This window comes from Pristis pectinata, chromosome 2, assembly GCF_009764475.1.
Source record: "Pristis pectinata isolate sPriPec2 chromosome 2, sPriPec2.1.pri, whole genome shotgun sequence".
Classification (NCBI taxonomy): Eukaryota; Metazoa; Chordata; class Chondrichthyes; order Rhinopristiformes; family Pristidae; genus Pristis; species Pristis pectinata.
Genome location: NC_067406.1, coordinates 53,300,255 through 53,555,675, shown reverse-complemented (window position 1 = coordinate 53,555,675; position 255,421 = coordinate 53,300,255). Strand labels below are relative to the sequence as shown.

Below are 255,421 nucleotides of genomic sequence, written 5' to 3'. Positions count from 1 at the left end.
ACTATGCCTTTTATTATTTTATATACCTCTATATATTCGCTCACCCTTCAGCCTCTCACTTGAGGAAAAACAAGCCCAGCCTATCCAATCTCTCCCCATAACTGAAGTCCTCCAAATCCAGGCAACATCCTGGTGAATGTGCACTGTCCTTAATTCTTTGTATTATACACAATATACATAATATGCATACATAATATGTGATGACCAGAAGTGCACACAACACTCCAAGTTCTGCCTAATCAGTGTTGCAACACAACATCCCAACCTTTATATTCTATGCCCTGACCAATGAAGGCAAGCATACGTCTTCTTCACTATCCTATCTACCTGGGTTGCCACTTTCAGAGAAGTATGGACTTGAACCCCAAGGTCTCTCTGTTCATCAACATTTCTTAGTTCCCTGCCATTTACTATACATGTCCTACCCCTATTTGTCTTCCCAAAATGCACCACCACACTTACCAGGATTAAATTCCATCTGCCAAAGCTCTGCCCAACTTTCCATCTAATCTATATTCTGTTGTAGCCTTGGACAACCTTCCTTGCTATTCACAACACCACAAATTTTCATGTCATCCGCAAACTTACTCATCATACCTCCTACATTCAAATCCAGGTGGTTAAAATACATAACAAGCAACCAGGGTCCCAGCACCAATCCCTGGTCACAGACTTGCAATTGAAAAAACATTCTTCCTTCACAATTCTCTGCCTCCTATCACCAAATCTGGATGCAATTAGCCGGCTTGTCTTTGATCCCATGTGGCTTAACCTTCTGGAGCAACCTACCATGCAGGACTTTGTCAAATGCCTTGCTAAGGTTCATATGGACAATATCTACCACTCTGTCTTCCTCAATCTTCTTAGTTACCTCCTCAAAAAACTCAGTCAAATTATTGAGGCAGGATTTCCCTCATTCAAAGCCTTTTGCTTATCCTTGATCAGCCCCTGCCTCTCCAAATGTACATAAATCCTATACCTTAGAATTTTCAACCATAATTTTCCTACCACTGATGTAAGGCTCACCAGCCTATGGTTACTTAACAGAGTCATAGAACAATACAGCACAGATACAGGCCCTTTGGCCCAACGAGTCCTTGCCAATCATGGTGCCCACCCAGCTAGTCCCAATTTCCTGCGTTCAGCCCATATCCCTCTAAGCCTCACCCCTCCATGTACCTATCCAAGTGCTTCTTAAATGATACTATTGTACTTGCCTCAACCGCTTCCTCTGGCAGCTCGTTCCATATACTTACCACACTGTGTGAAAAAAGTTGCCCCTCAGGTCCCTTTTAAATCTTTTCCCTCTCACCCTAAATCTATGCCCCCAAGCTTTGGACTGCACTACCCTGGGCAAAAGACTGTTACTGTCCACCTTATCTATGCCTCTCATAATTTTAAACTTTTCTATAAGGTTGTTCCTCATTCTCCTACATTCCAAGGAATAAAGACATAGCCCGGCCAACCTCTCCCTATAACTCAGGCCCTCTAGTCCTGGAAACATCCTTGTAAATCTTTTCTGAACTCTTTCTGGTTTAACCACATCTTTCCTATAACAGGATGACCAAAACTGTACACAGTACTCCAAGCGTAACCTCACCAATGACTTATACAACTGCAACATTATGTCCCAACTCCTATACTCAATGCCCCGACTGATGAAGGCCAGTGTGCTAAATGCCTTTTTCACCACCCTGTCTACCTGTGACGCCACTTTCAATGAACTGTGCACTTATACTTCTACATCACTGTTCCATTACACTTACAGTGCCCTACCATTCATAGTACAAGTCCTACTCTGGTTTGACTTTCCAAAATGCATAATCTCACACTTATCTGTATTGAAATCCAAATCCCACTTCCCTTACTGATCAAGATCCCCCTGTAACTCATGATAACCTTCTTCACTATCAACAACAACACCTAATTTCATGTCATCTGCAAACTTGCTCATCAAGCCTTGTCCATTCATATCCAAATGATTTAGATAAATAACAAATTACAAGTGTTCCAACACCGAGCCTTGTGGGACACCACTAGTCACCGGCCTCCATTCAGAGAAACAACCTTTAACCACCACCCTCTGCTTCCTACCTCTGAGCCAATTTTGAATCTACCTAACTAGCTCTTCCTGGATTCCTTGGGACCGAACCTTCCAGACCAGCCTACCATGCATGACCTTGTCAATGGCCTTGCTAAAGTCCAAATAGACAACATCCACTGCCCTACTCTCATCTACCTTTTTGGTTACCTCTTCAAAAAAACTCTAAAAGGTTCGTCAAGCATGACTTCCCATGCACAAAACCATGCTGACTCCTCCTAATCAGACTCTGTCTATCCAAATGCTGGTAGATTCTGTCCCTCAGAATTCCCTCTAGTAACGTCCCCACTACTGATCTCAGGCTGACCAGCCTGTAGTTCCCTGGCTTGTCCTTGCTACAACAGAACATGAGCCACCTTCCAGTCTTCGGGAACTTCACCAGTAACTAACGATGAAGAAAATATCTCCGCAGGGGCCTCTGCAATTTTTCCTCTAGCTTCCCATAAAGTTTGAGGATGCACTTGGTTAGGCCCTGGGGATTTATCCACCTTAATGTGCTGTAAGGCTGCAAATACCTCCTCGCTGGTAATACGAATGTCATCCAAAATATCTCCACTAGTTTCCCTTATCTCTTGAGTAATCATGATTTTCTCCTTCGTAAGCACCTAGGAGAAATATTTGTTAAAAATCCCACCCATCTCCTATGGCTCGAGACATAGATGGCCCTGCTGATCTCTAAGGGGACCTACTCTCTCCCTAGGCACCATTTTATTCTTATATTAGAACCTCTTGGGATTTTCCTTAACCTTACCTGCCAGATCCATCTTATACCCTCTCTTTGCCCTCCTGATTTCTCTTTTAAGAGTATTCTTAATCTTTTTAAAGAGCATTCTTAATCCCTCATCAAGGGATTCACTCATCCCCGACCTCCTAAGCCCAATGTATGCTTCCTTCTTTTTCTTGACCAGAGCCTCAATATCCCTCCTCAGCCAAGGTTCTCTAAACTTGCCAGGTTTACCCTTCACCCTAACAGCAACATGCTGACCCTGGACTCTTGATATCACACTCTTAACAGTCGCTCCACTTGCTATTTGTTCCTTTCCTTTCAAACTGGCTCACCCAATCGACCTCTACGAGATCCTGCCTAATTCTGCCAAAATCAACACTGCTCCAGTTTAGGACCCTAATCTGTGGGCCTGTCCTATCCTTTTCTATCACTATCTTAAAGCTAATAGAATTATGGTTACTAAAGCCAAAGTGCTCCCTGACTGCTACATCAGTTACTTGCCCTGCCTCATTCCCCAAGAGGAGGTCCAGTGATGCATCCTTCCAAGTAGGGTACACACACACACTTTCCCTGACATTTCACAAATTCCACCCTGTCCAGGCCCTTAACACTCTGGGTAGTCCAGTCACTACCAGAGAAATTAAAATCTCCCACTAATACAACACTTTTATTCTTATAACAATGAGCAATTTCTCTACACACCTGCTGAAGTTCTTGCTGACTATTGGAGGGGGGGGGGTCTATAATACAGCCCCACAAGAGTGACCCTCCCCTTCTTGTTTCTAACTTCCACCCATATGGCCTCACTGGACGATCCCCCAAGAATGTCATCTCTAAGCACGGTTGCTACGTCCTCCCTTATCAAAAAGGCATCACCCCCTCCTTGCATACCTGTACCTCTATCACATCTGAAGCATCTGTATCCTGCAATATTGAGCTCCCAGACCTTCCCTTCTCTCAGCCATGTCTCTGTTATGGCTATAACATCCCAGTCCTCAGAGCCAATCCACGGTCTGCATTGTCTGTCTTACCTGTTAAACCTTGTGCATTGCTCCAGATTCCAGCATCTGCAGAAATTTTATTTTGAGAGTCTGCATTGAAATAAATGCAGTTTAACTGAGTATCCCTTTCCCTGCCTTTACTGTGCCCCTGGCTATCCTGATTACTAAACGCACTTGCTGGCTACTGCTTTATCCCATGACTTGCTCCTGTTCAGAGTCTCAGCCCCCTGTTGATCTAGTTTAAACTCTCTTGTGTAGCATTAGCAAATTTCCCTGCAAGGATATTGGTTCCTCTCTGGTTCAAGTGCAACCCATCACTTATCCCTGCTATCCTTTTTAAATAATGGAACAATATTAGCTATCCTCAGCGATTCTGGCACCTTGCTTGTGGCTAATGAAGATGCAAAAAGCCCCATCAGGGGCCTAGTTATCTTTTCCTTTTCTTTCCATAATATCTGGGATAGATTTCATCTTGCCGTGGGGATTTATCCACCCTCGTGCATTCCATAATTTCTAACAACCCCCTTCTTAATACTGACGTGATCCAGTCTATCAACGTACTCCTCCCTGAACTCACTATCTTCCACGTCCTTCTCCTTGGTGAATACAGATGAGAAGTATTCATTTAGGACTTCGCCACATCCCCTGGCACCAAACATAGATTACCCCTTTGGTTATCCTCTTGCTCATGATATACTTACAGAATATATATATAATTAAACACAAAATTCTTGATTATGTGTGGTTGGAACTACTGAGTTTCTAGACAATGGTGACAAAAAGAACATTGATGGTGGCACTGGTAAAATCATTGAGTACGAAGGGTAGGTGTTTAGACTCTCTTGTTACAAATGACCATTGCCTGTTACTTGTGTTATGAATGTTGGTCTTCCTGCATGCAGGCATTGGCTGTTTCATTTGCTGAGAAGTTGTGAATGGAAAAGCATATTGATGGACAGAACATTATTGATGAAGCAGCCAAAGATGGTTGGACTTAGGACAATGCCCTGATGAATTCCTCGAGTGGGGCTGGGATGGTTGACCTTCTACAACCACAATCCTCTTCCTTCGTGTGTAGTATGACTCCAGACATTGGAGTGTTTTCCTTGATGCCCATTGACTTCACTTTTCCCCGAGTTCCTGAAGCCGCACTCAGTCAGATGTTGCCTTAATATTGAGGGCAGACATTCTCACCTCACCTCTGGAATTCAGCTCTTTGGTCAATGTTTGAATCAAGGTTGCGATGAGATCTGGAGCCAAGTGGTCCTGACATAATCCAAACTGGGCATTAGTGATTTGATTATTGGGTAGTAAATGCCTTTTAATAGCACGGTCAATGACAGCTTCCATCACTTTGTGATGATTCAGAGTAACTGCGTGGCCAGATTCTGCTAACTCCATCTACAAGTTTGCAGATGGTACCACTGTAGTAGGCCGTATCTCAAATAATGATGAGTCGGAGTACAGGAAGGAGATAGAGAGCTTAGTGACATGGTGTTATGACAAAAACCTTTCCCTCAATGTCAACAAAACAGAAGAGCCTGTCATTGACTTCAGGAAAGGTGGTGGTGTACATGCACCTGTCTACATCAATGGTGCTGAGGCCGAGAGGGTTGAGAGCTTCAAGTTCCTAGGAGTCAACATCACCAATAGCCTGTCCTGGTCCAACCACGTAGAGGCCACAGCCAAGAAAGCTCACCAGCGCCTCTACTTCCTCAGGAGGCTAAAGAAATTTGCAATGTCCTCTTTGACACCAACTTTTATTGATGCACCATAGGAAGTATCCTACCTGGATGCATCATGGCTTGGTATAGCAACTGCTATGCCTGGGACCACAAGAAACTGCAGAGAGTTGTGGACACAGTCCAGCACATCACAGAAACCGGCACCCCCTCCATGGACTATGTCTATACCTCTCGCTGCCTTGGTGAAGCAGCCAGCATAATCAAAGACCCCACCCACCTGGGTCATTCTCTCTTCTCTCCTATCAGGCAGGAGATACAGGAACCTGAGGGCACATACCATCAGGGTCAAGGACAGCTTCTATCCCACTGTGATAAGACTATTGAACAGTTCCCTTATACAATGAAATGGACTCTTGACCTCACAATCTACCTTGTTATGAGCTTGCACCTTATTGTCTACCTGAAATGCACTTCCCTGTAGCTGTGACACTTTACTCTGTATTATTGTTTTTATCCTGTACTACCTCAATGCACTGTGTAATGAATTGATCTGTATGAACGGTATGCAAGACAAGTTTTTCACTGTACCTCGGTACAAGAGACAATAATAAACGAATACCGGTACTAATTTCGCAACAATCACTGGTTTAGATTTATCCTGTTTTCTATGTACTGAATTGTAACTGTACTATAACTGTTTGTGGCAGATGTGCAGCGAGTTCTGCAGTGCAGGTTTTCAATACTACAGCTGGGTGGTTGTCAGGTCCTAAAGTCTTTGATGTACCTGATGTTTTCAGTTGTTTCTTGACATCACATGGAGTGAATTGAATTAGCTGAAGACTGGTTTCTGTGATGGTGTGCATCTCAGGAGGAAATCAAGGTGGATCATTCTCTCCATACTTCTGGCTGAATACAGCTGGACTCTGCTACTCTTGAGAATGGGGATGTTCCTGGAGCCTCTTCTTCCTATTAGCTGTGGAATTGTCCACCACCAAGATGTGATAGGGTTTGAGTTTCACTCTGATCTGTTGGCTGTGAAATCACTTAGCTCTGTCAATTGCTTACTATTTTTGCTGCTGAGCACACATGTAGTCCTGTATGGTAGCTTCACTAGGTGTGCCTGGGGTTACTCCCAGAATGCCCTTCTGCAGTCCCTGTTGAACTAGGGTTGATTTGCAGGCTGGTTGAGAGAGGGATAGGATGGACTACGAGGTTACAGACTGTGGAGCTGTATATTAATGCTGCTGTTAATGGTCCACAATTCCTCATTGATGCCCAGTGTAGAATGTCAAAAGTATTCTGTGCCTTCCATGTAGCGCCACACTGCATAACAGAGGGTGTCCTTATTGTGAATGCAAGATGTCTCCACAAAGACTGTATGCTGATCATTGACAGATGCATTTGCCTCAGTTAAATTGGCAAGCTTGAGGTTAAATAGGTTTATCCCTACTGTTGGTTCACTCACTGACTGCCACAGACCTAGTTTGGCAGCTATGTCCTGCAAGACTTGGCCATTAGTGGTGATAGGCATTCTGTGCCCTTGCCACTTTCAAATGCTATTCAACATGAAAGAAGCACAAGTTCTTCCAACATTTTCTGCTTTTGTTCTAGATTGAGCATCCATTGAATTTTGCTTTTACATCAGTGATTAACAACCAATGTTTCATAGAATCGAAACAAAGCCCACAAAAAAGATCCAAGGACAGTAGGTGATATCAGGAGTTTCCTTATCCATGTTTGAGACAATGTCAGGAGACTTCATGGAGTCTGGAGGCACTGAGGACTCTCAGGGCTATTCCTGTATACCACTGCAGTGGGTCTGTCCTTCCAAATGGAACAAGATGTACCCAAAGGTTGTGAACCTTACCTTATGTGTATTGTCTATAAGGTATAGCTCTGAGTACAACAATGTCAGATTTCATTTTCTGAAAGACATTTATGAACCAACTGTTTTGTTCTGGACAGTCCAGTTGTTTTGTGGTCTTTATTACTAATGACTATTTATTTTGTTTTTTTTTAAATTTCAAACTGTTGACTGCTCTGCAGCCATGGTGGGATTTGAGCTCAGGTCTCTGTTATTAATCCAGGAATTTAACCACTGAGCCAACACTCTGAAGGCATTTTAATAAATCAAGTCAAATCAAGTCAAATCAAGTTGGCTAATTAGAGCCAGTTCCTCAAAGCACCAAAATTTTGGCCACTCTTATACCCACATTCACATATAATGTATTCACCCTTCTGGATTAAAATTTACCCCCACATTTAATTCACTGGGATAATTTTATCAATTCTTCTTGTAACCTTAAGGCTCCAATTAAATGTTTTGTTTTGGCCAAAGATTTATTGACCATGCTTAGAATGCTTTAGACCAGTAATGGAAAATATGTGATGCAGAAAGATTGTCAGCATTATTGGGAGAATTAACAGTCAGAAATGTGGCTGTTATGCAATAGAATATTTCCCCATTTAAAAAGGTGACAGCCCTTCACCTCATTGCTGTTTATTGGGCTTTGAGCTACAGAAACTCAATTGTATTTGCAATTTCCAATAGTGATCACAGTTCAAAAATTAGTTCAGTGCTCTGGGGTCACCTTGATGATGCAAAGCATTTGAAATTAATCCTAGTTTGTTTGTTCACGCTTGCATTGTTCTTCCATGCTTTGTTTTTATTCTATGATTCTTACCTTAGTCATTAATCATTGATATAAAAGTGAAGTACGATGGATGCTGGAAACCCAAATTAAAAACAAAGTATTTGAAAAAAAAACAGCAGCAAATGTGGAGGGAAAACAGAGTTAATGTTTCAGGTCAATGAACTTTCATCAGAACAGGAGAAGGTTAGAGATAACTATTTATTACTGAACTTTTCTCTCCATGTCACTAATTTCTGCATGTAACCCCATCCAGTCAATAAAACGCTCAAAATTGCTCAGCCATTGTGGCTGACTCCCTTCATATATCTGGCAATGACTGGCAGAATATCACAGGCTTTGCTGGCACTTCCTGAAATAAAGCTACGCTTTAAATTGCTGCATTGAGCAGTTTTTCCTTTTAGCTTGATATGATTTGTCAGAATGTTTGTAGAAATATTTTCTATGCAGATGTTCTAAATTTTCTAAAAGGAACAATTTTGAAACTCAGAACAGTACAATGCAGGATCAGGCCCTTCTGTTATAAGGTTTTGTTTTATAAAAACATTAAAAAAAAGAACCTTATAAGTTCTCATCAGGAGTAGTGGGGGCAGGACTGTGCAGGTGCATGACGTCAGCAGGTAAAGCACAGGCAGTTTAAAAAGCAAACTGCCATATCCAGCAGGCAGTGGAGTGAGAGGGAGCAGAGTGATTAGGCTTTGGCTCAAGGGGCTTCGGCTTAAAGGGGTGAGGCAGGTGAGTAGCTGGTAAGTAAAGGTAAGGTTTACCTATTATCTGTTAGAAATATTTAAATAGGAAAAAACTAGGTAGGGGGAAAATAATAATTAGTTCTGATGGAGGACATGGTGGTGTGCTGCAGCTGCTTGATGTGGGAGCTCATGGACCTTGCTGTGGTCCATGATGGCCACATCGGCAGTAAGTGCTTGAGGCTGGAGGAGCTTCGGTTCAAAATTGATGAGCTGGAGTTGCAGCTTCAAACACTGTGGAGCATCAGGGAGGGAGAGAGTTATGTAGATGCTGTACATCAGGAAACAGTCACACCCCCCCCCCCCCCCCCCCCTTAGAGCAGGTACTTCTGGAGTCCAGGAAGTAGATAGAATGGTGACTGTCAGGGGAGAGAAAAGGAAAAAAGAAAACAAACAGGCAGATAGTACAGAGGACCCCAGAGGCTGTTCCCCTCAGTAACAGGTTTTCCGCTTTGGAAGCTGTTGAGGGGGATGACCTGCAGGGGCCTAGCAGCAGTAGCCAAGTCTCTGGCACTGGGACCAGTCCTGCTGCTCAGAAGGGAAGGGAGAAGAGGAAGGCAGTAGTGATAGGGGACTCGATAGTCAGGGAAACAGATAGGAGGTTGTGTGGCAGTGAGCATGAATCCCAGATGGTATGTTGCCTCCCAGGTGCCAGGGTCCGGGATGTTTCTGATCAGGTCCACAGGCTTCTTGAGTGGGAGGGAGAACAGCCAGAAGTCATTGTTCATGTTGGTACCAATGACATAGGTAGGAAGAGGGATGAGGTCCTGAAAAGTGAGTTTAGGGAGCTAGGCAGAAGGCTGAAGAACAGGACCTCAAGGGTAGCAATCTCAGGGTTGCTGCCAGTGCCATGAGATAGTGAAGGTAGGAATAGGAGGAGATGGCAAATAGATACGTGGCTGAGAAGTTGGTGTAGGAGGGAAGGTTTTAGATTTTTGGATCATTGGGATCTCTTCAGGGGAAGGTCGGACCTGTACAGAGAGGATGGGTTACACCCAAACCTGAGGGGGGCCAATATCCTTGCAGCCAGGTTTGCTAGAGTGGTTCAGGAGGGTTTAAACTAGTTTGTGAGGGGGATGGGAACCAGAGGAGTAGGTCAGAGGAAGAAGGGGATGGGGAAAAGTCAGATCTAACAGGTAGAGAGGCTTTGAGGAAGGAGAAGCAGAGTACAGGGTATAAAAGTAGAAAGGTGGATGGGCTAAGTGCATTTACTTAAATGCAAGCAGCATCAGGAATAAGGGAGATGAACTGAGATCTTGGGTAAGTACATGGGACTACGATATTGTGGCTATCACAGAGACATGGCTGACATCAGGGCAGGAATGGATATTGAATATTCCTGGTTTTCAGTGTTTTGATAGGGAGGGGAGAGAAGAGGAGGAGGGGTGGTGATACTGGTCAGGGACACTATTACAGCTGCAGAAAGGGTGAATAATGTAGAAGGATCCTCTAGAGTCAATATGGGTGGAAGTTAGGAACAAGAAAGGAGCAGTTACTCACTGGGAGTATTCTATAGGCCCCTCCAGTAGCAACAGGGATACTGAGGAGCAGATTGGGATGCAGATTTGGGAAAGATGCAAAAATAACAGGGTTATTGTAGTGGGAGACTTCAACTTCCCAAATACTGATTGGCACCTTAGTGCCAAAGGTTTAGACGGGGCGGAGTTTGTTAAGTGTGTCCAGGACAGATTCCTGTCACAGTATGTTGACAGGCCAACTAGAGGAAATGTCATATTAGATCTAGTTTTAGGTAATGAACTGGTTCAGGTGACAGATCTACTGGTGGGTGAGCATTTGTGGGACAGCATCCACTGCTCCATAACCTTTAGAATTGTCATGGACAGGGATAGGAGCAAAGAGGACGGGAAGATATTTAATTGGGGAAAGGCAAATTATGAGGCTATAAGGCGAGAGTGTAACTGGAGAGTGTAAATTGGGATGACATTTTTGAAGGGAAATATACTATGGAGATGTAGTCAATGTTCAGGGATCTCTTGCAGGATGTTAGGGATAAATTTGTCCCGGTGAGGCAGAGAAGGAATGGCAGGGTGAAGGAACCATTGGTGACAAGAGGTGGAGAAACTAGTTCGGGAAAAGGCGGCAGCATACATAAGGTGTAAGCAGCAAGGATCAGACAGGGCTCGAGAGGAATATAGAGTAGCAAGGAAGGAACTTAAGAAGGAGCTGAGGAGAGCGAGAAGGGGACATGAAAAGGCTTTGGCGAGTAGGGTAAGGAGAATCCCAAGGCTTTTTTCTTGTACGTGAAGAGCAGAAGGATGGCTAGAGTAAAGGTAGGTCCGATTAAAGACAAAGGTGGGAGGATGTGCCTGGAAGCTGTGGAAGTGGGTGAGGTTCTCAATGTATACTTCTCTTCAGTATTCACCAAGGAGAGGGGTCTTGATGACGCTGGGGACAGTGTTGGGTAATGTTCTAGAGTATGTAGATATCAAGAGAGAGGATGTGTTGGAGCTGTTAGAAAATATTAGGACAGATAAGTCCCCAGGGCCTGACAGAATATTCCCCAGGCTGCTTCGTGAGGCAAGGGAGGAGATTGCTGAACCATTGGCTTGGATCTGAGTCCTCGTTGTCCTTGGGGATGGTACCAGAGGATTGGAGGGTGGCAAATGTTGTCCCCTTATTCAAAAAAGGTAGTAGGGATAGTCCAGGGAATTATAGACCAGTGAGCCTTACATCTGTGGTGGGTAAGCTGCTAGAAGGGATTCTAAGAGATAGGATCTATGATCATTTAGAGAATCACAACTACAGATTGATAAATATGACATTGTGGCAATCACCGAGTCATGGCTTTATGACGGATGTGATTGGGAACTAAATGTCCAGGGGTACACAGTGTATAGGAAGGATAGGCAGGTAGGCAGAGGGGGAGGTGTGGCCCTGATGGTTAGTAATGATATAAAATCAATAGAAAGGAAGGACATTGGGTTAGAAGAAGTGGAATCCTTATGGGTGGAGCTAAGAAATAGCAAGGGTAAAAGGACAATAATAGCAGTTATATATAGGCCCCTTAATAGCAGTCAGGATTTGGACTATAAGTTGCAGTTAGAAATAGAAAAAGTGTGTCAGAGTGACAACATTAAGATAATTATGGGGGATTTTAACATGAAGGTGGATTGGGAAATCCAGCAAGGCGGTAGATCTCAGGAGAGAGATTTTGTGGAATGTCTACAGGACAGCTTTTTGGAGCAACTTGTTGATGAGCCCACCGGGGGATCAGCTGTTTTAGATTGGGTGCTGTGTAATGAACCAGAAGTGATTAGAGAACTAAAAGTAAAGGAACTGTTAGGAACTAGTGATCACAATATGATTGAGTTCAGTTTCAAATTTGAGAAGAAGCTGATAACTGGTGTATCGATATTTCAGTGGAACAAAGGAAATTACAGCGGCATGAGAGAGGAGCTGGCCCAAATTGATTGGAAGAGTAAGCTAGCTGGAGGGATAGCAGAGCAGAAATGGATGGAGTTTCTACAAGAAATAAGGAAAATGCAGGATAGATATATTCCAAGAAAAAAGGTTTTGAATGGAAAAAAGGCACAAATGTGGATAACGAGAGGTTAAGGCTAAAATAAGAGCAAAACAGAGGGCATACAAGGAAGCAAGAATTAGTGGGAAAACAGATGACTGGGAAACTTAAAAACCAGCAGAAAGAAATTAAGAAGGTCATTAGGAAAGAAAAGATGAATTATGCAAGGGAGTTGGCAGATAACATTCGAAAGGATACTGAGTTTTTTTTAAATATAAGAGAAAAAGAGAGACACTGGTTGATATAGGACCAATCAATAACAGTGCGGGAGAGATTACAATGGATGATAAAGAGATGGCAGAGGAACTAAATGAGTATTTTGCATCAGTCTTCACTGTGGAGGACATCAGCAATATACTGGATAGTCAGGGATCTCAAGGAATGGAACTGAGTTCAGTTAAGATTACTAGAGAGAACATGCTAGAAAAGCTAAATGGACTAAAGACAGATAAGTCTCCTGGACTGGATGAGGTGCATCCTCCAGTTCTGAAGGAGGTGGCTTTAGAGATTGAGGAAGCACTGGTGATAATTTTCCAGGAATCAATAGACTCCGGCATGGTTCCGGAGGACTGGAGGGTCGCAAATGTAGTTCCACTGTATAAGAAAGGTGGGAGGCAGCATAAAGGAAATTACAGACCTATTAGTTTGACATCAGTGGTGGGAAAGTTATTAGAATCGATCCTCAAGGATTAGGTTATGGAAATACCTAGAGATGCAAGGCAAGCTAGGTCCAAGCCAGCATAGTTTCATGAAGGGAAGATCCTGCCTGACCAACCTATTGGAATTTTTTTGAGGAAATCTCAGGTAGGGTGGATAAGGGAGAAGCTATGGATGTCGTGTATTTAGACTTCCAAAAGGCCTTCAACAAGGTGCCGCACAAGAGGCTGATTAATAAGACGGGAGGTCATGGAATTACAGGTAGGATAATAGAATTGGTGGAGCATTGGCTGGTAGGCAGAAAGCAAAGGGTGGAAATAAAAGGATCCTGTTCTGGTTGGCTACCGGTTACTAGTGGTGTTCCGCAAGGGTCGGTGTTGGGGCTGCTTCTTTTTACTTTGTACATTAATGATTTGGATGATGGAGTAAATGGTTTTGTGGCTAATTTTGCAGACAACACCAAGATAGGTGGAGGAGTAGGGAGTATTGAGGAGACAGGAAGGTTGCAGAGAGACTTAGATAGTTTAGGAGAATGGGCAAGGAAATGGCAGATGAGATTCAATGTTGAGAAATATGCCATTGTACACTTTGGAAACAAATAAACAGGCAGATTATTATCTAGAAAGAGAGAAAATTCAAAGTACAGAAGTAAAAAGGGACTTGGGGGTACTCGTACAGGATACCCTAAAGGTTAACCACCAGGTCAGATCAGCAGTAAGGAGAGCGAATGCCATGTTGGCATTCGAGAACTATAGTGTATAAAAGTAGGGAGGTGTTGATGAAGCTCTATGGGGCACTAGTGAGACCTCATTTGGAATACTGTGCGGTTTTGGGCCCCATATCTTAGGAAGGATGTGCTGATGTTGGAGAGGGTTCAGAGGAGATTTACGAGGATGATTCCCAGAATGAAAGGCCTTACATATGATGAGCATTTGTTGGCTCTTGGACTGTACTCACTGGAGTACAGAAGAATGAGAGGAGACCTCAAACATTTAGAATGTTTAAAGGACTGGACAGAGTAGATGTGGCCAAGCTGTTTCCCTTGGTGGGTGAGTCCAGGACCAGAGAGCACAATCTTAGAATTAGAGGGTTCAGGTTTAAAACAGATGAGGAGAAATTTCTTTAGCCAGAGTGTAGTGAATTTATGGAATTCTTTGCCACATACAGCAGTGGAGGCCCAATCATTGGAGGCATTTGAGGAGATAGATAGTTATCTAATTAGTCAATGTATCAAGGGATATGGGGATAAGGCCAGAAATTGGGGCTAGAAAGGAATAGTATTTTTTTTCCTTTAGCTCATGGAGCAGACATTTCGCCCCCCCCCCCCATTTCTCATTTCTTTCTCCCTTTCTTTTCCTTGGAGCAGACTTGAAGGGTCAAATGGCCTACTTCTGCTCACTTGTCTTGTGATGTTGTGATCATGGACTGATTAGGGACAGCCAGCATGGATTTGTGAAGGGAAGATCTTGCCTCACTAGCCTGATAGGGTTCTTTGAGGTGGTGACCAGGAAGATTGATGAGGGTAGTGTAGTAGATGTGGTCTACATGGATTTTAGTAAGGCGTTTGACAAGGTTCCACATGGTAGGCTTCTTCAGAAGGTCAGAGGCCAAGGGATCCAGGGAGGCTTGGCCGTGTGGATTCAGAATTGGCTTGCCTGTAGAAAGCAGAGGGTTGTGGTAGAGGGAGTGCATTCAGATTGGAGGGCTGTGGTGTCCCACAAGGATCAGTTCTGGGACCTCTACTTTTTGTAATATTTATTAATGACTTAGACGAGGGGGTGGAAGGGTGGGTTAGCAAGTTTGCAGATGACAAAGATCGGTGGTGCTGTGGATAGTGTGGAGGGCTGTCGAAGCTTACAGAGGGATATTGATAGGATGCAGAGCTGGGCTGAGAAGTGGCAGATGGAGTTCAATCCAGAGAAGTGTGAGATGTTACACTTTAGAAGGACAAACTCCAAGGCAGAATACAAGGTTAATGGCAGGATTCTGGGCAGTGTAGAGGAGCAGAGGGATATGGGGGTTCATAGCCACAGATCACTGAAAGTTGCCACACAGGTGGATAGGGTAGTTAAGAAAGCTTATGGGATGTTAGCTTTCATAAGTCGGGGGATTGATTTTAAGAGCTGCAAAGTAATGATGCAGCTTTACAAAACTCTGGTTACACCACACTTAGTACTGTGTCCAGTTCTGATCACCTCATTATAGGAAGGATGTGGAGGTGTTTGAAAGGGTGCAGAGAAGATTTACCAGGATGCTGCCTGGATTAGAGAGTATGAATAACGAGGAGAGACTAAGGGAGCTAGGGCTTTACTCATTGGAGAGAAGGAGGATGAGGGGAGACATGATAGAGGTATACAAAATATTAGAGGAGTAGATAGAGTGGACAGCCAGCACCTCTTTCCCAGGGCACCAATGCTCAATACAAGAGGGCATGGCTTTAAGCCAATGGGGGTGGGAGGGGGGGGTGCGGGTTTCAAGGGAGATGTCAGTTTTTCACCCAGAGAGTGCTTGGGGCATGGAATGCACTGCCTGGGGTGGTGGTGGAGGCTGATACATTGGTCAAGTTCAAGATATTGTTAGACAAGCATATGGAGGAATTTAAGATAGAGGGATATGTGGGAGGAAGGGGGGTTAGATAGTCTTAGGAGTTGTTTGAAGGTTGGCACAACATGGCGGGCCAAAGGGCCTTATTGTGCTGTATTGTTCTCTGGTAACTTGTATTCTCTTTAATTTCTGTTTTCAGTGGTCAATATTTATATCTTTAAACCATTTCTATCAACTGTTTAGAAAATCAAAATTGTTGAAGCTGATAATGATTTGAGACAGTAAGTTGAAACATGAAGTAATGATTATCAAACACATGGGAATAATTAAAATTACAGCAAGTATATTTTACTAAGATGCTCCTTTAAAACAAAGTTGTACTTTCTGCTTATGTCTTCCTCTTATAAATATTTTATAATATATAAGTATATATGTATGATAGAAACAAAAGATATCTGGGTAGGGAGGTTTACATGGCAGATGTAGGGAAGACACTTAAATACTCATGGATATATTGTGGCATTGCTTATGGAGTGTTGCATGATACAAGGTCTTAACTATAATGCAGAATATTATTTTGTAATATGGCTGATCTTCTGCGCCTTTTAAGGAGGTGTTTATATGCAACACAAATATAGCTCACAGATTGTACATTTGGTTGCTACATTTACTTACCCACAATGGTGACTGCACTTCAGAAGTAATTAATTGGCTGTGAAATACTTTGGGACATCTTGAAAAATGGAAGGTACTGCAGAAATGCTTGTTCTCTTCTTTTCTGCAAGGTCTGCAGAAGGCATTAGTTTAATGCTTCAAATGATCTTTAATCATTCAATATTTTTTTTAAAATATTTTTATTCCTTGCTTTGAAGGTTAGGGGTTCACTGTAGTTTGGAAATAAGTATCATTTATAGAAAAGGTTACTGAGTTGGTTTCAGGCAGAATTTTCACCAAGAATAAAGCATCTTTGAATTTGTTTAACATTTATAGGTTACAGCTCTAAAGAAAGCATGAAGAATGTTTCAGGTAGAGCATTCAACTAGGAAAAGATGTATTTGCTGTGGAGGGAGTGCACCAAAGGTTCCTGAGACTTGTTCCAGGGATGGAGGGTTTGCTGTATGAAGAGGTTGAGTAGGCTAGGATGGTATTCTTCAGAGTTTAGAAGAATGAGAGGATATCTGGTTGAACCTTAAATTTTTTTTTAAAAAAAAGGTCTTTACAAGTTGGATGCAGTGGGGTGGGAAAGCAGTTTCCTCTGACTGAAGAATCTATAATCAGGTGTTCCCAGTCTCAGAATAAGGGGTATGCCATCTACAACTGAGAGGAGATATTTCATCACTCAGGATGATGAACCTTCAGAATTCTTTACCCTGTATGTCTGTGGAACTCTGTTGCATTCATTCAAATGAAAGATCAAAAGATTTCTGTGCATTAAGGGAATCAAGGGATGTAGGGATAGTGTGGGGAAAATGATGCTGAGGTAGAAGGTCAGCCATGGACTTAATGGTGGAGCAGGCAAAAGGGCCAAGTAGCTTTATTCCTGCTCCTATTTATTATGTTGTTATATTAAGGGAATGAAAAAGTGCCAGTGCGTCACTCCTTGCCTTATTTAATCCGAGCTGGAGACACCTTTTGATTTAGTTCTCCTATTTATGCCCAATAAACCATATAGGAATGTAGGAAAGGTGAAATGAAAATATTGCAATAATGTTCAGTTAAAAAATACTTTGAGAAACATGGTTACATTTTTCATTCCTTCCATTTCAGAAACTTAGTTTAAAATAAATTAATACTCAAATAGAAATACATAACATAAGAAATAGGAGCAGGAGGAGGCCATCTTGCCCATCAAGCCTGCTCCATCATTCAATAAGATAATGGCTGATCTGGCTGTGGACTCAGCTCCACCTACCTGCCTTTCCCCCATAATCCTTAATCCCCCTACTATGCAAAAATCTAACTGTCTTAAATATATTTAGTGAGGTAGTCTCTACTGCTTCCCTGGGCAGAGAATTCCAGATTCACTACTCTAGGAAAAGCAGTTTCTCCCCATCTGTCCTAAATCTATTCATCCCCCCCTCCCCCAAATCTTGAGGCCACATCCCCTAGTTCTAGTAACCTACCAGTAGAAACAACTCTTCCTGCCTCTATCTTTACTATCCCTTTCATAATTTTATGTTTCTAAGATCCCCTCATTCTTCTGAATTCCAGCAAGTATCATCCCAGGTGACTCACTCTCCTCATAGGCTAACCCCCTCATCTCCAGAATCAACCTGGTGAACCTCCTTTGCACTGCCTCCAAAGGCAATAGATCTTTTCTCAAGGAGACCAGAACTGCATGCAGTACTCCAGGTGCAGCCTCACCAGTACCCTGCACAGTTGCAACATAACCTCCCTGCTTTTAACTTCAATCCCTCTGGCAATGAAGGCCAACATTCCATTTGCCTTCTTGATAACCTGTTGCACCTGCAAATCAGCCTTTTGCAATTCATGCACAAGCACTCCCAAGTCCTTCTGCACAACAGCATGCTGTAATCTTTCACCATTTAAATAATCTGATCTTCTATTTTTCCCTTCCAAAGTGGATGACCTCATATTTACCAACATAGTACTCCATCTGCCAGACCCTTGCCCACTCACTTAACCTATCTATATCTCTCTGCAGACTCTCTGCAATTTGCTTTTCCACTCAATTTAGTGTCATCAGCAAACTTAGATACATTAAACTCAGTCCCCTCTTCCAAATTGGAAGTGTATATTGTGACTAGTTGCAGGCCTAGCACTGACCCCTGCAGCACCCTGCTCACCACAGAACAGCCATTTATCCCAACTCCGCCTTCTATTGGTTGACCAATCCTCTATCCATGCTAGTACATTACCCCCAACCTCATGCATCCTTATCTTATGGATAAATCTTTCACGTGGCACCTTACCAAACACCTTCTGGAAATCCAAGTATACAACATCTACCTGTCCTCTCTACTCACTGCATTCATTATATTCTCAAAGAGCTCCAGTAAGTTTGTCCAACAGGACCTGCCCTTCCTGAATCCATGTTGTGTCTGCCCAATGGAACCACTTCTATCCAGATGCCTCACTATTTCTTCTTTAATGATAGCTTCAAGCTTTCTCCCCCCCAACTACAGACATTAAGCTAACTGGCATATAGTTACCTGCCTTTTGCCTACACCTTTTTAAACAGTAGTGTGACATTTGTCCAATCTGCTAGGACCTGCCCAGAGTCCAGAGAATTTTGGTAAATTATCATAAACACCTCTACTATAACTTCCACCATTTCTTTCAGTACCCTGGGATGTATCCCATCAGGACCAGGGGACTTGTCCAACTCTAGGCCCACTAGATTGCTCATTACTACCTTTTTTGTTAAGGTGACAGCAATTGTATCGAGGTCCTCACCTCCCATTGTATCCATAACATCTCTCAAGAGATGTTAGACATGTCCTCCACCATGAAGACTGACAAAATAGTCATTCAAAGTCTCAGCCATTTCCACATTACCCAATATTAATTCCCCCTTCATCTTCCAAGGGACCTACATTCACTTTAGCCACCCTTTTCTGCTTTTATAATAATTTTTACTATCAGTTTTTATATTTTGTACTAGTTTACTTTCATAATCTATCTTCCCTTATTGCTTGCTTAGTGGTTCTTTGCTTTCTAAAGTTTTCCCAACCTTCCAGTTTCTCACTACTCTTGGCAACTTTGTCTGCATGAGCTTTTAGCTTGATGCCTTCTTTTATTTCCTCAGTTATCCATGGCTGGCTCTCCCCACCCTTACTGTCCTTGCTATTAATTGGAATATACTTTTGTTAAGCACCATGAAAAATTTCTTTGCAAGTCTTCCACTGTTCCTCAACTGTCCCACCATATAGCCTGTGTTTCCAGTCTACACAAGCCAACTCCTCCCTCATCCCATTGTAGTCTACCTTGTTTAGGCATAATACACTGGTTTTAGATCAAACTATTGCACCCTCCATTTGTCTGAGAAATTCAATCATACTATGATCACTTTCCAGGAGGATACCCAACTACAAGATTTTACCTGTCTCATTGCACAGGACCAGATCTAAGATCACATTTTCCCTTGTAGGTTCACTAACATGCTGTTCAAGAGAGCTATCAGGGATGCATTCTATGAAGTCTTGCTCAAGACTGCCACGACCAACTTGATTTGCCCAATCTATGTTGAAGTTAAATTCCCCAATGACAACTGCCGTTCCATTCTTACATGCAAATATTTCTTGGTTTTTGCCTGTGCCACTGCAATGTTATTATTCAGTGGCCTATAGACAACTGCCACCAGTTATTTTTTTCCCTTTACTTTTCCTAATCTCCGGCTAAATGGACTCAACATTCTGCTCCATGGATCTTATATCATCTCTTATTATCACCCTGATCTTATTCTTACTTAGCCCCCCTCCCTTACCTTCCTGCCTATCCTTCCATGTTACCCAATACCCTTATATTTAATTCCCAATCGTCTCCACCCTACAATCAAATTTCTGTAATGGCCACTAAATCATACCCCTTTGCACTGACTTGTGCCACAAGTTAACCAACCTTGTTTCAAATACTACAGGCATTCACATAAAAGTGCCCTTACACTCATTGTCCTTTCAGATTCTAACCTGTGTCCTTTGTGTTTGACTTTTCTGTACTCCAGTCTTACTTTTCTCTTTTCTAACTTTAGTTCTGGTCTCTGCTTTGCTTCCCTCTGTCTTTCTGCATGGATTCCCATCCCACTGCCATTAGTTTAAACCCACCCCAACAGCACTAGCAAGCAATTCCCCTGGGACATTGATCCCAGTCCTGCCCAGTTGTAGACTGTCCAGTTTGTACTGGTTCCACCTCTCCCCAGAACGGTTCCAGTGCCCCAGGAATTTGAAATCCTCTCTCCTGCACCACTGCTCAAGCCACATTCATCCTAACTGTGCTGCTATTCCTACCCTGACTAGCACATGACACAGGTAGTAATCCTGAGATTATCATCTTTGAGGCCCTACATTTTATCTCCTAGCTCCCTAAAGTCAGCTTGCAGGACCTCATCCCACTTTTTTCCTATATCATTGGTACCTACATGCACCACGACAACTGGCTGTTCACACTCTCCTTCCAGGATGCCCTGCAGCTGCTCCAAGACATCCCTGACCCTTGCACCTGGGAGGCAACACACCAACTGGGAGTCCCATTTGCAGCCAGAAGTTCCTGTCTATTCCCCTCACCATGGAATCCCCTGCCACTCTTTCCTGCGCAGCAGAGCCACTCACAATACCATGATCCTGGCTACTGCTGCCTTCCCCTGATGAGCCACCTCCCCCAACAGTATCCAAAGCAGTATATCTGTTTTGAAGGGAGATGACCACAGGGGATTCCTGCACTACCTTTCTGCTACTGCTCCATCTGTTGGAGACCCATTCCCTATCTTTCCTTAGGCCTTTAAACTGCAGTGTTACTAACTCACTCAGGCTTCCTTACTAACAGACTACTGCGTGTATTAAGCTTTGAGAGAGACTGCATCATGTTCTTTTGTTATGGTGATCTTCTGACTTATCCTGGATGTTATGGATGTGCTATCCATAACATTCTCATCATGGCAGATACTCCAATGTGATCCACGTTCAGCTCCAGTGCCATCATGCAGTCTGTCAAGAGCTGCAGCTGGACATATTTCCTGCACACCCAGTCATCAGGGACACTGGCAGCCTCCCTGCATTCCCATATTGCACAGGAGGACCATGACACAAAGTCTGAGCTCACCTATCATAACTAAACAGTTCTGAGGGAAAATAAGAAACAGAAAAAAAGAACCTACCCACACCTTAATGTTGCTCACCCTCCTCCCTGAAGCCCACACTTAGACAACCAGTAGCCCCTCTCAAAATGGCTGCTCCAAGATAGCCACTCTGCTTGACCCTAACTTCTTTTTATTAGCTGCTGATAATCAGCCAATCAGCTAATTAGCCAATCACCTATTAACTAACAATCAGCTGCCTTACCTCTTAAATTCCTGCAAGTGAAACTCACAAACAAGCAAGGAGAGTCACTTCTTTTCAATTCTCCCACTCTCGCTCCTAGTCACGAACTCCTTAGCCTCTGCCCCTTTACGCTGAAGCCTCTTGAGCCGAAGCCTCAGCTCTCCACTCTAACACCAGCACACTCACACAATGGCTGCTCCGCTTGACCCTTACTTCTTTTAATTGGCTGCTATTAACTAGCCAGTGTACCAATCAACTATTAACAACTTGCAAAAGTGCCTTTTTTAGACTCCTCCAAGGTGAAACTCACAAGCACAGAGACTCACCTCTTTTCAAGTCTCCCACTCCAAATCTCGCTCCAAGTCCCAACTCCTGCAAGGTGAAACTACATGATGGGAAATTAAGATATCTTTATTAGTCATATGTACATTGAAACACACAGTGAAATGCATCTTTTGCATAGATTGTTCTGGGGGCAGCCCGCAAGTGCTGCCACGCTTCCGGCGCCAACATAGCACGCCCACAACTTCCTAACCTGTACGTCTTTGGAATGTGGGAGAAAACCGGAGCACCCGGAGGAAATCCACGCAGACACGGAGAGAATGTACGAACTCCTTACAGACAGCGGCCGGAATTAAACCCGGGTCACTGGCACTGTAATAGCGTTACGCTAACCACTACACTACCCTTTTTAATACGTACATCACAACATGTATGATGAAATGTCATAAGCTGGCAGTTATGGCTGAAACTGATGGCATTACCAGTGTTTTATGTCAGAAGGTTAGTGTCTCAGTGGAGGCATTGCGATTTTCTTGGATGTTGGTGCTGTTGGTTCCTTGCTGTGATGCCAAGATTCCCATAGAATTCATTGTCCCAATGGAATTGCCCTGCACTGCTGCTGGTGATCCAGGATTAGTCAGAAGATCACCATAATAAAAGAACATGACGCAGTCTCTTACAAAGCTTAATACACGCAGTAGTCTGTTAGCAAGGAAGCCTGATTGAAGAACTCAGTCTTGGATAGGACAGCTTTCCCTCAGGATCATTCCTCTTCCCTTGGTCCCAAAATTGTTAATTTATTCATGATCCTAACAACATTTAAGAGAGTCTTAGATAGACACATGAACGATAGAAAAGTAGGAGAGAATGGTTAGATAGATCTTAGAGCAGGATAAAATGTCGGCACAACATTGTGGGCCAAAGGGCCTGTACTGTGCTGTAATGTTCTATGTTCTAATTAGCTATTCTATAGAACCTGAAATAAAAAGATGAAATGTTGGAAACACTCAGCAGATCAGACAACATCTGTGGAAGCGGAAACAAGGTTAACGTTTCAGGTTGAAGACCTGTCATCAGAATTGGGAAAGAGAGAAAACATTTTTGTTATAAGTTATAGAGAGGTTTAGGGAGAGATGGGAAATATAACAGGAATATCTCTGACAAGGTGAGATAGTTAATAGAATATTGAGGGAAATTAGAGAGAGAGAGAGAAAAACAAACAAAGGGTTGTAAAAACTGTGAAATGCAGATCAGGGGTGTAGGAAATGTCCAGAAGATCAGGCAGTGTCAAATGAGGGAAAAATGAGTTCGTATTACAGATCGATAACCAAAAGCAGAACTGGCCAGTTCTGACAGAAACAGAAAAAGCACATAAACTGAATTTTTTTGAATTTGATGTCAAGTCCAGAAGGTTGCAAAGTTCCAAAATAAAAGCTGAGATTCTATTCTTATGTTTACTCTGCAGGAAGTCACACACTGAAGGGTCAGTGTGGGAGTATAATTGAGAGTTAAAGTGACAGATAACTGGAAGCTCAGAGTCCCCCCATGGACTGAAAGCAGTGCTCCACAAGGTTATCATTGCAATCTTTGTTTGATTTCATCATTGCAGAAGAGGCCACATTGTGAGCACTGATTGCAGTGCACTAGATTGCAAAAAGTACATGCGAACTCTTGCTTCACCTAGAAGGACTACTTGGATCCCTAGATGGTGGGAAGGGAAGAGGTTAAAATAATCTGCACTGTTAGCTGTTCCCCTGAGAGGATTCTTAACTCTGCTCTCTATTTTCTGACAAAATTTAATCCAAATTTACTACTTCTCCCACTTTTTCAATCTACTTAACTTCTCCAATTGTTAAGCATACGGTGCCAGCTTTTAGATTTTCTGAGAGTCTACACATAGCACATCCATTACCTCCTTCACTTCCAAGAACTCATTCAGGTTTTTCAAGCAATCATCTTATCTAATATGTGGCTGCTTCCATTCATTTTACTTTCTCTAGACATTTAGCGATTTTGTTTTTAATTAAACCTTCCAAAATGTTCCCTCCCACAGATGTTAAATGAACTGTTAATTACCATGTTAGCTCTGTCCCACTTTTTGAGTATGGCCTGCTTTATGGGTTCAAACGCACATCCAATTGAATGATAAAACGTAATTGTATTCACAACTTCTGCTACAATTGTTGGATGTATCCTGTATGGTCTTGATATATTTTTTCTTCTGCTTTTCTAATCTCCTTACTAATTGTTTAGTATAATACTTTGCATCTTACTTTTATTATCCAATTAATCTACCCAGTATTATCTATTTGTTTTAAGTCAAGATAAATTAAAATATAAGATCAGATTTTTTTTAAATTTATAGAAAACAAGAGGCAAATGAGCCCTCAAAGGTCTGGAAGCTTCATTTTCCTGTGGCATTGAATGTTGAAACAATTTCAGTTAGAAGTCTATCATACCTGTATTTGTATAACATTGGAAATTAATAAGAAATCACATATGCAATTCCTGATTTTGCTAAATTTGAAAATAGTATACCTGGCATAGTATTATACTTTCATGTTATTGCTAAAAATGTATTTTGAACACATTGTGCTTATATGTTGTCAGTTACAGTTTCTAATAAACATTGGCAAAACAACCCTTTTGATGTGAAAATTTTTAATCTTTATCTTAAAATCCTACAAAAAATCATGAGCTGATACCGAAAGGGTTAACCGAAATTGGAGTTCATTGGAATCACTTAATTTGTTCTAATTTCTATGGCTAGTGCAGTGGGTTATCAGTAGAACTGATTATAATACATGAGGGTATCCTCCAGGGTCCTTCTGATATTCATTCCTATTCTACACTTCACAGCACCCATTCATCAATTACTGGTCAGTGGCACTGGAGCTTAGCACACTCATATTATTTTCTCAATAAAAAAAATGGAATACTGTTTCCTGAATATTCAACATAATGCAACAAGAGGTGACAGAATTACACAGAATAAAGATTTCTATGTGTTTATATCCACATGTTTAACAAATGTCTGTAGAATTGGGGAAATGTCTCAGAAAGCTGCCAGTTTGACGAACTGCACCATAAGACTCAGTCAGAATCACTTCTCAATATGCAGCATAAGTGAAATGCTGCATAATGTAAAATGATGGCACTATTAATCCAATAGCAATGGTGCTATCCAACCCCCCTCCACTAAAGCCATGTCTCTGGCTTTAAACTTCATCAATATGCAGAGTGAGTGTCAGTATGATAGGTGGTGGCTTGGTTGGATGCACTTTCTACATTTCTAGCAAATGAGTATAATTATTTTCAGAGCTGCAGGCAACTCATGCATGTTTTATCTTCCATCTGGACCTGCATCATATACAACAGTGATAAAAACTAAATTCCCCAACCCCCCGTCAGATGCTTTTAGAGACCCTAAAAGAATTCTGGTAATGTTTACTCATTCTATACATTCCAGCACAAGAGAATACAAAATTAAAGTCACTGATGATAGCACGAAGAAAATACATTTATTATTTTTATTTATCTTGGTGGCCTTGTTGCAATACTCATTCCATCTATGATTTGATAAATTGTCTCGAAGGAACCCTAAAGCCTTATTGTGAGACTTATGTAGCTGCACCTGATTTCCTGCTCCTGTTTCACTAACGATCCTATGAGACTTGGAATGTTTCTCCATTGAAACCCATTTTGGCACAATATATAATAAACAAACCCTCAGTATTTTATAGCTCACTCTGTGCTTTGGATCCCTCAGGATTATCTCCACAAAAGATATCAGTTTCTGGAGAATTTTTTCCAATAGTTCATTGCGTATGATGTTTAGTCAGGGCAGACCACACAAGCTTCAATGTAGTGAATTGGTTGTTGACAGAAAGAGGGGAAAAGAGAGAGAGATGAAGAAAGAGTGACAAAAAGAAAGACAGTCAGGCAGAAGCTTAGGAGAAAAGAAATAGAGTTAGGTAGCTTGGATAGATAGATTGATAGAGATAGAGTGAGAGACAGAGAGAGAGAGAGGGAGAGAAAAAGAGAAAAGAATAGACAGAAATGGAGAAAGAGTGATACAAAGACATAGATGCAAGCCATAAAGCAGAGAGGACAGGAGCATAGTGAGAGATAGATATAGAGAGAGAAAGTGACAGAGAGACAGTGGGGGGGAGGCGTGGGGGACAGTGGTTTAAATGGGGGGAAGTGCAGGATATGTAGAGAGAGAGGGAGAGAGAAAGAAAGCAGGAGAGAGACAGACAGAAGGGGAAACTGTTTAGATATTCACAGTGCTCACGACATTCCATCACAACATTCCAAGCTGCTGACCCACACATGCACACCAGCGCTGTGTGCTGTTGCTGCAGTGTGTGGGGGCAGGGGCTACTCTAGCAGACATCGCACATCTTATCAGTAGTTGTGCTAAGGTGTCCATGGAAACTGTATAATAGATTTGCCCTAATTCAGTCCCAGAGGCTGCAATGATGCACAGTGCAAAATTTGTTGGAACTTGGATTCTTTTTAAGTCATTGCTCACATGTCAACGTGCAGACAGCAGTAAACATGCATATGGATGGAACCTGTACTGGGTCACCTTTCTTTATAGCTCTGCACTAAAAGTGATGTATCTTAGCTCAAATGCTTCTGAATCTGGTATCAGCTTATATTTTTTCTGGAATTAATAAGGCACTCTTCTTTATGGTGACAGCAAGCAATATATAAAGAAGGTGGGGGTTGGAGGGAGGAGTGGGAAAGGTTTGGATGTGAATGAATTTCCATCAAAATTGAATATCAGCACATACAAAGCCACGAGTTACATTTGATTTTTCAATTCTACAAATATATGTGTTACGGTATTCATTAAAGATACAATAGATGGAATTCAGAATATCCTGCATTCAGTAGCTTTGAAATGGTAAGACTTGATTTCTGGAGTAATCAGTGGGGTATCATTTATTTGTAACCAATGTATTGTTTTGGAATCCTAAAAGGAGCAGGGCATCGATTTCCCAATTTTAGCACCTTTGCCTAGATAATGCAATCACCAGCACTGAATCTTGGCCCTTCATTTCAGGTGCAATGTAGCAGCAGTTATTTTGCATACATGATGTCAAATATAAAATAAACATGAGACAAGAGCTGACACTGAGAAATTCATCACTAATACCAGACCAACTAAATTGTACAACTATAAGTGTTCAGCTCTTAGTATTTCAACTTAATTTGAGTGAGGAATATTTTTTGGTGTTTATTTATTTTAGCCTTCTTGTCAAATCAAACACAATTTTTATGCCTAGCCTGATTTAACTGTTCGTTGAATTCAATTTCCTGACAGCCAGGATGAATTAAATTTACTGTCTTTACTTCTGATTATGTATAACGAAGATGGCTGTTAATTGTGCATTCATTTTTTGGCATAATCAAAGACAATTATTCAGACTTTAAAAAAAATTCTTAATATTTTATTAATACATATTACCAGCAAGAGTAGCTTGGTTTTTGAAATAAGTTAATAAGTAGGTGAATAATTTAGATTCTTCCTCTTGCTCCCCGTGGCTTTAGACAAAGGTAGAAAATATTCAACAGACTAATCAACCTCCTTGCTCCTTACCTCAGAGAGATGGGTGATTTTTGTACAGATTGCTAATTATGTGAATAATGATAATTGTTTCTTAGATCTAGAGAAAGGTGCTTATTGCAAAATATGTTAATATCAGATGGAATATATTTAGATTGCACAGAGTCTTTTAGGGTTATAGTTAGATTTTTGGGCCTAACTCAGAAATATATGATTATAATTTTGCACTAACCAGTAATGTCAAGTATGTTAGTCACTAGCCACATGGGGCTAATTGAGAGTCCAGATGTAGCTGGTTGCACTTCTGGTTGGTAAATATAACATGAGTAATAGACATCATCAATGCACTTTGATTTAAATCCTCTTATTTGTACTAGGTACAGAAATATACAAGCATACAAAAATAGGAGAGTAGTCGGCCATTTGGCCCTTCAAGCCTGCTCCACAATTCAATGTGGTCACCACCAACCCATCTCAATATAATACTTTGCTTTCTCCCCAAATCCTTTGATGCCTTTTGTGTCTAGCAATTTATCTACCTTCTTAAATAGAAGCCTCTGCAGTCTTCTGCAGTAGAGAATTTCACAGGTTCACTACCCTCTGAGTGAAGAAACTTCTCCTCCTTGACCTAAACATCTTACCCCCTATCTGGTATCTGGTACAGATGTGTACTTTAAACAATATTGGAATTGGTATTGATTTATTATTGTCACTTGTACCGAGGTACAGTGAAAAACTTGTCTTGCATACCATTCATACAGATCAATTCATTACACTGTGCACTGAGGTAGCACGAGGTAAAACAATACAGAATGCAGAGCAAAGTGTCACAGCTACAGAGAATGTGTAGTGCAGGTTGACTTCGACCAACAGACCGCAATCATTAAGGATAGGCAGCAACACCCCCGCCATGATTATTCTCAACACTGGTGCCCCACAAGGCTGCGTCCTCAGCCCCCTACTCTACTCCTTATACATTCATGACTGCGTGGCCAGATTCTGCTCTAACTCCAACTACAAGTTTTCAGATGATACCACCGTAGTGAGCCATACCTCAGATAATGATGAGTCGGAGTACGGAAAGGAGATAGAGAGCTTCATCACATGGTGTCATGACAACAACCTTTCTCTCAATGTCAGCAAAACAAAAGAGCTGGTCATTGTCTTCAGGAAGGGGGGGTGGTGCATATGCTCCTGTCTACATCAACGGTGCCGAGGTTGAGAGGGTTAAGAGCTTTAGGTTCCTGGGAGTGAACATCACCAATAGCCTGTCCTGGTCCAACCATGTAGGCACCACAGCCAAGAAAGCTCACCAGCGCCTCTACTTCCTCAGGAGGCTAAAGGAACATGGTCAGGCCTCGCATCGGGCCTCAATATGTAGGTTTGTTGGATACATTATTTCCTTGGTAACTGAAGCAGGTGTTTTTTATGCCTTTATGTCTTTGCACTGTAGTGCTGCCACAAACAACAAATTTCACTTCATATAAGACAGTGATAAGAAACCTGATTCTGATTCAGTAGTAAATATCCATGTGCATAGTCTAAGCATGTGTATGACACTTGTGTTCTAAAGCTGGTGAAAACTACAACATTGCCACAGCTCACAGAATAGGAATCTTCCTGGACCTGGCCTGTTCCCTGGAGCTGTGGCCTACCTGCCCGTACCCACCCGAGCCAGATGAGGAAGTCTGACATCGTGTTCAATTTTGGTCACCCTCCTATAGGAAAGATGCCATTAAGATGGAAAGGGAGCAGAGGGATCTTACGAGGATGTTGCCAGGACTTGGGAGACTGAGTTATGGGGAGAGGTTGAGCAGGCTGGAACTTAATTCACTGGAGTGTCGGAGAATAAGGGGTGATCTCATAGGGGTGTATAAAATTATGAGGGGCATAGATAGGCTGAAAGCACACAGTCTTTTTCCCAAGACTGGGGAATCAAGAACTAGAGGGCATACATTTAGGGTGAGAGGGGAGAGATTTAAAAAGAACCTGAGGGACAACTTTTTCACCCAGAGGGTGGTCAGTATACGGAATGAGCTGCCAGAGGAAGTGGTTGAGGCAGGTACATTAGCAACATTTAAAAGACACTTGGACAGGTACATGGATAGGAAAGGGCCAAACACAGGCAAATGGGATTAGTTTAGATGGGAATCTTAGTCGGCATGGACCACTTGGGCCAAAGGGCCTGTTTCCGTGCTGTTAGACTCTATGATCCCGCAGACCCTCCAAACCTTGGAGCTAGTGGTGAGGTCTAGTGCTGCTTGGACCTCAGGCAGTGTGCTGCTGAGGTCCTGCCTCTGGCTTTGAATGCAATTCTGGGGATGGAGTATGGCTTTTGTCAAAGTCTGTCAATGTCTCTGACATTTAGAGCCATTAGGAACTACTAAAATTGATGCGAGTAATTTTTTTCAAATTGTAAAAAAAAGAACAAAGGTAATTAAAAACACTTAAAAATAATAAAATAATATTTCCTTACTCTTCATTTCCTAATTAGGTCAAGAATCCCCATTGAAATGAATGGAGTTTTCAATCCTCAGCCAGGTCTGACCTGGCTCAGGATCAGAGATGCCTTTCTCCGGCTGGCTCTGGTGGTGGACTCCACGTGGAGTTCAGAGATTTGCACCATCTGTCACTCAGCAAATTTTGAATACTGGCTGCTCTGAGGTCAGGAAGATTCACCCTACAGAAATTTACATCACAGAAGGGGATCATCCAGTCCATTGTGTTCTTGCTTGCTAAAAATGGGATTATGTAGGTTGCTCCTGTTTCCCAGCCCTTGGCCCATAGGTTATGACTCTTCATGTACTCATCCAAGTACCGATTACATATGATGAGCATGTCAGCTTTCTTCAGGCAAAGAGTTCCAGACCTCCACTACACTCAATTAAAAAGATTTTTGTGCAAATTACTAATTGCAGGTTGTGATCCCCTGTAATTTTTTCTTACCAATCATTTTAAATCTATGTCCCTAAGATATTGACCTCTTTGTGGAGGGAAATAGACTCCGCTTGTTCACTCTGTCCAGCATACACCTCAATTAAATATCTCCTCAGTATCCTTTGATCCAAAGAAAACAACTCTCCTCATAACTATAATTTTCTGGACCTGGCAACATCCTCAGATCTCCTCTGTACCATTACTAATCACTCATATACTCACTGTAATGTAGTGATAAAAATGGTCACAGCACTTGAGCTATGGCTTAACTCATGTTTTATACAGCACTAGCAGGACCTCTCTTCTCTTAGTCTCTGTGTACTCTCTACCCTTCGTCTGTTTAGGGAAATATCCTGTCTGCATTCTCAAACACTCAACCTGCCACCTTCAAGGATCTGTACGTACTTCCTTGGTTTCTTGCTGGGGATGTAGCACTTGGTTATGCATACGATATCAGCAGTGGAAGATTAATATGAAAGAGATGGACTTCCAAAAGCTAAATTAAAATTAATTAAAACTCAAAATGTAATTGAACACCTGCCTAAGCATCATGTCTGAATACAAGCTTAATCCCTTAAAGGTTTATTAGGTTAAGTGGAGAGGAAGATGGGGGCATTGGCTAGTACATCTTCTTTGCCAGATTCAGTCCAGATGAGCGGTCTCGACCCGAAATGTCGACTGTCCGTGTCCCTCCACAGATGCTGCCTGACCCGAGGAGCTCCTCCAGCATCTTGCCTGTTGCTCCATCTTCTGTTACACAAAGTCAAGTGATCTCTGCTTTTCAGTGAAAGGAGGGTTTCTAAAGATGAATCACATCAGTTTTAAATGTTTTCTGTTTCTTTGCTAAAAAGCCATCAACATTAATAATCCTCTGCCACCTGCCTTTCTCTTTTTCAACTGTCACAAGAACAGATTAATCGAGTAAATCTTATTATCACAACTGCACAACATGAGTAATTCAAAAAGTTCAGTTGAAATTAAATATATTGTAGACTCTCTCATTAGACTACCTTCCTAAGCTATATACTGCTGGAACACACCGACTCAGAATACTCAGAATCCCAGTATTCAGCATAAATATAGAATCAATTTGTAGAATTACTCTTCACTCCTGGCCTCAAATCTGGTATCTTTCTGAAATATACAGTATAAAAAGTTACTTCTACAACTCCTCTCAATGTTCTTGAATGGCAAATGGAGTTTCTTAGCTTGACATTTTGAGCAGAATCTCAGCCTTGCATCATCTGAAATCAGAATAACAGTCTTGGAGATTTAACTTCCATCACCCCATTTCACTTGAAGCTTTGCTTTAGTTCATTACCTAAGTTAGGTGGGTGGGAGTGGAGAGGATGAGCTGTTGAAATGGAGTGGGATAACTTCTTCTCCCACCCTCACCTTTCCTAGAGTCTAACTGCTGACTTTGGGTCAGGCACAAATACTTCAGAGGGTCAATGTTATAGAGTCATTGAGTCATACAGCATGGAAACAGGCCCTTTGGCCCAACTCGTCCATGCCGACTGTGTTGCCCAGCAAGCTAGTCCCATCTGCCTGCGTTTGGCCCAAAGCCCTCTAAACCTCTCCTATCCATGTACTTAACTAGGTGGCTTTTAAACATTGCTAATGTGCCCACCTCAACCATTATTCTTGGCGGCTCATTCCAAGTATGCACCACCCTTTGTGTGAAGAAGCTGCCCCTGATGTCCCTTTTAAATCTCTTGCCTCTGAACTTAAACCTATGACCTCTTGTTTTTAGCACCTCCTCCCTGGAAAAAAGACTATGTGCTTTCACCCAGTCTATGCTCCTCATGATCTAATACCTCTATCAGTTCACCCCTCAATCTCCTATGTGATATTTCAACTGGGACAGTGTTACGGACTCAGTGAAAGTCCCTTTAAGATAGAGAGTGTGTGTGTATGTGTGTGTGGGGCGTGCTTACGTCAATAGAAGATAAAGGATGTAATGACGTTGTTGAAGAAGTCAGAAGAAGAAGGAGAGAGAGAGAGAAGGGAGAGAGACACCAGCCTGCTTGTTTTCTCTATCGATGGATGAGAAACAATAACTGTGTTTGCCACTGAAATCCATGTATGGAAGTTGGAAGTAATCCGGTGGAGTTCACTTTGTTGCTGACCTGTAGAAGGAAACAGGTATTTGTATGTGGACGACCACGGTTCGGATGCTTTTCGGGGTGAGGAAGTCACTACCGAGTAAACACTGAAGTGTCGTTTGGGTTCCATCGTGGAACATTTGGATTTCGTATGTACTCTCTCTCTATGTTTTTCTACATCTACATCTTATCTTCAGACAACGGTGGTTGTTGAAGAAGCCCTTGCTCATGTTTCACCTTATGGCTTGCGGAACTGAACTTTAAGAACCATTCAGGAACTGGGAGTTTTGGACTTTGTCACACACACACACGACGAGTTTAGTTTTGGGGTTAACGTTCGAGGTTTAACATTCTTGAATTCTGACATACTAACATTTTTACTTTTATTGTACGTATTATCATAAGTAGTGATTAATAAAATAGTTTTTAACACTAAATCATGCTCAGTGTGTTTCTTTTGTTGCTGGTTCGTGACAAAATTGGGAGATTCGTCCGGGATTGTTCCCAAGGTTAACGAGTGTCGTCTGGGATTGTTCCCCAGATTGCCGAGATTTGTTCGGGATTCAATCCAAAGATTTTTGAGGAAGGTCTGATAAATTCTTTTTAATTGGCTTGTGTGTGTGGAAACCAGCAGCAATGGATATTAAGGCATTTTTGGAGTCACCAACCCAAAAGGGATTGGAGGTGGCGAAAAAGGATGATTTGATAAAGATTGCTACAAGGCTAAACCTTACAGAAGTAAAGCAGTCTATGAGAAAGGCAGATATTCAGAGACTGATAGCTGGCCATTATGTGGAAAAGAAGGTGTTTGAGAAGGAAGTGTTAAAACAGTTTCCTGGCAGTGAAATAGCAATTTCTGAGGCACAGGTGCAGCTGGCAAAGATTAGAGGCTGAACGAGAGCAAACTCAGTTAAAGATAGAGGCTGAACGAGAACAGACCCAGTTAAAGATAGAGGCCGAACAAAAGCTAACTCAGATGAAGATAGAGGCTGATCTAGCAATGAAGCAGATGGAATTGAGGAGGATGGAGCTGGATAACGAGGAGAAAAAGAGGCAGCATGAGTTACAAATGAAGCGTAGGAGTTCGGAATCTGATTCTGATGATGGTTTTTTTCAGCCAGCAGGGAGGTTCGATTAGTCCCTCCGTTTGAAGAAGATCAGGTTGATCAGTATTTCCAACATTTTGAAAAGGTTGCTGTGAGTTCAAACTGGCCAAGGAAAGGATGGGCTCTTATGGTACAGAGTGTGATTAAAGGTAAAGCTCAAAAAGCTTATTCTGCTTGTCTGCTGAGGATGCAGCTGATTATACCAAGGTAAAACAAGCTATTTTGAAGGCCTATGAATTGGTCCCTGAGGCTTATAGACAAAAATTCAGAGACTTGAGGAAATCTGCAGATCAGACTTATATGGAATTTGCCAATGGAAAGAGAATATGTTTTGAACGATGGTGCCTGGCTAAAAATGTAGATGGGGATTATGATAAATTGACAGAATTGATACTAGTGGAAGACTTTAAAAGATGTGTTCCAGCTGAATTAACAACATATTTAAATGAAAAGGCAGTGGAAACTTTACAAGAAACTGCTAGGTTGGCAGATGATTATGCTTTAACCCATAAATCCAAATGGGGACAACCTAAAACCTTTCAAAAGAGTTACAAAGACAATCCAGGTAAACCAGAGATTAAATTGGGAGGTAATCAAAAAGGAAAGGATGAAAAGAAGCCAGGGCTGGAGAAACCTGTTGAGCGTACTTGTTATTACTGTAGGAAACCTGGCCACGTGATATCTAATTGTGCCCTTTTGAAGAAAAAGAAGGAAGCTGGGCCCAATGCTTGCTTTCAGGCAATTAAAAATCAAAAAGGTTTAGGGACGCTGTTAAAGATCAGTCCTTGCAAGAGGGAAAAGCGGAAAAGTTGGAGGAGGTGAGAAAAGAATTCCGTTCTTATGTATCAGAGGGTTTTGTTTCACTGAATGATGAGTCACCCCAGGTGCCAGTGAAAATTCTTAGAGATACTGGGGCTAGTCAATCTCTCTTGCTGGACAGTGTTTTAAATTTTGGTGAAGAAAGTGACACTGGTGAGGTAAATCTAATACGAGGCGTTACAGGTGAGACCATGTCTGTCCCTTTTCACAGGGTGATTTTAAAGTCAAAGTTCGTAGAAGGACCAGTCGAGATAGGGATAAGACCTAGTTTGCCAGTGGAAGGAGTTTCTTTGTTATTGGGAAATGACCTTGCAAATGGAGAAAGTGATCCTGTGGTACGGTTAACAACCAAACCAAGGATTGATGAGTCTGAGAATGATCCAGATGTTTACCCATCATGTGCGGTGACTCGAGCTAGAGCTAGAGAATTAGCCAAGACAGACAGTCCGGTGCAGTCTGATGTAGTTCCTTGTGACAGTCCTAAACAGGAAGAAAATTATGATGCCTTATCTGAGACTTTTCTGTCTTCACTGGAGGATCAACATCCTTATAGTGAGCCTGAATTTAAAGATTTGTCTTTGTCGAGGACGGATTTTATGGTGGAACAGACAAAGGACCCTGAGTTGACAGAATTGAAAGAAAAAGCTCTCTCATGTGAGGAGATTGAAAAAGTGCCAACTGGATACTATGTCAAAAATGGAGTGTTAATGAGGAAATGGAGACCTCCTCATGTTCCTGTTACTGAGGAATGGGAAGTTATTCATCAGGTTGTTGTTCCAAAAATTTATAGGGATGAGATTTTAAACCTGGCCCACAGTATGCCTTTGGGTGGTCATTTTGGGGTGAATAAAACTGTAGGGAAGATCTTGAAACAATTCTATTGGCCTGGTTTGAGAAAAGATGTGGTGATGTTTTGTCAAACCTGCCACACATGTCAGATGGTAGGTAAACCAAATCAAAAACCCCCTGTGGCTCCTTTGAAGCCAATTCCTGCTTTTGGGGAGCCCTTTTTCGAAGGTGATTGTGGACTGTGTTGGCCCCTTACCAAAGTCTAAGACTGGAAATCAGTATTTGTTAACCATCATGTGTGCCACTTCTAGATTTCCAGAGGCAATACCCCTTAGAAATATTAAGGCCAAGACGGTGTCAAAGGCTCTTGTAAAATTTTTTACCTTGTTTGGTTTGCCAAAAGAAATCCAATCTGATCAAGGTAGTAATTTTATGTCAAAATTTTTCAACAAATAGTCTATGAGCTGGGAGCAAAGCAGATTGTATCATCTGCATATCACCCAGAATCTCAAGGAGCTCTGGAGAGATTTCATTCTACTCTCAAAAATATGCTGAAGACTTATTGCTTTGAAAACACCAAGGATTGGGACGAAGGTATCCATTTACTTTTGTTTGCCGTTAGAGAATCGATCCAGGAGTCAATAGGATTTAGTCCGTTTGAGCTTGTGTTTGGACATCAGGGTGAGAGGACCTTTGGAGTTGTTAAGAGAGCAATGGGTTAATGAGGAAGTGCACTTGAGTCTGTTGGACTATGTCCAAAAATTTAAAACTCGGTTGGAGAGAGTCTGCCAGCTAGCGAGAGAGAATCTGAAAACAAGCCAGATAAGAATGAAGACATATTTTGATAGACGTGCTCGGCCTAGGACATTCGCAGTGGGGCAAAAGGTGTTGGTATTTTTCCCTAGCCAAAGTAATCCCTTGCAATCTCGTTTTTCTGGACCCTATGTTATTGAATCTCGAGTGACTGATCTAACATATATAATCAAAACACCAGATAGACGCAAGAAAACACAACTCTGTCATGTAAACATGCTAAAACCTTATTATGAGAGGGATTCAGTTGTGGCCTTGGTGGATGGTGTAAAGGTTGTTTCTAGAATGCCTGATGTTGATGTTGAGGAAGGCCAATTTAGACCAAATATTGTTCCATCGAAACTAAAAAACCAAAATATCCTGGAGAACCTTGAAACGAAGTTGGACCATTTACAAGTTTCACAAAAACAACAGATGAGAGAATTAATTTTAAAATTTAAAAATCTGTTCCCAGATGTTCCAAACAGAACATCGATAATTACCCATGACGTTGATGTTGGGGATGCAAAACCAATCAGACAACACCCATATCGAATGAATGTAGAAAAAAGTAAACTTGTTGATCAGGAAATAAAGTACATGTTGGAAAATGATATTATTAGACATTCAACTTCAAATTGGAGTTCGCCCTGTGTTATTGTACCTAAACCTGATGGAACTGTTAGATTTTGCACAGATTACAGGAAAGTAAATGCTGTAACAAAGTCAGATGCTTACCGTATTCCTAGGGTGGATGATTGCATAGATAGAGTGGGAAAGGCAAAATTTCTTACAAAGATTGACCTATTAAAAGGGTACTGGTGTGTTCCATTAACAGATAGAGGAAGGGAGATTTCAGCCTTCGTAACCCCTTCTGGATTGTATGAATACAATGTTTTGCCATTTGGAATGAAAAATGCTCCGGCAACATTTCAAAGAATGATTAATTCAGTGATTCATGGGTTAAAACATACAGATGCCTACATTGACGACTTATTGACTGGGAATGATACTTGGGAAGATCACATCTCTGCATTAGAAAGGTTGTTTGAAAGACTTTCCAAGGCTAACCTTACAGTTAACTTGGCTAAAAGTGAATTTGGCCATGCCACTGTGACGTATCTTGGTTATGTTGTAGGTCAAGGCAAGCAAGCTCCTGTTCAGGCAAAAGTTCAAGCAATATCTGAGTTCCCTATTCCCACAGGTACGAGGACTGTTAAAAGATTTTTGGGAATGGTTGGATATTATCGAAAATTTTGTAAAAATTTTGCTGATATTGCTCTTCCCCTAATTAATCTTCTGAAGAAGGGAGTAAAGTTTGTTTGGACAGATTCTTTGTCAAGAAGCATTTGAGAAGCTGAAAGCCATTCTATGCTACCAACCTGTGCTCAAAACACCTGACTTTGAAAAGCCATTTTCATTAGCAGTAGATGCCAGTGATGAAGCTGCAGGAGCTGTGTTGTTGCAGAAGGGTGACCTTGATGATATTGACCATCCTGTAGCTTACTTTTCAAAGAAATTTAATGAGCATCAAAAGAATTATTCCACCATAGAGAAAGAATTACTGTCGCTTGTTTTAGCCTTGCAACATTTCAGTGTATATGTTTGCACCGCTCAGAAACCATTGACTGTGTATACAGATCATAACCCATTGGTGTTTCTGAGCCGAGTCAAAAACAAGAACAGAAGGCTGTAAACTGGAGTTTAATTTTGCAAGAGTTTGATCTCATGATAACTCACATTAAAGGCAAAGATAATGTGATTGATGATTGTCTTTCCCGATGTTAAATGGGAAACATGTATCTGTACTAATCTGATAGTCTGTAGTTGTGTAGCATGATAATTATTAACATTACTAACTGTATGCGCGGTTAAAATTTTCTTGGGAAATTTTTTTTTAGGTGGGAGGTGTTACAGGACTCAGTGAAAGTCCCTTAAGATAGAGAGTGTGTGTGTATGTGTGTTGTGGGGCGTGCTTACATCAATAGAAGATAAAGGACGTAATGACGTTGTTGAAGAAGTCAGAAGAAGAAGGAGAGAGAGAGAGAGAAGGAGAGAGAGACACCAGCCTGCTTGTTTTCTCTATCGATGGATGAGAAACAATAACTGTGTTTGCCACTGAAATCCATGTATGGAAGTTGGAAGTAATCCGGTGGAGTTCACTTTGTTGCTGACCTATAGAAGGAAACAGGTATTTGTATGTGGACTGACCACGGTTCGGATGCATTTTCGGGGTGAGGAAGTCACTACCGAGTAAACACTGAAGTGTCGTTTGGGTTCCATCGTGGAACATTTGGATTTTGTATGTACTCTCTCTCTATGTTTTTCTACATCTACATCTTATCTTCAGACAACGGTGGTTGTTGAAGAAGCCCTTGCTCATGTTTCACCTTATGGCTTGCGGAACTGAACTTAAGAACCATTCAGGAACCTGGGAGTTTTGGACTTGTCACACACACACACACGAAGAGTTTAGTTTTGGGGTTAACAGTTCGAGGTTTAACATTCTTGAATTCTAACCTACTAACATTTTTACTTTTATTTTACGTATTATCATAAGTAGTGATTAATAAAATAGTTTTAACACTAATCATGCTCAGTGTGTTTCTTTTGTTGCTGGTTCGTGACAAGAGGCATGAGGAAGATAGTTTTCCCACCAGGCTAAAATGATCAGCCAGCTGGTGGGATGGACAGAGATCACTCTACACCATGTGTGACATCTTCCTTTGTGGCACTCATGGGAAAGCCACAACCTTCTCTGTTTTGGGCTCCCTTCTTTCTCTTGTAAACTACCACCTCTTACGCAAACCCACCGACCGCCAGAAGCTGGTATTTTGGCCTGACTGGCAGCTGCTCTGTGGTCTCCTCCTGCCCAAGCTGGACACCTGACATTGAAAGTCAGGGTGAGGTTCACAACAGCCTCTTGTTAAAACCCACTCTGAGTTAAAATCAAGTCCTTCTTCTCCTGACACTGCCTTCAAAGCTATCTTTATTATCTCCCTTTTGATCGGGATAGATAAAGTAGATTGTGGTTTATCGCCACCTGAACATGAAGCATAGCCAGAACTGAGAAAGGAAGCTTTGGTGTTAAGTGGAACTCCATGCTTGGAATGGTGGTTATGAAGGAAGGCAGCAACTCAGGAACAAGCTCTGGAATCATTCTCTAATTTTGCTGCATATTCCACTGCCTGTTCTTATCTCTGTGCAGATTGGTGCTTTCAACATACATTTTGAGAAGTATCTACAAAACATAGTGCACATACCATTAAAGCTAATTAAATTAATACAGTTAAATACTGTGAGAGCTAGCTGTAATGCAAAAAGGAAATAAGCCCCTGTCCTGGTCTAAATAAAAATTTATGTAGAGTCTTGTTTAAATCTTGTATGAACACGGTTGTGAACAAATGGTCACATTCAGGAGTGCAATACATCATGCAGGGCACACGCACACCTGTGGTAATTTGTTAATTCAGTGGCAATTAAACCAGACTAAGAGCCTGCTCTAAGACAGTCAGGGGACACAGGGTGAGGAATGATGTTCTGCAGCTTGTGTTGTCATAATAGGATTCCTGTGAATTAGACAGCAGAGTTCTATTGTTTCATTTTAGCTCAGCTCATTGAGACTTATAAACCTCCGCATGCACAATTTCATCTACTTCTGTCATTCTTTAAACTGATTTAATTTCAATGTAAGCATATTTTTACGTGTGGTTTAATCTGCTTTATATTTTTAAAAGTCCGAATTTCACTTCATTCATGACAACACCAGGTGGTTAATACACGACTGTGCTTTAGGCACTGTGCTCAGCTATGCTGCGCCCACATCAACTCATGTTATAGCGCAAGCTCAGCCTCATTAGAATACATATTTGCCATACGGTACTTGATGGGCTTGTAACATCATTGGACCTGGAGGGGGATTAGCTCGGGCTAGCAACTTTTAACGGGCTGATGATTTTCCATCAAGCTGAGTGACAATGCAAGAGTGGAGAGAAGGGTGAAAGTGAGGGTGAGCTGCTCAGTGATTTGGAGATCCACAATGTCATGCAGTGCTCCCTTCTGAAGGTGAGAATCTCTGTCCAGTGAAGATGAAGAATGGAAGTGATGGACTACATGAATGCTTCTTGACCTGTGGCACAGAACTGGCAGAAGATGATGAGGAAATTTGTTCAGCTGTACACAAATAAGTGTATCAGGAGCAGAAGGTAGACAGGAAAAAGTGAGTCCTCTTATGGACCAAAAAAGGTAATCTATGTGTGGGGCCAGTGCAATAAGGGCGAGGTCCTAAATGAATACTTCATCTGTATTCAGCAAGGAGAAGGACATGGAAAATAGTGAATTCAGGGAAGTGTATGTGGATAATCTAGTCCAAAGTCAGAATTAAGGAAGCAGTGTTAGATGTGATGGATACGGGATGCATAAGAGTTGATAAATCTCCAGGGCCTGATGAGATCTATCCCAGGATGCTATGGGAAGCAAGAGAGGAGATAGCTGGGGCCCTGATGGAGGTTTTTTTGCATCTTAGTCAGAGGTTACGTACCAGAAGACTGGAGGATGGCTAACGTGGTTCCTTCATTTAAGAAGGGCAGCAGGGATAACTACAGGTCAATGAGCCTTATATCAGTGGTAGGGAAATTATTGGAGACTATCCTAATTATGTACATTTGGAAAGATGGGCTGATCAGGGATTATCAACGTGTCTTTGTACGAGGGAAACCCTGCCATACTGGTTGAGTTTTTTGAGGAGGTAACCAAGAAAATTGATGAAGGCAGGGCTAGAGAGGAGATTCACCAGGATCTTTCCTGGATTGGAGGATTTTAGCCATGGGGAGGAAATTGGATAGGCTGAGTTTGTTTTCCCTGGAGCGCAGAGGCAGAGGGGTGAGGTATATAAAGTTATATAGTGCATAGATAGTCAGAATCTTTTCCACATGGTACGGGTATCAAAAGCAAGAGGGCTTAGTCAAAAGTTGAGAGGAAGGAGTTTAAAAGGGGATTGAAGGGAATCTTCTTACACAGAGAGTGGTGATATCTGGAACTCACTGCCAGGGAGGGTGTGGACTCAGATACAAACACAGCATTTGAGAGACATTTAGACAGGCACTAAAGAGAAGGAAATGGTCCTAATGTGGGCAAATGAGATTTGTATAGTTGGGTAGAGAGGTCAACATGGATGTGGTGGGCCTAAGAGCCTGTTTGTCTGCTGTACAACTCTTATGACTCAATGACAACTTCACATCTCTGGATTGCCAGCAACATAACTATTATGCTGCCGTTCCTGAAAAGATTCCTTTGGGTTGAAACCGTTAAAACCCATGACATTCTGAAAGAGATTAACTGCACCTATTGTAATAACAGAGAAATTGGCTGTTGAACAGTTGTTGCAGGTGTATCATTTTTGTTTGAGTGACAAATAACCACATGGCTGCCAGGAGGAACAAAAGACAAATTCAGGAAATGTCAGCATTTATAACTGACAAAAGCAAGACTGCTTTTTATCTGCAGATTGATAAAAATGACAGTCTTTACTATTGACATATTAAATTCTGGAAACTTTTAACAGGTCTGTAGTCATCTGTATGGAGAAAAAGGTTAACACTTTGTATCTTACTGAAGGGTCTATATCCATAACATTAAACTATGTTTGCCTAGATGATGGATTAGATCTAGATAAACCGTGGCTGCTTTTATATTAATGCCTATTTGGTCTCTGTGCAAATAATCTTACAAAATTAGCCAATGTCCAGTTTGTAGTGACTTTTGGATTTGTTATTCTCAGAAACAAGCACCAAAATAGATTATTAAATGCCTATTTGGTCTCTGTGCAAATAATCTTACAAAATAGCCAATGTCCAGTTTGTAATGACTTTTGGATTTGTTTATTCCCAGAAACAAGCACCAAAATAGGATCAGCCCAACTACCAATTTCATGCATCTTCCGACTTCTTATTTGTGATATATATAAATGATATGGACAAAAATGTAGGTGGGCTGCTTAGCAAGTTTTCAGATGACACAAAACCAGTGGAGTTGTGGATGGTGAAGAAGGTTACCAAAGGATTCAGCAGGGTACAGTTTAGACCAATTGGAAATGTGGGAAGGGAAATGGCAGATGGAGTTTAATCCAGGTAAATGTGAGGTGTTGGGAGGTCAGATGTAAGAGAAAAGTATACAGTAAATGGCAGGACCCTTAGAAGCACTGATGTACAGAGGGATCTCGAGGTGCAAGTCCATAGCTCCCTGAAAATGGCAACACAAGTAGATAGGGTGGTAAAGGCGGTATACAACATGCTTTGCCTTCATTGGTCAGGGCATTGAGTTTAGAAGTTCACAGGTCAAGCTGCAGTTTTATAAAACTTTGGTTAGGTTTTCATTTGGGGTATTGTGTGCAGTCCAGGTCACCACACTATAGAAGGGTGTGGAGGCCTTTGGAGGAGGTGCAGAAGAGGTTCACCAGTGTGTTGCCTGGATTGGAGTATATTTGCTACAAGGAGAAGTTGGACTAACTTGCATTGTTTTCTCTGGAGTGTCGGAGGCTGAGGGGTGACACGATAGAAGTACATAATATGAGAGGCATGGACAGATTAGATAAAGTCCTTTTTCCCAGGGTGGAAATGTCAAATACTAGTGGGCATATCTTTAAGATGAGGGGGGGAAAGTTTAAAGGAGATTCACAAAGGCAAGTTTTTTACACAGAGGGTGCCTGAGAAGGCACTGCCATGGGAAGTGGTGGAGGCAGATATGATAACAATGTTTAAGAGGGATTTGGACAGGCACATAAACAGGCAGGAATTGGAGGGATAGAGACCATGTGGAGGCAGATGGGATTAGTTTGGACCGGTATTGTGGGCTGAAGGGCTTTTTCCTGTGCTGTACTGTTCTATGTTTTATGTTCTTCAAAGACTCCTACTTCCTTAGAAGTTTGAGGAGATTTGGTATGTCACCAAAGACTCTTGCAAATTTCTATAGATGTACAGTGGAGAGCATTCTGACTGGTTGCACCACCACCTGGTATGGAGGCTCGGATGCGCAGGATTGAAAGAGGCTGCAGAGGGTTGTAGACTCAGCCAGCTCCATCATGGGCACAGCCCTCCCCACCACCGAGGACATCTTCAAGAGGTGGTGCCTCAAGAAGGCCGCATCCATCACTAAGGACCCTCACCATCCAGGATATACCCTTTTTTCGTTACTATCATCGGGGAGGAGGTACAGGAGCCTGAAGATCCACACTCAATGACTTAGGAACAGCTTCTTCCCCTCTGCCATCAGATTTCTAAATGATCCATGAACCCATCAACACTACCTCATTATTCCCTTTTTTGCACTATTTACTTATTTTGTCATTTATAGTAATTTTTATGTTTTGCACTGTACTGCTGCCACAAAACAACAAATTTCACGACATGATAATAAACCTGATTCTGATTCTGAAGTCAAAGGTGACTGATTACCATTGCAGTTCTGAGGGTTCTGAGACGGCTGGTGTAATCAGTGTGGGCTTCAAGACTTTCAGAAACAGGGTGGGGTGATGGTGGGGGACTGGAAGTGCTTGAATTAGCAGACGGGGTGAGTGGTCTGGGAGGGGGTGCACTCCTTCCACCATTTACACTGAGTGCTCCATTGAAGGGACTGGAGGGTCTCAATGCTATCCTGAATGGTTCTTCCCTACTTTGAATAGTCATGAGCTAGGGATTCCCACAAGTTGGTGGAGATGTTAAACTTTGACAAGGAGGCTTTGAGAAAATCCTCAAAGTATTTCTCCTGTCCACCTGGTAATCTCTTTCAAAGATAGAAACCATAATTGAGTGTCAGGTCTACCTGTATTGACTTATCACATGAGTGAATAAATTCCTGCTGCAATTACTTAAATAGCTTGTACAACATCTGATGACTGGCACCTTTAAATCTCTGCTTAAAATACATTTTCTGTGAGGATTTCCACTCTGCAGGAGTGAATGTTGATGTGTATGGTTGACTTACCTCGTGAGGTGTTGAAGTTCCAGTATTCCTCCATTATGTGGGGATTCTCACTCCTACAGATACCTTCTACCAAGATCATCTTATGGTGGGCTGGCAGGTCACCTGGCCAATCTCCTCCTCCCACCACCCAACCCCAATGCTCAGCAGCTTCTTCCTCATATGTATCTTGTTGACCAGGGCTTATGTATCAACTTGTGCAAGTGGGAGTTATTTCCCTTGCTTCTGCAGCAGCTATTTTGTCCATGACAGCTGCAGTGCATGCTGTGGCTGTGTGAGGAATGTGCCTTTAAGGTTTGGTGCCATTTTGTGAAGGCCATACATCGAAGTTCGGAGAGTTGCCATCGCCTCCGCTGAACCACCACAGTGCCTGGCCATCTGAGAAAAGGGGTAACTGAAGACTTCAAACCCAGCACAAAGCTCATGGTCCACCAGGCAGCAACAATGTCTGCCCTCCTGCATGCTTCTGAGATGTGGCAACGATGTTGACTCCGCAAAATCCTCCGGATCCAAGCAGGATAAATGGACCAGTCAGAGTCTTCTCCCAGGTCAACATCCTGGCACTGAGGCCCTAATTGCACCTGTGCAACTTTGATGGGCAAGCACTGTCATTTACATACTCCACACCAGAATCCCACAGTAGGAAAAGAGGGGATTTTATTCATCATCTAGGATCTCCCAGCTGATCATTTGACTATTGTATTGGGTGCCAAGGAATGCAGTGTGGAGAGCATTACTTAATTTTGCATTGAGGAATTTTACTCTGCAGGCTTTGAATGAAAATCGTTGCCTTACCTGGGAATCCCTTCTATCCCAAGCAGCCTAGATCTCCTCTGTTCAGCTGGGAGATGAGCCTGTGGATGAAGAGCAGTGCCCTCCCCCCAGAAGCCTTCCTCTTCCTCCTGCTTCTCTTGCTCCTGCCCCTCTCCAGGCTCTGCCTCACGGCCTTTGGGCTCTCGGTCTTCCAACTCCTCTTCTTCCATCACTTCAACAGGTTGTGCAGCATCAGCTGAATAAAATGAAGACCCCACACCTGTCTGGTGCTGTAAGGTGCAAACAGACCAATGCAGGCAACAGAATCCCATCTTGAGGAGACCATTGGTGTTTTTCTCCACTACCCTGGTCTCAATGTACATGTTCTTCGTTGCTCTAGATGGAGAGCACACTATCGTGAGGAGTTATGAGACAGATTGTGTCAAAGGACATAAGAAATAGGTGCAGCATTAGGACATTCAACCCTTTGAGCCTGCCCCGCCATTCATTAAGATCATGGTGATCTTCTACCTCAGTGGCATTTTCCTGCAATGTCCCCATACCCCCTAATGCCAATCTATCAATCTGTGTCGTGAATGAACACAATGACTGAGCCTCCACAGCCCTCCGGGTTAGAGAATTCCAAAGGTGCATCACCTTCCAAGTGAAGAAATTTCTCCTCATCTCAGTCCTAAAAGACCTACCCCTTATCCCGAAACTGTGCCCCTTGTGCCTTGCCTGGGGAAACAACCTCCCTGCATCCAGTTTGATGGGCTCTTTAAGAATTTTGTAAATTTCAATGAAATCTGCTCTCATTCTTCTAACCTTTAGAAAATACAGTCTCACTCAGTCTCTCCTCATATGACCAATCTGCCATTCCTGGAATCAACCTAATGGATCTTTTCTGCTATCCTGAATGAAAAATCCGTCGCAGGTAAGGAGGCTAAAACTGTAGACAATACTCCAAGTGGTCTCTATACAACTGCAATAATACTTCCTTACTTCTACCACCAAACCCCCTTGTAATAAAGGCTAACATACCATTTGCCCTCCAAACAGCTTGCAGCACCGATAAGTTGGCTTTCAGCAACTTGTTCTCAAGCTCACTTGGGTTACTCTCAATATCTCTCATCATTTAATAAATACTCTGCTTTTATATTATGTACGTGCACCAAAGTTGGTAACTTCACATTGTTCTGCATTGTATTCCATCTTCCAAGTACTCGCTCACTCACTCAGCTTGCCCATATCCTCTTGATGCCTCTGTACATCCTCCTCGGTACTCACAATCCCACCTAGCTTAATATCATCAACAAACTTTGAAAGTTTGGTCCCCTTATTGGTATAGGTTGTACAAAGCTGAGGCCCAGGCACTGATCCCTCCAGTACTCTTGTAGTCACAGCCTGCTAACCTGAGAATGATCATTTATTCCTATGTTTTTTCTCAGATAACCACTTCTCAAGTCATATCAATCTATTACCTTCAATTCTCTAATTGTTACCTTCAGTTCTCTTATCCAATGCCTTCTGAAAATCCAAATACACCACTTGCTCCCCCTTTTCTATTCTACTAGTCATATCTTCAAAGAACTCCAGCAGAATAATCAAACATGATTTTACTTTCATAAAAGGATTGGCTCTGCTCAATCCTTTCTAAGATTTTTTGTTATTACATCCTTCAATATAGATTCCAGCATTTTCCTGACCATTGAGTTGAGTCTGATGGGTCAGTAGTTCCCTGTTTTCTCTCCCTTTCCTTTCTTCAATAGTGAGGTCATATTTGTTAACCTCTAATTCACATGACCAATGCCAGAGTCTAAAGAGCTTTGGAAGATGATAACCATTTAAGCAATACAGCCCTCCTGGCTATAAAAGAAATGAAGGCCAATATGTGTAAGTCGGAAGTCTCCAAAATTATATCTTATTTTCCAACAATCCCGAATAATACAGTTAAAGGATTTGGCTTAAAATTTATTTTAAGAAGTATGGAAAAGGTTTGAAATACCTCTATCCAGAAGGAAACTACTCCCCCCACTCATGCTCAATGGTTACGGGATGTTATGTCATATTTAAATTTAGAGGAGATCTGTTGTTCTATTTCTGGATCTATACTGAACTTTCAAATATTATGGGGACCTTTTTTGAACCACTTGAACCTACTTTCAAAACCACTGATTTGGTGCTTATAGTACAGATATTGGCCAATACTACTATGTCTTTAGGATGTTACTAAACAGCTTAGGTTTTGGTAGTGGGGTTAGATTTTTATTGATAAGAAAATTATTCCAACTTAACAATACTAATTAGTTATCATTTTTGTTTATTAATATGAAGCATTGTGATTTCTAGTGTGATTAAATACAATTTATTTTGTAACATTTTGTTTTTTTCCTTTGTTTCATACACTTTGTACTTTTTATTTGGAATTAATAAAAATATTGAAAAAGAAAGAAGATGATAACCAGAGTATCCACTATCTCTAAAGCTACCTCCTTCTGGGATGCAAATCATCGGGTCCCTGGGATTTATTAATGTTAAAGCTCACCAACTTCTCTAGTAATATCTTTTGGCCAATACTTAGTTCCTTCAGCTCCTTGTTCTCACTAGACCCTTTATTTTCTAATTTACCTAGCAGGTTTTGTGTTCCTTAACGTTATAGAGTTGAACAGCACAGAAACAGGCCCTTCCACCCACCACATCCATGCCGAACTTTTTGCCCATCTGCACTAATCCCATTTGCCCACATTACCTCTGTATCCTTCTATGCTTTGCCTATTAAGTGCCTTCCATGAAGACAGATGGAAAGTAATTGTTTAATTCCTCTGGCATTTCCTTAATCCTTATAATAGATTCTCTTGCTCCACACTTGTCTTTATTAGTCTTTTTACTTACACGTAAAAGCTCTTCCAGTTCTTTTTTGTGCTTCTCAACAGTTTACTCCCATATTCTATCTTGACTTTATTTTAGCAATTTCTTGGTCCTCCTTTGCTGAGTTTCAAATTGCTCCCAATCTTCAGGCATACTGCTACTTCTGGCCACTTTACAAGTCTCTTCCTTGGATTTAACAGTATCTTTAATTCCTTTAATCAGTCTCAGATGAATCACTTTTCCTGTTATTTACTTTTTGCCAAAAAGGAATCCTTTTAAAAACTCAAAGTTGAAGTGAAAGTCGAAATCAAAGTCGAGTTTATTGTCAAATGCACAAGTACATGTATGCACAGGTGCAACATAAAACTTACTTGAGGCAGCATCACAGGTACATAGCATTAAAGACACAACATTCACTTTTGCATTATTTCCATAAGACATACAAGCAGAATTAGGCCATTTGGCCTATCTAGTCTGCTCCGCCATTCTATCTTGGCTGATTTATTATTCCCTCTTAATCCTATTCGCCTGCCTTCTCCCCGTATCCTTTGACACCCTTACTAATCAAGAACCTATCAACCTCTGCTTTAAATACACCCAATGACTTGGCCTCTACAGCCATCTGTGCCAATGAATTCCACAGAGTCACCACTCTCTGGCTGCAGAAATTCCTCCTCATTTCTGTTCTAAAGAGACGTCCTTCTATTCTGAGGCTGTGCCCTCTGGTCCTGGACTCTCCCCCTGCTGGAAACATCCTCTCCACATCCACTCTATCCAGGTCTTTCAATATTCGGTAGGTTTCAATGAAATCCCTCGTCATCCTTCTAAACTCCAGTGAGTACAGGCCCAGAGCCATCAAATGCTCCTCATATGTTAACCCTTTCATCCCCGGGATCATTCTCGTAAACCTCCTCTGGACTCTTTCCAATGCCAGCACATCCTTCCTTAGATATGGGGCCAAAAATACTCTAAATGTGGTCTGACCAATGCTTTATAAAGTCTCACCATTACATCCTTGCTTTTATATTCTGGTCCTCAATATGATAATATTGCATTTGTCCTCCTTGCCACCGACTCATCCTACAAGTTAACATTTAGAGAATCCTGCACTAGGCCTCCCAAGACCCTTTGCACCCCCTATGTCTGAATTCATTCCCCATTTAGAAAATAGTCTACGCTTTTATTCCTTCTACCAAAGTGCATGACTGTACTCTTCCCTACACTGTATTCCATCTGCCACTTCTTTGCCCATTCTCCCAATCTATCCAAATCCTTCTGCAGATTCCCTGCTTCCTCAACACTACCTGCCCCTCCACCAATCTTTGTGTCATCCGCAAACTTGGCCACAAGGCCATCAATTCTGTAATCCAGATCATTGACATATAATGTGAAAAGTAGCAGATCCAACAGTGACCCCTGGGGAACACCACTAGTCACTGGCAGCCAACCAGAAAAGGACCCCCTTTATTCCCAATCTTTGCCTTCTGCCAGTCAGCCAATCTTCTATCCATGCTCGTTTAGCAGCCTCATGTGCGGCACCTTATCAAAGGCCTTCTGAAAATCCAAGTAACCAACATCCACTGACTCTCCTTTGTCTATCCTGCTTGTTATTTCCTCATAGAATTCCAATAGATTTGTCAGGCAAGATCACCCCTTAAGGAAACCATGCTGATTTTGGCCTATTTTATCATGTGCTTCCAAGTACCCCGAAACTTCATCCTTAATAATGGACTCTAAAACCTTACCAACCACTGAAGTCAGGCTAACCAGACTATAATTTCCTGTCTTTTGCTTCCATCCCTTCTTAAAGACTGGAGTGGAGAGATTTTCCAGTCCTCTGGAACTATTCCTGACTCTAGTGTTGTAGTTGTGGACTCACCAGCCTCAAGAAGACAGCATCCATTATTAGAGGACCCTCACCACCTGGGACATGCCCTCTTCTCGTTAGTACCTACACCGGGGAGGAGGTACAGGAGCCTGAAGACCCACAACTCAACATTTTAAGAACAGCTTCTTCCCCTTTGCCATCAGATCTCTGAAGAGTCCATGAACCCATGAACACTACCTCGTTATTCTTCTTTAGCATTACTTATTTATTTTGTAACATATGGTAGTTTTTATGCCTTGCACTGTACTGCTGACGCAAAACAACATATTCCAGCTCATACATCAGTGATAATAAACCTGATTCTGATTCTGATTCTTGAAAGATAACTACTAATGCCTCCACAATCTCTTCAGCTACCCCTTTCAGAACCCAGGGGTGTATTCCATCCAGTACAGGTGACTTATCCACCATTTCAGCTTCCCAAGCACCTTCTCCTTAGTAATAGCGACTACACTCACTTCTGACCCCTGACTCTCTTGAATTTCTGGCATGTTCCTGGTGTCTTCCACAGTGAAGACTGACACAAAATATTTATACAGTTCGTCCACCATTTCTTTGTTCCCAATTACTACTTCTCCAGCGTCATTTTCCAGTGGTCCAATGTCCACTCTTGCCTCTTTATTACTCTTTATATATTTGAAAAAAACTTTTCGTATCTTTTATATTATTAGCTAACTTACCTTCATATTTAATCTTTTCTCCCGTTATTGCTTTTTTAGTTGCCTTCTGCTGGTTTTTAAAAGCTTCCCAATCCTCTAGCTTCCAGCTAGTTTTTGCAATATTGTATGCCCTCTCTTTTGCTTTTATGCTGCCTTTGACTTCCCTTGTCAGCCACAGTTGCCTCATCCTCCTTTTTGAATACTTCTTCTACTTTGGGATGAAATGATCCTGCATTTTCCGAATTACTCCCAGAAACTCCTGCTATTGCTGCTCTACCGTCATCCCTGCTACGGTCACCTTCCAATCAACTTTGGCCAGCTCCTCTCTCATGCCTCTGTAGTTACCTTTACTCAACTGTAATACCGATACATCCGATTTTATCTTCTCCCTCTCAAACTGCAGGGTTCCTTTAGCTTAAGCTCCCTAATCAAATCTGGTTCATTGCACAACACTAAATCCAGAATTGCCTTTTCCTTAGTGGGCTCAACCACAAGCTGCTCTAAAAAGCCATCTCATAGGCATTCTACAAATTCCTTCTCTCAGGATCCAGTACCAACCTGGTTTTCCCAGTCTTCCTGCATATTGAAGTCCCCCATGACCACCGTAACATTGACTTTTTAACATGCCTTTTCTATCTCCTGTTATAATTTGTATCCCACATCCTGGCCACTTTTCAGAGGCCTGTATATAACTCCCAACAGTCTTTTAACCCTTGCAGTTCCTTAACTCTACCCACAAGGATTCTACATCTTCTGATCCTATCACTTCTTGCTAAGTATTTGATTTCATTTTTTATGAACAGAGCCAACCCACCCCCTCTGCCCACCTGTCTGTCTTTTTGATAGGATGTGTATCCTTGGATGTTTAGCTCCCAGCTGTGATTTTCTTTCAGCCACGACTCTGTGATGCCCACAACATCGTACCTGCCAATTTCTATCTGTGCTATAAGCTCATCTACCTTGTTTCATATACTGTGTGCATTCAAATATAACACCTTCAGTCCTGTATTCACCACCCCTCTTCTCAAATTTGTCTCCATGTTGCCTGAAGTTAAATCCTTATCCCTTTCTAAACTTTGTCTTACTTTTTGTTCTGGAGAATTCAGTAACCTCTCCTGTGCTCTCCTCCCCTTCTACTTTATCCATACTTTTCCAATCTGTTGAACCCACCCCTCTACTATTTAGTTTAACAGCCCTAGTTATGTGATTCACCAGGACCCTGGTCCCAGAATGGTTCAGGTGGAGCCCATCCCATTGGAACAGCTCCCTCTTTCCCCAATACTGATGCCAATATCCCACGGATTCAAACCCACTTCTCCTACACCAATCTTTGAGCCACGCATTTACCTCTCTAATCTTATTGACCCTGTGCTAATTTGCACATGGCTCAGGTAACAATCCAGAGATTATTACCATTTTGGTTGTTATTTTAATTTAGTCCCTGGCTGCTCATATTCCCTCAGCAGAACCTCTTTCCTTGTTCTACCTACATCACTGGTATCTACATGGACCACAACTGGATCTTTCCCCTCCCACTCCAAATTCCTCTGCAGGTCAGATGAGATGTCCCAAACCCAGGCACAAGGCAGGCATTCATTGCTATCATTCCTTCAAATGCTAGTCATTGCTTCATTCAATCAAATACTAATCATTGCTTGTCCACTGTCATATCTTTCAAGACATTCTCCAAATAGCCAATTCTCCTTCCATGCCTTCATAGTTTCCTTTGTTTAGATTTAAGACCTTAGTTTTACATTGAACTACGTTACTTTCAAGCTCAATGTCCTCTAGGAACTGTTCCGCCGAGCAGTGCTAGCCTCTAAGTGTTCAGCAGTGCAGACTCTGTCAGAACAAAGGAGTCATGTGTGCTTTCTCTAAACACGGAGATCACTGTGAGAAAATTCTTCCCATGATGTACAATAAGCTGTTGTTGTGTGAAAAGGTTCTTTGAGGTCTGAAAGGTAGAGGACTCTGGACCAGTCTTTGGCTTTTAAAAAAAGGAATTTATTTACGAAGACAAACACGGGAACAGAATGAACGGGAACAGATGCACACTCAAGCACACGCTCTCGGGTGATCGTAAAACGTGAGTCGCAATGGGGGTGAAGTGTGCGCGTGCACGCAAGCGCGCGCACACACACACACACACACACACACACACACACAGTGAACTAGTTACAAACAACCAGGGAAAATGCAATACGGTGCCTGAACCCCCTGACTCTGGACAAGCATTGGCTCTACGCTACCAGGAATCTACTTAGGACGCTCCTAAACTCCTGTGGAAGCGCACACTCTTACCAGTGGGTCCCTCGGCGTGGTTTCGACTCCAGCAGCAATCAAAAAGAGAAAGAGCTACACACATGTGGCATTCTTTATAGTGCTGGAGAGCTGGGTGGAGCTAGCTCAGGTAATTCAACAGGTCCGATAGGTCATGGCCAGGCACAAGAGGTGTGCATGGGAACCAATGGTCAAGAGTGTGTGCTAATGAGTGGGTGGAGCCAGACCTTGATTGACAGTGGTGTCGATTTCGACCAGTACTCAATGGTGTCACATGACAGCCATGACCTTTCACACTACATTCCATCCCTCGAAAGTTACCCCACTTGCCAATCATGGGAATAGCTATAACTAAGCTAACAAATATGCGTCAGTATGCGGTACTAATGGAAGGCAGAAGTGGTTCTAATAATCTGACAAGCACAGCATAAAATACAGATAGCTATTACAACTAAAACGAGGGCGGTGCATGGAGAAAATGGAAATCTTTCCTGTTCTGAAGAGGGGTCTCAGACCTAAAACGGTAACTCTCTTCCTCTTTGCACAGATGCTGCCTGGCCTGCTGAGTGTACCCAGCATTTTCTGTTTTTACTTCAGATTTCTAGCATCTGCAGTATTTTTGATGCTCATTTGGTGCCTGTGATTACAGTATCTCCACATTCAAATCAAAGTAGATGAAATCATTTCTTTGCCAATACAGTGACCTCACTGATGCTGCAGTGAGTAGAAAATTAGGAGACATGGAGGAGATCTGCTGCAGTTTCTTGGAAAGATCCAGTGGTGAGGAAGTTGAGAGTCAACATGGCCTTAACTGCTGTGCAGTAGGTAGTTCAGGGACAAGAATGTGGCAAAGGACTTCCTGCAGAATGTCACATCTGACCATGACAACAACCTTGGAGACCCTGAGCAATCGGATGCATTGTTCATTGGAGAAGTCCAGGTAGGATGTGGCTTCTCTGAAGACTCTCTGGGAGAAGGCTCTTTGGGAGAAAGCTCTTCTGATTGGGTATGTCTGTGCCTCTTGGACTGAGGATCCCTAACCCACCTTGCATGGCTTATCATGTCATTATAATACTTACAGCATCTGGGTCATGCTAGTGGTGTCACTACTGAGGCACCCATTTCAATGATCATCTCGGCAGCAATGTGCTGAGAAAGCAGTTCATTTTAGTATCAGCCTGACTGCAGGCTCTGGGAGGTGCTTGACCAGTCTACAGTCACTTCTGATGGTGCCCAATCAGGTTTCCTGGCCACAGTTAACCAACAGTAGAAGCAAGGAACTAGCACAAGGTGCTCCTGGCTCTACTGAGGTGGATCCAGTTACGCTGGTATGAGCTAATGCTTGTGTTACATGAATAGTGACATCATTTGGAGCACACCTGAAGCAGAAAAAAAGTGAGGTGCACTGGTGTGAATAGCACACAGAAGTACCTGGTGCCATTTCACACCTGACACAATTTCACTGGAAATAACTTCAAGTACAACCTACTCGGGCAGAGTTGAAATTGGATCACATTGTGCCTAGAAGTATTCTGCATGTTTCAATGTATAGGCTTTTGGATGTTTCTATTTCAGTTTTTTCTGGCAGCTATATGTCTAACATTAATACCAAACAAAAGAGACATTATTGTTTAAAATCATGATTATTCAGTTAAAGTTCAGGCACTGGATTTCAGTGCAGGTGATAGTTTCTTCCAGCTGATGTACATAGGGCAGAGGGACTTCTGAAGGATCATTTTCCATGGGTGAACAGAACATCCCATTCCAGGAAAAATACAAGCTGGCTCTTGAAAGAATTCCATGGTCACAAATAACATTTGAGACCTTTTATTTACATTTGTGACTTGGTCTTTTTGAAATTTCATTGATTGGAATGTCCCCCATTTTTCAATGTTTCCTGACAGGGTAACTAATCATTTTTAAGGTTCTTTTAACTGCAGTGCCTTCAAGCAATGAGCAGTATACAGTTTAAAATATCCCAGCCCGGATCATTGGCCTGACTTTTCCCTGTGTGCTTCTGAGGAAGTAGCTCTGTACTTGGTGCCTCCTTCCTATTGCTCCATGGTGAAGATCTGGAATCTGCTGTATCACAAGTCTATACAAGTCTATATTGTGATTTTGTAGCCAGGTGACATATATATACACACACCATATATTAATTAATTATACATATATATATGTGTGTGTGTGTGTGTGTGTGTGTGTGTGTCTATATATATAAAATCAGTCATGTATTTGTGGATTTTTGCCAAATCTGGAGTTAACAGGTTGTGGATGAGAGTTTCAGTCATTGATGATCAGTAGCAGCACACAAGAGCAATGAACACAAAATGCTGGAGGAACTCAGCAGGCCAGACAACATCTAGGGAGGGAAATGAACAGTCAACGTTTCAGGCTGAGATCTGATGAAGCATTTGCAGTCTCTCTTGTGTCTCCAGTAGCAGACAAGAGTCAGGAGATTGGAATTGGAATTGGAATTGGAATTGGAATTGGTTTATCATTGTCACAAGTACTGAGATACAGTGAAAAACTTTGTTTTGCATGCCATCCAAACAGATCATTTCAAAACATAAATACATCAAGGTAGTACAAAGGGAAGAGCAATAACAAAATGCAGAATATAGTGTTACAGTTAGAGTTACAGAGAAAGTGCAGTGCAGGTAGATAATAAGGAGCAAGGGCCATGACAAGGTAAATTCTGAGGTCAGGATTTCACCTTTACTGTACAATAGGTCCATTCAAGAGTGCTAGAACAGTGGAATAGAAGCTGTCCTTGAACTGGTGGTGTGTGCTTTCAAGCTTTTGTATTTTCTGCCTGATGGAAGGGGGTGGGGTGGGGGGGGGGGGAAGAAGACAGAATCTGTGAGGTGGGTGGGGTCTTTGATTACGCTGGCTGCTTTCTCAAGGCAGAGTGTAGACAGAGTCCATGGAGCAGAGGCTGGTTTTCGTGATGGACTGAGCTGTGTCCACAATCCTCTGCAATTTCTTGCAGGCTTGGGCAGAGCATTTGCCATGCCAAGATGTGATGGAAGCTTGTATTCTCCCACTTTAAGTAATCCCCACCCCCTTCCCCACAACTGCCCCCAAACCCCCCCCCACAACACCCCCCTACCATGCTTCTTCTCTTCTTCCCTTTCCTAGCCTCTTTTTTTCTACCTTTTTTCTCCTTTCTCTCCTTCCCTTTGACCCATCCCCCAGTGGATCTGCTCTCCCCTCCTCCCCACACCTGCCTATCACTATCCCTTACCTGCGTCTACCTAACACCACCGCGTGCCCACCCAACCTCCCCTTTTTTGTCCACCTATCACCACTCTGCTTTTCCCTCCTCTATATTGGGCTTCCCCTTTTCCTATCTTCAGTCCTGAAGAAGTGTCCTGACCGGAAACGTTGATCACCTGCTTTTCTCCATGGATGTTGCCTGGCCTGCTGAGTTCCTCCAGCATCATTGTGTTTTTCACCTAGATTTCAGCATTTGCAGTCCTTTGTTTCTCGCATACAAGTTCATCTATTTCCTCAGACCAGCACCAAATGACTTTCTGTACTGGATCATCACGTTTCAGTTTCTGTTTGTAAGCAGGGAGAAGGAGCACAGCCTGGTGGTCTGATTTTCCAAGGTGCTGTCAGGGATGGGTCGGTACGCGTCTCTAAAGGTTATGTAATATAACAAAGCTGTACGTGCTGATGGCAAGAATATATGACTGAATCTGATCCCAGTTTTTATAAAGGGCCTTTGATCTGAAGAGTTTACTCTGTTTCTTTCTCCACAGATGTTGCCTAACCTGCTTAGCATTTTCTGTCCTTATTTACCAACAGTTTTATTGTGTTTCAAATGGGGGAGGGGTGGGGGGGTGAATCAGTGGCGTGGTATTACTGCATGGTTGGAGGTCCCTTCTTTCAGATGGGACATTAAACCAAAGACTCATCTGCCCGAACAGATAATTTTAATAGATCCCACTGTGTCATTTCAAAAAGACCAGAGGAGTTCTTGTGTCTTGACTAACATTTACACTTCAAATGGTAACATTAAATTTATTTCATCGGAGTTTGAGGATCATGTACAAATTATCTACTTTCAAAAGTAATTTAATGCCTGATAATGTGAAAATCGCTACCTAGATGCCAGCACTTACTTTCTTCTTCTTTATCCAAGAAGAAAAGGAAAGAAATGACTGCCAGGAATGTGTCTATTATCTCAGGGTAACATGTCAAGCTGCACTCTGATAAACTGGCATCAAGGAACAACAAGCAATCTATTATCAGCAAAACTAGCCTTGTGTGTTTCCCTGTTACCAAGCACAGATGTAACTAGTCATGCAGTCATCCATATGTTGGAATGTTTCACCCAGGTCACTAGTGCTTTATTCACGGGGTCAGACATGCCACATTGGCAAAATTGTCAATTAGAGGATGTTTGACCTCTTCACATTTACACAGCATACTTCGTGATTTGGCATTCCCAGCAGGGAGCAGAGTTGCATTGTGGGAAAATATGGGCATACCCTCTCCACACCACCCCCAAAAAAAAAATTCCCAGTGGTTCTTCATTCCTTAATTTTAATTGATGGGAAATTGTGGAGTAAACACTCTTTCTCACAAAGCATCCCCATGAACTTGACTTCTCATTGGGAATAAAGGATTAGCCCTAACACCTTCCTTCAGTTTTATAACTTTCACAATATTATTGATGTTTGTAAGCTGAGGTTCCACACTTTTCATACAGTCAGTCCCCGGTTGTTATAATTCCAAATGCTGCGCTAATTTCAACCTTTGAAAGAGCATTGCCTCATGCTCAAATTAGATATTTTTCCCATTCCTTCTGTATCCTTTATGAGCAAAACTACTGATAAACTATTATCAAAATGTTATAATATTTAAGCAGCTGTGTCTACGAAGCAGTGAGTTCAGATTCTGCAAAAACAGGGTTGATATACACATAAATATATTCTGTAAATAAAAGAGTGGATTCTCCCCTTTCAGCTTTTATTAACATGATTATTCTATTCTTACAGAAGTATTCTCAGTCACAGAATGCTCAATAGACATTCTACTAAGACTTGCTTAAAATAAAATGACTCTAATAAAATTCCTCATCAGCAAGAACAATCTTTTATTCCCTACTTTAATAGAAAACTAGGAATTTGTGGTCCTCCAATGCAAGCTGCTGTGCCATTATCAGGGTGAATTCCAAGCTTTATTTGCACTATCCTTCTCACTTTGTGCCACACAACATTATTTCTTCATCATAATACATCAACAAAACAACAAAATGAAGAATATTATTGACTAATTAATAACGTCTGACCAGCTTTCTTTCTATTCTCCATGCAAACCAATACATTCTGGTCTTTTCTACATTTTATGACAATGTCATTATTGGCAGCAACATTCAAAGTGTGTGGTGTGAAGAACTGCTTATCTATATCAAAGTACAATTCACTTGCAGCAGTTTTTTTTCACCATGTACCATTACAGAGAGAGACATTATAACATCAAGCGTTTCCTGTGTACTGGAGACAACTAATGCATTTATAATCTCTCTAGAAGTAACCATTTTAAATAATATGGCCCAGAGAAAGATCCATGGCTGCAGATGTACTGTTGTGACATTAAAACATATACCATTTCTGGGTTAATGTATCAGAGGTGAGAAAAGGAAACTATAATTAGTCAAACTATAATGATGTCATTTGGAACTGCTTTTGAATTAGAAACTAAGGGATAATGTGGTGGCATTTGTCGCTTCAAGTTGACAGCCTTTCCTATTGTTAATTCCTTCCTAACCACATCTGTAAGCACATATTCTCTGGGGTTAACAAATCACAGACTATTTGCAAAAAAGGACTGGTGGATATTAGGAGGTAAAGGCAGGCTCCTGGACTGGTCCTTATGTCATGTTCTGATAAATATCCTCATTGGTGCCAAATCATTTGCTCTTTTGCAGCTTGGAGCACCAGAAGCAATGCAGTAGGTATCTGCTCAGCAACCACAACATCTGGACCACTCCAGTCCTTTATCTCCAGAGAAGGATGTAAGACAATCCTTGACACAACATTCCGTGGGGCCTGTTGACCTCTGCACCCAAACTCCTCACCAGCAATGCAAATTTATAAACTTCATCATTACTATCACAGTGTGAACTCATAAAGTTAGCCTAACATTTTTTCATTACTTCCAACAGGTAAATCCATGAAATTCCCAGGGCTCTGCAGCAGCACATGAGCTCCATTCTGCCCTGATCCTAAGCCAAACTCAGACCTTAATTAGGCCTTGCATTTCAATAATATTAATCAGGATTACTTTGCTGACAAGGTTAATTGTGGAAGGAAGTTTTGATGTGGCATTGGGGAAAAGGTGCTTTAGTATTTGCTGGTAGGGTGGTTCTGACTGAGATAAAATGGAGTTGGGAGACCTCTTCCAACTTACTGATGGAACTTACTGTTTGGAGGTGTCCTGCTCCAGGGCAAGACATGAAATTTCACTCAGGACACCTAAAACCAGTGGCAAGCACCTTCACCTACATTGTCAACAAGCAACTTAAGCAGCCATCAAACAAAATGGTTCTGCTTAAAGCAAGTTGGATTTCTTTCAGGAAATAGTAGGACCTGAACTTGATCCTTGTGCATATTTATGAGTATAATCAAGATGCAGTTTGTACACATCATGCCGCAAACCAGCAATCAAAAGGGTTCATCCAGCGTCAAAGAGGGCAATTGTAGTTGCCATTAACAGAGCCACACTTACCTAGCATAGATCTGGATAGCATAGCCAAGCATTTGATTAACTAGCTGAATCATTAGTAAGAGTGGGGATGTGGGTTTTTGTAGGAGGTGTGGAATCTAGTTGTCAATTCGGCTGACACAGCAGGTTACTGCTTCCTCACAGCTCCAAGTTCAATCCTGACCGGTGCTCTGTAGGTGGAGATTGCACGTTCTCCCTGTGACTGTATCAGTTTGCCCAGGTGCTCCGGTTTCTTCTCACATTCCAAAGGTTTGCTAGTAGGTAGGTAGGTTAGGTGGCTGCTGTAAATTATCCCTAATGTAAAAAGCAAGCTGCTGGAAGAACTCAGCGGTCAGGCAGCATCTGTGGAGGCAAAGGGACAGTTGACATTTCGGGTCAAGACCCAGCATCAGGACTGAGGGTGTAAAGGGGAAATAGCCAGGATATAGAGGAGGGGTGAGTCACTACCACACGCCCCCCCCCCCCCCCCCACCGACTCTACCTCACCTCTTTATACTGCAGTAGCCGCAGTAACATTGGAAGGCTCATGAAATACCTGATTTTGGAGTTCAGGCCAGATTTACATTTTGAGCAGTGATTCCCCCTGAAGCTCACCACTGAAGAGATTTTCAGTTCTGTCCCGCTGTGTCAATGCCAATGTTCTTGGTGGGTTCTGTGGCGAGCAATTGGTGGTGCTGGGTGATTGGGTAGTGAGTTGCCAGACAGCTGATTGGGCACTGGCAAGAGCTCAATATTCGTTATTATTTTTGCCTTTTGTTTTAAAGCATAGCTGATTTGGAGATCCAATTTATGCCATTGGGATTTCTTGCTGGTTCTAACAACTACTAGCCTCTCACCTTGTTAGGACATGCACTGGGACAAAAACTTGAAAATGAGGACACTGATATTAGTGAAACAAATGTTTTTAAGGACAATCTGAGTGGAAAGAGGGGATGAATAGGAAATGAGTCATTCCTGTTACCAAAGAAATGTTTGACTTACCTTACATTGGCAAGTGTTGGAGCTACCATAGAATAGTCCTCTCTTCACAAACCAACTTCTTTGCAAATTAGCACAAAGAGTTACTTGGCTGGTATACATTCTGTCCCTTATTATATCTGAAGAAAATGCACAATGCAATCCAATTTCCACCCTTATGTCTTCTGTTGCGCAGTAGTTATTTCTCTTGATCTAGTTGTCCAAATTTCAGATTTGCTATGGGCATTGCCTGTGGTACCAGCTGGAATTGTTTACCAGCTTCAAATATTACTTGGCTGCTGGATTCCATTTTATCTGCTCTCCTCTAGCCTCCAGTTATTGTCATAGTCTCTTCGAAGGTTTAGCAGGGTGACTGATAGTATCCAACATGCCTGCATTTGGTTCCTGTATCACAATAACTAGCCTAAAGTCAGCTGCACCCTAATGGGAAAAAGGTCAAAACCAAGACAAAATTCTAACTGTTTTCCACTGTTTTTCAGACACCAGCCAACAGCTGTGAGATTCAGTGTGTGGATCTCTTGTGTTACTGCTCCTAAGGATATTGCCCCTAAAACAGTAGTTTGACTGGTTTTTGACCCTTCTATTTCTTCCATGCACAAAAGCCTAATTCACACTGCAGAGCCCTGCTGAAACTCACTATTGATAGGTGTTTATTTAGGATAACACAGGGAGCCCTATTCAGTGTTCTTCATGCTTAGCATTGGTAAACTGAACTGTATGCCAGTAACTGCTACAAATAAACTCTTTAGCATTGGTAAAATATTTATAATGCTAAACTGTATTTTTCACCTATGCTGACGTCCTGTGTAGCTCTGCATATTTTGAAAACGTCAAAAAAGAAAAACTTCAAGTCGGCGCAGAGCAGTGCGAATGGAAACAAAAACAAAATGGTGAAAAACCTTTGTGTTCAGGAATGTGCGGGATCCAAAAAGACCATTGTGAGCTAATCACAGTGTTTAGTAAGTATGTTGTCCTTAATATCTATCATATTCTGTACTGACAAATTTTCCGTGACTTATTCAATTTGGTCCTGTATTTTCTAATCTGCACAACTCTTATTGACTTCATTGCATTTCATAGTCCATACATTCATCAAAAATAATTCATTTTAAATTATATTCCACCTCTCTTCTTGTGGAATTTGTAATTATGTTAAATATATATCTTTATATTGACAATTGCTTCTGGGATCTTAAAACCTTTTTCTATGATTATCTTCATTGTAAATATTCCCAGCTTCTGCAGCCACACCTCCACTCAGTCGCCTGATGCCACCTATCAATTTAGTTTCCTCTCACTGATTTGATGGCTGTTCCTTAACATGATGACCAGAGCCATACGTAATGTTCTGGTGCTCTTCTCCTAAGTTTACAAGGCCCAGAATTATATTTGCTCCCTTTACTGCAGTTAAGGCGCTGCACTGATATCTGACAATACTCTCAAATTTCTGTCCCATGTTGCATAATATTTTAGAATAATATCCAGCTTGTATTCCCACTCCCTCTTTCCCAATGTTGTGACTCTTCATTTGTTCACATGAAAAGACAGCTGCCATTTGACAGCCTACTTCCTTAATCTAAACAGTTGCTTTGCATTTGATCAGAACCATTCCTGGTTGATTGCAGTTCCATTTGGCATCGTCTATAAACTCCAGAACTAGGCCGTGATTAAAAACAATTGCATTCATATAGCATCTTAATATAGCACAGGGTTCCAAGGCACATCCCCAAACTGCTGAACTAGAGAACAATATATGAGCAATGATCAAGATCTTGGTCAAATTAGGGATCTTTAGTCTCAAAAGAGTGAGTTTGGGGTAGGATTAGAAAGGGAATTCAAAAACGTGGAGCGTACGTGACTGAAGGCACAACTACAATTGTGTTGGCAAGTGGAGGGACGTGCAATCCTAACTTCCAGTTTTTTTAAGAATGAATCTGAATACTCCTTGCCTCGAATGTTTTAGGATGTTGCCTACTTGCTCCTGAGAACTGAATGCTCATTTTGTTATTTGTTGGTCCCAGACATCAGGCCAACGTGGAGGCAGCAGTGACAATGTGGGTTTGCATTCTGGAGCATCAGGCATTTGCCTCACTAGGACAAGGAAGCCTGTTACTTTCACTGCTGACCACTGAAAGCAGTAATTTGGTGCTGTGGCTGGCCATAAAAAAAATCTCAAACTCTACGACTTAAAGGGTGGATGAGATTTCCAGCTAAGGAAGTAACCTACAATCATTCCTAATAGTGATAAATTTCAAAAAGGGATGGGTGGGTCTCTACACTGTATCAGTTATGACAATCCAGACCCAACCATTGCTAATGAAATCTGAAGACCCTTATTCATTGCACAAAATCATCACTTAGACGACCATGTCAGTGATCAGGATAGTTACTAAATGTTATGATGTTATAAAATTAGATGCTGAAAAATATGCTTGGGTGGAGGTGTAATACTGACCAGTTGTTGATTACACTGCAGAGCAGTAGTACTTTTTCCCCTGTGGAAAACAATATTTGTCAATGTCAAAAATTCTTAAAAACCCTGTAACTGTCTTTAACAAAGAATGGTTACAGACTCAGCATCTAGAACATTAATTTAAGGTACTGCTGTTTAGACTAGCAGGAATGCTAGCAACGGATTTTCTGTTTAATCTATAGGAACTACCTTCTCTCAAGAATTGCTGTAACTTGTAGGTACGTATCAGTGAGGCTAACATCCCTATTGCAAAGCCTCACGAATGTTGAAGCGTTGCTCCCTGGAATCAGGATTTCAGGCCATCAAAAAAGTTAAAAAAAAGTCAAAAGTCAAGTTTATTGTCACATGCACAAGTACATGTATGCACAGGTGCAACGAGAAACTTACCTGCAGCAGCATTGCAGGCACATAGCATCATCGAAGCAGCATTCACAAGGAAACCATAAATTAAACTTAAACTATGCACAATTTTTAGAAGAAAGAACACAATTTGAATTTCAAAAAACACAAAGTCCATTTTAGTGGCAAGGTGATCAAGTATGCCTGATATCGCGGGAAATGATGGAAAGGATCCTCTCACTGAGTGCACCGGCGTAGGTTTCCTTCAGAAGCCCAGATGAGTTTGTAATCAAGAGAGAATTCAACTAGAAGTAAAGGAAATCAAGTGGAGGATTAAATCCCACAGAAACAACTAAAATTTCTTTCCAATCTTCATTCTTCATCTTCTTTTAAATGATCAACATTCCTTGCATTAGCAATCAAGAAATGCAAAGATTAAATTCGTAAAATTCATATGTCACTGTGTAGTTAGCTTCTTTCTTCCCAAAGTATCTCTTAACTTTAAATAACTGCCTCCCCCTTAACTGCAAGATAATGATAGTTTGGAATCTTTGCGATCCTCATCAATATTATTTGACATCTGGTGTATGTCCTCTGGAATAATCAGTTTTGGGATGGGGTTGGTAAAAGCTACATGTCACTTATAGCCCCACACAGCATATTGTCTGTGGTGTATGCCAGCTGGAAGCCTGACTGATAAATGGAAACTTATCGACTAGAGTTAGGCAGGTTAAGACAGTGCAGGAACGTGACCTGTTAACCTATACACTCAAATGCCTGAGGCAAAATCCATTCATTCTAACCAACTTTCCTCCCTGCTCCCCATCCCCCCCCACACATTGCCCTCTTGACAGCAACTCAAAGCACAGCATGTATAAGTGGTGAAGAAAATGCTACAAAAAAAAAGGATTCAGATGTTGGAAATCTGAAACAGAAGCAGAAAGTGCTAGAAGCACTCAGCAACTCAACCAAAATATTTGTGGAAGGAAATACCATATTGGAGCAGGTGCATTACATCAAGTATTCCTCTTATGGTACAAACCTCGGCAAAACAAAACAAATATTCAACTGACTGTTCTTTGATAGATTTGTAAGTTTTTTTCCCATCATGCGTGGGATGTAGTGCCAATAGCAAGGCCAGCGATTATTGCCCATTCCTAAACACATTTGAGAAGGTATCAGTGAGTCATAATAGTCTTCGCAGTGAAGGTATCAGTGAAGATAAGGAAGGAGAGGTAGGTAATGCATTACTGACTCAGGATGTCCTGTGATTTGAAAGGGATTTACAAATGGTAATATATCAATGCATCTGCCACCTTAGTTGGCAGAGATTGTGGGTTTTGGAGGGACCTTGGTGTAAAAAGTCCAAGGATTCCTGAAGCACAGATAGATAAGGTTAAGAAGAAGGCATAGGGATACTTGCCTTCATTAGCTGAGGCACAGAATATAAGAGCAGGAAGGTTGTGGTTCAACTTTATTAAACATTAGGTGGGTCAAAGCTGGAGTACTGTGTATAGTTCAGGTCACCACTCTACAGGAAGAACATGATTGCACTGGAAAACATGCAGAAGAATTTCACTAGGATATTGCCTGAGATGGAGTGTTTCAATTATGAGGAGACTGAATGGGCTGTTTTTTTCCACCCAGATGGTGGTTGGAATCTGGAACACCCTGTCTGAATAGGCGATGGAGGCAGGTAATCTCATAATATGTAAAAAGTATCTAAAAGAACACTTGAAATGTCAAGACATAGGAAGGCTGTGGACCAAATGTTGGTAAATGGTATTAGTACAGAAGAAAATAGGAACAGGAGTAGGCAACTTGACCTCTCAAGCCTGCCCCAGCATTCAACATGATCATGGCTGATCTGTCCCAGGCCCCATCTCCCCTTCTGTGCCAGGTCTCCAAAGCCTTCAATTAGTTACATCCTCCTTACATACCACCGGTGATCCACCTCCACAATCTTCCAGAGTAGACAATTCCAGAGATTCAACATCCAACTCTGAGAAGACATTCCTATGCACTTTTAAATAACCATATTAACTATAATCCCCTTGTTTGAGATTCCCCCACCAGTGGAAACACTCTAACCTGCTGTGGCACTCAGCCTGAAAAAGCCTATGTATCCATGGGTACAGATGGGCAACTTGATGGTCAGCATGTACACAGTGGGCCGAAAAGCCTTTTCTGTGCTTTATGATTCTATTATGATTCTAATATTCAAGGAACTCAAAATCATCCAGGACATAGCGGCCCACTTGTTTGGCACCCTGTCTACCAGTCTAAACATTCATTCCATCCATCACCAGTGCAAACTGACAGTGGTGTGTACCCTATACAAGATATGCTCATTTGCTTCTTGGCCTACTCTGATGGTACATCCCAATCACATGACTGCTCCCACCAAGAACTGCAAGGGCTTAAGATGCCTGGAAACACCACCTCTTGCATGCGCCCCTCCAAGCCACACACCATCTTGACTGGGAAATAGATCACCATTCCTCTTCGTCATTGGGCTTAATCCCGGAAAGCTGCAGGAGTTCAAGAAAGCAGCTCACTACCATCTTCTCAAGGACAATAAGTGATTTGAGTGAGCTGGGTTACCAATAGTAGTAATTTAAGAAATGGCAGAAACAGAACTGGCAGAGTGAGCTGTGCTCCATGATGTATCACAAAATTCTGATATAACAGAATTCTTTGTTTATGACTCCTATTGCTGCAAATCTGCATTTCAGCACCCTTTCTTAAAATAGTACTGATTTCTCAAACATAAACCCAAGGATTCAGAAATAAAGCAAGCTCTGAAACATTTTTAGTGACACCATAATACCAATTTGTTTAATGATGCTTTTTTGTGGAATTTAAAAATAGTATGATTTGCTATTTTGTAAAAGAAAGCCTTCCATTTATATAGTGACAGCCTCAGGGTGATTCAGAATATTTTACATCCAATGAAGTAAATTGGGGAAATTGGTTGATTATTGTCACGTGTACTGAGGTACAGTGAAAAACTTTGTTTGCATGCATACAGATCTTTTAATCACATCAGTATATTGAATTAGTAAAGGGAAAAAGCAATAACGGAATGCAGAATAAAATGTTAGTAACAAAGAAAGTGCAGTGGCAGACAATAAGGTGCAAGACCATGATGAGGTAGATTGTGAGGTCAAGAGTCCATCTGATCGTACTAGGAGACCGTTCAATAGTCTTATAACAGCGGGATAGAAGCTGTCCTTAAGCCTGGTGTACATGCTTTCTGCCTGATGGAAGGGAGAGAAGAGAGAATGTCCGAGATGGGTGATGTCCTTGATTGGGGATAATTGTGGTGGAGGTGTTGCTGCCTATACTTTCTGATTGTGGTCTGTTGGTCAGGAAGTCAAGAATCCAGTTGTAAAGAGGACGTGTTGAGTCCAAGTCTAGGAGTTTGGAGGTGGTTCTGCCTGGAATTATAGTATTGAAAAGTGGAGCTGTAGTCAATAAATAGTGGTCTGATGTAAATGTCTTTACTATCCAGATGCTCCAGAGATGACTGTAGGGCCAGGGAGATGGTGTTTGCCGTGGACCTGTTTCGGCGGTAGGTGAATTGCAGTGGTCGAGGCTGCTGGGAGGCCGGAGTTTGATATGTGCACTTTATGATGGTGGATGTCAGAGCCACTGGGTGGTAGTCATTAAGGCATGTTACCTTGTTTTTCTTTGATACTGGGATGACAGTGATCTTTTTAAAGCAGGTGGGAACCTCAGATTGAAGTAGGGAGAGGTTAAAAATGTCTGCAAATACACCCGCCAACTGATCTCACAGGATCTAAGGACACATAAGGGGACTCCATTGGTCAGATGCTTTCCGCAGGTTCACTCTGTGGAAGGTTGATCTGAAGTCTGCAATGGTGACTGTTGGTACAAGTGTATTGGATGCTGTTGGGGCGGGTGGATCACTACAGAAGTGTGGGTACTGCTGTATAGGTCGGACCAGGTCACCTGAGATCGGTGGAGTATGTTACTGTCCTTCAAAATAATTTTTATGGCGAGCAGATAATCTAACATCTCACATCCAATGGAACTCAGTACAACATGAGTGGGGTACCTACATCACAGAAACCAGCCTCCACGGACTCTGTCTATACTTCTCGCTGCCTCGGTAAAGCAACCAGCATAATCAAAGACCCCACCCACCCCAGACATTCTCTCTGCTCCCCGCTCCCATCACGCAGAAGATTCAAAAGCCTGAAAGCATGTACCTCCAGGCTCAAGGACAGCTTCTACCCTGCTGTTATAAGACTATTGAACGGTTCCCTAGTACGATAAGCTGGACTCTTGACCTCACAATCTACCTCATTATGACCTTGCACCTTACTGCTCTACCTGCACTGCACTTTCTCTGTAGCTGTTAGACTTTATTCTGCATTCTGTGTTTACCTTGTACTATCTCATGCACTGTGTAATGTAGTGTAGCGGTTAGCGTAACGCTGTTACAGCACCAGCGATCCGTGTTCAATTCCGGCCACTGTCTGTAACGAGTTTGTATGTTCTCTCTGTTTCTGTGTGGGTTTCCTCCAGGTGCTCTGGTTTCCTCCCACATTCCAAAGGTGTACGGGTTAGGAAGTTGTGGGCATGCTATGTTGGCGCCGGAAGTGTGGCAACACTTGTGGCTGCCCCCAGAACACTCTATGCAAAAAATGCATTTCACTGGGTGTTTCTATGTACATGAGACTAATAAAGACATCTTATCTTATCTTAATGAATTGATCTGTATGAATGGTATGCAAGACAAGTTTTTTCACTGTACCTCAGTAATTTTACAATAATAAACCAATTCCAATTCCAACTCCAAATTTTTGTGCTCGATTTTTGGAGTGGAAGCCACAACTTTCTGAACCACAAAAGCCATGGAGCCACAGGTGACATTGATTGATAAAATGTAGAGTAAATGGCACAGTAGGGTTCAAATAAAATGAACAGCTCATTCCCTTGCATGGATTCCCCAATTTACTTTCAATTGGTCGTTGCTAAAACTTAGCTGCCATACAGCAAAAACATGAAAGACCTGTGGGTCACTAACAAAAGACAAATAGTTTTTAGCACTGGCACAATTATTTTGTCTCCCACTTTGCTGTGCTTTGATTTTGACAGCAATGATTTAAATTTTTCTCGTATCTTGCTGCTGTTAATAAAACCATTCTGAGCAGATATTTGACAGGTGAGCAGCTGATGCAGTTATCTTCAACAGCAAGTTAAAAATTAAAAACTTATATTAATGTAGTTTAATTAATGGCAATTATTTTGCAAATTTAACTTTTTATTTAATCTAATAGATTAAAATAAACGTCATTTAATTAAGAAAAAAAGTACGCCATTAAAACAGCAATGGGATAACTAGAAATGGAACATGATACATTGTTTATGCAATTTAAACAGCACAAAATTTATAAAGTATCATAACAAACAAAGATGTTGAAAGTCGGTAATTGGGATCCCCTGATGGACTGATGGTTAAGACAGAGCAGCTGAGCCCAGGGAAGATATTAGGATTTCCATCTGTTCTTTGCTGAGTTGCTGTCCTCATCCTGAGTGACTGTGAAGATAGGATAAATTATGATACGGCAGTTGGTTTAAAATGTAAATGTATCACTAGAGATGAAGTGGGAGGCTAGGAGAAATGTCTTTCCACTGAGCGTTGTTGGAGCTAAAACAAAATAAACAGAAAATGCTGAAAATACTCAGCGGGTCAGGCATCATCCATGGAGTGAGAAACAATGTTAACAGTTCAGTCAATGTCCCTTCACCAGAGCAATTCTATGAAAGGTCAGCAACCTGAAACTTTAACTCTGTTTCTCTCTCCGCAGATGCTGCTTGACCTCTTGAGTGCTGACATATTCTTCCCCTAGTGTGAGGAACAGAACTGTCCACAGCATTCTGACTATTGTCCATTCAGAGCAGCAATCTGCTGATAAATGGAATCCTGATGCTCAATGAGGGAGTCTAATGAGTGGCATCTCTTAGTCAATGAGAACATCAGTCTGCTTCCTGGTAATTTTTTTATAGATTCACATTGTCCCCATGTGGCAGAGACCAGACCTTTGCCAGAACATGGTGAGACTGTGTTGAAGCAACAAGATGTCTTATGGCTTCGGTCTGTGCCCCCCATAATGGTTGTAACCTGAACTAGCGAACTTTGCATAATGGGATTGTCACCAATCTTCTGCAAGGAACTGTGCATAACCTCCAGAGGTTAAATTTTGGTTTGCTGGCTTCATGGACTCTTCAATGCTTTTTATTATCTCCAGCATCCTGACAGCTCTCCCATCCCACCATTTCACTGTGCATCCACATCAGCCAATCATGGCAGCATTGCAATCATGCTCTCATTTGTAGTAAGTGCAGTTTGACCAGACTGACCCTCTAGTGAGTCTCAGGCCAGTTTGCAGCCTGGTAGTGCCTGGTCCGTCTCTTGCAACCTAATCTGCTGATCCCTTGAGGTACCAGTCTCCTCAGTGGTTCTATGAGCTGGCAAGTACAATGATGCACTGTAGCTGTCTTCATTGTTGCCCGTCTCATCCTCTTCCTATTCCTTGAGTAGCTCCGCCCACTTCAGCTCTACCTACTCTGTTTAGAACATAGAACAGTACAGCACAGGAACAGGCCCTTCGGCCTACTAAGCCTCCCCAGACCACGATGCCAATCTAACTAATGCCATCTGACTGCACATTTCTTTCTATTCCCTGCCTGCTCATCGTGTCTATCTGAATGCCTCTCAAACGCCTCTATCATATCTGCTTCCACCACCTCCCTGGCAGAGCTTTCCAGGCACCTACCACTCTCTGTGTAAAAAAACTTGCCTTGCACATCTCCTTTAAACTTTCCCCTCTTACTTTAACCCTTTGCCCTCTACTATTGTGACATTTCCACCCAGGAAAAAAAGGTTTTGACCATCTATCCTATCTATGCCTCTCATAATTTTATAAACTTCAGTCAGGTCTTCCCTTAGCCTGTGATGCTCCACAGAAAAACAATCCATGTTTGTCCAACTTCTTGTAGCAAACACACTCCAATCCAGGCAACGTGCTGGTAAACCTCGTCTGCACCCTCTTCAAAGCCTCCACATCCTGCTTATAGTGTGGTGACCAGAACTGCACACAATACTCCATACGTGACCTAACCAAAGTTTTATACATGACTTGTTCTCAGTGCCCTGACCGATGAAGGCAAGCATGCTGGACACCTTTTATACACTTATATCCACTTTGTTGCCACCTTCATGGAGCTATGGACTTGGCCCCATGTGGACTTGCACTCTTCTTGGGAGGAGGAAACAGGGGGCCTCTTCTGATAACCTGCAAAGGCAAAACAGAAAATAGTTGTAAGCTGCAGTCGAGATATCTTTATGGTGACGCAGCAACACAGAGGTGATGAGGGTGTCTACTGTTGGTGAGACTACAGGGGATTTAAACATAGTGAAAGATTGTTAGTGAGTTTGCTGGCAGATTGCAGTGGAGGTTCTTTGGGACAGCAATGCTGCCGTGACGCTGAATGATCTGGTCACTATGGGTCAGTGGCTGCTTACTCCAATGGTACCCCTCTTGCGCAGAGGGCATCCTTCCTACTCTGCAGTTCTGGCCAAAGTGGAGGGGATGAAGGGCATTAAATAAACTCTTCATTATCATTCCTTTGGAGGCAAAGCTCTTGTGGAGGGGACATAGGGAGAATGTAACTGATGGAGTGTGGGTAGAGAATTGGTGTAGAAGAGGCTAGAGTGTGTGGATGGAGCCACAACTGGTGTGTATATGTATGGCTGTATGTAGATATATATATATTGTGTGTGTGTGTGTGTGTGTGTGAATGTGTGAATATGTGTGTGTGCACATGTGAATGTTTGTGTGTGGGAATGTGTGAATATGTGTGTGTGTGTGCATCTGTGAATGTGCGTGTATGAATGTGGGAGGAAACTGGAGCACCTGGAGGAAACCCATGCAGTCGCGGGGAGAACGTACAATCTCCTTACAGACAGTGGCGGGAATTGACCCGGGTCGCTGGCCCATAACAGCGTTACACTAACTGCTACACTACCATGCCTGCCCGCGTACAATGTGAATATGTGTGTGTGCGTGTGTGAACGTGCACGTGTGAATGTGCATGTGTGAATGTGTGGAGTGAATGCATGTGTGTGTGTGTGTGTGTGCGCGCGCGCGTGCATGTGCAAGTATCAGAGTAAAAGTATAGCTTTGTCTGTTGGTCTGAACTTCCAAGTCATATCTTGTGAGATCATGAAATTTCTTCTGGCATTGCCCCCTGGTGCAGGAAGACTGATGTTGCCAACTCCTGCAACACTCTTCAAATGTAGTCCTCTTTGGTCTCTTGGCTCCTTGGCTCACCGTCTGCCCTCTGACCTTTTATCTCATTACAGATGCAACCCACTCTCACAATGTTTCCAATATATTCTTGGCCAGTTTCACTCTTTTATGCAGGGGATCTGATTGGGTATTAGCATGCTGCAGATGTTTAGTGTATCAATTTCTCGGTATAACTTCCTCACATTCCATGAAGTAGCACGTCTTATCACATCATGGATTCATGTGAAACAGTTAGTTGATAAAAAATAATGCAGAGGAAGCTTTTAAATGCAATTACAGGCTCTCAGCAACTTTTGTTCTTTGTACAAGTCCAGTAATGAACATCCCAGCAAGTTTACGCTCCCTAAGGTAAGCTTCAGCTATTTAAAGTACTCACTTGTATTGCGTCAGCCCCCTAACCAGCATTGCACAAACTGAAGTATTTATTACTGTAGTCACTTGGTAGGACACATTAGATATAAATCGAAAGTTCCAGCTCAGCACTATCTTCTGTGCACTTCAACTATGATGTCTCAGTTAACTGAATTTTTCATATATATTTCCAGCAATGACACTGATCCATCAGATCAAATGCTAGATCTGACTTCAAAGACACTCACGTAACATATTAAGTCTCATAAAGCTGTAGAAATTGCCATGCATTTAAATATATATATAATTTTCCCTATTAATGAACATGTACTGGGAAGTAAACTTCTACTCAAGAATATTTTGCTATTCAAAAAGAGAGTTGCAGAATATAATAAATATGCTCATTGATTCAAGCAAAATTGTGTTTGGTTTTATTGGTAAGATACTATTTAGTTTGCAATCACTGAAGTTGAGGTGATATTAATATGTCCATTTTTCACCTTTGGCAGAACTCCCACCTCTCTCACTTTTTGTTATGATTTCAACTAAATATAAAATGTGAGGTTATGCACTTTGGTGGCAGAAACAGGAAGGCAGACAATCATCTGAATGGTGACGGATTAGGAAAGGATGAGGAGGAATGAGACTTCCACACCAGTCAATGAAAGGAAACACACAGTGCAGCATAGCTTAAGAAGGCAAATGGTATATTGGCTTTTATAGAGGAGAACCTTCTTTAAGCAAGCTCATTGGATTTATTGTCTTTGCACCGGGCTCAGTAAATGGCACCTGGGGCTGTGCAAACTGATAATATTCATACAAATGATATTAGGTGTATTAATGTCTGATTTTGACTGGTATTTTGTGAAGCTAATGAGATGAGTATTCGGTTGTGGTTTGTAATGTTGACAACATTTCTTTATAAAATTTTAACATTTCAGTATTAAATTGCTGAAATTATATTTTAATTGGATTTGGCATAATATCTCAGATCTTGTTGGCTAGATTAATATGCATAGTGTATAGATCAGTGAAAAAGTTATGAAAAGTTACTGAAATCTCTTGTGGGGATAATTCAAGACTGCATTTAGGCCAAATTTCTTCAGGTCCTAATAGGTTAATACAAACCTAAAGAGACATTATGCTGAAAATCAAATTATGATCAGTTAGCCTTGGCTTTGTTAACAAAGACTTTCTAATTTTATATTTCCGGGGGAATCATTTTACATGGAAACATAGAACTATAGACAATAGGAGCAGGAGTTAGGCCATTTGGTCCTTCAAGCCTGTTCCACCATCAACGCAATAATGGCTGATTGTATTGGTATTGGTTTTAATTATTGGTCACTTGTACCGAGGTACAGTGAAAAACTTGTCTTGCATACCAATCGTACAGGTCAATTCATTACACAGTGCAGTTACATTGAGTTAGTACAGAGTCCACTGATGTTGGTACCCTGTTCCTGCATTCTCCCCATATCCCTTGATCTTATTAGCCATAAGACCTTTAGCTAACTCCTTCTTGAACATATATTTAATGACTTGGTCTCAAGTGTCATAGAGGATTCCAAAGGTTTACCACTCGCTTGGTCAAGAAATTTCCCATCATTTCTGTCCTAAATGACAGCAGACACAGGCATGGACAAGGTGGGCTGAGAAAGCCCATTTCTGTGCTGGACTATTGTATGATTCTATGCTGCCTTACAATCTTCAAGGACCCAGGTTCGACTCTGCCCTCTAATGTTCTCTGTGTGGGGTTTGCACATTCTCTTTGTGACCACAATTTTTGTAGGTTAATGGCAAAAAAAGGAATCAAACAGGGCAGCTCATGTACATGTGAGAGGGAACAATTGATAGAGTACAGGGAAATAAGAAAGGAAGGAATGAGACAAATGGATTGATCCTCTGGGAGCCAGCAGTTCCAATAGACTGAATGGCCTTCTTGTTGTTATAACTCTAAGTTTATACAACAAGGAAAGAAAGCATCTCATATACACTCAAGCAGATGAACTTTGATAAGTATATCTTTTGTAAACAAGAGACAATTACAACATGATATCACTTAATAGAAGTGACACAATTTGCTCAATCGCTGAGTTTGTTCAGGACAAGCAGAGAAGTAGGTCCTCAGCCTTGTTGCCTGATTCACATCACGAATAATGTACTGAGAAGTACATTGAAGACCGCAACAGGGCTACTGGCAAATAACATGAGGACATTTAGCACAGAAATACATCAAAAGAGATCGACAGAAATCTAATCAAATAAAAATGGTGGCTGAGCAACAAATGTAGAAAATATTGTGAGCAAAGTGTGGGGCATTGGGGGTGAGGGACAGCTGACAATTTGTGCAGAGGGGTTAAGGTTTAAACAGGGCCTTACAGAAGGGAAACTGATTTGGAGATATTTAGAGTTTAGGACCTCTATACCTTTCTGTATTTCTCTCACAACATAGTCGGAGGTCAGTCAGCTCACCAAGTCAATGCCAGCTCTCAGAGCATTCCCATCTGTCTCATTCCTCTGCTTATTTCCCTGCAATATAATCTATCTCACATACCTATTAACCGTGCCCCCCCCCCCCCCACTGTGTCTCCTGCCACCTCATACACCAGGGACAATGTACAGTAGCCATTTAACCTACCAGCACATCTTTGGAATGTGGGAGTGAAATGGAGCTCCCCCTGGGAGAGACCCAGAACTTCACAGGGAGAACATGCACTCAGACCCACCCGAGGTTTGGAATTGAACCTGGGACACGGGAGTGGTACATCTGCTGGCACCACCTTGCTCTCCAGGTTGCTTGAAGATTGCTACCAATGGTTTAATGAAGAGAGGGGAAGAAGCCACATGGAAAAAAAAAATGTAGGTTCTGGGAGGGTTGCATGATTGAAGATTACAGAGATGAAGAGATTTAAAACCATGAAGGTAATTAAACAAGAGGATGAGAATGTAAGGGCAGCTCTAGAACAGTGATGTGATGAATGCATGGATGAGGATTTTGATGAAAGTTGTGCTAAGGGGAGGAGAAGGGCAACACTGCAGATCATAACCTTTATCCCTTTGAACACCAGCACCTCTAGATATAAAGTCCAGCCTTTTTGATTAGTTTTTGTGCCTGATCCACATACATGCCACAACATCCTTCTTCGGATTCAAAATGCATTTTCTTCTTTCTCAATCCAAAGTGGATGACCTCACATGTTTATTTATATATTTATTCAAATCTGGGCATCACTGACAACCTTGGCAGACTCGCACTCTTAGAGTTTCCTCCTCCCTTGAGCTGTTTCAGTATCCATCACCAATCACGACTAGATATGGTAGAACTGCAGAGCTTTGATCTGATCTATTGGTTGTGAAATAGGTTAGCCAACTCTATTGCATGCTGTATTTATTATGTAGTCCTATATGGCAGCTTTATTCAGTTAGCACCTTATCATTTTTAGGAATGCCTGGGGCTGCTCCTAGCATGCCCATCTGCACTCCTCATTGAACCCTGGCTTGATAGTAATGGAGAGTGAGGGATATGTTGAACCATGTGTTACAGATTGTTGTGGTATAAATTGTGGTGGTGAAGTTGCACAGCATGCCATGAATGCCTAGTTTTCAGCTGTCAACTGAATTTATTCCATTCGGCATGGCTGCAGTAGCATCCAACATGATGGTGACAAGATGGAACTGTATCCACAAGGACTGTGCAGTGGTCACTTCTTCCTGTGCTTTCATGGACAGAGGCATCTGACAGGTAGGTTAGTGAGGATGGGGTCCCTTCTCTTGGTTTCATTCACTGCCTGCCACAAACCGGGTCTGGCAAGCTACATCTTTCAGGACTCACCTGCTATCAGCGCTTCTTCCAGCTGTTGTTCGGCAATGGAAGAGTCCTGATTCATCAGCTGCATGGGGGGTGTTGGGACATAATCAGGAGAAGATTTCCTTATTCATGTTTGACTGAAGCTGTGAGACTTCATGGGACCTGGAGTCAATGTTCAGGACGGTGATGGAGGAGTCAAGCAAGTTATGCGTCTGAGAGGATGACTGTCGCACAGCTAGTCTACAGGACAGTTCTCCCAAGTTAAACACCAGTCCGCAGATGTTCATTTACTTTGAAATCCATTTGCCATAGTTTTCCCCATTTGCTTAATCTGTAAATCTCAATTTGCAATTTAAATCTTCCTTCTATATTGGTTGCTATGACAACTAACCCTTGTGTCATGGAAAATCTTCCATATGTAGTTTATATTCCATCATCCTATTTGTTTATAGATGCAGTGAATATTTGATGACCCTCTCAGGGCTCTACTGATCACATTCTGCCAATTTGATAACCTGCCTATTTTCCTGTTTCCTTTCTCCTGCCAGTCAGGCAGTTTCCTGACTAGATCAATGATTTGCTTTCAAATCTATGAGCTTTCTACTTTAACTAATAATCTCTAACGACAGACTTTATCACATATCTTCTGGAAGTGACATCAAAAAGTATTCCCATTCTCATTGATATTCTCATCTCTTTCAAACAATTCTATCAGTTTTGTTGAGCATGACCTCTCCTTTACAAATCCACGCAGCTTCTCTGGTTAGCTGGATAGTGCACAATGTTCAGTCACTAAATTTTAATGAAAGTAATTTCCCAAAAACAAACGTTAGGCTAACCAACTTGATAATTTCTTGATTATCCTCTCTTATCTTTATTAAATAGGGAGCCCTGTGCAAATATTCAGTCCAAAGGAAAGGCCCCAAATCAGGAGAATCTTGAATTTTGTGTGTTTATAATGATCTCACCTACTTCTTATAACTTCTGGATGGGGATTGGTCACTCATTGACACTTTTATTTTCTTCATCAGTGATGGACAAATCAAGCACTTTGCACCCATTAATTTTGGAGAGTCACCATCCCTGTTACAATATTAGTTTCCTTGGTTCATCCACTCCTTGACTGTAAATACTGCAGTAAGTGCCTGTTACGAGCTTACTTTTATTTCATACACCAGTTAGCAGTTTCCAAAGTGCTCACATTAGTTGTTAATATCCATTACTTTTCATAAAATAATTGTAAACAAAATGTGTGTTGATTTTGTTATCCTTATTAGTTTCATTTTATACTTCCATTTTTGTTTTGCCCTTACGATCCGTTTTATCACCTTATTTTGTACAAAGTGATTAATCAACTGGAATGGTAATCCAGAAGCCTGGACTAATAACCAAATCATTAAATTCAGTAAATTAAATAATGTGGATTCATAGAAGTTTCTAGTAGTAATACATATGATTCACTGATGTGTTTGATGTTTAACTAAAAACTACTACTTTATAACACGATGAAAATGAAACCAAATTGACAAGATAGCACATGACTTGAACAGGGCAAAGGCATTCACAGAAGTGTAACTTTCCAAAGCACCTCTTTATGAAAATCTGAAGACCTGGGTCTTGTTGGGAGAACTGTCCCTACAGATTTGTCAAGCAACAGCCTCAGGAAATCTATACCATTTTTTTAAAATCCAAAACATTTGCCCCCCTCCATTGACACAGCACGACTGCAGCTGCACCATCTACAAAATCGGTTCTGGCAAACTTACCAAGGCTCCTTTGAAAATTGCCCTCACCTAAAGAGCAAGGGCAGGAAATGCACAGGAATGCAACCAACTCCTGCTCCCTTCCAATGTGCACAGTATCCTGATTCAGAATGACATTGCTGGATCTAAATCCTGAAATTCCAAACCCAACAGTAATGTGTGCTTCGCACATTAGGCAGAAGAAGAAAAGTTCAAAGCAGCTCACCACCACTTTCCTAAAGACAATTACGGATAGGAAATACTGGCCAAACCACACCACCCATATTTGTAAACAAATAAAAAAACTCTACACTCTTTACTTTCACTCTTTTCAGATTATTATTTATTCTATAATTCAACAATTGAGTCTTCTCTACTATTTATTGGTTTAAAGTCCTTTAAGGACAGCATCTGAGCAATGTCTGGAATTAATGCTTGTTGTAAGGTGAACTGATGACTTTGATCTGAACAGTGTCTAACTGGATAAAACTTTACCCGATGGTAGCCTCAATGTCACAGAAGCAACAGAGGCAGGGTATCATTGAAAGAGGTGATGGAGGGAGAGAGCTGGGTAACATCAAGGGTGTAGATTTCATAAAATACATTCAAGAGAGCCATTTCATTAGTACATAGAAAGCTGGAAAAAGGAATGACACTGCACTTAGGGAATGAATGTGGGCAAATGAAAATGTTAGTAGTGGGAGAGCAACCCAGAGACAGTGAGAAGAGGATATTTCCCTCGGTTAAGAAGCCAAGAAATAGGAGTCACATTTAAAAAGGTATCTGAATGACCGCTTGAAGACTTACTATGGACTGAGAGGTGGGAAGTGGGATATTAACTTTCAGTGATATTACAATACATCCCACAGGTCCATCTTAACACCAAGCCCTTTCAATCTCTTCCCGATTAAAAAACACTCCTCCTTTCTGTACTTTCTTCCAAAGTGGATGCCCTCATAATACTTATAAAACTATATTTCATCTGTCGTGTTCTTGCCCATTCACTTAACTTTCCTGAATCTTTTTCCGTGTCGCCCTCGTAACCTGCACTGCCACCAAGTTTTGTACCTTCAGCAGCCTTGGTTAACATTAACCTAAATAGCAAGGACTTGAGGAATTGTACTGTGAGATTCTGTGATTCCATGTAAACAATGCCTGCAAGCATGAAATCCAGCAAATGAGTTTGATTGGTCATCAGTTTAACAGGAAAAGGACTAAAAAAGATAAGTTGCATACAAGGGCAAGACTTGAAAGACTTGCATTTCTGCATTGCCATTCAGGCATCAAGTAAGGTTCTGTCTGAAATACTGTCACAATTGGAAACATAAGAGCCAATATGCACATAACAAGCTCCTACAAAGAACAACATGACACTGATCAGGTAATCAATTACTAAAGTGGGAGATAACCCAGGGCTACTTCAAAAGAAGGCCATGAAGGATTTCACAGTCAACTGAGCGATAGTGGATAGCCTCATTCAAACAATGGCAACTCCTTCAGAACAACACTTCGCCAGAATTGCATGGGACGTAGACTGAGATTTTTGTGTTCAGGTCCTGGGGACTTGAACACATAACTTAAGACTCAAGCTTGACCAAATGAGTACAGCCATGAAAATCCAGCCAGAGTTAAATTTCTAAGCCAGGGAATTGTTCTAGGTCACATTAGAGGACATGTATCTAATAAGCCAGTCTGCAGTTCATTCTTGTATAAAACAAAGAGGAGCTGACTGATCTTATGTTTTCTTCTCTCCCAGAAGAAAGAGATACAAAGTGGGGGATACAGAACACCTAGCACCTGCTGGCTTTCCAAGAGCCCAAAGGGCCAACAAGACTTCTTGTATCAATCCCAGTATATACAAGAACAGGAAGTGATACTATGACATAGATTTGTTGGCCCTTTCTGTCCACATTAATACGATCCTGCGTATTAATGCCTGTTGTCAGAGGCCAAGCCAGAATTCACTTATCGTGTTGCAGTTCAATATTTGAAGGTCCCAAGAGAAAAAACAGATGGTTTGGCTGGAGGTGAGTCCTACCTTTTTCAGCCAAAGCAGACGACCTTAATTAAACCCCCCACAGGTGCACTCACCACAGAAACAATAACACCCATCCACCGCCAAGTTATTAAACACACCAGAGAGGTAATGTAGGAAACTTTGTTGCTTAGGCTGCTCAGATGGGGTGAACTGATGATCCCTGCAGCCAGTTTCCAAAATCATCACTAGCTGCTGAGTTATTTTGCCATTCAGAGCAGAGCATACATGGTGTGTGCTGAGGAGGAGGATCTTTTGTTCCTATCTAGTTGACTGTAGTGATATTGGACTAGTACTGAGACAGCTGCTGTAAATTACGGCTATTAGCTTGGGAAGATGTCTTTTGCTTCTTTATCAGTTGACCTCCTAACATCCATGTTCCACCCATTGATGAGCAGCATTAATTCTCTCCATCGTCTCTGCAGGCTCTTTTGCAAACTTACATGCCTTTAGACTTGGTTACTGTAATGTTCTCCTTGTCACTAGTACCTAGTGACAAGGAGAACATTACAGGTACTAGGAAATCTCTCTCTTATTTGTCCCAAGTTATGGAGGACCTTGGAGAATTCAGTTATCAAAATATTTTTGTGGCTCTTTCAACCCATTAGAATACTTAGGGGTCCATTCTACTTCTTGAATCCAGGCAGCTTCCAGTAGTGATCCAGACTAATACTGAGTCAGTGGCACCATCACCCATGAACTGATGTCTACCTTGCAGAGTCTGAAAGTTAGTTCTCTGATTCTTCTTCTTGCCTCCTAGAGTTCCTATCCTGACATAATGTTGAGCTCTTCATCTGCTGACTTCACCTCTGTGCCTCTTTATCCATGAGTCCTCACTTTGAACTGTAAATCTTTTTCCCCATCTTCCGCATTCCCACTATTTGGCCTCATACCCTCCATTCATCACTACCTGTCAGTGTGGCCTCCCCTTATTCACCATAACCTACTCCTTTCTGTGCTTGTAATGCTCTGCTCCCTAAGGACTGTGGATAAAGAGGAACTGTTCATTGTACTTTAGATTTCCAGAAGGTATTTAATAAGATGTCATAGGAATGGTTATTTTGGAAAGTAAAACTCATGACATTGGAGTTAACACATTGGTATGGATAGAAGATTGCCTGGCTAACAGGAAACAGAGAGTAGACATAAATGGATATTTTTCAATTTGCCAACATGTAACAAATGGGTGTCACAGGGATCACTGCTAGGGCCTCAACTTCTTAAAATTTATATAAATGACCTGGATAGAAGAACCAGATAGATTTTTGTTAGATCTGATGACGCAACGTGGGAAAGTAAGGTCTGAAGACATAAGGAGGTTACAAAGGGATATAGGTAGGTTGGGTGAGTGGGCAAAGATCTGACAAATGGAGTATTGATTAATAAAAGTGAATTTGTTCCTGTTGACAAAAAAAAAGAAAGCATGTATTCTGGACAGTGAGAGATTGCAGGGCTCTGAGATACAGAAGGATCTGGTGCATGATTCACAAAAAGCTATACATGATTCAGCTGGTAATTAAAAAAACTAACAGAATGTTATTGTTTATTGAAAGGGGAATTGAGGGAAAGAGTAGGGAGGTTATGCTTCAGTTATATGGGACATAGGTGAGACCACACCTGGAGTGCTGTATATACAGTATTGATCATCCTACTTAAGGAAAGATATCAATGCAGCAGGAATGGGTGGCTTGTCACGTGATGGAAGAATGGACAAGCTAGGCTTGTATCCATGGAAGTTTAGAAGAGTAAGACGTGACTTAAATGAAACACACAAAATCCCGAGGGGTCTTGACAGGATGGATGTTGAATGTTTTGTCTTGTGGTAGGATCTAGAACCAGGGGTCACTATTAAAAAAAAACAGATCACCCATTTAACTTAGAGGTATTTTGTTTCTCTGAGATGGCTGAGAGTCTTTGGGATACTCTTCCCCAAATGACGGTGACGTAGAGTCCTTGAACATTTTTAAGGCAGAGGTGGATAGATTGTTGATGAGCAAGGCAATAAGAGATTACCATGAGTAGATGGGAATATGGTGTTGGGACTACAATCAGATCAAGATCTTATTAAATGGCAGAGCAGATGTAAGGGGCTGAGTGATGTACTCCTGCTCCTAATTTGTGTGTACACATGTAACCCCAATGTTGTTATTAAACCTGTCTGTTTTTATTTGGCTTACTTTGCAGAGGCTGGATACCAGCTCTCTGACATCTCTTACCTCCCTCTGGACTATGACCGTACCAATGAGGTCATTGTCTTGCACTCACCAACCTCATTTCCTCTGGAGAACTGCCCTTCACAGCCTCACCCCTCATGATTCTCCAAGCCCTCACAGCCCACTTCTACCTTCATCCCAAGATCCACAAACAGGGCTTTCCTGTTGACCTATCAATTCAATCTCTTTTTTGTCCCCACAGAACTTATACTTTCCTACCTTGACTCTATTCTTTCTTCTCTCATCCAGTCTCTTCCTACCTACTTCTATGACATCTCTGATGCCCTCCAAACACTTGACAGCTTCCAGTTTCCTGGGCTAATTTTCACCAAGGATATCCAATCCCTGTACATCTGCATTCCACACCAAGACAGCCTAAGGCTAGAGCTGGGCTATTGTGTGTAGTTCTCGTTGCCACACATAGGAAGGATGTGGTTGCATTGGAGAGGGTGCGTAGGAAATTCACTAGGATGTTGCTTGGGATGAAGCATTTCAATTATTAGGAGAGAATGTTTTTTTTCTGTGGAATGCAGAGGCTGATTTGGGACCTGACTGAGTGATGTAGATAGCAAGAAACCTATCCACACAGGTCTTAGCAAAGGTGCCTAAAACCAGAGGGCAAAAGTTCAAGATAAGGGATAGGAAACTTGTGGGGATTTGAGGAAACTTATCTTTTCTTCCAGATGGTAGCATAATTAAGTATATTATGGGTAAGACGATAACCAGGGAACAGAGTAGGGCCCATTGGGAATCAAAGGGGCAATCTGTGAATGGAGCCAGTGGAGTAGATGAGATCCTAATGAATATTTCTCATCTATATTCATGAAGGAGAAGTACATTGTAGTTAGAGAATTCAAGGAGGGTCCAGTGAAATTCTATTACATTAAAGAAAGGTATTAGATGTCTTTGTGATCTTAATAGTAGATAGATCCCCAGGACCTGATGAGATGTATCCCAGGCTGCTAATAGGAAGCAAGGGAGGAGATTGCTGGGGCTCTGACAGAGATTTTTGTATCTTCTCTGCTGCAGGCGAGGTACCAGATGACTGGAGTTCAGCAAATGTGCTCCCGTTATTCTGGAACATAGAACAGTACAGCACAGCATAAAAGTAGGCCTTTTGGCCCACCATGTCTTCGCCAACCATGATGCCAAATTAAACTAATCCCATCTGCCTGCATATGGTTCATATCCCTCCATTTCATGTGCCTGTCTAAACGCCTCTTAAACATTGCTTTGGTATCTGCTTCTACCATCTCCCCAGCAATGAGGTTCAGGTACCTACCACAGTCTGTGTAAAAACACTTGCCTCAAAAATCTCCTTTAAACTTTTCCCCTCTCACCTTAAACCTATACCCATACCCTCTAGTATTTGACATCAACTTCTGGCGCTCCAGAGAAATCAATACAAATTTATTCAAACTCTCCTTATACTAATACACTCCAATCCAGGCAACATCCTGGTAAATCTCTTCTGTACCTTCTCCAAAGCCTCCACATCCTTCTGTAATGCAGCAGGTAGAACTGCACACAATGCTCCAAATGTGGCCTAACTAAAGTTGAATGCAGCCACAACATAACTTGCTAACCTTTATTCTCAATACCTCAGCTGATGAAGGCCACATGCCGTACACCTTCTTTACCATCTTATCTACTTGTGCTGCCACTTTCAGGGAGCTATGGACTTGCACCCTAAGAATCGTCTCTACATCAGTGCTCCTATAGGTCCTGCCGCTTACTATATACTTTCCTCTTGCATTTGACCTCCCAAAATGCATCACCTCACACTTGTCTGGATTAAGCTCCATCTGCCAGTTGTCTGCCCAAACATCCAACTGATTGGTATCCTGCTGTATCGTTTGGCAACATTTCGTGCAATTTTTGCAGCCCCACCAATTTTTGTGTTCTCTGCAAGTGTACTAACCAGATTACCTACATTTTCATCCAAGTCATTAACATACATCACAAAGAACAGAGGTCCCAGCACTGATCCTGGCAGTACACCACTGAGCACAGACAAAAGGGCAGCAAGGATGAGCTAGGTAATTACAGACATGTGAGTAATATCAATGGTAGGGAAGATATTGGGGAAAAATTTGAGAGGGACAGGATTAATCCACAACTTGGAAAGACAAAGATTAATCTGAAGTTGTCACTATTGCTTGATTAGGGGGGAGATATTTGCTAGGTTGAAGAGAGAATGGATAAACTGGGTCCTTGGAGCAGAGGTAGCTGAGGGGTTTCTGACTGAGGTATACAAAATTATGAGAGCTAGAGATAGGGTGAAACTTTTCCCCACAACAGGGAAATCTAAAACCAGAGGGCATGGATTTAAGAGAAAATCAAAAAAAAAGTGCAGATGATTTGTTGTTTCCCCCCCATCATCCCCCTTTTTTCCCCTCTGGGAGGGGAGGACATGCCCAGCCTGGCCTGCTGGATACATCTTCCTGCTTTGCATTTCAGAAACTCCCAAACTCTTTTGTCTATATTCTCACTCTCTGACTGCTCCTATTCACTCATTAACCAGACAACCTTGTTAACAATTTATCCCCATGGTCACCCTGGCTTTACCCTATCAGAGACTTACCCTTCCCAACAGCTTAACAGACTTCTTTTGTCTCCTTCCCAGCTCAGATGAAGGGTCTTTGACCTGAAACGTTAACTCTGTTTCTCTTCCCACAGATGCAACCTGACCAGTTGAGTATTTCCAGCATTTTCTGTGTTTAAATGGCACAGGTTTAAGGTCAAGGCATAGGAGGTTTATAGAGGATCAGATGAAGGAATTTTCACCCAGAGATGGTTGGAATCTGGAATGAACTGCTGAAGAGGCTAGTGAAGGCAAAAATCTCTCACAACATCCCACTCCCATTTTGACCTTTAACTTCAGCTTCTTGCACTTTTTTGACAAAGCTCAATGTAAGCTCGAAGAACAGCATCTCATCTTTCATCTTGGCACGTTACACCCCTCAGGATTCAATATTGATTTTAACCGTTTTGGATAACCAGCCTTTCTGGCTTTAATTGGAACTGATCAGTTTTAACGAGAGGTCAGCAACCTGCAACATTAACTCAGTTTTTATCTCTCCACAGATGCTACCTGATCTGCTGTTTTCTTTATCTCCCTTTGCATTCTCTTATTTCAGATTTCCAGCATCTGCAGTGCTCTGCATCTTATAGCTTCCCCCTCTCTCTTGTCCTCATTTATCTCCTATTACATCTCCTGCAGACAGATCAGCTGCCCTCTCAACCAGCACCAACACCATCTCTCTCATTTAGTCTCCACCCCACAGGCATTCTCTTTGTTCTCTCCAATCCTCGCCTCCTCTGTGACTTAAACCATCTTCGATTTCTATCTTTTCATTGTTGTGACAACAGATCAACCACCTCAAATGTCGACTGTTTCTCTCTGCCTGACCCATAGAGTATTTTCAGCAGTTTTTGTTCTTTTTCCCCCAGATCTGGAGATCTGCAGTTTTTTTTTTGGCTTTTCAAACATCGAGTCCAGTTGAGAATATGGAAACAGGAACTTTGTAAAAAAAAAACAAATGAAAGATCCTGCAACAACCTCCTGATTCACGAATGTGTTCGTGGACAATAAAATATTAAGAGGTGCCTTTGAATATATAAAAGCATCACTGAGACTATAAAATATACAGACAATGCTTTTGAATGGTGTTTTTTTTTTCCTCTCAGTTTCTTGTCCATCTTTGTTTGAATCATTGCACCAGCCTTCCTTTTCACAGAATAATACATTCTTGAAATATCACACCAACAGCTTCTGAGATTATTGCAATAGGGCATTATTCCTGATCAGCGCCTCTGACCCTTTGACAATTTTCAACATTTATATCATCCTCCAGCATTCTAAATGTACAACACTTGCACGAGTCCATTTATGCTTTTCTGAATGAACTCAGTTCACTTCCAGCAAATGTTTTCTGTTCCTACTCTGTACTGTCACCTCAGGACTTGCTCAAATGTTCCACCCTCGACTGTCACCTCTTCTTCTTTTGTCTGCTGTCACTTGACAATGTAAAGTCCATACACTTCAAGCACACAGTTCAATCTTTATCATTTCCCTCAACCAATCAACTGCATCTAATATAGGGTATGATAACACATTGTATTTAATGCCTAGACAATTATTCCACGGATGAGGGCAAATCCCAGGAGGGTAAACTCATGAAATCACACAAGTCTGAAATTGGAAAGTTAGATTTTTTAAAATGACCATGAAACTACCAGTTTGTTATTAAAGCCCCTTTGGCTCGTCAATGTCCTTCAGGGATGGAAGTCTGCCATCCTTAACTGGTACACATGAAACCCTTAGCTATTCTTTGAAATGACCCAGCATGCCATCAGTTCAAGGCATTAAGGGATGAGCAATAAATGTGGGTCTAGTCAGCAACACCCACATCCTGTGAACAAACAAAGTCTCTGCCATTAACCTGCTACTCTGCTGCTGAATGACTAATAACTCCCTCCACTACAACAGAAATTGTTCAGATCTCCTCATTAATATCCTTCAGTATTAAAATATATACCTGCCTGTATTTTAACTCCTTTTAACTTGACCAGGATTTTTTTCTCATTTGAATCACAATCCCAAATCATACCCTGCTATTTTCATTTTAACGAGGGCAGGTTGTTCATTTCTTTTGTCATGAATATTTTGAGGGAGTAATCATTCAGATTATTTGATATACAGTTCTCCTTTTCTGACCGTCCTCATGATTATACATAAATAATTTTTTTTACCCTTATACCATACTTCTGCAGCTAGGTTTTATTCTCTATCTTTCTTTGTACTTCAAATTAATATTTTGACATGGTTCTGATGATTCTGGATTGTATCATTAAACACCTTTTCTTTCAGTTTGCTTACCTTGTCCTGATTGGAATTTCTTTAAAATAATAATTCTAAGCAATCTTCCACTGAACTGTTGACAAACTTTCTCCTCTAACACTTTGTTTCAATTTTCCCCTCAGTTATTTGACTTTAGTCCTTTGAAGTTATCAAAGTTTTCTTGGGATAATTCAACAATGCATCAAAAGTTATACCACATTGTGCTTAAAATACATTACCAGATTGGCTCTGACTGAGATGTTGTGGGTAGAAATTCATCTTGTGCTAAGCGTGCAGCTGTGCATTTTACCCTGCCTCCAAATGGAATTGAATTTGCCAAGGGTTCTTGGTCTGCTCCACCTACATGTGTGTTGAGAGCACTTGGTCCTTATGGCACAGAGCAGCATGTGGGGTGCTGAATAGGAGAGTGGGGAGAGCGGCAAAGACTGAGAAGTGGAAGCGATGTGAAACATTCCCTTAGTTCCATGCCTCTGGTCACCATTCCTCTCTTGGATCTCCCACATTTACTGACTGGCACTTTGTTACAGATCATGGACTGGGAACAGCAGAGGCCAGGGGATCTTGTATTCCATTAAAGTGACATTCCTAAGATGTTAGTGGAGACTCTCGTGTGATCACCACCTTTCTTGATCCTTGTAAGGGGAGGGGAGGGGGGGGTCACCATTTACAATATCGCAAGGCCTGAAAATAGTAGGCCACTTGTCCCAATATGATCATGGCTGATCTGCCCCAGGCCTCATTTCTTCTGTGCCAGTTCCCCACAAGCCCTCAATCCGTGATCTTCCAAAATTCAAAAATTTTGACTCCATCCAGGACAGAGCAGCCGGCTTGACTGAAGACTCATTCATTCGCTTCACGACTAGCAGACAGTGGCTGAAATGTGCATCATAGCAGCCTGCGAAGACTTCTTCAACAGAACTTCCTCATCTTAGCTTCCCACCTAGAAGGACAGAAACACCATGTCCATGGATTATCACCTGCAGGTTTCTGCCCACATCAGGCACCATAATGGTTTGGCTATGTATTGCTGATCATCCATCACTGAAATGGTTCCCACCAGAATAGTCATTACATGGGCTACAGCATTTAGGTTTGGCTCACCACTACAAGGGAAGTTCACAATTGGTAAAAACGTTCCGGTCTCGCCAGCAATGCCCACATTTCTTGAGTGAATAAAGACAGTTTAGAAGGGGGTGGGGATTGGGGTGGAGAATCTGCTTTGATAGTAAAGATTTGAATACCTAATAGCCATTTCAATCAATGGCAGAGTCAGAGCAAGAGAAAGCCAGTTTTGCTTTCAAGTTTCAAGCATGTATTAGATAACACAGATTTATTGGGGCTCTTGTCATTCTCAGTTTTCACTGCTTTTTGATACATAGAGATTAAAGCTGGTGTAATATGACACTAATGTTTATTTCTGAAATAAGATCTGAGATGAAGGTTTAAAAAAATCTTGTACCCTCATTTAAGTTTACTGCAATACATTTTTTTTAAAAAAAACAAAAGATCCATTTTTTGTCCTGTTGCCCCCTGCTAAATAAATCAGTTGAAAAAGAAATACACTTCATCTGCTTTATATAGCCCTGTTTCTAAATCAGCCAGTATACAATGAGGCCATTGCTTGGCTGGTTTAGAAGCTGCCCTAAAGCTGATAAGTAGATTGTTGGAAATAAGATACAGCATCATAAACAACCTAAGAAATAGTGGTTGACAATAATGGAAGGAAATTGTGTTGATTTTATATTTCAGACAGCAATTAAAAAGATTTCCAAACATTCAAAACAGTGTTTACACAGAATCTTTTAACTTAGCCCATTTAGAGCAAATTCAGTTTTTTTTTCCTTCTATGCTGCAGTAATTGTGTGGAGTCACTTAACTGGAATGGAATCTTAATTTATAAATCAGCTTTCAGGCCACTGGCTTCAAACTGGCTTCAAATCTGTTACTGAAGTCTTTGCCATTTGGGAGGTGCTACCATCTTTAACTAATTTCCATTGCACATAGTTCCCATTACTTATAGCTTGTAACATCAACTCCATGAGGACTTCTGTTGTATTTGTCTGAAGGTTAGACAGGAATTAATATTCAGTGCTTCTTTCCACCTTTTGTTTCTGCTGTTGTAACCTGGCAATTGGGTTTACCTACAATCCTTTGGCCTTTTAAAATTCTGCGGTCAGCTTAACTAATCATTCTTTTTGATTTAGCTACCGCTCTCTCTTTTCAACCCTAAAGGTATCCTGCTTCACAGCTGGGCACTCTTATCTCCATTTCTAAATTATAAAACACAGTACACACCCAGTGCACATAACAATCAACCTGCTGCAAGAACAATGCATGTGGAAAGAAATATTTGAAACAGAATCAAAGCACAGTGATAGCAGTTACACACAAAATTCCAGCAGAGAGGCAAATTATTCACAAATTCTATACATTTTTCTATGAAAGATGTGAATTTGGCAGCGCAAACTAACCCTTTTATAATGAAATATTGTTGGCTGTCAAACAACATGCCCATATCAGGCAATGGCTGATTCAGCATTGCAGAATTACAAGCTTAGCTTCAGTAAACAATTTTCACATCACTGTTAAATGAAAGACATGACAGGGATTAGAATACTCCAAATTAAAAGTGAAGTATATGACTGTGCATTCATCCAGAAACGGTTAAGCTCAATTGTTTAACTATAATTTAGCTGGATAATCTAGGATGGTATGAAACGAGAAGATACCGGAAATACTCAACAGGATCAGACAACATCAGTGCAGAAAGAAACAGTGTTAATGTTTTGGGTTAATGAACTAGGAAAAAATTGGAAATGGGCATATTTTAAGCCTGAGAGCTGGGGAGGAGTGGAGAGAAACAAGAAATACTGATAGTATTGATCAAAACAGTTGGACAGGTACCTGAATAGGAAAGGTTTAGAAGGTTATGGACCAAACGCTGGCAAATGGGACTTTCTTGGATGGGCATCTTAGTCAGCATGGAACAGTTGGGCCGAAGGGCCTGTTTCTGTGCTGTACAACTTTATAACTCTATAGAAGCAAGAAAGTAAGTGATAGAAATAGTGGTTCTCTCAAATGAGAGAAGGTGGTGAAGGATTTTAATTGAGGCTGATCTGTCTGGAGCAGATGAATTAAAGAGAAAAAAAATGGACTTGAATTGTTAATTATGTAACACAACGATTGCTGAAAATTTGAGATAAAGAGAATGGTGGAAAAATCCAGCAGGTCAGACATTTAACCAATATTCCAATTGGATTCTCAGGTAAATGCAAAAGAACTCATTGTCGTACTGCGAGGAGAAGCAGGAAAGTTATTTCTGGTGTCCCAGCCAATGGTCATTTCTCATTCAACAGAACTAGAACAGATTATTTGGTGACATTGCTGCTCGTGTGACTCTGCCATGTGCAAACTGGCTGCATTATTTCCTGCGGTAGAACAGTGACCACATTGGTTCACATTTGAGCAATGATTTAATTTAATAATTCCCAAATGTGCTTTCAAATCCCTCTGGAGCCTCAGCTCTTCCGACATCTACAATATCATCTTGCTCAATGCACATCCAAGATATCGGTGGTCCTCCAATCCTTATCTCGAACATACCCAAATTTAATCACATCACCACAGATGGACATGTTTAGATGCCTAGATCTTAAACTCCAGAATTTTCTCCCTAAAATTCTCCTTCCTTTTTGCCTCCTGAAAACCTATTCTTCTGACAGGGGTTAATAGTCATCTGCCCTAATAGTTTATGTAGATTAGCGTAAAGTTTTGTATCATAATACTTTAGTAAGAAAGGCCAAAGGCACTTTATTAATGTTGAAGGTGTGTAATAAATACTAATTGCTGATTGCGAATTGAGTTAAGGTTCTGCATCAAGTCTGCACAAATATTTCTCACATTGGCCTTAATGACCACCAAAGGAATGGATTATTTGAAAGGACAATGTACCAATCCATTCTACCACATTGTTCTCTTTAAATATACTCAACTTTTCCTCCTATTTAGTTGCCTTCTTGTGCTTCAGCACAGCCAGCCAGCATCAAGAGGCTGACCCATTAACAGGCCTCTGCTAAAATGTTCTTAAGTTATGGTTTACATAGAACATGGTTTACATGGAGCCAAGATCACCTCATCTGCATGGTGTACTTCATTGTTGCCTGTAGAGCAAATAATGGAACTAATATTCATTTTCATGCAGGGAAATAACTCTATTCTAACTGAAACGTATAAATCGATGTGACATTTACATTTTGTTTAGCTCGTATGAAGAGTTTTCCCTGTTGTGTTCAATATAAATGGAGAGTGTTTTGCCTGTGAATGCTTAGATTAGGTTTCTTCCATTGAACTGGGATATATTTGTTCACAACATACAATGTATGGAGGTAAACGAAAAACCATACATGAGCAAACAAGCAGAATCTATTACCACTACTCTGGCTGCATCTGGTATAACTTTCTTCCAGATGTTAAGTTTCAGAGACTTTCTGGTTTCGTCAAAGAATCATATAATGCAGGGAGTCAATCAGCCTAAGTTGGCTCTTTGAAAAAGTTAACTAATTAATTCCACTCCCTTGCTCTTTCCCGAAAACATTACAGATTCTTACAGTGTTCATCCATTATGTGGTTTGTGTACCACTTTGCCTCTAATATTATTGATAGTTATTAATTTTCATACACCATCTCCGAATGCCACATTTCCTGCTTTAGCTATTAGAGTTCATAAAGTGTTCTCAAGCACTGAATATGGTCAACAGGATAGAAATGTTTTTGCAGGAACATTTGGTCTCTTCATCTCCTTCACCCCTTTCCCTCCATACAATTACTGGATATTCTGTTATGATGAAATATCTGTCCAGCATTCTTTCCCGAAAACTGTCTAAAAAAAAAAGGCCAAGTGAACTTGACTGAAAGTCAGGTCTGGGAGCCCCACAATCTGCAATAGTTGCACAGGGCCAACAATTATTCGTGCCGTGTTCTTTTTGCAAAGTAACGTTGACATTCCTCAGTAAATATTTAGCTACCATAGCATGCATCTTTCAGAATATTTAGTACTCTAATTTTAATATATACCAATAGTGTTAAAGGGCAGTTGCATCTAAAGAAATGGACTCACTCTTTTGTATCATCTTTCATTTCCTCAAGTCATCCCAAAGCACAGTACTTTCAAAATGTTGCCACTGTTGTAATGAAGGGAAGAAACTCCCTGCAGTAGGAATCAGTTAATTGGGGATTACTCACATATTAGTTAATAGTGAAAATGCATTCAGACACTAAAAGTGAAATGTTGTATTCTTGAAACTGAGCCAAGGACTCATTTAAACCAAAGCATCAGCTGAATTTTCTTCTTCCCCAGGTAGTAACATCAGCATTGCAACTTCTAATTCATCTGCAATCTGATGACCACTGCCTCTTGATTAGTGCAATGAGGTGATTTGGTCACAGGTCAGATATGATGTTTGAGACTCCATTAGCATACGAGACAAATCCACTGTTTTTCCTATATATATGAATGGATAAAGTCAGGGTATATTTGAAACTTGAATAAAGAGTCTGCCTGCTTGACTTCAGTTTTATAGTAATTGCATCAACTTGATTGACCACAAGTCTGTTAAGACAAGGATCTCAACTAATCAGCAGTAGCTCAATTATTAGCACCTTTATCAGGTGTCAATAGATCACAGATTCATGCCTCATACAAAAAACTAGGCTGCTCTTCCAACAGAGCAGTTTCCTGGTGTCCCAAACAATATTTACCCCTTGATTAACATCTAAAACAGAGCCCATTGCTATCTGAGTGACCTCTGTATGAGCAGATCGACTGCCACATTTCCTATTACACAATGACAGCCCACTGAATGTACATCATTGGCTTTAAGGTGCTTGGGATGTCTCAAGGTCATGAAAGTCACTGTACAAATGCAAGGCTTTATGCTCCTGTAATCAGGTACCATGAACAATGGTGACCTCACTTTGAGTGTTCTTTTTTAAATTAGCTGAAAAGCAATTTAGTGTCTCCTTGGATCATGAAAGGTACTATGTAAATACAAATCTATATGAAAATATATCAACCCAGCTCAATTAAGCTAACAGATTACTAGTTCACCAATTCAATGTGGATTGCTGAGATGACTGAAACAAGACTGGCACCAACCTATTCACAATCATATGCAGCCATTTTACAGTGAATTGTTAATTTCAGACACTGATTTATTTTCAGACACTGATTTATTTTCATCAAAAATATTCTGTTCCCTTATCTATTGTTTGGACTATGCTTTCTGCATCCCTAATTTCCACTCCACCACAGTAAACCAGCATCCCATTGAAACAAGCTGACTTCACGTGTGAGTCAATGCTAGTAGACTGTAGATGGCAGCAGAACTGGACCTAATCCAGTTTTCATAAAGGGATGCAAAATGCCCAGCTGTTATAATTGGCCTCTGGTGCAGGTTTGGGCACAGTAGCTGGTGCAAACTTAATCTCTGTCGTAACCAGATCCAGTTCTCTGCCTTGGCGAAAAGCTTCCTCTTCTCACCTCTAAGGCTGTTAGAACATGTAACAATAACATGGCCAATTATTCCCTGGAGCAGGAATGCTCACACCTCGCTCAACAGTCTGAGCTTGACGTGGCAGACTTCACTGACAAGTGCAAAGGAACAGATAACCCATGATCCAGGCTGGGATCAGTGCCCGGAGCCTCCAGGGTGCAAAAGGGATAAAGCACAAGTCACCACCAGTATTTCCTTGCTGCACAGGGCTATTGGGGCCCTTCGTTTTCTCCTCATTAGATCTTTCAGCCCCACAGGCATGACCAAGTTTTAGCCTCTAGCAGGCAGTCACACAGATGCAGAAAATGCCTACTGACCACTCCCATTCTACATCCACCACCTCTGAATATGCAAAAATTTTGCTGGGTTACTACTGGAGATCAAAGGCAAGAGTACTCTGACACTTCCGTCAATCACCCACTCAGGATTGCTCAGCTGAAATATCTGGCAGCAGCCATTAACAAAAATCAGGTTCAGGAAGCCTGGTTGGAGGTCCTCCAATCCATGACAGGTCCCACTGCTGCCTTGTCCAAACTCAAAATAAAATCAGAAAATGATGAAAATACTCAGCATGTCAGGCTGCATATGTGGGAAGAGAAACAGAGCTAATGTTTCAGGTTGACCTGAAATGTTAGCTCTGTTTCTCTTTCCACAGATGCAGCCTGGCTTGCTGAGTATTTCCATCATTTTCTGTCTTTATTTCAGATTTCCATCTTCTGCAGTTTCACTCTTGTCCAAATTAAAGTTAGTTCAAAGTGTGGGATTCAAATACAACTGATAAGGACAGATATCACATACAAAGTTACATCAGGTCATTGAGGGTCACTCAAAAGTTTTGTCTGCAACAAAATTTATTTATATAATCAGTCACCCACAAATTGATGAATCTAGTATGAGCTCAGTGGGAGACAGAAGAGATTCTGCAGATACTGCAATCTGGAGCAACACACACAAAATGCTGGAGGAACTCAGCAGGTCAGGCAGCATCTATGGAGGGAAATAAACAGTCACCGTTTTGGTTCAGGACCCTTCATCAGGACCGCGTATAGAAACAGAGTCAGAAATAGGCCATTCAGATCTTCCACAAAGTACGATCCACATATGAAAAGCTATTTATCTCTGCCTTGGAAGATCCAAATGATCCTGAGTTCACTGCTTTTTTATTGGAAGAAGGTATCAGGTTATTACTCCAATGAGCAGGGGAGAAAAGAAGTCTCCTGATTTCACTCCTAAATTCCCTGGGACTGATTTCAATTTTACTTTTTCGTTCTGCATTTCCCCAAGGGAAGTAGCTTTCCCAATACAATAATTTTTTGTTAAGTCCTTGACTACTTTAAATACCTGGATTAAGTTATTTGAACCTTCTAAATTTAGGGGAATACGGGTCATGATTATGTAAACCTGTCCTCGTAACTTTCTATTTCAGCCCAGGCATCATTGTGATGAATAATCATTGTTTTCACCTCCAAAAGATAGGGGAACCGATTGTTCAAAATTCTCCAGCATTTCTTTCCTGAGATTCAATATCCAGACTGAATGTAGCAATCCAGAGGGTTTTGACCAAGACTCCTTACAATCTCTTCCTTCCCTTTGCATTCCAGCTTCCTTGTGACAAAAGGACTAAGACATTTTTGATTGGTTCAGTACCCATCTATTAGCTTTTAATGATTTGTGTACATTAAATGTAAAATCCCTTTGCTTCTCTTTATTGGCAAAGCCTGAAAGCACCTACTAACAGAATAAGCCAATTCTCTACGTGTCTCATTTTGACCAATTTTAATCATCAAAACATGACAGCTTGTGGTACAGTATAATAAGTGTATTATGTGGTGCAAGCAGATGAAGAAAATAGTTAATAGACTATTACCCTCATTGAAAACTTAATATTTTTGGAGTTATCATAATATTTGGGGCAGCCTATAATGCAGCAGCTTTGTCTACATGCTAATATATGAAGTAAATTATCAAGGTCCTTTAAAGAGTTGTTACTTGTGATAACTTGCCAGCAGCACCTTTAGATTAATTTTCTTAAATGCAGCATTTCCCAAATTATAGTGCATTGCATTAGGGTGTGCAGAAATGATTGCAATATAGAAGTTTCATTAAAAGGTTTAGATGATATTTTAGCCACATCAAAAGATATGTGATCCAAACCAAGATGTGTTTTTATGGATTGGCTGGATTTACAGACATATTGTAGAGCCAATTGTTTTCTGGAAAGCAAAAATTAAAGATTTCAATTGTGCATAATTCAGTCAAGAGACATCTGCCATTCCACAATAAAGAGTACATCAGCAATAGGCAACCAGTACAACAGTGTACAAAAACTTCAGACGTAATTTGATTGCATGTATGCACAAGAACCAAAGTGACAATAGCTTATTTTACAACCAAAGACCCCCTTTTGCAATGCTAGATACCACATGAATAATCCTTCGATATCAATCTGGAGAATTCTGAACAGTCAGAGATAGACACAGGGACTGACAATCAAGGCTACCATGATATTTGAAATGTGGCTGAGAGCAGCAATTTTTCTTGCTGCAATTTTGTTTGCTACATAAAATTTCAGATTCAATAGAGACAGGGTTCCAGCTTTCTGGTTAGACTCTCAGCTCTGCAAAAGGTCAGTCAGAATATTGTATATATTTCTAAAGGGCAAAAATGATGCTGTGCTCATTTCAGGGGCTTTTTTTGTGTGAACATTATTTTCAATTCCTTCACTGCTGAAGTCTAAAGTGAAGTTGCACATTTTGCAAAATGTAATTTCTAAAAAATTAATGCAAGATACCACTCTAAAATTAAACTCTCAAGCTTGAACAAGTCCTTTTTACCAAAATGTTTTCTCATTTTTTTCCATGCTCTTGGCCCATGACTATTTCCCTTGAACGTTCTGTTTTCCCAAGATCTTATTCCTTTCAAAGCATTTATAACGTCCTACAGCTGTGTTATTGGAGCATGGAAAATATACATATTAATGTTAAATCAAAAGTATCAGAAAGTGTTTATTAACTTCAGGCTTTCAAAGGACTGAGATAATTCAGCAAATGGTTAAGCCACACAGAACAATGTAGCATAAAAACAAAACATTGGAAATATTTAGCAATCAGGAACATGGAATAAGCAAAGGGAAATAACACTGCACCTTTGCGGGAAAATACTTGAAGCAAAAAAAACTAAACATGAATGCAGAAAAAAAGCAACAAAATATACCTTGAGTATTCTCAAAGTTCACAGAAAACAATATAGCAGAGTAATTTTCTGCATAAATATATATGGTTTCATATAGTACCAATCACTTCGAGGACTAAAGATGTCAATATTGTAATGCTTAAATTACAAAAATCTAATTTCTGATCTCTGGCTCAGGAGTGGTTTCATGTATGTTTCAAAATATTTGATATTTCAGATCACAGAAATTCTGTCAATTAACATCTTAATTTTGTAGATTTCACCGTGCGATTCTGAAAAAGAAATGCAAGTAGCCATCACTCAATCCATGACCTCTCCAACCATTGAAATGCAAGAAAGGTTGAGGTAAAAATATATTAAGTTTTTATGACTCAACTATGCACGTTGGTTAAACAACACATTTAACATGATAAAGAGATTCCAAAGTCTTCACAGGATTGTTATCAAACAAAATTCGACATTGAGCACAAAAGGAACCATTCAAATAATTGACTTAAATCGTTGTCATACACGTAATCATTAAGGATCATTTTTAAAAAAAAGATGTAAGTTGTGGGAACAGAGAGATTTGGGCAAGAAATTCCAAACTTAGGGCTCAATGGAAAAATGAAAGTTAGCGTATGCAAGAGGGCAGAATTGGAGGAGGACAAAGATAGAGGATTGTTGGAATGGAGGCGTCTACAGTGACAGGGAGAGCCAAATCCACAGAGGGACATGAAGATGAGAATATTTAAAATCAAGGTGTTGCCAGATGTAGGCCAAGGAGTATTGTGAATGATAGGGGGAACTGGAGGGATTTGTTTAAATTGGTGATAGAGTTCTGAAGTACTCAAGTTTACAAAATGAGCAAGAATGTCACACTTCTAATGCTTGTCATGAATTATAAAAATGTACAGTAAGGAAACAGGACCTTTTCTCCATGGATGCCGCCTGGCCTGCTGAGTTCCTCCAGAATCATAGTGTTTTTCCATACAGAAACAGGACCTTTTAGCCCACCTTATCCATGCCGACTGTAATGCTCATCTATGCTAGTCCCATTTGCCTGCATTAGGCCAGAATCCCTCTACGCCTTTCCTAACCAAGTACCTCCTCAACTGTCTTTTAAATTTTGTTATTGTATCTGCCTCTATACCTCCTCTAGCAGCTTGTTCTAGATAACCACCACCCTGTGTGAAAAACATACCCCTCAGATTGCCTTTAAATTTCTCCCCTCACCTTAAATCTCTGCCCTCTGGGTCTAGACCCCTGCCCTGGTAAAAAGACCATCTATGCATAAATAAATCTCTATAAGGTCACTCCCCAGCCTACTATATTCCAGTGAGAATAAATCCAGCCTATCCAATCTCTACCTATAACGACAGCCCTCCATTCCAGGCAACATCTTGGCGAATCTCTTCTGCACCTTCTCTATTGGTAACATATCTTTATTGTAGTGTGGCGACCTGAACCGGCCTTCAAATTGGGTTGAACCAATGTTTTGGACAGCTGCAACATGATGTCCTCACTCTTATGCTCCTTGCTTCGGCCTACGAAGGCAAGCCTACCAACTGCCTTCTTCGCTATCCCATGCACCTGTGTCGCCACTTTCAGTGAACTATGAACTTGCACCCCAAGTAACATCAACTTGCTCCTACAGTGCCAGCCATTTACTCTTCATATTCTATCAGAATTAGACTTCTTAAAATGCATCATCTCCCATTTATCTAGATTAAATTCCGTCATCCACTGCTCTGCCCAACTTTCCAGCTGATCCAGGTTCCGCTGTATCCTTAGTCAACCTTCTTTGCTATCTGTAACTCCACCAATTTTCTTGTCATCTGCAAACTTAGTCACACTACTTACATTCACATCAAGTCATTTATATACTACCAACAACGAAAAGGTCCCAGCAAGTATCCCTGCGGTACACCACTCATTACAGCCTTCCAGTCTATATTAGAATAGAGGAATATACAAAAATCAGTAGATAATAGAACCTTTCTGGTGGTGAGATAAGATCGACAGTTGAAACGTCACTGCCTGGAAATTGCAGCACAACCAAATATGTACTCAGTAGTGGTTGCAGTTGGGCACTAATGACCATCTTATTGATGTCTGCTGCAAATTCCAATTGTGACCGAGGCCCAAGGCCACTGCATATTTTTAAAGCTGAAAGAAAGAGGCTGGTGTTGTGTGAAAGGGCAGCAGTCCCACGCCCATGGAGAGCAGGGAGTAAGGGTGAATGGGAGGGTCTCTGTACAAAGGATTGGGGTCTGCAGTTGTAGACAGTGATCAAGGATCAGAGGCTATATTTTGGGGCCTTGGAGGAATGCCGAGTCAGGACGCAGACAGATCAGGGGAGGTGGAGATGGTCAGTGGGGAAAAGGAAGTCCTGGCTTTGGAGGATTGGAGTATTGAGTTGGGGGACCAGGCCTCGAGAGGGAGAACAGCAGTTAGGGTAGGCTCCAGAAGAACAAAGACAAGAATATCACACAACTTATAGAACTCACAATCCAGCACTGAATTTTTAAAGCCAGTTGTCCCAGAAGTGACCAATGATTTTTGCCCTTAGAACAACACAATCTAATTTCCTTTGCATTATTCCATAGGGATGTGACACCGTGCCACGCATCCCTGATGCTAAAAATTACACTGGGCATACAAAGGGGAATCACAAAAGGAAGTGCATCGTTGAATTTCCAGAATGGTGGGAAACAAAGCTTTAACCGGTCTTTACTGTATTTAACTCCAAGCAAGATCAAAAATCAGAGTTAAAAAATTGATTTTCTAACTAAGCCAGTTCTTGACACAAGCCAAAATTTTAAATTCACTAAACAAGAAACAGTGAATTAAAGGGCAAGGGGATTATTTTGGATTAAATTGCCCGGTGCTATAATTTAAGCCAAACATTGATTGTTTGGGAGATTTGACAGAATAGGAGCCAATGCCCTAGTTTTTTTTCCATGGATAGATCAAAGCTGGCATCTTCTTTTTGACATGCTTAGGGAGTTGCTGTCAACAGTGGTCTTTTACTGCCTTATTTCCTGAGTATGGGGAAGCAGATATACTCCTGACGTGAATAGCTAGTAATTTAAAATAGCTCCATATCTCTTCCTTTCCTCTGTACTGTTTCTTGAGATAACAACTGCATCCCCACAGTGGATGCCTTTTACCAAAAATGCACAGGAAAAGACCAGTTTTATTTGCATAGAGAGCCACCACCATTTCAATCTACAGTTAGTCATACAAATATTTACAATAAATCAGAAACATTAGATGAGAAATTTTCTTGGTTTAAACACTTTGATTTATTTTTGCAGGACCCCAGAGCACTTTAAACTGTTGCCTTTTGAACCGGTTTTGAAAATTGAGGCAAACCTTAGGAATTTTAGTTGAAGGACTAGATTATGTATTGGGAATACAAGAACAAGGAGTGATTAATCACTTTATACAAGAATATAGCAAATAGTGATTAAACTAAAGGAATGACAAGATAGGTTTAGGCTTTTCAGAAGGCAGTAGCTCAGTTTGAGCCAAGGAGCAGGCCCAGGCAGATGATACTTCTATTGCCATAACATTCTGCAGCAAGTGACTCAGCACCTGATATCCCAAAGCATTTCCCCTAAAACTTAGTCATTAAGTCAGGATCATGATGGAACAGTCTGCACCCACCCAGTTGAGGGCAGCCCCACAACAAGTAGAAAAGCTCAGTGACACCCAGGACAAAGCAGTCCATTTACCACCCTAAACCCTCACTCCATCCTCCACAGGCTGTAATATCATCTACAAAATGCATAGTATTTCCGTGCCTAGGCAACTTCACCGGCAAATCCCAAACCAGAAATTTCCACCACCAAGAACAACAAAGGCCCTGGCACATGGTAAACACCACTACTAACCGCAGGGTCTCCTCCATGCAACACAACATCCTGACCAGATCACTGTTCATCATTGCTGGGACTAAATCCCAGAATTCTCCCCTCAACACTGTGCAAGTATCTTTACTAAAAAAATGCAGGGATCAAGGCGGCAGCTTATCACCACCTTCTCAAGGGCTATGAGGATAGGTTGAGTGAGCTAGGGCTAAAATAGCTTTGGAGAGGAGGAGGATGAGAGGGGACTTGATAGAGGTGTACAAGATGATAAGAGGCATGGATTGAGGGGACAGTCAGAGACTTTTTCCCCAGTGTGACATTGGCTAACACCAGGGGACATAATTTTAAGGTGATTGGAGGAAGGTATAAGGGGGATGTCAGGGGTAAGTTTTTTTTTTGTACACAGAGAGCGGTGGGTGCGTGGAACGCACTGCCAGCAGAGGTTGTGGGGGCAGATAGAGTAGGGACATTTAAGGGACTCTTAGATAGACATATGAATGATAGAAAAATAGGGGGCTACGTGGGAGGGAAGGGTTAGATAGATTTGAGCAGGATAAAATATCAGTACAACATTGTGGGCCGAAGGGCCTGTACTGTGCTGTAGTGTTCTATGTTCTAACTATTGATCAGCACAAGTGTTGACCTTGCCAGCAGTGCCCAAGTCCCACAAATAAATTCCTCCATTGACACAGACTGGGAAGATATTTGAAGGTCTTGCAACAACTTTGAGAGGCACGTTGTTTTTTAAACTGGTTGTATTTAGGTTCTAGATGCAAACAAAGTCTGCCTAGTAGCAATATCCTGGTTTCCTGCTTCCCTCCCATAATAAATATGGAATACATCAAGTAGACTGCAGATTTTCCCAGACAACCCTTAACTGGAAGTGCTCACTGACTGTTTCCCACAATCAACAAAGTGGGCAACCTGCCTACCTTTCCAGAGCTTGTGTTCTGAAACATTCACACTATGTCAGGACTAGGGGGCCTGAGTTAAAAGGAGAGGTTTGCCAAACTAGGTCTTTATTCCTTGGAATGTAGGAGAACGAGGGGCGATCTTATAGAAGTGTTTAAAATTACAAGAGGCGTAGATAAGGTGGATGGTAACAATCTTTTCCCCAGGGTAGGGGCATCCAAAACTACGGGGCATAGATTTAGAGTGAGAGGGGAAAGGTTTAAAAGGGACCCGAGGGGCAACGTTTTCCACACAGAGGGTGGTGAGCATATGGAACAAGCTGTTAGAGAAAGTGGTTGAAGCAGGTACAATAGTATCATTTAAGGAACACTTGGATAGGTATAAATTGGGACTAGCTGGGTAGACAATGTGGTTGGCATGGACTCATTGGGCCGAAGGACCTGTATCCATGCTGCGTTGCTCTATGATTCTATATCCAAAAAGAGTACCATATTCAGCATGTCAGTACATTAAAACAGGACAACTGAAATAGTGGTGGTTATGGCTCATGGCTCTGTGACTGATTGGGCAGGGACAGGAGTGGAAGTTCGGGAGAATGAGGTTACGAACTGAAAGCTTTAAAAGCAGCACTCAATTTGTTCTGTTTAAGCTACTATATACTCATTGTTTTTGTACTAATCATGGTAAGAGATATGGGTGCTGAATAATTAATTAGGTATTTGAACCCTCTAGTGACATATTCTAAATGAAGCCATTTACTTCAACATTACTGCTAATAAAGACCCTGGATGAGACCAGCTACGACTTACAAGAGTCACATCATATCTGTAAGTATATAACAGAATTGAGAGTTCTTATTTTATTACCAATCATAATTTTGTTTCTGATAAAAACAACAAGTTCTGGGTCACAACATCACCTCTGTTCCAGAGCATTAAACGGCTCAAACACTGATAACAAGGACAGAGGTACAGCTCCCAAGATGATGGAGATCCTCTGAGTAATGGCACAGCAGGAATGCCTGTAGACTTGCTGGTATCTGCACAATCAATTCCTTGTACTTTGGATTAAGTTGAAGAGGTTGCAATTCACCAGACAGTCCAGTCATGATAGCCTTTGAAACCCTTGCTGCTTTTAGGGGAATCAGAATTATAAATGGAAAAGGTAATTAGTGCCAAACTGTTTGCCGCTTTGCAATTCATTGATCACTTTGTCTTCAGACAGTTTTCAAATAAAAGGTAACATTTAGAAACAGCAATTATAATGATGAGGCAAAAATCAATTAGGTAAATTATATCTTAATTTTGACATAACCTTATGACACTTCCTTGTAGTTTGCAGTTACAAGCCTAATTAGCTACATTCTGTAAGACCAACCAGCACAAGTTCAAGTGAAACCCTTTCAATTCCAGAAATGAGACTGGAAAAGGATGTACTCCTGTCAAGACAAAAATATTTTCACATAACTGATCACAAATTTTTTGGTAATGAAAAAAGCTCACAGGTAAGTATAGATATTTATACATATTGTACACAGAGACATATTTAACTTTCAAAAAACTAATTTTAATCAAAACAAAAAAAATTGTTGAATCATTAACAAGTTTATAAAACAGTGATTTAGTTACATAAATAAATTGATATCAGTGTATCAAATCTTAATTACTTTTAAACTTCAAGAGCATGTTTACACGGGCGATGAAGTACAATCTTTTACCTAATATAATAAATAAAATGGTGAGCAAGAAATAATAATTTTCTTTTCCTAAACAGCAAAAAAGGCTACAGAACATACCTCTAGCATTTTCCCTAGTGGAAGGAACAAGTGACAATAGTAACATTTTGCACCCAACGTAAAAACTCTTTCATAAAGCACAAGATACAGAACAGTTCTGCTAAATTAAAGACTCAAAATAGAAACCAAAGTCATTTTTAATGAACAGTTTGGTAGTTAGATGTCCAGTTTGGTTATTTTTTTAAAGCGTTAAGACAAGGCAAGATAGAAGGCTGTTCTCTCTTGAGGAATTCTATAGGAGGAAAAAAAAGTAGAACAGTCTTACTACACAGCAACTTCCTGTCCTGCACAAAGTCAGTTCCCAATGCAGATTAATATATGTTATTGAGCACATAAGTAGCATTTCACTATACCACTGCAAAGGCCTACTGTAACATCTTTTCTGTTTTGTAAAACACATAATTCAACCTTTTCAAGGATATCTTAAATTGTTTAATTCAGTTCTAGACTAGGAGGCACAAAGCCCGATTCTGGCAAATACTTTTAATGCTAAGGCTTACTGCTCTGGCTGTAATGTGTTTTATTTGTCCCTCTTTACTGTGGTGTCTGTTACAAGCAGATTTTTTTTCTCTCTTTATTTAAATTTGTTTTCTCAGACTAGATATCAAGTCCAATCATGCAACAGAGGTGGTGGCTCTGCATAGATGCCCAGCACACAATTCTCCACCTGAGCCAACCTGAAGCAAGGCGCACTTTAGTCCTTCTGATATGTTTTTATACCAAGCTACTGCAGCTTCAAGTATTTTGCATTACATAGAATATTTTATAAATTAAAATGTTACGTATATTTTTTCAATATTCAGACATATACTATAATATATACAGTACAATAAATGCTCTCATTCTTTCTTTGATAAATCCCTGAGAATGTATGTTGACAGTCGCTAATTACACATGCACGAGCAATGTGTGCCATGCTTCTGGATGAACAGCACTGCAAAGCCACGTATTCAGCCTTGTATTGTTAATACACTGATATGTAGGGATGAGTGATGAAGGAGTAAAGCTGAATCCATACGAGGTACTTATCACTTAGGATGGAGGTGTCTGTTTGGTTTAAAGCCATACTCTTAGGCTGTGAATGTACATACGAAGAAGAACAGGAGCGACGTGGGCTATTGCCACTTGACAACATGTACTCAGTGTAAACTGATTCTTTTTTTTTCCTCTTTTCTTTCATACAAAAGACACACACAAATCTCACAATCAACAGGGTTAAAGTTTGTGAACTGTTTGTTACTATACACATATAATACCGGTGTGGCTCTGGTTTTAAGTTAAAAAGGATACAAAGGCAGGCTCAATAAAAAGATACCACAGCGTGCTGATCAACCAAATCGCTCACGCACCAACATCATGAGTTTCTTTTTGCCTTTGTAAATTTGCTTCAGGTTGTCAATAAACTGTGTAAACTGGATGTGTCCATCATGAGCCATCAAGAAGGTCTCTCGGGCTTTGCTTAGAAACTCTATAAACTCACTATAGTGCCGTGGACTAATGTGCGTAAGCCGTGAATGGGTTGTATTTATATAGGCCCCAATAGTGGCATCCAGGAGCTGTCTGAGTGGTGCTTTGTCCAGTGACATTAATTTCCCAGAGTTCCTTCGTCCATGGAGTCCCACCATTCCTGGTGTGGTCAAAGTGCACCGACGTAGAATGTCTGAAAGTACTGTAGCACACTGAACACTTTTAACCACAAGAGGTATAATAGCTGCTAGCTCATTCTTCCCAAGGGAGTGGCTAAGTGCACATGCCCATAGAACGTCATTAATGGCAGGGTGTGTATCCTGATTGTAACCCAGGTTGAGATGCGTCATTGCTAGAGTGGCTAGCTTATAGGCCCGCATGGGATAACCACGGTGCTCCATGTACCGAGCAATTGTGAAGAGTTGCGTGTAACTCATACCAGTTGTGGCAGCATCTAGAACTATTTGGTAAGCAGTCTCAAAAGCTATATGGTCTTTTTCACACAGAGTTAGTGCTGAGAGTGCACAATTTTGAGGATCCTTCATAGCACACTGCAGTGCAAGTGTCCTTGCACTACTAGCTAGTTTCTCCCGTTGGTTGTAGTCCAGGTTCAATCTAACAACTGTGCTGTGGGACATTACTGTAGTGGCAACAATACTGGTGGCTTCAGTTGGGGTGAATAGTGTAAACCAGCTCTGCATAATGCTATCCAATGCATAAACTCCTAAAAAGAAAAGGAAAAGAAGTTTTAGTTGTCTGCAATTAAAGCTGCAGAAAAAATACCCTGATATTTATATCAAACTTTTACCTACAAGGTAGAGTATTTTTCAAAGTACACACTTACACCAAAGTCTGCAAAAATTTTCTGCAAATTTCAAATGGTTGCAAAGAATTTATTATTGGTATTGGTTTATTATTGTCACTTGTACCGAGGTACAGTGAAAAGCTTGTCTTACAAACTGATCGTACAGGTCAATTCATTACACAGTGCAGCTACATTGAGTTAGTACAGAGTGCATTGAAGTAGTACAGGTAAAAACAATAACAGTACAGAGTAAAGTGTCACAGCTACAGAGAAAGTGCAGTGCAATAAGGTGCAAGGTCACAACAAGATAGATCGTGAGGTCATAGTCCATCTCTTTGTATAAGGGAACCGTTCAATAGTCTTATCACAGTGGGATAGAAGCTGTTCTTAAGTCTGGTGGTACGTGCCCTCAGGCTCCTGTATCTTCTACCTGCTGGAAGAGGAGAGAAGAGAGAATGTCCTGGGTGGGTGGGGTCTTTGATTATGCTGGCTGCTACACCAAGACAATGAGAGGTAAAGGCAGAGTCCAAGGAGGAATTTTTGTCAGGTGTGGGCAAAAGGGACAGAGTAACTAGAGGATCAGATACAAGAATCTGTGGAATGAAGTCCCACCCTCATTCAAATATACCAGGCAAATTTTAAGACTGCTAAATTCAAAAAAAGCAGAGCCAGAACTGATCTCTGAAGGCAAGTCATTTCCACCCCTTTTCTAATGTGATTGTCCCCATCTAACTTTATCCTGGTTCCCGTCCACAATCTAAATCTCCAGCCAAGTTGGTGCTCATTATTCTGTGCTATTGCTTCTATATTTTTTTGATCAAAACTCTAGTGAAGTGCCTTCACAGTTTCTTAAAATCACTACATCCAAGGACTATTAAAGTGGTTATCTATATAATTGAACATTAGAAACATAATTTTTTTTCAAACAAGACTTAGCTTGTAAATATTCTTTGCTAATCTTTGTTTAATTCATGAATTTTTAAATATTTACTAATGTTAGTTCACTTGATAGATTCTGGCCATTTGCCTAGGACCATCATGTCAGGAACTGACTGATAGAGTTTTAAACCTTTGTGTGCTTTGCATATAGTTGTTACATTGTACAGCTGGATAACAAAGTAGACAATCTGAACATGCAAGGAAGATTACTCCTCACCAACACAGTCCCAAGGATTTCCTGACTGACTTAGTGCATCAAAAGTAGTTCTTTAAACAAGCAGATTCAACTATCACCTGCTCTAAATCCCTACCTACATTCTCAACTCTTGATTTATAAAAAGACAAATCAAAATATATTTACTTCTGTCATACATTTACCCTCCAGTTAAAGTTCCTCTTTCATTCTTGGGTGACATTAACTATTTTCTTTTCATATAACCCTATTTGATTTTAATATCCTTCAAAGCAAAACCTTTATTTTCTGTTCTATAATCACCTGGCCTTTCCATGTGCTTCCATTTAGCCTTCTGATTTGCACTCTTACTTTTCCTATTTTTTCCCCCACCATTAATATTGAATTTTCAACATAATTATAACTTCTCTACTCACAGAACTTTATATTCCTTAATGCAACCTTTTAAGGGAGACATTTATTTTACTTTCTCACTGATGATTTGAATGTTCTGCTAAGTGGGTGATAAGTTCACCTGCTTTAAGCCAATGAGGTTCTTCTTGGTGTCAGATCCCTGCAGTCAAATGCAATTATAACTCAGGCTTCAGCAGGATTCTTCCTGTTCAGCCAAAATGGGAAAGAGATCAGAAGAGGCCGAAAAGGGGAAGGGAAGAGTGTTTCTTTCTGTTGTGGGACATAGAGCAGCTGGAGAGCTGTTTTCTGCAGCTGCAATTGATTTCCCAACTCCATTTGCCACTCACCACCAAAAACCCAAATGGAGTTCAAATCAGGGCCTCAGTGCTTGAAGTAGGGCTTCTAACTTTTCAGTCCCCAACCTTCCTCATCTTTAGTATAAAACGCTCCCTGATGTGTAATCAAATACCCTCAAGATGCATTTCAGTACAAGACAGGATAACTTTGATGTAAATTTGACATTCATAACACAAGATCTGTCGTATAGACTCATTCATACATAATTCTTGTTCAATGTGCCAATACATATTATTTTGCATTTTCCATTTTAAAGTCCATTCACCACTCTTATCTCCATTTGCACAAATTCTCCAGGTTTATAATTTTTCATCTTCTCTAGTGCAAATACTTAATAATAACATGGTGTCATCAGTAAAATATATAAAATTACTAACAAACTTGGTTTCCATATCACTTGTAAGCTAGAAAAATACATGTGTGCACATCAATTTTCAGAGTCATCAGCAAATTAAACCAGGTGCACAGTTACAATATATTATGAAGTCTTATTCCAAAAGTGTAATAAATGAGAAGGAATTGGCTTTAATGTGAAGTATTGACTTCACTTAAACAAGTGGAGGTGGCATGAAGTAGTGACGAGGTGGAAGGTGTACAGTGGCCAAATTTAAAATGATCCTAATTCATCTATGCAATCCAACCAATAGATACAGAATGAGGGCCAGTTCAGTGGAAGATGTCCCATGAAATGGTTGAAAGTTCACTAGTTAAGATGACATCAAGCAACACAATGCACAGAACCAAAACATTCACAAAGCATATTTAATACAGTAAAATTGTTGAAGGTACTTATCAGGAAGATATAGATGCTGCATATTTGTAATAAACAAAGCCAAAAAGAAGCAAATTTTGGGAAGGCCTTTGAAGCAGGAAGAGGACAGCTAAACAGAGGTTTAAAAAGGAAAGTTCTGTAGAGTGCAGAAGGACCTGCCTGATGGTGGATTGAATGTGGGATTGCAAATAAGGTATTAGGTTGGATGAACAGGGACACTGGAGGAAGAATGAAGATTAAAACAGGGAGGTGTGCAGGTTAGAAGCGAAGAGGTTAGTCAAGTGAAGACTGTATACTCCCAAGATAAGTTACCACTCAGTGCAGAAATGTGTGTAATGAATTTGATCTGAGATCTCATACAAGGAAGTTGCCAACCCATACAGCTTGCCATCTTAAGAAATATAAACGAGTTTAGTTCAGCATTTGGAAATGTATTGAGACTATCCAGTCACTTGACATAGCACCCATTGACCCAGCAGAAGGGACTCTTCACTCCCCCTCTGATGGCATTTCATAGCTATGGAAGCCAGTCCACTTGGTAAACTTTTGTCAGAGGCAGAACAGAAATGTACACAATCTCACAGGTTAGCTCTTTACACTGAGCTAGGATCTTCAGAGATCTTATATTTTATTAAGCACACAATACTGCTCTTCACATAAAAGTAATTACAAAATATGTAACAATGTATCTTTACTAAGACCTAGCTAACTGCCAAAGACAACAATGTGCTTTGGACAATTAAAATGGATCTAACTTCAATTATTAGAATGTAATTCCAAACAAGGGCATTTCAAGTTTTAAAAGGCACTTTCTTCAATGAGCAACTTAGTACTACAGAGCTGTATGGAGTTAGAGAATGTAAGTAATTAGTTTCAAAACTATGATTTATATATGCTCAGGATGTCTGTAACAAGGAGCAGAGCATTTCCCAGCTTTTTCCTCTCGGGTTTCAGTAGATCTACTGAAATTACAGTACTTGATTGAGATAATCCCAGGGGAAATTAATGGCTCTCATATCCATTAGAAATAGCAAACAAGAGAGTTTGTTAAACACTTAAGCCTGAACCCTTTCCTCCCCTCAGATGTTTACAGAACTGTACAGCATTTTCTGTCCTTTAATTTCATATTTCCAGCACTTCTTGTTTTAGTTTTGCCCTTATCCTTCAAATTAACTGAATTGAAGATTTCCTATTGTGGAGATATTATCTTTGATCATAAATGCTCAAAGTGAATTCCAGCTTTCAACTCACCTACTTCTGTAGCACACGTTACCAACCATCGCACCATCTCACGACGGCGCCAGTTTAATGTTGATAATGTCATTCGCATAACCTGCAAAAGAATGAAAGTTCAGGCTTTTTCCCACCCCAAAAATTGCTGGTCTAGAACATAAAAGTAACTAGAAAGAAAAAGAAATGCTGATTATTCTCTTTTGAACGCCCAAAATTCTGCATTTCATGGAAGGGCAGAAGGATGAGCAACTTAAAACAAAAATCCCTTTGGATATTGTGCTCATTGACGAGCAGCAGTGTTTAACATGCCCGCTATTTGGAGGGACCCAAGTGCTTCCAGCTCATAGTTGGCACAGTCACAACAGGGAATGGAGCAATTTCTACTCTCCTGTAAAGATGTACCTCAGCCCTTTTCTCAATGAACAGTCCCCATTTATAATGGAGAGTAGCAGTGAATTTAAAAGGTATAGCAGGTTGTGTTGAAAAGTCACCTTCTGAAGGCAGACTGAGAGGAGGTTAGGATTTTGGGCTGAAACTCCAGAGGACAGCAGTGCCTGCCAATAAAAGAATGCTTTTGTGTTTTATGTGGTTCTGAAAAGATGCAAGAGAAAAAAAGAGAGAATGGAAATCTATGAGGCAAAATAAAAACCCATAAAGAATTTGAAAATGGAAAGGAAATTAGAGGATGGCAAGCTAATAAGCAATAGGTTTCCATTCAACTTCTTCTGCTACAGCACATTCTGGACAAACTGTTCCAAAAGCATTTAAAATTATTTGGTGGTAGGGGGTATAACGGAGTTAGCAGACAAGAGCAAGTAATCAACAAGTTTCGGAAAGTCAGAATTTGTTGGATTTTATGCTAGTTCAGTTGTCAGAAAACCTCACACCCTTAAATTAAATTCAAGAAAGCTAACATGGGAGGTGGTCCCGGAGCAGGAAAGATCTTCAGTGCTGAAACTAACTGGAGGGGAAATGGGTTAGCAGAAAAATAAAGTTACTGTGAAGACAATTGCACTTGAGCAAGGTCAAGATGGCAACAAAGTTGAAACAACAGGCACAGAACAGTAAACTGGAGTGATTAAGTACTTTGCTTGAGAAATGAGAGTCTGTCCTCCCTCAGTTCTCCAAACTCAAACATCAGTGGTAAAAGATCAGCAACAACAGTAGATTATTGCTACTGATGAGTAAGTAACAGCAGATAAGCAAAGTATGGTATCTGCACAATCCTCCCTGCTACAAATTTTATTAAATAGAGTCAGACATAGCCGACAGTGTTTTTCAAAAGATGTGGCATATCTTGAAGTAACCTGCATAATTAATGATTACCACAATATTAAGCATCCAAGGGAGAGAATATTTGTGTAACACAAAATACAGTGCCATTCTTTTGTGTTGTAAGTACATGGAGATATTTTTGCATGATGGGCCATTTCACTCTACAGCAGTTAACAGGGTAAACACCAAGTACACAAATAACCATCTCAGCATCCCCCACAATACGGAATTGCCGCAGATAGAATCTCTCAGCATACATTCATGCACTTACCTGAAGACCCAGTTCCAGGGACACTTTCAGAAGAGTAATATCAGGCAAACTGTCCATAGGAGTTGCTATTTTAAATGCATCCTGGGCGAGCTTGAAGATATGTGATGAGGAGTGAATGTTCTTCTGAATAGATTCTAACACTGTTTCTAGCCTCATAACATCCCCTGTAATTATTTGAAAAAAATGCAGTTTTGATTGATTGTTTTGTTCAAAGCAACAATATTAAATATAAATATGGTTTTTTAAAAAAAAACAATTAAAACTTTGCAGTGAATCAGTGTTACAAGGAAATTTACTTAACATTTTAATAAAGGGTTTTCACACTCAGACTTTGACCTCTGAAAGCTATGGCAGTTTGATTCACTGCCTGCTCTGTAACCATTAATTCACACTTTCCTGAAAGTGACTCTGGACCATTTTCCAACGCCCAGAGCGGAAGAGTAAGGGGCAATCAAACCCAGACAAAACCTGGAGCCGCCTACAAGCTTTCTCCCACCTGTTCCTGGACTAATGGCTCCTCTCTCTGTGCCCAATCCAGAAAAATATTCTTAAGGTGTATAAGTTTAGGAGTGACTATAACTAAGCTGTTTGATAATACACCACACATGGCCTCTGGTGGGAGTGAAGGAGATCATGTGCATGCAAGAGACCAGAATTGCAGGAGATAGTGATCTGAGGGCTATAGAATTAAAAAGCGGTTTGAGAGACAGGGGCAGGCCCAATGAAAATTTTTAATTATATAATTTGAAATTAAGGCAAATTTCAACTGGTATTCTACTTTTGATTAAAATAGATTAATTTCTTGAACCCTGAAAACAACTCTGGTTAATTGTTTTGAATCTTTCAAGGGACCAACAAAAATTTTTCAAATCCTGAGCTGCTAATATATTGTCTCCACCTATAATCAACTTTCCTGTGCTGACTTGATAGAACTAAGGAGGATACAGTCTGAGCTTTGGCAATGCTACTCACAAACTGGTAGGAAATTTGAGAGTGATACAGTGCCTATATTTTTTTTAAATGAGCCAAATGTCTGAATATATATAGCAGCTCATATAAAGGAAAATCTTATGTGGGGAAAAAAGAAATCAAAAATATGGATCTCCATCTCACCAATTGATGCAGTGGTCTCCAACAGATTAAATATCCATTTGAAGAAAAATTTCAGAACTACATCACAAAATACATTAATCTCGGAATGGAACCAAGTCAACTTAAGGGGAAACACATTAATTAAAGAGTTAAAACTGCAAATGAAATAGCACTTCATATGCATTTGAAAGTGACACATTTTCCTTATTTGACTTCAACAGTAACTTAAAAATCAGTCTAGTTACCTTTAGCAGCTGTTAACATTGTGGAAGCTAGCTCACACTGCTGAGACTCAATGTGACTTAGGGTGAACCAACGTGGATAGCGGTTGGGAACAACAGATGCTATGTGGTGTGGACGTGATACATCTCCTGTTGGCGCTGTCGATTCCAGTACAGGCAGCCTGTAAAGTGTCAATAAAGGAATCTTTGAACTGTATTTACTTTTAGGCATGATTTCATCTATAATTAATAACTGAAAGTTTCAACTATTATTGCTCCAAAGACAAAATGATATGAGACTTAAATAGAACAAAAAATGCATTAAACTAAGAACTATTATTTGGTATTAGTTTATTATTGTCACTTGTACCAAAGTACAATGAAAAACTTGTCTTGCATACCGTTCGTACAGATCAATTCATTACACAGTGCACTGAGGTAGTACAGCGTAAAAACAGTAACAGAATAAAGTGTCACAGTTACAGGGAAGCGCATTGCAGGTGCAAGATCATAACAAGGTAGATTGTGAGGTCAAGAGTCCATCTCACCGTATAAGGGAACCGTTCAATAGTCTTATCACAGTGGGATAGAAGCTGTCCTTGAGCCTGGTGGTATGTGCCCTCAGGCTCCTGTATCTTCTGCTGATGGGACAGGGGAGAAGAGAGAATGACCCAGCTGGGTAGGGTCTTTAATTATGCTGGCTACTTCACCAAGGTATAGAGAGAGGGTCCATGGAGGGGAGGCTGGTTTCCGTGATGTGCTGAGCTGTGACCATGACTCTGCAGTTTAAGCTTCAGAATCCCCTCCATAAATCTTTTCTGTCACTCTTCTCCATTAAAAATGTTCCTTTAACACTTACCTCTGATCAGGCTATGGGAATTAAAATCTGTCAAGTTTTGCCTTTTGATTTTTCCATCAAGTCACTAGAAAGACACTATGACATGAAAGGCACCATACAAATGCAAGTTGTTGTCACTAAACTAAACTGATCCCAAATAGATTGCTGTTGTTCATCTACAAGCTTAGACAATTCTGCTAATGCAGGGCGATTTGTGTATGTGCCTATATAAAAGCCACTAATGCTCAAAATTAATTTACTATAAAAAATGCTTAAACATTGTTGTGGGCATTCAAAGATATTTATTATAAAACCTTGAGGAATAAATTAACTTGAGAGTCAATTTATTAAGGATCCAAAATTGGTTCAGCAATAGGAGACAGAGGGTGATGGTTGAGGGCTGTTTTTGTGATTTGGATGCCTGTAACTTGTGGTGTTTCACAGAGATCAGTGCTATGACCCTTTATAATGCATGTGAATGATTTGGATGTGAATGTAGGAGGCATGATCAGTAGATTTGCAGATGACATGCAGATTGGTGGAATTGTTGACAGTGTGGGGTACAAGGTAATACATGTGGTGAAATGGACTGAGAAATGGCAGTTTAATCCTGATAAATGTGAAGTGATGCATTTTGGGAATAGAGAGTCAGAGTTATACAGCACAGAAACACGGTGGTTGCAGCAGTTAGCATAACGCTATTACAGTGCTAACGACTTGGGTTCAATTCTGGCCACAGTAAGGAGTTTATACGTTCTCCCCGTGTCTGTGTGGGTTTCCTCCGGGTGCTCTGGTTTCCTCCCACATTCCAAAGACAGACAGGTTAGGAAGTTGTGGGCATGCTATGTTGGCGCCAGAAGCATGGCAACACTTGCGGGTTGCCCCCAGAACACACTACGCAAAAGATGCATTTCACTGTGTGTTTCAATGTATATGTGACTAATAAAGATATCTTATCTTATAAAAAACAGGCCCTTTGGCCCAATTTGTTGATGCCGACCAAGGTGCCTTCCCGAACTAGTCCCATATTCTTCTAAACCTTTCCCATTCATGTACCTGTCCAAATATCCTTTAAACATTGTAATTCTACCACTTCCTCTGTCAGGCCCTTTCATACATGCACCACCGTTTGTATGGAAAACCTGCCCCTCAGGTCACCTTTAAACCATACCCCCTCTCACCCTAAACCCATGTTCTCTAGTCTCAGACTCTCCTAACCTGGGAAGCAGAGTCACTGACAGCATTTACGAGTTGTCGAGACAAGCACTTAAATCTCCTAGGATTAGAAGGCTAAGGGCCAAGTGCTGGAAGATGGGATTAATATGGATATGTGCCCACTGGTCAGTATGGATATGGTGGGCTGAATAGCCTGTTTCCATGCTGTGTGACTATTAAATTGTTGTGTGTATGTTGTCAGGTAGGGAAGAAAGTGGAAACAAATGGAAGAAAAAGGAGATGAAATCAACATAGTTTTTCAGTTGTTTCCACAAAACAATCTTGAATAATTTTGGAAGATATATTCTGCTGTCCAATATTATGATACAGAGGACTCTAGAAGCTCTCATGGATAACAAATGTTCACATATTTAGCAAAAGGAACTAGATTCCTCTGCATCACAGTTCATGTTTCTTGTATTGCCTAAAATAGTCCAAAACTTAGTCCTAAAACATGAATAGGCCACAGCACAAACATTTTTAGTTAAAAGTTGGAAACATTAACAAACTTGAATTTTTAGAAGCATATTTTCTTACAGAACAACATTCTTTCATTTAGACTACATTTTCATAGATTCAGGATACTGGACCACAGATGTACATATCCCTTTGCCCTTGCTAATAAGCTGGGAGACAAATTTATCGCAGGGCTACTTGAGTCAGTGATGGGAGCCAACTCTGCCGAAACTCAAGTTCTGACTGATGGCTGGTTTATAAAACTGCCATTCTCAGTTCATCTGAATGCTTTGCTTCAAGGTTGCTTTCTTCACCTCATCCACTGTGGTTGTACCAGTCCTGAAGTTTACAGTCTTTGTTTGCAGTAAAATTACTGACAGCAACCTTAAAGCTGCTGGTCTGAAATGATAATTTTTTTTGGCATAAAAGGAATTCCTGCTTCCTTGTTGAACTGACCTCCATAAAGTGGGGCACTCATGCTTCACTTTCAATGAAAACAGAACTTGCAGCTCGACTTTTCCTGGCATTAACAACACCCATGTGACTGCCACATTTCCGATTCTCAAAGTCTTATCTCAAGATCTCAGGGGAAATGAATTAACATGCAAGATAGCATAAAATGAAATAGTCAAAGATGCCTTTAGAATCACTACAGCACTGATCTTGCAAGAGTTAGAGGTCAGAAAATGTATTCCATTCCAGAGTCAGTCTTGCATGGTGTAGAATAAAATTAATATTCAATTCCTCTGGGGTTCAGGCAACCATTAAACCCAATAATTAGCTCAGCTTGCAAATCATATTAAAGGGTCAGCATTTCCCACAAAGTGACTTGTCCTTAGGGTCAAGGAGTATGATATTGTGGTCATTAATGAAAATTGGCTTTTCTCTCCCCCAGGAAGTGTAGCTCAATATTCCTGCTTACTGGGGTCTTCGATGAAATAGAAGGAATTTAACAAAAGAGGGCATTTAGCAATAATCGTTAAGGAAGCAATTACAGCTGTGAGGAGGAATGATATGCGAGAAAGATTAAATAAAGCCAACTGGGTTGAAATGAAGAAAAAAGGGACAATTACATTGTTGTATTTCAGAATCCCAAATAGTTACCAGGAGGTAAAAAAATGTAAATATCTAGACAAATTTGAGAAGTGCAAGAAGAACTGAGCAGCAAGGTTGTGTTTGTTAATTATCCTCCTGATAACTGGGACAGTAGCAGATTAAAATGTATAGTAAAACGCAAAACTCTTTAAAATACTTTCAAAGGAACTTTTCAAAAACAAAAATCAACACTTTGCAAGCCCAACAAAAGAGAGAAGAGTGGTGGACTTAGTTTTAGAGAACAGGAAAGTAAAGAGACTAGAAATGGGATATATTTTGGATGCAGTGATCATAATATAGTTGGATTTAGTACATTTAACAGAAAGGACAGATAAACCAGACGTCAACATTTTAAAATAGGATATACCCAATTACCAGGCTGAATTATTATTTTGCAAAAGGGGATTGCAGACAACTATTTGAAGGTCAGTTAGTGTCAATACAGGGAGACACATTCAAGGAGACAAGAGATTGTGAAATTTTGACCAGCTTCCCAATAAAGGAAAGAGGGAACTCTTAAATCTCGACCTCCATGGATTTCAAGGTACATACAAGGTAGGTTGTATGCAAGGCAGAAAGGGAAGCTTATGACAAAAACCTGGAGCCTAATATTGCAGAAAACCTAGGAGTATAGAAAATGCAGGTCTGACACTTACATAAAAAAAGGAAAGACAAAGAGGGTGCATGAAGAAGTAACATCTTAGAATTTATAAATACCAAAAAGGAAAGAGGAGGTTCTACAATAAAGGAAAATATTTGTGTGGAAGCAGAAGATGTTTATATGAATATTTCTGGTCTGTTTTCAAGAGGTGGTGGAGTGACATGGATATTGTCGTTAAGGAAAAATACAAAATATCAGAAGTGAGGTAGAGTGAGAGCAAGAGCAGTTGTGTTAAAAGGATCCAGCAGCTTTCAAAGTGGATAACTCGCCAGGTCTCACAATACAAGATTCTAGGCTCTTTAAGAAACTGAGGAAATAGTGCAGGTCTCTTATTTTCTAATGCTTTTTGATAACACAGAGACTCCTGGAAGTCTGGAGGACTGCTTATGTGGTACTTGGTTTCAAAAATGATAAATGGCAACCCTGAATAACTATAGCGTGGGCAAAGTATTGGAAAAAATATTGAGGGTCGGCATAAGCCAACACTTAAAGCAAGTACAGTTTAATCAAGGACAATTAGCATGGATTTGTTAAAGGAAATGCACATCTGAATAACGATTGATTTTTTTAAAATTTGAGGTGATAAAAGGGCAAGACATTTGGATGTTAAGCAAAGTACTTGACGAAGTTCCAAATGACAGATCAATCAGGAAAACAAAAGCCTGTAGAAGCCAAGGGAAAGTGGCAAATTGGATTACAGACTGGCTCAGGAGAAGTTTCAGTGACTATGGAGCTGTGTGCAGTGGGGATCCACAAAGCTCAATACAAGGTTCCTTGGTTTCAAGATATATACAAATAATTCAGGCATGAATGAAGGAGTCAGTGATACCAAAATGGACAGTGTGGTTGATAGTAAGAAAATTCTAGGCTGCAGAAATATGTCTAGTTAGCTGGACGTGGTCAAATGGAATTAATGCAGAGAAGTATGATGTAATGCATTTAGGGAAAACTAAGAATGTAAAGGAATTAATGATAAGTGGTAAGATAGCAACATATTTAGAGGATAAAATGGATCTTGGAGTATATCCCTGAAGTTAGTGGGACAGGTAAACCAGGTGGTTAAGGAGGTATGCAGGATCCGTGTTTTTTTCAGCCAAGATTTAGAATACAAGAGCAGGGAGGCCATGCTAGAGCTGTATACAACACAAGTCAGGTCATGGCTAGAGTGATGTGTATGACAATTCTGGTCACCACACTGCAGTTCATAATGTGAAGTACTAGTTGGTGTGGAGGAGATTCACAACGTCATTGCCAGGGTTGGAGAATTATTGCTATGCTTAGAGACCAACTAGACTGCAGTTGTTTTCTTTGGACTACGTGGAGATGTAATTGAAGTATATTAAATTCTGGAAGGCCTAGACAAGGTGAACAGAAAGGATTTCCTTCTCCCAGTGGAGAGATCATTAACTAAGGGATGTTAATTGGTAGAAGCATTGGAAGAGAGAGGAGGAAATCATTTTACACCAAAAGGCACTGGAACATATTGTCCAAAAGGATAGTCAATGCAGATATCTTCATTATATTTAACAATATCTGGATGAGTCCCTGAAGAACCATAATCTACAAGCATGGACTGAGAGATGGGAAGTGGATGTAACCTAAATAGTTTCATTTTTGGGAGGCATAGACTCAAATGACCTCCCCCTGTCCCATGAACATTTGTGCTGATTCTCTGACTCATCCACTAATGTGGACTATTAAGGATTATTGTTGAACATGACTTCAACTCCTGTTCATCAAGTTAAAAGCAAAACTGACCCATCTATTTCCTACAGAAGACTAAACACTGTTTGTTGAAGAGGGTTTCTATCGCAAATGGGAAAATGCCAACACTCTTGTTTGGGAAAATTCATTTTTATTTCAGTTCAACTAGTAGATTAAAACTTGGTCTGTAATTTAAAAATAAATACATCCCCCCCCCCCCCCCCCTCAGTTCTGTGCATTTCAAACACACATCCAGAAAAGGTAGAGAATGTAATCTCAGGATCAGTTGACCTAGCCAAAGATAGTATACAGAGAGGGAACTGATCAGAGATTCCCAACATCAGGTCTCCATTGCAGGGGATGCACAAGTTCAAGAACAAAAATATAGCTGCCACAGCAGCCTTTACGAAAAGGAACAGCTCTTTTAAAATAAGAAGAAATCAATCACAATCAAAGGCTCAGATTTGAACTCTGGGTTTGCCCCTATTGCACTTCTTGTTGATCCCATCTCAGGCCTGGCCAGCATTAAGTGCAGTCTGAAAAAAATCCCAGCAGAATAGTTGACCATTTGAGACCACAAAGTCTAACACTTTGCTTAACCCCACCGACATGGTTAAGCTGCTACTTGTAACCCTGCAGTATAACCTTCAGTGACCACTCAGAAGGGTGAGAAGGTACTGTCATGCCCAACACAGACTAAAAATATAGCAGCCCAGTTTTGATTGTGGTCAGCACCATAGCTTTAACCACTGCTCTTTCTTGGAGTCAACCAATTCTTTTCCCAACCAAACACATCATGCAAATTTCCCTAATTGCTTTTAGAGTTAAGGTGCAGAACTCCCTCCTTCTTTGACCATGTCAGGATTTGTCATCTGCACTCAAATAGTTGAGGAGGTTTCCACACATTAATTTCACCTTGCTTATGAAGGATGATGTGGCGCTTACACCCTTTGAAACTATTTTCAATTAGCACATTACGGAAACACTTCTGTCCTTTGACTTGCAAGCAAAACTGAAGGGTTGGGCAATTTTGCCATTTGTTTGTTCTGATCTGTCAATTCCTGAAAACTTGGAGAAAACATGCACAAGTACAAAACCTATAATATACTAATGAATGATTAAAAATTGCTGATGCTGTTTTTCAAAAAAATAAATCAGACTGTACAGGAATCCACAACCCTTCACATAACATACAAGACCAATTATTGTTCCAAATTTTCTTCTCATAATCCACTGGTATGAAAGTTAACCGATACCAAGGTCAGGATATGGCACAATTGCATTAAAAACGATAGCTCCAGAAAGTGCAGTCAACAATTCCCAAGCATTTAATTTCAACACTAGACAGTTAGATGGCAGTAAGAAATTCTGCATTTGATGCATCTTTGATGGATTGCTTCCACCATTCATACTCTTCTCTAAACACGTAAGTTTTTCTTTTGTTTTAAATTTCTTTCAAAAAAAGATTGCAAAGGAGCTAACACTACTAACAAATTTAGTTTGACCAAAATTCAAAATGTGTATAATCTTATAATGCCAAAATTCTGATCTAATGCCTTCCAAGTCTTACCAAAGACCACTGCCATTTAATTTGCAGTTATGCTATTTTCACAAGTGACATCAACATACAGCAGAAAAATGCTCTGAACTTTAAAATACACATCTGGATCCTTTCAAAAAAAAGATTTTAAAAAAATAGTAAAAGCAGCTATTTCCACCAGCACAGTCCAACAATATTTTGGCTTCTGATTTAAATAAAATACAATGTAGTTCTAGCTTAAATCCAACCAGATGTTGCAAGAGCACTATCAATATGGATTCAGGAATGGTTTTGTTTTAAATTACTTGGACACAGGCTTTATTGATAAATATTTAAACATGTTTCCTTTCTTTACAACCTTAATGCATTGGGGTAAGGAGTACTGACAGTAATTAAAATCACTGAGGCAAGATTTTATTATGATAACAATAGTGGCACCTAGCTTTCAATGCTAAAGCAAAAAGTATTTAATTAAAATGTCCCCTTATAGGATTCATGAGTGACAAAGACAACATAGAAACAAGTAACATACAAATTGACATCATGGGGAAATTCTGTTAAAAACATTTGATGAATGGGGGGTTTCTACTGCAATAATAACTATCAACATGTAGGGGAGAAAGGAAATTCCGTGCACGAATTGCCATGACAGGTCAACTGGCCTCCTTCTGTGCCATAATAATTTCATTAATCCATAACACTGTGACTTAGACAGGTGTCTGCTTGACCTTATATATTTTAAAACTCCATAGTCAGAATGACCCTCATTCTTTTCATATCCCTCTCACAAACCTCCAACCACTTAATCCAAGTATCACTTGTGTAGGTGAGATGCCAGAAGCCGAACTGAACCCAGTTGATGTCTGACCAGTTACCTGTAAGCCATCCTTCTTCACATTTACCTGCTGCACTGCTCATGAGGAGTCCAGCATGCCTTCAGAATTTTTGTACGTCTTCCATCTACAATAAAGCCATTAATGGGACCAGTCCTGTGTTGAGATCTGCATGGATCTAATGGCATTTGTGCCTGAACTGGGCCAATCAAGCGCCTGTACACCGAGCCTGTTAGTTCTGGCGAGCCCAAGAGTAGGCTTCAGTGTCCAAAAGCTATTCTGTCTGTACTCCTGGCCACCTGATGGGAGATGCCAGGAGTGAACACGAATGAACTGGGAGCTAGAGTCCTGGTTGACTACTGTGCTGAAACAAAAAAGTGTGGCCTACAGTTTGGGTGATTGGCAATCTCAGGGCAGAAGAACATAGTGCTGGACCCCAAAATCCCCTTGTTCATTTGCACAACCGCAAGTCTGCTAACATGATAATGGCTATTAATTATTTGAGGAATGATATTCTCCCAAATGTTTGTAAATATATTTCACTCTGCACAGATGGACCAGCATAATTTTGCCTTGCATACCAAAGGGTGTATTGTCTTATGCTATAAATATCCCTCTTCACCCATGGCTGCTACTTCAATCTGAGGGAGCAATCCTCAATTTGTGGGAAAGTCTGCACAAAGTTGAGAGAGTAAGAGAACAGATCCATTAGCCTCCTGAAAACTGCTTGGATAGGTACTCAACCCACACACCAGAGATCATTTTTTTCATTCATTTGCAAGATATGGATGCTGCTTGTAAGCCCAGCAGTTAATAACCATTCCCAGTTGCCTTGCTAGGCCACTTCAGAGGGTAGTTTTAAGAATCAACCATATTGCTTTGGATCTGCACTCACTTGTAACAGGATGGATAAAAGGGGATCCAGTAGATTTAAGTTTCCAGACATCATTTGATAAGATGTCACATAAAAGGTTAGTGCCCAAGATAAGAGCAAGCAGGGTTGGGGAAAGTAAATTGGCATGGATAGTGGAGTGGTGAACAAACAAAAAAACTGAGAGTCAGGTTAAATAGGTCAATTTCAGATTGGCAAATAATAACTAGTGGGGTGCCATAGGGATCAGTGCTGTGGCCTCAACCACTTATAACTTATATTGATGACTTGAATGAAGTAATCCAGTTCAAGAGATTGTTAGATAAGCATATGGAGGAATTTAAAATAGAGGGATATGTGGGAGGAAGGGTTTAGATAGTCTTAGGTGTGGTTTGAAGGTCGGCACAACATGGTGGGCTGAAGGGCCTGTATTGTGCTGTATTGTTCTATGGTTCTATGACATGGCCAGATTTGCTGATGACACAAACACCGTCTTCTTTTACAATTTGTTAACCCACCAACGTGCCTGCAAAGGGATGCTGAAAGGTTAAATGAATGGCGAAGAACTTGGGAGTACACTTTGGGAAAATGTGATGTTATCCACTTCTGAAGAAAAACAGAAGAGAAAATCATCATTTAAATGAAGACTACAACTACAAAATGTTGCAGTACAAAGGGAGCTGCAGATTCTACAACATGAAACACAAGAAATTAGCATGCCAATACAGTGAATAATTAGGAAGGCTAATAGAATCCTGGCTCTGATTGCCAAGGGTATGGGTAGGGAAGATTTAATGCAACTTTACAGGGTGCCAATGAGACTGCACCTGGAATTCCATGTACAGTTTTAATCTCCATATTTATGGAACAATATATTTGTATTGGAGGCACTGCAGAGAAGTTTCACTAGGTTGATTCATGGGATGAGAAAAGTATTGACACGTAGAAAGATTAAGCAGGCTGGGCCTTTACTTATTCGAGCTTAGAAGAATGAGAGGTGGTGATCTTACAGAAACATTTAAGATTCTGAGGGGGTCATAAGATTCAAGACCCAAGATTCCGAGGGGGTTGAAATGGTGGATACTCTGAGGAAGTATAAAAACTGGGAGCAAAGTTCTAGAATAAGGGGTTGCCTCATATTCAGAGCTGAGGAGGAATTTCTTCTTTGTGGGCAAGGGCAAAACTGCAGCATAGAAACAAAGCAGTAACACTTCAATGTCCAACTGGAGACCCTATAGTTTATGTTGTTTTACTGTCTTGCTGTGGGTTATCGCCTCATTTTACCATGAGTACAAGATGCAGGTAATAAGATCACATCTTAACAACTTCTGTTGGCGAATGTGGAAATGGCTGATGCTCATCGGATGTTTCCATGGTGTCAGATGTGTATCCAGTGACTTCGTCCAATGTGCTCAGGGGATTCTTGTCTGGAAGTGCCCAAACAATTTTCCTGTGGCCTCTAATGATCACTGGCACAATCTAATAAGCATAAAAAAGCTTTTCTCTGCAAATTGCATGTAGAATTTGTGTGCATGAGCATCCATTTCCTAAGCAAATGATTCTATGAATCAATGTTGGTAATTAAAAAAACTTCCACACCCTGAAATGATATTTCTCAGTATCTAATTCCAAAGATACACAAGTTTCCTTAGCTGGTGTCTTACTGTTGTCCCTCTCAGAAGGGACAAGTGGTCTGGGACTCATTTACCTGCTCCAATATTCCAATGCAGCAGATGAAAATTTCAGTTACGTGCACCTTAACTGTTTTCTGGCACATAGTCACTGCACCAATAGAGCAATCATTTCACCAGCAGTTAGCTGCACAGTTGACCGTAAATGACAGTTTGTCAATGCCATTAAATTACCTATGCCTGAATGATGGTTAGTCAAGAGGAGGGGTAGGAATGGAAATGAAGGCAATTATAACCATGGCCATACTGAGGTTTAGATCAAATCTATTACAGCATATTTATTATTCACACATTCACTAAAATCTCATTTTCAGTCATCATGAATAATTTAATATTGTTTCAGTTAAAGCCAGTTTGTCATTAAATACTCTAAAACTGCCGACAATCTAACTCCAACATAACCAGATTCTGTAACATTGCAACAATGCATCAAATCCAACAGACCGATTGGATTTCTGAGCTGCAAGAACAGCATTCTCTCTTTCTTTACTGCAGCCATTCACAGGATTGAGATGTGGACACACAAGCTGCTCTATAAGATTGACTAATTAAGCAAAAGTGCTAACACTGCAGAAAAAAAAATAGGTCTGCAGCGATGACCAATACTCACCGCATTGCTCTCAGTGCAATCTTGTACGCCAGCTCAGCATCATGAGGTAGGAGAGACGTAAAGAGATACTTAGCAAAGGTGTGCATTGGAACACTCTCTCGGTAGATTATTTCACCCAGACCACTGTAGGGCCCACCTACAGAAAAAAAGCAAATGTTAGCCCTGATAACTGCTTTAACAGATTAAAATTAAAAGGCAATCTATATTCATCACATACACTAATCCACACCATTTCTAGAGCTGCACACAATTAAAACCTTAGCTCACCCCTGGGAAGGTATTTCTGAAACATTTGGGAGCTACCTTAGTTAGTGAAGGTTAGTGGGGCTATTGCCTATGCATCCAAGGTTATGACTTGAAAATACAATTTGGCCAGTAATCGAGCAGGTACAAGTGACAGACAAGGTATTGTACGTCTGCTAAATCAACCAAATCTCTATTTCAACAGACAATAAGTATGTTCCAAAAAGGGAAAAGAGGAAAATATGTTTTTTTTCCCCAAATCATAGCCTCTATTGGACACAAAGCAACCATCAAGAGGGTATTCCATCTACAAGTTTACTTCAGAGACCAGAAAGACATAGTTAAATGCTTTACTGAAAGAGTGCAGTACTGTTGGAGATGTCATCTTTCAGGTATGATGTAACCTGTCATTTTGAGAATATTAAAATTTCAAACGGACACTAAAGGATCCAAACGCACTAATTTAAGAACAGAAGATTTTTTTCCCCCAGTGCCTTAGCCAATATTTATCCCTCATCTAAAATTACTAAATAAAATTATTTGGTTATTATCTCAATGTAGTTTGTAGGACCTCATTGTGAGCAAATTGACTGTCATATTTCCAACATTATAACTTCAAAATAAGTACTTAATTGGAAAGTGCTTTAAGAATTCATCAGGTTGTATCAAGTACTATATTAAAAGGCAAGCTCTCTTGTTACTGACATTCACCCACAATTTCCAAAATGCTGCGCTATTGTACATTCCATTTCTGGAGACCATTCCATACCCAAGGATGTACATGGCCTACGTCATAACATCTACCAGGTATATAGGAGAATGAATGTTGCTGGTAGATGGTCTGGGAGTTGGTGGAGATGTTGCTTATCATTACCCCTCTCCATGATTTTATTGACTGAGACACACCAGGTTAAGTCTTGTCTTACATAGCCAACGACAGTGTTTGATAGATCACATGTATGCATCTGACATCACTGTATGTCAAGTATATTTGAACAAAAGCAAACTATATTACTACAAACATCTATTTCTGGAAAATAGAAACTGGAAGAGTTTTAGATAAAGTTTGGACTATACATGAGGATATTGACGCAAGTACCAGTTAAGTTACCTGAACATAGATTTTACACTTGAAAATTCTAGGCTTCATTTTTCCAATTCTGAAAAATGTTCATAAATTAATTCCTTTCTCAAAGGGAATGTACAATAAGTTAAAACTGGACACTCTCTTTCTCATGGGTTAGAGAATGGCATTTGTTCTATTTTTTTAAATTACTCAAAGAATATCACTTGTTTACCTTTAAGATTGTGCACAGTCAGGATATACTAACACATTAGAAAGGGAAGATGTGTGTTTGTTTTTCCACAATTTGCCCAGCAACATTCCCAATCTTTGCATTGGCACCAAGGTGCAGTGTGAAGGTAGTCTGGCAGGTAGACTAAGGTAAAACATTAAGTACACATTAAGCAAAGCAGCAACCTTAAAGGAGAGTTCAGCCTGGTTAAACTTACCTTCTAACAGGAAGACAGCTTGCTTTCGAAAAATTTTCACCAACATGTCATCTAATTCTATCTCCTGAAGCTTTGCAATCAGTTGTTCCTCATTGCGACATACTTTCTCCTGTGCATACAAGCCATCGGGCATTATTCGCTGCTGGCCTAATCCAATCAGGGCTATTTCAACAGCTAATGTTAAATAGGATTCCCCATCTTCCAGGAACTTATGTGCTGGTAGATGTTGATACTCAAGCAATTTCAACTGCCCCATTGTTTCTGTGAAGATAAAAGCATAGGCATACAGAATAAAATCATGCATTTGTGTATGTGAAGCAAAATCCATTTAAAATACAGCCATAACAAATTCTTGAAATGTAGAACCAAGCCATAGTTTTTGTGAGTTAACTCATCTCAGCATAGTTGTTACAACTATCGGTCTTGATGCCCATGGGATCATATCTCTGCATGATTAAGTACCTCCAGCAGCAGAGTGAGTAAATGCAGCTCATTTTCAATGAAAAACATGATGATGCTGGAGGAACTCAGCATGCCAGGCAGCATCTGTGGAGAAAAGCAGGCGGTCAACGTTTCGGGTCAGCACCCTTCCTCAGGACTGAAGATAGGAAAAGGGGAAGCCCAATATATAGGAGGGAAAAGCAGAGCAGTGATAGGTGGACAAAAGAGGGGAGGCGGGGTGGACACAAGGTGGTGATAGGTAGGTGCAGGTAAGAGACAGTGAAAGGCAGGTGTGGGGGAGGAGGGGAGAGCAGATCCACCGGGGGACGGGTCAAAGGAAAAAAAAACGTAGAAAAAAAAGATAGGCTAGGAAGGGGAAGGAATGAAGAAGCATGGTGGTGGGAGGGGGGGTTGTGGGCAAGGGTGTGGGGATTAATTAAAGTGGGGGAATTCAATGTTGATGCCATTAGGCTGCAAGGTTCCAAGACAGAAGATGAGGTGCTGTTCCTCCAGTTTGCGCTTGGAATTCTCCTGGCAGTGGAGGAGGCCGAGGACTGACATATCAGTGATAGTGTGGGAGGGGGAGTTTCAATTTTGAAAGCTCCAGCCAGCATGCATATTTGTGAAGTGCGGTTTCAAAAACAAAAGTGGAGAACTATTTGAGAATCACACTATAGGAAGGATGTGATTACACTGGAGAAAGTGCAGAGGAATGCACAGGAACACAAGAGGATGTAGTGGGTAGTGGACACAGCCTGGTCCATCACAGGCACAGCTCTTCCCACCACTGACAGCATCTTTAGAAGGCGCTGTCTTAAGAAGGTGGCATCTAACATCAAGGATCCCCATCATCTGGATCATGCCCTCTTCTCGCTGCTACAGTCAGGCAGGAGACAGAGGTCTGAAATTCCACACCACCAGGTTCAGGAACAGCTATTTTCTGACAACCATCAGGTTCTTCAACTGACCTGCACAACCATAATCCTACCATAGCAATGGAACATTATGGACGCACCACCATGGACTTGTCTCTGATTGTGTCTGTGTCCTTTTTTTGCAGTAATGTTTTGTTTTCGCACTTTTTTTTCCCCTCTCTCTTCACTGTCTTGTATAATTTATGCATAATTAATATTCTGTGCATTGCCTGTACCCACATGCTTGTGAATGTTGCTGCAAGCACATTTTTCATTGTATTTGTACCCCTCCGTACTTGTGCACATGACAATAAACTCGACTTGACTTGAGGAGATTCACTGGGATGTTTCCTGGGATGGAATATTTCAATTATGGGGAGGGACTAGAGAGACAAATTATGGTTTGTTTTCCTTGAAGGGGAGGTGGTTGGGGGGGGGGGGGGGGGAGTGGGTGGGTGGAAACTGGTAGAGTTATAGAAAATTATGAGACACATTGATAGGATAGACAGCAAGAATCTTCTCCCCTGGCAGAAGTGTCTAAGACCAAATGAGGAGGAGGAGGTGGTGGTTTAGGTAGGATCAGAGAAAGAATCTTTTCATCCGAAGGGTGGTAGAAATTTAGAAAGCAGTGCCTGAGAGGGTAGTGGAAGCAAGCACTCTCAATATTTAAGCAGCATCTGGAATAGCATTTGAATCGCTGAGGCATAGTAGGCTATGGAGCAAGTGCTGGTAAATGGGATTTGGTATAGATAGGTAATTGGTATAAACATGGTGGGCTGAAGGGCCTGTTTCTGTGCTGTATGACAGTACAATTTTCATTCATCCCAACAAATCTGTGTCAGTTAGCTACTTAGAAGCCTTCAAGCAGGCTGTTTGAACAAGGAGAATGACAAGCAGCTGAAGTGAAAACAGGGCAGGGCAGGGCTAGAATAGAAAGAGTACATTGTAAAAGCTGCACAAGAATACAACCAAAAGAATAAAACTGTATCCACTAAATTACCATAAGGAACATCTCAAGAAGTCTACAACTGCAGTAACCTTCAAATTCATCTATTTGTACCCTATGGCTGGCTATATTTAAACTTAGACAAGTTATCAGCAATCCCAGTTCACCATGACACACAGAATTGTGATGGAGAATTGAGACAAGACAGAAAAGGATTGTATGATCTATGAGCAGGGGTGGCAAAGCATCTCTTTCCCTTCAAGGGAGGATGCTGAAAAACAGCTCAGCTACCCAAATCTGAGAGCTGCTCTTTAAGTCATTCCTTGGTCAGACCACTAGAGGGATCCCAAAGGGTAAAAAAAAGTCTGAGTGCACTCAGTTCTGTGCCAGCAATAGTGCAACTCGATAGTAAGCAGTGAAAAAAATTGTTCCACAGAGCAACCTACAGACGAGATTCATCCTCCACACCCAACCACATTCTTTCCTGCTTCTCCTATCACCATCACCAACCTCCCCCCCCATCACCCATCTGACCCCCAGAAGGCCTGTATAAAAATAGCTCCTGCTGGGTCTTTTCATTAACAGCAGCCCTTTCACACAACAGTGACTACATTTCAAAAGTACTTTGTTGCTTGTAAAGCACTTTGGGGCATTCTGAGGTAGTGCAAGCTGCTATATAAATACAAGCCCTTCTCTGTTAATTTTGCAGGTTAGGAATTCTAAGGACCATAAGCACAGATTGCACTGTGAACCATGTGCATTGTAATCAAGTGTACGAAGCTGGAAATCTAACAAGATTGGGAATTCAATACAGCAAAGCAAGAAAGAACCCCTTCTTGTCTTTTAACACTTGTTTAAGATTGAATCAGTAAGAAACCTATAACTAATACCTTTATTTTAGTTATTAATTTGAACTAGGTAAACCAACTAATCTAATCAATAAACTTAAATAAAACAGATTGACAGGAGGTGTACACATCTGCTGATGGGTTGGGAGCGGTGTTGGGGTGGTTCGCAATATAGGAACTTCGGCTCATAGTTACTGAGCCAGTATCAGAGGTACAGATCAGGGAAGGAGACGTAGAAGTTTCGAAAGGTACTTCAGTATTGGGTATTTTAAACTCTGGGGTCAGAGACAGTCCTTGGTCTAGATTTGGATAGTGGTCAGGGGCAGGAGGATGCGACTGCAACTCAGGCAGTTCCAGGGACTATAGAAACAGTAGTGGAATGGCCAAGCCTTCCACCTTATCTAGTGGGCTTAAGGCACTGAAGTTAAGCATGGATGAGAACAAACCTTGCTGGAAGGACAAATGAATGGTCCTGGGGTTGGGATATTCTGTAGAAAGCAATATGGTAGTTGCTAGGGATCTATAGTCAAGTGAGCATAACCTGTTCTCTGTACTGGCCACTAAAAGCAGGTCCAGACTGTTCCCTACCTTGTGCTAGAGTTAATGACATCTACTTTTAACTGGAGTAGATTTTTAAAGTGGTGGGGAAGGATCCAGTTGTTGTGATCCACATAAAAAACTAAAAGTTATAGCTAAAACTAGCAATGATTTCCTGCTGGGAAAGTCTGATCACCTAGGCTATTAAAAACAGAAACACAAGGTGGTAATGATCTCTAGATAACTATGCAAGCCACACACAAATTGTTATGGAACAAACAAAATAGAGATTTAAAGTGAGGCTGAAAAAGTGAAGGAGACTGGGATTTCCATAAGGGCTATTGGGATACATATAAATATTGCAACTTAAAATACAGTCTTAACTGAACTGCTAAACAATATGTTGTTTTAAATTAATTGTGTTTAAATGTTTTTACCCATGTGTCTTTACTATTTTTAAAAATTTTACAGTTTCATTCATTTTTAAACTTTTTAAAAAGAAAGGGCTTTTTTTTCCTTTTAAAAAAACAGGTTTGACAGGTAGCCAAGTCACTGGCAAAACCAGTAGCATGGCTTAACCACCTGTCAGTTGTTTTTCAGCAGTTCTCCAGGTGGGGCTTATTCTGTCCCATCCCCCAGCCCACTTAATGGTTTGCAACAGATGGACCTTGAGGATCCTCACAAGTTGGAGAACATGGTAGAAAGTAAGCATTTCTCTGAAAATCCAGACCAAGGTTTTGTTTTTGTTTTTGTTAAATATGAGTATGTAGCGGTTGCTATCGTGGAATAAAACAAGACTCTACTCGGAGGATTGCCAAACAGAACTGGTTTATTTTCCCGCCTTGCGCGGGCCCTTTAAGGGAGAATGTTCCCGCCCAAAACAACCGGCAATGACGCAAGTCCAACGTCATCAGGACTTTCCCGCGCGCGGGTTCTCCCCGTCGGTCGGAAAGACGAGGCCCGCCGCCATCTTGGGCCTCGTCGCTCCGACGCCGCGCGACCCGACTGCCGAGCCGGTTCGCCCGACGAGACGGTGAGTCGCCACAAGTAATGCAATAAAATAAAAACACATTTATTCTTACTTCACCATTGCATTAATCAAATGTGTTAAATGCAATTAATTGACAGCCTGAAATTAAATTCTTGGGGCACAAGCACCAGTCCTCCACTCCACCCATGTGGGGATCAGTGTCTCGGTGAATCCAGCGGTTAGGATGGTAACTGGGGCTTTAAAGCATTAAGAGCTGGCAGGCTTAGACAAGGGTAACTATAAACAGCAGAGGGAAAAGTCAATACAGTAAAGCCCAGTAGCAATTTGGGTAAAATATAGAACTGTGTGTCAGGAACACAGCACTTAATATTGTATTAGGGATTAGAGTCAAATAGGAGGAAAACATTCAAGTCATTCTATCCAAATGCATGAAGCATTCAATACAAGTTAGATGAATTAATGGCATAAATAGGTGGTGTTTGATCTAGTAATCCTTACTGAGGCATTGTGGCCAAGATTAGAAACTAAACATTCCAGGGTACATGATTTTAATAAAGGAGCCAAAACGTAAAAAGGACCAGCAGTAGCCCTGATAATGACACCCGAAAAGATCTCAGTGCAGAAAATTAGTTTCGTAGAATCAGTACGAGTGAGAATAGTTTTCTCAGCCCCCTAACGATAACTTGTTGTTTTATTCTGTGTTTAATGCTATGATTAGAAGACCATAAAAAGGAGTATGCATTAATCACCCTGCACTTTAGTCTCATGTAGAATGGGCAAAGCAAATTAGCAAAAGGAGCTTGATGAGTACATGGACTGCAGTTAAAATCCTTTTGTAGGAAATAAATGTTTCAGAACTATTTTAGATCTAGCATTGTGCGATGAGACAGGGCTAACTAGTAATCTGAGAGTAAGAGAATCTTCCGTGGAGAACTGAATGTAGGATTCTCATAATAAGTTTTATTATGAATTGGTTAAACCCAAAACAGGGCTCTCAAGTTTAAATAAAGCTGATTAAATAATCTAATTTCCTGTCCATTCAAAGAAATGATTTGAAGAAATAATTAATAATTCCCTTGAGGAATAAGATTCTGCTTGCCATGGTTAACTAGAATTTAATTTGGGCCTCTATTTTCACCCTGCTGAAATCCAAATACCAAAGTAAATGAAACTAACAGCTGACGCAATCTTGTTACATCAGCAAATGTACATTTCTCTTTCACGTAAAGTATTGTATTATGTGTACTTCATATCTTTAATACTGCAGACAACTCTGCTACTCATGCCAAAAAGTTGAATTGTGTCTGGGAAGAGGGTATCAAAGGGCAATTCCACATACCTGTGAACTCAGAATACCCAGAATTTTCATCATCCACTCTGCAGGTATCCATTAGTGTGCTGAAGAGGCAGCCAATAGGGTCCAATGGGTGACCTACCCATCCTTCCAGATTGGTTATTGTTGTAATACCTTTGTGAAGAAACTCAGTGTTTATAGGGAAATAATCACTCGATAAACTTAATTGGTTCAACTACTAATTCAAGATTATGATAATGTCAATGCAAATTTATTTGTATTTGCCTGAACTTGAATAATATTATGATCTAAACTGGTATGCTCACCTAAATACATGATACACTAAAGGGTTTTCACTGGACTACTTTTGTATCCAAAAGAGACTGGTGTAAACGGTCAGCTTATCCATGTTTACTTAACTCGAGGGTTTGGGAGGCAAATTCAATAAAATTTCCAAAAGAACCACCAGTATTTACAAAGTGCTCCTAATAGAGTAAAATATTCTATTTTATCACAGAGCATTACCAAAACAAAATTGGCTACGAGCATCATTAGAGGATATTAAGATAGATGACCAAATACTTGGGTAAAAATAAAATAAGATATCAAGGAATCCCTTGACGATGACAGAGCAGTTGAGGGTGGAGGAGCTGGAGTGGGGAAGAGATGAAATTTCCCCTGGTGGTCTCAACAAGTGAAGGCTTAGTCAACAAAAGTGGAGCAATTATATCAGGGAAAATGAGAAAAAGGCCAGAATTCGTACAACAGGGTGATCTCAGAGTTCTGTAGGACTGGAGGAGCCAGTGGAAATCAGCAGTGACGGCATTCAAAATCAAGTCGTACCACTTTAAAAATCAGAACCCACTGGAAAGAACCAATAGAGTACCAGGCACAAGAGTGAGGATGAACCAATCTTACTTTGACCTGGGTTGTGAGCTGGATTAACTTCAGTTTTCATTAGATAGGAAGATGGAATAGGAATTCTTTGTGAGAGAGCTCATTTTAGTAACAGATAGGACAGCAAGGTTGTGAATGGATTGGTTCAACTTCAGATGGTTGACAGAAAATAGATTAATTAGTGGTTAAGGCATCAGGTCTGTGGTGTAGTTTAAAGACAGTGCCTTTGGCCTTCCCAATTTAACTGCAGAAAATTTCTGTCCATCAAATCTTTGTTAAGAGAAATGTAGTGTGCCACGTCTGAGATGGGGAAAGGATTGTGAAAGGTGGTAGCAAGGTAAAGCTGGATATTCTCATCCTGAAGAGGAGAATGGAACACACCTTTCACATCCTGAGGATCCCCAGCAATAATGGCATGGGAGGAGAGGGCAGGAGGACGAGGAGAAGCCACTGCATTGAATCAGAGGCTACAGGGTGATCGATAAGAATGGAACCAGCTGGACAACAAGGAGGGAGGAATAAAACAAGCTGCTAGAGAAACTCAGCAGATCAGGCAGCATTTTTGGAGGCAAAGGGATAGTCAACGTTTCAGATCGAGACGGTGCATCAGGATAGAGAATGCACAGGGGAGAAAGCCTGTATAAGGAGAGAGGGATTGGAGTAAGATGAAGATTATGTACATCAAAAGCTCCTGAGAAGGTTAGAGGGATATTAGTACAGCTTTGCCAGTCGCATAAGAGAGCATTTGTGACTCAGACATTAGACTTAGACAGACTCATGAAACGAACTACAATGTGCCATTTTCAGCTTTTGGCAGCTTACCTTTTCTCTGTGCCTGGAACATTTCAAGCTGTTTTTGTTGCTGTCGCCTCAGTGTATTGACAATCGCTATTGCTAGTCTCAAGGCTTCTCTGGGGTATCCATGAGATCGCAGGGCATCCACCCGAGCACAGGCTGTAGGGACGTGCTCTAAAGTCCCAAGGAAGCATAGAGAAAAGGAATTTTCACAAGAGAAAAAGTACTAATTTGTGCAACGAAGAATCAAAGAAATATTTGTGATAGGAATTAGAAACTGCACATTTATAAACCAGCAGTTTCAAACAGACACTGTATTCATAGACAGGCCTCTAATTTTACCCCCCCAATACCATAGAAACTGGACAAAGGGACAAGTCATGCAAATATCTTTCCGGTTTAGCCACTTACCGTGCCATAGGGGCCACCCATGAGAGTCAAACAGTGAATTTTCACTGTCGCCGTGGTAACAGTAGTTTGTGTAGAGGTCACTGCTAATAATGTGCTGTAAATGGCTGTCCTGCCAGTGGAGATCACATGCCTCGATGGCTCGTGTGAACACAGTCCGATGAGGCCTGTTTGCAGTATCTGCCGGTGAATCAAAAGGTACATCAACAGTGCAATCGTTTACATTTTTAATAAAGAAGCAACAAAACCAACCCAATGTCTACCATATCACCTGGTAAAATATTCAGCTCTCTTCAATATATAAAGAATGCAAAGGACACTTAGTAAAAACTGGATGCCAGGAAATTTCACCAACTTTTCATACATTACAGTAACTTGAAGCAGTGGATATTGAAAGAGACTACATAAATGCAAGATCTTTCTCATAATATAGTTAGCTGTATCAGTGTTACTAACATGAAAGGTTGAGAGCCAGATTATAGATTAAAGTTCTGTGGAAGACGAAGTTGCATATATGGGAGCTGAAAGTTTCAAAAGGCTAAGTAAACGGGGTGGACTATATCAAATGGAATTCAATGCAAGGAAATCTGAAGTCATCCACTTTGAACTATAGAAAGTCAAATTAAATGATGTTCGTAAAGCAGAGAGACTAGGAACTGCAAAAGGACAAAAGGGGTTGGGGATTCAGGTACACAAATCAGTAAAATTCAGTGTTAAGATACAAAGTGTAACTGCTAAAGCTGGATTCTTCTGTCGTACAGAGTTCACCCATCCAATCTCCTTAAACTGTCAGGAATTCAATAAAATAAACCAATTCCTTTGATGCTGGAATCAACTACTAGAATTGTAAACTTAGAGGCTGGCAATTAAGGGATAGTATTAAAAACATTTTTTTTTCACCCTCAGAAAAGATCATGCTCTCCAAATTAAATTCTGCATGCAAGGTCAGAATAGATTTAATATTGATGTAGATTTTTGTGTTAAATGCTAGAGAGAGTCAAGGAAAATGAAATAAATGCAATTAAATTGAGCTGAGACAAAGATTAGTTATGATCCAGCAGAATGGTAGAGTGAACAGGCTCTGGGGGCTGAATGGCCTGTTCCACTCCCATCTTGTACCCGTACGCTGCATTCCATTCAATCAGGAATATTGCACAGTACAAACCAAAAGCTGGAAATGACGACTTTCAAACCATAAGTATTTTTCTATTACTGCTCATTATGTGGGAGCCTGCATTTCAAGTTTATCAGACTGTACAGCACCAAGAGGTCCAACATATAAAAGATCTGTCTCTATTATATGTAAAGTTCTTCACATGGCCTGTGAAGGATAATGGCATGAAGATCATCTTGCATGCATGTTGGAGGAAACCAGTGGGTCAGGCAGCATCTGTGGAGGGAAATGGACAGTCGACATTTTGGGTTGAGATGCTTCATCTCAATTTTTCCAGATGAAGGGTGTTGACCCGAAACGTCGACTATCCATTTCCCTCCACAGATGCTGCCCAACCTGCTGAGTTTCCCCAGCATTCTGTCTGTTACTCCAGATTCCAGCATCTGCGGTCTCTTGTGTCACCATCAAAATCAAATAGTTGACCAAGTATAGGGCCATGCACACATCAAATCAGAATAATAAAATCAAATTCATCATTCATTTTTACTCCAGGTTTAGAACTACAAAATCAGAAAGGTTTTCAATAGCTATTTTCATTTGTAATTTAGCCGAATTTTAAATGACTCTTAGAAGTGTAAATCAATGCATAAAAATTAAACCTTATCACCTTCCTTACTTGTCAAACTCCAGAACTTGCAGCCTTTGTGTTCATGCTCATCACCCTCTAGCCTCTGTCTCCATCTTTACCCTCCCCTCCCCCCACCTGGCTCCATCTGCCTCTTTTTCTCCCCCATGCTTTCTTCCACCTATCACCCATCTTCCAACTCCATCCCTCCTCTTCCCCCACCTGGCTTCTTCTGTCCATCGATCCACCCATCACCTGAGGGCCCCGTCTCACCCCTCTCCCTCTCATCTTTATACCTGCTGTCTTCTCTCTCCACTCTCAGTCCTGATGCAGGGTCTCAACCTGAAATATTAACAAGCCCTCTCCCCTCCCCTCCCCCATCCCCAGATACTGCTTGACCCACTAAGTTCCTCCAGCAGTCTTTTTTTGCAGAAAGATTAAAATATGGTTTCCATCTACACCGCTCCCAAAGATGTTAAATCCTTGTTAGAGCAGGAGTACTGCAGAATCCCTGAACCTCCTGAGTCAGTATTCTCATGTTAGCCTTGATGGGTTCTTCAGCTTGAGGGAGCACTATAATAAAAATACCTAATTCAGTCCTACAGATTGAGAAGTAGCAAGCATATTTAAGAAAGGAGGAAGTGAGAAAACAGGGAAAGTGTTTTCTTTCTTCCTCCTTCTTCCTGTAACAGTGAAAAAAGTGCCACAATTTATTAAGGAAATGGTAACAAGGTAATTAAAGAATTACACAGAATTCTTTAAAGAATTAAAGAATTAAACATTGCACAGAGTCAACATGGATTTATGAAAGAGAAATCACATTTGACAGTCAGAAAAGACAAGTAAAAAAAAACAGCTGATGTGATGCATTTGGACTTTCAGAAGGTTTTCAATCAGATTCCATGCCAGACATTATTGATTAAAATAAGTGTGCATGGCATTAGACTAACACATTGGCCTGGGTTGAGGATCAGTCAACGGAAGCAAAAACAATGGGAATAAGTGGGTCACTTTTGAGTTGGGAGGTTGGGACAAGTGAGATGTTGCAGCAATTGGCATTGGAGACCCATTTTCACAATCTACTTCAATGATTTGTTTGACAGGATCAAGCATCATATATAATCAAGTTAGCTGATGATGCAAGCTAGATGGCACCATGGGCTGCAGGGAGGTTGCAGGGAAGCTTCAGGGGAATGTGGACAGGTTTGGGGAATGTGGATAGGTTTAGTGAATGGACATGACGGATGGAATATAGTGTTGAAAATTGCAAGGTCAACCAATTTGGTAGAAATAATGGAAAGGTTTGTTTTTTTTTTAAGTGAAAAGAGATTGAATAGTGTTGTGTTCAGAGAGATCAGGGTGTGCTTGTCTATTAATCACTAAAGATCAACATGCAGGTACATCAAACTGTTAGGAAGATAAAAGGTCAGTTGGCCTTTATCACAAGAGCTTTGGAGTAAAAGAGTACAGTTGCGTCATTCCAATTGTATAAGACCCTGGCGGGACCACATCTCGAGGTTTTTTTTGCACGAGTCTGATCTTCCGATCCAAGGATGAATATATATTAGAAATGAAGGGAATGCAGAGAAAGTTCATTGGATTGTTTACTGGAATGGTGGATTTATTGTATGAGATGATAAGGTAGATTGGCTTTATAATCTTGAGTTTAGAAAAATAAGATGTGATCTCAGTGAAACATATCAATTTTTGTTTTGATTTAAAAAAAAGACTTGACAGGGAAGACACAGGGTCGATGTTCCTCCTGGTGGGACCATCTAAAATGAGTTAGCCATTTAGAAGAAACTTCTTAGAGTCAGAACTGTACAGTATACATCAGGCCCTTTGCTGACTGTGAAGCCTACTTAAGCTAAATTCATTTACTTGCATTAGGCCCGTATCCCTCTATTCCTTTCCTATTCAAGTATTTGTCCAAATGCCTTCTAAACGCTGTAATTGCATCTGTCTTCTCCCACTTCTTTTTCAGTTCAGTCCATGTAACCACCGTGCTGTGTGGAAAAACTTGCCCCTCAGATCTCCTTTAAATCTTTCCCCTCTCAACTTAAACCTATGCCCTCTGGTTTCAGACTCCCCCACCCTAGGAAAAAGGCCATTTACCCTAACTATGCCCTTCATCATTTTATAAACCTCGAAAAGGTCAAAAAACTGGTAAAACTCTGGAATTCTCTCCCCAGTAGAGCTGAGGTGGCTCAGTCACTGAATATATTCAAGTCAGAACAATAGATTTTTGGATATTAAGGGAATGAAGGAATTTTGGGGTACAAGATCAAGCATAAAAGGGCCTAATCCTCCTATTTCCTTTTGGTCCTATCCCATTGCCCAGAGCTTTCCTCTCATTTTTTTTTAAATATGTATTTCATTTTTCCCCCAAACACTTATTCACTTGGAATTTAAACATTTATGGTGATTCTGCTTCCACCCACTATTAAGAGTGTATTCCTGACTGAACTATCCCACAATCTATTGTGCAAATAAATTATTCCAACTGCTCCATTTTGGAAACCATGCACTAATCACTGCTGCACTGGCCAGTAAAAACTGCATTTTGCCACTTTATCGAAGCCTTTCATGAATTTTATTTCTGTCAGGTCACCACATAACCTGTGTTCCAGGAAAAGGCAGCCACATTTGTCTCCTGTAAGTGAACAATAAATTCTTAATTTTATCCTCACCTTGGTTAGCATTTGCACCCTGAGGCAGAGCATTGGTTAAATTGGGCAGCTCATTTCCATGGTTTCCATCCTCCCAGGGACAAACATCAACACAGTTCCATTTCTTGAGTTGCTTCAGCCAGCCTGCTTTCTGTTCAGGCTTGCAATGGGGATTTAAGACTATACACATCCACAGAGCACCTAGGGATCCAAAAGCAGACAGGCAAATTAACCTTATGGCAGCAAAATCTCTGTATACTTTTTAAGTATAGCCTAAGAATATTCTAGAAAAAAAACAAACTATAAACTTGAACATTCAACAGCATTAATGAAATAAACATCCCTCAGAAGAAAAAGATTTCAGTCACACTGCCAAGCTGCATCAAAAACAAACAGGTCTATATTCTAGGATATTGCCATTTTTCATTTTCTTATTGAAACAAGTCCAAGGTAGAGTTTCAGGACTAATGGGATTTAGTTTAAAAACTGTACTACTTAGAAACCAGCTATTCAAATAATGATTGTGTACAGAACAACCAAAAAAAAAAGACTTGAAGACAACCAAAAAAATAATCTACATGTTTATCATAATAGCAACCAGGGCAATATAACAGGGAGAAGGAAAACTGAAAGAAAACACCATGACTGATGGATTACTGTAGATCTGATATTCATTCTGTTCAGTTCTGAGCCAAGCAGAATTAGGATTTGAAAGTCAGATGAGAAGAGTACCAGAGAATGGAGTTAAGCCTGAATGATCATCTGAAACTTCCTGCCAGGTATTGGTAGGGAACTAGCAATCTACAAGCTGCTGACTCTCAGCTTGAATGCTGACAATGATAATATCAATTTAAGATGGAAGACTGGAAATAAAAAGGTACATCAAGATTTATTTTTAAAAATACTGATCAAGTTCCTGGGCCTTTGCTAGAGATGTGGTTAATTTTAATAAATTGCCAGTCTCAATGAAAAAATTGGTGTGAAATTCTAACATAATTAGATGTTTTGTTTTCTTGTGGCTTTGTAGATGAAGTTACATGTACCTAGAATAATTTAGTATTTTGTCTTGATATTTAGTACATCTGTAAAGTAAAGCAAGTAGCATTAAATATCATGATTACATTTCTGAGTCATCCTCCTACCTCATACAATCGTGGCTCTAATGCCACCTAAGCTAACATTTTTCACGATTTTCAATAGCTTTTGCTGGTTACAAATGAGTGAGTTGACAGGAGTGTGAAAACATATGGGCAATAGCAAGCCAGTTTTTATTAATTAAAAACAGTGCAGCCATCTACTGTGGGAAGCTTTGGGAGTCTATGGCTTCCTGCCTTTGATTTGGGCTTGCAATTAAAGCCATGTTGAATGAGCATGTTTCAATTCTGAGAGACAGGGAGAGAGGCTGAGAGAGAGATGCTCAACTCCACACCCCACCCCTCCCATTTCTGCACCACAAAATACACACAGCTAAATAATTAATTGATGGCTGAGAAAGTGCAAGTCACATACTGCTGATGTACACCAATTTAAAGTTACAACTGGCACAAAGGCACAAATTCAGGGAGGTACTGATGTAGCCATGTGCCAATTACTACTGCAGCTTGCATGTCACTAAAATGTACTTAGTTTACCTAAACATAACAAGTGAGGTTGGAATAAAAAAAAGCTTCCTCACAATATCTCCAGGGTAATGATCATTTCATACAAAGTCCGGCTGTGGGGAAAAAATGTTCAGTTCTATTTTACCTTGCAGCATCCAATTACATAATCCTGGGTAGCCAAACTATAATCCTATTGTTTACCTTTGCATGCACATCCATTTTAAAATAATTTTAACCTGTATATGACTGAATGCTCTCTATGCACAGCAGCACAAATGTTTAAATATCACTATTCCCATGCAGACTTGCATGGTGTTATGCAACTGAATATTAATACCACTGGGGAAACAATAGGAATAAATTACAAGTGATGTATTCTGGAGAAACGTCAGTCAGATTTTGCTACTTGGTAGAACACATCACGAAATAAATAAAAACAGAAAATGCTGGAAACACTCAACAGGTCAAGCAGCGTCCACGAAAAGAGAAACAGAGTTAACACTTCAGGTCCTAGACCCTCTGTCAGAATTGGGAAAACCCCAGTTCTGACAAAATGCATCAGACCTGAAGTGTTAACTCTGTTTCTCTTGCCACAGCTGTTGCCTGACCTTTTAAGTGTTTGTGGCATTTTCTGTGTTTGGCTCAGATTTCTAGCATCTGCAGTGCTTTTGATTTTTATGAAATAAATGAAAAAAATTTGAATAGAAACCATATCAGGTAGAATATTTGCTCCTTAAAACTACTTACACTTTTCAAACTATTTCTTGCATCTTGTCCTTTGTTTTTATTCACTGCTGGTACCTTGAATTATCAACCCCTAATTAGATTTGAAATAATTCTAACTTGTGAGTACTACCCACATACAAATAGAGCCAAGGTGAAATGAGTGCTGTCTTGAAAAGAAAGGCGGCTCTTAAGGAAACCCCTTGAGGTTAAGAGGATTAAGAGGGAATTCTCGAGGGCAAGGTGGCCAGAAAACTATAACTAATGTGGTGGTGGTGGATGGGTAGTGTGGGGGCAAGGGTGCAGGCACAAGAATCTGAAATGGTTGGGGAAAAAAGCCATTCTTCTGCTGGAGTTGATAGCAGGACAGAGTGTCAAAGACATGAAGGGATTTAAAGACATGAAGGGATTTAAACACATGGATGAATTGTTTTTAATTGAGTTGCTGGAGAACAGTGAGCCAATGAGATTCAGCAAGGACAGGCACATAATGGACCTGTATGGAGGACAAGAAACAGGCAACAGATTTAGATGGGCTGACATTTATGGAGGTTAAAGAATGAAAAGATAGGCAGGAGAGACCTGCAGTAAGCAACCAGAGATGACAAGGAATAGCAAGAGGGTTTATGTGGCAGATCAGTTGTGATGACCAGTAGCAGGCAATCTAATAAGCAGTCAAAATGTAGAGGATCTGGGAGAAGTTCAGCTTGATGTCAAATTTTTTCATATTAAGAGGCTAATATTCAGTGGTGAGCTTTACTGTATCCATAAATATATATTTCTTTTAAATGAAGGGTAGAGAGAGAATAAGCACTGTTGTGCTGATCCCAAGGTTTAGTGCAATGAAATTTAGTTCTGGAACCATAGGTTGTTGCAAATATTTGTGCTATGAGATGAATTTTCACCTGCAGATTTTGAGCTTGTCTTTCGATAATAATTATACAAGGGTTTCAGTGTGATATACCCCATTTCACAAAACCACATCAAGAGGTACAGTTGAAGTACTGTAAGCACACTGATATTAATTTGGTACTCTGGACAACTATACATTTACATTTTCTCAAAGACAAATGTCGATAATATACAGTAGGTGAGTGGAGAGTCTGCGGCCTCAGCAATGAAAAGCCAGTCATGAAGCAAGCTGCCATGGACGCCAGATTCTTAGACAACAGAATGTTTTTTTTGTCCTAATTCACTCCATTATTGAATTAAACTTTGATGTATTAGTCTTGACATCTGCTTCAAGCTGATTGTATTGTGTATGATAGTTTAATCACTCCCCATGCATTTTACAGTGACCGCCTGATTAATGCAATAGATTACCTGTGCTATCTATGGCAAGTGGGAATCACTACCCTCTTCCAAACTGCACTCCCTTCATTTGCTGGAAACAGACTACAAGCGTATTAAAAACTACCAAGGTTGAAGTAAATTATCAGTCCGCTACTTGTTTTTGTCCCCCCATATGTGTGCATAAAGATGTGCACAAGGTAATTTCTGCTAGTCTTGTGTTTTATTCACAGAAATTCTGCGAGACGTGTTGGGGAATGGGGAGAAGAAAGAGGCTTTAGCCAATCAAATATGAAAAAATGCAATGCCAATTAATATTTTAAAAAAGCATTTGACATAAAAAGCAAGTTGACAGATCTAGATTAATAACAGTTCAAATCGGATCAAAGATCTATCTACAGAGACAAATTGTGGTTTGTCTTTTTGGCAAATTGTTTTTCTCAATTAATTTTAAAAACTAGAGAGAGATGAAGACTTGACACAAAATAAAGACGGTTTACAGTTAATACAAGTAGCGAGTTATCTTAGCGATCTTGGCTGGAGTTTCCAATATTTGTTAGGACAGAGTTAGTCTGCCGTTAAATCTGTTATTGCAATCTTAGTGTGTTGACAAGCTGTTTGGGGGTCCATCACTCTGAAGAATACCAGACACTCATCTAATATTCTTCTACCTCAGTGGTTTCATCAGATTAAGCATCAGGGATTTAATTTAACAGTTTCAGCTTTATTAGGCTGTCATGAGAACGGCCCAGCTTTGATAACAGTAGCAGCTCCAATTATGGCTGGCTTTAGGAATGACAAGCATAATGTTTCATTCCTGGTACACTAAAGCAATAAATGCTTGTTTTGCAGTACCATTTTGAATACATTTTTCTTTTAACTCTTTCACTAGCAGTTCCTTCAGGTTAGGTTTAAATCTTGCCACAATATGAGAAGTTCATGTCTGTGGAAAAAGGCTCAATAATGCCATTGTTTATCTTGTCACTAAGATATCAGAACAGTAGTATGCTTCTACGAGTGGGAAACAGGACTTTATACCTCAAATGTAATCCCCATATTCAAATCATCTACAATAGTCTAGCAACAGAGTGGGAATGCGATCGTCTCACAGTTGGCTTCTGACAGCGACTTGTGACATTTGTATTCAGGTCTTGCTTTTCCATGTGGCTAAAGGGCTTCCAATTTCATTTCACAGCTAGAAGTCTGCAGAAACACAAATTAACTTGCAGATCCCATTTGCTGACAAAAAAAAATCAGCTTCACTGCAATGCCTGGTATCTAGCAGTGCTCAGCATTTAATTCCAAAGCAGAGCCTTGAAGCAATGTGATCCTGTCACCAGTGCACAGAGTTAAGCTAGCCATTCTGCTCACATGAAAAGCCTCCTCACTTCTGCAGTCTGTGTGTCACCTTCTGTTATTGCACAGAATAATAATACTAGTCATGGAGCAGGAACCTTATCTACCCGAGTCATTGAGCTGGCACTGAAAAGGTAGATATGATTTCCAAGCTATGAACCCCATACACATAGATCAGAATGCACTGAGCTTTAAGAAATCAACAGAGAAAGCTACCCCATTCAAGAACCTATTCAATTCAGACCAGATTTCACTACCTTTTGCACCATGATTAGAGTCAAAAGCCACTTTATCCTTACAAGGATTTTGCTCATTTGACCTCAGAACAATTAGAGAGGGGAAAACATTAAATCAGTCTTGCAGCATTTCACTTCTTGAAAAGTAATGCTCCTGCACACAATGGCTAGGCTCTCTTCATGTGCCAGCTACAGTAATGTATGTTCTTTATCTCTATTCTCTTGAAGTTATATTCTTCTATTTCATTTTCTCCTGTAGTAAGTCCTCAGCCCATTCTCTTCAAGTGAAACTGGGGACTGGACAAAAAATAAATTGTTGGCCTTGCCTGTGACATCCATATTCTATACCTAAAGTAGCAGCAAGATCTCAGGCTCATTATGTTGAAAACTTTGCAGAGACCAATCATTCCACAGAGCATTAAAATTCTCTATTTCCCCAATCAATACTTGACAATTATCTTAAAAGGTATATAATTGTATAAATACAAATTCTCTTTGCAACCTCAAAAACCTCTTGCATCACCCTCAAGGTTGTAAAGGCTTGGAAGATCTGAAGATCTACATATATCGTCGACTATGACAAGTGTCAAACAGAGCAAGATTTTATTTTAAATGAGGTTTCCATTGGTGAAATATCTTTAAATGTATGAGTATGTGGTAAAAAATAGACAGCAAAATCATTCTAGCTCCACAGAGTTACTAAGATTTAGTTTAACTGCATTCAAAGAGTACAATGGGATCTTTGTTCTATTTATAAATCTGCTTTATTAATTTAACATTTACAACTAGTATATGGCCATTTTTTTTAAAAAAAAGATATTCAAGGGAGAAACAAACAATATTACTTAGTAAACAACCAGGCATTTTACTGAACAGTAAGGCACTGACCTGGAACTTAAACCTGCCTGGCCTCAACTGCTAATAAAGGTGCATTATGGAAGAAGCGAGCATGGCCCAATGTTGACATTGTATCAATATTTAATAACTACCTCAAGTGGTTAGGTGCCCCAGTCACCCAGAGTTGAAACATCAAAGGTGTTTTATCTCGATGTAAGAAGGTCTCATTGTACTATCTGAGGAAGAGCAGAGAGTTCTCCCAGTATTCTGGAGCAAGATAATGTGCAAATGACTGTGTAAAATATCCATCTTGCTTATTGGTACCTTAATGGACACAACTCAAAGGGCAAGTCTTTTACATAAGTAAAACCTGTTGCAATTTTACAATGGAAAAGGCTACAACGTTTTTCTTCCCAGGTGTGATTCTCTTCCTCTCCTAAATCTAAACTACAACATGCAATTTGAAATGGAACTGTAACCCTCCTCTCACACAGCTGTTGAGTTCTTTCTATTACATTAAACACCATCTTTTTTTTTGGACAATGTGAGGAAATAAAATTTAAGCTTTTAAATTAGCAATTTTCTTGCAGGAATGTGAATATTCCCACCAAACAGAAACTGATACAGAGACCTTGAAATACTGGGAAACAATGCACTGACAAGTCAGCATCCATTAAAACAAATTTTTGAAACATGTATGTCATATATATGCATACCATTCTTTGCATCCTCTCTAGTCATCTGTTTATTATGTAATAGAGTAGTCACATTCTCATCCAAATTCATTCCCATAAATGTCTCTTTAAAATATCTACATTTTCGGCAAGTTTCAGCAGAATTCAGGTCACTAAAAATGCTTTATAAAGCATTATACAATCTATACTATGGCCCTCAGTTAAATATCAAGACAGGAACTCAAGAGTTTAATGTCTTTTAAAGCATTTATTCAGTATAACGCTTTATGAAGCACTTTTAGTGGCCGAATTCTGCAATTTACTTCTACATTTAGGATTTCAGAAGGCTGCAATGGCATTTGTTGGATGTGCATCGTCCACTGATGTACCACACAATGGAGCAAGAAAATCACACCAGCGAACATTCATCCAATAAAGTGAGGGACAAAATTGAAAATGCCCGAGATGTATTGTCAGCATTTGATCTAGCAACTAATCACAGGGCAATTAGCAAATGGCTGGGAGCAGATTGGCAGCCTGTACCATCCCACTGCACGTTGCAAACCATGGGACCAGTGTTCAAAGCAAAGAACCAGTCACTGGAAATATGAAAAAGAAACATCTTGATAAGAGGGACACACCATAAGCAGTGTTCCATATCAACAAGAATCAGCTGATCATCTTTTTTCCAAGTCAGTGGCAAAAGAATTTCAACTTTTCAAATCTGAAAAGCTAGAAAAATAAAATTCTGTGTCAATGAAATCATACCTAAATCTTTAAGTTTTGCAAAACAAATCATTTTCTTTCTAGGGTTTCTCTCATCTGCTGCTGGTTCTTCAAATATTTTCTAAATACTTATGCTGCCTTTCAGATGAAACTTAACCAAGGCCTGATCTGCCTGCTCAAAATCATGCTAAAACTCCAGCAACAAAAGAGCAGGAAGTTCTCCTGGTGATCTAGTGAATAATCCACTTTTAAAATCAAAACCTCCTAAAAGATTGCCTCTTGTATGGAAACCTTGAGCTGGAAAATCACAATACTTCAAGTAACTGTGTTAAGGTTGGGGAAAACTTCAAAATGAATACCAACATATAAATGCAAAAATTATATGTTATCTTCCCTACTCCTTGATCCCTTAATCAAAGGAAGTGTTACAAATTTAAGGCCTCGTCTTAGAAAATTTTTCTAATGCAATAGCACCTACTTGCAATCAATGTCTTTTGCAAATTTGCTTCTTTAATCTCAGTTAACACTTAACATCAGTTAACATCAATGCCAAAGATTAATCTTAAACTGCTTTATTTCAATTAGTGAACATTATGATCACACTTACTCCCAATTCCAGCATAAATCTGAACAGTGAGATTACATTCCCACATCAATGCAGGTATTATCTGACAAACATAACAATTTCTAACTAATCTTGCACCCCTTGAACATGACCAATGTTTGTCCTGGCTATGCAGTTTATAGATGTAATTGTCTACCACTTTCCTGCAGGTTAAATCAACTTTTTTTTTTGCTAGCAATAAACAAAAGTGACCCCACCCCCCATCAACACAACACACACACACACACACACACACACACACACACACACACACACACACACACACAGAGGGTATAAAATTTCCATGGATTTTGAGATACACTAAATAAATCGATTAGTTATAGTCAACGGGAAAGTTCCATTGCTGTTCAATCATTAGTATAATAATTGATTTTATAAAATCTTTTCTTCAAATAAATGAACACAGTTTGAAAACAAATTTTTCAAATCCTCAAGGTAGACAAGATGGTATGAAACAATGCAAAAATATTTAATTTGCAGAATTAAGGAGGCATAAAAATACAAGCTGCACACAGTAATCATGAAATTGCCAAATGGCCATGATTACCATATTTCACCATTCAAGGTAAATTTGGGACTGATCAAGGAATTATGACATAATACCTTCTGGAATAAAAACTTTTTAATGACAAGGAACTTGACTGGAGGTTAACTACCTTAAATCACTCATATGTAATTTAGTAATCAGATAGTAGGGGATAAAGTAAAATGCAAGGGTAACATTGAAAAAGGTTCTTTTTCCCCTTCATAATTAATTAGGTCCACAGGCCCCTGAAATGTTCTACCACTCAATTAGTTTATGGCTGATCTGAATAACAATTCCATTTATCCAACTTCTTTCCACTTTCATTTGACACCCTTACATGACAAAACTCTCAGATGTAATCTTGAAGATTTTTTTTAAAACCTAGTATTCATATCCTTTCAGGGAAGACCATTCCAGATTTTCAGTGCATTCATACCGTTGTATCCAATATTATCCTCTTATTTTTTTTTTATAACTAGACTATTTTTTTCAACTTTCCAAATTCACAAATATGAGTAAATGTATGCAACACACCCTTCATTTAAATCCACAAATTATTCTATTTATTCTGCACTGTAACATCATCTGAGCTCTGCGCTACTTTTACATTGCAACAAATTCTTTTATGACCATTTACTATTGAAAACCCATTCTTTATTCCCATTTTTTATTCCCATTCTTTATTCCCAGGGCTCACTTTTACCAATATCCATAGCAAACTCTGCAGTGCTACCTGGCATATTGATTTGTTAAAGTAGTAAGGAAAAGTTTTGAAATTAATAATGTTCAAACAAAACTTAACATTGAGGACCACAATAAAATTTCACCTGTAAGTACTTGAATAACATCAAGGTCCTAACGCTCAAAGTAAAGCAAAGTGTAGAAAAGAAAACAATTGTGTAACATCACTACTCTTTAGTTTCAACATTCCAAATTCATAGCTCACATTGCGCAACTTTTACTGTCTGTTGTGCTCAAAGACTAGGAGAACAATCCAGGATGATCAGAGGCTTAATATAAAGCTTGAAGCTGGCTTAGATTTTTGGGACAGAGAAAAGATTTTCAATCAGGTCTCCAACAGGCCTAAATATGATTAGGAAAGTAACAGTTTCTTGCAAACATGATGATCAAAAAATTCTGCCCTAGTTCAACCAGTTTTCCAATTTAAACAAGAACTTTCATTCCACAGAACTCTCATTTACCCAGTTCATCCCAGAGCTGCCTATATTTGTCAGTCATTGCCGTTCCTTGTTGCCGCCATAGAGAAAGACGGGGGTCAGCCATAAATTGCTCTGTGATTAACGTCAACATTCGAGCACCATTTAAATCCCTCATCTTCAACATCTCCCGCACCTGTTAAATAGACATTTTATTAGAATAGAAGTTGCAGATCTCATTCAGTTGTTCATTAAGTATTCAGACACCTATTAAGTACTAGATTGGAGGCACTTTCCTGCTTTAGCTGTTTGGAACAACTTGTGAAGGAAAGCAAAAACTACATCTCCTTCCTTTGCCTAATATAAAACATGGCTAAATTGTTTTTAAAAATATACCATGACAAATAGCGATCTCTGACCTGTAAAATTCCCTAATACCAGTCAATCCTAAAGTAATGGCTTCCCTATCAGTTTCACCCAGGAATTGCCATTATTGACATACTGACACCTTAGCCAAGGGTACAACTCCACCTACATTATTTTTACTAGTTGGTGTTATTGATTGTTGTGGTAAAATATCTCAGGATAGTCCACCACAAATGCAGTTTAACATTGAAAATGCAGTTAGGAGAAAAAAGTGTTGGATTCACAATGGATGCCCCTAATTGATCAGGAGAATCAATGACAATTTACAACCACACTGAAACCACCATATATGCATTTTGGTTTGGCTTAGAAGGTTGGAGATGGTGATTCAAAGACTGAAGAGTAACATAGCTTTGCTGCAGTCTCAAAGAACTGCACTCAAATGAGTCAGAGTTGCACTGAATCACTTTTAAAAAAATGTCTTTAGTCACCGACTCTCCTACTGAAATGTGGAATCCTAAATTGAGATAAGCATTGTTGTTATTTTTTTAAGAAAGTACAATCACAGCACAGAAGACCATTTAACCCATTGAGCCAACACAAGTATAGCCTACAGATTGAGCCCTTCTCTCTCTCAGTAGTCCATTGTTAATGATGATAATATATTGAAGTTGAGGGACAAAACTGTGTCCTACTGACAATAAATACCTTCAAGAAACTGGATAATGTAATACAGATATATTTTATTTTAAAAGAGACAATGAACTGAGCTGGATATTTGCATACCAGTTAACTTGATAATGAAGAATTTAGCATCTTTGATTAAGGATGAAATTACCACATATTTAGACACAGAAAATTAGAAGTAAGAAGAGGCTGAAAAAGAATGTCCATGCTTGTGAAATCTCAATTCTTTGAGGATACAACAGATATGGTAAATGGAGAAAATGCAGTGTGCACGGACTTCAGAAAAGCCCTTGACATGGTACCAGACATGAGACTGCAGAAAATTAAGTGGTACTGGATTAGGGACAGAAAAGGATGGAAAACTGTTCTGGAGCCAACCCTGACCATTGTGTATAATTGAAAATGAGGAAATAATGGTGTCAAAATGTGTTGATAATACCAAGTGAATTCTGTAGAAGAGTAAAAGGAAATAGCGAAGAGATATCTATCGGGGGGGGGGGGGGGGGTTAGAAATAGACTAAAACGCATCATATGGAATTTAAATGCAGAGTAATGCACTTTGTTTTAAATAAAAAGTTCAAAGAAGTGAAGGTAGGCTGGATATTGTTGTAAAGTAGTGGAGATTGGGGTTAAAATGAAATATTAAAGCCAGGAAGATAAGACCATGAAGTAGTCAATAGAATTATAGGCTTTATCTCAAAGTACAAGATGTTAAAAAAAAGTAATGATGAGCCTTATCAGTCCATGTATTTAAGGCTACCATGCTCAGTGTCAAGCTCGGTAATATTGGAGCAGTATTATGACTTGAGACAGCATAGCTCAAATTTGCTAGGATGCCACCTGAACTGAGGAAATATAACTATGAAGAAATATTTTAAAAATTGAATTTAATTTCAGGATTAGTGTTAAAGCATAAACCATGCAAGTCTTTGAGATTACATTAAATAATTGAATGGAAGGAAATTAAGTTGAAAGAAAATGAGACGATTTGAACATGAACAGAACCATATCCATCAATAGCGGGCAAAATGGACCAATTGAGCCAAATGGCCTGACTGTGTGATAACTTTATGTATGCATCAAATTTGCTTGTGATTCCCTCCAACCACACATCCCACCCATCACAGTCAAACAGCTAATCAAAAGTCACATACATGAATTAGACAAGAATGTCACCCAGGCACAATTCTAGAGAACTGTTAGAATTGTACCACAGAACAAGGTGACTCATTGAGAAAAAGAAAAAAAAACTAGTGCTTCGTATGACTAAATTGGTTAGGGAGTATGCAGCATATTACCTTAAAAACAAATAATAAATGACAACTTTTCCTGCATCTTACTTTCACGGGCTTGTATAACAACCTCTCAAAGTAGTCCAATGACCAATGTGAACCTGTGTCTCGGTCACCAGAAGGGAAAATAGAAAAAAAAGCTATTCCTTTTACCTTTGCTGTCCCCCTACATGGTACTTTTGTGATTGAACACAACCAAGAGAGGTTAGCATAATGGACAGGCTCAGGGGACAACTGCATTGATAATTCAAATTCTACCACGTCACTGTCCTGTATCAGCACACTAACCAAGCATTTTCCAATGCTTTAATGTGTGAAAAATTTTATCATGTACTTTATTTCACACAATGCAAACAAGGAGGTAAAGAATGGAGACTTCAATTTTTTATTTTTCTAATTTGTAATGTAGCAGCTTGGATTTTGTTTTTTTCAAAGAAACAGGTTAAAATACAACAGACAATGCAATGTACCTGCAATGTTGGAGGGCAACCAAGCTAAAAAAAAAGACATATTAAAACAAAAAGTGATTCAGTGCAATTCTGAGCCATTTGAGTGTAGTTCTCTGCTGAGCCTACAGCATAGCTATGTTACTCTTTGAATACACATATTAAAACCAAGAAAGGAAGTTGTTGCATTATTGCACTGAAGATATTTGAAGTCTGCATTCTTGCATTTACGAAGTCATGGAAACAAGTGTCAATAGCTCTGTTTAAATTATACCATGCACTTTTTTTTAGTAATAATTAACACTTCCTCATTCTTATGTAAATGCATTAAAAATGAAATACATTGTACATGTGTAGAAATTGAGGGCTGTACATCATCAACAAAAAGGTTTTATTCATCACAGACCACAGATATTTTCCATGAAAACATTAACCAGGAATTACTTTTTGAAGATCTTCAATTGAATTCTTTAATTGGCTTGTCCTCAAATAAACTGCAGTAGTTTAAAGAAACCATAACCAAAAGATGTGCTTACTAATATACTTGAAAGTAAATTTGTATCAATATTCCATATTTCCAAGCAACATTAGATGGCCTGAGTTGCATTTTGAAATCTAATGATGCAGCGCCAAGGCATCTATATTTTAAAACTGATAAAAGGTGGCTTTAAACCAGCAAGTTTATAACAAAAATACAAGTGTGGTTACAATAGATCAGATGATATACTTAGGCTCAAGTTGATTTTGATTCTTCACTTGGTCATTTCTGCTGCTTGATTTACTTTCTGTAAATTGTCAATTATTGTATTGATTTAAGACTGGCAGCCCATACATGCACATCAGCTAGAAGAAGAGAGATGTACAAAAATCCATACCTTTGCAAACAACAAGTTCAGCTGTTTTCCAGATCCATGGTAACCACCCTGGGAGAGGAAGAGTTTAACCTGTTCCTGGACCTGTTCCTCATCCAGGTGCCAACAGTTTTCATCATCTATGCTCGCTCCTGCTGTTGGGTCAGGGGCACCTTTAGCCATTAAAAGAATAATTTTAGTTGCAATTTCAAATTCTGTTCTTTCATTAAAAGGAGTTTTTTTTTTAAATGACCTCAGAGACAGATCTAACCACTCCATTTCTATCAGTTAAGCCTCAGAATGCTTTTTACCACAATTTCACATTGAAGACCAGAGCCAATATATTCCCAACTACCTAGCTGGAAAACAAAATACGATAATGGAGAAAAATATTGCTTCCCTCTCTGAAAAATCCATCTTCCTGAACAAAAAGATTTGCCAAACAAAAAGGGAAGAAAGCAACACAAGCAGAACGAGGATGTTGAAAAGTTGCCATAGAATCTACTCTAAAATGATAGATCTCAATTTAAACACAGATCTTTACTGCTGAACATAGGGGGAAAAAAGGCCTTAAATCAGGATCTTGTGGCAGTTTGTTTTGGTACGTTTCTAAAGGATTAATTATGACTAGAATTAGAGACAAGCAGAGCAAGTGCAAAGGGGAACACAGAAGTAGGCAAGAAAACTACAGAATCAATAAAAAAAAATGTAAAATATAATTACAGTTCAAGTGTAACTGGCCATCAAATGGAAAACCTGAAAAGGCAGAAAACAAGGAAGAAGCAAGCAGAAGTGATACAAAGCCTACGTCTATAAATCCATTAATTCAGCAGGCCTGGTCATAGAATCAAAGAGGTACAGCACCGAAACTGTCCCTTCAGCTCACTAAGTCTGTTCTAACTATCAATGACCCATTTCACTTTGGGGAAAAGTGGGGAGGGGGGGGGATGGCAGAGGATAAAGGGACTTGAGAGTAGGAGGATGGTCAGAGATTGGGCAGGAGCTTGCAAGGACAGAGGGAGGGGCGGGCTTTCTGAACAGATGATAAAACAGATCTGGAAGTGAGGTGGGGGAGAAAACAATTTTTGAGGCATTAACAGTATCAGCTTACATTCAGTTACCTTAAATATAGTTGGACAGGTAAATAAAGGTGATTAAAAAGCCATACAGCATGCATCCCATATTAGCCGAGGCAAGGGGATTATGCTGATAGTGTATGTAACACAAGTTATGCTATAGTACTGTAACTAATGCATACAGTTCTGATCATCACATTACGGGAAAGGTGTGATTGCACAAAGTGAATTATGAGAGGTTGCTGGGACCAGAAAATTGTAGCTATAGGGATAGATTTGATAAGCTGATGCTGTTTTCTTTGGAACAGAGAAGGCAGAGGAGAGAATTAACTAAGGTGCAAAAAATTATGAAGAGCCTAAATAGTGTAAATAGGAAGGATCTATTTCCCTTCGTGGGGTCAAAACAAAAAAAGGGTGCATATCTTTAATGCAATAGGTAGAAAAATTAGAGGAGTGAGAAAGAAAAAGAAATACAGAGGTGTTATGGATTAGGTTACTATTGGTGAATGTCCCTTTAAGACATAGTACAGAAATGTGTGTGTGTGGCATAATTACGATGGCAGAAGATAACGATGTGCAGACATTTTTGGAGCAGACAGTCAGAGTCAGGAGAAGGAGAGAGAGACCCTGCCTGTTGGTCTCTGTATCGATGGATGAACAACAATAACTGTGTCTGTCACTACAATCCACGTATGGATCTTTGGAGTAATCTGGTGCAGGAGTCTACTTTGTTGTTAACCTGTAGAGGGAAACAGGTATTTGTGTGGACGGCCACATCTTGAATGCTTTCGGGGTGGCAGATACTTCGGAACAAAGCAGTGGAGTAGTCACTGAGTAGACACTGAGGTGTTGTATGGGTTCCATCGTGGAACATTTGGATTTCGTAATGCCTCTATTCTCTCTCTCTACATTTTCTCTTCAGTCAACTGTGGTTTTGAAGAAGCCTTTGCTCACGTTTCACCTTACAGCTTGCTGAACTGAACTTTGAGAACTATTCCTGGACTTGGAGTTTGGGAATTTGCCACACGCACACTTTGAGTTTAGTTTTTGGGGTTAATGTTTAAGATCTAACATTTTTACTTTGAACATTCTAACATTTTTACTTTTATTTTTCTTATTATCGTAAGTAGCTACTAATAAAATAGTTTCTGACACTTATATATGACTTGGTGTGTTTCTTTTGTTGCTGGTACGTGCCAGAGGGTAGGGGTGGGGGAACATGGAAATTGGGGGTTGGTGGACTAAGGAAAGCATGAAAGGTTGGTGGAGGCAGAAATCCTCATTACATTTAATAAGTATCTGAAGGTGTACCTGAAGAGTTGTGGCCTCCAGAGCTATAGACATAGTGCCGGAAGGTAGGATTAGCCTAGATAAGTTTCTATCAACTCACATCAATGAATTGCCTCTTCTGTACTGTAGACTTTCTATGATCCATTCTATGAACATTAGACCCAGGAAGGAAGGGTGGATAGTCAACCATTTATTTGGTAGAGGATCAAGGGTGCAGTATGTAGTCCCCTTCAAGAGTTTGGACAGAAAAAGGCAGGAGGAGGAGGAAAAAAAACAGTGAAAAAAGAACTTCAAGTCCAAGGTACTGGAAACACTAGTGGAAGAGGGAATAAAAAGGAAGCAGAAGAGTCAACTGAACTGACCTTTTTCTTTAAGAAAAAATATATGCTTAAGATAAAGTCCACTAACTAGGATGTTGATAAGAGGTGAAGAGGTTTAACAGGCCAGTCCTTGACAAAGAAGAGTACCAAGTATTCCTACATACTGTACCTGGTAACCTTTGAATAGTTATCAATTTCAGCAACGAACAGCAGGCCAGGAAAATGTTTACATTTAATCTAGCCAAATCTGGAAATGGACGGTTAGGCCAGTTTTCAACAACATTCAAATCCTCATCCTTTGCATTAAAGAGAGTGAATAATGAGGGAACCACTGGAGCAAGGGGAAGCAATGGTTTTAATCCAAACTACTGGATTTTAAAGGGTATTCAGGAATTCTTCACATTTCTTTCAGAATCATGAACCATCTCACACCAGAGAGCATCTGCTGATTTAGATTTATCAGTTCAAGACTCTTAAGATATTCTGCCCAGTTTAAAATCCGATAAAGATGTTGAGACACAATCCATAATCACTCATATAAAAAAAAGATTTCTACACAATACAAATTTATGCCAGGTCAACATGTAGAACTTACCATGTACTTGATTGATTTCAGAGTTCAGGGAAAGGATTTCATCCGCTAGTTTTTGTGCAGTAGGCAGAACTTCTGTATGATGCACGGTGATCAAATACTGAACAAATTTCTGCAATTGGTCTCTGTTCATCTGAAAAAGTGTCTCTGAAATGGGAAGATGCAACTTGACCTTATCTGGCTTACGAATCCGGTACAGCGAGAGTGCCACAACATGTGCACAATAAAAGATGTCTTTGTTTCCGCAGCCACAGGTCACTGAGGTAATTTTGCAACGATCAAAGCTGATAGCAACATTGCAAACAGTTTCTGGTTCCGATTGCGTGGCAGGTTCCGTTACTGTACCACTTAAGTGGAAACCTACAAAGGAAAGAGGAAAGTATTTATCAGCAAAGAAATAAACAAACTTGTCAACTTGCCAAGCATCTCATCTGCATGCCACACAGTGCAATTACAAAACCACATGGAGATACTCATTTCCCTTTTATATTACAAAAGAGGTCAACAATTGAAGTACAATCATGAAAGTGAATGAAAAATTACTGCTTTGTGCAAGGGTTGCAGAGGGAGCTAATTACTTTTAACCGCATTTTATCCAAAACTGAGGGAGGGAGGGAAACCCTCCACACAATTCCAACACTCAATAGTTCTAAAACGGGGTACCTCTCAGCAGTTGTTTCAAATAACCAAATTACTCAAGCCCAAAGTCATGGCTACATATCGCTCACTCACATCAACCAAAGGTAGTGAAAACCCAACAGGAGTATGGACACTGCAGAGGTGATTTTTTTTTCCTTTCCTTGGCTAGGATGAGGAAATTCTCTTGTTCACAGTTGTATTGCCTGCCTCCAATGTGAAGCAAAGTTTCATTTATTTTTACAAGGCAAATTTCTTGAAGCACAATGTGGTGCTACATGGTTTGGAAGCAAATAGGATTTGTTAAAAAGTAACTAGGCTACTGAGCCAAAAACACCAGCTAATTACAAAAGATCCTGTGCAGGAAAGAATCTTGTTAAAGGTTTAGCACTAGCATTTAGTTCTTTTATTTTGCTAAAACAAAAGAGGGAAGAAGAGAAGGAGGACAATATTTGCGGAAAGGAATTATTAAAAATAAAAATCAGAAAACTGCTGCATTTAGAGATAACTAACCTTTCAGCATTTTAAATTACTTGGCATGGTAACTGGAAAACTGAAGGCTAAAAAAACCCAAAACAATTCAAGCAAGCACAACCAAAATTTATGGAGTAGTTTTCCATCCATGAAACAGTCAAGGTTATGTTAGCAAAAATAAAGGTAAACTGTAAGCTGCATTACACCCAGTTTTTAGAGGATTAAACCAACATCTACTTGAAATAGCTTAAATCTACTCTGACATATTAATCTTCTTGGCAATTCTGCAATACAATAGGGACAATTAAAGCAGATCTGTACTGGAGAACTCTGCAGCAAACAGCTGCTGAGATTTAACAAATGCAACTGCTGGAGCTGCACATTATAGTGAATCATCATAAATAAATGGCAAAAACAAGCACAAAATTCAAAGCATACCATTTGAAATTGAGTCATTATATTTTCATTAGTCAAAGAATTTTCCAGTTACAGCAATTTTGACTGAATATTAGGACATAATGGCAAGTTTAAGAATTGGCAGCTTGTTCCCTCATGCAGCAGAAAGTAAAATCACTGCTAAGTTTAAAAAAATGTAACAAGACAAAGGTTTTGGTGTCGAGAGCAGAGAAAAAGCCAAAGTTTCAGCCCCACTGGACTATATGTCCAGTGTCCAGGTGTCTGTGGTGCTTGTTTTCATTCTTCTAACTTCTCAATGAGAAAGAAAACAAGAGAGGGTCTAATTTCATTTGCAGCTGGTTTACTCCTTGTATGGAGAAGAACATTATAGCAGTTGGTGGATCGTCCAGGGGTCACTGCAGCTTACCACAAAAGATGGAAGAGTATGTGCAAGAGTGCTGACTTTCCAGTGCTTTACTATGGGCCTTGGTCAACAAGGCAGAAAGAATATGACAGTCCTCTATCCAGAGGAGGTCACAAAGCAACCGCCGCCGCCCCCCCCACCCCCAGCACACTGAAGCAGCAGTGGGAGCAAGCAGCTGCAAAGGCAAATGCTAGTGATCTCACCTCAAAGATCAGGATGCTTGGCCACAAGTGCAATGACCTCATTTGGGCAATCAAAAGGACAAATATCTTCAAATGCCATCTCACATCAATTGCACTATTATCCGCAGACATTTTTACTCACATCAGGACTGGAAGCCCACAGCTGCATGGACTTTTATAGCCTCATGCACTTACTTCATATCCCTTAGCTTGTAAATGCTGCCAGTACTTTAACCACGGCATGCACATCACCCAAAGACAATGTGCCACACTACTCTCTCTCTCTCTCTCTCTCTGGATAAACGCCCAAAGCTGGGACTGGCAGCAGACACGAGAAACATGTGAACATGCATGTCTGCAATGTTTTACACCCACAGCACCACCCTTCCCCAACTCCATCACAACAAAGGAAAAAGGATAACTGGAATGGCCCTGACAGATTAGGTGGCTACAACAACAGCAGATTATTGATGGCAAAATGCTCATTCATATTTAAGTGAAAAACTGCAGATGCTGGAAATGTGAAATACAAAGTGCTGAGAACATTTAGGTGCATCAATAGAGGGAGAAAGAGAGTGAATGGTTCAGATTGATTAACCTTCATCAGTTCTGTCCACAGACACTACCAGATCACCCAAGAACATCCAATGTTTCCTGCGTTTAACATTCTTAATTTTTTTAATACATCTTCACCCCCAACATCTTCTCTCGCTGCCCCACATCCTCTACAACCATCCCACCCTAGTACTTTCCTCCTCTGAATGTCCAAGTACAACCAGAGGCAGCAGTAGTTCAACAGCAGAACTGATATCTGTAACTCACAGCCACCAGCTCAGATACAATCACTTCACATGTTGTAGAGATTACCTTGGATGGGGGAATCCTACATGAGGAATGTCACTAGACACAAGTTGTCTGCTGCAAGAACAAAAGGAAAGAGTTGCCTAAGTGCCAGCTCCCAGAGCACAAGATTGTCTATTAGCTTTGGTCGAAAGGATAAAGATGCGACAGTGCACTGGAGAAGGCTGACAGGTGCACACAATTAAATTCCTGGAGCACTGGCAGGAAGTTTGTGTAGAACATACGAGCATGGAAGAGTCCAGCAATAACTTTAAACATGGCTTTGTCAGGAGTTTGGAAGCCATCCTTTTTAAGCAGAGGACTGGTGGCTAATTCCAGATCAACACCATCAGCTTTTTCCATTGAAATACATGCTGAAGCCACCAAACGCCAGAGTGATGTGGTAGAAACTCAGGCTGGTGCTGCATTCAGTGGAGTAAAACAACTGCCTGCTGAATTACGAGGATTACTGTGGCACCATCCTGGGGAGTGGCAGTGACCCAGTTGGGATCGCCTTCTCGCAGGATGGCAACATGTCTCGTTTCACCACTGCCACTTGGCCTGTGCTCTCGCTGTTGATAGTCAGTCAGGCCACTCCGTGAAGAAATCCATAACAAAACTGTTGGTGTTTGCCAACATCACTCCAGGTAAACGAGAGCAATTTCAACGTTTTCATGCATACCTGTGAGGATGTGAAAGTCCACTTGTTAAAAGTTACCTACATCCTGATGTTGGCCTCCTCAGGAGTCCAAAATTACAGTAATTTCTCACCACCTACCCACCATTCACATGAATATCCTATGCCAGATTAGACCTGGCATTGCATTAGCTTCATCTTTGTTTCCAATGGGCTACTGGTCATTGACTACAAATTCTGTACTAAAAAGGGACTCCAGGACCTTTGCTGGACCCTTCATTTGCATCCTCCTTCGCTTCCCCGTTCTAGTAGGTGCTGCGCTCCCTCATCTAATCCTATTGTATTAGGAGGGAAGCTAACTGAAACTCATGTCTGGGAGCAACTGGGATTTACTGAATACAAGTAAGGCAGCACTGCCAGATCACTGCTTAGATTTCAGAAAACAATGTCTGGAAACACCAAGCAAAGGTGTACTCAACCAAATATCAATTTGTCAGCAACCAGCCTACAGGAAATTGATGATCACTTGAAATAATTGTTGATTCCTCATGTTAGATGAACACGACCCCGGTTGTATCACGGAGGTCCAATTTAGCATTACAGGTAGTCCCCAGGTTACGACAAGGGCATGGGAGAGGATCACAGAAACAGCTGCGATGAGAGAGTGAGCAGGTGCGGCCGCTGGCCGGCCTCACTGACTCAGTGAGTGATGGAGTCGGCTCAGCTCTCCCAGCTCTGCTTGGCTCGACGCAACTCCCGAATGTTGTGGCTCAGGGGTCAGTTGGGGAGGGAAGGCACGCAGAAATGCCCTGTTCCCACCCAGGTGTCTGCAGCCCTGCAACAGCAGGCAAATGCTGCCGCACATCCTGCCAGGGATGTTATCAAATCAATATTGCACATTGAAGTCAGTTTTCCGTACTTTATATGCATTCAGTGTACACAAGTGCTACAGTGGCTGGAGCCTTCACAGTACGCTGGTTAGCACAGCACACAGAATAAATATGTAAGCACACAAGGCGTGCCAAAGTAAAAGCAAATTTCCCCAATGACCAGTGCTACACAGCCAAATTTTGCAGACTGCAAGTTTTGTATAGATGTAAATAGTTAAATAAACCAAATTTGTGTAATAAACTGAAGACCTCTCCCATAGAACAAAAACAGAAAATGCTGGAAATACTCAGATCAGGCTGCCTGACCTGTTGAGTGTTTCCAGCATTTTCTATTGTTTTAGATTTCCAGTATCTGCAGTCTTTAAATTTTGATTTTCACCTCTCATAGAATTTATTCTTTTCAAAGACAAAACAAACAATGAAGAAAGACTCCAATTTTTCAAGACAGGCACTGTTAGAATATTAATAAACCCACACACAAAAAAAATGCTTGATACTTTTCTGTCAATTACAACAGCAAGTCCCCCAACAACTGTAACCCCTAGCAAAAAAATTCAATTCAAATACAAAAAGAAAAATTAGAAGCTAAAAAAAGGCAACATACGAGAGTCCACCTCAAATATAGGAACAAAGTTTTCTTGAGCCCATGCACTAAGCTACAGACCACAAAATATATTTAAATAAGCCTAGCTCTTCAGCAACTGTAAGTTATTCAAAGTAATATTCAGCTCAATTTTCAAATTGCAGTATATACAGTAAAACAGAAGAAAACATACACATAATGAAACAACTTAATCAGGTTTCAGTTACAGATTATGAAACTACAGGTTAGGAAGCAGAGGCACTTGCCAGTTAATAAGATCATGGCTGATCTGAATGTAACCTCAGCTCCGCATTTCCGTCTACCAGCGATAACCTTTCTCCCTCTTGCTTATCAAGAGTTGATCTATCCATCTTAAAAATATTTGAAGACTCTGGAAGTCACTTCCTCAAAGGGCAAGGGAAGCAAAGACTCACGATCCTCAAAAGAAAATTGCCTCTTCTGCATTAAATGGTCAACCCATTATTTTTAAGACAGTGATCCCCAGTTCTCCCTTAAGAGGAGACATCCAATCCACACCCACTCTTTCAAGACTGCTCAGGATCTAATATGTTTAAATCAAGTCCACTTTCAAACTCAGCCGACACAAACCTACCCCATCCAACCTTTCCTCACAAGACAATCTCCCTATTCCAGATATCAGTTCAGTGAACCTTTGTTGAACTCCTGCCAATGTATTAACATCCTTCCTAAATTATACTGTATGTATATTTTAGACTGAAGTCCAGAAGACGATGGACGCCATCTCCCTGGCCCTATGCTCATCTCTGGAGCATCTGGACTTAAGACACCTACGCTAGCCTATTCTTTATTGACTACAGCTACATACTATAATTCCAAGCAGACTCATCTCCAAACTCCGAGAACTGGAACTCAACATCTCCCTTTGCAATGGAATCCTTGACTTCCTGACCAGCAGACTGCAATCAGTAAAGGAGAGGCAGCAACACTTCGGCCACGACATTTCTCAACACAGGTGCCTACCAAGGCCACATCCTCAGCCCCCTACTCTACTCCCTATGCAGTCATGACTGCATGGCCAGATTCTGCTCTAACTCCATCTACAAGTTTGCAGATGATGCCATCGTAGTGGGCCGTATCTCAAATAATGATAAGTTGAAGTACAGGAATGAGATAGAGAGCTTAGTGACAACAACTTTTCCCTCAATGTTAGCAAAACAAAAAATCTGGTCATTGACTTCAGGAAAGGGAGGTGGTGCACATGCACATCTGCATCAACGGTGCCGAGGTCGAGAGGGTTGAGAGTTCCAAATTCCTAGGAGTGAACATCAGCAATAGCCTGTCCTGATCCAACCACGTAGATAACACAGCCAAGAAAGCTCACACCTCTACTTCCTTAGGAGGCTAAAGAAATGTGTCATGTCCTTTTTGACCCTCACCAATTTTTATCGATGCACTGTAGAAAACATTCTATCTGGATGCATCACAGCTTGGTATGGCAACTGCTCTGCCAGTGACTGCAAGTAATTGCAGAAAGTTGTGGACACAGCTCAGCACATCATGGAAACTAGTCTCCTCTCCATGGACTCTGATTATGTTCGCTGCTTTACCGAGGCAGTGAGAAGTATAGACAAAGACCCCACCCACCCCAGACATTCACTCTTCTCCCCTCTCCCATCAGGCAGAAGATACAAAAAGCCTGAAAGCACGCACCACCAGGCTGAAGGACAGATTCTATCCCACATAAGACTATTGAACGGTTCCCTAGTACAATAAGATGGGACTCTTGACCTCACGATCTACCTCGTTAGGACTTTGTACCTTATTGTCTACCTACACTACACTTTCTCTGTAACTGTAGCACTTTATTCTGCACTGTTATTGCTTTACATTGAAAAACTTGTCTTGCATACTGTTCATGCAGATCAATTCATTACAGTCCATTGGGGTAGTACACTGTACCTCAGTACGTGACAATAATAAACCAATTTACCAATTTCGAAAACACTTTGAATAGCATCATATCAATTTAAGAGAAAACCCAAGAGCAATCAACACTTTCCAGTTACACTGTTGAACATGACACATACCACTGTCTAGATCCAGAAAATACCTTCTCAAACAGTTGGAATTGATTGTGGATGACAATCTACAAATTCAGGTAGATTCCTGACAAAAGTTGAAATGTTTCCCAAGTCATCAACAAAGCTATTTTCTGAACCTTTTTATCTGGGGTTAATTTAGCCAAGAAGGTGGGTCCTCTGCTGTGCATTTCCTCTCCACCTTGATAACCTAAATTTATCCAACTTGAAATTAAGTACAGTTTACCTAGACAAAAGGTTCTAGGTCTGGACTGTGCAGAGGGAGCTCTGTAACAGACGAAATAAGCACCTTTACTTATACCAGCTTTTTGCATGCCCTCTCTTGTGGTGCTGATTTTCCATGCTACATTAACATTTCATGCACACCATACTGCAATATCCTATTAGCTATGTGACCCTAAAAGCCTCATCTCAGAAGCCAGCTCTCACTCTCAAATAATAACTTGCTTTCAAAATTACATTTCTGCAGAAAAATGATGCTCACTTAAATGCAAGAAAGAGATGGAAAATTTGTTTGTTAGTTTGAGATTTTACAAAATTCTGATTGGAGCTTCACATTCTGGAGAGCTGCAAGGCATATGGGTGTTCATACCGTTTTAGTATAAAATGCTCCAATGGCTACTCCCTTTCCCTGTTCCCTGCTGCAGTTACAACTTATGTCACAGGTGAAGGAAGTATTTCACTTTTCAGCTCTTCATCAGTGAAAATGCAGAGCAAAATAAAACAGGAGAGTGGAGTAGAAAAAAAATCATGGGGAAGATAAGAGGGTGCAAAATCCAATGCTCTCTTGCTGCCTGTTTTGTTTGTAAAAAATAATCTGAACTTGTACTCTGACATCTATAGACATTCATTTTTCCTAATGCTCTTGCATGCTACCACAAAATTCATTGTCAATATTTCCAATCATCAAAACACACATTAAAACAGAAACGGGGTGACAGCAGGGAGCTGTTGGTGGGAGGGCAGGAAGAGTGTTTGACCTTCCAAAAGCCAGATAATTCATTAGCAGGAAAATGTCTTAGCTAATGCTCAATGAAATAGAGAATTTAAAGTGTTTGTCATGCGTTTTACTCTGGTTATGGTACAAGCTTATGAATCAGTGTAAAAGCAATATGAAGACAACCCGTGAGCTGTATGTTATAAACTGATTTTTTTTCCTCTAATCTCAATTCCATTGAAGAAGTTTCCTGTCAGAGATGGACAACGACAGGGCAATATCCTGCTGGATGCCTGCACTCAGGCCACTCCTTGGGTGACTGAACAGGACATGTACAAAGGTGGCCAACAGACGACTGCAAGTTTAGTTTCCTCTCTCAGCACTTCCTTCTACATCTCAACTCAGATGAAGGACGTAGAAGTAGTTATCTGTCCAGTGGCAGAAAATACACCAATACTAATAAATGACTAAAGGGGCGTTAAAAGCAAAGTATTAGATTTTCTGATAAAAAGAGAATCATTCGTGCTAAAGATCTATAAAATTTTAATTTCTTATGTAAAAGATCCTTATCTGCACTCAATGACTTCCCAAATAACAGAAACAAAATCAGGAACATTAGACATGCAATCATTCTGTGGTGGACCAGTCAGGACCATATGTGACAGCTGCTCTCCAGTCAATAACCATAAGTAATTAATACACATCTTTGGATTAAACAACTTGACTACAGATCAGAAATAGATCACCGAATTATTCTGCATATGCTTTATTATATCTTTTTATGCACCTAATATCTGAGAGCTCCAGGTAGTGAGAAACAAATGCACACAAGTTACAGAAACAAAGGAATGCACATGTTGAAATCTATATGAAAAACACTCTGATGCTGGAGGAACTCAGCAGGCCAGGCAGCATCCATGGATCTCAATATCTCCACGGATGCTGCCTGGCCTGCTGAGTTCCTCCAGCATCAGAGTGTTTTTCAATGCACACAAGTTGTTGGGACTGAAATTCACTGCATACTGAAGGCCAATTTATAATTATGGACGTAGCAGCTGCCAATCTATTCAATTACAGACCATCATAGAGAGTAAAGTACTACAGCACAGAAACAGGCCCCTTGGTCCATCTAGTCCATGCTGCCTGATCATCTGCCTAGTACCATCTACCAGCACCCGGATCACATCCTTCCAAACCCCTCCCATCCATGTGGTGGAGGAAGATACAAGGGGGACGTCAGAGGTAAGTTTTTTTTCTACACAGAAGGTGGTGGATGCGTGGAACGCACTGCCAGCAGAGTTGGTGGAGGCAGATACATTAGGGACATTTAAGAGACTCTTAGATAGACACATGAATGATAGAGAAATGGAGGGCTATATGGGAGGGAAGGGTTAGATAGATATTAGAACAGGATAAAATGTCGGCACAACATTGTGGGCCAAAGGGCCTGTACTGTGCTGTAATGTTCTATGTACCTATCCAAACTTCTCTGACATGTTATAATTGAACCCACATCTACCACTTCCACTGGCAGCTCATTCCACACTCACACCACCCTGAACGAAGAAGTTTCCCCTCACATTCCCCTTAAATATTTCACCTTTCACTCTAAACCTATGTCCTCTGGTCCTAGTCTCACCCAACCTGAGGGGAAAAAGCCTGCATGCATTCACCCCATCTATACCCCTCATAATTTTGTATACCTCCATAAGATCTCCTCTCATTCTCCTGTGCTGCAGGGAATAAAGTCCTAATCTATTCAACATTTCCCTATAACTCAGGTCCTCAAGTCCTGGCAACATCCTTGTAAATTTTCTCTGCAATCTTTCAAGCTTAATGATATCTTTCCTGTTGGTAGGTTACCAGAACTGCACACAGTACTCTAAGTTGGACCTCATCAATGTCTTGTACAACTTCAACATAGCATCCCAACTCCTGTACTTAATGCCCCAATTTACGAAGGCTTAAGTGCCAAAAGCTCTCTTTACGACCTTATCTACCTGTGGCACCACTTTCAAGGTACAATAGATCTGTATTCCCGGGTCCTTTTGTTCTACTGCACACCTCAGAGCCCTACCATTCACTATGCCAGTCTTATCCTGGTTTGTCCTCCTAAAGTGCAACACCTCACACTTGTCTGCATTAAATTCCTTCAATGAATTTTACAAGCATTCATGTATGCAAGCATTTGGCAAAAGACTTGAGACCCAAGATGGAATTTGCCCTGCTACACTGGCTCAGCTAGGGTTTAACCACCAAACTAGGATGAACTAACAACAGCACAATCTTTCAAAATCTTCTTCTGGCCTGTGTAACTAAGTATTACACCAGGTTATTAATTTAGCAACCAACTCAGAAGGAAATTTACATTTTTGAGAAACAGAACTTGCAATCTGTGCTGGAACATACTTTGACCCAACTCTAAATGTGCATTGTATCCACATCCCTAGTACTCTCCAACTGTATGGACATCATATGCAGATATAGAATTTAGACCAAATATTTAGAAGTGCATTACTTGTGCACAGAGTAACCAATTAGGTTTAAATAATATTCTATTGAGTAGAACATAAAAAAAATCCATGATTAAAAACTTTGCTTTCTGCAATGCTGATGGCATTAAGTTGTACTCAATCGTATTGTCAACTTACATTTAAAGCGCAGCAGGCAACTGGGTAGATTAGTGGCAAGTAGCAATTTGTCCAGCTCACTTTCAGATGTATAGTGAATTAAAAAACAAACATGCAAATAATCTCCCCTACAAAATGTGACTGCATATTTACTACGAGGGGCTGCATCATCCTGGGGAATTGCCTCTGACCAGAAATTTACCTTGACCAGCTATACAAGTACTAAATTTTGACCATCTGCAAGTCACAAGCTAGGAGTGTGCTATTCTCCATCTGCTTGGACGAGTGCAGCTAAAATATCTTTCAAGCAGCAGGCATATGGCAACACCAGCACCTGCAGGTTCACCTGCAATTCATCCCTGGGACTAAATCCAGCAATCCCACTAGGTGCTGTGGGAGTACTTTTACCAGAAGGTCTGCAGTGGTGCAAATCACTACTACTTTCTCAAAAAGAATTGGGGAAGAACAATAAATGCTGGCCTTGCCTTCATCCATAAAAATATATAAAATTTTATGAGTTTAAGATGTACTCCTTTAAAATTGAAATGAACATTGGACAACTTTGTAGGAACAGGACTGAAGCAGAACTATAACTTCTGATGATTATAACCAGTATCAAGTTATGTGGCATTAATTAAGACATCAAATGATAAAGGTCAATAATACAGCTCTAGATGTCTTAGTACTGTAGATTCTACAGCACCATCTTTATACCCAACTGTTACTGCACAGAATGAAACTAGACTCAAACAAAAATGTTCACAAAACCATAATTATATCACTGCACATTTGAGAAAGATAGAGAACACGCTTAAGTTTTTTTAAAGTTTGATTTCAATTCTAGAAGGACCAGCACATCTTAGAATATTACAAGTAAAACCAGCCCTCTGGTATCTCACCAGTGGTACTTTTGAGTGAGAATCCAAACAACTATTCAACTGCAAATAATCACAAATAAACCTGATCCCATTTTCATCCAAAATGCCTGTTCTATAATTAATAGGTGGAGACACTCCATGAATAGATAACAGCTGTAGCACCTCAATTTATGGATGACACCCAAGGCTGTGCTGGTACGTAAGCATTAGTATTGTATAAACTAGCACCCAGAGATTAATCTAGCAACTTCATTTAAAACCACAACCATTTTAGTGTCCCATTTCACCTTACATACGCAACAGCAGATTTTCCTATTTCAGCGACAATATGCTTATTTTAAATTTAAAGAGATGAATTCTTAACCAAGATGTTTTACAAAAAAAATTACACAAAATTTTAAGCACAGAGGTACAAAATGTTTGTGATGTTTTTCTTGACAAAAGGGCAATTTGTGGAATAAGAAAATAGGTTTTATCCCACACAAAACCAATCCCTGTGAAAGTGAGGAATGTGTATGGCAGTGTATGCCAAATCACTTATTGCTAACAAGCAATAACTTCTCTTCCTTTACATCACAATTTTACCTGAGGAATTACAACCTGATCAACTATCTATAACCAGTAAACGAACCTTTCAAAGTAATTTGAAACAATCTTTAGAATCAAGATCAGTGATAGAACTGGCATCCTCATGAAAAGCAGCCCACAATGAGCCATCACCAATCCTGTAACTCAAGCTTTGGTAGGTGATCTGACAACACTCATACCCACTTACCTAATTGTTTAGTAATAAAAAATTGAAATCCTGTTAACATTGTTTATTTTTTTTTATTCAAGCTATGAACAAAAAAAAAAATCAGTAATTGGACACAGACTATTCTGAATCAAACTTGTACTTCACTTGGCTAAGGAACCACAAAACCTAATGGATCCCTGTTAACTTTCAACTTCAGTTTTGAGTAACCGAAGTAATACATTTTCTGCAGGTCTCAGCTATTGTGGTGAAACAACCACCTCCAGAGCATGATACAGCTTAAACAGAGCAAAAAAAAATTGAGTCACAAAAAGGAAAAGAAATATGGAAGCAGACAACCAAAAACTTGATCAAAGAAATACATTGAAGCAGCTTTCCGATGAAAAGTCAGAGACCCATGATATGGAGTTCTAGTTCTCTCTCCAGGTATTCAGACAGGCTGCTATGCATTTCCAGCATTTCATATTTATTTTATATCTTCAGCAGCTTTTTTTTGTTTTTAAGAGGTTTTAAAGAAATTTCTATAGGAAGCAAGATGGTTTTTAGAACTGCATGCCTTGTCAGCTGAAGGCATCCATTGCACAGTTATTAAATCTGGAGGTGATCAAGGGGTCAGAATTGGAAGAGTGTAGATATCTTGGGAAGGTTATAGAGCAGGGGAAGTTTGTGGCAATTTAAGTTCCTAGAGGAATTTAGAAAGGATCTTAAAACTGAAGTGTTAGTGTGTGACCAACAGCAAATCAGCAGGCACAAAGGGACTTTGTAAGGATCAGGACAGGGGAAGCAGAGTTTTGGAGCCAAAGGGCTATAGAGTCAAGCAAAGTTACAGAGGGGACAATAGACACTGATGGAAGAGATGTGAAATAAATCTCATCTCAGGTCAAATTTAACAGCAAATTGCAGTAGAAACCAAAAACTGAAGGTCACAAATGTATGGTCATCGTTAGCAAATTCAATTCAGGATTGGGAAGAATTTTCTTCATCCAGAAAAGTGGTTGTAAAATGGAATTTGGTACTGCGTACATCCAGAATACATTCACTATTTTAACGTGGTCTTATTGGGTCCTTATGAAAAAAAATCAGGCCCAGGCTTCAGGAGGCGAATATTCCAGACGTGTTCAAGGCTATCAATCAGCACCTTGTGGCGACTCACCGTCTAGTCAGGCGAACCGGCTCGGCAGTCGGGTCGCGCGGCGTCGGAGCGACGAGGCCCAAGATGGCGGCGGGCCTCGTCTTTCCGAGCGACGGGGAGAACCCGCACGCGGGAAAGTCCTGATGACGTAGGACTTGCCGGTTGTTTTGGGCAGGAACATTCTCCCTTAAAGGGCCCGCGTAAGGCGGGAAAATAAACCAGTTCTGTATGGCAATCCTCCGAGTAGAGTCTTGTTTTATTCCGCGGTAGCAACCGCTACATTGGTGACCCCGACGGTCCAAACGGCTTTTGGACCCGCAAAATGGATGACAGCGCAGCAGCCAATGCAGTGGCCCTCAAGCTGCCCACCTTTTGGACACTTCGGCCCAGCGTCTGGTTTGACCAGGCTGAAGCACAATTCCACCTTCGGCAGATCACCTCCGACTCCACGAAGTACTACCATGTGGTTAGCTCTCTGGACAAGGAGACAGCCGCCCAGGTTGGAGACTTCATCCAGTCGCCTCCGGAGGAAGATAAGTACCCGGCTTTCAAAGACCTTTTGATCAGAACCTTCGGCCTCTCCCGTCGTGAGCGCACCGCCCGCCTGCTTCATCTGGATGGCCTGGGGGACAGATCCCCATCCGCCCTAATGAATGAGATGCTGGCATTGGCCGAGGGACACAAGCCATGCCTGATGTTCGAATAGGCCTTCCTCGAACAGCTCCCCGATGACATCCACTTGCTGTTAGCTGACGCCGACTTCAGCAACCCCCGTGAGATGGCCGCCCAGGCAGATGTCCTGTGGAGGACCAAGTGCGAGAGCGGTTCGTCCGTCAGTCAAATCACCAGGCCGCGAGCCCAACGCCCGCCTCGCCCGGCCCCAGCAACCGAGCAGCCACGCCCCAGGAACGCAGACGACGACACGGGTGACCAGCTGTGCTTCTACCATCAGAGGTGGGGTGCGGAGGCCCGTCGATGCCGCCCACCCTGCAAGTTTCAGGGAAACGCCAGGGCCAGCCGCCGCTGATGGTTATGGCGGCTGGCCGCCGACAGAGCCTCCTCTTCGTTCAGGACAAGAAATCTGGACGGCGTTTCCTCATTGATACTGGAGCGGAGGTCAGTATTTTGCCCCCGACAGGCCGCGACACTCGTGACAGGCCACCAGGTCCTCTACTCAATGCCGCCAACGGTACAACGATATGGTCTTTCGGCACCCGTACGCTTCAATTACACTTTGGCGGCAGCCGTTTTACCTGGACCTTTACCCTTGCCACCGTCGCCCGACCACTCCTAGGAGCCGACTTCCTTCGGGCCCACAACCTGTTAGTCGACTTGCGCAGGAAGCGGTTAGTCCACTCTAGCACTCTCCGGACCTATCCCCTGGGAGAAATCAGCCCACCAGCCCCGCGCCTGGACTCCATTTCCCTTTCTGGCGACGATTTCGCCAAGCTCCTAGCCGAATTCCCATCGATTTTGGCACCTTCGTTTACAAATTCTAGGCCCACACACGGGGTACGACACCACATCATTACCACAGGGCCACCCCTTCATGCCCGAGCACGACGATTACCTCCAGACAAGCTCCGCCTGGCAAAGGAAGAGTTCCGTCACATGGAGGAGCTGGGGATTGTTCGCAGGTCAGACAGCCCCTGGGCCTCCCCCCTGCACATGGTCCCCAAAGCCACCGGAGGGTGGAGGCCCTGCGGCGACTACCGCAGGCTGAATGACGCCACCACCCCGGACCGCTATCCCATCCCTCACATCCAGGACTTCGCAGCGAACTTACACGGGGCCCGCATCTTTTCCAAAGTGGACCTCGTTAGGGGATACCACCAAATCCCGGTCCATCCGGATGACGTCCCCAAAACTGCGATTATCACCCCATTCGGCCTGTTCGAATTCCTTCGGATGCCGTTCGGCCTTAAGAACGCCGCGCAGACCTTCCAGCGGCTGCTGGACGCGGTAGGCCGAGACCTGGACTTCGTGTTCATTTACTTGGACGACATACTGATCGCCAGCCGTAACTGCCAGGAACACCTTTCCCACCTCCGCCAGCTGTATTCCCGCCTCCGCGATTTCGGCCTCACGATCAACCCGTCCAAGTGCCAATTCGGACTTGACTCTATCGATTTCCTCGGCCACAAAATCACCAGCGACGGGGCAACACCCCTACCCGCCAAGGTGGATGCTATCCGCCATTTTGCCCGCCCTGACACAGTCAAAGGCCTACAGGCATTCCTTGGGATGGTCAACTTTTACCATCGTTTCATCCCTGCAGCAGCCCGTATCATGCGCCCTCTGTTCTCGCTGCTGGCTGGTAAGGGCAAGGACATCACCTGGACTGACGAGGCTGCGGCTGCTTTCGTTAAGGCCAAAGACACCCTGGCAGACGCCACGATGCTGGTACACCCCAGGACTGACGTCCCGACTGCCCTCACGGTAGACACGTCCAACACCGCGGTGGGTGGGGTACTGGAACAGCTACTCGAAGGCCGCTGGTGACCCTTAGCATTTTTCAGCAAGCACCTTAGACCGCCCGAACTGAAGTACAGCGCTTTTGATCGGGAACTTCTAGCGCTGTATCTGGCGGTCCGGCATTTCCGATACTTTCTGGAAGGCAGGCCTTTCACCGCTTTCACCGATCATAAGCCTCTGTCCTTTGCCTTCTCCAAAGTCTCCGATCCCTGGTCAGCTCGTCAGCAGAGACATTTATCCTACATTTCCGAGTTCACAACTGACATCCAACACGTCTCCGGAAAGGATAATGTCATTGCTGATGCACTTTCCAGACCAGCCATCCACAACCTGTCCTTGGGTGTCGACTACACGGCCCTAGCTGACGCACAGCAAGCCGACGACGAACTGCCCAGCTACAGAACCGCAGTCTCGGGTCTGCAGCTCCGAGATTTCTTGGTTGGTCCAGGTCAGCGGACCCTACTTTGCGACGTTGCGACTGGTCAGCCCCGCCCTATAGTCCCTGCAGCCTGGCGGAGACGAGTTTTTGACTCGGTACATGGGTTGGCGCACCCGTCCATCAGATCTACTGTCCGACTGGTCGCCAGCAAGTTTGTCTGGCATGGCCTGCGCAAACAGGTCAGTGAGTGGGCCAGGACTTGTCCGCACTGCCAGACGTCAAAAATCCAGCGACACACCAAGGTCCCACCACAGCAGTTCGAGCCTACCCGTAGGAGGTTCGACCACATACACGTCGACCTCGTGGGCCCTCTGCCGGTTTCAAGAGGAGCCCGGTACCTCCTTACCATCGTGGACCGGTTCACGAGGTGGCCTGAGGCAACCCCCGACTGACATCACAACTGATTCCTGCGCCCGGGCGCTGCTCACAACCTGGGTCTCACGTTTTGGCGTTCCGGCCCACATCACTTCAGACAGAGGCACCCAATTCACTTCCAGGCTCTGGGCTGCATTAGCGAACCTGCTAGGGACGCAGCTGCACACCACCACGGCCTACCATCCTCAATCAAACGGGTTGGTGGAACGTTTTCACCGCCATCTGAAATCGGCCTTGATGGCCCACCTGAAGGGTCCTAACTGGGTTGACGAGCTGCCTTGGGTCCTGCTTGGCATACGCACTGCCCCCAAAGAAGACCTCCGCACTTCGTCAGCTGAGCTTGTATACGGGGCGCCACTAGTTGTCCCCGGGGATTTCATACCTGCCCTTCGGGACCAAGGGGAACAACCCCCAGCAGTCCTACAAAGACTGCGCGAGAAGCTTGGTGCCTTGGCCCCGATTCCCACCTCACGGCACGGTCAAGCCCCATCCTGCCAGCCCAAGGAACTACGGGACTGTAAGTTTGTTTTCGTTCGCAGGGGCACACCTCGGGCGCCATTGCAATGACCATATGAGGGACCGTTCCGAGTCACACGGAATAACGGATCCACTTTTATTTTGGACATTGGAGGCAGGGAACAGGTTTTCACGGCGGACCGCCTCAAACCGGCCCATTTGGATCTGCAACAGCCTGTCGAGGTTGCCACGCCGCGACGCAGAGGCCGCCCCCCTAAGCGGCAGCTGGCACAGCCCACGGACCTTGGGGACTGTATCGCTGGTTCTGGGGGGGGTTGTGTGGCGACTCACCGTCTAGTTGGGCGAACCGGCTCGGCAGTCGGGTCGCGCGGCGTCGGAGCGACGAGGCCCAAGATGGCGGCGGGCCTCGTCTTTCCGAGCGAAGGGGAGAACCCACGCGCAGGAAAGTCCTGATGACGTACGACTTACGTCATTGCCGGTTGTTTTGGGCGGGAACATTCTCCCTTAAAGGGCCCGCGCAAGGCGGGAAAATAAACCAGTTCTGTTTGGCAATCCTCTGAGTAGAGTCTTGTTTTATTCCGCGGTAGCAACCGCTACAATCTAAAGATAAAAAACATTAATAGATTTTTCAACTTTGAAACTGTTCAAATAAAACAGTACTTTGGACCGCACAGTCATGAATCATGGTTTATATTCATACCTACTTTGACAAGACATCAATGATTGGATTTTCTTCCCCAGAAGAGGGAGGAGAAGCAAAGATAGTGCCATCCTCATCTATACAATTTGTGTATGCCTCAGTAACATTTCTTAATTGTCTGCTCAAGAATGACTGCAAAATATGTGAGGAACAACAGAATGGGAATTAGAGAAATAAAATCTTCAATGGTTGATAAGCCCCTAATCAAACCATTGACATGATCATGCAGTATTCATTCTTTAAAAGCAAATTGTGATTTTGTGATGACAAATACAACATTCAAGTCTTTATTACTAACCAGAACTGAACTTAATGAATTGTTCAACAAACCATATTTATATTTATGACTGAGTACAGATTAATAACTCTATTCCATCTATTATAGCATGTACTGGATATTAAACCTTGCAGATGCAGAAGGAAGATCTTGAGTCACCATTTGAGAAAAAAGTGCTCAAGTCGTACACTAACAAATTCATTTGGTGGAGATTGCCACTGAAGGGATCAATAAAAATCACACATTGATTTGTTTTGCTCCTTTTACTATTATTTGAGTACTGAACATTAACCAAGGCAAGCTAAAACCTGCATTCTCCAAGCAGCATTTTTAGCAATTAACCATTAATTCCACAAAATAACTAAGAATTACTGATTCATTGTCTGATATTAATAAATAAAATTTATTGCCCTAAAGTTTAAATTTGTAATTAGAGAGATTAATACAGGAACTCCCAAGAAATTTAATCCTACTGTGATGTTTTCCATCTTCAACCATTTCAATGGGACCAATTAAGTTCAATTTATCCTAATGAAAGGACATATGGAGGTCATCTATTACCAAAATTAATTTAATCTTTTCAGTATTACCTTTTGAATTCACAGAAAAAAATAAAGTTACATACAACGCAGCTTAGAATTTGAAGAGGAAATTTATTGTAATATTTTAGAAGAATACCAGAAACCTTAAATATAAAATTGACATAAAAATGCAGAGAGAAAATGCTGGAAAAAATATTCAGCAGACCAGACCGCAACTGTGGAGAAAGAAAAAGAGTTAATGTTTCAGACTGATGATTTTTCATTCTGATGCTTACTACTCCTTATCCTCACCAATCTACTTCCTTCTGCCCATGATAGCATTGATAGATTGTCAACTGTACAGCACAGCTGGAGAGAAGATAATAGCTTCATACCAAGGATACCTTCCACTTTGTTTGGCAGCAGTATCACTGTGAAATATGGAGTAGACTTGTAACAGATCTAGCAACTCAGAATTGACATTCATGAGGTACTGAGGCCCACAAGTATCAACAGAAATTTATTCCATCACAATCTTGAGACTGTGGCCCAGCACATTCCTCACTCTACTGTTACTATCTCACCAGGGGACCAAAACTGGTTCAACAAGGGAGTACAGGAAAGCCTATCAGTAGCAGAGGTGCTGAATCCCTGCAATTCTTTACACTGCAAAGTTTTGCAGGCTAGGCCATTGAAGGTATTTAAAGACAAAGTGAACAATTATTTTGAAAGATCATGGAATTGAGGGTTGTAGGTAACTGGCAATGAAGAAGAGTTGAGGCTTGGGCAGATCAGCCACGATAATATTAAATGGGGTTGGGGAGTGGGCAGGGTTGAGGGGCCAACTGGCCTTCTCCTCCAACTTTCTTATATTCTTCTCAGAGACACTCAAAATATTACATCCAGGACCACGTGTATGCTGAACAGCAAATAGTTTGACAGACGGGGCTCAGCAATATAACAGACAATGCATCTGATCAAAGTTCTGTAGCCCTGAAACATGCAATTCAGAACAGTTTTGGACAATTACTGGGAGGGGGAGATGCCAAGAATATCCCCATCCTAAATGATGCTGGAGCCCAACAAGTGACAAGGCTTAAGTGCTTGCATTTATCTTCAGCCAGAAGTGGCCAGTGGATGATCCACCCCAGCCGTCACCTGAAATTCCCACATTGTCTGCAATAATCAATTCCAAAAGGCAAGGGACTAACACGTACCTTAAACATTCAATGACATTGCCATCTTCGAGTTCCCCAGCATCTACATCCTGGGGGTGAACACCGATCAGAAACTCATTTGGACCATTTACATAAATACTGCAGCTGCAAAAGCAGATCTAAAGTCAGGAATGAGAGAGAATACTTTCTACTTATCCTGTCCCTTAACACTTGAACAGCCCAACACCATGCAGTTCAAGGCAGCCTGCAAGATTGGCACCCCATCCATTCATGCTCTCCACTACTGGTGTAGCCTAGCTACAGTGTACCATCTACAAAATGCACTACAGTTAGCTCACCAAGGCTTCTTTGCTGACAGCTTCCAAACCCATGACCTATACCATCAAGGATAAGGGCACCAAGTGAATGGCAATAGTTTCAATTGTAGGTTCCCCTCCAAGTTGTACAGCATCCTGACTTGGAAATTTATTGCTGGACATTCATCATTGGTGGGTCAGATCATGGAACTCCCCAACACTTTGGGAATATCTTCACCAAAAGGACTGCAGCAGTTCAAGATGAAAATTCACCACCACTTTCTCCAGGTCAGTGAGGGATGGGCAATAAATTATGGCCTTGCCTGCAACTTCCAGATGCTAAAAAAGTGTGGAGATTAAAAAAAATTGTGAAACACCAATAACTGCAATGGTTGAATGATCCAATTCTGTACCATTAATACAATGAATGCCATGTAAAGTTGAAGCACTGTGCTCCTGTAACAATACCGCACAGAAATTTAATCAAGCTTAAAATTTCTTTCTTTAAAAAAGCTTCTCCCCAAATCATGCCGCTGTCTGGACAAAAGAGCAGCAACCTGTTCAAGCTACTAAGCTGCAGTTTTCAGCCAGTTTAATTCACCCCATGTGATATCAAGAAACAATTAAAGGCATTTGATTAGGCAAAGGCTTTGGGCATAACATTTGGGCAATAACACTGAAGACCTGTTCTCCAGAATGTACTGCACCTTTGGCCAAGCAATTCAAGTACAGCTCTGGCATCTACTTGACAATGTGGAATATTGCTCAGATATGTCCTGTTAGAAGCAGGACAAGTCTAACCCAGCCAATATCATTAGTCTACTCTCAATCATCAGCAAAATAATGGAAGGGATAATCGATGGTGCTATCAAGAGGCACTTGCTTAGCAACAACCAGCTCAGAGAATCTCAGTTTGGGTTCCGCTAAAGTCATTCAGCTCCTAACCTCATTACAGCCTTAGTCCAAACATGGACAGAAGAGCTGAACTCCAGAGGTGAAGTGAATTGCCCTTTACATTAAAGCAGCTATCTAAACTGGAGTCAATGGGAATCAGGGGGAAAACCCTTTGCTGGTTTGAATCATACCTAGCATAAAAGGAAGATAATTGTGTGGCTGGAGGTCAAATCATCTCAGCCACAGGACATTTCTGCAAGAGTTTCTCAGGGTAAATGTCCTCAGCTCAACCATTTTCAGCTGCTTCATCAACAACATTCCTTCAAACACAAGGGCAGAAGTAGGGATGTTCACTAATGATTGTGCTATGTTCCTCCACCATTGCTGGGTCAACATCCTGGAACTCCCTCTCTAACACCATTATTGGCATACCCACACCTCAAGGACTGCAGTGGTTCAAGAAGGCACCTTCTCGAGGGCAATTAGGAATGGTCAATTAAACACTGGCTCAGCCTGTGAAGCCCACATCCTTTGAATGAATAAAAAAAATATACTCAAGCCAGATACAGGAAAGTGGACAAGTGTTGGTCAGAACAAGTTACCTTCATATTTTATTCAAAGGACATACTTATTTCTTTCCTCCAGTTACAAATTTCAGCCTACCACTATCCACAGAACACATTATTGGGAGTAACAATAGGCACCCTCAAGTTGGCACATTTTTAATTACACTAGAAAAAAAGCAGGAAAAATATTCACAAGGTTACGATCACAACAATTGTTCTTGGTTATATCAGGCACTTATTCTCCAACTGGAAACACTGAATAGCGAAACACATAGACCACCAAAGCTGAAAAGAGGAAAAGGAAAATTAAATAAATGTACCAACTCATTGATGCTATACTTGCTTCCCTTGCACAGCCAAATGCTTGGCAGATCATAGAAGCAGGTCCATTCCTTACACTCAGCATGCACAGTTCAGATGGCCCCTAGGAAATACATTTTGCTTGGAGCCTGAGAAACTCTCAGTTGACAATTCCCCTTTAAATGAATTCATAACTTCATTTACCAAGGCCAATACTTGCCAGTTATGGTGGCTCCCTCTAGATATTGTATAGTAACATGACCCCACCACCCCCAATACCTCAGACCAGAGATTCTATTCCTCTGACTGTGGCCTGACTCTTTCCCACCCCTAGGGCTCTCCCTGCTGCACCCAACCCAAGCCCTGTGAAGCATGAGTAAAAGCCTTTGAACATATTGCACATCTGTGTTAGATGTGCAAGGTGTGTCCTTTTGTGCCTTGGGCCTTGTGCAATAGTATTTTGCAGAGTCGGTCCTCAGTCTAAACATGCAATGTCCCACCATGCAAAACGTTCAATAAGCCTTTCCTCACGCAATGGAATTTCTAGGCTAATGTACAGCGAGAGTTCTTCGCTAAAGCAGCCAGCAAAAAAAAAACAAGCCAGGTAAAAGCACAGATTATGAGAGCAGAATTAATCCACAGAGCCCCTGCAGTCTGAAGGACATGTCACTGGATTTGTTTTCAATTTTCCATTTGTGGGAAGTGAGCACTGGACAGGCACTCATTTACTGCAGTTCCAAACTAACCTGAGATATAACCAAGTAGCTTGTAGGACCATTTCAGAGGGCAGTTCAAAAGCGAACCATATTGCCGTGGGTTTGGGTAGACCAGATAAGGGCAGCAGGTTGCTTTCCCCTTGGGTTGAAAAGCACCAGTGAATCCTATGGGGTTTTAAACCACTATCCAGTAATTTCATGGTTATCTTTAACAATACCAGCTGTTTAATTCCAGGTTGTGTAACTAATTGAATTGAAATTCCCCAGCTTCTACGGTGGGGTTTAAGGTTGTGGCTGCAGATTAGACCAGGCCTCTGAACAACTAGTATAGTAATATAATCTCTGCTAACACTCCCTTTAGTGGCAAAAGCCAAAAAAAAAAATCACAGGCCCTGCCAACCTCAGAAGTTATAAAAAAAAAATTCCCTTCAAAAGGGAAAAAATATTCTTACCACCTGGGAACAGCTGCTGTTATAGACTTTTTAATTTAAAAAAAAGAAATTCTGATGTCTCATACCAATGATGTAACTTTAGAGATTCTTGCTTCATTTTTTAAAAAAAACTTGTTTGCTTAAACTATCTCGCCACATTTGAAGAATCTAGCCATTCCTGTCAAACATTCCAGCCTTTTGAAGGGCAATATTTCTGAAACATCAGCGATGTACTGTTCCTGTACTTCTATTTTTTTGATCAAACCGACTCCGATTCAAATACTGCAAACAACACAACATAGTCATCTGTACTTGTGGGTCTTTGCGCTTCGAGAAATAAAGATGTTATGAATGTAAACAAACGAAGAAAATTTGCCTATCTAGGTCATAGTGCTAAAGACATCTATTTTTTGGAACAATTATTACATCCTATTCAAACTACTGAGGTAATGAATGTTGCTCCCTCTTATGATTCAATATATAAATACAGCAATACACCAAATCACAAAGATAAACATTGTCAAATATGATTTCCCTTTCATAAACCCATGTTGGTACTTTTACTAATTTTCACAAATGCTGTTACTACCTCCTCCATAATGGATCCCACCATTTTTCTTTCTACTAATATCAGGCTAATTGGTCTACAGTTCTTTATTTTCTCTCTGAGAATCGATCAGCTTTATGCCTCACTTGAAAGACAAAGAGCAGCTTCCAACATTACATTCTCTTAACACTTCAATGAAGTGCTGGCCTAAATTGCGTTGATCTCTGAAACAGGTCCTCAACCTAAACATTGGAAGTACTTTTGCTTGAAACAAAACTAATTTACCCCACATTTGTAATGAGTTGGAAAAGAATGGGAAGGGTCAAACAAATGTATGTGACAGAATATAAATGTGTAGACTAAGAAGCTGCATGAATGATAGTCACAATGAGTGGGGCAGAGTATTATATTGTCATAGCTGTAAATGGAAGACTGATGGCCTTCTCGGTAGACAGTCCCTCAGAATCGCTGATGACCCTCTTCAGAAATCCATTTCTGTGGTATCTGGGGGTAGTGGAGGCAGCCAACATGTCGCAGACTCTGCTCAGATGGGAGGAAATGCTTGATAGGGCAGACAGGTGGGTAGTATGTGAGGTCCCACTGGACTTTTGCATGCTCCTGAATGGACTGGAAGCAATTTAAATGCTCCATCTCCATTTTGAGTGGTCATGGGCCATCGATTTCCACGAGTTGGTGTTATACCTTTAGATGGAGACTTGAATCACCTCCTCTATCCACCTGATAATTTCTAGCCATGGTCTGTGAAGGATGTGGTCTCTTCATCAGAGCCAAGTAAGTATAATTAGAACCTCAAAATTGGGGGTGCTGGACTGGGGGAGAACATTGAATATCTTCTAAAGGCAATTTCTTCCCAGACAGTACCTCATATACAACCTGACATCCCACAAGTAGCATTAAACCGACTATGACATCAAGCAGGCCTGATGAAGCTAAAGTCAATGGGAATCAAGGGGAAGATTCTCCACTGGTTGTTGGAAACTTTCTTAGCCCATGGGCACTGATGCAAGAGGACTTCGGGGCAGTCCTAGGCCCAACCATCTTCAGCTGCCTTATCAATGATCTTCCACGCTGGGGATGTTCACTTATGACTGTGCAACATTCAATTTTATTTGCAGCTCCTCAGACAATAAAGCAATCCATGGCTGCATGCAACAAGACCCAAAACATATTCATGCTTAGGCTGATACATGGCAAGTAACATTAATGCCACACAAATATGAGGTAATGACCATAACATGGGTAGTATGATGGCACAGCTCAGAGCTGCTGTTTCACAGCTCCAGTGACCCAAGTTCAATCGTGATATCTGTTACTGCCTGTGTTGTTTGCGTGCTTCCCCCGTGACAGTACAAGTCGACATGAGGGTTGTTATGTTGATTGCCATTGTAAATTGCCTGTGGTGTGTAGGTAAGTGCAGTGGCTGTGGTAAAATATGGGTCTAGTTGATGGGAATGTGAGAGAACAAAACGGGATCCACTTATGATTAGTGTAAAATGGGTGCTTGATGGTCAGCCCAGACTCGGTGGGCCAATAAACCAAGTAAAAGTGTCCAACCACCTTCCCATGACAATCAACCACACAACCATCATCTAATTCCTCCATTTTCAATACCTTGAGGGCCACCATTGACCAGAAACTTAATTAGACCAGCCACATATTGGAGCTGGTCAAAGGTTGGGTTTCCTGCAGCGAGTGAGGCTCACCTCTGGATGATTACAGGTCCAACAACACAATAAAGCTCAACAACAAAGTTGCTTGCTTGATTAGAACAAACAAAAGCACCCATTTCTTTTAAAGTAATGACAATCTGGAGAAGGGGTTCCTTTTTTAAATAAAGTCTAAGTGTGTAATTACATGTGCAAATCTTTCATCAGATAGAAGCGTCAGCATTATTAGAGAATAAAGTGTTGTTGACGTAGTTCAAGGTTCTGCACCTCAGTTTTGAAGGATGGTATCAATCCTTCCTTCAATAGCATTTCCTTCCATTAAGCTGAGTTGTTTTCCATTAGGTTTCTTTTCCAACCTCATCCTTAAATTCTGCAAGTGCACTCAACAGGAAAACAAGTCAGAACAGGTCATTTGCAGATTCAAGTTTAAAGTGCTATCAGAACTAGAGCAAACTGAAGCAACAAAATTGTCAAATATTTATATTATCATTTTCTCATGCCCAAGTTAGCTTCACACAAAATGACAAATAAAGCAATTCAACAGATGGGGAGGGGACCATGCGGGAGCCGGAATTAATTAACAAAAACACACACACACACACTATTGTGACAGTGGAGTAGTTCTGAAGGTAAAAATTAGTGGTACTCATTTTGAATTCCTTCAGTAAATGACTAGATCTGAAGCAAACAAAGTTTGTTAAATAATCGCACGGTTACCTTGCAACTAATCACAAGTCTCTGTCAACATGTGATGGTTGAACATCTTTTAAACACACTTTTGTGAACATACTGCAAGTGCCAGTTTATCACAGGAACTCTCAAATACATAAGCATTTGCTCCTTGAAACTTCAACATCTATTACCAATAGATGAAAATTATACTCTGCTCTTTGCCTCCCACTCTAAACTAAGCATTCACCCTGCTTGGGCGATCATTAGGCAAAAGGCCAAGACTATTTTGTCCAAAAACTACCCTAATATAGAATCTGAAATCTTTCACAATGACACAACTGCAGCCAAGAAGGGAAGAATTTCAGTCGTTTTGTCTTGCCCTCAATTTGGAAAAACAACTATCTCCACTGGAAGACTACTAGATATTAAAAGTGTGAGGTGTGGAACTATATAAAACAAGCACAAAAATACTCTTATTTGCTTGGAGTATGAACAAGAGGGCGCACAGATTCTGTGAACCCAGTCACTGTATTACTAATAATATTTACACAGATATTCAAAACAATGTCAGGTTTGTTTATGCATCCATTTTCAAAGGAAATTCTCCCTCCCACGTTTCTAGCTAATCAAAACAGAAGAAGAACCAAACAGCCTCAATATATCTCCACATTAACGCTCTGATGAAAGATCATCAATGACAAACACTGGGTTGAATCCAGCAAGATCCGACCCATTGCTTAGACTTGTTATCTGGCCATTCACGTCAGGCTCACCAGATCCAGATGCAAAGGGCTGAATGAACTAACCCTCTGCACAAGGAGGCTCTGGTGAGTGGTGGAATTCTCAGTACTGCCGAAGCCCCATCCTGAGAACATCCTGGCAACTTCTAAGATGAGGCAAGGCTGGGACAGAGCTTTGCCTTGTGCCAAAGCACGTTTCACCAACCTCCCCCGAGGTCTCTTGCATTCAGAGAAAAATGTTGCAGTAAATAATTATAACATGTAAATATAAGACATGTGTAGAGCATTTATTAACAACACTAAAACTAAATACAAACAAAAAAAATAAGCAGTGTATTATTTTCTCTAGATCTCCACACTGGGAATCCACATTCAAATGCATGGCAACACCAATTCTACACCAAGTCTGAGTCACATTAAGTGAAGTGGATTCACCAATGAATTACTGAGAATATCTCAGAACTACCAGGTTCCACTATTGGATTCCATGGCAACAGACCCGAGGGATGTACCAGCATATCCCATACACACAAACCTGGGATTACTTATCTGGCATCAATTGAGCAGCAGCATTCTTCAGGCCTACAAGTGCTCCCTGACCCACTTAGTATTTTGTATAAATTTGTTTTTATTTTGGATTCACAGTATCAGCAGTATTTTGCTTGGATACCAATGAATATTGATAACCAGGTTTTGGGGTTTAATAAGCAGATACACCTAGCTCCTGATCCAAGCCATTGGGTAATGGAGCCAACTTGAGACAGGTGTTTCCCTAATTTCACTCGAGTGAGGAAGGTCATCATCTGGCAGCTCTGAATACATTTCCTGAAAACAGCTTACGAGTTGATTGGCTAAAGCCCTGAAGCAAGAACACGAGGACAGGAAGCTAATGCAGGAATTTCATTTGTTTGCAAAGCCATTTTAGTCAAGTAATGAAAATAAATCAGATTGCCAAATTCATGTCTAAATTATGAAATAATTCCTGTTCTAGGAGGAATCAACCACCCTGATGAAAATTATGATGATCATAATACCTCATGATCAGATATTAAAAGCATTCTAGATTATCACTAGGGATGGGGAACAAAATGAACATCAACTAATCCTCTGAATTTGATTTTAAGAGTATTTTTGGGGACTTAGAACCCAGTCTATATTTGGACAAGAGGTGACTGATGGGCTTAAAACAACTAGCCTATGTCAGAATCAACCACGTAACTTTGGATGTCTAGAGGAGCCAATGTGGAGTCCTAAACCCACAATTATTATGTAAATGAGAAACTGTTGTTCAGAATTTGGCATTAACTTTGAAATTAACACTGCCCAGAGCTCAGGGATCCAGCAGATAAAAAGGGAATTCAGAAGTGGTTGATTCTAACAAACTGTGTGGATCAGAAGGAGTGACTGGGAGGCACAAGAGACTCAGATGCTGAAATCTGGAGCAAATACAAGCAGCCAGAGGAACTCAGTGGGTCAGGTAGCATCTGTGGAGGGAAATTGAGAGTCAACATTTCGAGTTGAGACCCTTCAATCTAGATGAAGGGTCTCGATCCAAAACATCAACTGTCCGCGTCACTCCACAAATGCTGCCTGACCCGTTGAGATCCTCCAGCCGCTCTTTTTTTTTGCTCCCGAAGGAGTGACTTCCTGGTACTGTTCCCTTAGGCCAATATTCAACCACATTTGTCCAACCCTGCCCATCTGATTCTGCTCCCTTGCCCTCCACCTCATCCCACCCATCCTCCTACTGCCCCCTCTGCAGTTTACACCTTTAACAAATATCTAATTTCTAGTTAAATTCCATTTAAATTTGTTAAGTGTGTTTTAACAAATTAATTTTCCAAAATCAGGCCAAAATTTGTTACAAGAACAGCAGGTCATATTTATATAAAAGTGGCTACAGTAGTGGATCAATTAATACGTTATTCTTTGTCAGGTAGATTTGCAAGTTATGAGAAAGGTACAAACAGCCTGTGAGGAATATGGAAAGGTTAAATAAGCGAGCAAGAATATGGCAGATAGAGTATAATGTGGGAAAATGTGAGGTTATCCAGTTTGGAAGGAAGAATGAATAGGTAAATTTAAAAGGAAGTGAAAATATGGTGGTAGAAAGGATCTTGAAGGTCCTAGCACATGAAACAAAAAAATTTAGAAACAGGTAGAGCAAGTTATTAGGAAGGCCGATACAAGAGCAATGGCGTATAAAGGAACTGACATTTTGATGCAACTTTGTAGACCTCATGACCTAGGATGTGGACCTATGTATATGGTTTCCATATTGATAACACTGAGCAAATAATCACCATCTCCAATACTGAGAGATGCCCAAAATGTTCACACAAAACAAATTATTCTTCTGGTGAGTTGGCTGGTAAAGTACAGTAAACTCCATCTGGTTATCCAACTAAAATATCCAGAACTGATTATGCACTAGTAATCTTATATAAAGTTTGTGCTGAATTCAGGGCAGTTCAGTACTGCAGTACATAGAGAATATCAGAGTCATTGTTCTCAACCAACCCTACGCAACACTTCTAATATTACAACTTATCTGGTTATTGGATTGCGTTTTGACAAATAGCAGTGATGCACACATATTTCTGCAACAGATGTGGTTAAGGCTTTAATTAGTCATGTGGTTAAAATTGAACTCCTTTAAAAGGGTAAGATTTTCCATTTTTGAAGAGAGATGGAAATTCCACTCACATTTGGCTAGAATTTACTGTCAAAATAACTCCAAGGCCAATAATGCTCAATGCTAGTTCTGTGCAAAATCACATGGTACTTTAAGCAAGGCACATAGTTAAACACAAAAATCTGAACATTGCTGCCAATTGCTTCTCGAAAGTGGCATCTCGCTGGCTCAAAATCAAAATGCAATGCAATGCACTGCACTGCACGTGGTTCTTGTAAATGCACAATAGATACAAACCAACTTATTAACAAATATAGTTAGGATTTGTTCACTTAGTCCAAGTATGCTTTTTAATTAGGATGATCATCCCTAAGTATTGCATCTGAGGCAGAGAAATAACTTTTGAAAATATGGTCTCAGTCCTTCAGCTTTGATTGTTTAAGATTCTTCTAATAACAAAAACTTTTTTAAACTGTCTTTTTTCCTTTTAACTTAATATAATTTATTTCTCCATTTCACTTTCTATATCATATTTAACAATGAATTGATTATTCCAATTTCCATTTTCTACCCACTGTTTTGTAATTTATTTCACAACCCTTTAATCTGGTTGGTTAAGGAGATCAGTAATAGTTTGCCCTGTTCATTTGGGTCCCAGATGCCGTTCAGAGGGCATCATGCTGCTTTGATCCCCCTAGTTACAACAGCTTGCCATGCAAAAGCTTTTGGAAATTAAATAAGCAAGGCCAAACAGCAGGTGCCATTAGTTCACCATCTACAGTAAATTCTGTCCCACAGGCTCACTACTGCATTGCATATACATCTCACACAAAACTCCCATTCCAATTCAAAACCATTTGTTTTCTTTGGTCTCAGTTGATTTGAAACATACTGACATAGAAATGCTTGTAAAAAAAAAAGTCACACTAGGCCCTCAGCAGCTGCACCTGCATTTGCTAATCCTAATTACTAATTGCTCACTAAATGCATTTTGCACAGACGTTTTAAAAGTGCCTTAATTTTATGCTAGATACAGCATTCATCATGCAATTATACTGTAATTAAAAATGCTATTCTTGCTAATTAGTGGAAATTAGCTTAATGTCAGATCAACAATTTTATTTTTAAACTCAAGCCAAGTTCTCAGTCTTTGTAGACAAATTGAAATTAAAAGGTTTTAGCTATCTGGACTCAAATCAATTCTACAATGATAAAATTAAGTTTCCACATTTTATCCCATTGTAAACAACTGCATATACATCTTGTATACACAACCACCTCAGTTAAACAGTTTATATCTCACCAGAGACTAATTTCTATGTCCTTCAGGGATGACAACAAGGGCATATCGCAGAGTAATCCACAGAAATAATGTCCATTTGGCATGTTCAGATTCAAGTTTCATTTAAAAAAATAACCTTACATAAATGATCCAGTGAAAATCTGTAATTGTATCCAATATTACACCTTATTAAATATTAATTGTACTGTGCACAGTATGTACACGTACCACCATATTCTAATTTAACAAATTAAAAACAAGCACTGCCTTTCTGCTCTATAAGCACACACTGTCTAGACAGAAGTACAGTCCATTGTTTCATGCTTACCACAGATGCAGTGCAACGGCTGAGTACTGCATTGTTTCTGCAAAAGGAAATGAATAGAACTAGAAATTGAAATTAGTGTAAGTAACTAAAATATTTCTTCAGTGAAATATCATCCATGCAAATACAGAAAACCGAATACACAAAGCAGAATTAAGTCCAAACAATTTGGGCCAAAAACAATGTGAGTGCTTAATTAACCTCATCTTTCCAGTTGTTAATCTTGCTATTCTGCACTATCAGCCGTCAATAAGCGGTCTCAGTTCCAAAAATAAAGGAGGTACATAAAATAATCGCCCAGTCTGATTAGCAAGTTTCAAATGATTTGTACAAGATGGATGAACCATTGTCACGACTTCCTTTTGTTGTCATCCAAGACGCGTTAAAGATTAAGGTTTTAAAAAGCTTTAAAAATTACAAAAAAAGCACCTATATTTGTACAATTATCAACAGGTAGGATCAAACCACCATCTGGCCAGAACCTCTCAAGGAATATTCTTTCATAGAAAAAAAATTGTGAATGCTCTACTTCAAAATACAGGTTAAAAATAGTCAATATGAAAGGAGCCAATGCCAAAATACCTTCAGTTTCATAGACCAGCAACTAAGCTTTTAACACATTAGAATCAGAGACCTTAAGAAGCATTAAAAAGAAAACAATCTTACCACAATTCCAGTTTTCCCTTAAGCTGGATGTTTTGAATAAAGAATTAAAACCCACCACACCCCACAAATAAAAGACATTATGAAGAACTCTGCACGTGTGTGGTCGTCTTCCAGGGCTCCCATAGCCCTTGAAACCTAGTAGTATTTATTATAGCAGTTGGTCTGCTGTAACCGGCCACATGTCTGTAAAGCACAGCTGTACCCAAATAGTGTTTGTACAGCTTCAGTTCAGATCTCTCCAGTTCATCGAGGCACCTGGTTAAGGAATGAGCCAACCAGAGGTTGAAGTCAGACGGAGATACCATTACAATTCTTGTTGCAAATGTAGTTTCCTTTATTTCTGTTTGTTGACACCCGTTTCCTAACAGCCTTTGAGGTCATACAATACGACTCAAGCTAGCAATAGACACCATATTATGGGTATGCTTGCATTACACACCCAGAAGTTCACATTCCACCTTTTGAGTAGCAATGCAGACTTCACTAACAGCTGATTGAAATTTAGTAGCTCTCATTTTTAGATTTTGTATAAACAAAGAGCACTTTGAAAAATGAACCAAAGTGTAATGCTGTAATGTGAACATGGTTTCTAACTTTACAGTAAAAACACTTAAATAACTTTTCATTCCATGTACAGACCGACTCACAGAAGGGAAATGAGATCAATCACCATCAGAGGAGTATCCTTCCTCCACATAAGTAGAAATTGAACCTCAGGTTTATTCCTCATCTGGCTGGTGGTACTTACAAGATTTAACTAAAGGATATTTTTCTTAACACTTTGAGTTAAAGGTTTATAATGCTGATGCAAACAAACAGATCTACGGCTCAAAACTTCTACAATGTAACACTTCTAAATTTTTAGTTCTTTTCCCAGTTGGTACCTTTGTATACTTAGAGCTGTGAATAACTTCTAGAGCTGCAACAAAATATTGCAGATAAAATTCCATGGGTCTTTTATTACTATCACAGTTGTGATGGGACTTACCAGCATCTCCATAACTTAGCCAAAAGATCAATGATTATCAATTCAAGATGTTAACAAGAACAGGATCACTGATGCCTCCGCAGAGGAAAACTAACAGCTCTAGGTATCAGACTTCAAATACAACATGTCATCAATCAGGCTGGTACAAATGATGCATAAAAGGTCAGGGGTAAATGAAGAACAAGGAAGCATTGAGCACTGCTTCATCAGCACTACTGTCAAAGAGGAAGTTCGCAAGGTCAGTCAACCTTCATCCCAATGAAACACTAACTAATGAAAACTCAATCAGCAGGAAGTTTGCAGTTGTCCTGCCTGATCATTCTAGCCTGCAATAAGACAGAAAGGGGAAGACTGAGGGATGATTAACCACTGACATCACTGCCTCAGTCATCAGCTCTTCATCTCCGAGATTCAGGAATCAGCTCTTAGAACCTTCCTTAAAGTTACTCATAAATATTGCTTGCATCAAGTCCTAGTCAGCTGATAGGCACCAGCAGTATTCAGTGACGCAGGGGCATTACGTTAGCTATTGGTCAAGCTTTTGTGGCCAACCCTAGTCTGATAGCACACGCCACTGAATTAGGTTATTGTTTCAAACCCACTCCACGGACTCGAGGACAAACTTTATGCTGATACTTTGGTGTGGAAATATCGCAGCCACACAATGCCCTCCCTACACAATCAAGAGGGCTATTTGAAGAGGTGCTGAGGAGTGTTCCCCTTGTGTCATGGCCAGTGCCTGTCCCTCAAGCTAATCACAAAAGCAGATCATCTAGCCACTATCTCATTGCTGATTTGAGAACTTGGTGTCTTTCTCCACACAACCAGTGACTAGACTTAAAAACACAATCAGCTGTAAAACAATTTGGAACATAGGGAGTTTATGAAAGATAATTCATACCTGAAAGTTCATATTTTCTGAATGCAATATCTTTGAGGGGAACTTTCAAACAGAATTAAAATAACATGGCTAAAAAAATAATTTGTCCACCTAAATTTGGGTAGGGGAATAATTGTTGGCCTCGATTCCCCAAAGATGGGAATGCAATATACTCACAGACTGGAGATGCAAGCAACTGCGGATGCTGGAATCTGGAGGGGAAAAAAATAAACTGCTGAAAGAACTCAGCGGGTTGAGCAGCATCTGTGGAGACAAAGGATTTTGGGTCAAGACTCTGCATCAAGGCACACAGCATTACAAGGGTTGAGAAACAGTGTGTTCTGTCTTTGAAGTTCACCAATTGTTTAGCATTGTCAAGATGCTATGCAAGACACACCATAAGACCCATGACATTCAGGGTGATTAAACCTTGCAACTGAGGCAACTGCAAATTTGGGATGAATAAAAAGTAAAATAAAACATCACATCTTGATCTGAAGAACACACAAAAAGACCTACTTCTCTGGTTAAAACTGGAAAACAAGACCAAATACAAATTAGTCATAGCATTAAATGGATTAGAATGCTTTTCTGGCTACATGATCTTTCGGGCGATGAATACACCCGTACCCAGCTATCATAAAAACAAAAAAAAATGAACAGCATTTAATATAAAAATGGTCTTCACATGAAAATTTATACCAACACACACAATTTAGTTATTTAAAAGTCTTGTTAAAATTGTTTAAAATGTCAATTTTTTTTAACATCAGCTAATAATTAACACTGCAAGTCTATTATAATTTTCATGAACCTAAAGAGAAGTAAAACTATGAAGTTTTGGGAAATGTTACAGGCTTAAAGTGTGGTTGCATTGACTTACATAAACTGGGACCTGAGGAAACAATTTTCTCCCCTCAGCACTCAATTAAAATTATGACTAAAATAGAACTCAGTGATAAAGGATTAACCAATTGTCAGAACAATCTCAGCTATCCATTAAGACATTGAAACAACTGACTTTTTTCATGTCGCTATAATAACACAGTTCATTAATAAACTAGGAATGGGGATACACACCAGCTGGCAAGCTTCATTTATCTCTATTATTTGTTTGTCCTCAACTGTTGTACCATTATTCAGACTTTACCTGGACAGCCACACACCTGTTTCATTGAGCAAATTGAAAGAGATTGCATTTTATGCCTGTTCATATGATGGATGTTTAGTATTGTACAATACAAACATATCATCTGACCAGTTAACAACTGTGGTTTTCATGGAAACTGAAAGAATATATTCTCTAATCACCTCAATTGCATGTTCATGCAAATCAATATTTATTGCCATTTTTCAAATACCTTTCAAACAATAATAAGTAGTAACATTCAAAAGCACTTGTGCTTTTAGCTTTTGTCAAATATTCGACAAACTACTAAAACCATTCTGTCCTTCTAAATATTTACAATTAATCTGAGCAAACAGAAAACCACTCTGTAGCCACTTTACTTTTCTAGCTAAACTGTACAGTAATATGGATTCCCAAAGTGAAAGCAAGCAATACAATCTTCAACTTTTAATAAACCTATTCCCCTTTCAAGTCCAAGTAAATGAAACAACTGCAAGTCTAAAGCAGGACATAAACATTAAAATAAAAATCAGAAATAATAAGCTGACCCAAAACCTTGCTTTGTAATTGCCAAAATTATACTTGACACATCACTTCTTGGACCTGCTTTATATTAAAAAAAAGTGGGTCAAGAATTCCAATCTGAATATGTGCACCAGTGGAAATTACAATCAAATAATAGTTCACTGAGTAGTAAACTAGTTGAGATTCCCATCCTTGAAAATAGTCCCACTGATCATCTTTATTTGTTTCATTAGCATGAAGCATATAGCTCCAACATCAGCACATGGTTGGTGATTAGAGCTGATACAATGCAGAAAAACACAACTTCCTGCTCCCTGTGCCCCTTACACTCTAATCGGCCCATCTGGCTATCTCAATGAGAGGGGCAAAGCACAAAATAACACCAATTGTATCAAACAGAGCAAAACAAGCAAATCAATCTGAGGAAATTTATAAAGTTGCCTATTCACTTAGCTTTGAGATTAACTCAAACTTAATTTCATAAAATTAAAAAGAGATGAGATTGTGAAAAGAGACACACTGTGGATGTAACTATTATTTGGAAGGGAGTCATTTTTGAGCAGGTAGAGTAGTTTCAGAGAATGTATAATAACTTTTCAACTCACATGATGCAGCTCTGAAATGCACAGGGAACACTGCACACCTATTGAATATGATGACTCTTTGGACCCAAAAAAGCTCAGAAACATTTACAGCCACAATGTACTCTGGAAAAATAACCATTTAAGACAAAATACCTGTTTAACAAGATTCAAAAGCTACTGAAAGCACATGAACTGAGATTTTAGATAGGATTTTGAAGACTGAACAACATGCCTGCACTACAGGTCTCACAGTTCTCCTCCAATTTCTTGCATTCTAATGCAATTTACCCAGCTTAAATGGCCAAACTCTTAAATGCATAAAACATTGAATCACTTGTAGTTAACGTTAATTCTTTATAGGCCTGTCCAAATTTGAGACTTAAATACCTGCACTGTTTGCAATGAACTACATATTCATAAAGAAATCCTCCTGTAAACTGCCAGTAATATTGAAAATATTTTCTGTTGCACAAACAAACAGGAGAAAATATGGCATCAAGCTTCAACGTATTTGATAGCACTGTTTCAAACCAACAAGTTATTGACAGGCAATATGATGCAAGCCAAGGTCCTTCATTTATGCTGGTACTTCTAATACTATACCATAAGGAAGGCTTACACTCACACTTTTACTTGCACACACACGAGGACACAGCTGCACTGCTGATCTGGCCTGGCCCTCAGCTGAACTGCCTGCGCTGACGTCAGCTGACAACTCAACCAGCATTCCTAAACATTTCAGACAAATCCACTGGTGGGAAGCTTAGAAAGCCCTCAGCTGTACTGAAGAAAGCAAATCCTTGGCCAAGAGCCAGACTACTGAGCTAAGCATTTTGTAACGCACTTCCCTTTTACTTTAGCAGCTTGCATAATACTTCTGCCAAATTAAATTTAACCCCTTGTACTACTGCCTTTGCCTTTAACGTTCCCTTCCTCAAAAAGGACATGTAGCTAGGGCAATCAAAGCACAACCATCCAGCTCAGAACACTTCTAGACAGATGACTTTTTAAAAACTGGATGCACTTGGGAGAAAATAGAAGGCATTTGAGTGAACAAGGCAGTTAACTCGTCATACACAAAACATCATAGCAACATTTTACTATATATTCAGGATTAGATTATGGTAAAAACTTTGGGTGTTTAACTTGAAATCCATACCACAGGCATAGCTTTGCTCCATGCCAGAGAGAGACTTACGAATCAGGACCAGAAATATTTCAACAGATCCATACAGCACAAAAACTGGCCCTTCAGCCCACCAAGTTCAAAATGACCATCAAGTTCCTATTTACACCAATCTTGTACTAATCCCATTTTTTATTCTCCCCACTTTCTTATCAACTCCCTCCAGATTCTACCAATCACCTCCAACACTAGGGGTAACATAGTGGACAGTTAGCCCACCAACCCTCATGTCTTTGGGACGCAATTGAAATCCAGAACATCTGCAGGAAACCAGAACATCTGTGGGAAACCCACATGGTCACAGGAAGAATGTGCACCCTCCTCACCTCTGATGCTGTCTGTATCGAACCTGGGTTACTAGAGCTGTGAGGCAGCAGCTCTACAAGCTGTGGCTTTGTATTTGAAAGTTCTAGCTTCAAGCTCCACCTTAGATACTTAAAGATCCTCTTGATTGATATTCCAGAGCAGTGCTGAAGGAGCACTGTTTTCAGATGAAATGCTAAAGACCCAAGGGCAGGAGAGTTCCCTCAGTGACCCAAGCAATATTCATCCATCTACACACCATCCAGAAACAAATTAACTGGGGCTCACTTATTCCGTTGGTGTTAATGAAACCTTTATGTGAATGGATGATCGCTGATTACCAAAGCAGTTTGGGACTTCCTGTTTGTTTTAAGGGCTCTATAAATGCAAATCATTTTCCCCCTACATCTAGCATCTTGATATAAACTGCTATTAAAGTGCATCAGAAGAACAGATAATATGAACAAATATACTCTTGGCTCATCTCTTAAACCCTTGATGGTATCTCAATCATATTCACTCAGCTAACTGGAGCCACCATAAATGTTTTAATTGGAATGCTTTTGGGGAAGATTAAACAACGCTCAAGACCAACTCACAGCTTCATTAGCTAGACTGAATATTGTGCTGCTTCCAGATGAGAATTAGAGCTGGGAGATTACACTTCAAAATTAGCATACTGGTTGCATCAAACCAAATCTTTCCATTATAGGCCTGGCCAAAACTCAGACGATATTGCTACTGCTAATTATGCAAACATACTGATCAAAAACATTTAGGACAGCATTATAACACACTGTGGTCCTAGAAAGACTTGGTTTCTATTGTCAACTGCATCACATCTAATCCCAAGACTTGTGGTTTACAAAAGATATGTTTTTTTTATTCCCACTCACAAAATCTCATTTGCTGTCTGATGTTTGAGACCATCCTCAACCTTTTCCCCAGCCATTTCAAATGCCAAATACATCCTGGTTTTATGATGTACACTTGAAACCCAGGATATCTATTTACTTTTCTGCACTTTAGAATAAGGAGGAGTAAAGAGGAGACAGTGCAAACACTACCAGTTTTCCAACATATAATCAGTTAACAAAACCAGTTTATGAAAATTTTTAAAAATTGCAGACACTGGAAGTCTGAAATAAAAACAGAAAATGCTGGAAAATCTCAGCCGGTCAGGCAGCATCAGTGGAAAGGGAAATGGTTAGTTTGTGACAATGCTTTCTCACGCCAGTCTCTTGCTGTGGCACGAGTGAAAATTCTGAAGTCATCCTAAAATCATATTCTGTACTTTTAGCCATTAAAGAACATTAACATAGAGTTGAAATACACTGGACAGATGGCAATGGCTAAGAGAATATTTCAATAATATAATGAAACATCATGAGTTCATTTATTCTTCATTTATTTATTCTTCTAGTATGAGTGCTGCTGTCGAGGGCATCTTTTATTACCAGAACTAATCGCCTCAAGAAGATGGTGGTGATGATCCATTTTCTTGAACCACAGAACTCCTAGACAAGGTATCCCCACAATGCTATTGACTCAGCAAGGATGAACGAACAGCAATACATTTCCAGGTCAGGATGGTGTGCGACTTGGAGGGGAACCTGAGGTAATGTTTCATTGCACCCGCTGCCTTACTTTTCTAGATGATGGAGGTCATAGGTCTGGGATTTGTTTTGTTGGAGTAGCCTAAGCGAGTAACAGCAGTGCAGGGAAAAGGTAAGATAAATCAGATATCTTTCTTAGTCACATGTACACCGAAACACAGTGAAATGCATCTTTTGCATCGTGTTCTGGGGGCAGCCCGCAAGTGTCGCCACGCTTCCGGCACCAACAGAGCATGCCCACAACTTGCTAATCCATATGTCGTTTTTTTGGAACGTGGGAGGAAACCAAAGCACCCAGAGGAAACCCACGTAGACACTGGGAGAACGTACAAACTCCTTACAGACAGCAGCAGGAATTGAATCCAGGTCGCTGGCGCTGTAATAGTGTTATGCTACCCGCTACACTACCGTGTCTGCCCATGGTACATACATCAACCACAGGCACACAGTGGTCACCAATCAAGGTGCCTGCTGTACCCTGGTAGATGCCACGTTGCTCGAGTATTATGCACTCACCCAGGCAAGCATCACATGCCAGACTTCTGCCATGAATAAGAGGGAAAGGATTTGGGCTATCAGGTGGTGAGACACTTGCCAGAATATATCCAGTCTCTGATGTGCTCTGGTAAGCACAGTATATGTGCAGCTCACCAAATAGGGTTGAGTTTTTGGTCAATAGTGACACAGAAGATGATGATGGTGGTGGGATAGTACATTAAGTTCTGAAAGGCATGAATAAAGTCGACAATCAGAGTCTTTCTCCCAGGGTGAAAATGTCAAATACTAGAGGGCATAGCTTTAAGGTGGGAGGGGAAAGTTTTACAAAAAAAAGGGGAGATTTACAAGGCAAGATTTTTTTAAACTACACAGAGGGTGGTAAGTGCCTAGAACATGCTTCCAGGGGAAGTAGTAGCAGCAGATACAACAGCACAATGTTTAAGAGGCATTTAGACAAGTATACAAATAGGAAGGGAATGAAGGGAGATAGACCATGGGATTAGTTTGGATTGGCACCATAGTTGGCACAGATATTGTGGGAGAAAGGGCCTGTTCTTGTGCTGTATTGTTCCATGTTCTATATCTACCCAAGTCTGAATGTTGTCCAGATCTTGCTGCATTTACGAAGAAATTGTAAATTTACTTCACATTGTTCAATCACCACCAAATATCCCCACTTTAGCACTCAAGATAGAAGGTCTAGCACTAATGATGCAGCAGAAAATGGTTGGGCCTAGGACACTGCCCCAAGGAACTTCTGAAATGATGTCTCAAGGTTGGGATGATTGACCTCCAACCACCTTCTTTGTGCAAGACATGACTCCAACCATTGGAGTGGAGTCACGTTACCCATTGGCATCAAGGATCAATGACTGGACTTCTCTAATGGACAATATATTAACAGGCTCGGTGTTCCCCTAGTTACCATCACTCAAATGGTTTAAATGCTGAGGGAAGGTAGACCTTAGACCACACTCTTGTGGCTGAACTGCTCTCTCCATCAAGGTTAATGGTCATCAAGTTCCTTGCCACAGGGTCTTTCTAAGTGGCCTCAACCAGTATCCAGCATAATCTCACAATATGCTGTAAGTATTGAATCAGGGAAGTTAGAGGGCTTATGAAGAAATGACTTCAGCCACTTTGATTTCAGTGAGGACCAGGTGCATATTGAGAACTGCTGGCTGCCCACAGGTACAGGTAGCCACTGATTGAACTTGCATGATCAACAGGAAAGGTTTCACTCCTTCACTTTTCAGGTGTTTGCATGTCAACAGAAGAGTTCCCTCATGTCAATGTCTTGTCTCCAAAAGCACACATGATGCCTTCATCCTCCGGTAGACTAAGCAGCCAGATATTTTCAGTAACCAGCAATGCCCAGAGGGATGGATCCTGTGAGACAAGGGCTGCCCTCTACTTCCCTGGCTCCTTACGCCAGTGTGCTCTCCAACTACAGCTACTGAACACAGATACAAGAACCACTTAAGTACCAGAATAGTAGTAGAAAACTGCATTCGTTGTTTAAAATGGGATTCTGTTGCCATCTTTAGTCTGGCAACACATTCCCTCAAGGCTTTGCAAGTCCAACTGTGCAGATTATAAAACATTAGCAAGTGAATCCCTGATCCAATTACTGCAATGGTCCTCAGCTCATCCTGATAATTTAAAAAAAAGATATTCTAAATATGAAAAAGAATATGGTTTGAAAGAATGGGGACTCTCACATCTGGAGGAAAATGTGGCCACCTCCTGCTCAGCTCTTCTTATGTTGGCCAGAGCAGGTTTCCTGGGCCTCCTGGCAGTTATCTCATTGAAAATGTCAGGGCTCTTTCACCAAATTTAGGGACTCACTCCACGTCCCTACGGCCCTCGACTCCCCCATGGCAGCTGCTGCATGGCTCAGTGAATGTCTTGACGGGCTAGTACCCTTCTCCGAATGCGGTCAGTGTTCGGATGAGCACACATGATGTTTTCATCCTCAGGTAGACTAAGCAGCCAGACATTTTCAGTAACCAGCAATTCCCAGGAGGGATGAGTCCTGTGAGACAAGGGCTGCCCTCTACTTCCCTGGCTACTTCACATTCTAAAGATATACAGGTTAGGAAGTTGTGGGCATGCTATGTTGGCACCAGAAGCGTGGTGACACTTGCAGGCTGCCCCCAGAACACTCTACGCAAAAGATGCATTTCACTGTGTGCTTCAATGTACATGTGACTAATAAAGAAATCTTATCTTACAGCAGTGTGCTCAGGAACAGCACAGGTCCTGCCGAAGTGCACATTTCTGGATGCACACCACCCGAACACTGTTTCGGATGCCTTCTTGGCCAAATACACATTTTTTTGTTTTGCAGGTTATCTGATGGCACTAAATGGAACAATGGTTTAGGGAGCCAAAAATAGGTGAAACCCAATTTCTAGGAAGGTGCATTTAAAACTGTATTGTTGCAGAAAGAATCAATTTGTTCCTGAAATCCTCAATCCACTGTTTTATTGGTCACTATCGTCACTTTCAAAAGACAGTTAGCTTTAACAGACCATAGCTAGCATAGATTGCTTCAGTCTGAGTTTTCTTTCTTCCACTCTCAATACAGATAATAGAATCAAATGCTAAGCTAGTAAAGCGAAGCTATTGCAATACAGTGTTACATTGACAGTAAATAAATCTAAAACAATTCACACATCAATTACCGATGTCCTTGTAGCCCAATAGTTACTCTAGTGGAGCATTCAGTTTCCTGGTTAGGAGTCACAGACGCTTGTTGTTCAGACTTGCATTTCCTCAAGGGAACTAGTTTTGCCAGTACTGTTTAGGTTTTCAAGTAAGAAGAACAATACAATCAAGCACACCTCCCAAAAGATCGACTCAGTTTTGTTTTTAAAATCTCAAAATTTGTCTGGCATTTTCCCTCAATATCCAAAACAAATAAACTATACTGGATTCTTGTTATTTTCTGCTAAAATCCAAGATAATTGTCTTATATTCAGGATAGTAGGAAGCTTGACAAGCTATGCATACTGCTCAAATGGAGCAATGGTATCTTACAGTGCTTTAACACAGGAAAATGTCCCAAGAAGCTTTTGTCGTCACTATTTGTTAAAAAGTTGGTTGGCATTGGCAAAGATGTATTAAACAATTGCAGCATGGTGGGCCAACTAACAGGCTCCAAACAGGAAATTCAGTAGCACACAAAGCCCAAAGGTGCACACACTGCTGAAGCAACCTAGGACAGTAGAACTCCAATAATCTGCTATCCGACCATTCAGATATCTGGATGGTTTGGCCTCTGGCTCACAGGATGATGTTTGCTGCACTCCCTTCCCGCTTGCAGGAGTCCCAGTACTACGCACCCTTTCCACTCACTGAGACTTCAGTTCCTGTGCACCCTTTAAACTAACCAGAGTGCAGGTCCCACGCTCCCGTTAAACTTACGGGTTCACTGGGAAATTTAATGCAACATCTAAAAAAGTGAATTAAAAATGTGTCAGTATATTAATAGGAATAACTTCCAATAGTCCAGGAAATTGTTTAGTCCAGTACCGAAGTCCAGAACATGCTGGATTATTGGAATTTTATTGTATCAGGAACAGTCTTTCCACAGGCACTCCGCCAGTGCAGAAATTGCAAAGTAAATCAGGGGAATCTAGGCTTTGGTCTGGAGGAGTGTGGTGCAGAGCCCCAGAATTTGTTGGGGGAAAAGAGTTGCAAGTAGAGGGATTGGGCAAAGCTCAGTGGGATGGGGCCAGTGGTAGACGAGTTGGAGGTAGGTACAAATCAACCGTTGTACAAGGTTGGTTGCTGATCAGGAAGTTCAGCAGGGTGATAAAAGTCAGGTTGGGTGGTAATTATCCCCTGAAAGAGAACCAAGTACTTAAGAACACCTACACAAATTAAACCTCCCACTGGCACATGCTCAGGAAGACCCCAGTTAAGCCATGTTACAACACATGCCACACATTAGGTATCTGAGCCATACTGAGCTGATATTCAAGTGTGCCTTGCCCACCATTGGCCACAACTACTTGGGTCATCCATGTATTGACACCTCACACTCAGGGAGGATCTGGAACAAAAATGACAGATTTTACAATCCAAACCCATTTCAGTTTTCAAATACTGCATCCTATGATCCAGTTTCTTGGCAGGGAATTTAATTCCACTAGCTTTCCACATTTTGCTGCTGAGCTCTGAATAGCCTTACATTCAATCACTACACTACATGGAGTTGTTTGACTTCAGTCAGGGTAATAGAACCAGGGCTGCAAAGGGCCCCAAGAACTGTTGATCTTCTCAGAAAACAGTGGGGATCCCAGAGAGGTTAGGATATTGCAGTGTTAAAATTCCTCTTCCTGTTGGAAGATGGGCTATGTGTTAGTGTGCTAATGCCACATGGTAAATTGCTCTTAGCAAATGCATTCAATATACAGAAGAAAATAGGAGGTGATCACCATTTTATCAACAGGTATTAGTAATGTACAGTTATAGATGAAATGCACAGATCAGAATGTGGGAGTACTGGAAATAATAAAAATCCTTGCCACAATGGCAGCTGTACATGCTGTTCTTTGGAGGCTTAAAAATTCTTCTGCCCTGGGAACGATGTACTGAATTACCAGTGCATGGCAAGCTTATGCATGCTTAATGCAAATCTGCAATGGCACCCTAACATGCATTGCACATCATTATTTGCCAGTGCACACTCCAGGGCATCTCCATGTGTCAGCACACCAAATGCAAGGAGAAGCAATTTCTGGCCAGTGAGAAAGTAAAAAGGATTTGTCAATCCTTGAATGACGCACATCTATCAGTCAAACAACCATCCCTTCCACTATCACTAATACCTTAATAATTAGTAAACAAGAATATTCAAGGAAAAAAATTAATTTCAAACAAATTTCTCCTGGTTTGCTGGTGGAGAAGATTAGTCATAATTCTTGGGAGCCTTTGCAACAATCCTACAGGATTACCAGCCATAAACCTTTTTTTGTTCTTATCGAAACAAACAGAGAAATGCTACTACTTAATATATCAACTGTACTTTATCCAAGGTCATTTTTGCAAAATAAATGTCTGCAGTGATTAAAGTATTTAAGATACCCTATTTAATTTCACCCTCCCTTCTGATTCCCTGATCAATCGAAGGTCAGTCTTTGAATCTCAAGTCCCAAATCACAGCCACAGTGCTGGCATGTAGTGAACTAATTAGCAAAATAGACTTGTTTGAAAAAAAAGTGAAAGATTTTAAGAAAAAATACACAGATAAACGGTGCATTAATTCACATTATTCTTATTCAGTGAATTTGCAATTAAATGATTGAAAACAATAACCCAGAAATTAGCTGAGATTGCACCAATGCCATAAAAAGCTATAAAATGGGCATTAAGTAACCAAGAAATGCTTCAAATATTCAATAGGTCAAACTGCAATTGTGGAGGGAGAAAAAGAACTAACTTTTCAGATCCATTACCTTTTAATATTTCTGACTTTTTTCTTTGCTTTTATTTCAGAATTCAACAACTGCAGCATGTTACCACTGGACCAAATGGCAGATGGGGTGGACACAAGCATCTCACACCACGAGTGCTTGCCCCACCATGTTTGAAATACAAAATCTGCTTCACCAACATATTGCACAAGCACTACAGTATTGCAAGAATGAATAGGAAACTGTATTGTTATAGGTGCAATTCATACTATTTGTATTTATTGTACCACATCCTTCATTAGAAAACACATTGCTTCTCATGGCAGTACCTTGCCTGTAGTGTGAAAATAAGCACATAAACCACAGATTTGAGTCTTAAAGTATAATTAAGAAACAGCCTTGGAACAGAATGTAACATGTTTGACTTTGACAGTGGTTTTAAGTAATATTCTGTATTAACTGAATAAAATGAATGCTGAATTTAAGTTTTTTTTATTTTAAAAAAAGCCCTGTTAAATTGTGTGGTTTGTCTCAACAGTGCATGTGAATGGTGGCGGCAGCAGCAATGACTGCACAACTCCAGCCTACAATGAACTGGAGGGCCAAATGCCCATGGAAGCATTTTGAAAATTTAATCAAAAATGCAAACTGAAATTCACACACAAAATGCTGGAGGAACTCAGGTCAGGCAGCATCTATAGAGAGAAATAAACAGTTGACGTTTCGGCTTGAGACCCTTCATCAGGGCTGGAAAGGAAGAGGGCAGAAGCCAGAATAAGAAGGTTGGGGGAGGGGGAGGAGTACATGCAGGCAGGTAATAGGTGAATTCAGGTGGTAGGCAAGTCCAGGTGAGAGGGGGAAGGTAGGAGGGTGGGGGAGTCTTGATGAAGGGTCTCAACCTGAAACATCGACTGTTTATTTCTCTCCATAGATGCTGCCTGACCTGCTGAGTTCCTCCAGCATTTTGTGTGCATTGCTCCAGGTTTCAGCATCTGCAGAAGCTCATGTAAACTGAAATTCAATAGTTTTCTGAAAGGCACAAATAATAGAGCTAAAGTAAGTTACATCCTTTAGTTAATGGTAGAGAGAAATTTGGATGGATCTTTTTAATAGCTGGGCAACATGTTAGTCAGAGTATAAAAGCCTAATAGACAGCTAAGAACCCAGAGGCTGGGCTCAAAAGACTGAGTCTGATGATCAAGAGGCACAACTACCCAACGCTGACTCTGGAAGAAATCATGCTGGAATTAACAGAAGTAACGTTTTCAGCAAATTCAATGCCAGAAATGCATGCCGGAATGTGAAGCTTGATTAGAAATCTTCAGTGCTGACAGCATTTAACATACCATTCAGGCAACACAGGTTCCAACAACTACCTTTTGGCCATGGCTGGACTTATGCTAAATGCATCATAAAAGGAAAAGGACTGCCAGTTCTTCAGAAAAGCATATACACCTGACAATGTTAAGCAAGGCCCAGAAAAAGTCACAGCAATTGCTAGGATTAAAGTACAAGAATTAACTGATAAGCTTTCTGGGGCTAATCCAATACTCAAGTTCCTTCTTTTCTCACATGTCAGATCATACGGTAAACCAGAGGGAAATAAATGAAGGAAAATGCCAAATACCAAACATCTCAATTCCACCAATTGAGTTTAAACAAACTTGGGGTAGTGTCCACCAAGATAAGATAAGACAAGACTGTTGTACTTCAAAGGAAAATGGAAGTCATTTTATGAGGAGACTCCTCATTAAAGGTCTGGAAGCAGCCCCACTACAAGATGGCAGGTTGGCAGTATTAGCATATGAAACACTCAAATCAGCAGAAAACATAAGATGCACCAAACAGGAAAGAGATCCCCAAGTAGTCAAACATGCCAAGAAGTTCCACAACAATCACTGGCCCCAAAAGCAAAACTACAAAAATAATCCAGAGGCTCCTGGTAAGACATTTGACACTTCAGAGTTGGTGATCTCGCTCTGGAAGACCATGCCAGATACACATTCTCTGATCTACTGTCACAAGAGAAGACCTCAGCGTGAAGATATATCACCTAGTAAGGTGAGATGCCAACAACAGAAGAGTAATATCAAAGAGATCAACAAAGAGCAGATAACCTACGTTTTCTGAGCAAGTAGTTCAAGAATGGCCGGAAAAGATGAAGCAAGCACAAAAGAATAAATTGCTCAAATCAGAGATGACAAGGAAGTGATTCCACTGGCTAAATCCAATATCATCATACTCAATCATGCAAGGTGAGCCATTCCAAAAGATGCAAGAAAGCCACATGGGTGTAAGGAAATGCAAGCTGAGGTCTAGATCAGCCATGTACTGGGAGAATCCATGGAGAGAATGGCATTCACAAATATGTTGACACCAGAAGTACAGCAACACACGATAACTACCATTTACCACCAAGAATGGTATCACAAATCTGCAGACTACTACCCTAAGTTGCCATTCATCAACAGAATGAAAGACTCGAAAACCACAACAATTTGAATCCTACTTTCAAAACAAAAGATTACTGAGAAACTGATGTTGAACTTTGCAACCCAATTCACCATTAGCAAATTTAGAGTTCTGCAGAGCGGTATGAGATCACTATTGCAACCTCATATTTCAGATTGAAAGAGCCCTCAAGAATCCTTATCAAATGCAGGGAGAAGAGAAATCCAAACCTAGTCTTATTGTCACTCTGAACTAGATCTGTTAAGATAGAGGAAATCACCAGCCCAGCTACTGAATAGAAAATCTAAAACAAATTTCTCAAGCAAATTATATCTTCCACAAAAGACAAATAATAACTGACCAGAACACAGTGAAAGGAATACTATAACAAAGTTGAATGATTACTGAGGTTATTGAGAAGGCAAGCATGTAATTATGAAAACCTGGAACCTAGGTAAAGTTGACAAGACAACGATGAACATCACTGAAACTGAGGCAGATCAGCAAAGAGAGTAAATCTCTGGCCCACACCAGAACTGATAAAAACACAGAGCACCAGCAGCAGAGTGCAACTTCTAAAGCAACTGAAATGACAGGCACCACATCAAAATACTGTGCATCAACTCGTAACTGGGAGGGGTTATTACATTCAAGTAAATGAAATGAATGCATAATACCTTATCACCCAAGCAGCATTGTAAATGATACTTTTAAGTTATATGACAAATTGTTTTTTTTTGGCTTGAATGATTTATCAAAAATGAACAGAATTACCTTGGTAAAGAATGAATAGAGATCTACATTGTTAAAGCCAGATAATTATTATTTGGGCTTATTTCATCACATCACTCAGTGCACTTATACTACATGTCGAAAACACATTGTATCACTCAACAGTACCTGGCCTGAAGCATGAAAATAAACATGATGCAAACAGATTTGAGTTTAAAAGTGCAAGAAATAGAGCTGCAGGAACAAGAAAGTGCAATAATGTACAACACACCTGTTCAATTTAAATAAGTTAGCTTGGGCCTTCCATTATCAGAAACTATCAATTCTTTTCACAGAAGGTGAAACAGCAAATGTGATGTCTGATGTCAATTCTATTTAAAAGCATTCTCTCTGAAGCTTTGGATTATAAAGTATCTCTTCCATCTCAAAATGCCCTGAAGCATAAGTTTCAGAAGTGTAAGCACTTTTGTAAGAAAATGGAAACTGTGCAAAGTACATATGCCTTACCACATGAAGTAAATGACCATCAGTTTCTTTTTGCTGAATGATAAATGTCATACAATGAGAAATCTGTTCAGCTCTTGTTACAGAGTATTATGAAATTTTTGCATCCATCCATCCAAAAAGGTCAACGCAGCACTCCATCAGGACTAAATTCCACATCGAGTCTCAAGAGTGGAGCCTAAGCCCCCAGTTTCCTGACTTGAAGGAGCGCTGCCCCAAGAATGACCAGGGTTCACCATCCACAAAAATAAAGTCACAATTTAAGGTGACTTTATATTTTCATTATTTTTAAATGAATCACATTGAAATTCAAAGGCTCAGCTTTAACCTAATTTCCCATAGTCCTGATAATTTTATTTTCACTTTCAATTTGGCCCATCAGAATGTTTATTCGCTTCTTTTAATGTTTTAAAATGACTGCACTAATACATGTTCTACAGTTACATCTGCATGTACAGTATTGAGATAGGTTTGGAGGAGTGGCAAGACAGTGAGATATGACCTTTCTAGTTCTGAGACCAAACATTCAAGAGGGAGTGTCACTGAAGAGGACTAAAGAGGCCTATTAGTTGCTTCACAAAACTGACAAAAGATAGAGAGCAAATGGAAACTCATTTAACTGATTGCCTCGATATTTCCGGGGAGAATTGCATCAAAATAAAACTGTGGCATTTTCTTGAACTGTACAGCACAAACTGGTAATAGCAACATTAATGGTTTTTGTTTTATATAAAAATTCAACTCATCCAACTGAACGTTCCCAGGCATCAGAGGACCTTCAGATGTAGCAGCAAATTGAAAGTGGGGAAAGAGACATCTTTCTACCTACAGTGTCCAAATTCCAAGCGCCCAGGGAACATTAAAACATTACTGGAGACTTTCGCTCAAATCCATAAAGACAGAATAGAATGGTTAGAGGATTGATGCTAAAATTAGTCGAGGGATGCATAATGTCCAACCCAATACACACAGTAATTTTCAATGGTTGAGAATTACATGTCAATGTCTTCTTATTCATATTGAAGAAAACTTAAAAAAAATTCATCTGCATACATGATACACAATTAGGTGATTCTTGCATCATTTGCAGCTGACAATGCAAGTTTGTTATTTCATGACACCACCAATAGAAAATGGGGTTATGCACACAATGGCACTAGTTCCAGACATACAACTAATTTGACCAAATGATTGTATTCAGAACATAAGCACATGTTTAAAATACTAAATCTTTCATTTCTGTTATATTCACCTTTCAATGAAAACAGCTGAAGTATAAATATATTCACGTGAAGAGGAAAAAAAATCAGTTCAGCAAATTTACCGCGAAATGATGAAGAATAATTTCTAACTGAAATTATTCCAATATGTTTCAAATAAAATTAAATGAAACACTTAATAAAAAGCTAAAGGATTCTCTACTCAGATACTTGCAAAGCAGCAAAAGGCACTTCGTCTTGTTCATTAATCACAGCATTACTGGAACTCCAATACATCATGCCATAAAGTACTAAAATGCAAGCTCTCCTCTAAATTTTCCTCACATGAAGTTTCCAAATTTGGCAATCCTATATGGAGTAGCAAGTCAAAAACCAAGTACTAGTTCAACACAAGGGACAGTTCAAATGCAAGGGGCTCACTCAAAATCTGTTGATCCTAAAAACAGTCAGTCGGCCTTCTCAATTAGGAGAATGGATGTATTGCTGGGGGGGAATCATAAACAAATAATGAGACCAAGATTAAAAAGAATCAGAAGTTCCCACATTTTCCTTCCCTCAAATGGATTGTTTCAAGGGACTTGTAAGGAAGCCCAAAAGGTTAAATTACATTGTACCTCACATGCCTCAACACAAAACCTCATGTTCCTAAAAATCCATAACACAAATCAGATAATTTGCATTCATAATTCAACTAGTTTCCTTAAATCTTGTACTACTCTACACTGAAAGTTTTTTGTTCTATTAACATTACAAGTATTTGCTAAACCTTAGCCTTTACAGCAGTCTTCAGGTCATCCTCAACTTTTTGCAAAGTTGCTTTGTTCAAAAGCCATTAAGATGTTGTTATCTTGGAGATTTAGACAGCACCAAGAGTACCAAATCATTTCGAATGCTGGTGTAAAGAACACATAATCTACTGAATTTTTAAAACCTTATTAGCTGAAAGAGCAATACTTGAAGCACTTAAAAATCTGCATTCATACAACTATGGTGAAAGATAGTATTTACAGTGGCATGCAAAAGTTTGAGCACCCCTAGTCAAAATTTGTTACTGTGAATAGCTAAGCGAGTAAAAGATGACCTGATTTTCAAAAGGCATAAAGTTAAAGATGACATTTTTTTTTAATTTTAAGCAAGATTACTTTTTTATTTCCTTTTACAGTTTCAAAATAATAAAGGAAAAGGGCCCGAAGCAAAAGTTTGGGCACCCTGCAAATTCTGCACCCCTTTTTCTCCAAACATACAGTACCTTTGCTCATTGCGGCCAAAAGGTTCTATTTTAACGTCATCAGTCCACAGGACTTGTTTCCAAAATGCATCAGGCTTGTTTAGATGTTCCTTTGCAAACTTCTGATGCTGAATTTTGTGGTGAAGACACAGGAAGGGTTTTCTTCTGATGACTCTTCCATGAAGGTCATATTTGTGCAGGTATCACTACACAGCAGCCCAATGCACCACCACTCCAGAGTCTGCTAAATCTTCATGAAGGTCTTTTACAGTCAAACGGGGGTTTTGATTTGCCTTTCTAGCAATCCTACAAGCAGTTCTCTCGGAAAGTTTTCTTGGTCTTCCAGACCTCAACTTGACCTCCACCATTCCTGTTAACTGCCATTTCTTAATTAGATTACAAACTGAGGAAATGCTTTGCTATCTTCTCATAGCCTTCTCCTGCTTTTGGGCATCATTTATTTTAATTTTCAGAGTGCTAGGCAGCTGCTTAGAGGAGCCCATGGCTGCTGATTGTTGGGACAAGGTTTGAGGAGTCAGAGTATTTATAAAGCTTTGAAATTTGCATCACCTGGCCTTTCCTAATGATGACTGTGAACAAGCCATAGCCCTAACAAGCTAATGAAGGTCTGAGACCTTGCTAAAAGTTATGAGCTCAAATCTCTTGGGGTACCCAAACTTTTGCATGGTGCTCCTTTCCTTTTTTCACTCTAAAATCATACAAAACAAAAATAATACACTAATCTTGCTTAAAATGTTGAAAAGAATGTTTCATCTTTAACTTTATGACTTTTGGAGATCAGTTCATCTTCCACTCACTTAACTATTCACAGTAACAGAAATTTTGACCAGCGGTGCCCAAACTTTTGCATGCCACTGTATATCATGTGCAAATAGGGCTACCTAACATTTTGCAATTCATAATTGTAACCTTTTTATCAAAAATATAAGAATCGGGACAGGCATAGATGATTTTACAAAACTATGTGCAATAGATAATGAAAATTTAGTAGCTTTTACAGTGGAAAATAGAACCATGTTCAAACTTCATCATCAGTTGCTAATTTGGGAATGATGATTCATGAAAAATCATTGACAGAGGAGTTATCTTTGTGAAAATTGCCTCAACACTACAAAGCTGCCAATGTTGATGCTACTATTTGAATGACATAACAATATTCACTATATTGGCCAATGCCACATTACAATACAAGATATGGCACATCATTATACATGCCTAGAAACTGGATCATCCAGCACCTATTTTTTTTCCCAGCACTGCAAGATCCAATTTCAGCATTCAAATTTATCCCAAGTAGATCACACTGACAAGTATTTGCAGGCTAAACTGCAACTTTGTCAAATTGGATCCACACTACATTATCTGACATCTACACAATGGCATATGCTCAAGTAGTGACATGACATATTTGGCACTGCACCACTGTAACCTAAATTGGACTCTCACGTTGAGAAGATAACTGTTGCAAGAAAGTCGTAAAGAGAAAGAAAACCCAGAGATGGCCATCGAGATTGGAATTAACAGGTTTCCATGCTGACATCAAAGTTCTGATCAAATCACCTGCCTGGCCTTCTCAATATTCTTTAGCCCATTATTTTTTTTCCATCATTTCACAGCTCTTAGTGGCATAAGGTCACCTACTACAAGGACTCCACAAGGGCAGATGATAACGTGTCGCCACACCTACTGATGAATGCTATAATGCCCCTCGCCTCCAAGACAGCCATGTACATAGCTGGACCAGAGGTGCCAAGAGGAAAAGTCCTAGGGCCTGATGACTCTCTCTCCATGGTCAATGCACAGCAATCCGGCTGTTACAAGCTTCTCATGCAGCTCCCATGAAACACAGCTTGACTTCTACTTCAAAAGAAGTGGCAATCTATCTTGGCACACTTTTTTTTAAAAGAATTGTGCAAGAACATTTAGGAGAAGTAACAGATGATGAATTTCTCATTTAGGAAGTGTAGTTTGAATATTTAAACATCAAAAATGTACAAAAAGCAAAATAAATAAAGATGGGTTAAGAGAATATTTTTTAAAATCACCAATTAAAATCTGACAGAAATCAGGCTCCACAAATTAAAGTAAAACCAGGAGGTACTCTTTCTCAGCAATATGAACTTGCTTTTAAAATTTCATTTACCCTTGAATTGTCATTGCCCAGCTTTTCCCTGTCATTTTTGGTGGGACTTGGACTATAGCAATTTCATGACTCATGTTTGAATGGCAAATCCTTCAACAATGATGGAGTGGGGCAACTCTGACACTAACTTCCTATACTTAATAATAATAACAACAAAACAGAAAATGCTGAAAAAAACTCAGCAGATCAGGCAGCAATGGAAAGAGAAATACAGTTACTGTTTCAAGACAAACATCAATCACCTGCAGACAGTATTAAGGTAAATCCTAGGGCCCTTAGGGACAACAGTGGCAATCTGTGTATGGAGCCAGAAGATATAGTTGACTGCACTACCAGAGAGACTGGTGGAAACAAAGTTGCTAACAACATTTAAGAGGTGTCTAGCTGAACACTTGAATCTCCGAGAATGTGAAGAGTGCAGGTTAAGTGCTGAAAGATGGGATTAATATGGATGGGTACTCATTGGTCAGCATGGACTGACTGGCTTGTTTCCATACCTTATGGATTTATCACTCTAAAAGACCCATCATCAGAACCATGGACCTCGTGTTACTTTGTCTTACTTTAAAAATCTGTATATCTAATGGCTATTTACTTCTTTATGAAGATGGCATAATTTAGTGTACATTTCTTCTCCTGACATCATCTTCTGTTTCTTCTTATACCTCACATCTTAATTTCATCTGATATCTATCAAATTTATAAACCAATCTTTATATCCTAGTCCTTACAACCTTCCTCACAGTCAACCATAGTCCCCTTCTTATGAGCGAATTCAATTATTAATGTAGAAAATGCTGAACATCTTTTCCCACTGAAACCAGCTAAAAGCTCTCTCCTTATTAGAAACTTTATGAAGAAGTTGGACAGTGTTATTTTGTGTGATTTAGGGAAAAGTTAGTGTTAATCCAATGTCAGCAGAACATAGTTTAAAAAGGAAGAATTTCCATGTAATCAGGAATTTATCCATGTACATGCTCTGACAGAATAGTAATGAAGTACTCTACACAGAAGTCCACATCAACTGTACGTTTTATGGCAATGAATTAGGCTTGTCAGGCAGAGAGAAGTACTTATCAGCAATTTTGCAACAGCAGGTAAAAGAACCCAGAATAGAATGAAATGCTGTACAGTGGAACTACAGTATGAAAAGAACCATTAAAAAGGCTCCTGGGAAGGTTCTGTGCCATTTAATTTCAGATTAACACATGCCTCATCTTGCATGAAATTTAATGTTTGCTTTCTTAAGCCCCAAAATGCATTATTCTTAGGGGCCAACCAGGGACCAAAAGTAAAAGTCAATCCCAGCAATCCCTTAGCTTTTTACAACTCTGCCATCAAATACTAGAAAATAATCACGTATAGGAGGGCTGTAACTAGCGGTGCCCCACAAGGATCGGTTCTGGGACCTCTGATAACTTGGATGAGGGGGTGGAGGGGTGGGTTGGCAAGTTTGCAGATGACACAAAGGTTGGTGGTGTTGTGGATAGTGTAGAGGATTGTCGAAGATTGCAGAGGTATATTGATAGGATGCAGAGCTGGGCTGAGAAGTGGCAGATGGAGTTCAATCCAGAGAAGTGTGAGGTGGTACACTTTGGAAGGACAAACTCCAAGGCGGAGTACAAAGTTAATGGCAGGATTCTGGGTAGTGTGGAGGAGCAGAGGGATCTGGGGGTCCACATCCACAGATCACTGAAAGTTGCCTCATAGGTGGATAGGGCAGTTAAGAAAGCTTATGGGGTGTTAGCTTTCATAAGTGGAGGGATCGAGTTTCAGAGCCACGAGGTAATGATGCAGCTCTATAAAACTCTGGTTAGACCACACTTAGAGTACTGTGTCCAGTTCTGGTCGCCTCATTATAGGAAGGATGTGGAAGCATTGGAAAGGGTGCAGAGGAGATTTACCAGGATGCTGCCTGGTTTAGAGAGTATGCATTATGAGGAGAGACTAAAGGGAGCTAGGGCTTTACTCTTTGGAGGAGGATGAGAGGAGACATGATAGAGGTGTACAAAATATTAAGAGGAATAAATAGAATGGACAGCCAGCACCTCCTTCCCAGGGCACCAATGCTCAATACAAGAGGGCATGGCTTTAAAGTAATGGGTGGGAAGTTCAAGGGAGATATCAGAGGAAGGTTTTTTTTTCCCCAGAGAGTGGTTGGGGCATGGAATGCGCTGCCTGGGGCAGTGGTGGAGGCAGGTACATTGGTCAAATTCAAGAGATTACTAGAGAAGCAGCATATGGAGGAATTTAAAATAGAGGGATATGTGGGAAGAAGGGGTTAGATAGTTTTAGGTGAGGTTTAAAGATCAACACAACATTGTGGGCTGAAGGGCCTGTATTGTGCTATACTGTTCTATGTATGTTCTATGCAACAAGTAACATCAAACACTGTATTCAAAAGAACCCAGAGTACCAGCACAGCAACTCGTTATCTAGTATAAACTTCAAATGTGAGCAGTTATATTTTTATATGTAAAAGCTTAACTTGTTCAGTGCTGATAGATCATTAGCACCAAACTCAACAAATTGGACAAACACATTCTTGAAGCAATGCTGATCAAACTGATGGCCACTGTACAATGAGAAACTTATTTTGCACTATATCAACCAGATCCTTGAAAAACAAAAATATTAAGAACTTTCAAGATTTAGATAATCGTACAATTTTCTTTTATAAAGCATTTGGCCATGGACTTGTATCCACATATTGTTGCTTGAAATTCCAGGATTTTTACCATAACCATGAAGGATGGTAATAAGAGTCAACTTGAAGGGGAACTTGGAGATGAAAGCATCCCTTGCACTTTGCTGCTCTGAACCTTCCAGACTGGGGAGAATGGGTTTGAGTGGTGCTGTCAGAGAGCACTTGCAGTCAACAATTGAGCCTCTCAACACATTTATGCCAAAATCAGTTGCACAGAACCCTATATTTTCATAATGAATTTAGAGCACTGAAAATGTCCAACGTTTGTCAAGTTTCACCATTTGAAACAACACAAACAAATATAGTGATTGCTTCAGGTTTCATCACTAACCTGTGTGGATTACTTGATCTCAGCCAAGGATACAGTAAAGTTGCATGACAGCTTCATAGATGACAAGAAAAGCAGGAACTGGTAGTAAATATCTACCAAGACTGGTTTCTGGACCTCATTTAACTGGTGGAAATAATACAGGATCCAATGCATTCACAGCTGTTTCTATAATGAAGAACAGTAGGATAAGAGATTCCAAAAACTTCCCACAGCTGGCCTCCAGCTCTTTTTTCCCCACCCTGCACCACCACCCCCCCCATCCCCATTGGCAGCCCACCTGTGTCATTACTATTCTTACTTAGCATACTGACACCACATGCAAAAGGCTGAGCAGAGAGAAAAAACATTTCGCACATATACAGTTATACGTTGATGAAACCATCCAGAGACTGGGGGTGGGGCATGGGTGTGGAATGCAGATTTTGCATACGTCTCACCTGATCACAATTACATACTACTGAAATCCAAGGAATAATGCGCCACAACAAACATACATACTAATAAGCTTAAAATGTAAAGCAGAGGCCATAGACTCCAAATACTACAGAAATTCACAATCAAAGCCAGACTTCTGAAGGAAAATTAGCTTGGGAAAACTGGCATCCATAAAAGAGACTGAATAAGATAGATGACGTTTCACTCCATCCATTTGCTACAATGACTCCGTCTATATTGTGGTCCCCTAAGGAGAGGGACAGCTTGACCCAGTTACCAGAGAGACCAAATTTGGCATTATGCTCGCACTGAAGACCCTTTTCCAAAGAAGCCTAATTAAAACTGGCCAATATTTTAGACTTTCCTGGAGTTTAACATCCCTGGATGAAAAAAAAAGTACTTCTTATGCAGAGTTGTAAAATGAAGAAAGTGACATTAAGGTACAGATGACTAACAACCTGAGAAGTATAATACTTCCTCACACTGCTTTTATTGCCTACTTTTAGGCACATCAGACAAAGCCCTCCATCAGTTCCAAATAGGCACATTCTGGTATTTAGGAGATTGGTTACCATGGAAGCAGGAAAACAACACACAAGACGACTTGAAGTGTTTGGCAGAAAGGATTGCTCGTACTTCTGCCATCTGTTCTATGATCTCTTGCTTTTAACCGAGGTGGCACTCCAAATCATCCGGGAAAAGATTCAAACACTGAAACACAGGAGATGTCCAGTAGAACTCCACTGTAATATGAAATCTCAAACTTCAGAGCAAAAAAATGGAAGAATTTCAAATTGTTAGAAATTGAAATAGAATGCTCAAAATGATTTATTTTCTGTATCGTATAGGACAGATTTATCAAAGAAGATTGGATTGAAATGGAGTGTGATGCAAGTGGGCAGAGGTACTGGGCACAAAGGTTGGCCAGAAAGGGCACAGCAAGGTTGGGGTAGAGTAGGCAAGGTGAGGGGGCTGAGCACAAGATTTATTTAGAGTAAAATTCTGCACAATGCAAAATAATGATGGTAACATGTAAATGACATTAAGGAGAAATTGAAATAAAGAAATTATTACTTTAAACATGAATGTAACTTTAAAAAATTGTGATGCAATGGGAATCTATGTGTACATTAGTGCCCAAACAAGGGTAAAGAGGAAATTAAGATACAACTGTGGCTAGTTTTCAAAAATTCACTCATTTCATGAAACAAATGCAGCATATTTACAGCAACAATATTTTGGATGTTTCCAAGTTCAATGATATTTTTTAAAATTTCAAGTTATATTTTATTCATAAAAAACTCAAATGTATGCAACACAACATTTAAGTCAACATTTTTGTAACAAGTCATGTTAAATAATGGGAATAACACTAATCCATTTTCAGTTATCATTTCTTTATAACCTTAAAACAAAATCATCCATGGGATTTTTAAAACACAGATTAACTAATTTAATTTTAACCATTTAAGGGTGGCACTGCTAGCAGAGCTGCCGCCTCAGTGTTGGAGGTTTGGGTTTATTCCTGACTTTGGATGCCATCTGTGCAAAGTTTGCACATTCCACCTGTGACTGCATGGGTTTCCTCCACATCTCAAAAGATGTGTAGGTTAACTGGCCACTGTAGATTTTCCCTAGTGTGTAGGTGAGTAGTAGATTCTTGGAGGGGTGGGGTTTGAAGAGAATGTGGAATAAAAAAATATGGGATTAATGTAGGATTAATGTAAAATTGGTGGTTGACAGTCAATGGGCCAAAGGGCCCATTTCCAAGACTGAATGACTCCAATTTGTGTGCAATGTCACGAGGGCCTTAAATTATAACCCATAAAGGCCCAGCAGTGGCTATACCCACCTTCAGCGAGTCCCTCAGCCCATAGTCCTGGACCTTGACCATTGTCCTGAACCTTGCAGAGTGCCCAGTTTACTGCACTTGATCATGGATAATACCTTGCTCTGGAATAGCAAAGAATTTCAGGCACTCCAAATGGTATCTTTCACTGTGTTGATGGTTCTCCTGCAGATTGAGACAAATAGCAACTTCTCTCTCCATGGGAAGAGCCCATACAGCATAGAGTGTGTGTTATGAATGTTCAGGTTAAACCTTGACAAATAACTCTGCAACTCTTCCTTGGCCATCCTCAACCCAGCAAAGACACCTCGTTTCCAGTGTAGCCATCATAAGAACAGCATGCGGTGTGTCCAATATTCCTGACTGTAGAAGAAAGATCTAATGCCGAGGGTCCTTCTTGATTGGTGGTGAGAAAGACCCACGGCATTAGATCGTTCTCACCACCAATCAAGGTCAGTCTTGATGCTTGTTTGAAAGCTTTGGTAACAAGGCATTTTGCAAAATTATTTTAACAGTCAGCTTGGAGAACTACCCCACCAGATCCACAGTCCCATTTTCCTCTAGGCCTCTGATGACATTCTGCAGACTACTGGCTATTTGATTTGGATTAAAATGTTCTACAAAGAACAGGTAAGTGGTACGGTCAAACTAAAAAGGAACTTTTGAGAGGTAAAATGACCAGACCAATCTCTTGCAATACTGGGAACAGATAGAATCTCAACACATTGTGGCACTTAACATTTGCCTATCCAGGGTCTATACACTGCTTGATGCAGCCATCAGAATGTGGGCAATCTTGTGTACATTTTTCTTCTCCCTTTTTTCTGGTAGTTAATATAATCAAGGTTCTGGAACACAGACTTCATTTTTGTGCTCCAGATGAAACAAGAGAGGTCTCTGGTGATTGTTTTGCTTTGCAGATCACTCTGAAAGAGGCTGAAAGACTCATCCTGCAAAGGCAGAGGGAATCACTGACACCAGCTTCTGCATTTTCACATTTAACTGAACATGTGCATACTCTCGAAATTGCTGACCAACTTTCTCTCTTGTCACAGAGAACAGCAATATCTTCACTGCTATTGATCATCACAAATGTTGTCTTATATTTTCATGGTAGAATATTCCGGCAGAAATTCCAGAACTATTGGAATTTCTAAACAAAAACCAAAGGGTTACAGAATTAAATATTAGAAATCTGATTAATATGCAACTGATTCTAAAAGGATAAAGAAAGCACCACGTCATTCTTAGTTTAAATAGAGTCCATTACTTCTGAAAGTTAGAATTGGAGAGCCTTTACATCTGAAACAGACTGACTGATCTTTTACTTCAGTTCCACTTTCCAGTTCTATCCCATTGGAAGAAATAGTGAGACATCTGGATAGAAGTGGCTCCATCAGGCAGGTATAGCATGGATTCAGGAAGGACAGGTCCTGTTTGACAAACTTACTAGAGTTCTTTGAGGATATAATGAGCACAGTGGGTAGAGGGAAACAGGTGGACATTGTATACTTGGATTTCCAGAAGGCATTTGATAAGCAGCCACATAAAAGACTTATCCACAAGGATGCATGGAATTGGGGGTAAGGTATTAGCATGGATAGAGGATTGGTTAACCAATAGAAGGCAGAGAGTTGGGATAAATGGGTGTTTCTCTGGTTGGCAATCAGTGGAAAGCAGGGTGCTGCAGGGGTCGGTGCTGGGCCCGCGACTGTTCATGATATACATTAACAATTTGGAAGAGGGGACCGAATGTAGCATATCTAAGTTTGCTGATGACACTAAATTGAGTGGAAAAGTAAATTGTGCAGAGGATGCGGAGAGTCTGCAGAGAGAACCTGTGGAATTCTCTATCCAGGAAAGCAGTAGAGGATACCTCATTAAATACATTTAAGAGGCAATTAAATAGATTTTTGCATAGTAGGGGAATTAAGGGTTATGGGGAAAAGGCAGTTAGGTGGAGCTGAGTCCACGGCCAGATCATCCATGATCTTACTGAATGGCAGAGCAGGCTCAATGGGCCAGATGGCCTACTCCTGGCTCCTATTTCTCATGTTCTTATATTCCTCAATTCCCCCAATATCATAAACTATAGTTCACTGTTTGAATGAGCTCAATTACTGAGCCTTCACAGCCCTTCAGGGCAGAAAATTCCAAGGTTTCACTCCCCTTCCAGCTGAAGAAACGTTTCTTCAGAGTTATAAATGGCTTACCCTTTATTCCGAGTGTGACCCCTGCTTCTAGGCTCTTTAGCCTGGGGAAACATTCCCCTGTTGCTGGACCCGCTGAGTATTCCAGCATTTTCTGGTTTCATCTCAGATTCCCAACATCTGCAGTTTTGTTTCACTGTCACCTCCTCTGCATCCAGTCCTGCAAAATTCACCTCTCACTCTTTTAAAGTTTAAAGAATACATCCCTAGTCTACTCATCTTTTCCCCCCATATACCACAAAGACCATTGTAATTGCAGTAAGATATCTTCAAATCCTCTCATAATAAAAAAACCTTCCATTTGCCTTCTTGCTGCACTTTCACATTAGCTTTTAGTGACTTGTGGACAAGGACTCCCCAGGTCCTTTTGAACATCAACAATTTCTCAATTTGACACCACTTAAAAATAGCCTGCTTTTCTGTTTTGTGCGCTGAAGTGAATGACCTCACATTTTTCTACATTATATGCCATCATCCATGCTCTCGCACACTCACTTAGCTTGTCTATATCCCCTAGAAGCCTCTTCACTTTCTCCTTCCTACTCACAGTCCCACCTAGATTTGTTTCATTAGAAAACGCATCAATATGATTGTGAATGGCTGGGGTCCAAACACCAATCCCTGTGGTTCCCCACTAGTCACGGTCTGCCAACCTGAGAAAGTTTCATTTATTCCTATTCATTGCTTTTGGTACATTAACTAATTCTCAATCCATGCCAGTGTATTAAACCAATTCCATGTGCTTCAGCTTTGCCAGCCAACCTCCTGTGGGAATTATCAAAAGCCTTCCCAAAATCTAAATACGCCATATCCACTGGTTCCCTCTTAACAATTCTACTTGTCACACTCACAAAAACAAAACCAATCAATTAGCCAAATGCGATTTCCCTTTCAAAAATCCATGGTTTCTTGGTTGATTCTATTCTTTGTGCTCTCCTAGGTACACAATATATTCCTACTACCGTTGCTTGGCTAACAAATCAGTCATTCCCAGTTTTCTCTTTCCTTTCTTAAATAGCGGCATCACATCTGCTATCCTCTCATCTGCAGGAATCATCCCAGAACCTCCAGAGAATGTTTAATAATGATAACCAATGTATCTACTAATTCTCGAGAAATCTCATTCTCGTCTCTTAGAAGTAGAACTCTGGCTTCCAGTCTCCTAATTTTGAGTACAATATTTTAAAACTAATACCAAATTCCTTCAGGCCCTCATTCTAGTCCCTTAATTCTCTAAAAGGTCTTTGAATCTTCTGCGAAACTTGTTTAGGTAAGTGGCGACTTTGAATTGGGAATTGCATTTCAAGAGCCAACAGTAGAAGTGGAACAGTTCAGAAAAGTATACCACATAGTTAAGCTTTAGAAACAAAGGAGAAAGGATACAAGTAAAAATGGTCATTGATGGGGAAAGGTTCAATGACTTTCCCCATGGTACTCTTCCCCTTTCAAGTTACTTTGTATTTTAATCCTTTAGTGTTTGATTGGCCTTAGAAAATGGGATTCTATGCCCAAAAACTTTCCTCTTAATAAATTCCAAGCTTTCAAGTTAATGCCCAATAAACGGTCAACATCTAATGAAACATGACTGATGGCTTCCTTATTCTTCAGAACATTTTTCCGCAATCATTCCAAATTACAATGCAATAGGAATGGGGAACCATTAAAATTCATTGCAAAGCACATTGGGCTAATTTTAAATGAATTAAAAATTGCTCTGTAACGGTAAACAAAAGATACTACTTTCCTTATTCTACCTTAAAGGAATCCACCAACTAATCACTTTTCCTCAGTTGATCGAAGGCTGTGCAGGTGCAAATGGTGAACTTCAGACATCCAACTTTGCTGAGAGGTGATTCCCGAGGAAAGGAAAGTAATCCAAGTTTGGCCTCTTCGTGGACTCATTGTCAGGAGGCAGCACTGTGTTGCAAGGCAGATAGGTAGTGGACCATTTTTCTCCCCCAAGTGCTTGTTTAGTGCATCTGCTTGATTTCAGAATATGCACAAGTACAAAGGTCATCATATTGGAGATCAATGACAGAGGAGTCAGAGATTGAAAAGTTTCCCCATTTGTCCAGTTGATTAGCACCACTCCAAAATGAACTTTGGAGGAAATGTACAAGACTACATAGAGAAATCATGAGAAAACTGTGGGAGCAATCACACTTGACTCTGATCTACAATGGATTGGGCCCAAGGAGGACCCATTGGTTAGAATGGGAGTTTGTCTGCCATTGTGAATCAGATGTAATATGGGAACGAGTATCTGAGAGCAGCCAAACTTGAGAAAGGTTTTTTCCTCCAGTCTCTCTCTGTTGACAGTCAATAAAAGAGGAACAAACATTAGAGTTCACTAGGCAGCAGTAATCAAGGCCCCCTTGTACATTTTGTGGCATGGACTACCTACAGAAGGTACCCTCAAGCAAAGGAGATGTGCCACCGATGCAGTCACTGCAAAATCCTGGGAGGATAATGAACTAACGTTAACAACCTCTCCCAATCCAACATCTGTAGTATCAAGGCTCAAATAACACATTGCCTGCTCAGACAGCCAGACAACATCAACCACGTACAGATGCCACACTCCCAAAACAGACATGCTACTCCGAGCTCTGTCACAGAGAAGGAGTAGCAGGTGGACAGAGGAAGCTCAAGTATGCACTCAAAACATTCTTGGAAAAAGTGTAGCATCCTCACCAACTCGCATGAACTTCTGGCACGTGACCAATCAAAATGAGTAGGGTATCCAGGATGACACCTAGAAAGTTGAAGTTCTCATCTCTTTCACTGGGATTCCACATATTCCCAACAAAGTGGTGAAAGGAGTGCACCATCTTCAAAACTACCCCACCTACCACCTCCTGCTGACCTTCAGCAGAGCTGCACGCCCCACCACTGGCCTCATCAACCACTCTAGACTTGCAGAGCTAGAGTGGAAGAAAGTCATCAACTCCCAAAGGCCACAGGAGGAACTATCCTAGACTCATTTTCTACACAATGACAGATTGAACGGAAACCCTGTTGCTCAAAAAAAATTTTATTTGTAAATACAAAAAGATAATTGCCCAATTATTTTGTAACCAGAATGAATTCCTAAAATGAATTAACAAAGACTATTGGAGGAATAAAGAACAAATAAAGAAAAAACATTAGCTCAGACAATAGTCTGAATCACTTCCATCATGCTCTTAATATTAAATGAGCACCATTCAACATACATAAATTTGTTAAACTGCACAGCACTTTTCTGCCTCATCAATATTGGCTTTAAAACTGCAAACTTTCCAACCATAGGTCAGTGCCAGAGTTTAGTTTACTAACACAATGCATCAGGCAGCACTGGCATGGAAGTTTCCATCCATCGTTCATTATTGCTGGATGAAGAGTTTCCAGGAAAAATTAATGCATTGCCTAGAATAGGTTGTCTTTTCTTTAAATTAAATGCATTAACTGTTACTAGGTGATAATATTTAACTCTACTTCAGGTTGAATATAATAAGTGAATTTGATGCTAAACCAGACTGAGTAAGGTACCTGGTATGTGCCAAGTTCATCCACATGTATTGAGCAATGGCATAGCCACAAGTATTGACCTTTATGTTCCCCCAAGAGGGGGTATTTTGTTTTGTCCATGCACAATTCCTGTAGATTAATCCCCTACTGCAAAGTACTTCATCCAAATCACCATTCCTTTTGAGTCAGGATTATGGACTGCAGGGGAAATAGCAGTTAAAAGGTCAAATCTGCTAGAGTCCTTATGCATCTTTAGGTTTGGCTACGAATATCCCAACTTCTTATCCGGGCTGCTAGATACAAGTGTCTGCTGGGAGAGGTATGCTGAGCGGACGGATTCATACCACAGATACAAATCACTGTAGGAAACAAAACTAGCAGTGGGTGTGTAAGAAGGTAAGCAATAAAGCAAGTTTCAAATTATTGAATATAATAGAAGAGAACATTTTCCCCCAAGTAGGTCTTCCTCTGAGTTTGCCAGCAAAATATTGTAAAATTCGAAATATAGAGTTACTTACATATAATTGTAATGTAAGACTATCTAGAAGTATTTCTTAATGATGCTTGCAATTTGATAGCCAAATTGCACAAATGAATCAACCAATATTGCTGAAAAATGGTGACTATATTTTCTGCTGTCTCCTGATTAGGCTTCTTATCATGCATACCGAATGGTGCTTAAAATAATTAGGTTGCCAAAATGCTATTATCCTTTTTCATTTAATTTGATTTTGCTCCTCCTCCCATTTTGTGTGCAGCTTACTTCCCAAAATTAGGTAAAGATAAAACAATACAATGTAGTACATCACTTAAAGCTGTAACCCTAACAGTGCAAAGACTGGCACACTACACAAATTCTCAAATCTAATTTTCTAGTTGACTCAGTTGGTAGCTCTCTCATCTTATATTTAGAAGACTTCTTTCAAGTACAAAGGCTGCATTGCACTCTTAGAAATGTCACCTATGAATTTAAGATATTATGTTAAAGCGAAGCTCCAAATGTGTTCTCATGCAGAGACAAAATATCCTACTGCATTAATCTAAGCAGAAGGAGAATTGCCCAGTGTTCTGGGAAATAATGATCCTGCAATCAACATTACTAAACAAATTATTTTTCACTATCACATTGTTGTGTTTGAGCTTTCTGTGTTAAATCGGCTGCTGTGTTTCTACATGTCAACAGTGACTTTCAAAAGTATTTCACTGGACTCAAAGAATTTTGGAACATCCCAAAATGGAATGTGTAAGGTGCAATACAAATGCAAATCCTTTGCTTTCTTTTTCTCTACCATCTTCCATTCACTTTTCTTGCCAATGCTTCATGATCTGTTCTCAAGCTCTGACAACACTGCTCTATGACCAGCTGCATGTCAATGTAACAATCACCATGCTACAATTCACCCTTAACCTTTTCCCGCCCCAAGGAACAGTTCACTTTCACACAATAACACATCCAATATAAAGGTGCAGAATAACCAGTCAACATTTCTCCATTGATGTGGTAATAGGACACTGACAAGAGACAGTGAAAAAAAGCCAGCTAGCCTCCTGTACCTTCACATTTATTAAATTACTAGCTACTATACCCGGCATTGCTCAGATTATCACGCTGGCAATGATGCTGCATTCATCTCCATACAATTGGGCTTTATAATACTCCTTATACACAAGATAAAAAAATCTAACCTGGGTATATAATTATTCCATGTCTACTATAATTAGGTTGTTAAAGTTATGTGGTTTAACTAAAAGCTGCCAATACAATATAAACACACATACTGAAAATAAATATGTATACAAAAATTAGATTCAATATAGTTCTGTTGAAGTAGGTATGTACCAAATGCACAGTGTGTAAATTTATGTGATTTCAATGTTGAAATACCACAGAATACACTACATTTATTTCTTTTGTATCCAGTGTAAAAAAAATAGATTATTTTCATCTCCAACTCTGAAGCAACCAACATATAGCTGACCATGGGAAAAGCATTGACATTCAAGATTAAGGCAAACAACTTCTAGTGATCGTCCTTGTGCCTTTTTAATACCCATGGAAAAATAAAGTTGAACAGGGAACTGAAGTCGCTTGAATTAAAAAGGTAGATCAGATGTATAATTGGTATCCGAAGGATGAAGACATTTTCTCTGGCAGCATTACCAGTCATTACTGTGGCCTCAATTACATGTTAGTAATAATCAGTATTGGTGGATCCAAATTCCTGAGTAACATGATTTGATTTCCTCCTTTTAAGATAACTTTATTAGTCACATGTACATCGAAACACACAGTGAAACGCATCTTTTGCGTAGAGTGTTCTGGGGCAGCCTGCAATTGTCGCCACGCTTCTGGTGCCGATATAGCATGCCCACTACTTCCTAACCTGTACGTCTTTGGAACGTGGGAGGAAACCGGAGCAGCTGGAGGAAACCCATGCAGACACGGGGAGAATGTACAAACTCCATACAGACAGTAGCCGGATTTGAACCCAGGTCACTGGTGCTGTAAAGCGTTACGCTAACCGCTACACTACCGTGCCTGCCCATGTTCAAGGCACATCCAGTGGTGTCAGAGATTTTAAGTATTCAACAGGGTTGAATTGTTAACAGAGTTATAATGTACAGGTCATCATTTTTTGGTGCTAAAATTGCTCCTTCATGCAACCACTGGTAATTCAAACATTTGGGGAAAGAGCAACATCAGACCATGAAGTGACGTAACAATTTGGTCCAAGTTTTTCATCAAAATCATTTCTGTCAAGTCTTTGTTTTATTTCCTAATCTGAGCAAACTTGAAACAAACAGTCTCGCAGATGAATCACCTGTCAAATGTGCATGTGTATTGATTTTCAAGTGTAATCATTTAACATTTTTCCAAATATGTGATGCTTTAAAAACAGGTTTACAATTCAACTGCTTTAGTAGCTCATGGAATTACTGGCTGTGTTAGGCAAAAGTCTCCAGCTAGCACTAAAGTAATTCCAATTAATTATGTCCAAGATCTTGCAACGTTCGATCTAATGCTTCAGCAGTTGCTGGTATATTCATCCCAGACAACATATACATTTTTTCCACAATCTTTTTCCTTTGAAGTTTCCCAACCATTGTTACATGCTGGAATTGCCACATTTAAAGGGAGTTTAAAGCAAAATGTGCAGTTATCCTTCTATCAATAGTGTTGAAGCAATGCCAGATGATTCCATGGCCAGGGCAATCATGTTCAGTCTTCGAACTTTAACCACAAGTAGATTCATCAAAGAAGGCTTTTCCTGTTCCACCAGAAGCATCCAAAAAAAGATTCCTTGGTCACTGTAAACAACCTCTGTAATAGTACCCAAGGCAATTCTTTGGGTATCTCACTAAATTTGGTTCTTTCTCTCAGATAACCAGTTTAAATCGTAGCTGGTCTCCCAGTTTCTCTTTGTAGATCATGTAGACCAAAGTACTTGGGTCAGGTCCAGCCAAACACTTAGTGGCTCAAAAATAGATCTGTAAAAAAAAAATCTTATCAATTTTCAATGAGGAAAATTAAAATCAGTCCTTTTTTGGGCTATGAAGAGCCTCCAATGGGGAGGTGGGGGGTGGTTAGAAAAACTAAGTAGTACTAAACATCCTTATGCCAAACCTAAGTTACGTGCAAAGTTTCTGTTGCCTCGGCTATTTCATTATTGAGCTATGGTACACACAGCATTTTATTATGTATCTTTAGATGGGAAAGTGCATTTCCCCATTTTTAAAAACCCATTGATATTATCACTTGTAAAAATATATGACAAAGTTTAAAAAACACTGAACAAATTTACAGAAAAGCTGTAAGATTGCTAAATATCAAGCATTATCTATGGATTAAATAAATTATGCTACCTCAATGCTGCTATAAAATATTTAACCTTTTCCTGTTAGATTTTAATAGTCCAACAAACGTTTGCATCATTGCGCTTTTCCAGTTTAGAATATTAAATACCCTTTATTCTTGACAACACAGTTCAAATCAAACTCCATCAGCCTCAATTTATTGCTATTCACCTTAAAAATACATTGAAATAAAATTTTCTACCTAATGATGGGCCAAGGAAAATTATTCAATTTTGTTCCTGTTAACAGGCACATTTCAGTTTAAAAAAAATACCAATGAACCTTGGAATACATAATAATAGTTACAAATTCCAAGCTCAATTGTAATTTCTAAAACACATAACATTCTATGTATTTAATATTCATAAACAAAGCTGATCAACATTGGAAGAAAGGATGAAGTATTAGGCCAAGAACAAAAGTTCCATCTCCTCCCCTCATCATGCCCTTTCCCCAGTTCAATTCTTCAGTTACATTTGTTTCCCCAAAGTACACCAGGTAGTGGTCTGAAAGCACAAATTGCAAATCATCTTTGGTCTCTTATGAAAAGCTTCACATTTCTAACTAACTGATGAACAAATAAACAGCAACTTCACATCCACTAATAGCAAGCCATATTCTCCTTTTCTAGAAATGCATTTTTTTTACTTACACTGAAAGCCGCATCTGCTCAGCGTTAAGAAATTACTGCAATCAATTAGTCATGGGGAAGCGATCGGTCAGATTAATATACTCTATCTCTGTTATCTCTTATAAAGTGAAAGATGGAGGAAAGTAGATAATTCAAGCAGCAAAGAAAATGGGCTACATTACCATAGATTGATAAAAGCTCAAATAACATTTTGAAACAAACAGACAGTAATACTGGTGCACAATACAAAATTTTGCACCACACACAATATCTGCCCAATATAAACATTGCACTACCACCACCAGCTTGCTGAAATATTTAGCAACCTAGTCACCACTTAACTAAATTGCAGACACATTAATAGTGATGTCAAGTGGTTGAAAATCCTAAATCATATCAAGCCACATCTGATGTATTTATTAGTCATTTTTTTTTATCTACTTAAGCTAAGGTTAAACAGTCACTTTCAGTAGATAGTAATCAGTGTAATATTTACTGCAAGAATTCAAGGAACTTCAAACAAAACAGCAAGCAAGTTGTGAAATTTCTAATGTGAAGAATCACAGAACCAGCAAATACTAAAACTGCATTTCTCAATGAGTGGTACATTATATATACAGCAAAGGGAAAAAATATTAAAACCAGATCACTATACTAAGCACTGGATAAAGAACTTGTCAAAAATAAAATCCCAAAGTTGTACTAGCCATGCAATGCTCTCTTGGCCATATCACATGCTAGGAAAGAGGAAGAAAAAGGAGAAATCGCTTAACAATTAATTCTGGGTGTCGCTGGCAAGACCAATCTATCTCCCCATCTTCAATTGCCTGAGAAGACTGTGGTAATTCACTTTCTTGAACTGCTGCAGTCTGTCCAGTGAAGGTATTCCCACAATGCTTTTGGTAATGTTCCAGAATTTAAACTTTGTGATAATGAAGGGACTGTTCCACATTTCCAAGTCAAGATGGCGTGAGACTTGGAGGGATAATTGCAGGGGGTTTGGTGTTCCATGGGTTAGTTTTTTTTCTAAATATTCAAAACTGCAATTTCAGGACATGCTGTAGAATAAGCCCCAATTAGTGGCTAAAATGCAGTTTGCAAGCAGTGAACATTGAGTGAATGATTGTGGATGAGATACCAATCACATGGGCTACCTCATCCTGGATAATGTCAAGCTTCTTGCAGAGTAACACAAAGGGTTGTTGTTCAGAGCTACACAACACCCTCAGACTCTGACACCAGTACCATATTTACACTTGCACATGCACCTCACCACCCAAAAATAATGCAAATGGTCAGTGATTGAGGAAACACCAGAGAGATGGGGAGGCAATGAGAGGGTTGGGAGTTTTCCCTCAGGAATGTAGATTTCCACATATTGAAATCTAAATTGGAGTGAAACTTACAATCGGTTTGCAAAACAACCCTTTCAAACAAATTGCATACATGGCTAAATAAGTCTTGAATGTTTATCAAAACCTATTCCATTCCTCTTGGATTTAGAGAAAGAAAATGTTATTTAAAGAAATATTTTACATGAAATAATTACAGTTACAAGGCAACCCTATCAGGCTCAGTCCAGGAAAGAGTTTGTTTTCAGAGTACAAAACAAACAGAAATGTTTACATTCCAAAACAAAAGGAAAAAACACTGAAAGGCATCCAATTGTAGAAAAAGCAGGGTGGTGGGAAAAGAAACTACCAGAAAGTAGTGCAAACATACGCATGTCAATTCTGTATGGGATCAGTAATACTCTGTTTTTGAAAGTGACTGAAGATGAAGAGGGAGGCTGAACACAATGAGGGAATGGACAGAATTGACACTTACTACCAACAGGATTCCACGTACAGGAATACCATACAAAGCACAGGCTCAACAAAATGTTGTCCATTAAAGATTTCAGAAAACAAGTATGCTGTATAAATGTATGCTCTTTGTTTCACATCCTTAACACTTCTCCAAATAAAATGCACAATTGCATACATTTTTACTTTTCATGCAATGCATCAGAGTTTGTTTTTACAGTATCAAGTAAAATGAGGTACTTTTCAGCATTATCCAACTGGAACATTAGCCCTCTTTGACATGCATTAATTTTATTTTAAAAAAAGATCAAATAAATGTTTAGAGAAAACTGATTTACATTCAAGAATTTACAGAAAAGTAGTTAGAGAATAGACTAAAATGTTCTCTTAACACTCATGATCTTACAGCATATGAAAAATTGGGGTTTAGTTGGAGACCACTCCCAATTGAACTACATTACATATATTTACAACTACTTTCAAGATGCAAAGGACAAAGGGTAAAACTAACTGCACACAATTGTTTTATAACTGGGTGGCCTTCTAATCACCTGAGGAGAGGATCCAGAGTCAACTGAAGTGTGGAAGTCGAATCATGTGAAGTTCCAAATTCACTAACATTCCACACTTTATTCTGAATTGCAAGAGTGGCAGGCATCTCCTCCTTATGGATATTAATGAGTCATTCACATTTTTAAATGAAAGTCTACCAGATCTCTTTGCATTTTTTGGATGCCAGCCTACAAATTATCAGATCAGTTTGTCCACGTCTTGCTATTTTCATATTTGAAATATAAAAGCTAAAAGACAATAAAAGGAAGGGTAGAAGCCTTCAAAACCAACTTCAAACAAGTGTAGAAGTATGGCTGCCTAATAAAAGGGTTAAAACAGGTCAGTCAGAAAAGCTAGCACAGGCTGGAATTGGTTCTTGGAAACCAACCACGAATAGAGATCCAAGTAACAATCATTAGCCTGCTTCCTCAATAAGTATCCCTTGTCATGAGGTCAGGAATGGGTTCAGTGTGTTAACCGCCTCTCAACTCCAGAAGCAAAACCAGAAACTACTTCAAAGCCATGGAAGAGCAAAGGCTAGATATTTTCTCCTCAGCAAATTCACAAGGCTCAAATAAGGAGTAGGAAGAAATATTAAACATTACCTGGATGGGTGCAGCAGCCACAATGCTCAAAGTCACAGAGGAAAAACAATCTGCCTCATTGATAGTCATGCAATGATCTGGGTATCCATCCTTCCACTCGTAGTGCACTGCGCTGCAATGCATTCTACTTCAAGTATTTACTGCAGCAAGTCACCATGGTGGTTTTCACATCACTTTTCAGCCCCAGGGTATCTACTCACAAGAAAGACCAGAGTAACAATATCATGGGAATTCCATCATAACCAAACACCATCTTGTTTCACAACACGCACACACTCTACAACCTCATAGACCTTGGTCAAAATCTGAAATTCCTTTACTAATGTCACTGCAGGACTACCATCATTAAAAGTACTGTACCAGTTCAAGGAAGTGGCCGCCATTTTTAGAGGCACTGCCTGCTTCTTAGTAAGAATTAGGCACAAGTCGAGGGTAACTAGAGGGCGTATTCCAGAAGTGAATAAATATAAACTATTTCTCACTAACTGAACACTACAGCTGTGCTATGGTGATGGCATGCTAGCAGTAGAGATTATAGCCAATGATAATTGACCAACTTTTGTGACAATAAGGACAGCATAAATGAACATAACCAGCTCTCCATTCATAATATAATTACTTTTCACACATATGCATAGTGTGTTCAGGCTACTCAGAAGTCCCATAGTCAAGGTACAATAATCCAAAAAATTGAGAAAGGTCAAGACACAAGAGAGACTGCAGATGCTGGAAATCTGGAGCAACACACACAACATGCTGGAGGAACTCAGGAGGTCAGGCAGCATCTAAGGAGGGAAGTGCACAGTCGATGTTTCGGGTCAAGCTCAAATCTTAGAATAGCAAATGGTGAAATTAACTTCGTAGTCAAGAAAGTTACTGAATTTTTGTAAAAATCCAAATACTTCCTATTCCCCATCTCTTACATACCCATGCTCCAGCTACACAAAATACTCGACTCTCAATGCTCTCACAATAACTAAGAACAGCCAATATTCTGTTGCTCATGCTGGTCACATTCTAAAAGATATTGTGTCAGTGAATATCCAGAATGGAAAAGCAAATACTCATTATTGCTTCTTTGAAAATTTATCCAAACCAAATGTTTATCAGTACCACCAAAAAGGATTAATTGACAATTCACAGCCATTCTCAATTTGCAAGGAGGATGCATTCCTGAAAAAAAACTGTTAAGTAAATCAAAGACTGGGCAAAACACAAGCTGGGCTTTTTGGTGTAGTGTATTCCTATGCATAGATCATTATAATAAAAAAGCTTCACAAATTGAAGACTCACCCAAAAGAGTCACTGGCATTATAGTGAAAAGTCATAAATTAGACAGCAATTTCTCAACGAGTGTTCATGATATCCTGCTATCAACATACTTGGCATCATATTATATCTCCCTATGTGACAAACGTGATTACATTCCACAAGTAACTCATTAACTCTGAAGTGCTTTGGGACATCAAGAAACTGCAAGGTGACTAAGTTCTTACTCATATTCAGTCTTATATTAATAAAACTCTATAAAGTAGCACCGTATAGAATAGCTAATTCCAACCCATCTCAGTTGCATTAAATTTTAAATGTAATTGTATGGAAAGAATAGAGATAAATTCAGTCCACACAAGGGCATCTTGTAAGCCATGTCTGGAGACACCAATATTTCAACTAAACAAAATTCCCCACTTGGTAGCAGGTCAAGACACAACTGAATATTTTGTGGGAAAAGTAAAAGTAGAACAAGATATGTACCCCCACTATACAAATGTCTAATATTTTTTTTGAGGTTCTCTACAATAAACAACCTTTTATCCCAACTACTTTAATAGGCTGATTTCCACTCAGTGCGAGTTAAATTAATATTCATTTTCCAAAGTAGGCTTTTTCCACCATGACAATGCAGAAATTAAGCAAAAAGGCAGGATGCTAGCAAGGACGGTTTAATATACTCAACATAAAGTGGCATAATTGTGATAGAGGCTACAAATCTGTGTTCTTGCTAAGGAGCTTCATCCAGCAAAGTCACGTGTATGAATACATCTTGCAATTTCTCCTCCCCACACATTCTGAAGAGTACTGCAAAGCATACCTGTGATTTCTCAATGTGTTGATGGTGGACAAGGTCACCCAACTGATTTTTTTAAAATTTGCCTCTGTAACCCAAGTGTGAATTTAAAAATTCATAAGAGAATTTGGTGGCTTAGCTTTATGAGTGGAATCCCGATCAGACCTAAGAGTACATCACTCAGGTATACCTCCTCCCTATTGTGAAGGAGATACTGGGCTTGGAAGCAACTGCATAGCCAATCAGCAAGATAACATCCAGGAGGAACTAAGCTACAATCGGCACTGGGTAAAATCAAGCTGTAATCCTGAAAGTATGAGGTCGGAGTAGAGGGTAAATTGGTAACAGTAAATGTATTAACTAAATAGACGAGGCCCCTCCTACAAATAAGGTAGCCTAAAATACAAAGTTGAAGTAAATTACACATGGAACAGAAACATGCTTCAGGCAGCCTGAGAACCAGAATTAATGGAGGTTTTTAAAAACAGATGTAGATACTTGAGGAATTATGGTATTAACTGTTATAGAGAAAAGACTGACAAGGCTAACAAAGTAGCTGAACAAACTCATTGAACTAAGGCTTACTGTCCTGAACCCATTGTTTTGTATTTTCAATTTTATTCTGAGCAACACCTTGTTCAAACAGGATCATACAACTAAAATATTAAAAGCTTGTTTGTGTCACAATGTAAAATGTAGTTGCAGTAATAAACATGATTACTAAACGACTTGGCCCACTAGAAAATGATAAATAGCACCAACACTTTGCTTATGTAGTGAATACCTCATTATTCAAATCTGCTACATCCTCAGTTACATGAATATCATATCCTGTATGAGTATAACTTGAAGTGTTAAGAGCCAAAAGAGTTTTGCGACATCAGACCAAGCAATATTTGATTTTGAAAGCAGGATTTACTAACACCGCTGTTTCACAGTCTACTTTTATGAAACAAGGATGTGCATTTCAAACTAATAGCCAAGTTTGCAGATATTTTCCAGCTTCCTTGTAAATTTGCTTAAGTGCAATGTGTTTCAGTAGGCTTATTCATTCAGCTAATGTGCTGAACAAAACACAGATACAAATATTATTGGGGCAATGCCTCTTGTATACATAGCTATTTTCATTGCTATACATACCAATTATATAATATGGCGCATATCACACAATTATGGACCTCAGACCAAAGCTGGTGAGAAGAAACAATTAAAGATGGCTTTTTAAATAGGTAGACAGGCAAACACACCGCGACACGAGGAATATTACCAGAATTTTCAGCACATTATTCCGGCAAATAAGCTTCCACTTTATCTGATCAACTGGTTCTTGTGAAGGTTTAATATGTGACAGGCTCTACTGCATACTTCCAATTAATGTCAGAACCAGTCAAGCATTCACAGTGCATTTCTAATAGCAAAAAAAAAGTTTCAGCTATTTCAAAGCTTGTCAAAGTAATTCACTTTCAGCACAGGATGTGGATGTGAAGAATGAAATGACTTTCTTCGGTCTGATATTTTAAATCTGGTCATGGCAAACTCATTCCATAAACAAGCTGAATGAGGAAAATGTTTATTCAATGAAATAATCTCTACAGAACAAAAAACAAGTTTCAACCTTTTTTGCATCTGAAAACAAAGCATGCTACAACCAACCTCCCACACCTTCTTGTCTGACACACATTCAGCATCAATCATTGAATCTACCAGACTGGCCGAAATATTTATACAAGCAGCAGCTGGCTGCATGGAATCTAATCAGGATTCACATGTCATCTCTGCCTACCACGATTTCTGATGCATGGAGGCTTCTGGAATATTTTCTTGGCTATTTACAATGCAGACTGGTGCATCAAAAGATGTTTGGTCAGTATAATTAACATATTTCAAATTTCTTCAAGGAAATAATCAGCACAAGGTTGACTTTGGACTGTACTGACACATGCCTAGGCAGAAGGAGTATGCCTACACACTGCAAATGAATTATACACCAACCCAGGAGTAAAAATAAAAGGAGATTGGCAAAGTGCCAAAAGCATATTTGACTTCGACACACCTTCCACAGGACTACTTATCCAAGCATATATAAATGTATAACTAATGTAACAAAAAAAAATAAGGATTCAGCTGCACAATAATCAAGTTAAAATCCTTGTGGAAAAAGTGGGGCCTCTAACATTGAAATCTTTCACCAAGGACAAGAAAATTTCAGAAGCCAATTGTCCCTTTCTGTGGCAAATTTACAATTAATGAAGTACTTTAAATTACCATTGGTTCTTCAACTTCAGAAACCACAAACATGTGTTTGTTCCCAATGTTTTTCTTTGGCTCCGAAAGCTATAATTTAAATTGCAGTCAAATGCTTCCAGAATAAATCCAATAAATATAAATTCCTAGAAAAAAAGGACAAACACCAAGACTGAAACAAGAAAGTTCATTCCAATTTAACCCTTCCCTCACTCAGAGCACCATTTTTTTTTGTGTCAACTATATAGAACTAAAAGGCCTGAGCATACTCTGGTCTCCGTTACGAAGAGCAAAAGTGACTTAAAAATAAACTCCAAATCCTTTTCAGAAATGCACTGAAGTACCATGTTTTAAATTGCTTGTACTAGCAATTGTAAAGGACCAAAATGCAATTTCAAATTAATCAATAAAGTGGCCAAAGTGGTTAAGGGGAAAGGAAGGAGAAACGAAAAAAGAAACCTTAAAAGTCTTGAAGCTAACTGGCCATCCCCATCTCCTGAACTAGTATTGTTACATCAAGAAACACTTATTATGGGGCAACATAATTTCATATCAAGAAGGTAATCTCAGAACTTTACTGTCATTTGTAAAGATGGCATTGTAGCAATTAATGCTCAGAAGAATTTTTTTTACACATACTCTACATTCTACACAATAAAAGGGTTTCATAAGCATATTAGAAGAAAAGGAATTAAATTTACTATAATATGCTTATCCGTAATACAGCCGAGTAATTTTCCCTCATCCCACTTCCACCACTAAACAGATGTGAAGGCTAATCCCTACAAGCTATCTGCCTTCAACAATCCCAAATAGGACAGTTGTAGCAATAATGTGCCGGAAAAGTCCCAAGGTGCTGCCAAGGCAGGAAGAAAGTAACTCAGGTTTCTTTACAATTACAGTTGTACTGCTGACATTTAACTGTATACATTGCATGTTCATTTTCTAAAAAAAATAAAAGCCTCAGATTGCAATCACAAAAAATTACAATATATAGGGCCCATAGATTCCTCCTAGCCACACAGATTATTTAACATTTCTACTGTAATAAATAGTACTATAATTTGACATATACCAATTAAAGATTTAGATCCAATCTCCCACACACCCCTCCACCACCCCCCATCCCAACATAGTCATCAATGACCTGAAAATCTCAATGTAAAACTTACTATTTTGTACTGGTTTTCATCTGATGATCACTTTCCTAAATTGGCTGTAAACAGTATTTCAAGCTCTAGCTTCAATTTCAAATACACCCTTAGTCACAATTTTAAAGACAGCCAGCAAAGTTTGCAGCCATCTAACATCCATCATTTAAAACAGAAAGTGGAAATTTATTATCCAAATTGGGCAGGATTCATCTGGACAGTAATGGAAAATGACAATATTCCTCAATGCTTGGTCTGATGCACATGGCATCAGACCAAACTAGGGATAAAAAGGAAGACAAAGAACAATGCAGATAGTAAACTCTTCTTGAGCTGGAAGAAAACTTAGGCCAGAGGAAATTGATATTTTCTGGTTGGGCACATAGGTCAGAGCTGTGCCTCTTTATCTTAGGCAAACCCTTGGGATTGAGGAGGACTTTCTTCCATTCTGGTTTGTGGGGTATTTAGAGTCAGAGCGATACAAGATGGAAACAGGTTCTTTGGTTCCCACAGCTTCCTTGGCAGTTGTTGGTCAGCACACACTCAGTAGGCCACAGACTTGTCCCCAGGTGGGGCCAGTGGAGTCTGACAGGGTAGGCAGCTGGGGAGTTTAAGGCCCATTCCTTCCACCACAAAAACATTGTAAACTATTACAATGAAAATAATAAAAGCTAGATTGGGAACACTATGAAAGTAAGCTGGCACAGCCTGATATGGCCTACTGGTAAACTAACAGGGAGTGTAATGGAACAGGGGGACTTAGGAGTACAAGTGCACAGTTCATTGAAAACAGCATCACAGGTAGACAGAGTGGTGAAAAAGGCATTTACCACGCTGGCCTTCATCAGTCAGGGTATTGAGTATAAGAACTGGGATATTATGTTACAGTTGTATAAGACGTTGGTGAGGCTGCACTCAGAGTACTGTGTACAGTTTTGGTCATGCTGTTACAGGAAAGACATGGTTAAACTGGAAAGAGTGCAGAAAAGATTTACAAGGATGTTGCCAGGACCAGAGGGCCTGATTTATAGGGAAAGGTTAGCCAAGCTAGGTCTTTATTCCTGGGAACGTAGGAGAATGAGGGGTGACCTTAGAGGTTTATAAAATCATGAGAGGCATAGATAAGGTGGATGGTAACAGTCTTGCCGCCCCCCACAGTAGGGAAGTCTAAAATTAGGGGGCACAGATTTAGGGTGAGAGGGAAAAAATTTAAAAGGGACCCAAGAGGCAACTTTTTCCACACAGACAGTAGTGAGTATATGGAACGAGCTGCTAGAGGAAGTGGTTGAGGCAGGTACAATAGTATCATTTAAGAAGCACTTGGATAGGTACATGGAGGGGCGGGACTCAGAGGGATATGGGCCGAACACAGGAAATTGAGACTAGCTGGACAGGCACCATGGTCGGCATGGACTCATTGGGCCAAAGGCCCGTATCCATGACTAACTTGCCACTTTCCCTTGGATCCCATGGGTTTCTCCTTTCCTGATCAATCAGCTGTGTCAAAACACCTCACTGAAGTCCATAGAGATGATACAAAACATATCACACTCAATGACCCTCGTCACTTTAAAAATTTTCAATCAAGTTGTTCAGACACAGAACCCTTAACAAATCCACATTGTAAGGCTTTGCCTATGTCTCTAAATGCTGCTGATTTATGCCCTTCCTCACGTGATGACTGCCTTGTATTTACTCGTGCGTTCCTTTTTATTTATATTTAAAATGAAACAAGATACCACATTATAACAGTCAGCCTAAAATTATTGAATTGACATAAAAATCATATCTAGTTCACTAACATCCATTAGCTTTCTTACCAGTCCTCCACATCATACCTACAGCTAAAGAGAAAATGATAGTCAGGGCCTGCATTATTTTATCCCACTTTTAAAGATGCAATGCTCCTTAAGCAAGTCCTCAGAATGTTTTTTTCTAAACCCTTCACATCCTTTTTCTTTAATGTTTATATCTGCATCAGCTCCCTATAACGTGAAGGCAGATGCATTCATGTAGAACCATAGTCAGAATATGGACATCTGAGGTCTATCAACCTAATCTGCTGGAGAACTTCCCCCCCCCCCCCCCCCCCCCTTTATTCCTTCACTCAGGCATATGATGCTGGTGGCAATCGTGGCATATATTGTCTCCCACAAACTGTGAAGACAATTAAAATCCAACCATAATTGGTAAAGAATGAAAAACTGGATGCTGAAAATCTGAAGTAAAAACAGAAGACACTGTAAGAACTCAACAGCGTCAGGCACCATCTATGGAGAGAGAAAGAGTTAAATGTTTCAGGTCAATGACCTTTCATCAGATGACAAGAAATGTTAACTCTTTCTCTCTCACCACAGATTCTGTGAGATCTACTGAATATTTCCAGCATTTTCTGTTTTTAAAAATCACACTGACAAGTCTGGATTCACCCAAAGACCTAACTGAGCAAGAACAGTCCTTCCCTAATGGACATTAGGGAACTAGAATTTTACAACAATCCAGTGGTTTTAGGCATACAGTTACTGAAGCTAGCTTTTTGTTTTAAAATTCCAAATATACTGAATTCGTTAAGTTTAGATTCCACAACTGCCATGACAGGATTTAAATTTGTCTCTGGATCAAAATCCAGAACTCTGGCTAACAGTCTGGTAAGAGTGTTACTAGACTGTTATCCAGAGTTAACAGTCTAATCATACAGAGTTAACAGTCACATCATACCTACAGCTAAAGAGAAAATGATAGTCAGGGCCTGTGTTATTTTATCCCACTTTTAAATATGCAATACTCCTTAAATGAGTCCTCAGAATGTTTTTTAACCATTCACATCCTTTTTTTTTAAAGAAAACATGATAATATCTGCATCAGCCCCCTACAACATGAAGACAGATGCATTCATGTAGAACCATAGGCCAAATATGGGCGTGGACTTTTCTTTTAAACCAATATGCTATCCTTTCCAAAGGTTATCATCATCATCTTCACAAAAAGGAAATTATTGGCAACTAGACTGAAGGAAACCCTAAAGATGGGCAAGGGGTTTTAGATAAAACTGCCAATTATTTCCTTGTGCACCCTCTTTACCTTCCCCTTTCTCTTTTTAAATATCACCCTTGTGCCCCCCAATATTTATTCTACTTTTCCAGAGCTTTTACATTCCTTGATGTCCATGGGATTCTCTCTTTGGAAAATGCTGCACAGTTCCTATCCACCTCCAGACTAATTCAAACCCTCTCCAAAAACACCAGCAAACTTCCCTACAAAAAGATATTGATCCTAACTCTTAAGACGAAATATCCAACTTGTACAGCTCCCCAGAAACTGTGCCAATGTCCTAAGAATCTAAAGCCTTATCTCCTGCAACATCCCTTCAGCCATATGCACCATCCTCCTGTTTCTGTACACTCTGACACATATTCCCAGCAATAATCTGCAGATTACATTTTATCTTTACATTTCCTTATGATATAGGAGGCCGTTCAGGCCATCAAGACTATGTCAGTTCTCGGAGTGATCTCATCACATCCATTCCCTCACTTATTTCAATGCAACCTATTCTCTTCCCATCAATTCCATCTTGATTTTCCTGCTGCCCACCTCAACTAGAGGTAATTTATGATGACCAATCAACCCAACAACTGGTGCTTCTTTGGGATGTGGGAGGATACCTATGCAGTCACTGAGAGAATGTGCAAACTGCATACAGACAACACTGGAGGGCAGGACCAAACTGTGAGGCTCCATCTGCATGCTGCCCAGGAAGTGCAAACTCTACACATACAGCACTGGATGTCAGGATCAAACTTGGGTCACGGGAGCAGTGAGGCCTTTGAGGTTCTGCTTTTTAAAATCTCATTCCCAACTCCCTACAATCTGCCTGCAGGGCATCATTGTTCTTTCCACCCACATCAATGGTATCAATACAACCTCTTGCTGTTCACTCTCCCTGCTTAGAAATGTTCCACTACCACTCAGTGACATGCATGACCCTGGCACCAGGGTAATAGTATATCATCCTGGAATCACATCCGTAGCCACAGAAATATTACCTACCTACATACCCATTCTCTATCACTGTAGCTCTGCTGTCCCATCTACCTACAGCCATGCTGCTGAGTTATCCACAATGCCATGGATTTGTGTGTAGATGCAGCGCAATCTTCTCCAATATTCAACATTATAGATGAAAAACCAGTATTTGTTTGTCAGCATCATCCAGTTGTTTAATATGCAACTTGTAGTCAAATCAGGTTACACACCATGGTAAAGGTAGAACTGCTCAACTGGAAGTCATTACTTACATCTGCCATGGTTCATTTGGGTTCAAGTCCACTCAAGAGCATAAAATCCAGGCTACATTGCTGACAACGATTTTCAGATCAGATATATAAAAAAAAGGATCTTTGGTACAATTTTGATTGGTTTGAAGAGAGTTCTGCGCATGAAATGGAGAGGGAGTAGGCTACTGCTTGTGATCCAAATAACTAAAAAAAAACAGATTATCTGATCACTATCACACATTGTATCTAACTGGATGCAAAGTGGCTGCCTTTTTTTTTTAAAAAACAAGTATTCAAAAGTACCTTGTTAATTATTAAGAGCTTTGGGATGTCCTGTGGTCACGAAAGATGCCATAGTTTTCATACAGGCCAGTTTCCACTCCTGCTTTGTGCAGGCTTTGATAGTCACAACCATTTGAAGTCAACATGCTAACAAGTCATGTATGCTGTGGAGGGAAAAGCAAGGACAAAAGAAAAAGGGTGGAAAGAAACTTTCTTACAGTAATTTAAGTCAAGAAGTGCATTTGTTCAGGAATGAAGGCTGAAACTTTGTTTAAAAAATAAATTAAATCCTACTTTAAGCTGCTACTCAAAGTTTCTGTTCCCGAGAAAATAATTTTATTTTACAACAGCAATAAAGAACTTTAATTTTAGCTTTTTAATATCTGGAGATATACATTCTGTTCTGCGTATCAAAAATATATTCTGAACGTCCCAATGTATGTAAAAGAATTTTTCTTCAAAATTTCCTACAAAGTTAATGTTAAAAATATAAATGCTTAGCAATTTAAAGGGCAAGTAAAACTAATAAACTTATAGTACTTCCTAGCTTAAGGCCAACAATTTCAGGTTATATTATGAATCCCTTTAATTCAGGACCCAATATATAGTAATTCTTCAATCATTAAGATTGTAAAGTTCACAGTTACACTTGGCTCCCATGTATACTATCATTTGGAAAAAAAAATTAAAAAGATATGTGAAAATCATTTAGTTTCACTTGCATTCATGTTGCGTTTTTGTTCACTGCACTAGAGCGGTACTTTCAATCAATCACATCAAACTGCCCTTGCTATTATTACAATCAACCACAGACCTACAACTACCAATACTTTGTTCTATTAGCGTTAATGTCATTCAAAATACTCCACCAAGATAGCTCATGTTTGGCAATGCAGAATCTCTAACTGCATCATTCTATTGCTTAAACAAAAATAGCCAAGGCAATTCATATATAAAAAAAAAAGTGGAATGGGATTCCTAAAATACTGGTAAAAAGTTCCATAATCTAACATAATAATTTGATTTATTCAGCAACTTTAAAACTTGGCTTAGTCCACAACATAAAAATTTACAACCCACTAAATATCACTGAAATTATGATTACATTTGCCTTTGCAAGCAAAACAGGAGAAACCAAGCCCCTGGAACCTAGATTCTAACTGACAAACTTCTAATAATGGCTGCATTTATCCCACAAGGAGTGAATTTTATAAGTCTCAACCCATTCCCAGCATACACAGGTCCACAGGACATAACTTTAGTAAAACTTGTAATAGATAGCAGTCTTTCAGAGGGTCCAAAAGAATGGCTGGTTTAGATGGTATGCTAAGGGATGGTCTTTCTAGTCCAAGGAACCTTTGGATAACTGAAGAGGGCTACATGTGGCAATTCTAAAATAAAACCATTTCTTTAGGTGATGCCAGGACAAACGCCGAACAGTAAAAGAACAATTCACAGCAATGTGGTTTGATCCCAGATGCACAAATAAAAACAATAACTACATTGATCACAACTACACTACATCAACAAGGTCCTCCTCCTTTAGCATACCAAAAAAATTGCCCATAAAAAAAATTATGAAATCATTACTGGCCAAAAGTCACTAAAAACTTATTTTCCAGTCACTGAGATATTTTAACTATAGTCACTGGTGAAACATAATGAAATGTGGCATCCAATTTTCACACCACACAATCCCATTAACAGCAATTATATAAATGATCAATCTGTTTTAGTGACTGAAGGATAAATATAAGCCAGAATATCAGGAAAAACTCCACTGCATTTTTTTTTAAAAGAAAGAAAAACAATTGTGCCATGGGATCTTTTATGCCCATTTGAGGGGAAGAACAGACCTCTATTTAATGTTTCATCCAAGATACATCACCTCCTATATCCTCACTGAAGTGAGGGCCTGAATTATTTACTCAAGTCTCTTGAGTAGGACTTGATCCCACAACCTTCTGATTCAAGAGATACAAAGATGACAACTAATCCAGGCCTTGGTCAAGATGTTCATCAGTAAAATTTACTGAAGAAAATTTCAATTTAATTCCTTGTTTTCTTTGAGTAATGACACTGGACAGACACTATCCATTCTTATTGATTTTATTGCTTGCTGTTGGATTCAGGGGAGTACATGGAAAAGGGTGAGACAGTAAAGGTAGGGAAGTAGATCTCATATGCATTGAATCAATAAGAAATACTCACATATGACCTTCACTGCTGTGAAATGATTGGTCCAGTATTACAAGTGATTGACATTCAATCACATCTGACTGAACCCGATTTTGATTGACCTCAGACTGCAGAGGCTGAAGACTGAAGAGATAGAAATTGATTTTTTTTTAAAAAAGAGTGCACTACATGAAAACATATTAAAAAGTGATAAAAGATAGCCTCTGTAGTCACAGATCTTCAAAGCAAAGGGAAAGCATATCTTTTATTGCCAAAGGAATTGTTAATTTCAAAATTCATGTTTTGTAATGCTTTTAACAAAATACTCTATCCAAACAGTTATACAAGTATTTGCATCAACCACGTGTCTTGGTATTGTAATATTATCCAATTTTTAAAAAGTAATCAGAATCAACTACAATATTGTGTTTCCAAATCCTCACTCACTCCTAACAGACAATTAAACTGAGGCAATATAGACAATTGTACAAAATAACACATCACTGCTGTTTAGAAAATACTACAAACAGAAGTGGGAAGAAAAAAATAAAGTTCAAATTTTAATTAATATATCAAAAGCTTTATTTGTGGCACAAATTCTGTGCATAGAGCAATACATTCACAACATCGAGATAGTCCAATATTCAGTTGAGAAACCAATAAGAAATGCTGTAATATTCAGAAATATTCTGGAAGCCTTCTTCCTCCAGTCTGTTAAGAGAATTACAAAGGATGGTGGGTGAGATCCAGTGCGTGGTTCAGACCATAGATATAGGAGCAGAATTAGGCCATTCGGCCCTTCGAGTCTACTCCACCATTCGATCGTGGCTGATTTATTTTTCCCTCTCAACCCCATTGTCCTGGCTTCTCCCCATAACCTTTGACACCCTAACTAATCAAGAACCTATCAACCTCTGCTTTTGGGCGGCACGGTAGCGTAGCGGCTAGCTCGACGCTATTACAGCGCCAGCGATCGGGGGTCAATTCCCATCACTGTCTGTAAGGAGTTTGTACGTTCTCCCTTGTCTGCATGGGTTTCCTCTGGGTGCTCCACTTTCCTCCCACATTCTAAAGACATATGGGTAGGTTAATATGGGGGTTTAAAATGGGCGGCACAGACTCGTTGGGCTGGAAGGGCATGTTACCACGCTGTAAATAAAAAAAATGTAAAAATTTAAATATACCCAATGACTTGGCTTCCACAGCAGTCTTTGGCAATCAATTCCACAGATTCACCACCCTCTGGCTAAAGAAATTCCTCCTCACCTCTGTTCTAAAGGGACATCCTATTCCGAAGCTGTGCCCTCTGGTCCTAGACTCTCCCACTCCTACAAACATCCTCTCCACATCCACTCTATCCAGGCCTTTCAATATTCAGTAGGTTTCAATGAAATCCCCCCTCATCCTTCTAAACTCCAGCAAGTACAGGCTCAGAACCATCAAACGCTTATGTGTTAACCCTTTCATTCCTGGGAACATTCTTGTAATCCTCCTCTGGACCCTCTCCAATGCCAGCACATCCTTCCTTAGATATGGGGCCCAAAACTGCTCACAAAACTCCAAATGTGGTCTCACCAATGCCTTATAAAGCCTCAGCATTACATCCTTGCTTTTATATTCTAGTCCTCTCAAAATGAATGCAAACATTGCATTTGCCTTCCTTACTACCAACTCAACCTGCAAGTTAACTTTTGGGGGAATCCTAGTGCAGGATTCCAAGTCCCTTTGCTCCTCCGATTTCAGAATTTGCTCCCTGTTTAGAAAATAGTCTACGCCTTTATTCCTTCTGCAAAGTACATGACTGTACACATCCCTACGCTGTGTTCCATCTGCCACTTCTTTGCCCATTCTCCCAACCTGTCCAAGTCCTTCTGCAGACTCCCTGCTTCCTCAACACTACCTGCCCTTCCACCGATCTTTGTATCATTTACAAGCTTGGCCACAAAGCCATCAATTCCAATCATCCAGATCATTAACATATAACGTGAAAAGTAGTGGACCCAACACTGATCCCTGCAGAACACCACTGGTCACCAGCAGCCAACCAGAAAAGACCCCCTTTATCCCCTCTCTTTGCCTTCTGCCTGTCAGCCAATCTTCTATTCATGCTAGTACCTTTCCTGTAATACCATGGGCTCCTATCTTGTTTAGCAGTCTCATGTGCAGCACCTTGTCAAAGGCCTTCTGAAAATCCAAGTAAACAACATCCACTGACTGTCTTCTGTCTATCCTACCTGTTACTTCCTCAAAAAAGTTCCAACAGATTTGTCAGGCAAGATCTCCCCTTGAGGAAACCATGCTGACTTCGGCCTATTTTGTCATAAGCTTCCAAGTACCCTGAAACCTTATCCTTAGTAATGGACTCCAACATCTTACCAACCTCTGAAGTCAGGCTAACTGGCTTATAACTTCCTGTCTTTTGCCTCCCTCCCTTCTTAAAGAGTGGAGTGACATTTGCAATTTTCCAGTCCTCTGGAACCATTCCTGGTTCTAGTGATTCTTTGAAGATGCCTCCACAATCTCTTCAGCTACCTCTTTCAGAAACCTGGAGTGTAATCCATCCAGTCCAGGTGACTTATCCATCTTCAGACCTTTCAGCTTCCCAAGCACTTTCTCCTTAGTAATAGCAACAACACTCACTTCTGCCCCCTGCCTCTCTTGAATTTCTGGCATGTTGCTGGTGTCTTCCACAGTAAAGACTGATGCAAAGGCTGAAAGCAACTTAAATTTGTACTGGTACAGTCACAAGGCTAACTTTGCCATTTGTATTGTTTACCTCGAACACCTTCTTGTATGTACCCTGCAATGACCTGTATTGACCAATTTTCACCCATAGGTGATTTGAGTCAGTGTTTGTGGAGAAAGATTCAAAAGATTTCCCCAGGGCTGAAATGGTTGCCACAAGAGGACATAGGTTTAAGGTGCTGGGGAGTAGGTACAGAGGAGATGTCAGGGGTAAGTTTTTTTTACTCAGAGAGTGGTGAGTGCGTGGAATGGGCTACCGGCAACGGTGGTGGAAGCGGATACGATAGGGTCTTTTAAGAGACTTTTGGATAGGTACATGCAGCTGAGAAAAGGAGAGAGCTATGGGTAAGCCTAGTAATTTATAAGGTAGGGACATGTTCTGCACAGCTTTGTGGGCCGAAGGGCCCAAATTGTGCTGTAGGTTTTCTATGTTTCTAGAAAGACATCAATGCACCATCAAAAAGAAAACCGCACAAGTCCTTTGCCAACAATCCTATAACAAAAGGGAGCTAAGAATTTGTCTATTTCCTTAGATATAGTGGCAGAAATAACTTAACATTGTGCCCAAATATGACCACTACTTATTGATTTGCAACAGCAACTAATTCACATTTCAAATTATTTCACTGCAGAAGTTGCTGCAGGAAAGCTACAATGGAATAGAAATTGGTCAGGTAGCCCCTCAATCCAACCAGGCTGCTTTACCCATACTCCTAGCCTCCCCAACCAATGGGAGGGATTGAAAAGAAAATATTTCTTTTAGATCCCCTTAATATCTTGAAAACTTGGACCAAATCACATTATAGTTTTCTAAATTCCAGGGAAAGCAACCCTACTTTGTGAAATTTCTCCTTGCATTTTAACCCTTAAGTCTGCAGAAGTTGCTGCAGGAAAGCTACAATAGAATAGAAATTGGTCAGGTAGCCCCTCAATCCAACGAGGCTGCTTTACCCATACTCCTAGCCTCCCCAACCAATGGGACAGATTGAAAAGAAAATATTTCTTTTAGATCCCCTTAATATCTTGAAAACTTGGACCAAATCACATTATAGTTTTCTAAATTCCAGGGAAAGCAACCCTACTTTGTGAAATTTCTCCTTGCATTTTAACCCTTAAGTCTGCAGAAGTTGCTGCAGGAAAGCTACAATAGAATAGAAATTGGTCAGGTAGCCCCTCAATCCAACGAGGCTGCTTTACCCATACTCCTAGCCTCCCCAACCAATGGGACAGATTGAAAAGAAAATATTTCTTTTAGATCCCCTTAATATCTTGAAAACTTGGACCAAATCACATTATAGTTTTCTAAATTCCAGGGAAAGCAACCCTACTTTGTGAAATTTCTCCTTGCATTTTAACCCTTAAGTGTTCAGGTTATTTTCTGATAAATCTATTCTGCAGTCCCTTCTGGGCAAATATATCCTTCAAAAGATGCAGTGCCCAGAACCTTATCAGAGCGATCAAATGTTTTCATTAGGGCCTTGTACAACTGTTGAATAGATTCTACCCACTTGTATGCCAGTATTCCAGATATATGTGTCAGCATTCCATTAGCGTTCTTGAAGATAGTCTACACCTATGACATTGTGTTCATAAATCCAGTTTCTTTGAACCTCCACTCTTTCTAGCTTTTCCATCTTTTAGAAAATACTCAGTCCTATCCTCTCTGGGAACCTGGTGGATGACCTCACATCTGGCTGCACCAAAATTAACTTGCCACAGTATTGGCTACTTGCTCAAGCTCCAAAGCATAAAACTTCCATCTACACTGCTTAAAATGAATCTTTCACCATGTCATCAGCAATTGGATGCGTGGCTTTCTATTCCATCATCTGTCATTTACAAGTATATTCAATATTTCAGAATCCAACACAGATCTTTACAGGATACCACTAGTCACATTGTGCCGAACCTGCCTCATGGCAAATTTCCTTATTGGATTAATTTTGCCTTTGATTTCATGACCTTCAGCTGAAGTTTCTTATGAGACATTACAAAATGTCTTAGGAAATAGATTTAAATATTTCCACAGATATTCCCCGATACACAACTTTAGTCAATCAGGGATGACTTAACCTGTTCAAAGCCATGCTGGCTCTTGCCGATCAGATGAAGATTTAAGGTGTTCAGTCAATGTATCATTAATTACAAACTCTACTAACTGCCTGACAACAGATATTAAGGGAAAAGGGTGATATTTATTTGGTTTTACTTTCTCACTTTTGGTGGGGTGAATGTTTGATTTTAATCTAAAAGGGCAGTCCCTAAATAAGTAGAGTTTTGGAACTTTTTAGCAAGAGCTTTTTGCCCTCATCTAAAACACATCTAGTCCTGGGGGCCTGTCATTCTTCAGACCCATTATCTTCTTCATAACCCTACTTTACTTATGTTGATGCTGCAAGTCCCAAACCCTGATTCAATAACAGGTTCACTGGCAATCCCCAACATCTATTATTAAAAAGGAGAAAATCAACAAGTTTCTTATTTAAAAAAAACATTTCTCTCAAGCTTTTCTTAAACATTGCTCCTGATCACCTCTTTATTCTCACATATGTAGATAAAAATCAAGCTAACTTTGACATCTCTTGCAAGTTTCTTTTCATAGCTGATTGTCTTAATCATCTTTTGCTGCCTAGTCATGAGAATCTATGTTAGTTTTTCCCCTTTTCCATATTCATGTTTACATTATGTCTGATATCTTAAAACAACCATGACATTTTGGAAACAAACAGGTCTTGCCTCTAAAAGGTAAACCGGTTCTTCAAAAACATCAAATTCCTTTTTGTATGCTTTTTATCGATCCACCGTCATTTTACCCATTTGCAGTTTACCCCAATTACAATGATCAGTTTTGCACTTACTTTATGCAAATCTAAACTCTTAGTAAGTATTATGCATTTCTCTCTTGCAAAAAAAAACAAATTCAAATCATATTATCACTACTCTTAGACAGCCCATGTACCATTAGACTGTTAAATCTCACTCATTACTAAGTCTCATACAGATTGTCCCTTTGTTGGTTCGAGAAGATATTGTTACAGAAAACTACCCAGCAATTCATTATTTTTTCAGACTAGGCTGCTTACTTCAATTGATGTGGAAGTTACAATCCCTTATTATTAAAACTAAATTGCCTTTTCTGCATAGTTTCTTAAATCTCTTGATTTATGCATTCCACCACTTCCTACTGCTGTGAGGGTCTATACACAAGCTCCACTACATTCTTAAATTCTTTCCAAGTTCACAGAACTGACAAAATTCAAACTTTACATCTCATAACAAGTTATCTTTACAGATTAAGAATTACATAAGAGCGTGTGTCATGCTGCATCCTGTGGTTTTACCATTAATAAATACTTCAGGAGAGAAAAAAAGCTATTCACACTGTGAAGCCTCCTCTCACTTGAGCAAATGTTCATAAACCCCCAAGAGATGGTATCAAATCTGCAGGCAGTGAATCCACTTTTATTTTGTATTCATCTAAACATACAATAATTTCCAAACCATTTGTATTCAATTCTTGTAAAATTGAAATCTTCATCAGTCATTCCCTCCCAATTACGGAATGCTGGCATTGTTTGTCACAGCATTTATTTTCTAAAGGATATTTATTTTACTTAAGTTGCTCCTGGCCCAATATCCTTATGTCTATTTTTCAATCTCAAGACAAAGCATTTTATTTACATAACTGCCATTCCTCCCAAAGAAAAATGGCAAAGAGCTCTTGTTTCTGGTTTGCCAAGATTAGATAAAATTCCTCACTTGATATCGTCAGAGACTCGGTTTTCTAACAAAGAATTGAAGTCCATGCAATCTCAAAGTCCCCAATACATTAGATGTATAAATGCAGATTATTACCAATGAAAATGCATTGAGAGATGTACAAAATACAATCCCATATTAAAAGGTCATAATAGCATACACTTGAATTGAATTTTTGATGGATACCTTTTGTTTTATTTATATCTAGAATGGATCAAAAGAAAAGAACTTTCTCAATTACACTTCAATATTATTTGCAACGTGTCAGCCAGTCACTAGAAAAATAGATCACAGAGCACAAGGATCAAATGGGTAATTTGATAGAAAGGTTGAAGAGAGATAACAGTAAATCATGTGCTAATCTTTCCTACTTCTAAAAGATATCCAGAATAGGTTATTCTCCTAAAATCTTACATACATTACTATACTAATTAAAGATAAGCCAGTTTTAAACAACTAATGTTTGGTTTGGTTTATTACTATTGTCACATGTACCAAGGTACAGTGAAAAACTTTGTTTTGTATGCCATCCATACAGATCTTTTCATCATAACAGAACATTGAAATAGTACAAGGGAAAAGCACTAACTGAATGCAGAATAAAGTGTTAAAGTAATGTACTGTTTATATGTGGATAAGTTTGTACTATTATGAAATAATAACAGCCTCTGTAAACGCATTGGTTCAAGTCTGACTCCAGTGACTTGAGTGTAAATGTCTAAATTGGCATTCTAGTCCAATAGCAACAGAGTGCTGCATTATTAGAGCTGTCATATTTCAAAAAGATCTTAAGCCAAGGTTCTGTCTGCTGGCTCAGTGGACATAAAAGCTCCTATGGCACTACACTGAAGAATAGGGGAGTTATCCTTAGTGACCTTGCCAACATTTATCCCACAATCATCAGCACCAAAATAAATTACCTGCCATTAACTCATGGTTGTGTGGGTGTTTCTGCAACACACTGACCACTGCATTTCCCATAACAATTGCCACACTTCAAAATAAAGACTTTATTGGCTACAAATTGAGGGACATTGAAGTTGTGAATGGTGCAATGAATCTATCTGTCTTTTCTAGTTCCATGTTTCCCAGCATAAATAAGAGTATTTGAAATTTACAGTGTCTGCGCACAGGAAAAAATCTGATATTTTAATTCAGCACAAAACAAGTTTAATTAGTGTAACTGAAAACTTGTACACCGATTGAATAGTGAAATCTATTCCAACAGTAGGATTATTTGTGCTGAACATACTTTGTAGACTTGAAACATGGTACATAGATGTATTGAGTTATGTTAATATCCTTCATAATAAGCAGTACCAAACTAAGGGTGCAAATAATTTAGCAAGTTAAAATTGGCATGATTGATGGTAACCTAATAAACAACATTCAGACCCAACTTTCATGCCAGAGAGGATCACCAAGCAAAGATGCAAATCTGAAGGGTAGAATTTAGCTGAAATGGATAGGGGATAAAAATTTCAAAAAAGATTTACGATTTTATGACAGAGACAAGTAAAGGAGTCTTCCATGCTTATAAGGAATATATGTCTCAAACAATTTTTGATTAACAGCAGATTCAAGGCGTACACGTATGGAATTTGTCAAACTCTGGCTTCAATACATCTGAAATAAACAGCACTCTCCAAGCTATGTTTACATAATTAGAGTTGTTACAATTAATAACTTAAAAGAACAGGCAACCATTAACTGCCCAACAGCTAACCAAGCTTCCAGTTTGCTGTGAAAGTACAACAGCCATAAAAGAGTTAGTCCTGAACTTCTGGTCGCAAGCAGCAGCATAGTAAATGAATAAACCTCTGACTATATTGCCTATTCATTTAAAAAGGACAAAACAAAAATACCAAAAGCTACGCAAACACTTTTCTAGTAACCCACAATTCCATCTAATACAATGATTGATGGACCCATGAAAACATATTTCTCAAAGTTATAAATGCTGTTTATCGTTGTCAGAAACAGGCACCAGCTATAGGAATAGAGATGGATGCTCACAAGGGTCTTTTCAATAGTCAAAGCTTAGATAAAGAATTGGATTGTTTTTAAACCTATTTGTAATAATTTGATTTTTTTTTACCAAATCACTAATAATGATTGCCAGAAGTGCACAGTGGAGCAGCTTTTACTCACTTGATGACCTTGTCAACAATTATGCATGTTACAAGTACTACATAAACTACTAAGTTGTTATAGGTTTATAGCAAAACTGCAGTGTGACCAGTCACACCCAAAATTAATATCAAATATTCCACTAAATGACTGTTGTTAAATGACATCTTCCTAGGGGGTTAAAAAAACCTAATCCAGATACTTCTTTGTTAATTTGCATGATAATTCTGAGGAGATTTTTTTCCCTTCAGAGTTCCTCAAAGTAACTTTGACCAAATCAATGTGCTACCATTCCTGTATGTCATGGCAGACTTTTTCTCGTCAACCGGAGAAACTTGAAATCTCTCTAATTCATTCCCTTGCTTGCCTTTAAAGCTGGGCACTTTCACCATACCATTACATTTCCTGCAAAAGTACACATTTGAATGCAACGCCAGTTCAGACTTTCATCATCAATTATGACCCATTCAACCAAAATGAAGCTGATCTAGTCGAAGTGGAATTATATTTGTGTACTTGGACGAGGGACTCTGAAATAAAAAGCCAGCCTTAATACTTCACTGTCATATGGGAGATCAGTTATTAGGCCAAGGCAGATGAGTTAGGAGACAGCAGAATGCCAAAATTTTCCGAGGCAGGCAATCAGTGTTAAAATAAGGAGGCTACGTGTATATGCACTAACAATCTTTCGCTCAAACTAAGTCCCTCTTCAAAAATATACTTCAGCCCGAGCCAAGCCGTCCCTACGGCAGAGCCACTGAAACCAAAAGCTGCTCAGATCCTGCAGGGGTTCCTCTCCTCTCTGAAAATTCTTTAAAACCCTTGACATCGTTCTTGTTGAAAGCTACTAAAGCTTGTCTGTGTCTCCTGGAAGATTGCATCTTTTATTTATCGCCCCTTGGCTTATTTTCACAGTGAATTCCTGGCTAAATGCAATCAGCCAAGAACCCTCCCTGTACGCACTCCTGTCATTCTTGATCGGTTGCATGCGGAGAATCAAGCGCAAAAAAAAAAGCTCATCAAAGCCAACTGAACCGGCCACCACTTCATTTTTATTTTTTTTAAACGTGAACAAATCTGATCCATTTTCGAAAAGGAACACGACAGGTCAAAGGAAAGTCGACGTGAAAGCTGGTACTTAAAAAATATTTTTTTTAAGAAAAGGGAGACAGAGGAAAGAACACAGCCAAACACAGATTGGACGAAAACCCCTTTAGGCGGAAGGGCACTGCACCCAATGAGCCACTGGAAAATAAATGATCCTGCAGAAAAATCACGTTTGCAGACTGCTTTAAAATTCAAATTAACCGCAGACTTAGGTGGAACGATTAAAAAAAGACCAGCCATTGAAACCCAGTAAAGTAAGTGATCTTATGTGGAGGAAGACATGTTTCGGGTGGAAACTCAAATCTGTTGAGACGCTTGGTCACCCGATCTCCTTTTCCCTTGGATGGATCTCCACTCAATTCTTGGTGGTATGAAAGGATCGCCCCAGCCAGTCTGTCACTGCCCTCCACATATTTCTATCTCCAATGTCTTTAACAGGCATTGAAGAAAGCTCTATTGTCCGACGGTGGAGGGTGACAGAAACAGAAGGGAACAAATAATAAACATGAAAATGGGAACAAAGTAACGAGGCGGAGGGAAGGGAATGCCTGTCGGCTATTTGATATGCGCAATTGGCAAATATAACCAGGGTCGCTTCCAACAAAAGCAACTCGCCCACCCCTTATCAACCATTTCAGGAGAAAAAAATTAAAAATCTTTCTTTGTCGACATTATTACCAATCATTTGAAAAGAATACAGTGAACCCAGCTCGTGTTAAAAATCTGCAAGGTTACCGAGGCCGTCGTCTTTTTTGAGGGGAGGAATTTGGAGTTCAAAGCCCTTCTCTTTGCCTAGAAAACACCCCGCACACACGTAACATGACACATGCACTGCACATTTCAAAACAATATATTTAACAAATATAAAATAGTGCTGCAAAACAGGACGCCATCTTTTCTGAAACAGATCGTTGGGGGGGGGGGGGAGAAAAATTCTTTGTAGCACAGAACATTTCAAACAATCTTCCACCAACTCGTGCGGGGCGTTAAAGGGGCGCGACGCTCTAAATGACAGGGTTAAAATCCAACGCTGTCCCGAGCCATCAAACCAAACGCTGTCCTTTTCAAATAAAGGGTGTATTGTGTACACTTCTTCACCTGGCTTGCTCTTTAAATTCCTGACGTGGGCACATAATGCATTCTCCTCTTCACTTTGAGGTCTGATTAAAAAGAGTCGGGGGAGGGAGGGGGGGAGAAGAGAGAGAGAGAGAGAGTGAACACTTACCGACTTGAAGGACATTGTCCACACAGCCGCTTTCAAGGAGTGCGATGCCCCGTTTAAAAGGCAGCCTGCTCTCGTCGTCCCCTCCGTCTTCGGCCGAATAATTGAATGAGGAATACATGCAAATCTCCCGTTCGTTCCTCGGGAAGGACCAGTAGACGATTCGCCTCTGTACGGGCTCCGGGATGCGGGTGAATCGCTCTTCCACTTGCTGGAAAGGCCACTTCTCCGCCACCTTCCTGGCGCTAATGTCCAGCAGCGACTCCGGCTTGTAAGTTTTGCCGGCCGGGGCCGCCCTCAGTGGCGTCTTGGAAGGATTGAAGCCGGGCCTGCAGCAGAGCCGTTTTGCGGGTGGCTGACCGCGGTCCGCCATACTGCCTCGCTTCGCTACTGTTACATTGAAACGGAAGTTATGTACATTATAAGAGAAGCCTTTATCTGTTTACAATGAGGGCGCGCCTCGGTGCGGCAAAAAAGGTCACACGCTCCTAATATGGAAGTGCCGGAGGGAGGGAGGGGGGGGAAGAACGATTCCTAAGCGTCGGCGAATGCCTGTGATGGCTCCGTAAAAGGAGCGCCTGCCCATAGGCGGGCGTGAGGGGCCGGGCTGGGCCGGGGGGGAGGCGGCGGATGCCTCCTTGATGTGTCCGCCAATGGGCGTCCTACCCGTAAAAGGAGCGGAGGGGGCCGTACCCGAGCGTCAGCCGCCTGGTTCCCATGGCACGCCCCCCCCCCCACCCCTCCTCCCTCCCACCCCTCCTCCCTCCCAGACGAAGGGGGCGGGAGGGAGGCTGCAATGACAATAATAACTGGAAGGGACTCCGCGCGTCGACGGCCGAGTCTTTGTCGCGCCTTAAAAGGACGGGCGGACCTAATTTGGGAGGAAGAGTGCGGGGGTGTTCCCCTCCTAAGTTCGGCCGGTTCCTTTGTGAGGCCATATAAAGGCGTACGCTCCTTTTATGAGGGGAGGGACACGGGGGGGGGGGGGAAACGGGACTGGAATGCGGGGCGTTCCTGTGCGGTGGCGGCGGCCCCGGCCTTTGTGCTGCCAAATAGGGAGCCGGTAGTTGACGTCGTGATCGCTCTTCAAAAACAACACAAAAGGGCGCACGGCTGGAGCTGAGCGGAGTCGGCTCAAAGCGCAGCACCCCGCTTCCTGTCCGATTGAAGTCTTGGTGCTTTAAAGGGAAATTTGTCTTGCAAAATAACGCATCGGCAGCCCAGGATGCGGAGGGCGGTTTTACTGCCGGTTGGGATTTTTTTTAACACTTGAACCTCGGCAGTGTTTTATTTTATTTGGGGGGCGGGTTAATTGCATCAGATGGGTGTTTTTCTTTTTGCAAATTTAGAGTCGGGTAGCCAGATCGCCTTCAACATACCCTCTCCGCGACTTCCTCTGCAAATCTTATTGAAGCTTTTATATTAACTGCTTGCATCTAATTATTGCAGTTAAACACTTCCAGCGACGTTTATACACGACTCACTTTGGGACGTCTCTTATCTACGTTACCGTTGCTGGCAATTCCCTATTTCTGTCCAAATCCAATTTCCGTCCGTTCTATTATAGAAGGGGCCGTATCTCCGAGTACCGCTGCCAACTTTTGTTCCAGTTTATGATAAGAATAGACTACAGGGAAAATAACTGAACTTCATTCTTTCTTTCACAATGGTGATATTTTTATCGCCTACTCATGAGCTACAAACACGACCAGAATTACAGCCCTTTCCATGACGAATGCAGCCTTGACGAGGGCCCAGACAGATTTCTCAAAGCAGTGAGTTTTTCCCAATTTGAAACTGCACAGTATTGCAACAAACCTGGCAACAGAGGGGGAAGAAAGTTGGCAGATCTCAGCCCAAGCTTTGGAGTTAGAGAGTTTCCACAGTATCCAGAAGTTTGAACTGAATTACCATGGCACATGCAGGATTTCAGAAGCAGGAAGGGCAATGACTGCAGACGCTTTCCGATAATTCCACAGTGAAAGTAGAACACTGGGGAACAGGTTCCCCAAGAGACGGAAATGGGATTGGATCATAAAACAAGTACTGATTCAGTGGAATTCGACAACATAAAGCAACATAAGCCAGGATTTATCTCAAATTCCTTAAAAAAAAACCTGAGGGAACAGGATCAAGAATGGATTGCAGGGCTGTGCATACCAGAGGACGGGCACTAAAAGCCTGGTGGCACGCGATTGTAATTGCTTTGTTAAAACCTAGGAAGGTGCCGAAAGAAGCCCCGAGCTATGTCTAATATCTCCTATAGCAGTGGACAGCAAACCTGTGGAGATCCATGCTCTTCTTCGACAATGAACTCCAACTGTAGATGGCACTCTCTCAAAGCAACAAACTGGCTTCAAGCCCGGCTGCCTAGCAACTTCAATTTATAGAATCATACAGCACAGAAAAGTGCCCTTTTTGCCCATCTCATCCATGTCAACCATGCTGCCTATCTATACTAATCCCATTTACCTGCATCAGGCCTGTATCCCTCAATGCCTTTTCTATTCAAGCAGCTGTCCAAATGCCTTCTAAACATTGTAATTGCACTTCATCTGGCAGTTCGTTCCAGGTAGCCACCACTTTCTGTGTGAAAACTTACCCCTCAGATCACGTTTAAATTTCTCTCGTGAAATTTATGCCCTCTGGTTCTAGATTCCCCCTGCCAAAAGAGCAAAATTGAGTTGGCTTTGATGATCTACCTATGGTTTGGAAAGATGTTCCTTCCAATAAAGGCCTCTTATATGCTCGATTGGACTGATTTTCTCATGGATATTTGTTTCATTAAGAAAATCAGGAACTTACCACATGGATTGCAAAGTCTGTGATTTTCCATCCTTCCTTCTAATAATGACCTCAGATGGCAGGTTAGTAGACCAAGGAACTTAAACAATGGCCTGCAACAGGGATCTGTACTCATGCAAATCCAATTCAACTTTTTCCTCAACAATCTCACAGCCAATTCGACCCACAAATTTATCTATGTGGACTACATGCCTAAAGCAGCAAACCAGAAGGAATTCAACAATATTAGAACCTCCCAATCGATTGACCTGTCCATGCTGGATAAACACTTCAACAAGATATAAGCTGCAGTCAAACCCTTCAAAACTATGGTCTGTGCATTTTACAGCGTTATAACGCAGCTGCCAAATGGGGTGTGGAAGTCACCTCTTGTGGAAAGAAGGTAGAACATAATTTTCTGCCCAATTACTTGAATTTCACTCTGGACTGCTGCCAAATATTCAAGCAGCATCTTGGAAAACCCAGGCATAAAACTAGCTCCTGCATTCCCTTGGTGAAGAAACTGCCTGCAGAGCTGGTATCTGAGCCCTGTGCATTTGAGCAATGGCCATCGCATACACTACAGTGGAGTACTGCATTTCTGTCTGACACATTACAAAGATTCTTGATCTGCAATTAAAAACAACAATGAACAATATCAGTGCAGCATTTCAAACAAGCCCTATTGAATGACTGCCAGTTGTAGGCCTTATGACCCTTCCTAAAATCAGAAATGTTCACAAGTTTAAAGACATCTAATTGCAATTATAATAGGGCTCCAATGAGACAATACCTGGAATATTGTGCACCAACTAATGAAGGATGTACTTGCAGTAAAGGGTGTGTAGGCAAGGTTCATCAGATTGATTCCTGGTAGGGTTTTTTTAATGAGATCCTGTACTCTGTAGAGGTTAGATGACTGAGAGGTGATCTCATTGAAACATAAAAAATTCTAAAGGTGCTTGATAGGAAAGGGATGATGTTATCCATATTTGGTTATCCAGAACTGGGGGTCACAGTGTCAAAATAAGTGGTGGACCATTGAAGACAAAGATGAAAAGAAAAAAGTATTCACCCAAAAGTTAGTGAATCTTTGGAATTCTCTGCCCAAGAAGGCTGTGGAGCTCAGGCACTGACAACTTTCAAAACAGATGGATAGATTTTTTGGATAATCAAGTGATCTGGGGCTAGGACAGAAAAAAGGCGCTGAGGTAATAAATCAACCTTATTGAATGGTGGAGCAAGTGCAAGGTGTTGAATGGCCTATTCCTGTGTTTGTTTCCTACCTTCTTAGGTTCAAACTAGACAGGCTTACTGAAAAGCATGGCCAATTTTGGCCTGCTGCTCAGATCATCTCAAGGCATTTCACTGGAAGGTTATCAAACAAAGCTTGGCACCTAGCAATAAAAAACAAAAAAACAAGTGATTAAAGGCCTAGTTGAAGAGGTAGGTCTAAAAGAATTGAGGCTTTGGCTCAAGAGGCTTCGGTGTAAAGAGGCGGAATAGGTGAGCGGAGGCTTCTTCCGGTAGGTTCCCTTTCTTTCTTTACTATTTGTTATTTTCTTTGTATAGAACAGTGGGAATGTCAGTCAGGGCAGAAATATGCTCCTCCTCTAGGATGTGGGAAGTCAGGGAGACCTCCAGTGTCCCTGAGGAGTACACCTGCAGGAAGTGCATCCAGCTGCATTTCCTTACAGACTGCATTAAGGAGCTGGAGCTGAAGCTGGATGAACTCTGGATCATTTGGGAAGCTGTAGAGATGATAGATAGGAGTTACCAGGAGGCAGTTACATCTAGGGTTCAGGATGTAGGTAGTGGGGTGACTATTAGGAAGAGGAAAATGAATAAGCAGTCAGTACAGGATACCCCGGTGAGCATTTCCCTTGATAACAGGATATCATTTTGGATACTGTTGGGGGGGAATAATCACCAGTGGAGAGCCACAGCAACCGGATCTCTGGACCAGAGTCTGGCTCTGTGGCTCAGAAAGGGTGTTGGGGGGTGGGGAGAGCAATGCGATAGTGATAGGGGATTCGTTGATGAGGGGAACAGACAAGAGATTCTGTGGACAAGAACAAGACTCCCAGATGGTATGTTGCCTCCCAGGTGCTAGGGTCAGGGATGTCTCGGATCGAGTGCACAGTATTTTTAAGGGGGAGGGTGAGCAGCCACAAGTCATGGTACACATTGGCACCAATGACATAGGTAAGATAAGGGATGAGGTCCTGAAGAGCGAGTTTTGGGAGTTAGGAAGGAAGTTAAAAAGCAGGATCTCAAGGGTAGTAATCTCTGGATTGCTGCCTGTGCCATGCACCAGGGAGGGAAAGAATAAGAGGATAAAGCAGATAAATGAGTGGCTGAAGAGTTGATGCAGGGGTCAGGGGTTCAGATTTGTGGATCATTGGGATCTCTTCTGGGGTAGATATGACCTGCACAGAAGGGACGGGTTACACTTGAACTCAAGAGGGACCAATGTCCTTGCGGGCAGCTTTGCTAAAGCTGTTGGGGAGGGTTTAAATTAGGCTGGCAGGGGGATGAGAACCATATTGTTAGATTAGTTGATGGATCAGTTGGTGCAGAAGTAGATGTGATGTGTACAGAGAATGTGAGGAAAGGTAAGCAGGGGATAGGGCATAAATGCAGTCAGTTAGATGGGTTGAAATGTGTTTACTTTAATGTGAGAACTGTTAAGTATAAGAGTGATGAACTTAGAGCATGGATCAGTACATGGAATTACGATGTTGTTGCCATTACGAAGATTTGGCTGTCACGAGGGCAGGAGTGGCTGCTTGAGGTTCTGGGGTTTAGATGTTTCAAAAGAGATAGGGAGGGAGGTAGAAGGGGTGGGTGGGGGGTGGCATTGCTAATTAGTGATAGTATCACTGCTGTAGGAATGGAAGACATCATAGAGGGATTGTCTATTGAGTCAGTGTGGGTGGAAGTTAGAAACAGGAAGGGAGCGATCACTCTATTGGGAGTATTCTATAGGCTCCCAAATAGGCACAGGGCACTGAGGAGCAGATAAGTATGCAGATTTTGGAAAGGTGCAAAAATAACAGGGTTGTTGTCATGGGTGACTTCAACTTTCCCAATATTGATTGGCACCTCACAGTGCAAAAGGTTTAGATGGGGCTGAATTTGTTAGGTGTGTACAGGAAGAATTCCTGACACAGCACGTGGACAGGCCAACTTGAGGAGAGGCCATGCTGGATCTGGTATTAGGCAATGAATCTGGTCAGGTGAAAGACCACTCAGTGGGCGAGCATTTTGGGGACAGTGACCACAACTCCCTGATCTTTAGCATTGCCATGGACAGGGATAGGAGCAGACATTATGGGAAAGTATTTAATTGGGGGAGAGCAAATTACGACGGTTTTAGGCAGGAACTTGGGAGCGTAAATTGGGAACAGATGGTCTCGGGTAAATGCACTGCAGAAATGTGGAGATTGTTCAGGGACCACTTGCATGGGGTTCTAGATAGGTATGTCCCACAGACATGGAAAGGATGGTAGGGTAGAAGAACCATGGTTAACAGAAGAGGTGGAAGATTTAGTCAAGAGGAAGAAGAAAGCTTATTTAAGGTCTAGGAAGCAAAAATCAGATAAGGCTCTTGAGAGTTATAAGTTAGCCAGGAAGGAGCTTAAGAGGGGACTTAGGAGAGCTAGAAGGGGACATGAGAAGGCCTTGGCAAGTAAGGTTAAGAAAAACCCTAAGGTGTTCTACACATATGTGAGGAACAAGAGGATGACTAGGTTGAGGGTAGGACCGCT

General features: G+C 40.4%; 1 protein-coding gene across 2 annotated transcripts; it reads right to left on the bottom strand.

Moving 5' to 3' along the window:
- Nucleotides 1-102,421: 102,421 nt before the first annotated feature.
- On the bottom strand, nucleotides 102,422-249,335 carry LOC127567390 (zinc finger SWIM domain-containing protein 6). Of its 2 annotated transcripts, XM_052010250.1 has the most exons (15): nucleotides 248,871-249,335; nucleotides 187,829-187,915; nucleotides 154,113-154,469; nucleotides 150,856-151,004; nucleotides 147,235-147,385; nucleotides 137,460-137,639; nucleotides 133,034-133,210; nucleotides 132,650-132,796; nucleotides 130,976-131,104; nucleotides 124,960-125,220; nucleotides 123,205-123,340; nucleotides 111,715-111,872; nucleotides 110,378-110,541; nucleotides 108,850-108,931; nucleotides 102,422-104,863 (listed from the first exon to the last, which is right to left on the bottom strand). In XM_052010250.1, exons 1-15 carry the CDS (start codon nucleotides 249,238-249,240, stop codon nucleotides 104,001-104,003), a joined length of 3,411 nt encoding a protein of 1,136 aa, XP_051866210.1. In that variant the 5' UTR covers nucleotides 249,241-249,335; the 3' UTR covers nucleotides 102,422-104,000. The 2 variants fall into 2 exon arrangements, with proteins under 2 accessions (XP_051866210.1, XP_051866211.1); XM_052010251.1 differs by lacking the exon at nucleotides 187,829-187,915.
- Nucleotides 249,336-255,421: the final 6,086 nt, after the last annotated feature.

Excerpts from the sequence above, each read along its gene's own strand:
- LOC127567390 (XM_052010250.1), bottom strand. The coding sequence starts at position 249,240 with ATGGCGGACCGCGGTCAGCCACCCGCAAAACGGCTCTGCTGCAGGCCC. Across the intron at positions 137,640-147,234 it reads GCAGCTCTGGGATGAACTGG|GTGCTCTGTGGATGTGTATA; the intron begins GTAAATGAGAGT and ends TTGGATCCCTAG. Across the intron at positions 123,341-124,959 it reads AGCTGTCTTCCTGTTAGAAG|GTGGGCCCTACAGTGGTCTG; the intron begins GTAAGTTTAACC and ends TTTTTTCTGTAG.